At 39.6% G+C, this 243,793-nt stretch overlaps 4 protein-coding genes and 1 long non-coding RNA gene across 26 annotated transcripts; all 5 read left to right on the plus strand.

The window, feature by feature from the left end:
• Positions 1 to 36,109: 36,109 nt before the first annotated feature.
• Positions 36,110 to 119,178, plus strand: ANO1 (anoctamin 1). 4 transcript variants are annotated; one of them, XM_030039544.2, is made up of 27 exons: positions 36,110 to 36,338; positions 71,039 to 71,217; positions 74,852 to 75,178; positions 77,466 to 77,564; positions 79,125 to 79,276; positions 80,578 to 80,632; positions 83,470 to 83,521; positions 86,207 to 86,272; positions 86,771 to 86,826; positions 88,377 to 88,418; positions 91,912 to 91,976; positions 92,542 to 92,676; positions 94,056 to 94,216; positions 98,004 to 98,086; positions 99,936 to 99,947; positions 100,805 to 100,876; positions 104,011 to 104,085; positions 105,415 to 105,616; positions 106,353 to 106,464; positions 107,103 to 107,160; positions 107,270 to 107,370; positions 107,823 to 107,968; positions 109,406 to 109,558; positions 111,705 to 111,757; positions 113,426 to 113,610; positions 115,388 to 115,493; positions 116,491 to 119,178. In XM_030039544.2, the coding sequence occupies exons 1-27, from the start codon at positions 36,281 to 36,283 to the stop codon at positions 116,749 to 116,751; spliced, it is 3,066 nt and encodes a 1,021-aa protein (XP_029895404.1). In that variant the 5' UTR covers positions 36,110 to 36,280; the 3' UTR covers positions 116,752 to 119,178. The 4 variants fall into 4 exon arrangements, with proteins under 4 accessions (XP_029895404.1, XP_029895406.1, XP_029895408.1 ...); XM_030039546.2 differs by lacking the exon at positions 99,936 to 99,947; XM_030039548.2 differs by lacking the exon at positions 86,207 to 86,272.
• Positions 119,179 to 130,894: 11,716 nt separating this feature from the next.
• On the plus strand, positions 130,895 to 134,820 carry FADD (Fas associated via death domain). The gene is made up of 2 exons (XM_030039527.1): positions 130,895 to 131,438; positions 131,904 to 134,820. Exons 1-2 carry the CDS (start codon positions 131,138 to 131,140, stop codon positions 132,188 to 132,190), a joined length of 588 nt encoding a protein of 195 aa, XP_029895387.1. The 5' UTR covers positions 130,895 to 131,137; the 3' UTR covers positions 132,191 to 134,820.
• A 9,210-nt stretch (positions 134,821 to 144,030) lies between these two features.
• On the plus strand, positions 144,031 to 150,056 carry LOC121233857. Its single transcript, XR_005934140.1, has 4 exons — positions 144,031 to 145,082; positions 145,458 to 145,552; positions 147,049 to 147,227; positions 149,326 to 150,056. It is a non-coding gene; the product is annotated as an uncharacterized LOC121233857 (long non-coding RNA).
• A 3,286-nt stretch (positions 150,057 to 153,342) lies between these two features.
• Positions 153,343 to 213,788, plus strand: PPFIA1 (PTPRF interacting protein alpha 1). Of its 13 annotated transcripts, XM_030038997.2 has the most exons (33): positions 153,343 to 154,774; positions 155,887 to 156,150; positions 175,326 to 175,427; positions 176,089 to 176,253; positions 177,133 to 177,207; positions 177,688 to 177,789; positions 178,047 to 178,268; positions 179,061 to 179,207; positions 180,177 to 180,311; positions 181,397 to 181,480; positions 182,070 to 182,201; positions 184,614 to 184,676; positions 185,970 to 186,049; positions 186,312 to 186,444; positions 186,994 to 186,996; positions 187,103 to 187,326; positions 187,708 to 187,942; positions 190,909 to 190,938; positions 191,775 to 191,926; positions 192,708 to 192,880; positions 193,690 to 193,783; positions 196,118 to 196,129; positions 200,172 to 200,253; positions 200,388 to 200,588; positions 201,428 to 201,490; positions 202,026 to 202,052; positions 203,877 to 204,052; positions 204,138 to 204,235; positions 205,826 to 206,001; positions 206,596 to 206,664; positions 208,509 to 208,674; positions 209,932 to 210,002; positions 211,355 to 213,788. In XM_030038997.2, exons 2-32 carry the CDS (start codon positions 155,887 to 155,889, stop codon positions 209,988 to 209,990), a joined length of 3,744 nt encoding a protein of 1,247 aa, XP_029894857.1. In that variant the 5' UTR covers positions 153,343 to 154,774; the 3' UTR covers positions 209,991 to 210,002; positions 211,355 to 213,788. The 13 variants fall into 13 exon arrangements, with proteins under 13 accessions (XP_029894857.1, XP_029894864.1, XP_029894867.1 ...); XM_030039004.2 differs by lacking the exon at positions 209,932 to 210,002; XM_030039007.2 differs by lacking the exon at positions 201,428 to 201,490.
• A 1,787-nt stretch (positions 213,789 to 215,575) lies between these two features.
• Positions 215,576 to 243,586, plus strand: CTTN (cortactin). 7 transcript variants are annotated; one of them, XM_030039377.2, is made up of 18 exons: positions 215,590 to 215,699; positions 217,176 to 217,183; positions 218,871 to 218,954; positions 219,392 to 219,465; positions 220,841 to 220,970; positions 224,286 to 224,396; positions 225,090 to 225,144; positions 225,663 to 225,773; positions 226,633 to 226,743; positions 227,351 to 227,461; positions 228,715 to 228,825; positions 230,566 to 230,621; positions 231,749 to 231,818; positions 232,324 to 232,472; positions 239,833 to 239,922; positions 240,017 to 240,206; positions 241,151 to 241,222; positions 241,796 to 243,586. In XM_030039377.2, the coding sequence occupies exons 3-18, from the start codon at positions 218,871 to 218,873 to the stop codon at positions 241,930 to 241,932; spliced, it is 1,662 nt and encodes a 553-aa protein (XP_029895237.1). In that variant the 5' UTR covers positions 215,590 to 215,699; positions 217,176 to 217,183; the 3' UTR covers positions 241,933 to 243,586. The 7 variants fall into 7 exon arrangements, with proteins under 7 accessions (XP_029895239.1, XP_029895241.1, XP_029895237.1 ...); XM_030039378.2 differs by having other exon boundaries at positions 215,592 to 215,699; positions 241,154 to 241,222; XM_030039379.2 differs by lacking the exon at positions 217,176 to 217,183 and having other exon boundaries at positions 215,576 to 215,680.
• The last annotated feature ends 207 nt before the right edge of the window (positions 243,587 to 243,793 follow it).

Consider the following 243,793-nt stretch of genomic DNA (forward strand, 5'->3'; position numbering starts at 1 on the left):
CCCCTAAGAAGAACACATCCACCAAGCATTTCCATGTGACCTTTTCTTTCATCTAGCAAATTATTCCACTTTTCATACAGTTCTGCTCTTGGTCTGATTCTGTAATACCATCATTAAACAACACACATTTTTAGAACAGCTTTCTGGATTGACGTGTTCACATGCAATTAATTCAAACCACTAAGAGATAAGCATGTAGTAACCTGAGGCACAGGAGCAATCCCATCAAAGGCAGAAACTGTAATTACTTGATTTGCGTAAATGTTGGGAGAATGTTACAGAAGAGCATGGCTGGAACAGAAAGAAATGTGTGTGGGATGGATAAAGGAATGGTAAAAAAACACAAGTCCTTGACATATATATTTGTATTATTACTTTTGTTTTAGCTTTAAAGCTGTTTGGAACGTGATCACTCTACTGCTTTGCCTTTCAGGGACAAATCTGAAGGTCTTAGAAAATAATAGTTTAAGTTATTCCAGGCTGGTGTTTATTAAGCAACCTTTCAAACACTAAATATATTAAAGCTCAATCTGGTTTGGCCAGGAAAAATTGAGCAAAGTAAAATGTGAGTTAGCACCAGAAAAAATCTAGCAGTAATGTGATCTACCCCAGGCTATTACAAGGTCATTAAACAGGAGGGCTGAAAACCACTACTCTGAATTAAAATAGTACAATCCAAGCACTTGTTTTTGCACTGTAGAGATCATATTATTTTATGTAAGATATCTAGTTTGGATATATGCAGGTATTCCATGTAGCCATGTTTAGATTCTGCAGCATTTTAAAGTGCACTCAGAAGCTGCTCCTCAAATTCTAGAGCGATTGGCCTCATTTCCAAAGGCATTGCATAGAGAAGAAGTAATAAGGAAAGCTGTATTTAAGCCTCTTGTATTGCTGTACCTGGCACACTGGGAGTCATATCTTTCTTTTCTTTTACTTCCTTTCACTTGAGACTGCACTCCAAAATTTCAAAAGCTAACGAGTATATGACCTTATTCAAAAAAAAGGAATGCAGCCTTTTTTCCAATAATATTGCTCTGATGTTGGGCACGGTGCTGAGCATTTGGATAGCTGAATGTTTGATCTGAGCAGGGGTTGTGCGGCCACAGCTACTGCTGATAAGATACACGCAGAAGTGCCCTTCCCAGCAATGTCAGTGGGGAGGCAACACCCCCTACTTTATCTCCAGCCCAATACAGATGAAACCAGCTCCTCCACTTTCATGTATCTTCCAGCTTGAGAAGAAGATGCATTTATTTCCTGCACATATTATTTCACTAAAGGCAACACCACAGAGGAAAAGACAAATTTACGATTCATATTCTGAAGAGTGTTCTCAACCTTTTCATCTACTAGTGAACTCGTTTTGAGAAGTAAATTGCAAGGAGACCCTATACAAATGCTAACCTATCTATTAGCAGATAGACTCTTTAATTGTTTCATTGACTTCAGTTTCCTTAGCAGAAGAAAGAAAATGATTGCCCAGTTCATGTGGAAAATGAGCAGCTTCAAGAAAGATTTCTTTAGTGGGAATTCAATTCCCTGGAAAATTCATAAGCTCTGTTTGCGTGGACTGTTTATGACACTAGCTTAGCAAAGCTGTCCCTTCAAATCCATAACTTCATTAAGGAGAATAAAATACTCATGGCTCAACATCAGATGATATAACTTCGGGGAACAGGATTTTCTACTGATTTTGCAATGTCTTTGTCCCCACAATGTCTCTAACTTAGCCTCCAGCACACTGCCAGTGCTCTCCTTCCTCAGCTGGGCGCAAGGCTGCAGGACATCCAGGTTTGATGTCTAAGTTCTGAAATCAGACAATTGTGGGACTGCCTTTTTTTTTTTTTTTTTTAAAGCAAGTTTGGACCTTTGCAACAGAATATAGATATCTGACCTGGGTGTAACAGTTTATGTCAGTATAGGGGAAGCCTAAACCACTGCTTCAATCATCTGAATAGACTGGTAGCTATAAGACCCACTTTCCTGGGGAATCATCACTTGGATTATCAAAGATCAGAAGACAGTTTCAGTGATGTGCAATGTTTGTAATGATTTTACCATAGCTAATAATTATTTCCATCATTTATTTATGTTCCTTAATCTGTCAGCCTTCACTGATGTGAATAGTACTGTTCTTGAAATCCTGTCCTCCTTTAGCTTTTACCAGTGAAAAATTCTTTTTTAGTCTATTCCTCCTACTGTACCTCCAATCAATCTTTCGGCATGTCTCTGAGAACATCCTACTTCCCACCCTCCAGCTTCATGGGGGTGCCACTGGCTTTGTTCTTGATACCGTAGACATCCTCAACACCAATTTGTTGTCCTTGTTTTTCACGTCACTTACAAAGCCTGAAAATGTTAGGGTGTCTGAGAGTTGGAATCAGGACCTGATGACTGATACTGGCCCTCTATTTCTCCATTTTCACACTGAATGGTCAATATTTTAGTATTGTCTTTTCTTTTATATTTAGATTACAAGCACCCTGTCAGAGGCAAGCTTTCTGGACTGTGTGGCACAACAGGCTGGGGTAGAAAAGTGACTGCAGCTCCCAATATGGGAAAATATTAGATGAGTACATGGTCTTACACCATAATATGCCCAGGGTTCCAAATTATTTACTCTTATTTGCATGCTTAAAACATCTAGTAGTCCCCATCAAAGATTCCTCTAATGACGAATTGTAGCCCAGGGCTCTGAGTACAGAAAATGCAGAAAACGCCTCTCCCCAGGAAGCTGTCAAAGAAAACTATCCCTAATGTGACCTTGCTTGTGAGAGTGGATATATTCCAGCACAGGGGAGACCTCTGAATCTAAAATGTATACAAACAGAAGTACACAAATCCAGTAGCAATACAGATCTTAAAAAACATCAGGACGTTGTCTTTACAGGAATAGTTCAAGAGCAGGACAGTTTATCATGGCTGCCCTGCCTAATATGGGAAGCAGTGAGCAACAGCAGCACTTGGTAGGAGGCAACACGACTTGCTGGAGCCTTGGTTTGTATGATAGATCACCACATATGCTGACACCCATGGGGCTAAGAGACTGCCTCTTGATGCATTTGATCTGATAGAGCTTGTTTGCAAATATATTTAATTTTCAGTGTGGGAGATATGGTCTCTTATTTATGATAGTGAAAACTCCTCTGGCATTAAGAAGCACCACCACCGCGTCTGCCCTGAAAGGCATCGAGGTATCTCTCAATGCCTTGAGAGGGATTAAATACAAACATCTGCTGACAAGTCTGTTGCCATGAGAAATCCAACTGGGCTTGTACCTTCAGTTCTTATATGCCCCAAAAGAAAATATACCGCAGCCTTAAGCAATACATTTATGCGGTACCAAACAGGATGTAAAAAAAATAACACTTAGAACTAAGAATAATTTCTACATTTTTAGCTGACTTCATTAATTGACAGATCTCCTGTACTGTAAAATGTATCAAAGACTTCCCATTTGAAAAATGATGTAGATAATGGTTGAATACTAGCACTAATTTTACCTTGTTATGTTTGGGAAAACTCAAAAACGACTGAAAGAACAGCCAAGAAAAGCTGAGAAATCACTACCACAATTGATTTAGTGATGTGATAAGGCATGCTTAAAACTCTGCTTGCAACTGGAAGACACCTCTCATGGTTTTGATTTGTTGCCAAAAGGAGTAAAAGATACAACAACTAAGGAAATACAAAAGCAGTGAAGAATGTAATTTATCTTCTTCATGATCATTTTCCTGAAATAAAACCTCTTGTGAAATACAGAAGTACCAGGTTCAAAGCAAAAAGAAACTCATACATTGATTTGAATATTTCTGCATGGAGAAAAAGGAATGGGAAATTATTTTTCCATACATGTTATGGTTATAAATTACATAATTTAAAATTGTTTAATTAAAATCAAATAATGAAAAATAAAAATGGTTACAAAATTTGAGTACCAGGAACTAAAACCCAAGAACATTAACAGAAATTGATTTATTTATTTCCCCATGGCAGAGATGAATGACCCCGCAATTCTAGCTGTACTTCTTGCCTGTTCAGCTTCACCGTGTTCAATGTTCACAATAAATTTTACAAAAAAAAAACCAAAACCCCAACCTTTTTTGCTTGTCCAGATGGGATTGTTCTATCCTAGTTTTGTGGAGAGTGCCCTTTTGATAGAATATTCCTTGTATTCTTTATGCTCTTTAACTTATTTCCCGTAAGCAGAGAAGAAATCATAGCACTCCTGGAAATAGTTTTGTGATATTAGTTTTCTACCACGTGAGCAATCATTTCTAAGATGTTTTTATGCATCTTCTTCTGCTTCTTTTCACACCAGGCACTAGAATCTCACAGTAGGCCCTGTCACTATGCCAGAAAAAGCAGTTATAACATTTTTAGCTTGTTTTCTAGTTTGTTGCCACTGTGATTTTTTTCCTTTATTTTACCTCTCTGTTATGCATTGTTGGAACATGATTTTGTGTGTAACTGTTATTGTACATATGTACATGCAGAGATGCTGTCCTTTTCACAAACACAGGCAGAAATCTGGACTTCCACTTGTTGGTCACCAGCTGAGGCTTGACTGCTATAGTTGCCTGATGTGTCCATCTGTTACTGGAATATAACATAATATCAGGCTATCAGGATGGTAGACCAGCTGTCATCAGGCTTGCTTGATAATATGCCTGAAGATATTTTCCAGGTCTTCTTTCCACAAGAACAGAATTTAGAAGCATGGGTATTGGTAAATCTAATTAGCCTTTGCTGCAAAATGGGTTCAAAATGTTTTTTTGAAGCCTCTGAGCTAAGCCCAGAGTAAGGGCTGCAAGAAGATGACAAGGGCATATCAGGTGTATTTCTCATGTCTAATAAGGAACAGAAGTGTGCCCGGGACTAGATTTAGTGCTGATCGAAAGCAGCTGGGCTATCATCAGGTCACAGTGTGCTGTAAGTGTCACAGACACTTGCCAGGGAACTCAGCCTAGACTGTGACATCTCCAGGCCAAGAAGATTTTAAAAGCCCAGGGTCCATGTGCTGCAATCCATACACAGAAACTCAGTGCATGCTCATGGGAGGGAGCTTTAAAGGACTATTTGTGTGTCATATGTGGAAAAAACATTTGTGTACTTCTGTGTACACTTCTGGGTAGTTTAAATGAAAGTTGAAGGTGTATTTTTCAGCAAGATTCGTTATTTGACTCATTCAAATCCTTATCTAAAATTTCCATACTAAATGCTTTTCTAGCAATTGCATCAAATAATGCATATGTCTGAAAGAATATTAAATGTTAATATTGGGAAAAGGAAGACTGTTATCTCTTCTTCCTCTTCTAAAGTCCTCCTTTGATTTACTGGTTTCTGTAGTCCTGAATGTAAATAGTGTCACAGCAAATAAGTGTTTAGTGTCTGTGAAGTTTATTCTATTGGTCTATTTAGGTTCTTAGGTCTGAGTTATAATGCATATAAATTAGTGGCCAGTGAGTGTTGTTTAATTATCTAGAAGCCTTGTCATTGACAAAGTGACCTGTGCTGGCTTTCTTGCCAGGAAGAATTGAAGTTGTTATGCTAAACTCTGGACAATTTGATGTAAATATTTACCCACCCAATAAAGAGGTGCTAAAACTAATTCAGCCTCAGGATGTTAACTCCTGGAGATCACACGAGTTCCCATAAGAAGCCAACTTCATGTTACACAGGGAGACTTCAGATCTCGCCATAGTAAACGAACAGTTACTCTAACAAGGTGATGATAAGGAGAAGTTTGGACTTGATCATAAGCATGCCTGAGAAAAATTATATATACACAAAGAGGGATACACCTCTCTGTGCTCCCATATGGTGCCCGTCACTGTGTGCTGTCTGACAGGGTGGATTTTTTTAGTTTTGAGTGAAAGTCAATACAAAGACATAGATCTTGATGCCTACAGTCATCTAGTGCCATCTGAGATGCTCTAGAGTATCCTGCCTGGTCTACACCTGGAACTCCAGCAGTGTCCTGTAAGTCTTCTAGCACATAAATATCTTAGCTAGGCTGGGGTGGGTCAAACGGGGTGAGACACGGGTGTGTGAGCAACTGAATCAAGCCCTTATCCTCAGTAAGTCAGAATGATAATTGGCTGCCCAAGGGCTGGACTTTTGGTCCCAGTTTCTGTCAAAATCAAGGTAGCATATAATTGGTGATTTTTTTTTTAGCAGTTTGTTTCCATATTCCTCCTGCGAGGGACAAACTGACACAGTATTTGATGAGTGATTTGTAGTACCCTCTTTTTCTTCTGAGGTGCTGATAGGGTTTGCTGCTCAGGACAGTATCAGATTTGTTGGCTTCACATTGCTGCCAGAGAGCTCAAACCACTCTCCTCTGGATGGTCGTCACTCGTGATCACTGGAGTAACCAAGCTGTCTCCCAGAATGAGATAGCCAGTGCTTGAGCAGCAAACTTTTGGATAGGAAAGGACTTCATGGCCTGTGGACAGTAGGACATCTATTTCTGGGCTCCCCGCCCATCACCTCCTGACCCAGGAGTGATCAGGCTCTGCCCTTCAAAGCTGCCTAAGGCCAGTTCCCGGGCTCTGCAGCACGACACACAGCTGTCAAGCACTTGCAGGCCCACAAGGCTGCTGCTGGAGAAGGTTCTTTGAACTTACACACCATGCGCTTGACTCCCAGGGCCACCGTCTGTATCATTGCAGGCATCTCTGCTCCCTTCAAGGCAGAAGCCCTGTAAAGTCAGGGTCATCTATGTCCCTCAGGGGAGAGGACAGCTGCTGCATTTGGTTTCCATCTGCTACTTGGCCCCTCTGGTGAGTGAACTCCGCAGAGATGTGACTGTTAAGCATGGCCTTTCCAAAAATGTTTTCCTGCAAACATAGTGTAAAGGATTCCTGCTTGCTCGATGTTGTTGCCCCACTGCTACCTCCAAGTGGAGGTTGCACACTGCTGGCTCACGCTCTTGAACATCACATGGTAGGAAAAGCAGTACATCTCGTGACGTTGCCTTCTAGAGTGCTTTGGAAAGCCTTAGTGCACTACAGGGTGTGGGTCACCCAGAGTGAGTGTGGGGTGCCCTCAGAAAGGCTGCAGAGCCCTACACGGTCTGGACTGGCCCTGGCTCACTCCCCTGGGGACTCTCAGGACGTCCCATGGGCAGAAGAGAACAGAGTCACGGGCTTTCATCTCCATAGCTGCCACTGGGAAAAACATAAGAGGACAGTGGAGAGGTAACCCTTAACGTCATTAGTCAGTGAGAAGGGACTGCTGGTGGTGTCAACCATTTTGTAGAAGACAAAAAGGGAGCAATGACTGCATCAGCAGCTCTGGGTAGGCAGGTGTGCTGTTGTCTGTGCTGCCATTGGTGCTCCCACATGGGACCATGGAGCCACAGGATAATTCAGGCTGGAAGGACACCAGGAGACCTCCCGTCCAAGCCCCTGCTCAAAACGGGGTCAAGCTATGAGGCCGGACCTGGTTGCTCAGGGCTTTATCCGGTTGGATCTTGAAAACCTCTCTGGGCAACATGTTCATCTTTGCTTCCACCCATTATCATCCATGTTAGACAGATTAAAGCTAGTGTGGATACATCTGTCTATGTTGAACTCACACCTTCCTTTAGAAGACAGGCTTGTCCTGAAAGCTCTCATTTTTTCCAATAAAGAAACCAGGGAAGAGAGAAATTCATTTTGCCTGCAACAAATTGCAAAATTTATCTGTATATTTGCTGTCTGCTGCAAATCAAGCACCAACTTTGTCAAGATTGTAAGGGAAAGCATGTTTTCTCTTTGCTTTTGGGAAAAAATGTAGACAGAATTAAGGCAGATCTGCTGATCTTAAGTTGTTTCCAACTTCTTCCAAGAGGGCAATATCCTAGTTTCCAATTTTATCATCCTAAAATAGTGATATTTGCAGAGAATTATAGCAAGCCCTTTTCTGGGACCTTTGTTAGAAGCCAGTAGTAACCTGAAAAAGAAATGACCTGACAATGAATATGTATACACATATTTGGAATACCAGAAACTGCTTTGCATGTATTTAAAAATAATCAGACAAAAAGGTTACTGGCTCTGTATACCCCAGAACTGCCACTTGCTGATCATACAAAGCAGACGTGTCTGTTCAAATTTCAGATAAATACAACAACAAATAATGATAAAGGAGCAGGGACGGATTTTTAGCCTATGTTAAGAAAATATACCAATGCTATTCTTCATTTGTTTTTTGCTTGTCCTAAAGTGGAAGTGGAAGATGAAGAACATACTCAATAGAAATTTGCTTTTAGGGGTTAATTTTGCTCCTCCATTCTTTGCGACATAAAATGCACTTTTACAAGACATCAAAATCATAAATTGACATAACCAGAGACAAGTTAATTTATATCTCCAGAGAATCTGGCTCCACATGTCTCAGATTAGAGCTTCCATTCTGTGACTCTCTCTCTCCCTTTTCCCTTGCTGTTATCTCCCTTGCTGTCTCTTGTCGGCTGCAGAAGGGAAACCAATGGCTCCGACCACCCACAGTGCATGCTTAGCAGCTGTAAAACATAGGTGCCAAGAACCAAAATGATTTTTCTCCAGCAATGGCACCTCTTGTGGCTGGTCCTTTCATTGGCATTAGGAACCAGGTCTGATGGCAGCCAGGAAATTTCTTTTAAAATGCAGAAGGATAACATCCTTGCAATGTTTCCCTTAGTCTGCATGTTTCCTCTGGGGAATTCGCTACTCTGTTGTATGTACAAAAAGAGAATCTTATCGGGGGGTGTCGGGGCGGGGGGGTATGTTCTGTGTTCAAGGCCCTATGACTCAGATTGAGCCATCTCAGCACTTTATGGGAAAACAGCCATGGCCCACCTTGGCTTTTATGGCAGAAGAGGAATGTGAATCAAAAATTAAATTCACATAACTTTGTGGGTGGCCTTCTCTGCTATGTGGAATATCTTTGTGTATGCTCATGTCTGCCATGACTTTGAGAAAAGAGCCCTTTACTCGTATAGCAACAAACTCCTAAGTCAGAGTGTTTACGTTCCTAAGTGCTATATCATATTTCCCGACTAAGTTAATGAAACAAATTAAGCAAAACTCTGCACAGATTCCTGTATTCAGAGAAAACTTTGCAAATTCTTACAGATCCTGGTTAGAGTGGTAGCTAAGCATGCTGAGCTGTATTTTCCATTTGCTAAAAACCATAAGCTGACTTGCCTAGTCTTGACTTTTATATCTCAAGGAATGGAGGACTAGGTTATAACACTCTTTACAACTACATCCCACTTCTTTTAATTGTTCAAAAGTTACAATTTTCCAAGTGACCTAATGGACTGGTCAGCTTCACAGGGACCTGACATATGTTTAAAGTTAAGAAAATGATTGATGACAGGCTACTCTGAACACAGGTTTTCCTGACTTAGGTCATTAAGCAAATGAATAATTAAATTCATTCAATGAGAATGCTGTAAAACTATAAATATATAGATGTTTGCCATGCTGGATTCTTAATGTAGTATTCTCCAAAGAGATATCATCAGGTCTTAGAAATACCCTATTTATAGCCAGTGAAATGTGTACAGGAGAGCTCATTCACAGTAAATGGGACTGCACTTCTTCATTTAATGTTTTATTTTTCTGATCAGTTTTGAAACACAAGAAAAACAATGAAGTACCCATATCTGCACCTGAAGAAAAGTGTTTTCATGAAATACAAGTGGATATTGAATTTCAAACTGGTTTTGTATACCAATTTAATGCAACTTTAAACTGGTTACATATTCACTTTCTGTGGCAAGGCACCATGGAAGACATTTCAGCATACGTATGAACAAGTGTTATTCAGAAGATACTTACGCATTTACCTAATCATCCTTCTGCAGCAAATACTTTCTTCAAGAAGGGGCCTCAGGAAGTTCCTCACCCATGAAGTCCCATTGACTGTAATGGAATAGGTCATATGAGTAACCGACCCAATAGTGTAAATGTAGTTCAGAAACTGGCCTTTTACTGTCGTACTTCTTTAGTTGTTCATTTAAGAGTTTCGCATTCATGCAAATTTTCTACAGTATAGCAAATTTCAAAATTAAATCTGTATATAAATTAAGACTATGCAATAAATTGTATATATACATTATGAATAATATGCTAAGTTATTCTTAAACAAATCCTTAAATAAATCAGGTTTTGGATAAATTGAAATTTGAATATTTGGATATTCAAATAAGTATTTTTTTCCCTGCCAGCTCAAAGATGTCTTATGCCAGCTTTCTGTTGATATTTGATTTTTTTTATATATCCATGACATAATTTACTTAGTAAAAGTTGAACTTTGCCACATTGCTAGTCTTTCTCTAACCTCTCTAATCTTTTTCTAACAAAAAATTGCAACACTGCTGAAAATTTATTGAAAACACTGACAATTGGATTCTAAACTATGCATAGTTTTAAGGGCTTACTCTTAGCATCCATTTTTAGAAATACAGAACAATTCCTCCAGCTTTTTAAATAGCTGCCATAAAAACATACTATAAATATTTTTGTTGCTGTAATGGTGTCTCAGTTACCACAAAGAGTTGCTAGGATATTATCTGTGTCAGGAAGTTTGTTGTGCCTTCACAAAGGAAAACCAACAGTCATTTTGATACACTATGCAAATAATATCCTGTTTTCTCAACAGATTCCTTCAGAGCAATCAAAAAAACTCCCAGCCTCTGAGCACTGTTCATCTAGATTGCTTTATTCTGCTGTTAGTATCCGTGCAAGTAACACTTTCATTTTTTCTGCAGTGATTACAGTAGTAAATAAACCTATGCTTAATTGAATTTAGTGCTAGAGATCATATTGCAAACATACCTATAGAAAGCATTTTCCAATTCAGAAATGGGAAAAACATTTAAAATGTTATAAATAAATCATATTTGTCATCAAAATAATATTTAAAATAGACAAATTGACATCTCTGTTTAACTGATGGTTATCAAGTACGACATATTTGATAGAGTTGAACATTCACAGTAAAGTATTGAAGTTAATAATTGCAAATGAGAAATATGGTAGCAAAACCTTTGCTGACCCCTATGTATATGACATCTTATAAAAGAACCTGTGACAGAATTTAACGTTATTAGAGTACTTATAATAAAACGAGGACGTTGTTTTCCCTTTAAGACACATAATTTTCTCTTGAGCTGCCTTTGAAGTTCCCAAGGTTTTTTTTATTAGATCTGCCACAAATCACTTCAGTCTAGCTTAACTCTAGGCAAGCCACAACTTTGCCGTGCTGCGTTTGAGCACTGAAGAGTGACAACCAGAAAGTGAATTTTCTATAAACAGAAAATGAAGTTCCCCGAATTTATTGCCTTACAATCCAAGCAGGTCATTATAGAAAGTAAAAAAACCAGCCCAACATTAGTGGTGAAATGCTCACCTGGAAATACTAGCAATATTGAAAGGCTTATAATGTCTGTTGGCATGTTCACATTTATGTAAGATAAAAAGTAACTTTGGACTTTGGTACTTTGTTATTCTAAAGAGTCCCTTTAATTCCTCACTCATTTCTGTTCATTAATTTGTTTTTTGTTTGAATAAGGACTGAATGAAAGTTAAGGCCTCTGAATTATGGCTATTGTCCCTTGTTACTGAAAACAGCTATTTTAGTCTTTGATTAAACGTATATGACATAAACTGTGGCCCAAACTTTAACCAAATGTACTTAATTTTTGTGGAGCTCAGCAAGCCTTTAAGTTTGTGTTAATTGTTTGCATGCCTGTGCATTGCTTGGTGTTGGCCAGAAGTGAAGGCTCTGAGTAGCACAAGAACATTTAGTGCAGTGTTTCTGACCCAGCTGGGTGAGGAAATGTCAATACCACGGAAAGGTCTCATGAGATCTGCAGTGTGAATTCCAGGGAAAAGTTATTCAAACAAGTATGAGGTGAATGATTCTAAATCTATTTCATTTTGACTCATTAATAATGTGTTTTTTGATGACAGTTTTTGTGTAGAATCAGAAAAATGGAAAAGATGAAAGGAAGTATTTTTCCAGAGATAATCAAAATGGAACCTGTGGTAAATCTGGTTTTACACAGCAGTGGATTTATGTTTGAGCGATAGCATAGTGGATGCAGTATATTTGTTCTTTATACAAAGGGAAGAATTATGAAGAGGAATTAGACATCTTCAGAGGATTTTAGTGGCATACCTTTTTTTTAAATTATGCAGCAGTAAGCCAGGAAAAAATTCATGACCCTATATCCAAATATATGCCCTAAATACTTTTCAGTTTAATGTCAGGTGTAAAAAATTATTCCTATGTGTTGGTATTATATGACTAATATTGATTGGTGAATCAGAATTACTTGGGTTTTAAAGCCACCGCACCGGACACGCTTCAGCAATGAAAGGAGAATATTGCAAAAGAGCTGGGATGTTCTGCCCATTCTTGAAAAAAAGAACTTTTCCTTGGCTTTAATAAAATCAACAGCAGGCCCTGAAGAAAGCGGCGCCCGTCCTGATGGGGTCTTGAAACTTGATCAAATAGGGATGAAGTTTGTGCCAAGCTGGGCTGCAGACAGCGCATCCAGCAGGTACAAGAGCACCTTCTCCCCATAACACATGCTCCTTATCTTTCGAAACTTTTATCTGTTCATCTGCTGCTTGCTTCCTTCATTACCATATCAATTCCCAGCTGCTGTAAGGATTGCTGCCATCAGCCTGGATGTCCTCCTGTGGGGCTGAGGCCAAGGCTGGGTGCACCCTGGCGTATCCAGATCATGGGGTGCCGCTCCATAGTGCAGCCGCAGTCCTTGTGTGCCATAAGAGACATTCCAGTAGCTCCACTTGTCAGAGTGACCTAGGAGGCGTTGTTAAAATAAAGTTAAGGATGAAAAAGAGGTTAATTATTATTTCATCAAAGGAAAACCACTTTAAAAGAATATTTAGGCTGGGAACTTGTGAGCACCTGGAAGTGCCAGGATTTGGCCTGACAAAGGCAAGAGCACTCAGACATGCCTGTGTGTGGGTAGCTGTGTGCAGAACACGTTCAATAAGGTGGTCTTTGATTCAATATACTAGTTCAGCCTATAGAAAGCTTTGAAAAGACAGTTTACTGGCTTTTCACTTTTTTAAAGATAAGCATTTCCCTTACATTTGCATTATTCTGTTACAGTCCATGCTACAGGAGCCATTCTGAAAGATATTTCAGTATACTTACACATAATCATGATTAAATACTGTTTGAACCATGACAGTACCTAGAGACAGCCCCAATTAGAGAAAAAGGTTTACAGAAATGCTGCCGACTTATAGGGCAAGTATTTTATGCTTAAAAGAACACTACCTATAACGGAAAGATAAGCTTGAAGTATACTTTATCAGAACTGAATTTGTTTTACTTAATTCAAGAATGAGTAACATATTACATGCATGTATTAGCATTTATATGACTAGATGTATTTATTTAAAAAGTTAAGTATGAATTTATTTTAAAACATACATAGGAATAAAGATGGACCTGTGATGTACCTAATGGTATACATATATATATTTTTCTTCTATTCACACTGTCTAAAATAGTAGTGGAGTGGTAGCAGGTTGGGATAAAATATACATACTGCTGTCTTTAAACAGAAGATTGTATCACAGAGAGGGAAATCAAGTATAAAACCAGACTTTGTATTATAATTCAGATGGTAAAGCAGTTCACATTTGTGAAGGAGTTTGAATAATACACATGACAAGAGTGTACACTGTTATTGTAGCATAGTTCACACAGCATATAACTTAGTTTAGCTGAGAATATTATAAAGAACTATGATTTTCTAACCCTAAAGGTTTTTAATAAAATCATTTAATTTGAAGAGTTTGAGTACAGAATGTATTTTGAAGGATTAAAGTGAAAAAATAATAACATCACGCTGAATTTTATTTTCAGGGAGACTAAATATTTCATCACTGCTAATTCCCACATAATATCTCCCATTATTTTTAAATAAATGGTCTACTTTTCATTATGTAAGAAGTGGAAAACAGAGAAATAACTTGGGGTTTTCTTCAGCTCTCCTGATCTGTAATTCAGATAAAGTTGGGTCGTCCCCCCCTTCCCAATATATATAATGAAAAATAGCTCCTACTCAGTGTTGCCTAATGCAATTTACTTGCTCAGCAGCCAGTGGAGTGATATTGATGCATATTATTACCAATATATAGATAGAGAGAGCCGAGACACAGTATACACCTTGCTTTACAAGTAACCATGTCATGAAGTGAATTGAGATCCTTCTGGCTCCTGTTTCTGCTGTTGTGTACTTTTCAGCCAGCTACCTGGTTATTAGTGCCACACCAGCTTTAACACTCAGTTTTCAGAAAGTCTTTCCAAGGACTATTGTCTTAAAACACTTCCCAGCAAAACTCCTCATGCAACTCGGCGAAGGGAAACCTTTGCAATATTTAGTGAACTAGCTGAATCTTTTCCAATAAACTTAGCCATAGGTATGTTTCTTCTTCAGGTTAATCTCTTTGATATACTCTTCCTTACTTCTTCTTCAGCTCCTCATCAAATCGTCACATGAGGTTTAGAGGGAGGTAATATGAAGTGATTTTTAAGGAGATTTCATACTTGGCAATGATTGAACCAAGGTCTGTGTATTTCGCTTTGTTTGTATGAAAGATATCCACTCCTTTTCTAGATCAGCTACAATGCAGTGACTAAGTTGGTCCTACTCCCAGCTGGTCATGCCCTGTTTTTTATTTTAAGGAAACACTCCCCATCATCTTCAGTAAGCTAAGATTAACATAAATATAGGTGCATTTCAGCTGTTTACCATTTATCTGCTCTCAAGAATTACTATATATCAGCCTCTAGCCCCATTTACCCGATATTCTCTGTTTGCCAAGATGGCTCAGCACCTTTATTTTGGTTTAAAACGTGTGAAATCTTGATCCTGCTGAAGCAGAGAGTAAAATCCCCCATTTCTCTAATGGGCTGAAACAGGTGTCCCAGTTTCTGGTGATACCAATTCCCATTAAAATAAAAAATGAAGCTCAGACATCTGCTGAGAGGTAGAAGGACCTGGCTGAACCTTTTTGTAGTAGAAGATGTGTTGATCTTTTTTGAAATGATCTGGTCAGCTGAAAGAGGGCATATTTACTTTGCCACACTAGAAATGTTTTATTTATTCTCCTAGAAATTTTCTTCCATTTTAATAGCAGGCCTTATTTAAAAAAAAAAAACAAACAAAAACAACAACAAAAAAACCCCCAACAAACTAACAATTCCTTAGTTTCCTATTGAACCTGAAGTTGGCTGCAGTACACAGTAGCAAGGCAGAAGATAAGGTAAAAATCTAGTGAGGGGAAAGGATGATAGGCTGGGATTAAGGATAGCTGTCTGAAAATAAATTTTTTTTTCTTTTCTTTTTTTACTGTCATGATTTTGGAACAGTTATTTACCATAAAGAATGAAAATTATAATGTAGAGCTGTCTGTATGTGAAATAAGTAGAACAAATGTCCCCTCCTGCCAGCACATATGCTCCAAGTGTCATGTCTTGTAGGCTCTCAGAGGAGAAGTTACTTGGTACCTCTAGGTAGTAACTGAAATGCCCACAGAAATGAAAGAACTTGAATTTGCCCCAGTACGTTTATCCCTGTAGTGACTCAGCTGAAATCCGTAGACTGTCACCAAAGATGTCTGTAGCCTCTGTTTATGCCTTCTACTTTAGTACATTAGTCCTCTGAGGAGTGCAAATCCACTTGGAGAGCAAAGAGTGTTACCAAATACTTTGTTTGTTTTGGTATGGTGTCTGCAGCATAGTGAGAAGGACTGCAGCTCATCATCAGATTAAAAAATTTCCAAAACACAGTTATATTCAGTCTTTTTAAATTAAGTAGATACACATTCTCATTTCCTTAGGGAAATGCACTTAAAAGGAGGTCTGTCTGCAGTGGGAAGAGAAGGGTAATTTCTAAGGCACAGTAAATATGGAGAAGAGGGAACAATAACTGCCGCCTAAGCTTCAAATTTAATTTTCCTGTATAGCAGTTTGCTATTAGATTTGTTGAATCCCAAGTTCTGCTTATGAGTAATAGGATTGACTGTGGGGTAAATACTTCTGTATTTATGGGATGATTTTAAAAAAGACACAGAGCCAGCATCTCCTTCTGCCTCCATTGGTACATGTATAACTATGTTGGTGACAACTTCAAGATCGAACAACAAGGACTAAATACAGGAATCCATACAATAGTTCTGCCAACACTAATACATTTTAACTTCAGTAAGGAATTCAGATTTGTAATTTTATCTGTAGCTGATGTAAAGTGAAAATCTGAGCTGTGTAAAGATCTGATAGCAAAATACAAAAATAGATTAAGCTTATCTAGTTTTACATTTTCTCACTATCTAAAGAGGCAGACTTACAAAAAAGTTTAGAAGAGTTGGTGAACCTCACAAATTATCTGAATTTGGTTTTGAATTCTAAAGCTGATTTGTCTTCCAGGCTTGGAAAAAAATGTGAATCATTGCGGCATATATGGTAGCTCTTCAACTCTGGGCAAAACTTGATCCGAATCAATAGATGTAATACTGTGTCATGCTAGAATCATTTCCTGGAGGTCCCATTGTGCTCGGTGCTGTATGTAGATATGTATGCTTTGTTAGATGTCCATGCACTACAGAATTTAAAATACAAGTAGGCAAGACCCAGAAAGGAAGCAAAACTACTTATTTTACAGATAGGGAATGGAAGCACAGGGAAAGACCTGTGTAAGTTCACATAGGAGCTCTGCTGGACCTGAGAAGTGAACTCTGTTTTACTGAGTCCTGGTCCAAAGCACCTATTAGTCCCCCAACCCCTTACTTTTTTTAAATTAATAATAGTTTTATTGAAATACGGTAACGATAATGCTCGAATATGATTAGTGTTTCTAAGAAGGTACAATCTAAGCAAACCAAGAATAGAAAAAGATATAGGCACAGAGAGATACTAAAGGTCATATATTACGTGAATAACAGAAACTGGGTCCTCTGAGTACTACCCTGCTCTCCTTTTTTCTGCAACTTTTGCTGTACTTTTAGGATTCCTTTGAGAATCAAGACACAGAAACTCCCATGGACTAGCACTTTGAGACAACCATAAGAATCTTGTGTAGTCTGCATACAAAAAAGGCCAGGTTTCTTACAGTTTCAATCTAAATACTGATCATATTTTAGAACTGCTTCATATCAATTCAATTACTTTAATTCAAACTTAATTATACTGTAATGCAACTCCTTCATATGCACTGTTTCCTGCAGCCTGGGTGTTTCCAAAGCACAGCACATCTTGTGTTGATAGAACTCATGAAAACTAATAAGCAATATTTTAATGCCCTTGGTTAAAGGTCTTACAATTGGTCGGTCAAGCCTATAGCTTGCGTTGACTTTAGAAATGCTCCTGGACTCTCAAGAGCAACTCCTACATAACAATTGCTGTGAATAACATACAGAAACATCCTTGGCTAGAGTGATGCAGTGGTGTGGTGGAGCTCTCTACAATGAGGGTAAAATTCACCTACATAAATAGCAAAGATTCTTTGCATGTCACCAAAGGAGCTGGTTACCATCCTAAATGTCACAATCTTCCAAACAAAGTGCAGGTAACATGTCTTGGATGTTGATCTTTCTCTAATTTGCATACATAGCTGTGTGTGCCTTTATATGCATGTCGATGAGCATGTGTGTATATTATAAAACATACTCCGCTGTACACTCTTCTCCCAGTGGGAAGAAGATGAGAGAACAAGCATATGGCAGATGTTAGTCTTGTTGCTTAAACACTGCTGAAGGGCATTCAGATAAAGCAGTAGTGAATGGGTTATAGGAGTCTATGGAAAAGATGTATTTCTATATGCTAGATCAGAGCCTATGATGTGATGAATCCCACTATTGCCGCTGACTCACGCTCCCAGGCAGAAGCTCTCCAGAAGGAAAATGAGAAAGAGGAGACCTCAGAAGGAAATGTCAGAGTAGTCATTTTCTCATAAGACTCTTTTTGGCAGCTGGAGACAGTGACTCTGTAATAACATGTTGAAGTTTTGAAGGGGGATTCCTCCAGAACGGAAATGTCCTTAGAAGGACCATTTCCCTAACTATATTCAAGCCTGTGGGAAACTGTTACCCTATGACGAGTTCTTCTAAACTAGATAGGATTTATATTTATTCTTAAATTATGTTTTATTTTCGGCAACTCCCCCACTGTGACTTGACATCCCAGAAACAAGACCCTTCAGATTCTCAGAAGCCAGAAACACTGCTGACAAAACTTGTTCAGAATCGCCTTCATTAGCTCTACTTACTTGATAACATTTTCGTTCCATTCAGCTATTCCCTTCTCTACTAATTCTGGAACAGCTGTTGTGTCTATTAAAAATTTAAGACCATCTTGCTGGAGATGTATAATCCAAATCAAGAGAAGCAAAGAAAAGAGCTATGTGCTTAACCTGATTATATATCTGGTTTACGAGGTTTGGATTTTGCATAATGATACGTAGAGATAGGTGCTGAATAAACACTGTCTTGGAAAACTGCCCCAATTTTTTGATTTAATTCTGAGACTGTGTTGTGAGTTTGGGGGTACCTTAGTTTTGTGTCTAGAAGGTTTTATTCACTCCACTAAATTTCAATTGTAATTTTTCTCAGCTACATGACTGTAACAGCTCATATTGCATTGGGCTGATTGTTACAGGTTTTTTTTCTTCCTCTGCAGACCTTGCAATCTCAGTCTGAGATCTGAGAATGAGACTGGACTCATTTCTAATTGCACGCCCTCACGAAAAACAAAAGATTTGCCAGTTTGCCCAATGCCTTCAGTGATATTTCTTAATCTCATTAACCCCTGGAACTCTATTAATGTGAAGTGTACTCATATAATAGACCATTCTGGTGATTATGTGCAATGTACGCACATATTCTAGATCAATATTTTAGTTTTACTGGTTGTTCAGATTTGGCAGTAACAATGAATGGTAAAATCTGCTGCTAACAGATGAAGAGTGATTTCACGCACACACGGTGAGAAGCTGACACTTTTCCAGACATCCAAAGCAGAAGCAAAATCTCATATTATGTTCTGTACTTGCCCTATAAGTCTTCCGGTTTTCACACAAGGGTGAGAATTTGGTGACTCCTGGTGTTACATTTCCCATCGGACTCTTTCGTTGCATACACTAACAGCTATTGGAAAAGTTGACAAACAGACAGTAATTCAGGAGTCTTTAAACTGATGAAGTGAAATTCTCTCCCAAGCGAGAGACACGCTGGGTTAGGTACTGCTTTATGCCTTCTTTGAGGACTTAGTAGGAACAAGAGACAGCTACTTTGCCAGCCCTCTGCCGAGCGAGGGGAAATGCGCCAGTGAGACGCTCCATAAATGATGTGCTCTGACACCTGCCCCAGTGAGCAAGCCAGAGACTGAAAGGGCCTTGGATAGGCAATTTGGATTGAATCTTATAATGTAATGGGCACAAATCCTGGAGGAAAATGCTCCCACGCTTCAGGTTTTGCACCTGAATTCAAATGTTCCTACTGTTGTTTGTGTTAGAATTTAGCAAGGACAGGATTAGCTCCTGTACTACACATCATCCCATCAAATAATGACATTTCAGTGACCACTATTTTCAGATACAAAACTGAAAAATCTTTCTGAAATGAAACAAACCACTCTTTAGTGCTTGCATTTAACTCAGAGTTTAGAGTTCAGATTTATACTAATAGACAGGTAATCTGGAGGTTTATATCATAGACATGTTTTCTCATGCCTGTAAGTAGGCAAGAACAATTAAAGCAAGTTAAAATCATTGAACTCCCTTTGTTATTGTAATTGAACTTGGAAAAACAATGCTGAATTTGAAATTTTCAAAAAGGTAAAGAGCATTTCTATTTCACTTTTAAGGGTGGTGCTGTGTTTCATAACAATCTTGGATTACTTACCTGGTAGTAACACAGGCACTTACAGAGCCACGTAATGTCAAGTATTAACAATCTCTCGGCAGACTTGATCCCATACCCAAACCAGCAAAATACCTATGAGTTTCGAGGGAAAAGACAGTCTTTCACTTGGCCAGAGCATGCCAGAATGGTTATTCTCTATATGGTATTTGGAATCATCCCAGATCATCTGTGAGGGGAAAAAAGGAAGTAAAGCTCAGATGCCAGTGCCTTAGTGCAGGGGTCTGAAGATGGTGAACTTTCTTGTTTCACAGTGCATTTGTACATGTAGATCCACCCCCCATTTTGTGCTGTAAAACTCCAGTGAATATCATGCTGGTGGACTTTTACAGCACCTCAAATGCTGTTCTTTATGTGAATCTTGGATGAGCAAAGTCCTATTGGGTAAATTCTCTCTCCTCAATCTTCCACAATTGTTTCTTTTATTCCACTTTTTCATTTAAAACATTGATGATATGTTCATATAAAGATAGTAATATTTTTTTGTAATTTAACACCTCTAGAAACCAGGCTTGCCACCTAACACATGGGCAAGCATTGACATGTGTCTTGTGAGATCAACTTCTTCCTCTTGAATAAATGCCATTAACGTGTTGGGAAGTTATGTGGTGATTCATGTCTGAACACTGTAGACCAGGACAGAGCTTTTAAATGCTACATCTATGTTTAGGCATAGATTGCAACAGATAACCAACCTGGAAAATGGGATGCAGAGCAATGTGAAAATTCTTATACAGACTAGACTTCCAGCCACTGAGTATTGCGTAATCTAAGATAAATAGAAATCTTGGTTATGAAGCTTAAAAAACCTCAGAATGGATGCTTGTTGAACATAATACAGTCTAATTTCTACTTTGTCAGCTGTAAAATTCATCTCCTCATTAAAAAAAAGTCAAATAAACCAAAGTTTATGAAACGTATGTTTGCATTTTAAACTGTTTTGTTGTTCATTTTAAGACGACTTTGGAGACATGGCCTGTGTAATAATACCACTTCCATTAAACATTGGAAGATCAACTTTTTGCAAAAAAATTCACACAAGCATTCTGCTCTTAATCCAAACAGAGAGGTTGTGAACTGAACCTTCAAACAGTAACTTTCAATATTTGGCTTCTCAGCTCAGTAGCACCAATATGGTATGCCAACTATCATGCACTGTAATTAATAATTGTTGTAAAAAAAGGTCTTTAAGGCAGAATACCCACTGCATATAGCTTGTCGGCTTTTTTAACCAAATAAGGTAATAGGGCATTTCACTGTTTATAATAGCAACATGAAATACGACGTTTCAAACTGTTAAAGAAAACACATTTAAACTTTTCCTGCCCATTTCCAAGTTTCTTCAACTTCTAAAAAAAAAAACCAAAACTGGCTAGGATTCTCTGGCAGATTTATAGAAACCTCCATTTTTCACTTTTCAAAACACTTTAACAAAGCTTCAGAGATGAACAACATATCACCCAAGTTCTGGCATTTATGCGAGGATTGTACACACAGTTCAGAAAGAGTAAACATGCAAAAATCAATTCCAGAGAATGACAGAAAGCGGAACTAATTAAAGACGCCCAAGCAAAAGAGACCATTTTCTAAGACAAACATGTCAATATTTATCACATAAATAAAGTTGGTGCTGCAGTGAATCCGGTGGTATTTATAAATATACATCTGGCACAATAACATTTTGTTAATTATAAAATGAATGCTAATAAAATATGTATAAATACTTAAGCTCTACACTAGACGACTCTCAAACTACTGTTTTAGCCTCTTATCAAAATTTAAACATTATATTGTCTGACATCATCCCAAAGTTCTTTAATTACCAAACTTTTGTTACTATTCCCACTTACCATTGTAACTTTATTGACTTAACCGGAGTTGCTTTTGATTACACCAGTGAAAGGAGCCAGATTCGGACCATGTAGTCCTCACTGAACATTTTTCTTTCCAATGTTTTCCTTGCCTTGCAAGTCCAGTAGCTATTTAACAGAGCTACCTTGGGCTCTCCTGGTTCTAATGCCAGTCCTATCCGATGCCGATTACCCCTTCATCTTGCTGGAGGTTTTCTTGGCATCAGACCCAGGCCAAAGCAGATGAAACACATCCTCAGGATTTTATTCCCTGCTACTAGTTTGCATTATGTTCTCAACAGAAAATGTACGTCAGTGGGTTTTCACTCCCCAGAAACAGGGGCGATGAAGTGCATTTAGGATGAAAGGGTGTCTTCCTCAATCCTGACAAAAATCACAAGAGCTATCATAATTTTTAAAGCTTTGCAATGCTGAAGGTGATGCTGGTATAGTTCTGCCAGATCAGGTTTTTCTCATCAGTTGAGCATTTGATGTTCAATAACAGCAAAGCTACGCACTCTCAAAATGCTGGAACTACTGCCGCCACCTCCCTTTTTTCACAGCCAGGTTCTTTTAAGGCAAGGAGTACATATTTATTACTACCTCATTTTGTTTCTAGCATGATGTGCCACTGAAACAGAGCCACCTGAAGAGGGGGCAACTATTGCCTCTGGCACTGGAAATGGACTTCTGTGCACTGGTGCCAAATACAGAGGGTAGAAAGTGGGGAGAAGGGCTGAATGTATGGATGCATATGAGTTATGTGAGCTCTGTGCATATCTGTATTCAGGTTAGTTATCTTTTTCTGATTCCCTGGTGTATTATGTTATCTAATATATCTGAGATTTCTAACTGCTTTTGAGTTTTGCATGTATCAAATGCATTCAGGAAACACTAGTTCCAATTAAAGTACAGCTCTAGAGCTCATGAATAAAATTCAGCTTTGTAGATCAAAGTTCCTTTTGTCATCAATACAAATTTAGTGTGCAAAACAAAGGGGAAATCTGCAGCAAACATGCACAGCACAGATAAGAAACAGCACTACAGCTGGAAAGCTTTACTTTTGAGTGAGTTTTGGGGTTTGGAAAGGTTGAGGTACTTTCCTTTTGCAGCATTATCTTTATCATGTCAAGAGCCTCTTTCTACTTTTTTAATTGTCTTGGGTGGAAATTTAAATGTACAGCAAGAAAACCAGGTTGTATTCATCATTTGACTTTATTTCTACTTGGTTGGTTAGTAAGAGAATTTCCTGTCTACGGGAAAGTTCCATGCTTTGGAAAGAACACTTTATTTCAGGTTGATTGGAACTTTACATGTCATAGTTGACATAGTGAATGAAATAACGTTCAGAAGTTTGCATTGCTGCCCAAAATGAAATTTTATCAGACTTGACATCCATGATGTTAGAAGTTTCAGTATTCACAATGGGGCATTTTCTAACTTTTCTATGACTGATTCCAGTTCAGGCCCTAGTGCCACATTCAGCAGCATGGTTATTTAGGATGTTCAAGTATCCCTTAGCTCTTCCCCCTTTTCAGCGCTGCCTCCTGCGCTGGACTGTCACCAGCATGTGTGCTGTCATGTTGTGAGATGGTTTGAGAAACTGATTCAACTGAAAACAAAACAAAACTTCCCCCCCCCCCCCCTTCAGCTAAGTTACCTGAGTAGTTTCTCATATGCTTGCAGAGCCATAGTGCAGGGGAAAGAGTGAGTGCAGCAATAAAAGGCCCAGCATGTACAGGAAGAGGGATGGATTAAGCCAGTGCTGCCACCGAAAGTTATTCATGTGGAACCATAATCACTGTATAATTTCATTTTCATGTACGGACTACGTTGCTTCCCTAAAACAATGTATCCCAATCCCCAAAGAGTTGATTCATATGTCTGAGGAAGATATATTAAGTACCATGCATGGATGAGAAACAGATGTTTTATGTGAATGTTAAAAATTCCAGGACAGTTTTTGCAATGATAGAGATTGCTCTGGTGTCCTTGGCTAGCTTCCCTGGTGTTGTCATTTGTATTGTGTATTGTTTGGATACACTGCAGAGATGGATGCTGCAGTCATGCTTAATGTAAGGCATCTATCAAAGGCATCCCAGAAGTCTAGGGCACACATGTAAAATATCTGTAGATAAAAGAGGGAAAGAACATAAATGAAAGGAAGGCAAAATGAATAGAATGTATTTATCTAAGGGAAAAAGAGGAGGTAAACATGAAAATAACTGTAGGAATAATGACTCATGAAAAGTAAGTAAAACATGAGGGTGTCAGTGAATATTGATCATTGAAGCTCTGAACAAAAGCATCAGGCGATGATGCTCAGTTGGCAATTGTAGTGAACGAAATGACTGTCGAATGTCCCAGCAGTATAAGACAGGAACAGTTCTGCTTGAAGTGATGTTGTGCAGTTCAGCGCAAGCAAAACTCGAGCTTTTGCAAGTGCAGGAGTTAACACTGCTGCCAGCACACACACATAAAAAATGCCTGTATCATAAACATAGTTGGAGACATATGGCATAATACAAGCAAAACCACTAGTAGTTTTGGAATTAAGTAAAAAGAAAGGGAGAAAAATTTGGCTTAGGCAACAGTTGGACACTCCTAAACTGACCTGCTCCTCTCCTCTACTCCATCCCACCAACTATTTAAGATTAAGGGACTGAAGAAAAAGCCCCTCTCACACACCTACAAACTATTAAACCAGAGACTTCCCTGATTTCAAGGGCTGGTAACCGCAGTTGGAAGCCACTGTTGCTAAGGTTGGAAAAGCCAGGCTTCGGTCTCAAGTTTGCAGGAGTGATGGTCTATTTTTTTTTCCTAGTAACTGGGCCTGTTGTCAGTAATGTAGAAGGTAAACATTTACACATGAGAACTAAAGCACAGACAAGTTAGCTGACTCATATTCACAAGCAAGGTAGTTAATGGTGTGAAAAGGATTCATATCTCTTAACTCCCTCTTCTGTGTTTTATCCACAGAACCATTTTTAAGTCACGGGATACTTCTGAGTTTATGATGAATTTAAAGAATACTTTACTTCTTCAACACATATATATTTACAAAGCCAAAAGAGTTTTCTCAATCTGGAAACCATTAACTAGCAGTTCTACCTACATTAAATAGGTAAGAAATAACAAACAATATTTTCATGGCTACAAGCAATTGTATTTTCATGTCTACAAATTGGAGGGTATCTTAGCAAAGAAACTTAAGAGCTGTGATTACATGGCAGTCAAGGTTATACCTGCATGCAATTAATGCAGAGGGACTTCTAATCCAGCAGTGCCCTGCTACTGGTCTCCCAAACCACCCCAGAGACCTTCTGCCTTTGGTTCTGCAAAACCACCTCCATCTTTGTTCTGGGACAGATAAATTGATAGTACAGGTTATCCCATCTGCAGCTTTCATTATTTGAAATCCACTAATAAATTCTTCCTGAATGTGGCAGACAGACTAACACAACAGTGAACAGGCAGTTCAGAACCTATATGAACACAGGGAATGGGAAAAGCAATTCTGTGCAGGTCCAAACATGGTAAATTATCAGGAAAATCTTAACAGTGAGATCTGTGTCATTGTAGAACAATTTTCCCAAGCAGAATAATAGAAGCTTGAAACTTTCATACTTGGATCATCATCATATGAATGGAAGAGTCGTCCTGTGTATGGTATGACTACATTGCTAAGCCATTTTAACTCTATACAGGGGTGTGCAGGGCTCAGCTGTGATTTTAAATGAGTGACAATACTTTAGCACTTGCAAAAACCATATTTCCTCCTTGTGATTGTTACCTGTGGACTTAAGGGTCCCACCTAAATGAGCTCTCAGTTAGGGGAGTCTCCTCTGAGACCTCATGTTCACCTGGAAAGGGTTAATTCCTTTGAAAACTAGTTCTATCAATGTTTGTTTAGCCTGGGAAGAGGGAAGGGCTAGACGGATAATTACCTTGAGAATTAGAAGAACATAAAAAATCCAGGAAGAATGAGAGTGCACCTAAGAAAGCGGGAAACACCTAGGGAGGAAACCTTCAGTGTCTGAAGTCAAAGAAGAGAAAAATGGAGAAGTTAGAAAGAAAAGTACTCTGTCAAAACCATTCACTGAAGTCCCCAAAGTGACTTGCTTTCATTCATTGCACTGAAACACCACGTTCCCTTGAATTTAGCTATCTTTTATGAGCAACAGTGGGAAAATGAATAGCAACTGATCTTTCACATACGTAACCTTACAACCTGACACAGGATCTTGCAATGGGACTAGAAAAGCACAGCAGAAATTCAGCTGTTAGAAAGGTGAGCAAGCAGAGCTTAGATTGCTCTTGCATCACACCCCAGCTCTGCTCTCAGGATTTACATGGTGGTGGGTCTCATGCTTACCCTCCGCACTGGGGCAAATTCCACTTCTTTGAGTGTGCAGATGCCCATATTGCAATAGGTGGGATCATGCTACATTAAGAACTTTTGTATCTTAATTTATATTTCAAGACTTCCCTTTTTTAGTTGGCTTTATTATGGAAATACAAAGAAATCAAAAAGGGACTGGAACTTTGAGTAACACAAGCATCACTGATATTTCTATGTTAAAAAAAAAGCTAATGGTCCTTTGGCTCAACTTTGCATTTGGGGAGGTATTTGGTACTTTTTTTACTTAGAAGCTGGATTCCCTCTTTATAAAAGCAAGGAAACAGGATTCCACCTTCCTAGAAAACCATCTGCAGTCAGAAATAATCCAAATTCGAGCTAGTAAAAGAAATGAGGCAGCATAATATGCACATGCTAAGGATTACTTTCCCAGTCATTTCAGATGAAGGAATGATAAAGCATTCATTGCTTTCCTTTATTTTCAAAATTTGTCTCACTTGAGAAGACTATCAAGAGTCGTAACAGGTTTTTCTGATTTACTGTATGTGAACAGTTTCTATCTTACTCCACTAGCTTGTTGGTGCCCCCTTGTGTTTAAAAGAACACGATAAAGATCAATTGCGTCTGTGAGTCTTTTAAGACACGAGATTCATGGAGAAGAACTTATATAACTATACCTGATAAAGGTATGAAAATTAAGGCAGAGGAAAAAAAGATTTTTAAAAGCTTTTTTAAGAATTGAAAACAGATTTTTAGCTTGTTATTTTTTCAGAATTTTTTTTACATATTTCCAGATGTTACCAAAACCACTGATGAATTAAAGGTATTTATAAGTTTATAGTAAGTGTATTTTTTAAAGTATTTAAACAAATATTCAAAAAGAACATTGAGATTTCTTCTCTTTATTCTATTCAGGTTTATTGTTCCCATGCATATAATCAATAATTAAATAATAATCTTTATTATCTGACAGTGAAAGGTATCTGAGGACTTGTTTTCAGGTACCATTATTTTAAGGTGGGTGGGTTGTTGGGTGTGCAGGTTATACATGTGAAAAAGGAGTTGGAGCAGAATCAGCCACTGGAAGGTCTCTTACTGTGTCACTGGTCCCCTTCCAGACCTTGTGCTGAGTACATCACTTCATAGCTGTGGATATCCTCATCTTCAGTATATGTGTCAGCATCTTCCGCCAGGAATTCAACCTGCTGTTAGCGTAAAAGAACTGAGTATTAGTCTCTTGGTTTTAATTTATCATTGGAATAGCTGATAAAATAGGTTTGCATGTGGTAACTAATGACCAGATCTCCCCCTTATTCTTGTGCAGCAACACAGAATGGGAAAAACCCCATTGTTTTCAGTCCCAGAATGAACACAGATGGATTGGGGTCAGCAGGCATGTTGCCAAGCACATATTTTGCTGTGGTCCTGGTTAATGGCAAAAAATTGCATCCATCACATCTGTTGTGACATAGGAGCATAGGACAAGGCATGTCAGCAACCCAGCAGCTGAAAAAGAACCGCCAGACTATGGCAACAAGTTATGAGAAGAGCACTGACTAGACATGGGTCAAGGCACAATACAAGAATCCAGCAAATTTTCAGAGCTGTTGAAGGTCCTATGTTTTGAAAGGGACTATTCAAGAGCTGGTTTTGAGAAGAATATGAATCACCAGAAATTCATGTGAATGTATTTATTTTCCACCTTGATCTACATAAACAATACACACAGAACTTCCTAAAACCCCTCAAATACTGTTTTCATCTGTGGTCAGCCAGAGGCTGCCATGATTCGAGTTCTCCTGAAAGGCAGCTCACCTCTGAAAGAAAACTCCTTAATCTGGTACCTCTTGGATCACAGTCCTGACAAAAATAGTAGTGAAACACCCTTTCTTCTTTTCTTGCAGATAGATGTCTGTTTGACAGACTCAAGGGTGAGCTACAAAAAAATCCTCAAATGACGGATTAAGTCCCAAGTGGTGCAATTAAAGAGATTTATTAAGATTAGGTGGAGAAGGTGACATTAAAGCTGAAGAAATGGCCTGGATGTCACACCTACCCAGGCGTGCGGCAACAGCTAGTTGGAGAAGTTCTACTTTGGCTTAGTCACAGTGAATGAGATGCCATGAGTTTACAAACATTTTTTATCAAGCATTTTTATCCCTTCTTGTCCAGCCCTCTCCTCTTGTCACTCAGCCTAGCCAACAGTTATAGGCTTTTGTGTCACCTTGTTTTTGTCATCCCTTTTTGCTTTGCCTCACTTCCCACGCTGATTTACACCGGTAGTGCTTTGAAGAAAGCAGAGACCTGGGCTGCAGGAACACACTGGACCCAGTGTCAGCCACTTGCTTTTAAAACATCAGGGTGTGTTATGGTCTGTAAGCGATGCATTTTGCTGGTGCATTTGAGTACAATAACAACTGACATGGTTTTGTTACTCTTAATTAAGCAGTTGGGTATAGCCAAGCTAGTAATATTTACAGATACATTGCTGGAAAGTATGTGGTATTCAATCTGACCAGGAAACAATCACTGCTGCATTATTTTATTTATACAGATTCAAAGCACAAGGTAGAAATGTCTATATTCTTTCTTTGATCCATTTGATATTCAAAAACACACACATGAGGACAGAACCATACCTGATTACCAAGACCAGCACTCATCTATTGCAGGTGATGCTCTGTCTTGCTAAGATCTGCATGCCCTGTCCCAGATAGATGATGGCATATTAAAATATTCTTCAAAATTTTCTGTACTTCCTTCTTTCAACACCTGTCCTGCAGAAACATGGAGGTTTGAGGCTGGAAAAGTGAACACAACTGTTTCTTTAACCAGCTTGTCACCCTCAAAGTTTCTCAGGCAGGTCCTTGGATATTCGTGTTTTGGAAAATACTGGTGAATCTCTCTGAACTTGCTATTGACTCACAGCCGTGGGCTGGATTCTCAGTTCATTGTTGCCTTGTTTCCAGGGAGGCTTCACAGAGGTCCCAACCGAATTCATGATTCACATATTTAAACCACAAACACCTTGGAGATAAATTGTGGATATTAAAATAGATAATGTAACCAGTTTTTTTAAAAAAACCACAAACACACCAAAAAATTAGCAGACACCTGTTACCAGCAGTTGTAACTGAATATATGAAAGTATAGAATTTAAAGCTACAATTTAGTTATAGTCAGATGTGTAATTTCACTGCTAAAGTCTCATGTCCATGGAAAGACCTTATAATATTTGTATGTTACCTGGGAAATAATTGCTGTATGTAGACCTTGGAGACTTGCACTATGTTAACTAAATTCTGAAAAAGCAGACATATGATCATGTGTAATGTTATCCAAATATTAGTGCAGCAGGTTCTCTGCTGTTATACTACTATCAGGTACTGTTACAACTGCAGGTCTTCGCTCATTTACCCAAGTCCTAACTTGCTACTTTTTGTGAAGTGGTGTTGTAAAAGAATGGTCTTAAATTGTCAGCTACCACTGCATAAAAGGCACTTGTGACAGGATCACATGCACAGAGGTGGCAGCAGCCTGGACAGAGTTAACAGAGGCTTCAGCATCTTCCCAGCTGCGGCGAAGCTGCCAACTGGAAACACCTGAGGGGAGAGGGGCAGCCCTGCTGCCTGCCCTGCAGCGAGGTGGGAGCTGTGGGAAGGGAGGGATCCCTCAGAATTCACCAGGGAATAAAAAGGCCTTTGGCTTCATCATTTGTGGCATCAGTCTGGGCTCCTGGCTGCCTAGGAGGTGAGATGGATGGGGAGCACAATAGGATGGTTTGGGACTGTAGGGGTGATCTCTGTTATCCTGGGGGGTAGGTGGCCCCACGGAAGGGCTAGAAGCACCAGCAGATCCTTCTGGAAGTGCTATCAAATCTCTGAGTTTTTCAGAGTCTAATCTCCAGTGGCTATCAAATGTTGAGCTGTTTTAGTGGCATATCTGGTGATAACTAATGAGGATATGAAAGTTTAGGTCCTGGCATGTGAAAACCATTGCTGCTCATGGCAAAACTCCCATTACTGTTAATGAAGTGTTAAAAACTTGTCTCTTAGTGGGCTGCTAGGCTGTGCAGGACACTATTTCTGCTGTCTCTGTCCTGTAGATGTCTTGTGGATGACTGTAGCACATAGGCTACAGTCTTCCAGTATCCAAGCCACTAAAAAGGTATTAGTTTGAGTCATTGTTAGTGCCTCTTTGTATCTTGTAAGAAAAGGCTTTGCTGCTTCCTTTACAAATGGTGTAACAATTGCAGGTTCAAAAAAGAAGTTACAGTAAACACACAGACTAAATGTGTGTCGGGAGATGCTGGCTCCTATAAATGCAAAGAGTGGCAAGTCGAGTCACAGGTAAATACTTCACCCTTTTTTCCTCAGTATGATTCAAGTGGCAGTAAAGCTCTAAGAGTCACTTCTGGTAAGCAATTTTCTTTTTTTAAACTTCATTGCTTAAGACCAAAGATAGAGAAGCAGGTCACAGCATGCAGCTGCACTTTGCACGTGGAAGCACTGTGGGCTGATTTTTCCTTGGGACTGTACAGCACCAAAAAAGAAAAACAAAGATATGTGAAAACTGTTCTTATTTTTCCTATGCTGGTTACCTGAAGCTTCAGTTCAAGAAGATAAGCAATAGCTGCTGCTAACTGGTAGCCACGCAGATCTAAGAGAAGGGAACATACACTATCATGTCTAATGGAAGTGGCCATGGACTGATAGACTTGCCCTACAGCAAGAAGGGATTGAGATTAGGAAAAAGTCTCCTAAATGCAAGGATAATTTTAAGCACAGCAGCAGATTCCTATAGAAGCTTAAAAGTGATGACGGCAATCATAAAAAATGAGTCAGGAAAACTCAGATCAGCAGTAGCTTGGGTCCAGTTGAATCTGCTTTGGGATAGAGAGGGGGACTGGATCCAAAGACAGAGGGTTAAAAAAAAACTGGAGTGGGCTCAGTTTCACTCCCCCACCCCTCTGGCCAGCACAGCTGGGCTGTCATAATTTCCTTCCATCAGTAGCAGGAGGAGAATTGGAGACCAACTGTGACTCACATGGTCTGAGTCAAATCTCTGTTGCTGTTCCTGTGAACACAGTTTACAGCATCTTCTAATTTAATTTCAAAGTCCTGGCTGGGCTCTTGGGTGGTGTTACTTCCAACCGTAAATTGCAGAGGGAAGAAGTGGGAAGTTCCTCTAACTTCTGTAGAATGACACTTGGAAACTTCAGCAGCATTAATGGGAAAACCCTGCACATATCCGTAGTGGCTAATAGTAACTAGTGAAAGCATTTCATGGGGACATGAGAAAGCGAATAGTCTTCACATATGCAGAAGCAGGGGGGGGGTGTTCTGATTTTTTTTTCTGCTCTTATGCAGAACTTCATTTTTTCACTTCTCTTACATTGTCTAAACTTGTGAAAATCAGTCATTCTAAATATTTATTCTTAATTTAGGGAATGTGTGGTGACCCCCAACCTGCTTCTGCCATTGGCACAGGCAAAGACCTGCAAAGCAGTGGATGTTTTTCACTATAGACATTGTTTGATTCAGTCCTTAAACTGCCTTCAGCTTTGAGCATGTATTTGGCATACTAGACATTACTATTTACAAACAGTAACATTTTTCTCGCTCAACTTTGGCAAAATGTTAAATCACAAAAAAAAAAAAAAAGCAGAGACTGTTCACAGAAGTAATATTTAATATAAGCATGCACAGAAGCACTTGCAAGATTGGGGCATTGATGAAATAATGTTTTTAGCAGTATCTGCTTAATTCCAACACAGAACTATACTTGACCTAAATGAGTTCCATAACAAATAAAATACTCTGTGCTTTAGGTACATGAGTTCTACATAAATGCTAAGTGTTACACAGCCAAAAGACTTGCCATGCTCTGAGGTCCATCTAGCCCAGGACCCAGTGTCTGTCAGTGGTAAGTAGCAAGGAAAGGAGATAAAAACCAGAACATCCTTCCTCACAAATGCCTTTCCAACAACCAGAGGCTTAAGAGCTTACTGAGCCGAAAATTATGGCCAGGCTACTTTGTACAGTAGACACCATTGGACCTATTTTTCCTAAATGTTTCTCATCCCTTTTTAAAAAAAGCTGTGCTTCTGACTTCACTTGTGTCGCATGAAAATGTAACAATGCTCTGTATCCATAGGTTTGTTATATTTGCTATTACGTGATAATTTACATTATAATCTTACGGTTTCAGTATATTATGTGGAAAAAAATCTCTTCCTGTTCATCTTAATCTTACTATCTGCTAATTTCTCTGGGTATGCCTTAGTTTTTATACTCTGACTTATCATTCCCTGTTTATCTTTCCTGTGTTGCCTGTGATTTTAGGGCTCTCTGGAACCTGATTCTCTACCTCATATACAACACATCCATTACCTTTTTTTTGGCGTGCATCAATGACAGCCAGGGAGTGTGTTGCCTGTAGTGCCGAAGGCGAGGAGGCAGGGGGTACGCTGCTGTCACAGCCTCGGCCAGGGTTTGTTTCATCATCATGTGATTGTGTTCGTGTCGTTTCGGGTGGCTGCCAGGGAATATGGGCTCTTATCTCCGGATGCCCCAGCCGAAAAGGAGAGCTGGAGTGTATCCCTGCCTTCACTGCGTGCCCCTCAAAAGTGTAAAAGAGTTCATAAAAATAGTTCAGAGGCAACTACAAGGCAGAGAGGTGGTTGGTGGGCTGCTTTGTTTTGCTGTTTGGGATGGTGGGGCCGGCATTACAGGCAGGCATTTCCCCAGAGCACGAGCACCCCAAACATCCGGAGCCTTTGCTTAGCTCCAAATCACAAGAGCTGAGAACTGCATTATTATTGTTATAAAGGTACACAATACATTTTGCAGGAGCAGATGACAAATATTTCCAGCAAGTGCACTTACTATAGGTGTGGATGCCAAGCAGCACTGTCTCCTTCCTAATTGTTAAGAAAGCATTTTTGGTTTATTGCATAGACAGTAGATTCTCTGTCCCTTTACCATTCTTCTCGCAAGTATGTGTTGAGATGGCACACTGGGTTTATCACACGCTAAGGAAGAAAACTAGCTAGAGTCTCTGCTTCCTATCAGCTCAACAGCCTATTTTAGCTCATGGGGCTCTTGAAAAGACAAATCATATTTCCTCTGCTCTCGTGCATGGTCAGAGGCTGAGCAGTCCCACTGCTCGGTTCTGTCACTTCAGGTGCCAGAGTGGTCCAGCCTTTGATGTTAGTCTAATTACAAAGTCCCTATGTACGCTCAGGGAGGAGCCCGGGGAATACTGGCAGGTAAATGAAATAGTGTGTGGAAGCAGTACAGAGTGAAGGAGGTCTCTGTGCAGATGCATGATTTTCCCATTATCTTTATAGTTATTTCAAACAATGGGCTTCTCCAAAGCAGCTAAGGGATCTGCTGGAGCTCATCTAGGGGAGTGGGAAGGAAACTTGATGTCCTGCCTCTCAGAACTACTGGGTGGAGCACAGGCTCCACAGCACCCCGACATTTTTCCATTTCCATTCAAATCTGGGCCATGTCAGCCCAGGACCTTCTAAAATAATACTAGGCAATTAATGTATTTTAATTTTCAGGACACACTAAAAATAAATGATTGCTCATTAACACTTAAACATCTGGAATGAGGCAGTAATGTTAGGTTGTTTTTTTTTTTTTTTCCCATGCGTGGGGCTGGAATACAAGCTTAATTTTTGAAATCCTGCTCGTCAGACTAGAACTTCCTAAAGCTTGTTACAAAATTATGTCATAGATCAGCAGGCCTGCCTCTGGCTGGGCTTTCAGCAGAGAATTACCTGCAGAAAAGGTAGCCCTTTGACGATGAAGGCACATGCTGTGCCTGCACTGTGCACGCGTACGTCCAGGCTGGGTTCCCGCCCCGGCTGTAGTCAGCAGTTGCTCATGGAGCTTGTGGTCATGACGAGATAGGATACTGGAATCCAGCATTATTTCCAGATTTCTTTGTGTTTCACATTCGTAAAACAAATATATATGTTGGTCTTGTGCCCGAATTCTGGTTCTGTTGCAAGTCTCCATCCAAAATAAATTAATTTTAGGCAAAGGAAAAAGAGCACGCTCCCAAGTGCCTTTGATCTCCGGTTAAGCAAGCTGGTAAGCGAGGCTTCAGTTCAACACAATCTACTTGCCTGCTCTTCTGCTAATAATAAACTAAGTAATGTGCATTTTAAAAATAGTCAAAATCCATACTAACTCAAAAAAAGCACAAAAGTTAAAAAGGAGTAAAGATATGAAATGTAGCCTAAAAGCATCCCAACTCAGTTTCAAAGCCTCTAGGGATTATATTCCATGAAGTAAAAGTCCACATGCATAAATTCCCTTGTTTATAGATTTATCTCAGTGCGTTTTCTATCCCTCATGTCAAACCTCCAACCAACCCTGGAAAGATGCTTTTACAATTTTAAAAATACAGTCCCACAGAGCTATCTGAGCCGTAACCTGCTGTCATTTAGGTAACAAAGAGAGCTGAGAGCAGAATTAGGACTGTGATCTAAGTGGGACCAGTGTCCGCTCGCTGTCATGTGGCGGGGAGCCCTGTGCCCCATGCCACCTCCCAGTGATGCTGGGCACCCTGTTTTCTGAGCAAGGGGAGAGGAGGTAGCTCAGACCCACAGGCCAACTGGTTCTTGCTCCACACAGCTTCATTGTAGCCTGGGGGTGAGTACCGCCAGCAAGATGCCACTCGGTGAGGTCCCTTTTGTGGGTGCTGGGGGACCGGGAAGGACCTGGGTGCAGCGGGAGCATGGCTGTGTGAAGAGCTTGCAATCGTGGGGTACTTGGGGGCTGCCTGCCAGAAATTGGGAAGCCTGCTGAGCCTGTTTCCTTCTGGCAGAGTCCTTGCACACTTCTGTCTTTGCATTTTTGAGGGTTAAGTGCTTGTCCGAGATTAAAAAAAGAGAAAGCAGTCAGAGAATGGTGCGGATAAATCTGCGTCAGTTTTGCCTAAGTGGGTTTCTGCAGCACAGCGTGAGATCAGGGAGCAGGTTTGGAGAAAACCAGGGAATTCCCCTGGGGCACTGAAGAGGGGTTTAAATCTGTGGAGATGAATAAGCCTGGAATCCTGTTCAAACTCCTGAGCAAATACTGTAGCCACCCAGCTGGAGGTGTAAAAAGCGAGTGGCAGCTATTTTACACCTCGCATTTCTTAAAAAAAAAAAAAAAAAAAAAAAAAAAAGGTAACCCAGCAGTGTTCTGTGAGGCCCCAAGTTTGTTGGTCTTTCCTATGATATTCAGAGCATCCTTCCTGGCCCAGACCTGGGGAGGGGAGGCAGCCGGCTGCCCCTGGGGCAGGCACAGCCTCCCTGGGGAAGGCTCCTGCCTGTGTCGGTGGGGATGGAGCCAAATGTCATCCCAGGTGGGGCAGTGGGAAAGACGGGGGGGAAGGTGAGCTGGGGAGAGGTCCGGCCTGGAGTTACCACCGGCACTCACAGACGATGGCTGTGCTTTAGTAGCGGACCCAGACTGGCTTTTTTCTTTCTTCCTTCTTTTCTTTTTCTTCCACTGAAAGGTGCGGGAGCTTTTAATGCCCATAAAAAACAGGCGCGGGGGGGGGGGGGGGGGAACAATTAAATCACCTTCATTTCAGAGACCGCGGGGGGGGGCTCAGCTCCGACGAAGCGCTGCCCCTTCTCTTCCCCCTTCTCCCTTCCCGCGGGCACTCGCTCCGCGGCCTCCCCCGCGGGCGCGCAGGGCGCGCTGACCTTTCGCGGGCGCGTTTGTCCCCGCCCGGCAGCTGCCGCCGTCGCTCCGCGCCCCAAGGTCAGGGCGGCCGCTGCCTCCTCCTCCTCCTCCTCCTCCTCCTCCTCCGCAGGTAGGCGCGGAGATTTCCGCGGGTGGGTGGGTGGGCGGAGGGCCGGCTCCCCGCGGAGGGCTGCGCTCCCGGCGGGCCGGGCCGGCGCCTTTATTTAAAGTGTAGCCGGGGGAAGGCGGGGGGGGGGGGGGGGGGGAAGCGGTGCCGCTGGCTGGATGAACGCGCCCTCCCCGAAAAAAGGCAAGGGAGGGGGGGGAAAGGGAGGAGGAGGAGGAGGAGGAGGAAGAAGGAGGAGGAGGAGGAGGGCTCCTGGGAAGTTCAGTTTGGTACCAAGTGGCTGCGGGGTTGCGGGGCTCGGCTAGGAGATGGAGAAGGATGAGATCCACCTGCGCAGGCTGCCGGCCGCAGCGCCCTGGGGACCACGTAAGTCTGGGGCGGAAGGTGCGCGGGGATGGGGTGAGCCCCGGGGGGGGTCTTGGGTGAAGTTTGGGGGGTGCTTCGTTTCTTCCCGGCTGGGAAATAGGATCCGCCGGCGGCCGCTCGCCTCGCCTCCGCCCTCCCCCCCCCGCTAAGGGATTTATGATGAGCATTTCATCGCCTGTTTTTAAAAATCCCAGGAGTAATTCTCCGCAAAGTAGTAGTGAAATAAAATAGCCGGCTCCCGTCTTCCCGCCCCCCCCCCCCCCCCCAAGGTAAACCAGCGTAAAGTCCTTTTTACCTACATCAATATAGTAATTAAAAGCTCATCTAACCCCGGGAAGCCAGTCTAATTACAAAAAATTGCTGGAGTACAAAGTCTACGGGACAAATCCTTGCGTTGATGATCGCTGTTAATTCACGCTGTGCCGTGGAACACCAGCAAAAAAAAGGTCTTACAAAATGAAATTGGTCTGTCTCAGACTGTCAGTAATGTTTTTACAGAACTGGCTAAATCATGTACCTCTGTATCATTAACTAATGTGTGCAGCAAAATAAATTATATATATTGGAAAGGGAAAATACATTCCTTGGCTGAGAAGTTACAGAATGTTTAGAGCCAAAGAGCAGATCGTTTAAATGGTAGGGGGTGGGAATTTCCTTGGCTTCCCTCTCGAAATAAATCACGGCTCAGCGTCTGTGTGCATGCATGTGCACCCACACATGCATTTATATAAAATCTTCACGCACACACACTGTGTATATAAAACCTTCACGCGCACACATTGGAACACAAATTTTACAAGCGCTATTTACTGAACACATTTTTCTACCAGTTTAGAGACAATAAAACTAGAACCGAGATGCTAACCAGGAACATACTGGAACACATTTGATTATCCAGCTGAATTGTATACAAATGAAGTAAATTTAGCATGGCACCATTTATAAATTCCATGCTTTACAATCAAAATTCCAAATCTAACTGTTTGCAGCTAAGAATAGCACGGGGAGCCCTTTTCTTTACTCCCTCTTTTTGGATTCCCACGAAAACCGTTATCCTAGAGTCTACTCATTAAATGGCCAAATATTTCACTGGAGTTCAGCCCATTTCTAAAAGAAATGCTGTACGCTCATCAAACCGTAGGCTAGCCAGAGCGCTCAGAATTAAAAGAAAACTATTTCTTTAACATTTGACACAAAACAGCTGGGCTTCAGATCTAAATACCGGGGGACAGGGTTTCTGTATGCCGCTGATTGTCCCACGTTAACTTCTTTATTAAAATAAGCAGCAGGTCGAACTTTTCAAAACTGAAATGGAAAGCAAGTAAAGCATGGGAAGCTGAAGTGTTGCTGCAGTACATTAACAGAGATATCGGTAAGGGGACTAAATGATGAAATGGCACTAGAAAGCTCTACCATTACTCATGGGGCAGGTGGCAATTTATCATGAGGTAATCACAGTGATAGGGTGAGAGTCCTGAGAAATTGAGTGGCTCTTTATCTTTGAGAAACTTTACATAATATTTTACAGTGACATTCTCTATTTAATTTACTGAATCACCCATTAGCAGCATGAACGCTGTGTACCAGCTTTATTAATGAGTTCAAGGAGCAGTTTTGTTCTCGGAAGTGCATGTTTGTATTTCTGTTGATAACCTTTCCAAAAGAGCTTGTTTGTAAAAGCTGTTTGTAAGATGAAGCTCCTGTCTAATTACGTAGCGGATCCATGTATTGCAGTTACAAATCGTATCCAATCCTTTGGTAACTTTTGCACTATTGCTGGAGAGACGTGTGGAGACCCATCCGTGATGTTTTGACATGGTCTTTATACTCAGAAAGCCTCCTGCGGACAGCTGAGGAAACTTGCTTGTTACGAGGAGTTAGGGAAAAGTCGAGGGCAGTGAGAGGATGATAGAAGACAGGAAAACGGAGGGAGGTCTATACTCCCCCGAGCTCTGGGTAGATACTGTCAGTCACCTACGTCCAAAGTACTATTTTACTTTTCGCTAGCAAGGAAAAAAGTGACCTCAGTACATTATTTTTGGCTCTTTTGGTGGCATGAAAGGACAGGTGTCCTCATCTACATCTGTGCCCTAAGGACCCAGACATCGCAGCTGATGGCTGCCAGCTTATTTTATGCTGATTCCTTCCTTATGTTCTGGGATAACAAGTGCTTCTAGTGAAGATGGGGCGAGGGTCGGAATTGGGGTGGGCTCTGGGGAAAGGTACTGCATGTTGGCTTCTAAAAGGACCGCGGTGATACCCTGTCACTTCAGAGAAAGGCTTAGAGGCAGTGGAACAAGTGCTCAGGACTAAGCACAGGATTAGGAGTCAAGTCTTTAGCCCCTACATTTCAGCAATCAGAAATTCCCTGCGTGAACATCTGACCCCTTTGAAAACCACGAGAGTTTTTTTGTCACCGACTTAAATGTCGTCAGACTGTCACCCCAGAAAATGAAATGTTTTCCCCTTTTTCTCTGGAAGACGTTGTTCAATCCGAAGCTGGGACTTCCAGCACGGCTCCGTCGGTTTCTCCTATGTGTTACCCTGCTTCCCATGATAGCACTGCAGCTATTTCCATTAACAGTGCAAATGATGAAGCATATTAAGCTAATAATTAATCAGAGATGACAAGGGACTAATAACTGTATTGATTTAATTAGGACTTCTTTTCCAGCTCTGTAACTTGCAGTCATGCACATCATTAACTTAATATTTTAATTTGTAGTAATAACTTATTAATTTCTGTGGATGAGCACATACGCAGCCGAAGCCGCAGCTCTGCCTTTCTGCTGGACTGCAAGCATGTGCCTCGGTCCGCCAAATAGCTGCGGGAAGCGTGCCTTGTCCTGTACGAGACTGATGGCAAGCGGGGCAGTTTGTCAGCCACCGAGAGCTCGTACGGAGCATTGAGGTGGGGGGAAATGGGGCATTGCGGGGTCCGATCTGGTGGATGCGGTGGTAAGGTACGTGTAGCTCTATGGCTACATGCTGCAGTTGTACGGGTATGACATGAAATATGGGGTAAAAGTAGCATGCCAAAACAGAAGGCAAGGAGAGTAACCCTGGGAAGTAGCAGTATTTATTGGCATCAGGAAGGGAAAAATGTCCCTTTTGACTTGAATTACACCCTTTGGATTCTGGCGATTTGAGAAAAGGAAATGCGGAAATGCTTGGGGACGTGCTGTGGTTGGAAAATAAGGCTCACTTTAAATTAGGATTGCTTTGGGGAAAAGGAAGAAAGGAAGGGACAGTAAGAGGCATGACAAACTTCAGGACTTCGCTGTGTGAAAGGCTGACAAATGCTAAGTTTACTCATCTCCCTCCCCATTTTAGTGGGGATGCTTAGCACTCACTGGGGCATGCTTGGCATCTTACGCAGCTGAGTCCTCAGCAAGCCACCCTCTGATACACTCCTGGCCAGAGACTTCTCCAGGAGGCAAACGAGGGAGAAGCTGTTCTCACTGAGAGCATACCGCTAAATATATGGCTGTATCGCACTGTACGGCAAGGTTTGCGGCTTCTCGGGAGAGAGATCCCATTAGCCTCTGCGCAGAGCTCGCTCTCCTGCTCTGTATTATCAAGGTACTTGTAAATCTTTGCACTGTACCGTCGAAAGGCTGAATCCTCTGCTATATCTTCATTTGCTGCAGAGGGCGGTCAGTACAGGGAGATCTGTGCGAGCCAAAAGCCCTGAGCAGGCTCCAGAGGAGGGCCTGTCCGAAGTCCTTGGCATTGTCCTTCAGCAAGGTGATGGGGAGTTTGAAGTACTTAAGCTATCAAGCATTCAATTCATATAGAGTTGTTGGGTCACTGTATAGGTAAACCATCAGACTGATGAGCTCCGCAAACAGAAGCCACCACTTCTTATTTCTTGAGAGCGTTCTCAGGGATTCTGAAAAAGCACTTCTGAGCACATCCTCACATTTTATTGTACAAGCCAAGTTAGCAATAGAGGCGTGAAATAGTTCTGCTTACTTTCAGAGACTGCAAAAGCGGGTTAGCTGGGGACAGTGTATGCTGGTGTGGGAGTTATTCACCGTCCCAACCTCACCCATGTTTGCTGCCAAACTTGGGATTATGGCAGGACTCGCAGTTCTGTTGTAGGTACAAACCTCAAGAGGGGTTTTACAAATGACAAATTTTGGGGGGTTGGCAGCCTACGTGCCTTGCTGGGACCCTATCACGGTGTTATTTTCAATGGTGCTAAGTCATCTTGTGCCAGCTGTTAGATCTAAGTAATGTAATGGGGCAATGCGACTAACAGCACACAACTTTTTTCCGGTACTTCGACAAGCAAAAAGATAGTGGTGTCTCCATTGTCGCTGCAAGGTAATTTATGGTAAATATAGGCCTTTTAGAAACAACCGCAATGCCTGCCTTGCTTGGGAGGCTCTGAATGCGCAGGAAGCAAAGCTCCTCGTGCTGGGATGCATTAGTCACCACCACTGCTTCATAGGCTAGCCCACATGCCCTCAAGGGAAATAGATTTTTATTTATTTGGTTTAGCCTTTGATTTGTATCCCTCATCCCTCTATTTCTGAAAGTAGTACTACATCCTGGTGGGAGGGCCAGCCCTTCTCCCTGTGCTCTAACCTCCCTGTATCCTTTAGCCTTTATCTGCAGACAGCTGACCCGTGTCCCTGCATACATCCTCGCTTCTCGTTTGTTCTCTTTCTTTGTGCTGCACCGCATGTTCTGCCGTTTCAGCTTCCTTTGCTGTTTCCAATGTCTTGTCCCTGCCTCTCCTCTGTGGCTGGCCCACATGCCAGTGTTTTCTCTCTTCTTCAGACTCCCACAGTTCACATCTTTGAACCTTCTACTGGCAGTCTGTCCTTCCAGCCATTACGGAAACTATTTCCAGATTTGAACTGATAAAAAGATAGTAGTAACGTTAGATCCGATGCCATTCCTCTTTAGTATCTTCGCCTGCTTACCTTATCTGCATATCTGATTTATTCTTGGCAGCTCTGTATCTGTGCTAGGACCTGGATGGTACATTCTTATTCCTGAGTGGTGTATTAGTACTAATCACTGAAATGTCCTTTCAGACTGCAGCTCTGAAAAATACAACCTTTTTTTTTTTTTTTGAACTGACACAAACACCTATGACTTTTTGCACATGACTGTAAGTGCTCCAAGGGAGTTTTAAAATCTGAAATCTGTTATGTAAAGGCTAAGTGGTTTGCAGGCGTTAACTGCTCTTTTTATATCTTATAAATTTTTTAACTTATAACATGACATCAGTGATTACAAGTTACGTATTCCTGGCTCCCAGTCCCGCTGTCTTACCTCTCCTTCTATTTGTATCCTGTGTAGGGAGAAACTTGATGAGTATGTACTAAAATGAGAAAAAACTTTGTTTTCTAAACACATTGCAAATATTTGTTGCCTCTTGTACATCTTCATTGACGTCAGCTGATGTCCTGCTTGCAGAACAAACTTGGAATATGCAATAGGGATCTGTGTGTTGATAAGTAAGGTTCACTAGGAAAAATTTTGTCCAGGGAGAGAGAGACACATTTCACAGCACTCAGTAAAAAAGGGAAAAGGCTGGTAACTATATTACGTTTCCAGTGCAGATTCAGGACACATTTTTAAAAAGTGAATAGGAAAAGTGAGCAGATACTGACTTCAGCGACATCATAGAGGTACAAGTAATGAACACAGAGTCCTCTGACTACATTTTAAAACTCTTCTTTTTAACATGATATTGTGGGAGTTTTATAATCGTTCTTAAGAAGAGGAACAAGAGCCAAGGTGGAAGTTTCAGGCCTAAGCATCACTCAGAGTTTTAGGGTTTTACTGCTTTGAAGTAAGGAGGGCGGCAGAAATGTGTCCACTGCAGCATTAACGGTCAAGGAAAAACCTATTCTGTATTTATGTCTGATCATTTGTACCATAGCATCTTGGCTGACGATCTACAGCAAGATATGTCAATGAAGGTGCTTTGTGATTCTTCCCGGATTTTGGCAAGCAGAGATTGAAAATACGGTATGACTTTGTGCTTGTGGTATGAGTGCCCAGAAGAAATCTACTGCAGACTGCAAAAGATGGAAGCTTTTATGCAAATACCGTTAAATTCATCGCAGTGTGTTGCGGTGCTATTGTCCTGGGAAGGTTTTCTACTGATGGATGCATGCTATTTTGGCAACCCAGCCAGAGGAGGAAAAAGAAGGGTTGTGTGGGCGTACTGCATTTGCTGCTATGGTTTGGGGAGTTGAGCATCCAGCTCCATATTAAATCACCCATTTGTTTTTGGTTAGCATTGGCATGGGCTGTTTATCTGGAGAAGCTGACCTAGACCTTGAGGCCTTTTCTCTTGTGTTTAACCCGGTATGGACACTGTTGATGGAAGGTGTGTGTGTAACAGTTTGGGAGGTACCGGCTGGTGCCACGGTGTGTCTGAAGGGAGGTATCGGCTGTAGGACCACTGAAGGGGTAAGACTAAGCAGACCATGTTAAAGCAGCTGTAGCATGTGTGGTGAAAGCACCCTTTCCCGAGGCTCACTAGTGGAAACTACTACGTTATTGTCTGTATCCTGTGTTCCTGGCACGGAGTCTGAGACTGGTCTAAAGAAGGAAAATGGTTCTCTGTGTGTAGTCTGAATGTTGGTATGTGGTCAGCAAACCCCATCCAGATGCTTGTATCTTGCTGCATACTTTTGAATGTTCTTTTTCTGATGAATGGCAAGAACAGGTTTCTAAAAATAAAATAATGGTTTTCCCTTTTTACTTCCTGTGACTTAATATACTTTATTTATCTATATAGCTACTAGTCATCGTCATTCTTCAGCTCACAAGAGTATAAACAGAAATGAGCCTGAGTCACAAAGTAAGGATGCGGAGCCAGGCTTTTTCCAGGATTTTAGCCAGGTGTAGAAGTTGAAGCCCGGGCCTCGTGGAGGGAAAGGGCTGGCTCTGGGGTCGTGCCTCGGGGGTCTTGCACGTGAAATAGGCAGCGCAAAGGTGAAAGACCGCCTGCTGCTGCTTTCAGCATCCTCTTCCAAGGTGGTAAGACCTTGCAGCTCTGTGGGAAGAGTTAAAAAAATAAAAAAAGAAGTGGCTTTTTCAGGTTAGTTTATCACTAAAATAATAAAAACCCAAGTAAGGTTCCAGTTAATTGTTCCTCTTGCACTACCCCTAAGGTTGATCAGACCAACATCCAAAGCAACGGTTACTTTCATTTAATCATCTCAAGCAACATACTTCAACAAATTTAGTCTCCTAGGGCATATAGTCAATTCATCATGCTGCTGATAGTGTGCCCCAAACCAATCATAAAGTTGAATCAAACAGATCTGAAAATAAATTAATGTTATTGGGATTTTTAGGTAATGGTGTCTTTCTGTGGTGATTGCCTACTAAAATTTAAGGCTGCTCTGTGCAGCGGTAGCAGAACACGCTATAATTTTGTTCACTCATTAGAAATGTGAAGTAATCTGACCTAAAACATGCTGAACATAATTTTCGTTCCCAGAACATACCTTGGGAGTACCTCTCTTTGTTGCGAAGCAGCACATCTGTATGTTATAATGCATGTTAAATAGGAAAGACACCTTATAAGGTATACTGGACAGTACGAATTTGTGCTGTCTGGAGCTCTGTGTGCACGTATACCTGTGTACTGAGGTATGGCTAATAGGACTGACTTTGTGTCCCATGGGAGAAGCGGACTTGCTAACGAACAGAATAATGAAGAGTGAGTGTCAACATATTCCAGGTTTTTTATCAGCGTGACTGATTGTATAGAGGGCGTGAATTGAGTAATTGTTAACTTTCATTTCAAGGTTTCTGGGGATATGGGTATCAGCACTGTACTAGTAGGGTTGTGTTTGCAGGCTCCATCAGTTTGTCTGTGAACAGTCTCCTAGGCTTTAGTGTTGACATCGACAGGGACATAGATTTGAAATGCTACTTCATTTTTACAATTGCTGTCAATAATCCATTTGGCAGATAGCTGAGACCTGCTGAAAGGCACAAGAGAACAGCGTACGGTACGTTGCGAGGATATACTTCAGCTAACAGAGACAACAGTTTCTATGCTGCAGATTTGTAGTTCAAATGCAGTCACCTTGTAGAAATATTTTACTCCGTGTGCGCTGAGATGTAAGGTGATGTTTGGGCTCTCAGAATAGGAACAGATTCTGTTTCTGAACAATTGTACTTGAGGACATGCAGGAGATCCTCGGTTAGCTCACGTGGTAGGAAGCCAGGTTGAGAGGCAAAGGCTGAACACAGAAATCATGTCCTAGCCCTTTTGTACATGCTTTAGAAGTGCAAAGTATTTCTTTACCCACGGATCTTAAAGGTCTTCATAAACTTTAGTGAGCTGTCGGGAGAGCCCATCAACTCCTTTTGCATTGCGTTCATTTGCTGTTGCAGAACTTTTGTTATATGGCAAGAATGAATATGTTGAATTTATGGGTTTGACAGGTAACAGAAAACAAGAATTGTTGGTTTAGTTCACTTGAAATGGATTCAGCTGAGAGAAGATAATCCTTACCCAGGATATGACTGTGTGCATTGTGTAGGTGAGAATGGAAGAAGCAGAGCTGCATGTTATCTGCCCCAAATTAAACAGGCTAAAATTGTTCTGGGTGCTCCTTAGTTCAGAACTGGAGTTTAGACTATTGGCCTGTGCTTATTCACTGTGCTGTTTACTTTGCAGGGACTGCTGAGTGTCATCACACTGGAAAAATCTGGCCTAAATGAAATAGCTTATTTTTTAAAATTGCAGCTGATCGTTTTCATTTGAGAATGAATCTGGTCTCTCAAACACGCTAAGAATAATGACAAGTCATCGACTGCAAGAGAAATTGTGCTCGCCGGTACCATTCTTACACTGCCATAATGACTTGTCTTTTGTGTGTTGCGATAAAGTATTTTTAATTAATCTTAACCATTTAAGTCCATCTGACAATATAACTGAGTAGTTGGATAATAAAAACCAAAGACCGCATCCTAGTTACCAATGGAAAAGCAGAAACAGGCTTTGATTTAGGTTTTAAACATTGTTACATACCAGAGGCCTAGAAATGAAATCTAAGCCTTTCAGAGCTAATAGTTTCTAAATGGCAGATGAATTAATTTAATTTTTAAACCTTCTCCTTGCAGCATCTTGCTAACAAGCTTTCAGTTAAAAGAGCCAGATTCTTGTTTCCAAAACAAGATCTTTGTTATCTTGATAATATAAATTAATGAAAGCTTTCCCTTTTCTCTTTTTCTTCAGTATATTTTCTCAAAATAGCTCATCAGGACTGTGTCCTGCAATTTGCTGTGCCCTCTGGCCCTCGTCCAGTAAAGCACTTAAGCGTACAAATAGCCCTGGTTTTGGTGGGAAGTGGGCAACTGAGCACGAGACCCTCCCGTGTATCCCGACAGCTTCCATGCCTCTCTGTTTTCAAGGGAAATCTGCAGCATGCTTCCCACCCCGCACAGTGTTTTCTCCACCAAACATGAACAGTATTTCACAATACTGTCCTGATGCTTCATTCGTGCATCTGTTTAAGGGGCTTTAAGAACTATTTAGTTGAAGTGGAGGATCTTTCCGTTTCAGGTAGCTTCTCATGACCTCCGCTCTGGAATTCAGCGGAGATTTTGCCATCCATCTTAATTTTGGAAGCGAAGCACATGTCTAATGGTAGTTGAGGAGTTTAGCATCTCACGAGTCATGGCACTAAATCTTTAAAGTAAAACCCAGTCAAAGCAGTTCCTGGGAGCCTGCGATTGATTTCAGTCCAGCAATTACTCTGTATTGACTGACTCGAGCGCACTGTCCATCAGTAGCAGGAGTTGCCTACAGAGACTCAGTTGCGGGAAGCTTTCATGTTTTGCAGGTGGCAAATAAAATCAGGGACCCTAACAAACATACTTCAACCTCAACGCGAACAACCTGATGTTAAAAAAAAAAAAAAAGGCATTTAAATGTCATGCACTGCATGAAGGGTGTATACGTGCTGTCATTTAATAACATAAGTAGGAAAATAAAGACTTCTCATAACCAGATTATTACAGGAGAATGTCCCTCCGCTGGAGTTTGGTATTGCTGTCAGAGCAAAACAGGGAGCTAATTTCAGCTTTTACCCCTTCCCAAGTTTGATACCATTGCTCTTTCTATTTCTTTCCACCATATCCTTTCTGCAGCTGCTTTCTTTTTTACTCTTTTTTTAAAATTTATTTTTAAGATTCAAAACGAGGAGAAAAGAGGATATTACAGAAACAGAGACCAGACTGGGTAGGGAAAGTGTTTCAGCTATCCATAGGCAGGAAATTTGAGCTCCTCTGGAACATGAATGAGTCCTAGAACAGTCTCGTTATTTTTATATATTTATTTCCCTGTTTGGCTGTTCTGCCTGCTTTTCCCACGTTATCATCAAAGTGGCCCCAGAAGGGACAGTTGTGAAACAGAAACTATCTGTGAGTAGAGGAACAAAAACAGAGCTTTTGTTAAGCTAGAGATGCCTTGGTTTTAGCAAAAACAAACAACTTTAATTGCCATAAGTATTTGCAAATGTTGCCTCTCTCTTCTAAATGGGGGTGGGCGGGGGGGGGGGGAGGCAAGAAGAGATGTCAGTGTCAGCCCCATCTTGTTGAAATTTGGGTTGAGCCAGTACACCGATGGTGGTTTCTCCCTCTTCCTTCTCTCTGCCCTGGCCTGAATGCAGATACGTTTGCAGCAGTGAAGCTAAAGCAAAAAATAGTTTCTTCCCCTGGTTCACATGAACTGCTTTGAACTGGAACAGATGTGGATGTACAGAACTATCTGGTTACAGCAACTGTTCCATTTATAACCACGGGTTTTCTATTCAGGTCTCTTTATCATTTTAACTTATTTTCTGTTTCCATGTCCTTTTCCACAATAAAATATTCTTAACTAAATGGGTTTTCAGCTCGCATCCAAAACCTTTGCAAGTACTATTCATTGCATGAACTTACAATGCCAGCATTATTGTTCAGTGACTTTTTGCTAATAGTGATGGCCAGCGGAGGCAAGGTCGAGTTTGGGTTTGCGGTATTTGTAAGATGGGGTTCAGAGTATCGCTTTATTACCAAATTAGGGCAGAATCCGGAGTCTGATGTAATGGTGATAAAATCTCGCAAAAGGTGTTTGTAATATCCAACTTCCAAATGGCATTTCATTAATTTTCTGCTTTGTTGAACTGTATTCAACTTCGGTGTACAAAATAAGTTTGTGTGCAACCCATACCAAAATTGTTCCAGCGAGTACAGATAAGAGATTCAAATTCAACCACAAAAATTCAGACAACAGTGTTGTTTTTGCTTTGTGTTTTTCATGAACTCCTACTTCGGAGTAAGTGCATTCACTGTTTGATTTGATTAAGTGCTCAATAATTAATTCAGCAAATGCTCTGCTAAGTAAGGTGAGCCCTGCAGTTCCTGTTGACCAAGACACAGGGATGTGTACTGAGATGAAGAAAAAATGCATGTAGTCACAGATGAAATCAGTAGTGGTGTTTGGTTAAAACTAATCAGTTATGCCTCTCCAGTTCTGCACTCACTTGAGCGGACCATGTGGCCTTTATTACAAAATTAGGATTTCATTTTTTTAGTTATTTCAGTTTCTCTGTTCTCTAATTTTCTATGGAAACAGTCAGTTGTTTGTATATTGGAGACCGTACATGTCAAGTTCTTTGTTTTAGTTCATTGCTTTTGGCCTTGACGCAGAAAACAAAAATTTCATCAAAGTTGTGGAGACAGATAGGATTTTAATCTAAACCATATTAAAAGTTGAAACCCTCCATGACCATGGGGTTTCTTAGGGTTCAGCCGTGAGCTACCTCCTGCGCTACCTTTGGGAAGGCCAGAGATTTTTCTTTTGTAATCTGAAGACACTTTGCTCTTCTGGTTGACTCAGTACCAACTCGAAAACTTGATGATACAGTCCTGTGAAGCACTGTTGTGTTGGCCTTAGGATACTCTGAGGAACTGCCTAGGAAGGCAGGGTCTCCCGGTACCCCAGGCTATGGATTCGTCACAACATTGGCTAAGAAATGCTTTGCTGTTGTTGGGTTACCTTCACATCACTCCAGTTGCATGAAGTTATATGAAAATAAAAGTAGATGTTTGCAGCATGGAAAGAGAGTTTCAAATGTTCCCCAACAACAAATAGATGAAGAAACAAAAGGAAATTTTGTGCTTAATTTGTTCTTACCAAGTTTAAATGGGTAAGATCTCTCTCTCCATCTGTCAAGCTGATATGGTGTAGACAGGTTTCTGACACACAACTTGCACTCGCTTGGACTCACTGAAACTCTTGTGTAATTGCACCCCCGGGATGCACCTTTCAGTGTGAATTGTTTCTCTTGCTCTTTTCTCCTTCCCGTTATCCATATGCTTTCTATTTCAATAGCTGTAGCTCGCTTTATTTGCTTGGTTTAATTTTCATTTAAAGTTTCTTCTAAGAAAAAAATACAGATATTCAGCTGCAAATATTTTTTTAATCTCTTTGAATGTTTTTGGTTATAGGGTATGTTGCCACCACATAGAAAACCCTTTCCACATTACCCCCATGACAGAACTTTTCTCCTGAACTCTCCTAGTGTCCTTGCACTACCCTTCTGCAGCTGTAATAAGAATTAAAACTTCATGGGAATGTACCCAGTCCACAACCACATCAAAGCTGTGGTTGAAGTCCAGTTTTCAAACAACCCCCAAAGTTGGCCAAGTCTGGTGTTTCAGTTTTGATTTGATATGTTATATAGAGGCCCTACTTGGAACTTCAGCGAAGGCTGGAGAGCAGACACCAAGTTCCCAAAAGCTAATTGCTGTCTGGACTGAGGCAACATCTCGTTTATCCATTCCTGTAACTTGTCCACATGAGTTGTTTTATCTTCTTTTTCACCAAAGCACCACGTAATTTGTCTGGTTTTAATATTGACCAGTAGTAATTTCTTAATGTGAAGAATGTGCAGTGAAGGAAAATCCGTTTACAGTTCTTTGATAGATCAGTTCCATTTTTGTTCACATTTGCCAGTTTTATTGACTTTATTTTTAAGGAAAAATGATTACGTGGAGTCTGGTTTTAGTCGAGGACTTTTCTGTTTTATGTGAGGAACAGACAAAGACCTGTCGCATCAGAAGAGTAAAATTAGGCAGGGAAAAAAGTGTTCTTTCCCTTCAACAAATAAATCAAGTGCTTCCACTGTACAAGAATATACAGCAATGTAACACATGTGGGCACTAAGGATAAGCAGACACATCAACAGAGGGAAATCTTTGACAAGTTTTAGGAACGTCACTTGGACATGGGATGTATCTTAGTAGACAGTCTGTCACTTTTATTCCCTAATAACTTTTGACAAGAGACAGATAATACTGGAGAGTTTATTTTAAGGTAGATTGTTTAATTTTGTGCCTGTTCTCTTTCTTTCTTCTTTTTTTTTCTTTTTTTTTTCCCTGGATACTTTCCCTTTTTCATACCAAAAAAAAATACTGCCCCAGCTATTTGTTAAGTTTGGGGTTTTGGGGTAAATAGCTGGTTATATTTGGGAAGGAAGCAATGGATGCAGAGAGCAGCTGGATGCTGTCAGAGCGTCAGTTCCTTGGCTGTGGGAGTCATGCCCCCCGCTCCCACCCCTCTGCCATGCATCGCACCCCCAGAGCCGGGAGGCAGCTCAGGGGCTACCAGGTCTCCATCTGTAGGCAAGAGACGATACTCCTGAGCTGTCCCCAAGGTTCATGTGGAAGAATACAGCTTTTTTCCTTTTTTTTCTTTTCTTTTTCTTTCTGGATGCATGGTGGTCTTTGGTCAGGTGAGCTCTTGAGAGCACTGGTGGGTACTCCTGCGCAGAGCGGTGCGGGTGGAGGTCGGTCACAGCCCTTGGGTCCCTGCAAGCCCCAAGCCTTCCCTGGCACGACTGAGCAGACTCCCGAACTGTATGGCTGTTCAGCAGTGGATCAGATGTCTAAAAACATAGATTATCTGAACAGTACTTGTGCCAAAAAGGAGGTTTAAACATCAGGATCTGCAGAAAAGAAACGATTTATGTGTTAGCCAGTGCTTGAGCATGCTTGGTGCAGTTAGCTGGTGCTTTGCCATCTCTCTGCTTCCCGCTCCACTCTCACAGCACCAAATACATCCCGAGGCTGAGCACCCCGAGAAGCGGTGAGTGCCCTCGTCTCCCATCGCTTCCCACGGTCAGAGGGCACTGGGGAGGAGCGGTGAGGCAGAGGCAGAGCTAGGCAGCTGTGTGACAGCAGCCGCTCGCTGCCTTCTGGGGCTGGCTCGTTTGGGATGCAGGATTCGGGACCAGAAGAAACATAAGAGTCCTCTTGGGACCAACGTGGGAACGTAAGGGCGGTCCAGAGAGGCTGCACCTGGGAGGAAGGAGATTTTTTTTAAAGCTCTTGGAAGTGGGTAAATCTGGGTGATGATGCTTTGTCTTTTCTAGCTTCCTGTCTTACACAGACTGATTTGTTATACATCTGGGGCATGATCGATAGGTGAGGCATTGAAATACTTACTCGCCAAATTGGAAGGACACAGAAATTCACCGTGGGAAACAGGCATGTTCCCGTAGGCTGGAGCACCCCCAAGCCACAGTCTGCCTCCAGGCATGTCCCACAGCCTCCTCCAAGAAGGGGGCAAGAAGTCTTAGTCCAAACAGAGAGAGGATAATTTGCCCCTGAAGAATTTTCTTTCAGGTTCAAACCATCTGAGTTCTAGGTTGGTTGGTAAAGTGTTGTTTGAGAGGCTGTTTCAGTAAAACACATATCAAAGCCCTTCTTGAATCAACAAGTTCTTTGCATCAGTTGGTGTCTTACAGTGAGAGTTTGCCAAAGTTTATGTGAACATGTGTTTCACTTTGCATTTTCTGTATTTTAGTGATGTTTTACAGCAGCGGGAGCGTACAGCAGAGGATCAAGGAACTCTCTGTTAAAAAAAGAGGAAAAGATCCATCTTGCCTCACTGAATTTATACAGTAAAATTACGAACTTGGACCATGAGGGTTATAACTGTAGCATTTCTGAGCCCTCACATCAATAAAGTGTTTTGCTTTCCGTTGCCTGTGGTTTTAGAAGCAGGGATCTTGCAGAAATACCAGCTTTAGCTCATCAAAAGATTTTGCTCCATTCTCACCGTTCTCTTGCTTAAACACTCGATCAATCATTTATGAGTCTGCTGCATGCAGCCTTCACCTTTCCTTGGACTTGGTAGCACTATTTCTTTCCACCCTAACTTACACAATAATCTTACAGCTTAAAACGATGAGCCTGTCATTCCTTACTGGATGCATGTAAAACTTAAACCCAATCAAAAAGTCCAGATAAAAGTAAACAGATGGGTGTGTACATGGATGTCTAAAACCTGCTGCTATACTAAACCTTTCTGAGAGCACTAAAGAGAAGCTTATCCTTTAAACTCTCTTTATAAGGCTTTATGAGGGAATAATTTGTAGCTTTTATTTTTCAGGGGGGGCAACCATCCAGTGAAAAAAAATCTGTCTGGAGTAAGTGAAACTGATAGTCACCAAAGTATGTGTTACAGTTTGGAAACATCTGTGAGAGGCTGTCACTGAGAACAGGCCAAAAAGGGAGCCTGAAAGAAAAATTAGAAAGGAGGTGGAATGTTATTAAAGCTATAATTATAAACATAGGAGGCACTCTGATACTATTTCTTTTCTTTAAAACTGCCATGTGAGCAGGACTTGCTGCCTGGGAGTTTGCAGCATGGGATCCAGGAACCCTTTTTTAGGATAGAGGGGACGATGCACGTTGTCTCAGCAGATTTATGCGTTCAAATAATGAATTTGGACCATAAGAGTTATGAACTGTAGGATTTCTAATAGTAGGGTTTTCCACTGGCTGTAACTCAGCTCCAGTAGGCAGGTAATTGATTGAAGGAAATATGGGCTGCCCCTTCGCTGGAAAATGTTTGACTCCTGACTGGCTCTGAAATGCGAAATCCCCGGTCTGCTCCCACCATCGCGTAGTGTGTGGACATGGTCCATCATCCAGCGTGTAGATGCAAATGTTTTGGAAAGGGCTTTAGAAAAGTATTTCCACCTCTGTTTTCCTTGGTACCAGCTGCTATTGCACCCTGAAAATAAAATGAGAGCTGATTCCTTTGCCTCTTAAGGAAAGGGCATGTTAAACCAATGTTCGTAGTGGTATGCGTTCAAATTTCATACACTGTTTGTTTGGGTGGCTTCAGAAACGTTGCGTTGGAAGATGGGCACCAAAGCTTCACCACGGTCAAGGGATGGGCTCCAGCAGTAAATAAGTTGTGTAGGTGCTGGGAAGGACCCACCTCGCGGGGGACTGCCGCGGTCTGTGTCCTGTCACCTGGGGCCAGAGGGTGCCCGTCTTGGTGGCCGCGCTGATGGCTCAGGGTGCAGGCAGGAGCAGCAACGGCCTTGCAACGCTTACTCCATGTAATTAAACACTCCGGCAGTGCCAGTGGGCAGCAGCTGTTTTGAAAATAACATGATGGAAACGTGTCGGGACATTTTGGTGGCAGTAAGCCCATGAATACTTGCAACTGAGAGCGCCCTGTCTCTCCTTTGATGCCCCAGTCCCTGCCCTAGTTTCAAATGTCCTTAAGGTTGGCTGCGTTAATGAGAGTCGCTGGTTAATTTGCTTAACTTTGAAAAGCTGTAGTTCGTGGAGCATGTAGATAACTTAGGGCACGTGAGTAGTCCCATTCAAAAGACTGGGTCTGCTCGTGTGTTGTGCTCGTGCCTGGAGCTGTTAGTCTCCATTCAGCAATGTAATTAAAACCACTGTTGGTGATGGGCAAGCGAGACGGGCTCTTCTCCATGCTCTGAAGTGTTTAAATTTAATGGCAAATTTCATAAACAGTCAATAGGCGCTGAACAGATTGTTCATGAAGGGTGATCCTGACGGCACGTGCCGTTTTATAGTCTCTATATAGGGTGTTTTAAAAATTTATCTTTATGTTAATTTTTTTGTGGAGCTCATGGACACGCTCCAGTTGTGCTCTCCGTGCGCCCAGCTGGGGCTTTTGTAGCGATTTTGAGCTTAAGAATACAGGAAATGTAGATGGGAAATGTGGGGGGAAATTATTTTGTGGTGTTAATACCATTTACAGAATTGTTGTGGTGTATTGAAGATTATTGTATGGTTTTTTTGTGACACCTGAGGCCATCAAAGTCACACCATGATAGTGAGAAATTCCACTTTCTGTGGCTTGCCTGCAGAGAGTGAAAATGAAGTGTATCACGTGGACATTATCTGTTGTGTAAAATGGAGGGATTGATGGCTGTTGCTGATGGAGTATTTTTTTTTTTCTCCCTGTGGTGGCTTTTGTGTTCACTTATTTAATTCAGCTGCGGTCTTAGAAAAACTTAAGATACCAGTTTTGTCTCAGGTGACTTTCTGGTCAAGGGTGTTATAGAAAAATATTTTACTGCTAGATGGGGGTATAAGAAAAAATTGTATCTTTAGAGAAGCTTGAATGACTCCAAATTTCTTTCCTTTTGCTTTGTGTTGTTATTGCTCATCCTTGTCACTACTGGAACACTGATGCTTTTGGAAATACCTTTTCAACGTGGTCCTACAAGTTAGCCGGTAATGAACCAGACCTATCTAGCCTGAGAGATCTTCGCTTAGCATCAGCGAGACAAATGGCCTGCTTAAATATGCACAGGTTTGTGTTTTCCTTGATCAGGATTGCCGTGCTTTGCCCTTAGTTGTACTTACTTCTTTTCAGTTTCTTTATAAAGAAGGCCTTGTAGTCAAGTGGTCAGAGCAGGAGCTAGCAGTCTGACCCGGGTTGTGCCCATGACTCAAATTGCACTGAGTCAACATGCGTGTCGGCCAATCCAGGCTGCAAACTGAATTATTAAGAATGACTTCAGTAAAATTTTGCATTTGGATTTAGCTTACATGAAGTAGAAAAGGTTTTAAAGCTGTTTGAACAGGGCAGTTTTAACTGGAGAGGGTTGTTTTGGTTTGGTTTTTTTTAAATCTATGTTTGTGTTCTGCTCCACCATGTATTTATTTTAAAATCTAGTTGTGCATCAACACATTCTCAATCTGAAACGTAGATCTCGGACTGAGATGTTTTAAATGTTTGAACTGAATCCAGTTTTAAAGTACCACAGTTATCTAAGAAGTACATCAAAGTTTCCTTCAGTGTTCATTTCTCATTATTATCTGGTCCGGAGCACTGATAGTTTTTCAGTATAATTAGTGTATGTGTTACCGTAAGTTCTCTTTCTGATCTTGCATCAGATGTGCTCTTGTGTTTACAGAAAAGAATCTCCTCCAGTATCTGTGAGCCTAAGTTTTACTATGTCAAAAATAAACTTTCGCCCTGAGTCCACAATTTTAGATACCGGATCTGTGTACTATCAGGTCACTTAGAAGTACTGGTTTGGTTTTCTTTGCGCATGGACACATATGGTTTGCATTTCTATCAAATTCCTCAAAGTACCCAAATGAGTTAACGGTAGCTCTGTTCCTCTCTGCCAGCTTTAGGTTGGCTGTGGCAGGACGGTTGATAATAGATGTAAAATAATGTCTGCTGATGCCAAATTGATCCCCCCAAGAATTTCTTGAAACTTGAACCAAAAAAGTGAGTGTATTTACCCTTCAGCATTTTGTGTTAGGTGACTCTGGAGTTTTGGATCTGGTACTAGCAGCCTTAAATCTTACATTGTTAAACCAGACTTGTTGTTTCTTATTTTCCTGGAAAAAAGATGTGCTCCCATGGCTTGGGGTGACAACCAGACAAGTGCAGAATACTCCATCTGGGTAGGAATAATTAGCTGGTTAAATAGGAGTTCCTCAAAAAAGGGTCTAGGACTCATAAACTCAGCATAAATCTACAATATCTTATGTTGTAGGGAACACGTAGTAATTCTGCTCAGGGCTGGAAAAGCCTGACCTGGAGTACTTTATCCAGTTTCAGGCATCTTTTTGCAGGAAAAGTGTGTATCATACAGCCTAAAGCTGAGAGGAGAGCAACAAAAATGAGAAGAAATCCAAGAAAATATGTCTTAGAAGAAAGTAGTGGAAGAGAAGCATTTGGCCAACGGGGTTTGCAAACTTCCGTTTGGGTTTCTAGATAGAATTGCTGTTTGTGGGGGAATATTCATTATCCTTTTCCTATTCTGAGGTGCCCTATGTTAACGTTGAAATTTGTTTGGAACTTGGAGGGAAAAGTCCATGTTACAGGAGGGGAAAGGAAGCAGTGGGAAGCCCTCTGTGCACGCATGGCCTCTGTGCCAGCTGCTTTCAGGAACTCCTGGGTCATCATGTCCAAATCTTTGCTATTTCGGGCAACCACATCACAGAATCCCATTCATAAATTTCTCAAGTACCATTATAAAAATAGTTTGATTTTATTTATTTATTTATTTTATTTTTTGCCTCCATTGCTCTGATATGAACCTTGTGCCTCTAATCTGGAGCCTCATCTTTAACAATCGTCTTTGAGTGTTTTAAACGTTAAGGTAGCCACATGTGCACTTTATTTTTTCTTCATTGCCCTTTGGCTTCTTGACCACCCAACTGGGTGGGGGGGCAGAGGGTAATGAAGGGGTAGTTTTCTAGCTTAAACCACCCAAGTTTTTTTATTGTCTTCTAGAAAGACAAGCTTCTCCCTCCATCGCTGCCACCACCCTCAGTCATTTTGCATCCGTTTAAATTTGAGTTAATGTTTCTGAAATAGGGGATGATGAGTACTGCAGGCAATATCCCAGAGAAACGCTGCTGTTGCTCTTTCATCTTTACTGGAAGTACCTTGCTTGATATACCCTAAATTGTCATTTGCCTTTTTCTGAGCTGTCTCACAGAGGAATAGTTGTACTGTGACATGTAAGGAAGGAGTCCTGAAGTATCCTGCAATGCTAGACAGAGCTACCATGTGATACCTCTGGAGGAGATTAGGAACAGCCTGTGTTTGAGCAGAAACCACGTTCCACTGTACTGAGAGCTCTGATGGGCTAGTAAAGGAATTACAGTCATAGGAAAGATATTTTTGTGGGTGTTCCTTGAAATCGAGAAGTCCCGTTGCTTTTGGGGACAAGGTGGACAGGCAGTGGGCTTGCAGTTTGGTCATAAGGTGTTAGCTGCAAGTTGGTTTGACACTGTTTTCTGCTGTTCTGCTCTGAGACCACCTCTGCAATCAGTAGTGACTAGAAGTTCTCAACAGAAAGTGTCTCCCAAGACCAAGACACGGGTGGCTGTGGGAGCGGAGGAGCGTTGTGTTAGCCATTTCTTACACCGTCGTGAGGGGGCTCGGGCAATCCAGCAACTTGAAGTTGTTACCTGTAGTAAAAACAATTTCTGCGTGATTTACAAGGAAGAAGAGGTTTACAAGGTTGTCCCTTAACTGACACGAGAGAGGACCTGATGTACCAGGTGAGGTTTTCTAGAGATTGAGCAAGAAACATGTCAGCTGGTTTTTTGGAGGTGAGGGTCATGAAGAAGTAGTATCCCAGCTAATCACCCTCATCTCTTTCAGTAGAGGGAATCGCACATCCTCATTGTGGACAGCAAGTCCAGTTTCTGAGAGGAGGTATTTCTTACAGGAGTTTAGGCAAGAGATCAGATTTAGAAAACTGAAAAAATGTTTGGTCAGGTGTGGCTTACCACATTCTACGTGGCTATCTCTCACATACTCTGAAAAGTTCGAGAAATTTATTGTCACTGGGACTTGAGCAGAAACAGCTTTGTCTTTGATACCTACAAAGTAAGGAGAAGGCAGAACTGTCAGTAAATGGTAAAACCAGTTAAGTATCCTTCCCCAAACCAAAAGACCGAGACTCCAGCTCAAGGGCAGAATGAACCTCGTGCCAGTGGTGGGGATACTGATGCATTTTAGGATTGCAGAAGCTTGGCATCCCAGCTTAAACTGCCAGCCATTGCACCCATGAGGACTGTGACCCATGATGATGCAACTAGTGTGCCGCGTTTGGTTCCTGATGATGAAACAACAAGACTCCGTTCAGAAGGGCAGAGTTTTAAAAGGTCATTGCTGGGTGGAAATTTTTATCTGCTGAACGGAATCAATATTTTGCAATTTGTAAATCTTACAGCTGTGTGGTGCGCCCCAGTGATGTTAGTGGATTAATGAAAGATAAATGGCTGTCTGCACACGAAGATACCTTTCCCCCCGCCTCTTTTTTTCCTAAGGCATAGCAGCAGCACAACCAGTCACTTCGGTTGTGCTGCTACTAAGAGTTTCCATATTTAAACAGTACTCCAGATTGTTTATTGAAGTGGGTAAGCAATACTCTGGGAATCGCACCATAAATTTCCCAAATAAATAGGCATAAGGAGAGAAGCCAAACAGGATGCAAGTGCTAAAAAGCCTCAAGATTAGCAAGATGTGTCCCCTTCTGTCAAATCAGCAAGTAATTGTTTTACTATGAAAAACAGCATTTCAGATACAGATTTTCTACAATTGGCTGATTTTGGTGCTTGGCTTCTTAAATCTTGCTTAAAAGGTCACAGGCTGAGTCCCTTCTAAGAGCATGAGGGCTGATTAGCAAGCGGAAAGATTAGCAAAGAAAGCACTTGATATTTTCTTGTCCAGGGAGATCCCGACAGGGCACTGCAGGAGTTGTTACGCAGGCTGGAGTAGGTGCGATGAGGCATTTTTTTCCGCTGGAACATCATGTTCAGGGGTGACAGCATTGGTCTGTAGATATTTTCTCTTGTGAGAACTGGCATTCTAAAAGCTTTGGGCTGGGTCAAGTCATACCTATGTGTATACTTGCTCCAATTTTCAGTACCATTAGAGCATCCAGCCTTCCACAAAATACAGTTTTGTGATGTACTATTGTGGGACATTAGTCAAGAAGACTTTCTGTGTTTTCTCAAGTTTCCTTGAAGCATCTTGTTGGACTGCTTTGCCTGGAGCTGTCAGGCAATCACTGTCCTGCCTGTCTTCGGTCACAAGGGCTTTGCAGGCAAGAACCAGCCCGCAGGTAGGGAAGGAATAAGGAATACAAGCTGTTGATCTGGGTTATAAATACTTCCTGAAGGAATACGGTTAGAGACAAAAGTTATCAGGAAAGAAATCTTAGTTTCATATAAACAAAAATCATGCTTGTGTTAACATTAGGTAAAGAAAATAAATAGATTCAGAAATATGACGTGTTGTAACATTGAAATATTTCTTCATGTGAGCACGTGTAGTTATTGATAGAGGTGCAGTCACTATTCACTGTTTGGGGGCCCTCATATCCTTTGTGTATGTATTGGTGGTGTACAAAATGCCTGTACTCCACCCTGCTCTCTTCACTGCTGCTGGAGGAGCTGCTTGGATGGAAGCTGTTCCTCAGGGAGGAGATCTGACATAGCTTTCCCTAACCAAGTCCCCCACCAGCGTGCCCACACCACACCCCCCAGTTTATGGTCTCTTACAGGCTATAAAGCCAGGGAAATCGATTGCACGCACATTTTATCCCAAGTATATCTGCTGCTGCTCCTCTATGGCTCCCATATTGGCAAGAAACGTATTTACATCACTTGGAAGGTCGTCTTGTTTTCCTCGAGGTTTTTATCACACGAAGGAGGGGAACAGGGCCATGCGTGTCTGTGTGCTTGGGCGCTGGCTGCAGGTGATGCCCTGGTGCTGTTGAGCCAGGTGAAGTACCTGCACCTCTGTATGTCTTTACCAAGCAGCTAGTGGAAGGATGCCTTGATCTTGAGTTGCGCTGGAGAGTGACAGTGTGAAAATAAAAACTTACACTCCTAGGAATTTTTTTCAACCACTGCAACTGGTTCAAATATTTTAAATATTGTATGTCTCTCAAATTAATGCATTGTGCAAAAGCTGATCCAGCATTACGACACCTGTTCCACCGTAACCACTGTTGCTCTATCACATCACTTCACAGAATATCTCCGATACATAGCCAGTCATAATAAAAAATAGCAACAGCTATGGGTTCCAGACATTCAAAAGGTTAGTAAGGCAAATGGTTCAAGGATGTTACTAGCGAGCTCTCTCCATTAGATTTGAAATCAGTCAGAATTGCACCACCTTCATTTATATTGACCTAGTTGCCCTCTAGTCCTTTAAATACCAGTATTGACATCATTACTGTGGTCAGGAAGAAGGACTTTTCTTTGTCTTAATCAGCAATAAATTTATTGCAGGTTTGAAAGCAATCACTTCAAAGTAATTTCTGAGTAGCTTGAATATTTAAAAAAAAAAAAAAGATAGAGACTATTCATGAGACTAGAAACCTAGCTGGCAAAAATGCATCATGTTTTGTAAACTGGCTGAACTAACCAACCAACATAGAGTATGTGTTATTAAAAAGCAATAAAGTTTGCAAATAGCAGTTTACAATATATTTTGAGAAAGTTTATGGAATAACCAATATGCTAAAGGACAGTATCCAAAGAAATTACTTTTCTAAATATTTTGGTAAAACAAGATTTTTTTTTCATGCAGAGTATTGTTTTTCTAAATGTTTCAATGCTTGAAGATAAGCAATATATTAAAGTTTAATTCCATTTTATTCCATTGTTCAGGTTTTTTTTCACTGAACTGATAAACATTTACTAGATAAATGAACAGAACGTTTTCCTTTTTAAAAAAAAAAAAAATAGAAGACAGCAAGTGAAATATTATTCTGCTAACCAAACCAGAAAAACACAATAAAACCTCGTCTTAAGCTTATAAACTTAATCACACTTTAGAGGAAAATAAATTCCTCTCCTAAATTCTGGGATGAAACCTTGGCCCTCTATAAATAACAAGGTTGCAACATCTTCAATGTCTTTCTCAGGAAATATGAAAACAAATAATGTTTTCTCTTTTTCTCTCTATCTGCATTGATGTCAAATGCGTGCTCTTGGCAGGAGTTGCCATTTCCTTTCTTACCCAGCGTATCTTCAGGCAGACCATCACCGAACACATGGGTGTGATGCATTTTGGTTTGCTTCATGGCTGTATTTTGCTAAAGTCTCAGAGCTGTAGAAATAATTAAAAAAAAAACCCTAAAACATTTTTTAGTGGAGCCTTACATTGTACAGTCCAGGAGCGACTGATACCATTTGCTTGCTGGCCCATAATGGAACAGGTACAATTTGGGAATTAACAGAATATTTGGCTACCAAAGAGACATACTGTTTGAAACTGTATCATTTCTATTTTTTTGTTTGGTGGGTCATATGTTTATGGTGCTCAGCGTTGTTTCATCAAGGGAGGAGGCTTTGTACCTGGTACTAAAGCGAGAATATTGAGAGTATGTCATAGGAAGACTAAGGACCACCTGGTGATGCTTGTAGTTGTTAGTCTCTTTCTGGGGACGATTTCTCAAAGAATAATGAACAAAACAGAAAGGGCTCACTCTTTTGCTATCCATCTCACACTTTTTGAGATAAAATACTGGACTATAGTTGCCCTCTATTATTACTGGTTTCAGTAGTGCAGTAGTGTCATAGATGATCATCTTAATGATTAGAAAAATTGTCCTTTTTTTTTGGAGGACATCTCTTTGATTTTGCCAAGATGTCCTTGTTTATACACAGGTTGACCACAATGATCTTTCAAAATATGTGTCTTAGGTTCTCATGATATGAACTCGTATTGGTTGGGTTGGGCTTTAGTTTGTTTTGGGGTTTTTTTGCAGGGGTGGGGGGGGCGTGGTTAAGTGCCTACATGCTGGCTGTGGACCCTGCCTTCGTGCAGAAATCTGCTTCTTTAAGGGCCATACCTTTGGTATGGATTCTGAGGTCCTTTTGGAAAAGTACTGCTGGAGAACAAATGCGAGCAAGTTAAGAATGAGACCTGGAAATCTGGATAGAGATTTTGGCCCAGTTGCCTTTGACCACCTGCAGCACCCACAGAGCCCTCCATGCTCTGCTACTTTCTGTTTTACAGTCGACAGCAACTTCATGGCAGTTTCCTCTCCTTTGGTCTTTGGTAGTAAATGTGGATTGACTGATGTGCCTTTGGATAATCCAGGCTTTTTAGTAAGTCTGTCCCCGTTACAAAACCTACAGAGCAGCACTTTACACTTAGACTCGGTCTTGACTGCTCCTTTGATATGAAGATGTACTAGATAGTAAAGATTGTCAAAAGCTCATTAAGGATGGGACTTGGTGAGCCTGGGCTCCACATTGCTGTCATTATCAGCTTCCCTGCCGAGGGCCAAACTACAAAGAATGTCTATCTCTGCTCAAACATTTCAAGTGTGCCTTTCATCTGGGGGTCTCGAAATGCCTTACCAAGGCACTGCCCAATCCTTCCTTTTGCTGGCACTGAAGGGAAGCTGGCTTTGTTGACAGATTAGTTTGCTGCTCCAAGAATTTTGCCACCCAAGATGGGACCACCAGGAATTCTAAGCAGGAGTATCTTATTTTCTTATAGCGTGCGTTTCTGCACCCTCTGGCGCAGGGCAAGCTAGCTGGCTGGCACATGGCACCTTTCTGGAGCATTAGCCTCCGTGCAAGTCAGATCTCCGCTCTTCCTTAAAAACAAGGAGACTGCCTGGTTGCATAGTCACTTCTTACGTCTTCTGCCTCTGGTATGCCTCAACTTAGTTCATTAAGACTGGAGAACGCAGCGAATGGTGTTCTCATGGATAGACAAGAGTTAACAGAGCTTTTCCGCTCCATTGATTTGCGTTCACTTGCTCAGGGAGAGAGAGATATGGTTTCAACTGCCAGTGAAACTTAGCAGTTTATGGTCATATAGCAGTGTTGCTCCACATGTAAGTTAAAACTGCAGAAGAAGTATGAAGAAAAATTGCTAGAACCAAGCTTTTGCTCAATGCAGGATTTTGGTTTTATTTCCTCAAAGAGCACGGAGCTAGAGGCTGCACTGGGACCTTGGATAAATATCAGCTACCACCATCTCGCTATCAAATGAGCTCCACCTGCTTCGGCACACCCAAAGAACATATATGAGGTGGAGTTTTGCCATACAAAACCCAACCCCACCCGGAGCGACCGGCTCTTTCAGCGCAAACATAGAAGAGCTGCGGTTACTGAATGTGGTGGCTGTAGTCAAAACCACCTTTATCAAGTTAGCAAAACCTGCCAAGACTTCCATGCCTAAGTCTATGCAGTCTGAATGCTCTTCTGACTTTGATGCATGGAAATTTAGACATGAGTGCACACGTTTCAGGATTAAGACTTTAAATGGGAAACCTCTTGGATCAAAAGCAGCTTTGCCAGTCAGTATATACTATGGGCTGAGCCCCAGGTTGCAGGCTATGACTGATATTTTAACAGTAAAACTGATAATCTTTGGATCCTCATTTTCACATGGTTGGTATAAGGAGCTCTTTGTCCTAGCCTGGTAAAGGAAAATACACTTAATATTTTAAATGTATTTAGATATCTTTAAAAGCTGCTGTGAGAGTTTAGGTGTACATTGTCCCAATACATACCAATTTTTTCCCCATAATCTCTTTTTTAGTATTTTTTTCCTCTACTCTTACTGCTCCTATTGGTAAAAACTGCCTTCCCTTGGAACATTCAAACAAAAATAATGAGCATCATAACCCTTCAAAACATGACTAACAGGATTCGTAGAGCACAGATTCAGTGGATCTTCCATATCTAGTCCATCCTCTTGTTCTCACGATACATATAACTCAGAATATGACATTGCAGAGTGCATTCAAGGAAGTCATCAGTACACATTTTGGAAGTCAGCAGTAACTCACATAAGAAAGAGGATTACAGCCTTTAGTCCCAGTGCATTTCAATGAATCACGCCAGTGCTTCTGGTCTCATTAAAACTAATATAAAATGCAGAAAAATGTTGCAAGAATTATTCTGTATGTGTAGCAAATTAACTAGGAGCAGAATTTCGCTCACTTTGTCTATTGTGCTATGAAGTACTATCAAATTACAGAAATACAGAAATAATTTGTAAAACCGTAGTTACAGTTTGCAAAGAACCATCTGCAGTGGACTTGAGCGTGGCTTTAATGCTGCTTTTTGTGGTATAGCAACAGAAGCAAATCTGAAATATTTTTCCAGTGTCTGGTAGAAGAAGAGTGCTTAATTTAAGTATTTTAGAACTATGTCTGAAAACAGACTTACTTAATAGAACATTAAATAGTTGTTGGTAGTTGCGGGGGGGAAAGTGCAACTTGTCTTGCGGGGGGGAGGCTCTGTGTGTTTTTCCAGGGTCTAAATAAATGGGCAGTATGAGTCTTGTTATGGTAGAATTTGTATCTGCTGGTCCTTTATGTGCTGTTGAAAATGCCATTTCAATCAAAATGTTCATTTTACTATCATTATGGATTTTAAGTGATTTTGCTCTTTGTTTTTACATTTCACAAGGCTTGTGTCAGATTAGATGTGTTCAAGCCTAGGGCTACATACTGCAAACAGGGTAAATTAATCTTTAAAAACAAAAATAGAAGGGCAGAAATAGAAATGATGTCATAGTTGTGTGTCCTTCTAACCTTCTTTTAACATGTTGCTGACAATAATAGATCAATAACTTCAAAGCTGTAGACAGCCTTCCAGGAAACTGCAGCCCCACTCTAGAGACCCACCGTTGGTAAGTCAGTACTGAGAAATACAGCTAAGCAAGCGGATGTTTCAAATAATCCTGCCAGGAGCTGTATTTTCTCCACCCATATGACAGGAGTTGGTTTTCAGGCTCCCAAATACCGGACAAAACGTCTCTGAATGAGCTCCGCCGTTCGGCGTAATACAAAGTTCTAACAAAGTTGTCAGCGTCAGCTATATTAAGATTGTCCTGCTTTAAAAGTATTTCTGTTCTGTAAAGGAAACTGTCCTTGGAATCCAAGTTGTATTTCACTGTTCGATCTTTTTCCTTTCTTAATGGATTGGATCATAACTTCCTGTTTGCTTCATTAAGGCAATACCCTGCACAGACCTAGGCTACAGCCAAGGTTTAAAATAAATGCAAAAGCAAAGGAGATGGGCGAGTTCCAGGGTGTCCTACTTAGCATGGTGCTACAGAAGATGAAAAGGGCAGGGAGTCCCCGCTCTCCAGGCGGGAGGACGGGAGGTGTCAACATCCCCGAAAGCGTTAATCTTGCCCGGGGGGTAGGTCGGTTGCCTTTTACGGCAGCCCGTTGCCTGCCAGGCCAGTCAATGGTATTAGTGCAACCTCCTGCACCCCCAGAAGTAGTGGAGCTAGAGGCAACAGCCGGCTGTTCGCAACTGGAGAGGCCAGGGAAAATTTAAATCAAATGGTCACAGATGTGGATCTAATCAGTGCTTAACTTCTGGACTTTGAACAGAACAAAAGTTCAGGACACGTACGAGTGCTCCTTGGAGAGCTCTGTGGTTCCTGACCGGGCTGTTGGTCTCAGGCCAGTGCCTCGTAAACAGGTGTCAGCGTCCCAAAAAAGAACTCCCCTCTTTGCCAGAGGCGGGTATCCTCGCTGGCGTTCCCGCGGCAGAGCTTCGCGGGCCAGGAGGAATGACCCATAGGTCAGGAATGAAACACGCTGGTGGGGTGGCATACTGAGGCTTCCTTGACATTTGCCTTGCCTTATTTTTCCCGAGCATGAAGCGGGGATTTCGGGCTCCAAATCTGACAACCTTTTAATATATCAGGAGGAAAAAAAATAAATAAAACCAAACCAAAAGAGAGGAGGAAGTGATAGGTGAGTCGCTTGGGAGAATTTTTTATTTTTTATTTTTTCTTCGTAGCCCAAGGATTAACCTGTAGCTTTGAATTTGGAAGATAGAGGAAGTAAAGAAATGGGTAAGAATGTGCTGAAGGAGGATTCTGCTGCTAGGGGGCAATATATAGTAAGCAGAAACACACTAAGGCGTTTTCTCTCAGTATCTATCAAACTTTTTTTTTACAAAGAACCCAAATCCTAAAAATATCCAACATACTGCAAACACTAGCATTTCTTCTGCAGAAAAAGCATAGTATAAACAAAATATACAACCTATATTTATATGTGTGTGAGTGTGTTCGGTTTGGTTTTTTTTTTTACATACATATATATGTGTGTGAGTGTGCATGACTTCCTTAATATGCTTCCACCCTATTGCAGTAGGGTCATTACCAGTTCTGGGACCTGTGCACAGCACTTTTACTTGTTAATTCACATGAAACAAATGTCTTCAGTTCAAGAAATCTGAACCCCAAATGCTAGTATTCAGAAGCTTTTTGAAGAACTGGTTTTACGGCTCCTTTAAAAATATTCGCTCAGGGAATTTATCCTGCGTGATTCTTAATTTTTCGTTCTGAATTCTATCACAATTTATGTGAGGCAAAAAGATAAGAATGTGGATATTTAAACATCTTAAATCAGATGGTCTTGTAACTCTCCTGCTTATTGCTTGTTGAGAACAAGTGGGACAGCTAACTTAGGTGGCTTTATGACTTTTTTGTTCTAGCCACTTTCTTAAACATACTCCTTAAAAAAGAAAACAAGGGGCAATAAGAGAAGCCAGCTTCAGCGAAGTTATTGGTTTCAGGTTGAGCAGTGAAAAATAGTTGTTCATTTGTTTAGATATATTTATGCTGACTTGATGATGCTCGTTTTAGAACTAGTGCAGGATGTTTCTGTAAGCACTGCATTGTATGAATGTAATTTTCCATTTGTTTTAATGAAAAATTATTTTTTGCTTAAGAATATCTAGTGGTTATACCTGATTATGACTCTAATATTAATAAGCTAGTTGATCGAGTCTGAGGCTAGTAGTGGAGAAAATACATCCCTTTCTAGAGCAGATTTTCAATTCTTGTTCACCTGGTCACCAAAGTCCAATGAAGAAGCATTGTCTAAATGAGTAAAGGTTACAGCATAATGTGCCGAATTTCTGTGGTTGAAAATTTATTGTTAATTAATTAGTGTTAATTTTTGCAAGAAGAGTTTGAGGACTTTTTACAGCTGTAGCTGAAGTTTGAACAAAGTAGCAGATGTTTGCAAGGTGGGGTTTTGAGGGGTTTTTTATTAATTTAATCTTGTTTCCCCTATTGTTCAGGGTGAGACACTCACTGGAGATTTAGGGGGAGACGTAACTGGTGCAAAGACACAAGACATGCACAGGCCCTCCTTACTGTTACAATGCACTTGTCTCTTCTGGTCTTTTCATTCACCAGTTTCTATCCTCACACTCTCATCTCTGTGATTCATATAAGTTTATCTACTTCAGATGAATATAGTGCTTTCTTATTTTATACTGGAAATGGCCCAGAGCCATTGTACCTGACAGATCTTACAGAGAAATCATTTCAGAATGGCTAAGATATTTCTAACTTTACTGCAGTTTGCAAGGTCATTGTAGCATCTCCGTGCTCCGAATTGCAGCTGCGGGCTCAGTGTAATCCACAACATCCCAAGATCTCTGGGAAAGCTCCTACAGAGAACAGAAAGGTAGCTTGAGAGCTGCTGCAAACATCTGTTTTTCTGTCTTCTTTTTCTTGCTCTTCCATGTTACCTCACTCCTAACAAAAAAGGGACGGCTGTTAAGATATATGTGTGGTCACGCACCCTATGGAGCTGTTCCTAAACACAAGTGCTGCCTAAAAGCCTGTTCTTTTATACCAGCTATGAAAAATACAGCGTTATTAACAGCAAATACGGGAATTACCTGGCAGCGCCTGTGCTAAGGAAGGTAGAAGTTCTGTACATGTCTGACGTTCACCAAATATTTTCTCAAACCTGGTTCATGGATGGGATTGAAATTGGTATCAAATGCTTTTCAGCATTCTGCACTCATACAGAATGTGGATGTTTTGAGACAGGCAAGGAATACTTTAAAGTATATCGTTATATATTGTATACTTGGCAGGGTGTTCTGCAATTCATAGCAAATATTGGGAAATGACAAAGCAATACATAATAAAGTGTAAAAGAAGCATTGGGTGGGTCTGAGTCTATGTTCCAGGAATATTAGGAACTTCTGCTGTCTCAAAATCCATGGGTTTCTGAACAACATCAGCTGTGGATACAGAGGAGAAAGGCCTGATTGGTTATATGGCTGTGTTGAAATACGTTGAATGCTTCTTCAAGTCTGTGTTGTAGTGTTTTCTGGTTAGTAAATAGAGGAGAGTGGGTTAGTCAATGTTAGAAGGCAGCAAAGCTAGCAATCCTCACAATACTCTCCTCTTTCAGCTCCCAACAAAGAGATGTAGATGTGACGTTAGCTGAATTAGGACATTAATGTACTTTGTGCTCTTCATATTACATCTACTATCTTGCCATAAATAATTCTGAACGTGAATTTATTTTGAGATTAAATTATTGTCCTTATTTAATATAATTAACACAAAATAGAGATTCATGTTTTTATGTCTTTAAAATACTCTATTCCATATAAAAAGGTGTTTTGTGTTCTGCAACAGAATGCTTTGACCTCTGCCAAATCAGCATAAGTGAACTAGTTATAATCCCTGTGCGTTTGTAATCTCCGAAGTGGTTTGGCTGGCTTTACTTAGTATTAAATCCTGACATCATCTTTAAGTACAGAAATCAAACTTGTTGTAATTAAGATTGTATCAATGAAGTTCTCACTTCTCACATCTTTTCCAGTAGTCATAATAAACCAAAATTGTATGATTCATTGCCTACTTTAAGTATTTGTTCTTTCCGATATTGCCAGGCTACTGATGTGTAAACAGAAATGTAAATATATGCTTGCGGATGGGTGTTTGTTTGGGCTTGCACAATAGTACTGAATCATTTGAGCAGGTCTCCTTGCTCTGTACCGTGGACTTAACAAAAGCTGCTCAGAAGTTGCTCAGAAGTGCAGCTCCAGAGCACAGGTTGCTCATTGGGACTCAATGAAGCTTGTGATTTTCTGCTCTAAACTTATTCCATCCTAACTGTAATTTCTAAACTAGCACTTTTCAGTTCATGGGTCCATTATGAGATATATAAAATATTCAGATTCATAGTCAGTAAACGGTGCTTCTCTTCTAATATCCTCTGTAATCTGCTGAAGTAACTAGGTTTTCTTTAGTACATGTGTGAAATGAGGAAAAAGGAGAGAAGACTTTTACAGCACTTAAGCTATTGTTTCTAGAAAGTTGTTTCAGGCATTCTTCCTAATAAAAACACAGGCTGTTATGCTTATGAAGTTCCCAAAGTTGGTGGATTATTATAGGAGTATTTTACAGCTATAGAATAAAAGCTTGAGTACATAGGAATCTGCAGCTGATCACATTTGTAGCAATTCCCATGCATTCAGGGAGTGTGTGTGTATATGCATGTGTGTGTTGGGAAAAAGAGAACATACAAGTGTAAGGAATTGTTACAAACATGCTAGTCACTCCCATGAGACAACTGATTTTTTTGGCTGCATCTCTATATTACCCCATAAAAAGCTTCTTTAACTATTGCAAATTGTTATTCAAGTGATTTACTGGGTTTGGGGATGCTGGCCCAAGATCGCAAGCCTGGCATCTTTGCTGAGATAACAAGCTGAGAATTTTAAAGAAAAGCCACGAACAGCAGCACAGATCTGCAGAGATGTGGGCGTTACATGCTGTGCGCATGAAATGTGTAAGGATAATTGCTGCCCAGATTTTATGCAAAGGTGATTCTGTTAATGAGCACTGCAGTTCCTAGGAAAGCGGGCGGCTTCTAGAGAATCGCTTGGGGCAGCAGATTTCCCAGATACGGGAACTGAAATGAAGATCCACAAACTCATGGTGTTTGTGAGTTCCAGAGAAGCATGACTTTCATACTAATAATGTTCATCTTACTCTGATAAGCTCAAGAAATGTGCCAAGGCTTTGGCTGCACCTTCCTCCTCTGCCGCTGCAGGTTGTTGTCCATGCTAAGTCCTGCGTGTTGCCATGAAGAACCTGGACCGCAGGTTCATGCAGTGCCCTCCCAACATTAACGTTGGGTCAGGTTGCCTGGGGCCATGTGTGGTCGAGCTCTGACCATCTCCATGGGTGGATGGAGATTTGCAGCTTCGCTGGGCCCTTGCCCTATTATGTGATCAGCCTCGTTGTTAAAGAATTAAGATTTTTTTTAATGTCTGGTGATAATTTCCCTTGTTGCAACTTGTGTCTGTAGCCTCCCATCCTTTTTCTGTGCACCTGTGAGAAGAATCTGGCTCTGCCATGTCTGTACCTGCTCAGTAAGTAGCTGAAGGCAGGAATAGGACCCCATCGTTTGCCTTTTCTTTGGGCTGCATAAGCACAGGTCTCAGCCTCTGCTCATGCACTCGAGCTGCTTGACCATCTTGATGGTCTTCCACTGGCCTTGCTCAAGTTTGTCAACGTCCTTCTTGTGCTGAGGAGCCAAAACTGGGCACAGCACTCTAGCTGTGGTCTGGCGAGTGTCAAATAGAGGAGAAAATCGCTTCCCTAGACCTGCTGTCTTTGCTTTCTTACTAATGGAGTCCAGTATGCAGCTATCCTTCACCACTGAAGACGATCACTCACTTTGAACCTGTCCACCAAGAGACCTGGGTCCCTTTCTGCAGAGCTACTTTCTATCCGGTCCATGCCCACACAGTTTGTGCTTGAGACTGGTCTGTCCAAGGGCAGGACTTGTTGAGTTTCACGAGGCTGCTCTCAGCCCATTTTTCCAGCCTATAGAGACCCGTCGAAGTGGCAACCTTACCTTCCAGCTTAGCAACCATGCTCCTCAGTTTCACGTCATCTGCAAACTTGTTGGAGAATGTGATTTTCCCTGTTTCTTCCTTCCATGTCATCCCTGAAGTTCAACCAAATCCAGATGGGTAGTTTGGGGAAAAGGAGGAACATGCTCTTAGGCTAAAACATAGCCAAATAAAATGCGATATCTGTGCTCACCTCATCATAAGCTTAGTGGCAGCTCTAGGTAGGGAAGTATTTTTCCTAATGGCTTAATTCTGTACAATTTCTGCTACTATCTGCTCCAGAGACAGAGTGTTGAACTGGTTGCAGCAATAGACTGTTGTAATATAGCTGCTATTAGAGCATGCTCCTCTGCATGTTTTTGTTGTTTGTTTTTTGCAGGAGAGTTAGTTTAGTATCCATTCAAGGCTAAATTCTAAAATTCTTGCTTTATCTTCACTCTTTCAACAAGCAAATCCTGCTCCTTGTGTGGTTTAAAAAAAGGGCATAATGGTGTAGTATTTTACTTCAATGTCAAAATGAATCAAATCTTGGAAAACTTTGCCTTCTGTTGCTTGCATAAGTGCACATATGCAAACACTAGTTTGCATGTTACCAATTATCTGGTTGCTCAGTTTGTAGTGAAATTTTTACATTAAATCCTTTAGCCCATCTCTATACTTAAACAGTAAGTGGAAACAGTACGGGTGTCTGGCAGGTTAAGAGGGACAAACCCTCAGATTTTCGAGACTACTTAAATAAGAATGGTTCAGTAAATCAGATGCAGTACATACATACTTGAGGGGAAATCCACTACTTAGTTTTTCAGCACAAACAAGTGTTTGTTGAAGGAGAAAATGCCTACTGAAAAGGGGAAAACACCATGCCACTTATCATCACCAGCTAAGCCTCAGACTATTTTTCTTTTTTCCCCTTTTTTCCTTCTCTTCCCAAGAAATATAATACTTCTATGAGACCATACAGTAAACACATCCTGAGCCAGCAGTGCAGAAGAGAAGTTGACTGAGCACTGCTTTGGAGGAGGAGACCTAGGTAGGGCTGAAGAGGGCTGCGGGAAAGCTGAGAAGGGCGGCACGGAGAAGGGGTGGGAGCCCTGCAAAAGGGCTCATTGGCAGAAGAAGGCAGGAACAGGATACGTTTCAGCTTTTGGGTGGCTCTGGGAGGAGCAAGTGTTGGGATTAAAGTGTCTTGATGAAACTGTTCCTTTTCTTTTCAGACGCAGGCAGTGAGTTTCATGGAGTGGATTTTCTGCCAGAAGATCTCAACGAGGCTCCAGAGGAGACAGGAATGAGGGTGAACAAGAAATACTCCTGTCTACCTGCTGAGGAGAAGGGGATCCACATTATCAACATCCGAGCTATTGAGGATATAGGATATGACCAGCATGAGAGTACAGTGAGTAAAGGACTTGCCAGATGTGTCATAACTGGCATACTGCGCTTTACCCCTTAGCTTATTTCTCATTCTTTCCATTCCCAGGATGCTCTGAAATCCTCTCCTTCCCTTTTTTCAGAAGTGCTGAGAAGGATTGCCACCAGCCACAGTACATGCTAATTTAGTGGGGTTTGTTCTTTGATGTGAAGAAGGGAAGCAAGGGATCCTTGTTTAACCTGTAGCCTAAAAAGGGGTTGGCTATTCTCAGAGTAAGTGATCTGGTAATAAGGCTGTGGCAACCTTTAAATCTCTTTGCGCACATAGAGTAGAACAGAAAAAAAAGTCTAAAATGTCATGTAAAAGCTGTTGTTAACATAGGTAACATTAAACTTATAGTCTGTAGCACACAATAGAGGTTAGATTTCCAGCGTCATTAGTTGCACCTTGGTTAAATTCTTTAACGCCGATTTTAAAGAAAGTTAGTAACGTGAATACCCAACAGGATTAGGAGTTGGTTATGTCATAAACGCATAAAAAGGAGTTTATTCAGGTGAAGGAATTGAGGTGGAGTGGGCTATATAACAGATCTCACTGGGGAAAGATGTAAAGCAATACTCGATTCGTCATGCTTTGGCTTAATTAGGATTGAGTGTGGAGGAATAATTCTGTTAGAGTGTAAACATCCCTCCTGCTGTGGTAAAACTGAAATGTCTTTTCTGTGTCTCATTTACAACTGAAGGGACATGAGTCTTACATGGTCTAAGTCAACACAACTCCCTCTCTATTTCAGCGTGGCAGCGCTGCGAGAAAGGATGTGGCCTATGAGCACCTTTCAGCATTAATATCACATCCTTAAAAGATAACCATTTCTTTCTTTAAAACAGGACCAACAGGCTTCTTTGAGTTTTTCCGCTTCATCCCTTTCGCAGTGGGATATAGCTATTCTCGTATATTCATAAATTTATTGAGGCTTTAGTATATCCCCAGTGCAGCACCTTCTCCTAAATTATCAGTGTGTTCCCACAAGGGTCAGCTTTTCAACAGGAAAATTCAAAAAAAAGTGAAGAAGCTCTTATTTAGTTCCTGCAGTGTGACCTGTCCCCTTCCCCGTGGCAGTGGCTCAAAGAATCAGAGACACTAGGGATATTCAGTGCCACTTTTCTCCACCCAAGGCATGCTCCAGGAGAAGAGGAGCTGTGGTCAGGATGTACTGATCTCTCCTGAGCTCCCCAAGCTGTTAGAAACATCTGGCACACTCACTGCTGTCATCTTCAAGAGCCATCTTCAGTCCTGCCCGTTTCCTTTATTTATTAGTCTCCGGAACAGACCAGCTAATTGCTGTCCCTCGTAAAGGCAGTCCAACGAGGGTAGGAAGTGGTTGGGGTCTGATTCTTTTGCCTATTTTATCTCCCTGCACTTAGCTGAACATCTGTTCGTTCAGCCCAGTTTTTCAGAAGTTGATATTTAATTAATTAATAAGATCAACACATCTTTAAAAATGAAATACAACTAGTTATCTTAAAAGAAATCCCAGTATTCCTGTATCTTGTTTACAACAACTATTTACTTTGAAGAGGCATTATATCCTGAAAATCCAGTTAGTTCCTATTTCTTAGTATTTTGTTTCTATAGAGAAATTTGCATAACTGAGTTGCCTGCCACAAGCAGACCATCAGTTTGCTTTTAAAAAAATGTTCTGCATTCACAGGTGCACGCCATTAAATGTGAAGCAATCAGAAAGTAATAGTTATTAATGGTCTTCTATATTGTAGTTATGATGGGGCACAAACATGAGAAGCCTGTGCCCTGAAGGATGTGTTATTGTCACGGCTAAATAAAACAGACGTGGAGCAGGGGAAAGAGGGAACAGGACCAAGAGTGAACTCCATGGTGGCAGCAAATGCTATATTATTTTATTATATATTTATGCATTTGGAGCAAAGGGTTTAGGTTAAATGGAAAAGAGAGATGGGATCCTGAAAGAAAAGGAGACAGAAGCAGATAGCAAAGGCAGGCATGGAGCAAAGCTCCAAGGGACTGAGGAGATGGAGACCTGCAGCCAAACGGGGCAGACATGGTCAAGTCAGGCTTTGGAAAGCAATAAATGTTCAGGCATCAGCACCTCGGCAGGCGGCTGCTCCGCGTACTGCCTGGCACCTCGGGCTTCTTGCTGTGTGTTATTGCTACGCGCTCATCTGATTACACTTGTCTAATTACTTCTTCAGTGCGCTTCCTCCTCCCTCCAAACCCAGGGAGATAGGGTTTGCTGCTTGAATTTGTTGTCTGAGTACAAATCTCCCCGAGGCAGAAAGGGAAGAACAGACTGTCCCTTAAAGGCGTTGATTTATCATTACGGTAGCTGGGACCTGGCCTCCCCAAAGTGATGTTCAGAGAAGTATGCAAATGTGTGTAACGTTGGGTGGGTTTCGATGAAGTTTGGGCTATGTTGGCTGTGATATACTGTACGTTAAGCTCAGGGGTTGCTCTTTTCATCTGGGGTTTAAAAATTGGACTGTCTTAGAAACAACTCTTTCCAAATAACTTACCTTCACAGTTTTAGGTATGAAATAAACAGAAGGTGTACACATCCCAAATGGCTTTTGACCGATATGATGGCTGATGGCTATCGTTTGGAGCAGAAGTCCTACAGCCTCCGTGGAGGCTTAACATTCTGTGAAATTAAAGCCAGAAGATGCCTCTGGTCCCTGAAAAGCCATTCCTGTGATGAGTACTTTTTGTAAAAACAAATGCAAGTTACTAGTGAATTTTCTTCTTCTTTTTTTTTTTTTTTTTTTTTAAATGGTCTGTGCATCTCCAAGGGTAGAATTGTGAATTATGCATGAGAAGTGCTATTGAAAGTAGAAATGAATAGAAATGAATAGTTGTTAGTACTTTTTTATGTTTCTACAGTTGCCCTGTGCAGTTTTCAGATAAATGCTTGGAAATGCAATTGTGTTATAAGTCTTACATTTCTTGCATCTTGCAACACTTAGCGTTGATTCAAGACAGGAATAAAGCCTTTGCCACCATCAGATTGCAAAGTGACACAGGTTTTGTAAGTGAGGAAAAAAAGTTATGAACTTAGTAAGCAGTGAACCCACTTCCCTGGCTACAGTCCCTCTGCATTTTTGGCCGCGCTTCATGGACCAGCTGGCTCCCTTCAGTCTGTATCTAAGATGATCTCTTTCTCAGATGATACAAACTTGCAACGATAGATAAGAGAAGTGAGAAATGTTTGCACATGATATTAATCTATTTGTCAGAATTGAAACGCAGATGTCGGGTGGAAAAGGACAGATGATCTTAGTGGTGATTAACCCCCAAAGGAGAAAACCAAATCCACCAAGTAGCTGACTTATGAGCTAGTGTGCTGGTAATTAGATTAAATCCCAGTCATTTTAGCTATTTATTTCTGGCTAATAAAATCCCAGCTGGCTATCAGTAAAATTGCAGGTGTTAACTTGCAAAATTGTTTTGAGTAAGTAGCATGGGGGGGGTCGTCCTGCGTGCGTGCTGTTTGAAGATGGGTCATTGTGTGCTCCAGGCAAGAAGGTGTCCTTGATACAAGGATACGGTCTGTCTGGTGTCCGCGTTGGCGTGTGTACTCACTATTCTTCTCTCTTCTTCTCTCCACACCCCCATTCCCTGCTTCCAGTTGTTAAACTCCCTATCCAAAAATCCAGATGCTGACTGCAAATATGGACTCTACTTCAGAGATGGCAAGAGAAAAGTAGACTACATCCTAGTTTATCATTACAAGAAGTCCTCAGCAGGGAGGACGCTCACCAGGAGAGTTCATCATAATGATTCAAGTGCCCGAAGCACCAAGCAGGACCAGCCGCTTCCCGGGAAGGGAGTACAGCTGGAAATGGGGGAAAGCGAACCTCACGTGGATTACCATGAAGACGACAAGAGGTTTCGCAGGGAGGAGTACGAAGGAAACCTCGTGGAGGCTGGTCTGGAACTGGAACGTGACGAGGATGTAAGGAGCCATTTCAAATGGTTAAAGAGGATAACTGGTGGTCGAATCCTGGGAGATGCTGAGCTGTTCCTGTGAACCTGGCTCTGGTCAAGGTTACACAAACTCAACTCTTCCAGAATTCGATTTCAGTTCTGGCAGTGCCATCATTGCCTGCCGTTTTAATTTGCTTCACAGGAATGGGCTGTGGTGGTGTTAATGCCTCAATGAGGTGAAGTTTCGTACTTTTCTTGCCCAGAACTCATGCACATCCACTATTGCAACACAGCGTGTTGATGTGTTGCCGTATCTAGAAGCGAGGCTTAAATTGCTCTGAATGCTAATCCCAGTTTGGTGGGTTTACAGTCTGCTGTGGTTTGGATCCACTGGTAATTCCAGTTCTGATGAAAAATACCTGATACAGCGACATTTTTATACCTCAATATAGACTTCAAGAGAATTAAATTTGTTCAGGAGGTTCTGGTACATGCTCTAGCTCAGGCACGTGGGTCTGTATTACAGTTTGCTCTTTCCATTCTTAGATATGAACAGTACAGCTTGTAACGCCTTTCACCTGTACCCTGAAAACAGTATATTCTATTAAAAGACCATTAGACTATATAAAAAATGATGTGTGTGAAGTACTGCCAGTGCGTGATTAGTAGAAATAGCCACAGCCGTATTAATTTCAAAGAAAGCTATTACAATTAACTGATCCGACCAATATGCCTGAAATTCCTGTGAGAGAGGGCAAACATTTATGCTGGTTTTATTTACAGGATCTAGAAGTTGAGTTTAAACATCTAGACCTCTGATCAGAGTGTTAAAAAAATAAATCTGCCATCTATGATTCACAAATCACAGGCATGTATATAATGGGGGGATGTGTATATATATATATATTTTTTTTTTTTTTTTTTTTAAGTATATATTTTGCATGCTATAATGCAAAAAACCCTTTCACTTCTCTGTCCCCCAGGTGAAAATAAGATTTGCTTTCCATCCAACTTCCAAGTTGTTGTAGTAAACTGGAAACCTGCCTGTGCCAAGTCATAGATATTTAAATCCTTCGCAAGGTGGGAGGTCCCCACCTATGGCATATAATATGATTTCAAATGATGCAGAAGGGCTCAGGGTTCAAGCCAGGATGCTGTAAAAGAGAGAGAACCCTGTTCTTTCAGTACAAGATACCAAACCAGATCAGGAATGTATGGAGATGAAAGCAAGCCACAGGGATTTACATCGGTGTCCATATCCAGCACATCAGTGTAGGGGGAAAAACCTGCAATCATTTGGGCTTGAAAAGCATGCCACGAAGTTGCGTTGGAGGCCTGACTAATTGCAAAAAAGAGCAAAGGTTTCTTAAACAGATGATGTTTACTAAGTCACTTAAACTCTCTTCAGTGGAGTAAATTCGAAGGTGGTTTGGAACGGGAGGGCTGGCAGTTATTTATGTCCTCTGAGTTACTGATTTCTAGAAAGCCAGTGCAGAATATAGCTGCGTGAAAGCTAGTTATTATAACAACTGCCTGAGTTTGTAGAGCAGCAAGATTAGAAAGAATCATTAAAGTTTCTTTCTCTTCTGTTTGCTGGATGCGTGCTAGTTTGATATCATTTGTCCGGTGGCTTTGAAATGATTACTCCTGTGGCAATAAATACGGGTGTACGTGGGAGTGCCAGAAGCAAACCCCCATGTCCAGCCATCTGGAACAGAACTCAAGAGAACTAGTGGGATCCAAGCATACTGCTAATATTATCATTAACATTTATCTTTTTTTTTTTCTTTTGTTTTGTTGAATTCTTCCTACCAGTTTTCCTAATTAAAATTCATAGTGTTTTAATGTAGATATTCACATCTGTATCTAAGGCTGCTTCTTTCTCACTGAAGTTCTGGTCCTTTGAGATACTGAGCAGCTCTTAGGAGGTAGCAGGGACTCGCTCAGCTCCATTAATTACAATGCACTCAAGAAATCATACCATTTGGCTGGATGCCTATGCTTCAAATTTAACTGGCTTAGTCTGTATTTGTGTCCATAGTCATTAGCTTTTATCTCCCAAACAATTTTTATCTGTTTAACCTTGTGGTAATTATTCTGGAAGATAATAGCATTTTTGAGTCACGTTTTATAGCAGCTCAGCACAGAGAGGTGTTCGGTGATTGTCCTGTTGTTAGAAACTAGCTGTCTGAAACAAATGAGATTTATCATGTTGGCGGTAATAGACTGTTTGTTCCTTAAATATGTATGAAACACAAGGGGAAAAATATTTTATTTCCTCTTATCAGTAACATCTTTTCTTGCTTTTTTTTAAGACTAAAATCCATGGGATTGGATTTGTAAAAATACATGCACCGTGGAATGTATTGTGTCGAGAGGCAGAATTTCTTAAGCTCAAGATGCCCACAAAAAAGGTGAGTCCTGATTTTCTTTTCTTCCTCTGGAAGGCATAGTTTAAACATATGCTCATCTCGGAGCACCTTACAAATGTAGACTTTTCTTCCCACAAGCATTTTTAAAATAGTTAACTAATCTGTACAGAAGATTAGAGTCACAAACTTGCTTGCTTGAGACAGCAGAAAGAATAACTGGAAGGAGGGATGGAAATTAAGAATTCCCGGCCGCTACCACTCTCCGTACACGATGTGAGTGATTTCATACAATGCCTCATCCTCTCAGCATGTTTTAAAAGAAGAAGTTGCAATTAATGATGAAATTTATCTGTGCATTTTGGAGGGCTTTTTCTCACTCCAAACGCTAGACTGCTAAAAATGAACGTAAGACTAACAATTTGTGTGCAGTAGTCTCGCTGAATTTAGTGACTCTTCATATACATTGTTAGTCATATTTGCAGGAGTTGGGACTACTCTACCACAAAATAAATTACCTTTCAGAATATTTGAAATATCATTAAAGAAATGACAGTATATTTTCATCAATTCTAAATCATCTGTGATAGATAGCTACCTGTTCAGTGAGCATAGCTTAGAGATAGATTAATTTTTAAACACATACTAAGTGCATGTCCGAGACTGCAGAGGGAAGTCTATAATGGAGCAAGAGACAGTCTCAAAGCCCAGCGTCATTTATTACAACACTAAAACCACACTTTTGGTTTGGATTTCATATTAATCCCCATTATTGCCTCACTTACCACCAATTTTAATCAGAAGCACAATTAGATTAAAAAAGTCTGTTGTGATCCTGTGGTTAAAGCTGCTTTGCCACAAAAGAAAAGCTAGGCTGGGCATTTTGCGGGTTTTTTTTGTGTGAAAGAGGCCACGTAAGCCTGCAGGCATTGCCTGGGAGAGGCGGTGTGCCTGAGAACATCCTCAGACCCCGAAAACCTTATTTCCAGCCGAGCATCTTCCTGCGGTGGGAGCCCTGCCCTGGATCTGCGCGTAGTTTTTGTGGCTCAGAGAGGGAAGCCTGTAATCCTCTTTTGTGACCTGCTAACACAATTCCTGCATTTAGCGGTAACAGAACTGCAACAGACAATTCAAGATATTTTGGTTCCTTTATATGGAAGAGGGTAAACTCCTGAAACCTGCACAATATTCCCAGGAAAGCGCCCTGGGAGAGGAGACCACTTCTGTTGTTTTGCACAGGGGCTCCATTGCTCCTTCATTTCTTTGTCCCATTGCACCAAGAAAATAGTAAATGCCAGAGGAGCTGGTGTCTGAGGAGCCAGTGCCGAGTATCTCTCTGTTGAACACCCCAGCCTGATTATTTGGAATCAAGCAGGGGCCATGTTTTGGCTCAGAGGAAAAGCAATAGGCTTCCTCTGCTTGCCTTGGTTTGACTTTCCCATCCATCTATGTCTTTCTGAATGTTTTCAAGAAGGTAAGCTATATTCCTTGATAGTTTATTGTGATGTATTTATTTAATTGACGGTTTATTCCTTACAGTTCACTTTCACTTATGGATAATGAAAAAGCAATAAAGTTTTACTGTTTTTCTCTTTGTCCACTCAGATGTATCACATCAATCAGACCCATGGTCTTCTGAAAAAGATTAATTCTGTAATTCAAAAAATAACAGAGCCCATCCAGCCAAAAGTAGCAGAACACAAACCTCAGACGGTGAAGCGCCTCTCCTACCCCTTCTCCAGAGAGAAGCAGCACTTGTAAGTGAAAGCTTGGTGTAAACGTCCATGTCAACAGGTTCCAGCCTTTCTGATAGCAGCTAGGGCACCAGAAGGTGAAAGGGAAAATGAACGCCAACACTTTGTTAGGGATTACTGTAAAGAATATTTCTATTTTGCGGTAAATTTACTTTTTTTTTTTTTTTTTTCCCTCACTGTTGAGGAATGAGGCTTTGCAGAGCCCCTCTGCTAAATCTCTGTGTGTTTTAGCTGTTGTTGTGGCATATAATACATATCTATATAGCTATACACATCAACTGTTAGGCTGCCAAACACGATTTATAAGGTGGTTAACAACAGTCTCTTTTCCGCATAAAATAAAATGCTCAGTAAAATTTGTAGCCAGAGATGTGGGTTGATAAATTTGAGAATAATTTCAGTCATCTGGTATGGGCAGTTCACACATGTACTGCCAACCAGGCCTTGTCTTTGGAAATGCTATGAAGTCAGTGGTAGCTTTGCCATCGATATCAGATCGGTAAGAATAGCTGTAAGCGTGGGTGTAGGAAAAAATCATAAGGTGGGGCCCAGCCAAAGTTTCGACTGCCCTGGATTGCTTTGCCGCTGCTCTTCCTTGGCCAGCGTCCCAGGGGAGAAGCTTTGAAGGCTGTGTTTATGTATGTGCCAGCTGGAACAAATATCAGTCCCAGGGCAGGATTTCTTCACTGTACATACCGGGGTTTTAGTTTTTAATAAGGGGATGCAGAACGCTGATGGAGTTGTGTATGTCAACGTATGTGACATTCGACGTGTTCTTGGACTTGCAAGAAGTGTATTTATATATTTATCACATGGAGGATGTTCCTACAGCGAAGGAGCCTGGTGGCTCAGAGAAAGCCCAAAAGATGCTCCTTAGCTTAGGTGTGGATGTGCCTTGAGCTGTTTGCAGTGGTGGCTTTTTTCAGTGAGAGCACCTGTGTCTCTGCTGAATAAGGGAGGCAGGAATGGCCTCGCAGGGTTTAAGGTGCAGACAAAATGTAAAGATCGTTAGGAGAAATTCAAGGCCAGCAGTGGTCAGGAATTCAACTTAAATGAACATCAACAGTCTCTTTTGTGCAGAAAAACCTATAAATATATAAACCTAGTGAATCGTATAAGCGGCCTCTTTAAAATGTGAGAGTTGGGATGGACTTCCTTTTTAATGAGGTTTCTACAAGCGATTCTTTAATGTTAGCTATGAGAGATCCCCAGGAGAAATGAAAATATTGAAGGGGTCAACAAGAGCAGGAAATTACTGGCTTTTTTTTTTTAACCTAATGGGCTTCCTTCTAATCTTTTAACAGATTTGATTTGTCTGACAGAGATTCCTTCTTTGACAGCAAAACGAGAAGCACTATAGTAAGTACTGTACATAAATAATTTATGGTGGATATTGCCTTAGTCATGGTGTTAATAGCCCCTTTGCCAGCTTTAGTACAAAGCCTGTTGCAAGTTTGCCTTTCTTAACCAAATGGCAGGCATCACCTGTGGCATCAGTTATTGAAATTATAAATAAAGCATTTCCAGCTTTAGCTTATGTGCTGAATAGTGTTTGATGCTAACAGGTTGCTGCCTTTTGGAAAATAATTTGGATCTTTCTACTTCACAGTTAATCTGGGACATAGTTTCTTAGTAGACATATCACCAGAAAAGAATAGATTTAGATTCTACCGCTGGTTCTGCCACCAGCTACCTGCAACCCCTGTGACTCAGTTACCTTTTTGTAACGATACATCGCTCTTTTTGTAAAATGCTGGGAAATCTCCCAAGACAAATTCTAATGAAACACCCAGATATTTACAGGGAAAATTATTTATAGTTTTGGGGGGCAATTCTCTAGAATGGTGTTATCAGTGTTGAGGTTTATGATTTTTATTTAACATTATTTATGATTTGTATTTAACATTAAAGTTTACGTGAAGCGAATGCAACAAGGACAGAAAATTGCATCTTGTTCTGGTTGTATATGCATCTGTTCACCCCTGTTACGCCAGTGAGTGCGATGTACATACATGTAGCACTGGAACTGGGCTGAGACATTCCCACCTTTGTGTTGGAAGGTCTCTCTCCTCCTTCAGTGCTAGCATGGGACTTTTCCTCTCATAGTTAAACTTCTGCGATTCCCTTGCAGAAGTAAAGCCTAATAAAGGAATACGGGATCACAAACTGCATGCTGAGTGCTTTCTTGTGACTTACAGAACATAAAATAGAGTGGGGAAGAAGGCGTAGCCTCCTTTATAGGGGGGGAATTGAAAGGACAGCTCGTATCACATCCAGGGCAGTTGGAAGGGACCATGCCAAGCAGCACTTGCTGCAACACTTTTCAAAGTATAATGTGGACTCTTTGCCCCATTCCACTGCTGCTAATCGGTGCTTTGGAATGTGACTGCGAGCGTGCTTTTATCTTATATTTAACATTAGCCTTTTTGGATGCTAAGTGGTTTTAAAAAGAGCTTGTATTGCAATTATAGCTGCCTTTTATTGCTACGATGATAAGGGGTGTAAGATATCTAACTTCCTTTTCCTGCTTTGAAATTCCAGTGTGTGGACCCCATGATGTAGTTCCCCTGTAGCCTGAAGTGCACTGATTTGATGTGAGCGCAGGTTATCAGGGCTAGGTGAGTTTGACCAGGGAAGGCAGGCGCAGCAGTGCAGAAATGGAAAAGGAAAAGACAAACATCGAATTGGTTTATTTGCGATAACCCATTTCACTTGAGATTGGAAAAAAGCATAGCTTTTGTTTGTAGACTTTATTTTATATGTCTAGCTATACAGTAAAAAAACCTTGTAAGTACAAGAACTGTAAGGGCGCAAATGAAAGCTTAAAATTCATGACAACAGGCTGTCTGAGAAAGGTAGCAAGACAAAATGGCACCATAGGACAAGAGGGTGAGCAAGACTAACTGAACCATGGACTGAAGCAAAAGGAGCTCATAGCAGAGGCTGTGAGGAAGAGGAGGGATGGGGGTTTTTTAAACCACTCAGGGAACACTGGGCATATAACAATAATGCTGATAGTATGTTGCTTTGTTTGAAATCCCTGTAAATCACCCGGTAATAAAAGACATAGTGAATGTTTCCCAGCATCATTTTATCCTGCATGCATTTCTCTTTGTATTCTTGTTTCTTAAAGTTCTCTCCTGCCTCTCATATGTGTTTTTAAACCACAGTGCAAATATTGACCCTTCCGCCTCCTGCAAAACGAACAGGAATCTAGTCACTCCCTGTGAATCTTTGATGAATAGAAACTAAGCCAAAGACCTTTTACTTATTTAAAAAAAAAAATAATTATATAACTGGAAATCTCCCCGTGAAAACCCTTTAACTCACTGGAGTTAGAAGACAACAACAGGCAGATGAGCTGCGGGGCTTGCTTCCTGTGTCCTCGCTCACTTCCCTCTGTGAATTGGGCAAGCAGCAGCCGTGAGCGCACGGATTAGCGAGCATCCCCAGGGAACCGGTCCACGACTTCCCAGACAGACCAGGCAAGGGGCAGCAGGTGCCTTTGCCCGTGGTTTTCCTCTGCTGCCCGCTCCCCTGCCAGCCGCCCGCTTGCCTTACCCAAGAGCATCGCTGCGCTGGAGCGGCACGGGGCGAAAGCTTGACCGCCCGGGCGGCGTGCTGAGATGTGCAAAGGTTATTTGACAACAAATGCAATAAATCGTAAAATAAATACGTCTGGTTTGCCAGTGAGGTCATGCAAGCTCAGAATTTTTAAGGTCAGCCTGTGTTAGTCCAGTTTCTGATGAACAGCTGTGTGCTGCGCACACGTTATGAGCCCGAAGCTCTTCTGAAGTCCTTGGGTTGAAGCCAGCTTGTGCCATCGGAGGCGAGGGAAGAGCTGGCCCAGCACGCTGCCTAGGCTGGGTAGAAGAGGGTTTCTGGTCTTCGATCAATGTCTAATACAAGCAAAAATAGTGTTTCTGTTCTGTGAGTGGTTAGATGTAATCCTGTTTCCCCCCCAGTCAATTATCTTGGTAGCTGGCTATTTAGTTAAGCTTTTCTCTCTTGTACAGATAACTCAGCATGGAAATCTTTAAGCCCTGCTCTCCTGAATACCATGACTTTTATTAAAGAATGATGATTTCATTGACATCTTGGTTTTGCCAATATTTGAGCTGTATGCAAAAAAGATTGCGCTTTTCACTGGCAGTATCTGAAGTAACCCTTTCCTTTCTTTTATTTTACTTCTACAGGTCTATGAAATATTGAAAAGAACGACATGTACCAAAGCAAAATATAGCATGGGTAAGGAACTTTATTTAGCTTTAAGATCGATATCATTTTCAGGTATTGAAAAGAATTGCAAGTTGTAACTGGCTGTGGAGTTTAGGTTTTTCCCCTGCTCTCTAATTTGATGTGTGTGGATATAATTATTTTATTTGGAAATTTAATTTAACGTAGCTGTTTGGAACTCTTTCAAATGTGAATTTATAGATTCAACTCTAAATTAAAAGGTAAGTGAGCATCTAGCGGCTCCAGATGTTAGTTACGTCATGTTCAGCAGGACTGGATGGTGATATAAACCAGTGGATAATACGTGCTCTGCTTCAGTTCAGTTTTACACTCACTGAAGCGAACGAGGGTATTACCATGAATTTCAATAACTGCAGCGAAAGTCTGTGGCTTGGCCCATTCCTTTTAAGTAGGAACCTTGCATTTTTATCGTGGGATGGCTTTTCAATGATTAGAGTGAAATGGTCTTAACTGATGACTGCCCAAAACACTGTCCTAAGTGGAACTGGGATTAACCCAGTGGAATGGCCAAGGACTAAGGCATGCACTGAAAGCTGGCCCATCTCTTAGCCCTCAAAACAGCTATGCAAGTCACTGGGTGTGAAGTTTGTGCTGCCACGGCCAGTAGTTTTAGGATTTCAGCCTTAGGGCTTGTGCTCTAAGAACTGAATTTATAATACAGGTAAACATGAATTACAAATCCGGTCACCTTAAGGATTTGTTGGCAGCTTTTCCTGTTCAGCTGTTATATACTTATTTTATACATATCGTGATATATAGGTATGTACTTGACTGTGGGACCAAAGTTAACAAATAGTTAATGGTGAACCAAATTATATAAAATGGAAGGCAGAGTTCCCTCATACCCAAGCTTCTTAACAGACAACCAACAGAAACAAATTTGTATGAGAAAAGTGCATGGACATGGGAGAAAACGTTTGATAACTGTTGGAATCTGTTATAGCATTTGTTTGCCTACAAGCAGTTAAATAAAACAATGGGAACTTGAATTACAGGTAGTTCTGTTCAATATTGACCCATCAGCTGCTTAGAAATACCTCAAATAATAGAAGAATAATTATGCCAGAAATGATTTTCATGCTTTGACTCTTCGCTTGAAGTAACAACATACAATGTGCAATTGTTGAGTCCTTATATACACTAAATTTTGGTGTTCAGCCAGTATTAACAGAAGTACTGTTTCCCTGTAGCATGGGAAATCCAAATTAATCTGTGACTTTCAGGACCCTTTTCGAGTCTGGTGCTGGATCATTTTCATTGGAAATTATGTATTTGCACTCTTGAAAGGGGAAGGTCATACAGCTCAGTTTGAATTCTTGCCTTGGAGTTGGTTACTCACTTGATTTATTTTTTGTTCTTTCTTTTTTTTTTTTTTTTTGGTCCAGAAATGGGAAACACATTAGAGATTAGTTGAATAAGGCAGAGGCTAAAGGAAAGTAAAGTGTTAGGATTCCTGGATTGTTCTTCTACCTGAGACTGGCAAGGTCACACAGTATACCTAATAAAAATGTCATTAGGCCAGCCTGTCCATGGGTATATTCAGCATAACTCAATCGGGTCCTTTGTGTCCCAGCGCTGGAATGCTGGGTTACAACCCAGCAAAGGTTGCAAACAGATTTGAGCAAACACAGATAATGCTGCAACATTTCTGCCCAGCAGGAAAAAGGCGGCTCCCCAGTGAACATTGCAGTCTTTGTTATTTATTTTGCAAATTTGTGAAAATGTGAATCGGTCTTCGTTGTTAAATACTGATATGTAGAAGGGTACTATGTAGCTCTTCGGTTGGTCGTACAGCCCTAGAAAAATAATTTATCTGCTCACTAGTTGTTTCTGCCAGAAGCGTGGAAACATTTGCAGACAATTCATAGTGCTGTATAATCTTAACTAGGACTTTGAAAATTAATGACACTGCAGGATACTGAGCACTCCTGGAGCAGTTCCTCCAGCAGGTGATTAGTATCTCAAAAATGTTAATGAACTTGAAAAATTCTCATTTCAAGAACAATCAAAAATGTCTCAGTGAACCTACAGCGAGCTGTTTGCTGGTTCATAGTCGCTGTTCTTTCAAATCCAGTCCCACAATCTTTTCTTAGCAATGAACTGATGGGCAACATGGAGCACGCTGTAGCACATCATTTTTCTTTTCTTTTTCTAAGCCCTTTCTTTTAAATTCTCCACAATGACAGTGGCCAGGTGTTTTTTTTTATGGGCATTAATCAGCTTAGCCTTGCACAAAGACAAGTACTTGACTTAGCTCTGATTCAGCACCCAAGACTGGTTCGTTGAATCCCCAAATGTATCCTCCCGGATAACACGACACCTTCAGATGTGGATAATACTCCGTAATTGGAAGCAGCTATATTAACTCCAGCAGCTGCAGCAAGAACATTAGAGAAGTAATGTGCTACAGCCCTCAAAGGTCCGGCCAAGTGACCTTTGGGAACGGTGCAGCGAGCCGCAGTGTCGAAGAGCCCCTCACCGTTGTGCTCCTCCAAACTTAGACGTTAATTCCTCCCCACCCACCCTCGCCTCCCGTACTCTAGCCCCAAGTTAAGGAGCAATACCAACCTGGGCAGGCAGGGCTCCTCAAACTCCCTCGTGCCGCATACATTTATAGATGAAGCATTAATTGCTTTCAGCCTCATGCATGTCACTAATAAACGGATGTGTAAACAGGGAAAGGAGAGGGAAGAAAGAAGGAAACTACCCTTTTAAATAAAAGACGAAAATGTGGTAAATATGGTAAGTATTACGCCAAGGTCTTTGCAAAGGCTTTCCCTACAATTTCTCTAATCAATCTGAAATCTGAATTCAAAACTTTGTGCGAATGATGCGTGCGTATGCGTGTTCCCGTATGCCATCAATTCCAGCCATATTCTTCTTGTGATCGAGCCTTCTGCTACACACTTTCAAATCTGCAGGCTTGCCCTTAAATCAAACTGACTTTTCAGAAAATGTAATTTATTTTAATGACTAATTTCAAGTCATTGGCTTCTAATTCTTGATTCTCAAATATATATGACTTCCTCTTGCTCTCTGCAGTTTTCCATTTCATAAAATGAGTCATGTTTAATAACCTATATGTTTAAAAATGAAACTACATGGAAAGGAATGAGATGGCAGAAAAATCATTATCTGACCAAAAGACTGTTATTTTGAGGGAAATCTCCAGGAAGGATGATAAAGTGAGACCATCTAACCCTGAAATTGTAAATAACTATTATGTCTTTATTTTTCAAGGTATCACCAGTCTGCTTGCCAATGGAGTTTACAGTGCTGCATATCCTTTGCATGATGTAAGTGATCTTGGAATATATTTTACATGTCTACTATCGGACACCAAGAAATCCTTAATGTGTTGCGTATTAATGGCATCATCCCAAACACGAGTGGTTTGGATCCTGACTTCCTGCTCGCTTGTATCACGACTGCAGTAACTTCTGCAGGTTGTTTCCATCATCCTGCTCGCTTTTAATGAATTCCCCACCTCTGTTCTACCTGTGGCGATCATAAGTGATGTTTGAACGTAACATTAGAAGAGTTGTTTTGGTGGCTTAGCAAATGAAATGCTTCTGTTATTTTCTGACCTTCTGCTCCTGATGTCCCTGGCATCAGTGCTAGGAAACATATTTATTCCTAGGGCACCGAGTGGCAGGTTCCCTCATCCACATCCCCCAGCATCCCGCTTGCTCGTACAGAGACATCAGTGGCTGTGTGTCCGTGCGATTGGTTGCCATTGGAGGAAAAACCATAAGCAAGAATTTGGAGTGACATATTTTATGGGACTGGATGTGACTGCAGACCTTCTTACTGATGAAATCTGCAGTTCAGTAAGATGTCAAGAGCGTGCTCAACTATAGTGTTCATTGAGAGGATTAGAGAGAGGTAGGGAATTTTGGTGGCACTCGTACCCGAGCTGGGGATCCCCATCCTGCCGGAGGTGCGCAGCAGTTGGATGCTGATGGCATTTTTACATAGAAGTTCTAGGTACAACTAGAACTGACAAAGACACGCTTTTAGCTAGACTCTTAAAGAAAGGCTTGACAGATGTCAAGGGGACATGGCAGTCACGCTGCTCACGATGTACTGGCGGTGTGAGCGTACAAGGGCCGTCGAGCCTGGTGCCGGTTTTCCGGCATGGGATGTGAAGATGAAGTGTGTCTTCCTAGTTTTCTGCTCCCCTCACTCGCGCTGGTTTTATACAGGACTGCAAATGTTTTATCTTGGTGTAACTGAGACCAGAACAGCCTCTTTATCTGCCTGATGTTTATCATAAATGTCAAGCACTCTTAAACTAGAGCAATATCACTTAGAAATCCAGAAAGGTTAAATAAACTTCTCCGCATGTACTTGTCTCACATCTCTAGACAGCTACTGATAGTCTTGTATATAAGTTATTTATTGTCTTAGTTTACTCCTTTATCGTGTTTAAAAATAGCTCCAAATTAAAACCTCAAATCTAATCAGCCCTGAGTGTTTGGAGAGTCTGGATAGGGATCAGCTCTCTCAGCTGGTCTCTTCTCGTTCAAGTGGACTGAGCTGAACCCCAAATACCGTGGCAATACCGCATCCTTTCCCTTGACATTTTTAGGCCACCTTTATCACTTATTCATTCCTTTTTCCCCAGTGACAGATATTATTACTCTTTCTTAATGTGCCTGATGACAGAAGACAAAGTGTGCTATGACAAATGAACTCCTAAAATACAGCATTATTTTACAGATTGCTTTTTCTGGTTTTGATGCATTAAGTGAGTGGGATACATGGGTATGCAAGATGCATAGCAGCTCTGGGGATGACTCACTCAATGATGCAGATTTTCTTTTTTTTTTTTTTTTTTTTAAAGGGTGATTATGAAGGTGAAAACGTTGAACCTAATGACAGAAAAGTAAGTTGATACAAAGGGGGTTTAACATATTTGCAAGTCACCTGTTGGAATCTGGACGTTTGCCAAGATTTCACAGAAAATATGGCAAAAAGGCACTAAATGCCAAGCAGCAAAAGTACAGAAGTACTTTCCAGTGTTTAAATTTGCCTGAAATTGGAATGCAGTATGGATATGTATAAATTACTAAGCTTGATAATGATACATTTCTTGCCATGTTGGTAAGAGTATTGACAGCCTTTACGTATAACTCCTACGAAAGTTCAGGTGGTGTCATTTCAGGCCAGCTCTGATGAGACTGTGCTCAGTCATATTCTGGTACCCATATCTGACATAAATCCTACTTTGCTTGATGGCCAGCTCCGGTCTCAGCATTGCAACCTCTGCTGAATTAATGTGCTGCTGGGATCAGAATTTGGCAGTGGTGGGGGGGAGGAGGGAGGCAGCTGAAAACATAAGCGTAAAAGTTATGGGGAAAGATAAAGATTGAATATTTATCAGATATGAGACATTCTCAGCAAAGCTTTAATGCGCGCTGTTCAGCCAGAAACTGCCCTGTGGATGTGTACTGATGCATTGCATCACTTTTCACATACGTCTGTGGTTTAAATTGTATTTATTGTCTGTATACTGAAAGACATTTGTTCACTGTAGTAAAATGAATAAGAATTAGAAATTCTAATTATGTTTCATAAGAAAAAGCAAATTTTTCACCCTCTGCAGAAATGTTGATTTCTTAAATTCAGAGCGCAATTACTACATACTCCCGATCACACTTCTCTAAAGAAGATAGGCTTTTTTTCTGTGTATCAGACAAAAACTGAAGAGGGTACGACCAGTTCTCTCAGGAGAAGCTACTAAATTTGGGTGCCATGTATGTTGGCCTTTCAGACTTGAAACTTTGCCTTTCCAGTTTGTTTCATGGTCCCGTCTCCAAAGAAATGCTGGGGACATGCAGGACATAGGAAATGTAGATCTAAAGCTCTTCAGGTTGGTCATATAAAAATAGGTACCCAAAATTAAAGGTTTGCTGGGCCTTAAGGTGCAAATGGCTTATCAAAAGACAGCGACTGTTATTTCCCTCCCTCTATTGATTTGTGTTAAAAATACCATGTACCTGTTTATTTCATTATTAGGCAACACATTGCTCAACCAAAAATGGGATGAAAGTCCATGTTTTCTCAAAGCATCTGGATTATCATCTTCATTACTAACTTTTCAAACTTCCCAAATTCACTCATTTCAGAAGTTCACTCTGTGTTTGGAAATGTTTACCTTGGCTTTTGCCTTCCAGTTCCCTCAAATAATCTTTTGGTGTGTTTTAGCATGTCTCTTCTGGTTTCTTGCAGCTTTCTTTAATCTAATCCAGTGCTAGGCCAGGCTTGTGCCTTTTTTAACAACAAAATTAAAGATTTGAGGCATAGAAATGAAGTAAATATTTAGGGCTAGTGCACTGATCTCCTCTAATCATGTCTTTGAAGCTGTGCTTTGAATATCAGGCTGATAAATGTCAGGATAAATGAGATAATTTGTTTGTACTTTAAGCACAAATTTGGTTTGAAGTAGTGTACAAAACTGAAACATGGCACTGATGCAAAATCTCCTTAGCTTACTATTTTCCTGATATGCCTGACCAGCTGAGATCACAGAAAAGGAATCTAATTTCCAGCACAAATTTAGCTTGTAGAAATGAGGTAAAAAAATAATAGAAGGAGGGGTCTTAGCTAGTGCACATGGATGTTGAGATGTCCCAAACCATTAATTGTTTCCCAGACATCAGCAGCTGGCCTTAAACGTTTGGAAAACGTAGTTGAAAGAAACCTAAAGCAGAATAAAAATAAAATTTGCAAGAATGTTGCTGTTTAATAAAGGCCTGCCTTGAGATTTCAGTTTCTGCTCTTACTATTGTAAGGCAACCAATAAAGATTAATGATTTTGGGTTGCAGAGAGGAAAATCCACAGCCCACTTATATTTTTGACGTCATATTTCTGTAAAAGTAAAGAAGCTGTATTTTTTGAATGACTTGAACCATTTGCACGAGAAGTACAGCAGTTCAGCTTGGAAAGTTTGTGTTAATGATTTGGCAAGAGAATTGCAAAACTGCTCTAGAAACGCTGTTCGCTGTACGACTTCTCTGTGATAAAATGGGAGAAGTAGGAATGGGTACGGGCAGCAGCGGGACTCCCAGTCTGCCCTTCCTTGCTTTGCTGCATTTCACTGGAGAAATGTAGGAGGCTGACATATGTCGAGTTTCTCATGGTAAAATAGCCTACGGATTTAAGCAATAACATCCTGTTAGGTCTGTTCTTCTATGAACAAGATTAATAATGTTGCCCTCCCTGTAATGATAACTGGTTTAGGTCTTGGTTCCCCGTTGCAGTTTCTTCCACAGCTGAGCTGGTTGTGCAGCCCTCGCCCACCGATGGAGGTTTGTATAACCAAGCTCTCAAGTTTTCTGCCCTTTTTTTTTTTTTTTCTTTTTTACCCAAAGTTCGATGAAAAGAAATACCTCGGCAATAATCGGTTCATGCTCTTATATTTGAGGAGAAAGATGATGTTGTTGCCAGATGAATTAATGAAAACAGAAGTGACAATCAAAGCATCTCCTTGAAATATCAGTAGCTGGTCCAGGAACATCCTGCTAGCAAGTTCATGTCACTGGGTTGAAGCAGGGAGAGAAGCAGAAAAGGGAGACCTGACTTCACAAGCAGAACCTGTAAACCTTCTCTTCCCTTTGTCCCCCCTCAGAGGAGGTGATGGCTGGCTGGCCAGCGAGCACAGTTTGTCTTCTCCAGTATTTTTTGTCCGCACACTGATTTCTCGTTCACTCTGTTAGCTGAACTGAATTAAGAAAAAAATCAGATCTGAGAAGCGCTATTTAAGTATTTTATGAAGTAAACGATAAGTTGAAGGTCTCCGAGGAACCTATTTTTGTGAGGGATTCAATTTTATAAATCACTAATGGGGATCATTGTTTTCCTTGGCCCATATCCTGACCAAAAGGATGAGTGGAAACCATTGTCGTCTTTTAGTTTAAAGCCAAAAAACTATTAAATGCAGCCTTTAAGGCACCTCTGCACAGCACCTCTTGATGGATGCTGAATATTATAGTTTGTGTAGTGAAAACAAACCAGTTTATTCTAGTCTTTTTCTGTCTCGTAACTCAAAGCATATTCTTTTTTCATGTCCATTCTGCTGGTTACCTCCTACGGATCATAAAATCGGGACTCCTCTCCCCATCCCTGCTATAGTTATCCATCAGTCCAGTTGCTGAAGAGCCTTTTAATATACTGGAATTCATCACTGTATTATAGCATGCCAAATGATCAAATTTGTTTTTAATACTTAATGCAGACCGCGTGTATTGGCAGATTACGGGTTGAAACCACAAAGCGGTGAGACCGGATCCACTGCGTGAGCTCTGCAGTTTGCTGACACCGAAGGAGAAAACCCTCGCGTACGCGGTGCTTTAGCTTTCGCCTTTCTGTTTTACAGCTCCTGTGCGAGGAGTGGGCGAGCTACGGCGTCTTTTATAAATATCAGCCGATTGACCTGGTGAGGTGAGAGTTGAGCCCTCCGTGTCGTGTTTCCACGGGGCAGCGCGGAAGCTGTGCACAGCGATGCTCGGGCGCGTGTCCCTGCGGGGATGCTGCCCTCGCTGCCACGCCGGGGGTCTCTGGAGAATGGGAAGTTCACTGGGGGAAAAGGAGCTTTCTGTGGGTTTAGAAACACGCTGGTGTATCCCACCTAGCGTGAAAGCTTGCAGGGGACGTACTTTTAATGAATTTTGTTTGCTCGTGGTGAGAGCTGAGACTCCTTGGAGAAGATGAGGTGTTTTTTTAAGAGGATTAGCTCACAGAAGATCCAAAGATACAATTTACACAGCAGAAACACGGAGGAAAAAAATGATTAGTTGGACTGACTTGCTTTCATGGTGCCTGTATCTTGGATTAACTCCAAGCATCATGAGAAAGAGAGTCCTCTGAGAAGAAAGAAATTCCCACAGGTCGTCAGATCTTACTTGTCCGTGCTTAATCCAGCTGTGATTCGTAATTTTAGCCATGTTATATTTTAAGAAATAGGAAACATGTCTCTCTCTCCTTTCTTTTTTAAACTTTATTTCAGAAAATACTTCGGAGAGAAGATTGGACTATATTTTGCCTGGCTGGGAGTTTATACACAAATGCTTATTCCAGCTTCAATTGTAGGCATTATCGTTTTCCTATACGGCTGTGCAACTGTGGATGAGAATATACCAAGGTAAAATAAATAAATAAATAGATTCTATTATTTGAGGCAACTAGAAACTCAAAGTAAAACACTGCCTTTCTCTAGAAATGTTTTGTCACTAATACCTAGGGCGAGCACAGCTGAAACTGGGGCTCCCAGTTTCTAGAGCTTGCCCTGTGCCACCCACAGCCCGACACCCCGATCCATCTTTGCTGGCTGTGGTTCCCCGGCTCTGTTTGCCAACTGGCACTTGCCGGAATACGGTGTGCTCCCACCGCTCTCCCTCCTCTCGCCCTGCACGCTTTGTCTTTTGGAAGCTGTGCTTAAAATGAAGCCACCTCTGCAGGGATGGGGAAGTTTGCAGTCCCACCAATTTCTGCTTCCAGTAAGCGACGGAGCGCTACCAAGGGCTGAGAGTGGGCAGCAGAACTGCAGCACATTTTTAAATCGTTAGCATTTTTTGTTCACATTAGTTGTGGAGTTTGCATTGATGTACTAAAATTAATTCTTGGCCGGTTGCTCAGGTAGTTGGTTTTTTTTTTTTCTTTCCCTAACTCAGATCATTATGTTAAAACAAACCAACAAAATACTGCTAATGATAGGTTTAGTGCTTCCCATCATAAAATGCTGAGGAGGGCATTGTGTGACATAAAGATGAATCAAGAATATACATGCCTAAAATAAGCAATTTGGTCACATTAACAAAATCTTGATGTCCTCCTATTTTTAATTTTTTAGTAGGTTTTGTATTATAATATTTTTGAAGCCCTATGATTTTGCATTATTTTTTCATCATCAGCTGCAGATGAAAATTACATACTTCGTACAACAACCATGAGCCCTGAGTAACAGAGCAGATAATGGATATCGAAAAAATAGATATTTTTTCTGTTCATGAAGATTGCTTTGTACTGTTTCCAACAGTTGAAGAAAGTCAAAGGGAGGGTCACTGTTGCTATTTCACAGATGGAGTGCATAGAAGATAAATTGGTTGAACTCCAGTCTCTTGATACTCAGCACTTCCCTTGTACCTTATCTATTGCTGTAGTTAGTATTTCAGAACAAGAATTTTTTTTTTTTTTTTTTTTTTTTTTTACCGTAAGATCCTATAGTAAAAAGCATAGAGCCTTATGCCTCTCGTAATGCTCTCTTTTATTCCCTGGAATAGACGTAGGGCTGGGGATGGAGGGGAGAGAGCAGCCTCGCGCGAGGATTTCAGCCCCTACAATGGTGTAGGTTCCGAACAGAGCTGCTCGCTGGGGCGCGAGCTGGGAAGCGCTGTGAGGGTGGTGTCTGATGGTCCTACAGACCAGAAACAGATGCCGTGCAGAGGAAAAAGAGATCATCGGAGCATGGAAGATGGAGCCGTACTGACAGTGCTTTGTCCATATCTTGTTGCTTCGTTGCAGTATGGAAATGTGTGACCAGAGAAACAATATCACCATGTGTCCCTTATGTGACAGAACATGCAGCTACTGGAAGATGAGCTCCGCTTGTGCGACTGCTCGCGCAAGTCATCTGTTCGATAACCCTGCAACTGTCTTCTTCTCTGTCTTCATGGCTCTCTGGGGTAAGAAGACATATGCCTTCATGTTAAGTTTTTAATTATTTAAAATACAACAGGAAGAAACAGAAGAGATAAAGCAGTGTATTTATACTCAGGCAGTTAATTATATAAAGAACTTCGCTTTTTTTTTTTTTTTTTTTTCTTTCCCATGAAACTGTCACCCCCAAATTTATATTCTGGACTGAAGGCTAAAATACAAAAAGTTGCTCAAGATGAATATCAAATGAAATTGTTAAGCATCTGTCATAAAACTGCTGCGTGGTATGTCAAAATTTCATTAACAGGATTGCACAGCTTGCCAAAAAAGAAAAAAAATCTATTTGCAGAGCCAGCTTCCACTTTAGAACATTACAGAAGAAATGTATTAATGTACTCTGGGGTCACGGGGAGGGCTCCACAGGGAAGTGTAATGGCCTTTAGCGTCTCAGGACAAACCAAGATTGATTCTTGAGTGTGCTCCGAGATGCAATTAAGTTTATCAGCAGGCAGACATCATGCATGCGGACCATGAAGCGGGAGCAGTGATGTTATAGGTATTTTTTCTGAGGCCGACTGCTCCTGTAGTTTGAGCACGTCACTTAACCTTTCTTGGCACGTCTGTCGAGCGTGGTTAAAAACATTAACCCTCTCATGAAACCTTTGTGAGAGTGTCTTCAGGAATGGTTATCAAGGGCTTTTCTCCTCCCTGCTGGAGGAGGGATGGAGACCTCCTTGCTCGGGTACCCCAGCACCAGGCATGGGTGCTGGCGGAGGGGAGCCTCCCGTCGTCCTCGCTGCGGCCAAGAGAGCCTCTTAAGGTAAAAGGGAACCCATGGGCTCCAAAACCCATGTTTGTAACTGGGAGCTCTATACAGAGAGGCTATAGAGAATAAGGAAATGTGCGTTATTCCCCCCAGCTTTGAAGTTTGATAGCCACATACTCCCGGCATCAGTGAGAGCAGCACAAGATGATGTTTGCCCCTCCTGTACGCCTTGTTGCGAGCTAGCAAATAACTTGTTTTGGATTATATTTAATCCTAAAAGCGTAGCCCGAGTTTTTATTTGTTCTAGTATGTAGGGAACCATTCATACATTAACATTCATCTGAACTGATCTGAGTACAATTCAACGTAAATCAATTTAGAGCAGTGCCTTTTTGGCCAGGGTCTCCGTTTGAGATGACTATGTTTTAGGTGCAATGCTAAGAGCTCATGATCAAGTACTGTAAGGAAAAGGACAAGGACGGTCCCGCAGAGGGATTTTGGGAACGGTGGGGAGTCGGGAGCGCTGCGTGTTCGGAGGGAAAGCTAGGAAATGTGGGGAGGTTGAACGCGACCAGCTTCGCAGCAGAGAGGAGAGATCACTGTCTTACAGATCATCTTGCCATGTAGCATATAGGGAGAAATGTGATATACCCCGGAGCAGGGTGCCGTGTCAGAGACTTTAAATAGTGTGATTCTCTCACGTGGAGAGTCACGTATCAGTTTCGGTCTCCCTTATTTGTCATTATTGTGAACCCCACGTGGATCTCAGCACATAATACTCTGTTGTCCCAAAAGTAACTCTGTTTGCTTCCCTTTACCTTAGCAAAAAACTATGAGTCCCTCCATCCATTTTTTACGTTCTTGGGCAAAGTAAGGCAGATTGGCAGAAGCCAGTTTCTGTGCTCTCTACAAAATCAGGCTTAATATCTGAGATGATAGTTTTGGAGGGGGATGTGAAATTCCTCAAGTTCTTTGGGGTCAACATGAAATTTTATTGTGGTACAATACCATATAAAATAACTGTTGTTTCAAAAAGTTCTTTTCGAATTGGGAAAATCAGAGGTTTTTTCCACATCATTTTGAATTTGCGTTATTGAAAATTTCATTTCTAAAGAAATTGTTCGAAACAATTTTAAAAAAAATCAAACAAGCACTTTATTTTTTAAGGAAATGGTATCAACAAAAATTGGCTGTCTCCAAATGTAGGCACACAGATAGTCTCCAGTGCCATTTGTGAGCACCTCTGCATGTAGTGAGAAGGTTTGTTAGGTTCACGTACAGTTGAAGAGTTGAGGCAGACCCAAGTAACCTGCTCAGGTGACCCAGGGCATCCTTAGCATAGCAAGAAAATTAGCCCAAGTTCAGGGGTATTATTGTGAGCAACCGTTTGGCCAGGCTTTCTCTGTATGGTGGTAGTATTGTAACACCCTGGAGAACTCCACTCACGCAAGCGTTAAAACAGCTATAGCACCACACCTGAGCCCCGGTCAGAAGTTCAGCATTAAACATGGACTGTGGCCCAGTGCGGTTTGGTATTAAATGGCATTAAAAATGTCAGAGAATCCAGATAAGATCATCTGGACAGTAACCTTTTGGAATTTTTAAGCTCCGCTTATGCTTATGGGCCCAGATGAAAAATGAAAATGCGCGTACTCTTGGCAAAGCAGCGGTGCATCTCTACCTGGCATGTTCACCGAGGGCTTTTGGAATGAGCTGGCTGTGTTTCAGATGCAAGTCTTTTCATTTTGCATTGTTGTAAGACAGTGCCACGGAAGGATTTCTAGTAGCGCTGACGAACAACCTCTCGTTCATTTTCCGTATTTCTTGCTGTACATGGAAGCTGCAGATCCCGGCACGAGACCTGCCAGCAGCAGGGAGCGGGGAGGCAATTCCAGGACCATGACACAGACCCTATTAAGATATAGCTATGGCCATCCCAATTTACAGGAAGCTTCTAAAGGGGCTCAGTTGTAAATTTTGCACAGGAGGGTTTCACAGTGAATGTCGTGACTCCAGCCTGGTTCCAGTCATGGGGATGTCCTTTCCTCTCTATCCAACTTTCTTACCCTCTCCCTGGCTCTGGTTTTTCTGGATATGAATGTTGCTGAGCACATCTGTTAATACTCACTGCAGGAAGCTCCCTTGGGAACACCATTTCTTGGTAGACTTGCCTCTTTCATAATCACTTATTTATTATACAGCACTGGTGTATTCCCAGCATCTAAATATGTCCTCTGAGAACTTGCTCGGTCTCAGGCAGATAGACTGATATAGACCGGGATCATTCGTTGTGACTCAAAAATTGCTTTAATGAGGTTTCTTTTCTGTAAGTCTTCTCCATCAGAAAGAAAATGGCAGTGTTTCTAGTGCTAAAACCCCTTAAAGGCTTCCTCTTTAACAGCCTGTCCACCCGCAGCTTTCACACGGGCGTGAGTGTTTGGGTTTGGGTGTGATGATTAGAGCTAACCATACTATTATGACCACTTGATGGAAGTAATTATAACAATATAAAAATGCTTTATCTTGATATCTTTGAGGGAATAACTATCCTATCAGTACAAGGTTAATTAAATCATTCATATTTTGTATAGATGAAACACAGGTTTGTTTGGGCTTATGGATGGATTATATGCAGTTGAAGACCAACAATGTCATTAGTCACACATACAATACTTAAGTAAGTTTGGGTGTCTGACTTTCTTACACCCGTTAAAAAACTGGAGGCATCTCTCTACATGAAGCTGTGGATGTAATAAATGCCCTTTCTTTCAGCTTGCCTAGATAAAAAAGTTTGGCTTACTAGCACCGTTAATCGGTATTTCCCAGACAGACATTACTGTCGAATAAAAGAGTAGCAAAAATGAAGTTATCCTGGCCCAGTATATATGATATAGCACCTGCTGAGACCTTTTGGAGGCAAGAGCCTGCAGACGTACAGCAGGCAACGCGGAGCATGGCCAACGTGCCTCTTCAGACAAATCCCAGAGACTGATGTGATTTTTTTTTTTTGGTAAAATGTTGAAATAATTGTTGAACTGTTGTTTCAGCTGCCACCTTTATGGAACACTGGAAGAGAAAACAGATGCGTCTCAACTACAGGTGGGACCTGACTGGGTTTGAAGAGGAGGAGGTTTGTCCTTTCAGTTCTGACTCTTTGACTTCCACCGTGGCGTTACCGATAGCTCCTTGTCCCGAGCCCATAGACGTTGCCTCACAGGGAACTGCTCTTGGGGCGGTTCTGTCATTTAGAAGAAAGGAAAATCTCTGTACATGAACGATTTGAGGTTTTTATAGCAAGGGTATGACTAGTATGTCTTGTTGCCATAGAAATGTAATTGTATAGCCACAAAAACTTTTTTTTTTTTTTTTTTGAAGTGTGTAGTCGGGTCACACCTAGCAGCGTAGGCATGGAATGTACAGCTCAGACCTTACTGCTGGGCTGATGTCAGGGTGCTAACAGCTAAGGACCTCATTCATCTCATGCTGCTGTAAATCAGAAATGAATGTATTGAAGTTGATAAAGTTACAGCACTGTAAAAAAAGCACTGAAAAATTCCTATTAACTTTAACGATGCAGGATCAAGCCCTGACTTGGAAAATACCTAAGAAAATATTGCCAGACATGTGGGCTTGGAGCACTGGGAGGGACACAGTGTGGGAGTGTGGGGGGGGTGGACACAGTGCTAAAAAAAAAAAATATCCCTAGCCAGGTTTATATTAAATGTGCTAAATAGCGCGAAGGGGAAAAGGGCTGAATCTGTATGAAAAAAAGGTCTTAAAAATCAATGGAGTTTTAGAAGGAAAGGAGGGAACATCCTCAGCCGGCTGAGAAGCTGTATCCCACCTTTTGGGTTTTAATTTTGCCGCTTTACAAAAAAGGAGACGCCTTCCTAGACCATAACGCAGTCCCAGCCCCGACAGCCTCGCCCTGGACCGTACTGTGGTTCCGAGGCGGCGGAGGCTTGCAGGTCCCTTCCATTTTCCCATCGTATGCGACGAGCTGTGCTGCGAAAACCCCGCTGTGGGATCTGAGCTAGGACCCACGGGTTGTACAGGCGTTCGCTGCTTTGTTTGCTGGACGGCTGGCTTTTTTTTTTTTTTTTTTTTTTTTTTTTTTTTTACTGTTGTTATTATTAAAAGAAGTCTGACCGCCCTTGTCATATCTCTAGATGTTCTAAATAGATACACAACAAATATTGCTCATGTGAAACAAAAACCTCACCAGCCCTGGGTTTAACACTATGCAGCTTGATGAGCCTGGCACAGTTACTGTTCCCCTCGCCTCCAAAATCTTTCTGCTTGAATTATCTCCTCTTAATATGTTTATCTCCTCCATAATATATTTAGGCACACTATGCTAGCAGCCCCTATGCTGTGTGCTTTGCTAGATCATACCTATTTTACTGGGAGAGAATATAGGGATTTATTTCCTGGATACTGTACTGCTCTTTTATTTTTGGTAACTTGTTGTTAGCATACATGAAAGTAGAAAGGATTAACTGTATCTTTCCAGTGTCTGTCCCCTTCGTGTCTGAGTTCAGAGCTCTTACACAGCTAAAACAGCAGCTGTTAATAAAGTATATTTTCTTCTTTGTTTTGTGTAGTCAATGTTAGGTAATACAGTCATGGGTTTAGCAAAGAATTTAAGCCCCTCTTGTTTCTGATTGGGGTGAAACTTAAGCTAGTATCATGTTGAAGAATCAGGGTTTCAAGTGAAATACAAAAACCCAAAGTGTCTAATCTTCTGGTGGTTTAGGGACACCTAGTTCATACAATACTTATAGTAATGTTAATAAATGTTGTAGAACATGAGTAGAGTGATTTTGTCTGGTAGCGTCTAGCCATCCACTGTACTTATGTTTGTTTCATGTAATTTAAAAAATATAAATCCAATATGATCTGCAACAGTTCAGTAATCAAATTTTTGTTTTTTTGTGTTTTTTTTCTTGTTTTTCGTGTTTTTTTCTGGTTTCCTGAAGGAGGCAGTCAAGGTTTGGAAAACATTTTTTTTTAATTGCTCCTACCTTTTTTATTACATGTCTACTGGTGAATGCCATCTTTTGATCTCCACCTCTTCTTTTTCGAGCATCAGATTTTCTTTAGATCTCCCACTGATTGCTTTGCCTTTACACCCTCCCCCTCTCCACTTGTTCAGACTTTTTTCAACTCCGTTCTGTTTCCCATCCGATGCATAACTGTGAATTCTGAATCTTTTGTGAATGCGTAATTATCGTGAATTCTGGATCCGTGAATCTTTCTGAATCTTTTGGCTGTCTCTTACTTCTGAGTGTTTCCTACACCCTCTCCTTCAATGCACACGGGTCATCTGTGGATGCTGTCCAAGACAGGATTAGGGGAAGACCCCAACTGACAATTTTCTGGGATCCCAAAGCCAAGTATTTTGCATACTTACAGCAGATAACTGTTTCCCTCATGAGCTGAGGATCACTGCAGTTACAGTTAATGACATGCAAAATCTAATCTTTATTGAAAAGATAGGTAATTAAAATCCAAGCATAATGTCACTTGGTATGAATCATGCTATCTGCAGGTTGTGCTGTATACTCTCATGTATTAAACTTAATCTACGTCATGTTGCACGTGAGTGTCTGATAGTGGGTCCAGATCATTCTGCAGTTGCTGCTGTAGAACTGTGAATGATACGGGATTTAACTTTTTTTTTTAAATTACGGTCAACTATCAGTTGACATGAATGACATACCAAGTGAACTAGAATTCAGTTAGAAAACTCAGAAATTATCAGGAAATCGACCTGCAAACAGTTCATAGGTAGCTGATATAGAAAATAAATAATTTTGCTTTTTATTAAATATGACTTATTTCACAGGATCATCCAAGAGCAGAATATGAAGCTAAAGTTTTAGAAAAATCACTGAGAAAAGAACACAAACATAAAGAGGTATGGTAAAAATATTCATTTGTTTTACTTATAAAAGACTTGAAAAAGAAGATCGTTAGAGCAGGCACTGACCCAAGACTAAGAAATAGGTAAAAAATAGAGTCACTGCACGTTGTGTTTAAATTCCAGATGTCTTTGGTCCTAGCATATGGGGGATACTGGGTGTATGCCAGTGCTCAAGACCTGATTATGTCCAGAAATGTCTTTGATAATTAGATACAGGAGTGTGGCTTAGGGAAGCTAATTGAGCCCGATTGAAGGGTGCTCCTGTTAGGCTAGCAAATCAAGTTTGAGAAAACAGTAACAAACATCTTATTCTGTGCTAATATAAGTACCTAATGGCTCTCAGGAGAGGTTCTCTCTTGCTAGACTTTGTTTGTAAATAAATATATTGCTAGAGCATTAATGAAGAGTGCTAACACCAACTTCCTTGCCGAAATCCAGCTTTGATAACTTTCTGCCTTTTAAAAACATAACTTCCATTTTATTCCACTGAATAAGGTAGCACTCACTTCTGCTTTTATCTTGCTCTTTACATTGCCATGAAAAAGGTGCTGCCGGTCATCCCAGGGGCACGTGCATCTCGCCAATGGATGGTGCGATCCCCATGAGCAGCTTCCCTGCCCTTTTGCTGTGAAGGCTGCAATTCCTTCCCTATTACTCTCTGTCAGTGGCAGACCAATCTGAAAAATCTCCTTTTCTCCCCTCCATCCTGGTTTCCACCCTACCAGAGGTTATTCCCCCTTAACTGCAAGAATCCAGCTGTTTGTATGACCGCGTTTTTAAGGAGAGAAGTAAAAGCTCCAGCATAAACAAAACCTGTTGGCAGCAATTCCTCTTTTGTATCTGTTGCCAGTGGCACAGTAGCGTGGAACCGTGCCCTAAATTGGGATTTTATGAAAACCCTACGAAAATACAACTGCAATAACCACATTAACGTGAAATACGCTTTAAGAAACATTGGATAGATTGGACTGGCGTCAAACTAAATGTGTCCGATATTGTCATGTGCTTATACTTGAGTAACTCAAGTACTGTTGGGCCCCACTTAAAATATGCTACAAAGCTGACGGTGGTACGTTCCCATTAATCTATAGGATGCCGAGCGTAAGTAAGTGGTTCAGTGTCATAGGCGATACCTTACTCGCAGCACCGCTTTAAAATCCCTTGCAGAAGAGAAAGAATTTGGGTTGCTGCCCTCTTATGTGCTGGATAAACAATGTTCAAATACAGACTTTGTTGTATTCTGTTAAAAACCTGTGACTCGCTGTACCTTTGGGTATATTAGGAATTCAGATCTTAAATGTAGAAGACTGTAAGGGAATCGGACAATTGATGAATGGTGGCCTCCAAATATTGGAGTATGAAAGCTTAGCAATTAAGAGAGGATTTTTATTTTTTTTTTTAACCAGACTATTTATAACTTTCTGGGCTCTGTTCAATTTGGATGTTACTAATTTGGGAAACGTGAGAAAAGGAGTTTTTTCTGAAAGACTTGGTAATTATCTTTCATTGGGATCTAGAGTGTTAAAGTTCAAATTCAACAGTTGTTGAAAGAGTTGTGTTTCTTCTTAAAGAAAAAAAAACTAAAGCTAAACCAGAAATTGCTCTTATTTTTTCAAGAGAAGTCCAACTAAAAAAAAATATTTTTTAAAGGAAAAACTTTTTGGACAGTCTTTATACATCATAATGGAAAAAGAATGGCACAATCCTAAACTATAAAGGGAATATCCTTTGCAGGATCGCTTGATCTACCCCAGGATTTGGGGCAAGAATTTGTCTTTTGTTGTTGTTGTTTTATTAACCTAGAGCTGAAACACAAAGCCTTAAGCAAACTAACAGAGCATTCACTTGTGGCTAAACTGCTATGTACACTGAGTCAGTAGAGAGTATATAGATTAATTTAGCAGTGCTTTGTAATGCTATATTGCCCGATCCTTTTTTTGTTTCCTTTGACTGCCATCAGAAGCATCGGTATTTTCCAGAAGAGACAGCAAACAAATGGAGAAAAAGAGTTAAGACAGTCATGGCTGGGGTGAAATTGGTTCTTTTTATTCAAACTTATGAAGAAACTCAAATTATGAGTAATTATGGAAGACACAAATCAATTTGTTTTTGGCTGTTGAACCTTTGTTTAATATTCACATTCAGTTCTGGGTTTCTTCCCCTCCCTCCCCTTGTTTCTTCCGCACTCTTTGGGACACTGTTTCTATGCATTGGGAATGGCACTGCATGGCTAATCTTAGATTTACCGTCCTGGACTGATGTTACGTTTTGCAGTGGAGCATGGGCCGTGTGTTGAAAGAGTTGCTTGCACTTCCTTGAGACAACGTGCATGTAATAAAAATAGAATTTGATTAATATTTTTACGTTCATTATAACGTGTGCATCATCTTACGTAATGTGCCTTTTGTTGTTTATTTTCTGGTGTTTAGAAACAATTCCCGGCATCAGAGTTTATCAAGGACTCTAGATGAGCAATACTGTTCTAAATGAAATTTTTATAGCCAAGTTCAGGCAATACCTGGTTGACTGGATTTAGGGTATCCAATAAAGAGTTATTATACATGTGCATCTTAACTCCTATTGGCGTGGTCCATTGAATACCACGTGGATAGTCAGGTAGTTAAAAATCACTCACATTGAAGGAATTTCAAGTCTTAATACACACCAAAACAAGACCTTCCCTGTCAACTGTGCGTTCATCTTGGAGTCGCTCAGTCACGTACTTAATCAGTGGAACCAGTGGTGCAAATGCAAAGCTGCAAATCTTAACTGGGGAGGGAGAGGGGAAGAAGGAGAATTTTTCTAGGGAAAGCAAAAGAAAATATTTAACAGTAAGAGAGATCTTACTTCATGGTTTATGACAGCCTATTTGCATGTTTCCTTCAAAAAGTATACAGAAAAATCTGGTTTATTTATACTCGCAGTGCAGGCGCTTGACCAATTTGAACCTAGATACGGAGTAAACAATTTGCCTGTGTGGAATTGTAACTGTAAACACTGTGGTTTTGCATCTTCTAACTGGTTGTGTATTTGCGAGCCTTTTCTTCCCCCTCTCTGTTTTTGCCACATGTGCAAAATCACACACTCCATCTTTATTAAATGTACCCTTTTTTCTCCCCAAATTTTAGACAGATAAAGAAAAGCTGACATGGAAGGATCGTTTTCCAGCCTATTTAACCAATTTTGTTGGCATTATCTTCATGGTAAGCATAACCCGGAAAAAACTGAAATTTATGTTACCGAGTCATTGTCTAGAACAGAAGTGATAGAGAAGTTAGTGAAACAGTGACAGACTTCATCAGATTGATTTGATTCGCAATGGCTTTTCCCCGGTGAAAAAATTCAAGCATTTTATTGTTTTATAATCTAAAATCTTTTCAAGAGCTTGGATTTCTACTTTGCTCTCTCTCTGCAGTAAAGAAATAAGAGTACCTAAATAGGGTAGGGGAAAAATGAGGGTGCGGACATGGAAATTACCAGCACCATTGATGGGACAAAACTTAAAAAGTACAGAGAGTCCTCTCGGAAAATAGTCAGGAAGTAGAGAACGGCCTCATTTTTATACCAAACTTCTTTGAAAGAAATGAGGTGGCCAATTGCAATCCTGATTGCAAGGATTTTTAACGCATCAGTCAAATTTGGGGTTATACCCTCTGACAGGAGAATTGCAAACAGAGCACTTATTTCAAGAAAAAGGTAAAATAATTATAAGAACAGCCTTTTTCCATTTTCTGATAAAGCATCAGCATTTAAAACAAATTTTGAAGGAAATAATAATGACTCAAGACATGGAACAGATTGGCAGATGAATAAAAAAGCTTAAGCCCTTTCCAAAGGTAGAATATACTGGACTAACGCAGCATTTTTTTTAGCGGGGGATAGGGATTATGGTTTGATGTTGGGGTTTTTTTTAATATCTGTGTTTTCAGAGAATGGAAGTGCAGTAAATCTGATCTTCTCAGCTGAAGAATCAGTACCTTATAAGAATCACATTTTTAAATTATTCCTCTATTTAAGCAATGAAAAATTGAGTAAGATTTTGTGCACCTTTACATTGCCAGGAAGTACGTTGATTTATTCAGATTTAATTTCAGTTTGGGATTATGACAGCAGAGTGAACCTGTGTAGGGTGTTTAAAGGCTTGTGTGCAGACTTAAGCTGAAATACTCCTCTCTGCTTCAGCCCTGGCTTTCTTTTATAATAAAGCAAACCCATGCATATATGCTGTTGCTGTTAGGGCTGAAAGGAAGCCTGCTAATACTTGTAATATAAGCAAGTAGTTTACATTTAGGTGCCTTTAAAAAAAAGCCTTTTGCATGTGATTGTGGCATCATTGTATCAATTTTTTCATGTGATGATCAAATTACTAGCAAAAGAGGATCTTTTTCCACAGTTCATCAAAGTGACTGGGAGCCTTGATGCAGAATTGGGTGGACTTGGGATGTGGCCCATTTTTAAGGACATTGCTAAGTCCCAAGCAAAGTATTTATAGTTAAATCTTTCATAAGAGGCTGTGCTGTTCTTACTTGCAGGTTGGGCTGACGTTCGCTATAGTGTTTGGAGTCATCATATACAGGATCTCAACTGCAGCGGCACTAGCAATCAGTTCGACTCCCTCGGGCCGGTCAAGCGTCAGGGTCACCGTCACTGCCACCGCAGTCATTATCAATTTGGTTGTCATCATCATCCTGGACGAAGTGTACGGCTGCATCGCAAGGTGGCTAACTCAGATCGGTAGGTTTAAATCCTCAACTGATATTTGCTAGAGCAATTTTAAATGAGAGGAGCCAGATGACTGGCTTTCATGATTAACTTCAAAGTGGTGAGCAAACCCAGGAAATTCAAATGTGCGGCTAAAATTCTAACCAGCTACTTACAAATATCAAAATGCACATGGATTTGGCTTTATTTTTAAAGTTTTTCTTTCAGCAGTGGTAGTGCTAATCACTAATCCAGTTATGGGTGACGAGGATACAGCAGAAATTCCTATACCTAATCTTGAGCTTCACTCTTATGTATCACACAATTACTATTTTCTTTTTCTGCAATTTTTTAATTGGCATAAGACTTGTCGAGAAATGCAAAATTGTTGAGTGCAAAAAACCACTGTAGAAAAAAATTTTTTGAATCATTTCCAAAAATCATCAGTGACAGAAGGTCCAGAAATCTTTTTCAGATAAGTTCTTGTCCATCTGCAAGTGATTGTCATGGAGGTCAGCCAGATGTGGAAGGAAATTAGAATTACTGTTGTAACACATCTGAATGGTGGGATCCTCAGCAGGTTGACCACTGACCTCAGTGAGGCCATATTGCTTTTTTATGTGTGTGTATATATATATATAGCTATAAATATATACCTCTTTGTTTAAAAGATGGCTGATCTTTTCCAAAGTCCACATGTATAATATCTTGAAATGTTCCAGGTAGGATAATTCCTTAATGTTTCTTATCCATGTCACATTGGTTCCAGAGGTGCCAAAAACTGACAAGAATTTTGAAGAGCGGCTGATTTTCAAGGCTTTCTTGCTGAAATTTGTCAATGCCTACACACCCATTTTCTACGTTGCTTTCTTCAAAGGCCGGTGAGTAATGCAAAAGGCTGTTCAGGGTTTCGACTTGTTGCTTATGAGACAGCTGTAGCTGAGCTAAGACCATAGTTGGACGATAAAGTAAATCTGGTTTAAAAGCTCCTCAGTATTGACCCAAAAACTCTGCAGTCTCATGGAATAAAGCAGGGACCTGGTACTCTGCCGTTTCAAATTTGTTAAAGCCATTTTGTTAAGATAACTTTGTATGTTCAGATACAATCCCCCGTCAGGCTATTTACCATTGTCTATTTACCGCTCTTAACTTCAGATCATAGCAACTATCATCCCTCTTCTTGCAACCAGCATGAAAGCACAAGGCTAAAATAAATACTCCGTGTGGCATGTTCCAGCTAACGCAACAGAAATGAGGATTACCTTAGAGGATTTCTGCCAAGATGCGCCTACAATATTGTAGGACACAAGACTTGCGGTTTTATTGAGTTGTTTACTCAGTAAAAAGGACTTACTCTTCAAAACAAAACCAAAGATAATTATTCTCATTCACTTTTTCAGGACCAAACGTTAGGTGGTCCCACTCAAAGGCATAGAGGTTGACATAAATTACTTTAGGATTCAAATATAAAAAGGATAAAATACATACAAAGCTTATAATTCTAACCATTGTGCCCTAGATTTGTTGGACGTCCAGGAGACTACGTCTATATTTTCCATTCTTTCCGAATGGAAGAGGTAATTGCATTTTTACCTGTCTGTGATCACGTTGGGTTGGGAGCTCCATCTGCCCCTACCACAGGGATGCAGCAGATGTTCTGACTGACGTTTCCTCTGTCCACCCTAGTGTGCTCCAGGCGGTTGCCTAATGGAGTTGTGTATCCAGCTCAGTATTATCATGTTGGGCAAGCAGCTGATTCAGAACAATTTATTTGAGATTGGCATCCCGTAAGTAGTGACTTTTGGGGCTGGGTTTTTTTTTTAAATGCGTGTTTTTTATGATGCATGGAATACACTGTGTATCCGCTGCCCCTTGACGTGAACGTGGTTCATAGGCTACCTGCATGATTTTTGCAGTAAGCCTGGGTCTGCTGTATTGCAAATACCTGCAGCCTCGCCGCAACTGCATCCAGCAATGCAGATGTCTTTGAAAAGTGTTAGGCAATCTATTGCTTTCCTACTGGTTAGCAAGAGGTGTAATACTGAACATGTGATTCGATTATAACCGTGTTTCGGTACCTGTATATGCTGATCCCTGATACTTTTAGGGTATTGTGGCTCTTGCGCAGTTTTGATGAAAATACGTATGGACCTTATGGTGTCTGTTAATGTAAAATAACTGAAAAATGGGCACTGTGACCAGAATGGCATGCTAACTGAATCATTTCCATTTCCCCCAGAAAAATGAAGAAATTTATACGATACATGAAATTAAAGCGTCGGCGTTCTTTAGACCATGAAGAGCACATGAAGAAAAAGCAACGTTATGAAGTGGACTATAACCTGGAGCCTTTCGCTGGACTTACCCCTGAATATATGGAAATGAGTGAGTGAGGTGGAAAGAAGGCATTTGAAACCATAATTATTCTGACTAATTGGGATGGAGAGCTGAGGTTTTTCAACTGCAGATTTGGTGGACAGTGGATATGAGGCATAACTTAATAATTAAGTGTATAGTCTCGGACTGAAGCATGTTTCAGCCAACCACTGGCTGCCACAGGGATGAATTGTGCTCTCTGCTGTTCATGAGCCCTTTAGCACTGTATATTTAGATATTTTCTTTCAAGCTGTGTGACATGTCAGTGTCAAGTTTCAAATGCAAATGATTAAATGGCATAAACTTGAGATTATGAGGCATATTTTATCATCAGTTGCACCCTACATTGGAAATAAGTTACTTAATTCAGATTTGACAATTTCCGCTGCATATTCTCACACCAGATTTTTTCTGTTTTCTGAAATCTGGACTAAATCTTTTGAGAGGCATCTGTGCCTGTAGACCAGGTTGTACCAGACAGATCACACATATTATTTTTTTTCCAAGTAATGTATTATGTTGAGTGAGTGATATGGAAATTAAGCACTGGATGTCAGCTCTACATTGCTGCAGCTGTACAACCACATTTCTTTTCCTACTTTCAGTCTTGGAGAGGCTGAGAACTGTTTGACAATGCTGTTTGCTACAGTGTCAGACATTCCTGAAGGATCTGTCTTAAAAGAGCAACTTTATTTAGCATTTTAAGGAATGATTAGGCAAAAATAGTGGTAAAGGATAATGAAGTATACTAATACCAAAAATTGGCATGCCCAGTAAATGCGGAGGTGAATTAGAATATCTGATGACCTTGATGTTTGGAGTAGTTGAAACAGATTGAAATTTAATGGTACAAACTATGAGGTCATGCTGTCAGTTCCTAAAAATAAGAAAAGATGCAGTTAGTGAGATCAGCATTTGGAAGTAACAGAGGAGGAGAAAGATGGGGCTCTGACAGTACTAGGATGGGTACAAAAGCAAATATGATCCCAGATTGTAGGAAGCAAGTTATTCCCAGTAAAGGCAGAGAATCAGACGTGTCCTTTTCAAAGGCCGTAAGTTTCTACACTTCAGAAGAGAAAGCTTCCAGTGGGATTAGTGAGGGCTAAAAACCTGCCGCGTGGAGCATGGCAAGTTTATGTAGAGCTAACGCGGTCGCTGCTGTAATCCCACTCCTTCAGATCACTCCTGTGCCAGCCTAGCCATGGCAAAATTATTTTAGGAGCTTCCCCATCCTTCTGGTTACTTTGCCTTGCCTTTTGCAAGTGGAGCAACTGGTCCTTCAGTGCCAAAATGGAGCAGCGGTCAGGCTCTGTGCCTGATGCAGAAAATGGGATTTAGTCTCCCAACATGTGTTGTTAGAAACTGGGGGGATGGCACTGACACAAGGATGCATACATTCGATAAATACTGACCACAGCCATTGAAATGGTTGCTTTTTCTTTTCAGTTATTCAGTTTGGGTTTGTAACTTTGTTCGTTGCATCCTTCCCGCTGGCACCTTTGTTTGCTTTGTTGAACAACATCATTGAAATCCGTCTAGATGCAAAAAAATTTGTTACTGAGCTGAGGAGACCGGTAGCAGTCAGAGCGAAGGATATAGGTAAGTGCACGTTGCTATTGTTATCCCTGTTTGTTTATTCCCAGATTGATGGCAGGATATTATTATGCTGAGTTAGTTTCATTAACAGGGAGATATTTATAGGAAAATTCAAAACATTAGACTGTGGCTTAACTGTGAACTGTCATACCTTATCGAGGCTTTACTTTTAAAATAGAAAGACCAGAGCTTTAATTTCAGATGAATATTTTATTAAGTAAACAATATCACTTTTCAAATCAAAATGATCAATACAATAGCAAAATATCTTGCATGGTTGTGCACATCAACAGTTTTTCCTGGCAATGCAGTTTTCTTGCAGAAGCAAAAATTTCTGCATTTAATAACTCTGGAAGGGGCTGGAGAAATACACTTGGGAATGAGCGGAGACTCAAAAGTCTGTGGGTAAATGTATCCCTTCGTCCCTACTCAGCATGAATGCAGGAAGGGTGAAGCTTGAAAGTTGCAGTGAATCTAGCTGGAACTGGGCTCTGCGGTTGTATGGTGACAACAGACCGGTCCTCCCCTTACTGCGGGGAGCTAACAGCTACGGATATATGTAATGAGGAAGCTATTTCTCCCAAATGTTGGTTACTTACAAGTAAAAAGGTCATTAAAATAATTGTTCGTATTACAGAGCGAGTCAGCAAGAGCAGAGAAGTTTATGATGTTACCAAACTTGGTGTTGATTCTGGTATTGAATGAACAAGCTGAGTTTTTCCTCGGGCTCATCCGTGTGCCCTAGGATCGTCCTAGAGTTGAAGAACACATCGTATTTTGTCATGCTATTGGCTTTACCATGACACTGCTTTTGGGGTGTTTTGTGGCTGGCTCATTTGATGCTGCGGGCTAAGGTTGCTGGTGGAGATACTGGGGGGGTGTTGTTGGGGTTTGTGTTTTTGGTTTTGGGGGGTTTTTTGGTTCTGTTTTTGAGAGGCTGTTAATTGCAATTCAGTCCCACTCCTGTGGGTGAAAGAACCCCACTTCTTTCAGAGACATCCCAAAGTCAGAGACCACGAGATGGCCACAGACAAACCAGACAAGTTTTTAGGGGCGGCATCAGCAGAATTGGGAAAGGGAGAAGGTCCTACCTGCTAAAGGCAGTGGGTAACCACTGGCAGCAAACAGAGGTCTATCTCTGCTTCCACTGATACTATAATATCTCTTCCTAAAGTTCAGCCAGGTTGGAGGAGTCTTCCAGGGCTGTCACCCTGTGTAAAGCCTCCTACATCTTCCTTCCTCTTCAGACCCAGAATAGGAGAGTGGCTCATCACGGCCGTAACCACACGGATCTGGTAGCGGCCCTGGATTTTTCCGTCAAGACTGAATCTTGCAGTTTGAGTACTTCAACTAAGGAGAAATTTCCAAGCTGTCGCTAATGACGAGGAGACGGTCAGAGAGGCCGGGCACAAGGGTGCACGGCCACATACACGAAACCAAGACTTTATCTAGGCTTCCGAGAAGCCCTTCCATGAGGAATGGGATCTGGAGATGGGGAAGGGGCAGAGCTGTGGGACTTCATGCATCATCCTCAGCCTAAATCCAGAGGGGTTGAACCCGAGTCAGTCTGGGGTCAGTTGGTATTATATTTTGAATGCACAGAGCCCACACTGAGGAAACCTGTGTCTGTGCGGTTTCCAGATGCAAATGGAAAAATCCCATCGAGTGGCTCCACCGGAGCTTTGCTTTCTTGAAACTGAGGTAGGATCAATAGTGATGAGAAGGTGTAGAAACAGATTCCAGTAGATCCTTAAAGCTGGTAGACTGGTATGTTCTGCACCACGTGTGTGGAGGTTCCTGCTCCCTATCTGTAGCTTTCTTATTCTCCTCAAGCATTTGAGAAGTTTGAATGAAATTTCGTGGTTTTCTTTTCTACCTATGCTGGCATTCCTCTGTCTCACACTTGCCTTCCTCTTCCTCAAAGAAGCTTTTAGCTTAAAACCTAAAAATTAGGTGCCTAAACATAGCTTTGGAAGACAGAGTTGGGCTCCCTTTGCTTACAGGTCATTAAATTAATCTCTTATAATTTGTTCATTTTTTATTTAAAATATAACTAGCTCGGCAGAGCCTTAAGTACTCCTAACACTGTTAACTAAAAATGCAATTGATCTAATTCAACCTCAATTTACATGTTGGTCTTCTTCCTTAGGAATCTGGTATAATATCCTCAGAGGTATTGGAAAGCTTGCTGTCATAATAAATGTAAGTAATTCGGCATGAATAAAATTTGAATTCAATAGGCTGGCTTTTCCATTCTGCTCCATTAGTTTTATTTCAGCATAAATCCCTTAAAATCAAGTGAAAGTATATGATTTAGAAATTTTCTGAAATATTAAGATAATCAGATGCAGTGTTTATTTTAAAGTTGCGATAGTAGAAGCAATAATATAAAATAGTAATCATTGCAGCTTTTTTCCAGAATGTTTTCATAAAACAGTTTTGCCCTTTAAACAAATACGACCACAGCTGCTTACTTTTGCTCTTTTGAAATACTATCACTAACATGATGTACTTTTTAATTTCAATGCTAAAATCTGTTTAGGGTCCAGTAGTCAACTAGGTGTGAATTAGCTCAGCTCATCGGAGTGCAGTGTCCCTCCATTGAAAATCTGGCCTCGAACTGCATTGCTCTCACTCAGATAGCTCTGAAAATCATGAAAATATTTTTGTTTACTTCAACAGTGAACATCCCAGCCCTTAGAAAATTTTAGCTCTCCTTAGTAGGTTCATTTATGTACTTATATTCTATATGAATAGACATCCACAATGATGATCTTCATTGCACCCCACCTGGGGAAAGATGAAAAAAAAACCTGAATGACAAGCTGAAAACATGTTTGCAATGCAGCAAAGCAAGGGCCGTGTAGGGCTTACGGCCACGTGTCCACGGGCCCTCTCGGGTTTTTTGCCATTATCGAGACTGGAAATCCCTTCACTTTGCCCACAGGTGTCTGTTGTGCTATGGTCAAACCATTCTTTTGGTTATTTGGTATGCTGCCTTAATTTGTCTTTACCATTTCTCCTCTTTTCCTTTGGAAATAATTTCTCTATTTTTTTCTCTTTTCTTCCATGTAGTCTCTCTTCATCATTATCCAGTGTTATTTTTCCCTCTTTGATCTATGTGCTACCCCCTTTATCATAAAATAAGTAAAACATTTTGTACTGTGTTTGTTCCACATGTACATGAGATTTATGCCAGTGAGAATGTTTCATAATAATGATAAATGAGAAAGGCTAAAGTTATAAAGAACTCAGCCGAATTGGCTGTCTTGCATTTTGTGTATGACTTTTTTAGAAAACCTTTTTAAATAACCAAATAAAAAGCAATTTTTGTGACCATAAAAATAAAACTTGGCTCGGTCTGCTCATCCTTTTATCTTGATGGCGTTAAAAAAAGTACAATTAATGGCCTTTTGCAATGCAATGAGAATTTAAAGAGTCAATTCACTGTCAGTTGTTTGCAGAACACAAAAATACTTGGAAATCCATCAGCTCGACCTTATACAATGCATCAGGGACAAGCTGTGACTGGGGCACAGGGAAGCAGCGCCGTGTTTTGCTTTCCTCTGGTGCTGGGGGGTACGGCCGCTTCATTCTCTGGGGAGTTCAAGTTGTTATCCACGTAGAAATCTCAGTCGGTGTGGAACTACTCCATCTAATATTCTGCAACTCGGAAGAGTAAGCAGTAAATACTACCTTGTTGCAGCAGTGAATACTCCATTTTTAGGGCCCCGTGGGCTGCAGCGTCCCCCCTTGTTTTCTGAAGCTGTCCCCTAGTTGCGTGAATTGTTTGGGCGAGACATACTTGAGGATATTATTAACTTAACCACTGCCTGAATATTGCGCTCACTCTTTACTCTTATGGCTTAGGCATTTGTGATCTCATTCACATCCGACTTCATTCCACGCCTCGTGTACCTGTATATGTACAGTGAGAATGGCACCATGCATGGCTTCGTGAACCATACACTATCTTCTTTTAATGTCAGCGATTTTCAAGCAGGAACAGCTCCAAACGACCCCATGGATCTTGGCTACGAGGTTCAGATATGCAGGTACTCTCTTGAGTGATAACTACCTTTAAGTATTTTCACAGCTGACTAAGAATGGGACAAAGTTTTACATGCCCTTGCATTTTCAATCCTTTTTTAGCACCTTGGTAGCCTTTTCTATCAGATGGATCCATTGCCTTGAACGTCTTGGCTTACCTATTAAGCAACCGCAAAACCTGAATATGTAGTATTGCTTATTTTGGGAAATAGAGATTAGCGTTGTTAAATTCAGTGTTTGTCCATGCAGAGATTTTTATTATTATGTATTCCCTTTCTCAGGAAAGGAGATAAATAATGATAAACAGCACAATGATGCTTTAAGGGAACAAAGTGATGTTACTCTGATGTCATGTTGTTGTATCACATGCTATTGATATAATGACCATGACTTCACAGTACACCTCTCTTTTTTGTCCAGTTTCTATACCTATTCCTGATGAGAGTTGTAGTATCCTTATCTGCACTGGAACTTAAGACCTACTTAAATTGTCATCGTACAGGAAATCTGCATGGCTGTAACAATTTCTACATATTCTTTTCATTTTTAAAGGAAAATTATTGTTGCATATTTCAGCTTATGAAGCAATCTAGGTCAGTGGTGAAGTGCATGCTTTGCCTAGGCTTCCTTAGATATGCATCATCTTCAAAACAAATGTTTTAATGCTTAGGATTGGAGACCAAAGCCAAATACAACAGTGAAAGCACTTAGATCAGCAAAACTGGAAGGGGGACAATGGGGGTAAAAAAAGGAAGAGGAGAACAAGGAGGGAGGGAAGAGGCATACCAGGGGAGAAAAAGAAAGAAAGATGACTTTGGTATACATATACTAAAAAATTACACAAACTGGCCAGGAAAAAAAACCACCTGTATAATTGCATTTTTTTTTAATTTATATTCCTTATAAATTTGAATAGTGCACGTTAATCTGCTGAAATGGCTGCTAAACAGAAAAATCACCCTGAGATGAAAGAAAAAAACAACAAAAATTGCATATGTATTAGCTTTGCTTGCTTGTACTTTCTCCTGGTTTCCTTCTGGTGATCTTTGGGCTCAGGATAAACGAGGTTGGCAAACAGGTTTTTAGCACAGAACTTACAGAACGGAAGTGTTAGTGTCATGGCCGAGTACAAAAATGCCAGGTTTATTTGCTTTCAAGTCACAGCCTCTTTCTTCTTCCCATCTCATCATTTCTTCCATAACCCAGGGACTTTTAAATCATTTGAAAATATGGAGCCCTAATTCTTTCAAAATATTGACAGGAAGCTGTGGTTTTAAATTTAATATATTTTTCTTGGTCCTATTTCTAACAAGTTGTTGTTGATTAGGTCATAGATTTTTCTGTAAGCCATAGCTAAGGCAAAATTCTCACCTTCTCTCTATATGGCAAAATTTAGCTAGCATAACACACTCTATGGATCTGAGATCAGGATTTTTGTCTTTAAAATTAGTCTGAAAAATATATAGGTTTGTTTTGGTTTTTTTTACCAATCTTAAAATAAATTATTTGAGCTGTGTAGTTTACTCTGTCTTTATGCAGAATTTATATTATTTGTACTAATCAGAGGGTATTAAGATTGAAGACCTTTAATTTTGAGTAAAACTTGAAGGCTGTGGGAGTCTTGCCTTGTGTCTTGTTTCTGAGAGGTTAACACAGCATAATGCTGTAATAGTGAACTTGCTTTTAAATGGTTCGATTTACTGTTTGGCACTTTGGTATTAATTCCTCATGGTGCTAAAATTTGTGAATGACATCACTGATGTACTGAGTCTTGTTTTGCAGATACAAAGATTATCGAGAACCCCCCTGGTCTGAAAACAAGTATGACATTTCAAAGGATTTCTGGGCTGTCCTAGCAGCAAGATTAGCATTTGTGATAGTTTTCCAGGTAGGTTCTACTGCAGGCACTTTTTATATGAGAAAGAAGATATTTTCTTTGGCCTAATAACTTATTTCCAAAGGTAGCTTGCCTTATGTAGCTGAAGAAATACGATAACTCTTTTTCTTTCTCAGCTGTTTCATGGAAAAGCAAAGAAATTTGCCCGTCCTCATTCACCCTCTTCCTCCCCCCCACCCAGGCCCAGATATATCCTCAGTGGAAAAATTCATCCCCAGGGATTCCCTCAACTGGTTTGACACAGAAGCAACTTAAAGACCTTAGTGAGCAGCAAAGCACAAGGCTGATACTAATTGGGTCCCACCAATTTCTCCAGTAGGATATCAACAAATTCACTAAAGCAGCATAAATTTCATCCAAAATCATTTCTAGACCTAGCCAAGAAATGAAATTTCCAAAATTTTCCCAGTTAGTTTTACTCGCTTCTGAACAAGAAGGCAAAATCTTGTCATTTTTCACTAAATGACATTATTTGATCACAGCAGTGGTGCTGGTTATTGTGACACAAGTGTTTTAAGTCTGCCTTATCTAAACAACTTGTTTCAAAACTTTTATTCATTTTTTTTTTTTTTGGACAAAATATGTATCTTTCTGTGAAAGACCTTATTTTTAAATCAGACGCGTTTCATTGGAATCTATTTCACTAACTTTCATCATTTTACCTCTTGTTATTTGCTTCTGCCTTTCTGATGTAAAACTCGTAAGCCATTTATCAATGACAATATTTCCTTTGGATTTCTACGTGGCTGTGACAGTATTTGTACAGAAATCATAGAGATCTGTGTCTGCCATTTTTCTCTATTTCTAGCACGAGCAAGAAGTTGAGGTGAATTTGGCTCAGTACCAGGCTCGTGACATGCAGTTGAACCCAACTCAAATACTGTCCTTTCTTCATTCTTCCTTCCCAAGTACACCAAAAATGGCCCCTTCGCCTACAGTCATCCTTTCATTTGACCTTGCTGACATTTTCTCACAATTTCATTTTCAGAACTTGGTCATGTTTATGAGTGACTTTGTTGACTGGATTATCCCAGACATTCCCAAGGACATTAGTCAGCAGATTCATAAAGAGAAAGTTCTCATGGTGGAGGTCTTCATGAGAGAAGAGCAAGGGAAGCTGCAAATGCTAGAAACCTGGAAAGACAAGGACAAGAAAAAAGGTGAAAACTGTAACAATCACAGCCCCAGACTCTCCAGGAGCCACAGTGGGAGCTTGTCCTCCTGCCATTCATATCCTCTTGACGTATAGAAGAGGAGGGAGTTGAGTATGTCGGGGCATTCCACTGATACACAAGCCATCGCGTAAAGGGCAGGACTCGATTAATGGACAACCTGGTGCATGTTGAAGGATGTGCTGCCATTTCGCTCCCATCTTTGTGAGAAATGCTCTTCTTACAAATATGGAGGACCACATTCTATTTCTGATAATGTTGTTGTTTTTTCTTTTGCACAAGCAGTAATGCAGGGAATTTTTATATTTCATTGATAGATAACACTATTGACGTTGGTGTGCATTGATAAATGCAGGTACTTAGTATGTCTTGATAGAGATATTCTCTGAGAATTTGACCTTAGCCTATTAATTAACTAACTAAATAAAGGTAAATTTTAAGTAATAGTAATACTACTAATTTAAAATACTTTGGGAACCCCAGGCTTGGAGGTCCGTGGGGTAACTAGATAACGTATATGCAAAATCAGCTTTAGAGTGTGCCCTGGTATTCCTTTTGGCAGGAGAGAAACCACGTAAAGCCTACCGGACTGACTTGCTTTCCAAGATATAGGGTTTAGCTCTGCTGGCAGACACCTCTGTTGGAACCTGCAGGGCTGAAACAAGCGGAGCTCCCGCCGAGCTTTAGAGTCACACAGGTGCGTGGGGCTCTCGTGGCAATCTGCCGTGTACCCGAGACCTTCACCGGGGCACTGCTCTCTTCAGAAACATCAGAAAAGTGAATCTGGAAAAGTCCTTTTTTTTACCGATGTACGACTGATGTGGATGAAGCTACCTCAGTGCCCCAGGGTGCATCAGGTGTGTTTGAGCAGTGCCCCGGCGGCTCCTTGCTCACGGCCAGGCAGCGGCAGCTCCGTTTCGGAGATCCTCCCAGCAGGTAGATGATCACAGAGCATTTTGTTAAATGCCCTGAATTAACGAGCACACGTAGAGCTCCAGTTGACTCACACTGCCCTGCCTAGTACTCAGACACTGTTGTTGCTAGGAAATTCCCTTTTTCCTGTTGTTTTAGCACATGCCTTTCTCAGCCGGGTTTTTCTCTGTAGCCCTCGATCCTCTGCAGGAGAAAGGAGTCTGCACCCGTTTTTTCACAGCCAGTTGCCCCTGCAGACTTTCTGCTGTTGAATGGCATTTCCCAGAGGCTGTGCTGGAGGAGTAAATCCAAAACATGTCCCACTTACTGTCTTCAGTGGAAGTTTTGCCTGCACTGGGGCTACAGGACCAGACCTTCAGTTAGTTACAGGACTTTTCTTTTGTCTTAAAATACTCTATCTTTTGTACAAGGAGCTTCCTTGAAGTATAAGTCTAAAATCCTTACTTACGATGCCTAGCTAAATCCCATCAGTACCACTCTTTTTAAGCATAGTACATTTTAGTTTTGCTTTGTCAAACGATAAACTGCACTTCCAAATAATATTGGTGCAATTAACCTCGTTTCTTTTATTGCTTTGTCTTGTCCATGGCACTTGCATTACAAATATAAAACTGAAAAATAAAATAAAAATGAAAGATTTCTTTAAAGTCTAACTACTGTATGGTTTGTTACAAAACCAAACGTCAAAAGACTGTTTTCAAGAGAAGTTAGTTATTTCTTTTTTCCTTTTCTTTTTTCTTTGCCAAACTAATTTAAAGATTAATGCTAGAACTTAAAAAATATGCCATATTTAGCTTTTGATATATTTATTTGTTTTAAAGTATGTGATAAACTTGATATTTTTCTGTAGTCTCTCCAAAGAAGGTACCAGAAAAGAAATTATGTGGAAGAAAGAAAATGGTATTAACCAAATATTCTTGAAGCTTATTTAAAATATTGATCCAACCAAAGATTTTTATTAATAAAGGGCTTATATTTTGTTAACTATTGTTTCTGTTGTATTTTGACTTGCAGGAATGTCACTATTTTTAGAATTTGTAACTTATGATAGCTTACTACTGTAGGGCCAAATCCTGCCTGATTTATTCACGCAATAAGCATTATGCCTGGTAATAAGTGTTTACCAGATCAGGCCCGCTGACTGCAATAGGACTGTGAGTGGGAATAAATCAAGCAGAATTCTGTCCATACATTGTGTTGAAAAGTGTTCTTCCTCTCATTCCTTGGTAGCCCAAAAGATCCAGAAGAAAGTCAAACGTGAACTGCCTATTCTGAAGAGAAATCTTAGGGGAACTTCTTTGAAGGGAATTTCATCTGTAAATACTTATCCGAAAGTATTCCCAGCTTAATACTGACATTCCTGTAAATGGTAGAACTATATCCTGAACACATACTTATGAGAATTTTTCATTATTTGCTGAAATCATGAAATAGTAACAGTTGCTTATACTTTCTTTTGTACAGTAAATTGTTTGAAATGGAATTTTGTATATAAAAACTGTATTACTACTTAGATAACTATAAAACTCTTTCATGGAATCATTTTTTAAGAAAAGCAAATATATACTAAATCTGTTTTAGTTCGTTTTTTTTTTTTTTCTTTGAACACTTATTTGAAATAAACTTAAATATGCAAGAGTTTCTCCTGTGGGACAGGGTCTGTTCCCAATCCTCCTTGTGCTCTGAGTGTGCAACTATGAGTACTGTTAGATTTGAGAAATACAATAATTTGTGTTACAGTTTGCCTAAAACTGGATCTGCGATGCCCTTTCCAGTGCTCCTTGTGTACTCAGACAGCAGAGGCCAAAACTGAGATTTGCTTGCAGGTATTGACTACTTCATTTATAGACACCTTCCTAACAACGTCAAAGGTAAATCTTGTGTTCAGCTGCGTTAGACACCCACTTTGAGATTAAGCAAATCCCACCTAAGATGCATCTGTCTCTGAGAGCACAAAGGGATGTTTGCCTTCTAGCGCAGACGTAGACGGCTGCACCATAGACTTTGAATATCAAGTGATGGATCTTAGCCTGGGAGCTTTAATTTTCTTCTGATTTTAGTCTTTGGCATTTAGCAGAACGTAACATGTAAGAGCCTTCCCTAAGACATTTGAAATGGGCTCGTAACGAGGAAGAATGCTATTTGGTTTGTTCATTTAAATTGAAAAATGTATTCATTATTAAGAAAAAAATGAAATGGTAAAACTAAAGGAATGAAACTCGGGGATTTCTTGGACTGTGTCTTGCTCAATGCAGCTCTGAAGGGAAGTAGCTGAGGAAGCAGAAACACTACACTGTGTACATCCCATTTTTATTGCCTTGTGGGACCTGTGCAAGCAAAGCTGGGCTCAGAACCTGACTTGCCGTTTCCAATTTTTTCTCCTCCTCCCATTTACCTGTTCTGTGAGAAGGCAAAGCATGAGCCTTCACACCAATTCTCCCTTTCTAACCAGAAAATATTAATGCTCTAACTAATGAAATTTAGTTAGAAGGTGGGAATTCTGTTCTGAGATAATGGATATGAAAACCAGAAGCAGGTAAATCACTGCCTCGTTGGTAACTGGTTTGGTTTTGTCATTTCTTAAAGACAAAATAGTAGATAGGAGCTCATTAGATAGAAGTTAATGCCTTCCAGAAAAAGGTTTGCACTACATTTGTGGTACTTTTCATGAAATTTTTTTTTCATATCTGTGATGCAAGTAGAAACAAGTTTTGTTTTTACCAATAGCAAATCTGAGGCAGGATTATGCTAGTAAAGATTCACTGGAAGAGGGGAAAAAAAAGAAAGTTGATACGGAGAAGCAGGGATCTGGAAGTGACCAAGAAATAACTGAAAATACCTCGACGTGACTCACAGCTACCATATGGGCCAGGATTGATGAAAGATAGCAATACTTGTATTCATACAAATACAGCTGAATTCTGTATTGATTTGACTATCTCCACGACGTGCATTCAGCCTGGTTTTGGCATGCTTCTGCCACAAAACTGTAACTACAAAACCCCATTTTGCTTTGATCAAAGGAAAAAAAAAAAAAAGCCAAAACCCATTGTATCAATGTATTAAACAGGAAAATCATTATACTTGGTCCACGAGCAAATGCAGACAATAGTAGGAAAGACTACAGCTGGAACTGGCTGTGTAGACCATTTTTGAACCATTACTAAAACATGCTGTTTGCTTTTTGCTACCCAGTTTGTGGCAAAGACACAACTTCAGTCGGTGTATCTGAGGAGGAAATCATACCCACCCTATTGTGTTGACAGTCCGAGTCTGAATCTTCTGAATTTCCATGTCATTGTGTTTCTAAGATACTGTCTTACAAATATTTTGCAGTCTTAAATAACTTAAGGGTGAATAAGTCTCAAGTCAAGGCACAGACACGTTTCTATTTTTAAACCCTCAGTGCTCTCTGGTCCTGAGCGGTTAATGATCTTTTTGGCTGTTGTGATTTCCAATAAGCAATAATAAAAGAGTTTACTTTTCATCTTGTTACCTCAGGAGTCTGAACTCTCCTGAAGTTTTGTAGATCACTTGAGTCCATTTATATTTTCCTAGGAAGTCTTCAGAGTAAACAACTCTTTTTCCTTTTGCCCCTGAAGAAACCGTGTCTTAAAATTTATATGGCTTCCATTCAAACTCTGGTTCAATTCTTTGCACATTTGAGTACTATTTATTCCATGACCAAACACAATATGCCATTTTTAGTACAGCAGAGAAAAACCAAAGTTCTTTTTTTACCCAACAGGCCTTTCTGAAGAAGCAGCTAACTATTAATGTGGCTTCTTTTTAATTTTAAGCTCTTCCTTAATTTTTAGTACCATACATGCCGCCTGATTCGAGGCCACCTGAAGCCAAAGAAAATATTTCCTTTGATTCCCTTTGACTGCAGCATACTTTGCATGAGACTGAGCATTGCTTATTGAATGATTGGTTCCACTTATAATAAAAATTTGTGGCACTTACTGTATGGTACTTTTATAACCCAGAGTGTCAGCTAAAGCCAAAATATATTGATGCAGATGAGTTGTGTGAGCAGAAAAGAGTTGTGCACGCTGTTGTGCTAGCTTCCACGAGGTAAAGGCTCAGAAAATGAAAGGCATGACAGAGTCATGTGGACTTAGTTACACAAGTTCGAAAGTTTTGAGGTCATAGCTTTCACCTTGCTTAGTACCACCTGTGTGAGAAAATTCATGCCAAAATGGAAATGCATCTACCCCGATGCTCATGAGAAAAAGAATCAAAACACAAAATATTTAGCAGAGTGCTTGTGCTGAACAAACTTAAAAGTGTAACAAAGTCTGTTTTTCAGAGCAAGAGTTAAATGCAGGTAGTTAAGCAATCTTTCTTAGAGCAGAAGAAAAGGTTATTCCCTGTTTCTACTTCTAAATGAAAAAAGAGTTCCCATCTTCTCTAGTTGAAATATAAGAGATGGAGGCTAGGGAAAAGGTGCCGATAGGGAAGGGAGGAAGAAAAGGCTGATGTTCTCAGATCCAAGTTAGCTGGCAGATCAGCCACAGAAGCTGCTTTTCTGGAAAAAGGATCGCTTCCTAAGATGAGGCCATCTTGTAAGTAGGTTATCAGGTAGCCTTTGCCAATGTTTTTGTTGTGATGTGCAATCTCATCCTGCCAAGCAGTGCAATACTGTTGGTCTTGTGTTCAGATGAAAGCTGGAAGGCTTTGGTCCTTTGGAAGGAAATGGATGAAAACAGAGTAAGAAAGAGAAGACCTCTCCAGCATCAGTGAGGGCCTGGTGACTATGCCTTCTCCACTGATGTGCTGAATCGCAAATAATACCATGATCCTCAGCAATCAAAAATAAACAGTTCCTGTAGGAACACACTTATTTTTAACGTTGATCAGAACGATTTATAAACTCTCACACAGCTGCCGACACTGAAGTTGGGTCCCAGTTGGTACAAGCCCTTTGGTTCCGTAGCAGGTAGGTCTCTCAAGCCCCAAAGGCGATGTGCAGGTAAGTGGCCGATCTGCCTGTGCTGCCTGCTTTGGACCGAGACAGCAGCGTTGCATCATCATGGCACAGTGCTCACGAGCATGGAATTCCCATCTGTCCTGGTAGGAGCATGTAATTAGATGAGCAGCTCACATTTCTTAATGTATTAATCTTCAAAATACATCTGTAGGTAAAGAAGATAGGTAATTATAAGTGATTAACCATTAAGTAGGAAAGTAATAAATTTTAGCAGGCTAGACTACTCCAGGTTTACTGCATGACCTCTGAGGTCAGCAAGAGATGGTGTGCTTAACGAAACGGCTCTGCAATCTGGTGGATTCTGGGCCACACTCCTAGAGTTATTTAGGTATTTCACTCTACTCAGGCACTGTTGGGAGTGGGAGGTAGTTGGGAGCAGGGAAGGAACAGTGAAAGTCCTGAGAGTAAATTAATGTGAATTTCAGCTACATCTTCTTCCTGGCTTCAAAGAGCTAAAGTAGAACGGACAGTTCTGAAATTCTGCTAAACCTCGTCACTTCTGTCTTTTTTTAGTTTTACTTCTGAATCCAAATTTCTCCGCATCTTTATGATGCTTGTCTTTTAGCTCTGTCCAAAAAGAGCTGTAGATCTAAGCTGGTAATCATCTCTGGGTCTTCTCATGGATAAGAAATGACAGTTAATCACTTCCAGGTTCAGGTACTTGGCAAAGATGTAATACAGGCTACTTCTGCTTTAAAAAGCCTCACTCCAAAATTGGTGAATAACAGCAAAGCTGTATGTTTATGTGTATATTTGAGAAACAAGAGAGGGTGAGCTTGGCTCTGATCTTAGGTTGCAAGTCATTTAATTTCAGTTGTATATCTGAACAAGAGCAGCTCAAGAAAAAAGAAAATGCAGTACGTGAATTTTTTGAGGGTAGGCAGACAAAGCTGGAGTGTGTATAACTTCCTTACTTCTTCTAAAGTTTACAGACTGAAAGGAAAATATATAAATGCTATATATTGTATTATACTAATCCATGCTTCTCTCAGTAAGTCACACTCCTTCATAGACTTTTCATCTCTGGGAATAAATGCAACAAGTTTCCATTATGTTTGTGTACGAAAATGAACTCCAAATTGTGGCTTAAGACTAACTTGTATCTGGTTCTGACTATAACACTGCAGACTAGCTCAAATTAAAGTGTTTCTTTAGAGAGCAGAAAATAATACTTCCCCCCCGCCCCAACAATCAAAGGAGGGGGATGACGAAACCAGATTTACTTTCTTATTTATTGTATCTAAATCCCTATGAGTAACTAACCTAGTCATATCCTGTGTCACTTAATGGTTGCATAAAACTATTCACGTTTTAAAAGGAAATGAGCGCTCTGGATAATAACTGTACTGTGTTTGAGCAGACAAGGCACTCCCTTGCTAATCGGATTTGAAAAAAAACTTACACCTTCCAACTTCAAGGATGGTGAGATAATGACTCAGACGGAAAATAATGTATTGGCACATTCTTGGAGGGAAGAACAAATATCCACTGATCTTTACTCTAATGAGTAATTCTACTGCCAATCACAGATATCTAAGGTAATACTTGTTTTTAGGAAATGTATCCCCCCTCTTGGTTTGTCATTATCTCCACTCACTGTAGTGAGCTCACAACACCTGAGTTTAACTGAGAAATCAAGCAAGTGTGGCCAGGCTCATTCATTTATATTTATTAAAGTGAGATTTTAGCAACTTTGGGAGACATTTAGAGGCCCATTTAGATATTTTCTGGTCTGTGGCCATTCTGCAGGCTGGATGCAGAGACATGGCCACGAAAAAGGTTACATTTTTCACACCACGTTCGTGACAATGACCAGGTCCAAAGCAGGGTCTGTTAATGCAGAAGAGATTAGAGCTGGAATATTCACAGATAAAAAAAATAAATCCCTGCTGCTACTTTTTCAACTGCAATGCTCTGTAGCAGGCAATTGAGTACTGCTGTACTCAGTAAGAAAAGGGGAAAACACCCCTTTCCTTAGGTGGGAGAATGAAGTCCTGTGGTACAGGACTATTTGCATGCTTGTAAGAAATACTTCCAAGTGGTGCAAACTAGTGCAAAATTGATCCATTTTCTGAAAAAAAAAAAAAAAAAAAAAAAAAAAAAAAATTAAGTTACCCTAACGTTTTTTATAGCTGCTCAGAATATTGTATTTTCCAATGCAGAGAAGGAGACCAAAGAAAAACACCTCTGTTTATTTTCTATCCAAGAAAATAAATCTTAATGTGGTAAGTATTTACTTTTTCATGTTTTTTATTTGGGAACTGGCAATACAGCATCTCAGGAAAACAAAGAACAAATGTGTATACTCTTCAGAAATTAATTAGTATTAGTTTTCAAGCCTGGCAATCAGAACCGCTGGATTATTTCCCTGGATGAATACCAACTTCCCGTTCTTATCTTAACTTCGTTTGGTTCATTCTCAACCAGTCACAGAGCCCACCACTGCGCAATGGGGCAGGGTCCCCAGTATGGGTTTGAGAGTCAATGGGTCGGAGCGAGCGTTGGCCTCGCAAATGACTTAAGTTCAGTGGCTCTTCACCACCCTAAGGGAGATATTTCGCCTTCAGACCCACACCGGTATCTTTGTGCAGCACTGCAGAAGACAGGTATGTGGACATGCCTCAGCGTAAGTTAATACGAGATTTGGCATCTCTGTATCATATTCTGCTGTAGGTTTATCTTCAGGAGGAAATTGCTCAGAATAGCTGCCTCACATGGCGATTCTAAGGTAACCGTCAGAGAGCAGACGCTTTCAGTGCTCTACAGGTCAGCTTAGTCTAGTTCCAGCAGAGACCAAATAGAATAGAAATAGAAAGGGCCCAAAAAGAGATCTCATGATAATTCACTGCTATTTGGGGAGTTTTTTTATTTCCTCCCTGGCTTATTTCACAATGACATTCCTGTGCAGACAACCCTCATTTTCTGTTTTCTCTGCTCGTCTGTTTTTCCAAGTGCAAAATTGATGTTGCAGAGCTTAAGTAATAAATACGGTTTAGAGGAATGAAATGTGCTGGTCTAATATATACACATAGCTTTATTGACATGTGAAATGTTTGTCTGAATTATTTCATACTTACATGGTATGATGAAAATTCACTACAAAAATAGGTAAAAGGCCAAGTCAGAGGTTTTTAGCGGGAGAAAATAAACAAAAGTCTATAATTTACCCTGCCCCTAAAGTTAAACTAACTTCTTCTGCCAACAATAACACAACAGAACTATATCAACAGAATTATATCAACACTTCTTCTGTTTCAATATTAAGTTCAAGCATCTGTTAACAACTTATTGCTTGTTGTTGTTGTTACTTGGCCAGATCTTTTATCTGTATACAACCTATTCATGCTGGAGTTCACTTTCTTTTCAATACTTATTTACTTTTCCCACACTCTGCTTCTAATTTTCTCTCTTTCAACCCACAATAATTTGACATTTCTTATAGGCCTTTTTGTCACAGACAGTTTTCTCCTAGAATCCTAAGTCTCTTCACAAGTAGTTTCTTCACTAGAGCACTTCTTTCTACGCTAGATGTTATAGCAACAGAGAGGTAATATCTGACAAAAGAAACATGGACAGATCAATTCATTCAAAAAGAAAATGCAGAAACTGTCTTGTCTTTTCTGAAAATGTACATTGTAGGATTTTGCAAACAACAAATGAGAGGCATTGAATAAGTACATTAAGAAATTTTATGGAAATCAGTTTATTCACCGTGGGAGTAAAAAAGCAAGCAAGCAAACAAACAAAAACCCTGTTATTGCCCAATTCAGCTAGCAGGGAGGGGTTTGCATTTTTTTAATACTGCTCTTATCTTGAAGGAAAGCAAAGAAAAACTGAGATGCTCCTAATTCCCTTGAGAGAGAATGGCAGTTATAATAAAAGAAGTGTACAATTGACTGGACCTCAAAAGAGAAACAATTTCTCAGCACTGAGACAGGATTAAATATATTTAGTCTATGCCAAGAAGTTTGTCCAACCTGTGTCTCAGAACTGTCAGGGATGAGAATTTTAAATTCACCCTGGGTTATTTGTGATTGAATTCACTGATAAATTACAAAAGTTATCAAAGCCGCTTCATTTAAAAACACTGTACCTCCTAAATACTCCAGTTTCTATGGACTCAGGCAACTAGAAACTGTATCCCATCATGTTTCTCATTACTCCGTCAAAAAGGCAAGAGTACCCCCCTCTCTAGCTATGGAGCTTTTGAAAGCACCGTGCCTTCCACCTGCAGGGTGTGCATCAGCATATAGATTTCTCTTATCACAACGGAATGCTTTGAATTTTGATGCCACCTCCGCTGTATGAATATTCCCCTTTTTCCTTCCCCTTGCTAAAAAAAGAAAAAAAATACCCCTTTGGCAATTCTACCTTCCCCTGGACAATCAGCGCAGCCAATTTAATAAGTACCATTAAGCAGCTTGTAAAGAAACAGCAGCAGACCAGCAAGCTCTCCTTGACTTGATTCCAGCTCCCGCTTCTGAAGATACGTATTGACTATCTCTTCATCCCACATATTATTTAAAGCAACTACACCATCAAGTCTGTCGAGATATAGTCCTGATCCATTGAGTCACGTCTCTCTGCTCTGTAAAACCGTGCAGGAAGTCCTACAGAAGCACATCCTTTGCACCTTACAAACCCGGGAGCAGAGCTTTACCTCATGCAACAGGACTGACTAACAGCAGCGATTTAAGCTTTAAAACTTATCAAAGGTAAGCAAAGTATGTACAAGCAGTAGGTATGTAGCTCAGAACAAAAGCAAAGAAGAAGAATACATGTATTAACACCAGAAACTCTACCAATGTAGAGTTTCTTTGAATATCTGCGTTACCATCTCTGATTTGAGCGTGCCATGAACTGTGCTGGAGTAGCTATGTTGCAATCAGCATCTGAAATCGCTAGACTGAAACTAGTACTAGTGTGTCAACAGCAAGCTGCAAGCACATCCCTTGTTAGAGAAAAGGGGCTGGCTGAAAAGAGGAGGCAAGCTATTAATATTTACAGAAAGCTATTTGTCATATCAAGAGTAAGTTGCTTGACAGTAATAGAGAAAACAGTCATCAAAGGTGGACTCAGCAACTCGTATACTTGTTAATGAGCGCTAATAGCAAATCAGATTACATCAGAGAGATTGCAGCGCCTGCAGAAACTGTCAGACATTTCCACAGCCCCATAGCAGATCAGAGTATGATGCTAGAGCAAAGAAGACGGGCCAGCCAGAAATGTAGGTTGCCTTGGCTGGAAAACACAAAGCATCTTCCAAAGTTTCCAGGCAAACTCATCTCAGTCACCTGTGGTTCAGTACAGCCACATACATTTTACCAAAACGTTTACTATTCAGGGCATGTGGATTAATATACCGCTTTTTAAAGCAGCTGTTTAGTAAGTCATGAACCCTCTCAAGCAAACTTTCAGCCACCCCACGTTTATTCACATAACATGACGGCGCACAGGCCTCGCAAAAGGCAGCCACGGGCTTCGCCGTTCGTGTCCACAGTCTCTAAATGGGTGTTTGTTGCCTGAATGTCCTGGTGAGCAACTCCTCACTGAAGGCCCGGCAGAAATGAATCGGTTTTTTTCTCTCTTTGCCCTGCTCCTCCAGCGAAGACCATAAAGTCGAAATGCTCAGGTTGAAACACTCCCAGGCTTCGAGCTCCCTCTGCAGTATTTTGCAAGGAATCGTCTTGCCTCAAGAAACCTCTAAATTATTTGGTTAGGAACCGGATCATTCATAGCACTTAAATTTCTGAGAAACTTACCACTGAAATCTGAGCTAGTCTAATAAATCATTTCTATTAAGTTTTATTCTGATGTGGAGCGGTTATGATCTGTTGACCTTGGCAAATACTTTCTTTGCTAAAGTCCCATGAATTGCTTTCAAAGGAAATAACTGGAGGAAAGCAAGTTGCTTGGGTATTTTCATCTGTGAATGTGTCAAAGTAGAGTTAATGGGTCAGATTCAGACATAATAAAAGGGACTACTAAATCACTATGCCAGGCATTAAGAGTGAGTTTAAAAGCATTTAAGCGATGATTTATATCTTAATTAAATGATGATTTGTATCTTTTAGTTCCATGTTTGTTACTAATTTAGACTCCCTTAGAATTACACTAATGTATGGAATTGCTTTCACGCCTCCTCGTACATCAGTGCTGAATCTGGCTGCTAAATTCCTATGAACCTATTAAAATCTCAGTTGCTGTTGCTTTCAATTGCATGTCAAGGGATAGAGAATAAAGGTATAAATTACACTGATTTAGACTTTCATCACGTAGCCTTGTCTCTGAATTCGGCCAGCTGCCATCACCAGGCACAAGCTATGCATCATGTGATTTGGGTCCTCCTATTTTGTAGAGTTATCTTCCTTGGCAAAATTAAAATGAGATTTTATTTAACTGGATTTTATACTTCTTGTAATGTTACCAGGGCTTACATCTGCTTTCTAAATTAATCCACACACTGCAAATATATTTCTCCTTGGCATCACACTACCCTTTTTATTAATGTTCTTTCCTTCAGTTTAAAGTATGTTCAGGCCTGCAGAAAGAAAATACATCTCTCAACTCAGGGACAACTCATCCCAGCTCAAATTCTTAGTGCCAGTTCCTCTCGCTGTTTACTTTACCATGAGACCCTACAACAGGTTCATTCCCTCCCATTTGCAGCATTTAGGGACTAAACAAAAATCTTTTTTTTAAACAGGTTTAATATTTTACCTGGGAGACTGGGAGTAATATGCACGTTAGCTGCTTTTTAAGGTTGTCAGATTAGATGCCCCGACATCTTTCCTGGATGAGGAACATAAGGCAGGGGAGGGGAAAGGAGGCCGATGGAAGTCCCAAATTTATTGTGAATTTTGGGATTATCTGGTTAAAAATCAAAGAAAACATTACTACTGCTGTAGCAAAGGAAATTATTTTAAGGGAATGCTTACTTGGAGGAGACGAGGCTGCCCGATGTTCATATAACGTGGGAGGATTATATGGGAAACAAATCTTTTATTCAGTATGAAATACGTATTTTCTTATATCGTTGTGCCCACTGCTGTGGCTGCACAGATGGGCTTCGTGCGTGTAGCCAGTTCCATATATTGGCTTTCTTGACCATGTGTAAGCCTAGCTCTGCATAACAGACTGAAACAGGATGCTGAAAATCTAGAGGTTTTATCTAAGGAGGGCTTGTGCCTGTGGGAGTTTTAGAAATATTTTGGGAGTAGGAGTTGTTCCTCACGTTGGAATGTGAGACTGGAGAAGGAGATGCGGAAGATGATAACGCTTAAGTGTGTGTATCTGAGACCGCAATCTTTTTATGACAAGGACCATAGGTCTATTTGTGTGTTGCAACAATAATAAATTCAAGGCTGTACTGGAAACAATTTAGTAATGGGGTAGCTTGGTGAATCAACATCCCAGTGTTCACAGAAGGAACAAGGAAATCTCTGAACTACCTACACGTGCTGTGAAGAAAAAACATTACGATTTTTCTGAACTTTGGGACCTACAAAACAACAGGGTGAACTTGAACCTTCTCATTTAAGAGAAGTTCACAACCTTTCACCTTGTATAAAAATTGCTTTTAAAATACAGGGACTTAATACTTGCCCTATTTCTTCCCTTTTGAAGGTCAGGAGTTATTTTATGTCACAATTAATTTTGTGAGGAACAAAGCCCAGGCTGCAAGCCCTGTGCTTCCAGGAGAAGGTGGGGGTGTCTCCGGGGGCAGCCGAGGCCATGCACAGAGGGCAGAGGCTGTTTTGCTGGGCAGCCGCCATGGAGGAACCCCACGGCACTAGTGTTTCTTTGGGAGCAGGGCTCCGATGTGGCCTTTCTTGCTCTTCATCAAGCGAGTCCTTTCATCCTTGTACCTCTCCTTTTCCCCTTTCGCAAAAAAAAAAAACAACCCAAAAAGTAACCCTTGTAGGTGCAGGTGCTCACAACAAGTCCAATAATTCTGTATTAAACGGGGAACCTACAGCTCCCTCAACTTAGGGCTCGGCCAAGGCTGAGGCGCCGGGAGCCGGCCCTGCTCCTCCTCCTGCACAGCGTTAGACCGGCCGTGCCGAGCTCGGCTCCAACACACGTTTTCTACTCGGCATCACAAAACAAGCCCGTTCGCCTCCGAGGGCTTTCGAGCACGGCACGGTTCCCAACACCAAGCTAAGCGGCGGCGAGGGCAGGGGCCGCCCGTGACAGACCCTCCCGCGCCGCCGCCATCTTAGGGCGGGCGGGAACCTTGGCGGGCGGGCAGCTTGGCGCCGCTGCCGCCCTCGTCACGTGACTTCCGGGCAAGGCTGTGGCTGGGCGGCGGGTCGGGGCCAGCGCTCCGCCATCGCGGCGGCGCCGGGGCCGGGCCGGGCCGGGTCAGGTCAGGTCTCGTCTCCCCGCTCTTTCTGGCCTCCCGGGAAAGCCGCTGTGTGAAAATAGGACCTCAGTCCGCCCCCGGAGGGTGGGGACGGGGCTCCGACAGCCCTTTACGGCGCGGCTTGTGTCCCGCCCCGGGCCTGGTGGTGGTTGCGGTGTCAGGCCTGGGCGCCATGGATCCGTTTTTTACTCTGCTGCACTCTTTCTCCTCGAGCTTGTCGGACAGTGAACTTTCTTCCCTGAAGTTTCTCTGCCGGGGGAAAATTGGGAAAAGGAAGCTGGAGGCTGTCCGAAGTGGCAACGAGCTCTTCGCCATCCTTCTCGAGCAGCAGCTGATTACAAGCGACAAGGTAGCGTTTCTTGAAGGCTTGCTTAAGAGCATTAAAAGAGAAGATTTGGTCTCACAGCTGAAGCAGTTCGTAGAGGAAGGAGAAGTTAACGTTCCTGACGATGAACCAGATGTGCATGAAAAACGTAGGTGGATTATTTTTTTAATTCCTCCCCTCCCTCCCCAGCAAATCTGTACGCATCCTCTAGCTGTGGGTGTGCTTAGAGCAAACACGGAGCACGGCTGCCCTCAGTTGCCTCCTGTAGCTGAGCCCGCTGCTAAGGGTGTTTCCGCTACTAACTGCTGCAGGGGACTGCGTTGTACCCTGGAAATGTACCGTGAGGGCGGCGTATGCTGCAAACAGCTTTCTGGGGTGGAAATTTTTTCCCTTTTTCTATTGAATGGTCGGTTGGAAATCGTGCTAGGTACTTGGGATTCTAAGTATATCCAGCAGCTTTTCAGAACGTGGTGTGACTTTCAGTATGTGCGATGCAGCGAGAGTGGTAGCATTTTGCTAAAAAAAAAAAAAAAAAGGAAAAACCAACTTGGAAAAATTTTCTCCTATTTCTTAGTAAATCCATCACTAACTTGATACTTTTCTGCTATTTCAGGTCTTCAGAAGGCAGCTATTGAAGTCATATGTGAAAATGTTGGGAGAGACTGGAAAATGCTGGTGCGAAAACTTGGCCTTTCTGAAGCAAAAATGGACAGAATAGTGGCAGCCAATCCATTTAACTTGCATGAACAATTGTTTCAGTCACTTCGAGAGTGGCAGAAATGGAAGGGAAAAGATGCAAAGGTGACTGACTTAATAAAAGCTCTTCGGGGCTGTAATATGAATTTGGTGGCAGACAGAGTTGAACAGAAGCTCTTGCCACTGAACACTGGAACCAAGTGAAATCAATATAAAAACACTTTCATGTCCCACAGTTATGAATGAGAAAAGTAAAAGTGCCTTCTACTCTTCTGAACCAAGATCAATATCATTGGTTCTGTTACTTATTCTGCCATTAATTTATGTGCCTTAATAGGTTGATTTGTGGTCAGATGAAGGGTAACATAAAACCAAATTCTTTTCAGGTAATGCTTTGTAGTTTGATGCTTCCTTTAAGAGATTTTAACTTTTAGAAGACCTAAACTCCATTTTGTAGAAATTCTCACACTTTTGTTCTACCACTCATCTGAAAACAAGATTTCCTCTACTGCAGGTACTTTTCAGATATCTTTTCTCTGGAAATATATCCGTGGGACACTTTGGAGGCAACTGTAAAATTTCTGTAAAAAACTGTAAAAAATGGGGAGCTTAGATATTTTTTAATTTTTTTTGTGGCCTAGTATAACTAGTGTGAAAGGAGTAGACTCCTTAGGTGGTACTGGGTTTTCTTTTTGAGTAGCAGAAGATAATACCTTCCATAATTTGTTGAATACATTTGCCTCTCCAAAAAGGGATACTAAGATGACTGTAACTCAGTCTGCAGTGCAAGACTGCAGTGCAAGAGGGCTATTTACTATTGTGGTGGCTTTTTCTTGGCAGAAAATGTGCCTAGGTTGAAAATGAACTAGTTGAAATCAAATGTCTCTTATCAAGTGCCTTCATCATCCTGAAGGAAGTGTTCTTCTGAAACTATCAAAGAAATTCTGTCTGACAGATGTTTACAGCAGCCTCTTTTTACTGCCGTGAATGTTTTAATATTCTTTACTAGGAATCCTTTCATAACCTACGTCACAGTCTGGTTGTGTCTGCTGGAAGTTGCAGCTCACCTCATAAGTAAGCTGCAGTTATCTGTGCTCTTGGTAACAAAATTTTGTACTGTAACAAAAACATTGAAAACAAATTGGTTTCTTTTGAGCGGAGAGGTGTGAAGGCCTACTGAGAGCAAATATATACTATAGTCTTTTCTCTAGGGATATGCTGTGAAGATCAGCTGTCTTTCGCCACAGTTTGTTCTCTTCAAAGGTTGCTCCAGATCCAATACCTCTTCCAAGTCCTCTGCAATTTTTTAGTTCATTCCTGTTCCTTGACATTTTTTGAATGTGGTTGTAAGCAACTTGCAAAGGAAGGAGGGTTTATGAACCAGACCAGATTCAGCTTTCAGCTTTAATTTGGAACAGACTTCAAAAAAATGGCCTTCACACCGAACCTAATTGCACAAGCTTCAAGACATGCAGGGCTGTAGAGGCCTCTGGGGACTATCCCCTATGCAAGGCGGGGAAAGTCCTCTGAAATCATTATTGCTTGAATGAGTAGGATTGATTGTTACTGCAAACATCCTTCTAACTACATAAATCGATACTTGAAGAGGCTTCTTTTTTGTGTACCTGTGTGACTTTTAGCTCCTTTCAAGTTCTTTTACATGGTGCCATTACTGTGAAGGCCAGGTGTCAGCATATAATATACCACTACTCTGCATAAATGGTGTGACGTTGATAATTTTCAAGTTTTTGTTGCAGTTGGTGCCTCTAGTTTAGACAACGACACTTGAATACTTGATTGTAGTTAATGGAAACTGCTGCAGTGTGAACTTATCTTTTCATTAAGGTTTTTCCTTAATGATTCTTACAAGTATTTTTCTAATCGTAGTATACTAAATGTCAGTGGTAGTATCCAAGCAAAGGAGCAATGGGTAATACAGAAGTTCCCACTTGTCTGCCTTTTGGGCAGGTACAGTTCTCGAAGTACTGGCTCCAATGCTTGTCGGTATTGATTGCCAATTCCAGACTTCCAGTAGGAGATACAGCGCTGCACTTCAGCTAAATGACTAGCTCAAGTGTTTTGGAGGTTTTTGTTTAATAGATACAGTCTTCGTTCTACAGTACTTAAAGAAAATGATTGCTTCAGACTTTTTTCCATCGTGCCTCTAAGCAATCTTTGTGAGTAGAGTGGAGTAGAAGTCAAGTTAGCAAGATGAGTTATGTTTGTGGTGAAACAGCTCTGCACAGTTCCAAGTTCAATCTGTCCAGTAACATGTTTTTCTTATCCACTTGTAATAAGTCTCCTGGTTCACAGAAGATAGATTTATCTGGAACATGAAAAGAAGTATACTGCCTACTGCATATAACCAGGATATTTTAAGAATCAGTAGGAATAACTTGTTAGTTGTAGCCAAGCGCTCATCAGCTACAAGAAATATTCTGCCTCAGAAGATAAAAACCTCTTGTGTCTTTAAGGATTTGTACACGGTGGATGTTTTGCTGTGTATGAAAGCAATGACCTAGACTGCATCAATCTGTGCAGTACCTCAGGGCCAATTAAAAACTGTTTTTATTAGTGATTATAAAGTTGATTATGTGAGAACAAAAGCAAATGGAACAAAATGGAGCAAAGGGAACAAAAACTTTTTATTGGGGGGAGGGGTAAGGGAAAAGGGTATGATTTGTAAGGAACTGTGTTGTGATCCAGTTAGCAGTGTTTTAATTTCAACACAAGTATTTTGGCCTCAAATACACATATTTTTATAACTTGAATTAAAGTTTTATATTGTATAATTTTGTGCACATTTCATTAAAAGAATACTTCCTTAAAAGAAATGGGACTGGTTTTTTATATTATGGGACTGCTGTCTATGATGAGATCTCTAATTGGGAGAAGATAAATGTTAAGGATGCTTTTAAAGCAAGGAGTGGTGCTAAGCAGGCATTATGTTACTAATGTCCTTGGAACATTACAAAAAAAAAAAAAAGAAAAAAGGCAAAAAAGCTTTGTCATTGAATTTCTCAGAAGTGCTAAGAAGGCCATAGTTTTCCTAGCAGGAGTAGCATTTGAATGCTGTCACTTGGGGAAGTGTAAGAAAAAAAATTCTCTGCCAGCCCTCAGGAGCCTAAAATTGAGTCGCAGTGCAGCACATGCATGGGAGAAAAGCCTTCTGTGAGTTAGTGCCTTCCAATTGTTTCCTCTGCTGTGGTAAGGACGTTGTATTCGTTTTATAATTAATTAAAAACACAGCTTATAGCTTATTCTAAACCTGTCCAGGCTTTCAGAGGATGCGTTCAGAAGTTAAATTGATAGAGGCTTCGGTGTTCTGTGAAGTATATACTGGCACTGAAGTGTTAGCACACACTTAAAAGCTTTGAATCCATAAGACAAGCAACTTAATCACCCATTTTATCAAATTCTCCATGATGCTCTGCAAGAGTATCTGCCTGTGAGGAATTACTAAAACGTTTTCCTTTTGGTCTCTTGAAAGTCTTGTTTTCTTACAGCCTTGAGAAAACAACACATCAAAACGTGTTGAGAGTAAAAAGTGTCATCACAAGAGAATTTTTATTTTGGAGGATTATTTTTCCATGTCACCTCACAGTCCCTTTCAGTACTTGCTTGCCATTTCCTATGATGTTTGAAGATATTAATTATATATTGCATATTAAGGTGTTTCTTTTTTAAGTTGCATTATTTTCATTACTGAGTTAAAAGAAGTTTTCTAGACTTTTAATTAAAATCCTCTTACACAAATTGGTTGTCATGAATATTTCAAATGCAATGCTTTGTTTTCCTTTTTCTCCATTCCCCACACACAGGCAGCTGTATTTCCTCCAGCCTTTGTTTCAGTCCTAAAATAATTGGCTACTTTCTGAAATCTAATTGCTTCATTTAATTGTCTAACGTAAAAAGCTTAGTAACACATGCTGTATCTCAGAGTTCTCTCTGGCACTCAGCATGTTCTTAATTCAGGCTTTTTGGTTGAGTGTTTTTCAATTTAAATTTATTTCTAATCACTGTGTTTCTTTCACAATTACCAAAAGGTGGTTTGTGCTGTTCTCGCTGCCTGCGTGGATCACCTATGGCCCTAAAATGTGCTCCAGCATGGCAAATACTTTTCTAAGTTGTTTTCCCTCTTTGATTTATTACTTTTTTCTCTGCCAGTGTTTTTATTGCAAGGTTGCACTGGTAGAATTATAGAAACTAGTTCATTGTTTCAACCATATACCATAAAAATAGGAATTGTGGGGGTGAGAGGAGGGGTAGAGGAAGGAGTTTTGAGTAAAGGTTCAAGAACTTTTGAAGAATCTATCTTTGTCCTTGTAAAAGTTTTCGTAGCTGAGGATTACTAAACATTAAGAGGGTGTGTTGCAATGTGTTCTGGGAATTGTAGGTTTAGAGACAAGGAAGCACAGCTTTACTCAGCTGCCAGGAAAGGGCAGCTTGATGCAGGCTTCTGCGTGGGAATCTGCGTGGAATAAATTTACAGGCAGTCTTAATGATTAAATAGGCAGAAGTTTCATCCACAGAGCTATTTGTGCTACAGGTTCATTCTCGAGAGCATTACACATTAATTTCTTAAAACAGACATAAAATAATACAGGTTTGTTCTTGTAAAATTTTATGTAATACGTATTTTAATAATATATTAAGTTGTTAATACTGGTTGAGTTTAAATTCGGCCATTCCTATCATTTGATCAGTGTTGGAAGTTGAAAACTTTTTCGTCGTTTTCTAACTATGCCTTGTGTACAGTTCTTGTGTGGATGGTAATGTAGCTTTCCTTTCTTTCAGCTTGGTGTTTAGATTGTCAAAGAAAAGGGTGATGCAGTGTTTCTGGCAGGACACAGTACTTACGACAGCTTTCAGAGTAACCAGCAATTATAGTAAAGTTAAGGTTTTTGTATGTGTTCTCTAAGATTCTGAAGAGATTGGTATATAAAAAATAACATCTCTAAAAGAGGTTTTGAGGATTACATCTCCAGTGCAATGTAGTAAGTACCTTTGCCAAGGAAAGCGGCTTAATGTCAACTTTATATGTCTAATGCTTCAAAAAGTTATCAAACTGGCATTTTTATTTACTTCATAGTGTTCAAGCCTTCAGACCAGGCTCTTGTGCTATGTGAAGTTACGCAGAGATAAAATTGGACCATTGTCATCAGAGATGTAAAAAACATCCAACTGGGACTTTCTGTGGTAGGCATTTTATTTACAGGTGAGCCTGGTTTTACAGAACTTTTACATAAAGCAATAATCTTGCAATTAAAAATGTTCACAATTTTTATAATCTCATTTTCTTTTCCACTTCCTAATTCCATTATTCCTATTGATCCCAGCAGAACCATTAACTTCAGAAAATAATTTGCAGAATTTAATAAGTGAGCACTTCTTATTGTGGTCTAACTTTTAAAAGGGTTTTAAGAGCTATTCTGCAAGCGTACACACTACCTGTGGCAAAGATTTGTCCAAAGGGATGTATGAAGACTGTGTTTCTGTACAAAAGTGATTTTTTTGGTATGCAAACTTGGTACCAGATTTTATATACAGTGAGCACATAAACCATTAGAAAGGTTTGGTATAAAAATTAACCTACAAAACTTCTCCTGTCATTAATATCTTGAGGTTTTGAGTATTTACAGGCTTTTCAGTTTAGAGTTCTACTCAAAATTAGCTCATCTTTTTCACATTCTTCTTCAGAATTTGTAATACTTTAAAAAAACAAACAACTTTTTTTTTTTTTTTTTTTTTTTTTTTTAAGGAATAGGTTTCCACATCTGTTAAATAAAAAAAGTACTAAATATCTGAACAATCGAGCTAAATGCTTATCTTTTTTTCCCCACCAGTGGTCTCCCTGCGAGGTGCTTCCTGTCGCTTCTAGGCATATTGCCAAATTTTGAAAAAAAGTTGCAGAGAAAATGGGAATTAAAATGGTGCAACACCTGGTAGGTCTGGGCCCATGGTTTCTGGGATCCAAATTCTATATTTTTTTCTTGATGTTATGCTCGGTGTGAGCAGAATTTAGTCACAGCTTCCTGGCTGTGAAGCCCCTAATGTGGGAAACCCTGGATAGCCTGAATTAGCCCCAAAGCCATTATTCCCATGGCAACCGCCGTGCACGGCAGTACATGGGGCATGCGGCTGCAGCACCCTAAGTTCTGGCTATCCCAGCCAGCTGAATAATGTTTGGAAGCTGTTACTAATTGTGAGATTTGCTGCAGTCTCCGGTCGGTGACCGTGTCAAAAATCCAAGCTCCGAGTGCAAGAATGTAAAATGAAATTTCTTGACTGAATTCTCTCCTTTCGGTTCCACTGCCCCGCTGGGACAGGGCGTGTGAGAGGGAGCGGGGCTAGACGTTAAGAAATTTACTTTCAACATTTTTCTAGCCACCAGTTTAGCACGTGGCGCTTCCATTTCTGTATCCAGCTTGAACGGTAAAATTCAAACTTGTGTGTCTAACTGCATGTTTGTGCATGAAGTAGCTAATATATATGCAGATGAATTAAAACTAATTAGAGCTAAAAACAACAAAGTGTACATTTCTAGCTAATGGCTACTTGCAGCTCTGTTATATACCACCTAAATAAGTTATTCGCCATGACCTGCTGGTATGATTTTCTGTAAAACGTACCCTATTTTTTACAAAAAAATAGCACTTTGACACTAAAGAATGTCATGTCTCTATACAGTACATGTGATTCTTTAAATTGAAATGTCAAATTCCACAACTGGCCTGTGAATTTTAAGGGATATTAAATGTTACAGTATACCTTAGATGACTGTCCTTAAAAGGCCCTTCACTCCATGCAGTATTTTTTTCCTTTCATTTCCTGGAACTTCATAGTCACCAGCACTCCAGCCCTGACTCACTTCGAACCTTTATTCATGTGACCAAATGAGACCAGATGAGTGAATAAGAATTTAAACCCCTTAGTTTCATGTTAGACAAACATAATAAAACAGTAATATGACTAAGTACCTTAATGTGAGCAAGAAGCACCCACAAACCATGGACTTGGATTGTAAGAGTAATTCTGTGGATGGGATCCTCATTTTCCACCCTGCATTCAGTACACAAATAAAACGCTGGGGAAGGAAGGGGTCCGAGCCACTTCGGTGCTTAGCCAAGATCCCAAACCGTCCTTGAGCTCCTCGGCATACGTAGCTGATGCTTGTTTTCCCTACAGCCTCTGGGGGTAACTAAAAGCAGCGGGAGCATGGCATAGGATACTCTGATCGTGATTCTTCTCCCTAGGAATATCTCCTCCTTTCTCCTCGTTTTGCTTAAAGTGGGAATGGACATGGGAATCCTCATCAGAGTGAGAAATCCTCAGCCCTCAAAATTCCTGATTCTCCAGTAATCATTTCCACTGGGTAAGTTACTGAGTAGTGTGAAAGGGCCAGATCATTTTGCAGCTTGAAAGCTAAAGACAGATTTTACCTGTCTTTACTTCTATGAATCAAGGTTTGCAGAAGTGTCTGGACCAACAGTCTTGAAGTAGATATCACAAAAACAGCTGGAGTACTTAACCAATTTTAATATCAATCAACACCTCTGGAAATCCTGAGTTTGCCTTAGCACATAATGTAATGCCATTTTTTGCGCATTTCCTAGGTTAGTATTCTTACTGTAGAGTATTATTATTAGGGATACTTGCATTTAGGTTGAATGGAATTTTTTTAAGGGTGACTGGTTTAATAATTGGTGATTTAAATAGGGTTGTGTCATGTCTTCTGCCGGAGGAGGTCTCACCAGCCAAGTCTGATGTCTGTTGCTCAGGTCTGAATTGTGAGGAGCTCAATTTCCTTTGCAAGGTCTCAGAAGCTTCCACAGGCTAATTCAGAGGAACTAGAGAAAGAATTATAGAGAAATTAGATCACAGTTTCTTTTATTTAAACGGTACCTGAAGTGCCCCATAGGCTTGTCCCATTTTCTCTTTTAAAAGGTTACTTTCATCCCTTATCTCCCTCCTGCAAGATCATCCCTCCGCACATCATTAAATGTTGAATAATTATAACACACAAGCCTGAGGGAGGACAAACACTGGTTTTCTTGGTGGTTTGAAGAGGACTGTGACATTTCTTGAATCATCCCTAGTTATTCAGACAGCCTATTCCGGTGGTTTTTAATGTATTCAAATAGGATACAATAATCTCAGCGAGGGAAAAACGGGCATGGATGGAACTGCCACGGTACCTGTAAGCAGGTCAGGGAATATCCTGTTTTTGAAACGTTATCATGTCAAATGTTACAGCAGCAGCGGCAGCTTCCTTTTTTTTCCATGCAGAGAGAAGTAATGGGGAGCTGCCGGCTGAAGAACGCTGCCAGCTTCTTTCGGTCACGTCTTTTGGTACTACAAAGGTGGCATTATTAAAGGCAGACAAAAAAGCCTCTAATCATGCAACCAAACTGAGCCCTAGGAGCTGAAAAACCCTTCCTTTGTACACTCATAAACCTTGCTAAGAACTAACTGGTGTCTCTATATGCAGGCTTTTCTGCAGCATTTTGGCTGCAAACTGAGACAGATAAGAGATGCTATCTTTAGGAGCACTAAAAATTGGGAGTCAAGAACCTTCCTCTTTGCAACTACTGGACATCCTGACCTTTCTGCAGAATGTATGATAAAACAACCCAATCCTGCAAATGGGTTTGGTTCCTAAAACTTAAAATTCTCACTGTAGATTTTGGCTGGCATAAAATCTGATGATTCTGTTTACAGCAAAAATCTGGTACTGCAGAACTTATTTTCATTGTATCACACTGAATATTCCCCTTATTAGCTGAATATCCATGGACATGTAGCAGGTAAACGCTGAATACTTATGCAAGGGACATTACTGTTTGTACACAGCTTAAAGCTGTATTGGAATCAAACTCGTGCCATGTTATTTTGGTGAAAGGAAACTGTACAGTTTATTATAGGAGACAAAGAAAGTGTTGGTCATGAAAATGACGTGCCTCCCAAGTCCTGATACACTTGTGTATGTGTGTATACACATACCTGTCTCTATGTGTGTGTATATAGCGTGTGTATAGATATGCATACGTACGCACACCCTTAAGTAACTTTATTTGATTTAATCTGGAATACAAGACTTTCCTGACAGGGCTATTTCTTAGTACTGCTTCTCAAACTTATGTCTACCACTTATAAGCTGTATACTATTTCTGTAAAGAAATATATCCCTATGACAATCTCCAGGAGCAGCCCTAGTTTTGCTAGAAACAACTGTGTTGTATTTCTGGGCCAACACTAAATATTAAGTACAAATTCAGGGCCAGCTGCTGCATCTTCAAGAGGCAGAGCAAAAGTGATTTTAAGCCATTACTTTAATCTCGCAGCTTTAAATGCAAGAGTTGGCTTAATTCCTATTATACGTTAGAGCAGTCATTGGTTACTATAATTTTCAGTATTTTCCTTCAGTCTAATATTTTGGTCAATACAAAATCTGTGATGCTGATATTAACCCTCTGTTCTCTTCCCTGTTAATTCTGCTCTTGCAGGCAGCAGCTCTAGACACCAAATGAATGATTTAACAATCACAGTGTGGTTTAGAAACGATATACCTGACCAAAGTGAATGGAAGGATCCTTCCTTCTTGTTCTGCATGCACTTTCATGGTGCCCCTAAATGATTACGGCAGAAGATAGGTGAGTCGCTGCCATTTCAGTCTTTGGCTTCACAGGTTAAAAGTACAAAGAACGAGTTAGCGCCAAGTTCCTCGATGGCTTTTGTGGCAAGGGCAACAGTTCACTAGACCAAAACCGCCAAATTAATCTCACTTTGGCTAGACTTAATATTTCACATTCACGTATGAAGAAACATTAATGATTCCTGGAAGTTTTAGGCATCGTTATTTAAAATTGTGTAAGGGACAAAGGGAAGTTTATTTGGATTTGTGAGAGGATCTGACCTGTATTTGGAGTACTGACTGATTGATTGTACGTAAAACAAAAGGAAAAAGTGACCAATATTCCTCTAGCTCTTTGCGCAAAAGCTTAAGTGTATTGTGGCAGCTTAACTTACAGGCCCAAGCTAGAACGTGTTCATGAGTCAATATTTATGTTGACTCTTCTAAATGTGAATTACAATGCAAACAGATGGTATGGTCAAAGGGTCTTTAATATGAACTGTGTTCAGGAGAACAAGGAATTTAGCTTTGAAATAAATAATTTGCCCTGCTTATTATGGCACAGATGAACAATGTCAGGTCTGCTGTTTTTTCTATTATGAGTTTTTCCCCTTTATATCTTACACGTGGCTTTCAGCCATTTCCTAAATGTTTTTTTTGTTATTCTCACTTCGTTTAAGGATTAACTTAAGACAGCGACAAGGCTTTTTCAGCTTTTGTCCACCTTCCTAGAAATAATGATTTCTTAACCAAGAGCAGGGAGAGGACTACCTTTCATGCCTTTTTGTCTTGTTTTTTTCTCTTGCAAGCTTGCCATGTAATCTTACTTTCAGCAGCTAGATTGTAAATGGCTTTTTGTTTAATAACTGCCAGCATTAATTAATTGTAATTTGACAAAAGCTGTGTAAATACCTCCATACAAAGGAACAAGGCATTCAGGCAAACAGAAAAAGGCAAAAAGAAAACTCGAGTGACTAAGAGTATTATCTGGCACAACACAGGGACAAATCTTTTGTTGGTAGCTAAGATGAGTCAAAAGACTACATGCAAAGACCTTAATGGCAGCTGAGGACACTCTGGATCAAACCTCAGGTGGATATAAAGGCACTCCTGTGAGATGCTTGTACTCAGAGGAATGACCCACAGGGATCGGTCAAGAAGCACAACCTTATATATATATATACACACACACACACGACAATATAAAGTCTGACTCCAGTTAGAGCAAGCAATATGAACTGTGGTGTTCGTGCTCATAAATGTCCATATGAGAGGGTGCGTGCCGGGAGAGCATTTTCACTGTTATCCCCGCTATCGCCGTTGCCGTCTCTGCAGGATGCCACTTGGCCATGAGTTTCTGTACGCGCCACTGTAGCGTGGGTACCGCTGTACGCACAAAGCCAAGCCTCAGCTGGGACTTGGCACTTGTGCCTTTTGGACAGACAGAAAGCCATGTTATGCCAATATCAAACAGGAGGTTAATATAATTAATTACAGCTTCAGTTTCCAATATACGTACTGCTCAGTAGTAACTATCTAAAGCTGCATATGTCTTGCTCTGTTCCTAACAACAGGTATTTGTTTTCTGGAAGGTGATGCAGAAATTGGCCGCTTCAGTTGTATGATTGAAAAATTGCTATCGAAGTCAGAAGAATTGGGTATTCTCTCTGGAAGACATAAGTATTGTACATGGCGACTAATAACATTGATGAAGGAGATTTTACTGAAGTACACTGCCTTTATAGTTGGGAGGAGAATTACTGGTATTTAGACTCTCTGACTATGCATACTGATTGCACTGGATCCCCTAAACTTCTAATTCCAAGGGCTGCAGAAGGCATTCCTCAGTTTTTAAATCTTGCTCCCCAACTGTAAGTTTTCCAGAGGAGATTCCTGTGTAGGGGGAAGGTAAATTTGGCCAGCCTAGTAACAGATACGCTGCCGATGGCAAGCCAAGAAGGGATGCAAGGTCTCATTGTGTTTTTATTCATTGTTAAAAAAGATGCTTCGACAAGGACTTGGGCATCCTTAGCACATACATCTCAACGCCAGGATATCTTAGCAGCACTAAAATTATAATTTCAGACAGGAACCTTGCAACTGCCTTTCTTTAAGGGAAAAGTGAATCCAGCAGTAGGGATAACCTGTGCAAACAGGGCGGCAGTGCAGAGGCAGCTACTGCTCCTGTTATTATTTACATTACATCAGGGAGGATGCTGCTGGCATCCTGCCTCCTCCATGAGGCACTGCGGCTTCTCCTCCCCGCTGCACGTCTCGCCCAGGTCGTGTGCTGCACGCTCTGGGTTTATGGATTTGCACAGAATTTTGCTCAAAGTCATGGCATTTCTTCAAAAGCTAAGGATGAGACCCCTTGCAGCTCTCTAGGCTTATATGTTGACAGGCATGCACTACCTTTCATGTGTTGGTTAGTTAAACGTCAGAGTAGCGTACACTTTATGGTGCAGGTATTACCGCTGAAGGGTAAGGACAGACCGATACAGAAGCACGCAGGGAAGGAATTTACTTAAAAAGACACTATGATAATTTTGCGAAAGAGGAAAAGTACCGCTTACTCTATTTCCATTATTTTTCTTAATATCTGTTTCAAGTTGACTTGAGCACTGTTCCCAAAGGTCTTGGTTTTTTCCTCTGGCAGAAGTAGAGCTGCTTTTTCTAAAGTATTGTCTGGTTTCCCTGAAGGTTCTCTTCTGACTCTGATTGCTTTTAAATGTCACTCTGCTGCTTAAGGCTACTAGTAGGTGGTCTGAGCTGAATGTTTACTATTATATGGCTTATACCTATACTTATTTTCCATGTCAGATCCTGACCTAGTAACCTTCTTTCAAAATGCCGAAGGTGAAATTAAGTTTTAAATGACTTGGTTGTCTAGGCAGAATCACTATTAATCAGAACAGGAAAATAATATTGGGAAGTGAACTTCCTTTGATAGCAGTTTAATACATCATATATTTTGGCAGACAATTTCATCTGAGCCTTAGGATCACCTTGAAACTGGGGATGTTTTTTGGCAAAACACATTGCTGTCATTGCAATTTTCCGTAGTTTTTAGAATTTTTATCTGTTGCAGTTTTTGTTATGACTTCATTTTGAGGCCGTGTTGGTTTTTAGCCACCATCTCAGCCAATTCATTTTAGCAAATGAATATTTTTAGTAAATACTGTGAAGACAGCGGGAGTTCTAAAATAGTGAAAATAAACATTTAACTCGTGTACCTAAACTAGTGATTCACTGAAAGCTTTATTTACATTTTCATTTGCCTATAAACTGATGCTGGTTGCACAGAAAAATTGTTTTGCCCTGTTTACACACATACGATTTGGGACTAATACCTTGCATTATTATCTTCACATAAACAGGTTTAATAGTTCAGCATGCTTCTGAATAATGAAGATAGTGATTGCTGCATACAATTTCATGCAGGCAGTGTGCATGTAATGAAAGGTATGTTATCACTTGAAATCTAGTCAGTTAAGGATTAAAAATAGGCTTAAGTGCTATTTGAGATCTCTTTATTTTTTAAATGCTTTTATCTACTTTACTACATCATGAAGGACTAATAATAGAGGATCCTGAGTACATAGAAATCATGGTCCACTTTGCTTAGTGCCTACTCCAAAGCCACTTGAAACAGTAGGAGCCTTTTCATAGCAAAGTAAAAAAAAAAAAAATATTTTTTTCCTTCAAACTCTGATTTACAGGAACAGAAGTGTTACTTCACATGCAAATCCTTTTTGCTCTAGTCAGACTATTTGCAAAGCTCATTGCACATATTATTAAAATAATACAATCTTTTAATTTTATTTTTTCCCTTAACAGGTCTCAAAACATTCTAAAAGCTGAAGCCTCAATTTTGAAATGATCCACATAGAAACCAACTCCCGTTCTCTCTTGGGTTCTTGTGAAATAAACAGGTGAGAGGCTCAGTGTCTTTAGACCTCACTCTGGCATCACTGCAAGCATATACAAGGTGGTTTGGAATAAAAAGAACATAATTCTTTTTTCCTGGTAATTGACTTTTTACATATCCTGAGAGATTGCCATGGCTCTGAATTTCTAGGCTCCACTCTTGCAAATGCAGTAATTTAATTCCAGACCAGTTAAAATTAGCAAGACAGACAAATCCTGGGCTGCTAAATCCAAAGCAATGAAGGTGATAACAGCGCTGCTTATTTCTATGGACATTCACATTCTTTTTACTTGCTTTCCTACAAACAAGCTGTGCTGTTTCTCGCACGTATCCAGCATCCCAGCCCAGGTTCATCTCACGCTGGTTTAGACATCTAACTGCGGCTCCCACGGCCGGAGTCCGGCTGCCCTAGGCTCCCTCTGTAGTCTATGAGAAGAGACAAGCATCTTGAGCGGGTGATTCACGGACCACACCAAAGATCTGAATCACTCCCGTGGAGTGGCTCTCTTGCTCCACTGATTACAGAGGCAACCGAGGGTAAATGGGTTCATGATGTAGGTGGTCAGCCAGGTGGAATGTATCCAAACCTGTTCTAGTTAGTCAGGAGCTGCATTATCACAGCTGGCTCCGAATTCTTGACTCCAGACAGCTTCTTCTTCCAATATTATTCACAACTATGTCACACGAATCTGGCCTTTCCTAAAAGTATTCCCTTTTTAAAAAATGTGTAGCTAAATAATGCGCAACCCTATTGCCCTGAACTTACAACTGAATGCGCTTTTAGGTAGATATTGTTCATGATAGTTCCAAAAAAACTTTTGAAGATGTGCTGAAATCAGTACATTCACTTAGTGTAGACGACTTTTGCATTAGGTATTAGGGGTATATTTCACTCCAGATTGAAATAAATGATACTTCGCTTTAGAAATGCTTTCTAGCTCAAGGGGATTTCTGCTGCTGTAAATCCATACAAAAAAGACAACAGCTGCAATAATTCTGAACTGCAAATTGCACAACTGAAGCTGAAACTAAGCTGAAAACCTTTTCGAGTTCAGTGGGTTTTTACTTGAGTGAGCATATGTGTTTTTGGTTGCAGGAATAGCAGCTAAATTTAGAAAATATTTATGATCTTGACGTAGGTATGATTCCCATTAAAATAAATCGTGTAAGTTCATCTGGTCTCTTAAAAGTTTTCTGCATGTCTCCAGTTTCTTGTGTGTTTTGTGGAGACTTATCTTCCTATCAGATGCAGTAAGTCCAACTCAAAACCCTCTGAAATTTTAGAGCAGCCAATTGTGATTTGATTTACGCCTGCCTAAATCTGACAGATCTATGTAGATCCACATTATATAAAAAAAATGTTGATGTAAAGAAGAACCATGTCAAGGCATGGTTTCTAGAAGTCATGGCTTCTGTTGCCGAAGGGCTGACACGTTTACTAGTGCACTTATCTTTATACATGGGCATAACCATTAATTACCTCCATCCTCTTCTCTATAGGCCACCTTCCAGCCTCTTCCCCTCTCATGCCTTCTCCCTCAGGCAAAGCGTCTCTTCTGTCTAGCAACCTCTGGAGACGTTTGTTACGGTAACAGAATAGTCCAGGTCACGTCTATCTACTGACAAAAGAATAATCAGCGCTGTTGGCAAAAATCCTGTTCTTTCATCTATTCATTTTGGTATGAAATGCCTGAAATGTGTTCAAAATGCATTTTGCTGATAAGTCATTAAGTCATCTATAAAGGACAAGGAGTAAATAAGGTACCGTCGGCTCGACTGAGAAGGGAAAAAAAATGCGTAGGCGATCTTGGACTATTTTCAGCAGAGGTTTTGTGCTAGCGTAGGGTGGCTTTGAGGCTCACAAAGGAAATTTCAGTACAAATGAACCATAAAGCACTCTGTGGGCAGAGACGGCAGCGGATGCAACCCCGCACTGCTGTGAAGCGAACGGAGGAGAGCTTTGCTCCTTCGCCTTCTGGTGAGCAGCTCTTACTCACCGCGAGCGGGTGGCAGCAGGTGTTTGTCCTCAGAACCGCGCTGCCAGCATAGCCGGACCCTGACACCTCGCCGTGCAAAACTCGCTGGCAGGAAGAGGTTGCTGTTTTGCTGACCTTGGATAAACATTAGGATCTAATTTATCATGTGGCAGGAAAGGAAAGCGCTTTTTTTTTTTTTTTTTTTCCCCTCCTCCCTGTTTTTAACAGCTTATGTTTGAATTTCATCATGTTTTTTTGAGGTGCAAAGAGTGGAGAGATATTTAACCTGGGTCTCTGAACTGATTACTTTGCTGTGAGCTGATGTAGAGTATGGCTCTTTCTGGACATGTCTACAAGTGTTATGTGTCACTAAATGACATGGACAGGGAGCCAGACCTCTTGCTGAACTTACAAAAGAGACATCATACGCATTTAGTTAAAAAGATCTGAGCTGCTAGTGCTCTTCATGTCATAGGTATATCTTGGGTTACATCCCCAGGAGGAAGAAAAAAGGAAAGTGTTTTCCTTGTACTACAAAGTAAATAGGAATGCTGAGAAATATTTGGTATTTGGGTATTTGCAGAACCTGGGAGTTCTCCTGACTTTATTTCATGTGTATTATGTGCAACACAGAGCCTTATGCAAAGATCTGATTATTCAGTTGTGTTTGTGGCATTTGAAGCCCTGACCCTACGCTGATCTGCTCTGGGTTATGGTGAACTGCATGTGGGGAGAGCAATATGGCTTCAAAATCAGGCCTTTTAGATATTTTTGAGGCGCCTCAGCAATTCTGCTGTATCCATGGTCTGGGCTTTGAGTGTAGCATTGACAAAGTGAGGTGCCTAACGAAGGTATTTGCAGTATGTCACATGGGAGGCATATTCCTTAAATAGGATATTCTGGATTCGAGTTCCCTCCTGGACTAAGCTGTCCTTTTGGGCATGAATAAATACCTAGCTCTTTATACATGAGGAGACAGTGCCTCCCTTTTATATAGCAGACATTTATATGCCATGGGAACTCTGTTCCCACCTGAGGCTGAAAACCATTTCTGAAGAAAGTGGCCTAACCACTGACATTTCCGTCTCTCCTCTGAAACTCGCGTAGAGAGCGATACGTGATTTGAAGGTGACAAAGATAAAGGTGACAACTCTTTGAGGCTGAGGAGGGTCTACAGCTAAAACCTCCTGCCTCTTAGATGGGAAGTCCAACCACACATGTGAGGAGCTGAGAAAGCTGAATGCGAGAGTGTCTGTGCCTTGTTAACAAACTGGTTGAAGAGAAGATTAATATATTGAGTTCATTCATATTTATTCTCCATTTCAGAATTGTGTGGTAGGTTCTTTGCTTTTATAATGAAGAGTGATTATAGTTGGTACGACTGTTTATTTTTGGTTTAAACCATTTAAGGACAAAACAAAACTTAGTTTCAAAAGAAAAAACAACCACATTCCAAGTCATCCTCAACTGAGAGAAAATGTGATGACATCTTTTAGGATCTAGGTGAATACTGAGGTTCAGTTATTAATTTATTCTACATGACCTGGCTCTGAGATCAGTTTATCTGACTGGATGTACTGCAGTGTCCAATTTGATAGAGATTATCAACTCTGTGCCTATTATGGTGTTTAACCTTTTGCCTTTACATTCACAAAGCCTCCATTTGACTCATACAATAAATGCAAATCAAATCAGGCCAGATTCTTTCTACTAACATTATTAGTTTTCATTTTTTATGTGCAATGAGTTGAAGTGAAATTGTGTTTGTTCATGCAGCCGTAAATTCCACTTTATTTTTCAGCCCAGTTTAGGTTTTGCTTGAACACGTTATTGTGAAGATGCTGTCTTGACAGCTCCTTAGACTGAAGTCCTCTTCATCCACAGAAGTGGTACAGCAAAAGTAATCAAGATGAAAGGTGAGGATTTTGCCTTTCCTGGCGTGCACTGTCCACCTGGATTCTGACCTGGAAGGACTTCCTCGACTTGCAACACTGGTTAGGCAGAGCCAGGTCAAAGAGTTTCAGCACATTTGAACTCTGACTCCCAAAGGATGAGGACAAAATAACGAGCACTGTCCTATCAGTAAAGGTATCTCGTGACTCCATCGCTCTCACCACCACAGCTGACGCACCTGAGAAATATATTCGCAGGGAACAAAAATTCAGACCTCAGCTTAGGACGGGGCAAGGGACAACCTGTAAGGTCTGCAGTGAAGACTTAGCTCTCGGCAGTGACCCTGCCACTGGGAAAACCTCAGCACTGGGAACCAATTGCCTGCGCTGGCTCTCATATTCAGATCTCTGTCGCTATGCTGGAACTGGTCAGTGCTTGTCAATTAATGGCAACAAGGTAATTCCCTTAAATTCTTGAAAATATTTTGACACGTGCAGTTTTTGTAATTTTTCAGTTTCTTTTCCAAAAGTAGTTATGGTCCCAATCCTACAAATTGTTTTCTTCTGAATAAAACTCTGAATTGTGAAATAAATTTCTGAAACCATTGAAGCATCTGCAGTATGGAAAATTTGGCTGGGATGAAATTCCATGCTCTTTTTTGTCAGTGGAAAAATTTTGCTTTTCTGGTAATAAAGAAGCCTGAGAAATACCTGATTGTAATCACTTGATGGTAGCTTATTTTAGCATACTTTAATTGTTATGCCTGCACATTTTGTTTAAAATTTCAGCATGCAATAGTTCAGGCACAATAGTTCAGCTGCAGGTCTCCATTTGGAGAATGATAGAAAAATTAGCATTTCTTCATATACCTTTACCAGTTTTTCTGTAAAATATGTTTTTCCTCCTCTCAGAATTAACATGTAATACTCTTCTTTGCTTCAAAAATATTTTTTGTGCAAGTGTAAGCATGAAATCTGGAAACTGTATAAACTGGACCTAGAGCAGATCAGTGGATGTAATGTCCGAAATGGCTGTTCTGCAACTACAGGTGGAAAGACTATTTTGCCTGCAGGGCATTGTTTGAAGAGCTGGTGCCTAGACTGTTATTCATAAATTATTTCACAATGAAACCAGTAATTTTCAATATTGAGGGCTTTCTGCTAAAAATTAAGCAGGCTGTCACTTTGATATTAGACTTGCAGTATAAGCGACAACAAAATGAAGATAGCAGAGGGAAAAAAAACTTTAATCTTCCAAAAAGTTACTATCTCTTTTTTTTTTTAAATAATGAGCAAGAGGAATTTCTTTGGTTTTTTTAAAATGGTTCTCAGTTTTTAAAGTCTCACTTTGCTAGACTGGTATCAATTTGACTTATTTCTATTTTTATATTGCCCTCCTGAATATTGCATTATAGAGGAAGGAACAAATTATCTGAAATGCTAGTCTGAGAGGTAAGGAAATACCATCTCTCCTCTTCTGCCAATACGTTTTCATTCTATGTATTTGTGACCATGCTTCGAAAACTGGGTTTGTTTTTCACTTGCATATGAAGAGTTTAAATATTTTTACTAGGGGTTTGCTTAACTGTTCAACAAGTGGGTTGAACTGGCAGAGTATTTTTGTTTTCTTTAAAGAATCAGACAAAATCAGCACCTGTGGTGTATAAGGAATACAGTCGCTGATGAATTGCACGCGAGTTACGGGAGACAATTTTGTTGACGCAGGTAAAGACAAAGAGAGAGTTTGGGGCAATGAAATAGAAGCATCTATCTGTAGAAATGTGCTTGGAAATAAAGAGCTGATTATGTTCAAGGTAATCTTCAGGACCTAGTTTTAAGCATTAAGTAACTGCCTTTGTTTGACCCCAGAAATACGTCGCTGTGCTTCACAAGCATGGCCCAGATTTTGCTGATAGTTCTACATTAATGCTTATTATATGCAAGAAATCCTCAGTGTGGGTTAAACCCTCAGTAGCAGGTTGAAGGAGAGGGCCAGGTGAATGATGCCTGCCTTCCTCCCCTCCCATGATCATTTTAAGTAGTTTATGTTAAAATCGAAGCTTATACGTTTCTAAATATATCAATATAAATACATCAAAGCTTATAAATAATAGCATTGAGCTATACTGAGACTATTTGACAACACAGGTTAATCCATAACATTGGGAGGTTTCCTCAGGAAGAGCACAATTGATTTTGGAATTTTTTTGCTACTCTTTCTATATTGAAAAGTGAGATATCGGTATTTATACAATTACACTTCAATGGTGTATTACGCAGCATTAAATCTGTGCTAACCAGTATTTGGCAGAGCTTGGGATTGGAATGGGCCTCATAATATTTGGCTTTTTCCTTAAAGTTCTAGCTCCCAGAGTCATGTGATTACATCAGAATCTTCAAGGGGGGGGGGGGGGAATCTAGACCTCATGGCTGTGGTGAAAAAGCTTAAAAATGTGACCCGAATTCACCCTAAAGGCTCAAATACCAAAGGGAAAGAGCACAATGTAGTAAATTTGTAATTGTAAAGATTTTCATATCTGGGGGAAGGAAGAGTGACTCATTAATGATCCTTTCTATCCAATGCTAGGTGTCAATGTTGTGTTTACAAATTAAGTGCCACGTAATCCAGTCACAAATCTGCACAACCTCCAGTGCAGGGACTGCTACTTTTTGGCATGACGTGCCTCTGTGTGCGTAACTGGCCCTTGACGCTTTTCAGAGCTTTCCGCTATAAGAGCAGGAATAGGGTCCAAAATGCAAATGCTTTATTCATAGTAGCAACACAAATGGAAGAGAGGAAAGAGATTTTTCTAAGCTTAGCCTACAAACTCCAGCCTTCCTCACGTGCATGGTAAAAGCTTTAGAAACACGATCCTCCAGGAATAGAGTATAAGCTATATAAACGCAAGTGGAAAACGTTTATATGCTGTTTTGGAAACGGCTTACACAGGAAAAAAAGGAAAAAAAAAAAAAAAAAAAAGAATTCTTTTGTCAGCGTAGCCAAACCCTGTTTCCTGTGGAGAATAAGCTATGCCGGCGAAGTCACCCCTCGCTGGAGCTGTGCTGAGGACGTGGTGTCACGGCTTCCTCACAGGGCGAGGCAGGAGAAGCCTTCGTCGCCCACGCCAAGCCTTTGGACAGCACACACGCGTCGCGTGAATTACGGCGGCAGACGACGGCTCGTTACGCCGCTTCCACCGTTGCTCTCTGCGGCCCGGAGACCCAAGCAGGCGTTGGCTCCTCCAGCCGGCTTTACTCACCACAGAACCGTTAGTTAACGCCGTTTAGTTGGGTTAAAACCATCCCCTCACAGCTCTGCCAGCCCCAAGGCGCGAACGCACGGCTTGCCGCCGCCCTCGCGCCCCCAAATATTTTTGAACGTTCGCGGCGGAGGGCGCAGGCGGCGGGGCTGAGGCCAGGGCAGCAGGTGAAGGGCGAGAGGGAGGGCAAGCTGAGGCGACGGGAGCGGGCCGAGGGATCGGGGCAGGGCCCAGCTCCCGCTCCGTGGGCGCTGCCCGCGCCGTTGGCGGGAGCGGGCCGACCCGCCTGGCAGGGCCGTGCCGCGACACGCAGGCCCCGGGGAAAGGACTGCGATTGCGGGGCGACTCCGGCACCCACAGCCCCGATGACTCCAGTCCTGCCCTGTTGCTCAGCCCTCAGCGAGCACGCCTCCAGCCCCCGGGGCTCCGCTCCAGAGACGCGGCAGCCCTCCTTCGGGGCGGGTACCCGTGGGCGGCGGGAGTATCGTTTGTGAGGGAAGGGAAAAGGCGCTCACCGGCAGAGCGGGTCTCGAACCCGCGGCCCCGGGGCGGTGGTTGGGGGCGGGGGGGGTTGGGGAAAGGAGGGCAGGAGCGCCCGAGCCTCCCCGCGCGGTGCATTGTGGGCCCGCACTGATTTAGGCAGGGGAGCCGCAGAGGGCGCCGGGAGAAGCGGGAGGCGGCGGCGGCCGGTGCTGGCGCGGCGGGCGGCAGGTCGGGGACCGGCGACGGTCGGTGGCGATCGGGGCTCTCCGAGAGCGCAGGGCCTTTGCCGCTCCCTGAGGGCCGCGGCGGTGCACCGCCGGACCCAGGTCGCCGCCGCGGGACGCGCAGCCCGCACCTACCCGGCCTCAGCCGGCCCCTCGCCGGCCACCACGGACGTGGAGGAGGAGGAGGCGGCGGCGGGCGGAGCCGGGCCCGGCCCGGAGGGACGCGAGTCCTCCCGCCGCGGGGGAGCTTGCCCCGCCGCTCGGTAGGGGCCGGAGGGAGGGCTCGGTCGGCCCTTCGCGGCGCCGGGGCCTCCGCGGCCGGGCTCGTTCCTCAGGGGGCTGCGTTGAGCCCGAGCCGGCCGTGCGCGGGCTGCCGCGGCTGCGGGGCCGAGCTCCCGGCGCCGCTGGGGCCTCCGGCGGGGAGGGAGGGAGGCCCGGCCCGGCGCTCCCCGTGAAGGGCGGGGGGGGGGGGGGGGGAGAAAGCAGAAAAGCCCCGTCTCCTCAGCCAGCATCTTTGTTTGTCGGGCCCTGCCGCGGGGAAGAGGAGCGGAGAGACCCGGGCGGCGAGTTACCGGTGCCCCCCCGTCTCTCGTCGGGGCCTTCCTCCCCCGCCTGCGCATCCCGGGCGCTGCCTCCGTTCTCGGCGGGTTTCTTTTACCCCTCTCGGCTGGATATCTCGGGTCCGGAGCATCGTCGGTGGGACCGGCCGGGCCGAGCACGGGTGGAGGACTAACGCAGAGGAAACAACAGGTCTCCCTTCTCGGCTTCCAGAGCGATACCAGCGCCTTGCTCTTGGGATTATAAATGTTTGAACTAAGACCCAGGGAACTGGAAGGAGAGCCTCCCGTTGGAATTAATAGAAGAGAAAAGAAGGGAGGCTTTTCCAAATCCTTTACGAGAAAGCTCGTGCCGACTTCCCATGCTGTCCGTACTCTCTTTAATAATGCGATTGTGACCTGAGTGGAATTTATGAGCGATGAACTATTGAAGCTTGTTGCACCACTGCATCAGACTACGTTTTTGTTTTTTTTTTTCTTTTCTTTTTCTCAGCACATGATTCCCCCATCCCAGCTGTTGCAGGACCTATGGGCCAGTAATAGAGGGATGGGAAGCTGAGACGGTTGATTTTCACATTCTTGTGTTCTGGGGACTTGGCTAGTTAGCTGAAGCTGCTGCTGCTTTTTACTGGATCTGCTCTTTTCTCGGCAGGTTTATTTGTTTTCACGTGCACGGGGTGTTTCAATTAAATAGACCTTGGACTAAAGCTGAATGGATGCTTTGCAATCCGAAGGGGTTTTTGGGATAACTAAAAACTACTAAAAACAGAGAAGAACTGGTACTGCAGGAAACCTGGGGCCTGTTTTCCAAGCCTTTTTATTTTATTGAGCAAGGTAAATAACGTAGTGGTGTTGAAAATACAGGGCTGATGGTAATCATGCATGAAAATGTTACAAAGCACTTCAGGCTGTTCCAAGTCCTTCAAGGGATTGAGGGGTCCCACAGTAAGGCTCGGAATAAGTTTAATTGTTCTTTAAAATGTTCAGATACGAGTGTGAAATTTAAGGCTGAGAACAAATGTTGCAGTACCTGAGAGGTTGAGTGCGCTACTTTTTCTGATTTGCCTTGGGTTCTTGTAGGTTTGTGGTGTTGAGAGAGGCTGTCTGAAGAACTTTAGAAGTCTTAGTGGTTCAGTGAGAGTGTGCAGTAATTATATTAGTGGTTTTTTCCATGCTTTTTAAAAACTTGATGCCTTGGCCTCTTGTAAGGATCTGTTAGGATCTCTTAAATTCCTTCCAGTCTAACAGTACAGTACTTTTATTTATGTTGTTAACTGTATTCATACTCTGCCTTTAATTATTTTTGCTTACCTTTGCTTTTGTTATCCACAGTGACAGCTGCTACCATTTCATAATGAATTTTTTGCTTTTTATCTTCCTTTACGTGTGTATCTCCTGAATTGGACTATTTGGATTTACCACTAATTTACATGCATCACTTTTACCATAGACTTTCTACAGCCAGCATAAGCTCAAAGTACTGTTTTAGATACTATCTTTGTATGTTTCAAGTGTTGGAAGAAGCAGATAATGAGTCTCAAAATATGCACTGTAATCAGTTACTGCTGTAAGTGTATAATTTTTGGTGGCATGCTGCATGCCTTATCTTTGTTTTTTTAAAGTTCTCAGAAGCAGTTTACTCTTAACAAAAATATAAATCCATTAAAATGAGATCACAGTTTGAAACGTAGCTGTAAAAATCTGGTTTTGCAAGAAGTCACAAGATTCTCATTATGAAGTGATGCCTTGATTAAATTGATTGTACACCTTTTCTCCTGCAGTCTTAATGAAATAGTGGCAAGCACTAAGGTGTTGGCAACCTTTGCTGATGCTATCATTGAGAAAGCTAAGTTGGTACTATGGGTAGTATCCAAAGTTCCTTTGCTTATCCTGTTTAGATTTGACTTTAAATTTATGGTCTTTGTTTTGTCTCATTTTGTTTCAAGATGATGTGTGAGGTGATGCCAACCATCAGTGAGGCAGAGATTCCCTCTGGGGGAAATGGAGGCCATGGTTCAGGTTCCCCGTTACAGTCAGATGCTGATTCCCATTTTGAGCAATTAATGGTATCCATGTTGGAAGAAAGGGATCGCCTTCTGGAAACACTAAGAGAAACTCAGGAGACACTAGCATTGACCCAGGGCAAGCTACATGAAGTTGGTCATGAGAGAGATTCCTTGCAGAGACAGCTCAATACTGCACTTCCACAGGTATGGACATTTTGAAAGGAAGGTATCTTTCGATATTTGTATTCTCTGTGGTATTTTGTTGGCTTTTTGTGTATTTAATTTACTGAAGAGTCAGGTCATGTTAAGGGAAGATGAATCTAGCTTAGTACTTTCCTGAAGTACCTGTTGGTCCTTGCTCACTTTGAGAAAGATACAAAAGCAGGGAGCATCAGCCCTTTCCCTCCAGTATGCTTTCCCAGTTTCTGGCATTTCTTTGGCTTAGCCTGAATGTGAAGTTGTATCTACATCCTTTTGTTTAATAGAACTTCATAGACTTTCTTCTGTCACTAATATTTTTTTTTAATGTTGTTTCTAACTGCCTTATTCACGTGCTTAAGAATTACATATAGGCCATTCTGTGATACTGTTATGGACTTGATTTAAAAACCTGAAAAGTTTAAGACTGCTACCTTGTGAATACTTGCTGAGTTGTCATGGCAGTGTAGAAGCCCAAGTGTGTTGTTCAACTCATTTAGTTCTTTAGTTCCTTTTGGAGAGTTTGGATTTGTTTGTTTGTTTGGTTTTTGTCTTGTTAGGAGTTAATAATATTGACTCTGGGGGATGCAGTGTACCAACATACAGCCTGTAGTGTAAATATTTTACATAGGGCAGTAGTGTGTAGTTAGGAAAGGTGATCGATGTCTACAGAATGTCTTGGTTTTTATCCATTCTAGTTAAAAAGCATACAACTGAACTTTGAACACTTGGAAAAGCATTTGGTTGTAGGCAAAGCAGAGGCTGCTTTCAGGTGTCAGGTAACTGTTGATAGCCTTGCACTTTCTGGCATGGTCGGTTGTTGTCCCGAGTATGTCATGATGATGTTATACTTGCATACATTATTCCAAGAATACTTGTTATTTTTACAAATGTTTACATATCCTTAAATATTGTAGTTACTGTTTATACCCTTTAAAACAGTAGTTTTAAACCCTTCTGACCGTTCTGTTTCCATTGCTCTCATTATAATGTAATCACTGTATGACTCTTGGTATGGTAATTGGTACTGGCAATTACTAAGGGATAGAAACTAAAAAGTAATACATGTTAATCTAGTTGTGTTACAAGGGTGTGATGGAAATCAGAAAGGAGAACTTTCCAACCTTTGCTGCTCCCTGTGTTAAATCATGTGCTGCAGGCAAAAATCATTCTTTGTTTTTTTGTTGTAATAATTGTGGCTTCTCTTTAGCCGCTATTTCAGGTCTGCTACATTAATGGATGCCATTAACCAATTGTATGATCTGTAGACTGTTATACTTGAATTTGTGGCTGAGTAGAATCACCCAAGCTCTAAACTGTACTGTTCCTCTTTTCTCTTTTAAGTTCTCAGCTTTTCTTCCTAAATCTAGTAAGCTACTTACATGTAAACATTTCTTTCTAAACGTTTCTAAAAGATTAATGCAGTTAAAAACAATTCCCATTTTGCGTGGGTTCATGTGAAATCTGTAGGAAAGCAAGTCTCATAGTTCGGTTGAGAGAGAAATTTTACTGCAATTTTATATAAATATACAGCAGTGTATGGATTTTTGTAGATTGCTGTTGAAAAATACTGTTGTCGTGGTGTGAAACTATGCCACTTTTGTCCTCAGTGGTGCTTAAGCTCAAATGATTGTGGAAGGTGATGATGGTGCTTTCAAAAGTAAAAAATATTTTATTATTTTTGCTACAATCAGAGGTAACTGCTGTATTTGACAAGTTTTTGTTGTTGTTATGGTAAAGAGTCAGTTACTTCATAGGTGTAAATTTCTGACGAGGAGAAACAATGTTTGTTGTTTTTTTTTAAATTCTAATAAGTGTTCACTAGGAAAACTTTGTGGTGACTGTAATACTTGAAACTATTCAAACTTTTTTGTTAATTATTTCAAGCTGAGCATTCTTTTGAACTGCTGTCTCAAATGACCCATTGTTTAGCTGTGGATTTCAAGGAGGGGTAGAAGCAGGATAACTTTAAATTTACTGACAACTGTGTTATATTTTTTTTTTTCAGGAAAGAAGGGATTTAGTAGTGTACATTTTTTTAAAAAGTTTTTTTTTATCATAGTAGTTGTTTTCAATTTAGTAGAAAGACATGTGAAGATCAATTTAACTAGTTGTACAAATACTAGTATAATTGCATGAATTACTAAGTCACTATGTAACCAATGTATTATTTCTCCCTCAGACTTGGCATGTACCTTGTAACATGTCTTTGTAGTTGATTTGGGAGTACTTTATCTTAAGGAGTATTACATTGAATTGTTTGTAGGTACACTTTTCCTGTTTTATATATTTAGCTGAATCAGCCAGTTAGAAAGTTCTGATGACTGATGGAAACTCCTTGTATAAAAGAAGGAATGCCAGATTGATTGCTTCTATACCAAAACTACTTCTCTGTCTTTAATATGAAGACACTCAATTTCTAATGGCATCCCTCTACTTAATTCCTTATATTCACTGAGTTTCTGTGTGTAAGGAAGAGGCTCATACTGGTGTGTGTATAGTTAAAAAATGGCACATTGGTACTTGTGTATTTGCACATCTTTTAGATGATAAAAGTAAATGCAATTTATTCTGCAGCAGTGATGTGCATTTTCTGAAGTGACAAAGAAGCAGACTTTTCTAGTATACTTGTAATGTGGTGGTCAGCTAATAATTTAAAGGCCTCAGTTCTACCTCACATAAACCCGAAACAGGTATTTAGAGTAAGAAGACTTTTGTTGTGGATGTCTAATTCACAGAGGGAAGAGCATTCCAATCGTATAGATGTGCTTTATCTGTTACATTTACACAGAGTAAAAATGACAAGTTTTTCTTGTATGGACAGCTGGAAATAAAATACATCAACATTGTCTTGATAAAATAACTGGATTCTTGGCAATGCTTTTTGTTTTCTGGGAGTTACCTTCTATTATAGATTACGCTAGTCAAACTGTACTCTGACCTTGGAAGATGAACTTGATGAAATCAAATTGCTGTGCAAGAACTTAAAATTAATTTTATTCTTCCTGGAATTTTTCACAGTAAAAAGTGAAAATTAAATTTTTACTTTGAGAACTCAGAGAACTTTTATTTTTAATGTAAACACATTCAGTTATGATTTATTTATGGTCTTAGTGGATTTAATTATGTCCTTTATGTGTCTTCTAGAGTGTATTCTACAACATTCAGGATTCAAAATTTTTAAGTTAATCCGTGAAACATACAGGATGCTACTGCATTTAAAAGTTAAGTTTTGAACTTGGGGTAGATGAGTTCCAAGTAACTACCACTTGTTGCTATTAAGGTATTGCAGGTTAGGGTTCATTTTGCTGGTAGAATTTCATGTAGACGTTTCTGTAAATGACAACAAGATATTTGTTTTGGATGGAGAACACTAGAGTTTAATTTACAGAGACTCTGGTACCTAGCACAAATAAAAGCACAGTTGATGAATTCACAGCAACTGTTATCAGGATGACAATTTTAATACGTATGTTAAGAATTTTATAAGCTGATGTACAAATATTATGCTTCTATAATACAGCAACACTCTTATTAAGATCCATCTTAATCTTGCACTTCTAATCTTTTGGTCTTAAATCTATCATGCTTTATTTTCATTTCTATGCAAGGTAAGTAAAATAGAAGTTTTTTCTGTATTTGTGATGGTCCTGTTCAGAATTTCTGTATTCAGCAAGCTATATATAGGGGCAGATGAGAACTTTGTCAGAGGCTGTGTGTATCTGTGTGTAAATAAGAGCACTTTACTGTGGAGTTAAAGGTGGAAAAAAAAGCTGCCTATAATTTTGGTTTGGCTTTGGCTTTACTAGGTTGCTCATCATATCTTCATTTAAAGTGAGTCCGCAGCAGGCCGTCTTTAGTTGCTTTCTATCTATAGTAAATATTTTATCACTAGTGCACACTTCAGTTAGAAATAGTGTGTGTCTGTTTGTATTCACTTAAATTCAGGTATGTCTCTATAGAATGATCTTCCTTAGACAATCTCAGAAATACTGTTCGATGTCTCGCTTGTAAGAAATATCTACACACTTGGTCTGAAGACTGCCCTGGTATTGTTTTATAATGATGAACTTAAGGATTTACTTGCCATTTTAATAATGGTGGTGTTTGGATTTCCTCCAGACAAGTTTTAAATAATACAGGATGTCATAGATGTAGAAATGAGGTTTTGAATTGTACGTAATGTGAAGAAAACAGTTGCAGAAAGTACATTAAGTAAAGGGCTTGCCAAACTTTGCAGCAGCTGAAATTGCCCTAGCAGTTTAAGTGCAACTCCATTTACAGTATTCACAACTGTTAAGCCTTGAGGTGACATAGCTTATACTTCTTACTCTAGCAAGATGTGGTACTGACTTCTAGATAAATGACATGAATCTCAGCAGAGCGCCATGTGTCCAGAAATGATGATAGAGAACCAGAAGGATTTCAGCTGTGCAAATGTATGTCAGAGCAGACATGTCTTCCATTTCTCTCATCCCATTCTGACAGCAAAGATGTACGTGACTCTTTCTGTTGCGTTTTCAGACAACTATAATTTTAGTCTTGTCTATGCTGAGTTTCAGTTGCTAAATCTTTCTTGGCTCTTACTGTTAGTAAATTACTGAATAGATTTGTCTTTATCTACACTAGTTTAAGTCAGATGGAGGCAGGAGTTAATGTTCAGAATTCTTCACTGACTATATCAATAAACCTCAACTTCCCTAACATTTCTTTCGTAGCAAGGCATAGAAACAGACAACTTTAGTCCAAAACCTTCAGAATATGAAGTTATCTGAAAGTATGCTCTACGATTGGGCAAAAAGAGAGAGGAGTAGCTACACTTAAATAATATAGTGGAGTATATTGAGGACCAAGTCTCTAGCATTTGTTCTGACTTCTTAGTTTCTCATTTAAATATGTTTGGGTGAGTTTGTTTATTGAAACATCCCACCCCTACCCAGCAGACATCTGCTTGTCTGTTGTTAGCAACTTGCTGTTTATACTGTGCTTTTAATTTAGGCTACCTTGATTATAAATAGACCTTTTAGCTAGATTAAATTTAGAATTAGTTTTAAGTTTTCTTGTATTTGAGGATGAACTTTAGTGCTGTTATGATGTCCCATCAATCCCTTTAATAAAAAGATTTTATGAAGTCTAAAACTATTGTTTTTATTTTCCTTAGTTTATATGTAGGAAGAATGTTTTGGTGATGTCACAGAAATGCTTTTTGTTTGTTTTTAATAGTGGATGTAGCCCTGAAAGATGAGCTAGTGATTATTTTTTCCTACTCTTCTGTTACTATGTACAAATGTCTGATAATGGGTTTATTATTATATAGTGTGCTGTAGTCTAACTTGCAGTCTAACAAACAGGCTGTATATAATCTTGGGTGAAAAGAGCTATAATCAAAACAAGTTGTTTTAAAAATATAAGGTGAACTTCACATATATACTCATCTATGCTAACTCGCCTGTAGCCTCTTGTACAACAGGTAGTGTTTATTCTGGTCTTCTGAGAATTCTTTGTCTGCAAGCCCTTCTATTTTTTCTCTGTTCTTTTTAAGAGTATAACTAAAAACTACTTTAAAGATACTTGTTAGCAACACTTAAAGATTCAGTGTGGCTACATAGTTGCAATTTCCATCTAGAGGTTTAAAAAAAAAAAGAAAAAAAACTTTTTTTTTTTTTTTTTTAGCAGGTAAATATGAATTAAAAATACAATTCTCCCCCCTTACAAGTTCTTAGTGTTTTAACATCCACTGGCCTCTGACTTTGGTTTCTCCTTTCTGGTATTTATTTAGGAGAGGTGGTTGTTGGTTTTACTCACTATAGGATTTGATCTTAGAATTAAGAGTGCACATTTGTTTGTGTTTCAATATATGTAGATTCCTTACGGTTAACAATGTTGTCAGAGAACCTGAATCTTTGGAGAGAATATTTTAGCTGTCTATTAGTAATTTTGGTTTTTGCTCTTCCTAAGTTAGCTCTGCATCCCAGAACTCAATATACTTCACATTTTAACTTAATTTTGCTTTTTTTACTTTTCCTGCTTTAAATGAATATGGCAGAGGTCTTCATGTAAGCCGCTTCTAGCAATTTAGGGAGCTTAAGTCACTTTAAGTCTGTAAGGCTGACTGGTATCTGTTGACATATATTAGAAAATACTTATCATAATCTCTTGCGCATATGGATCTCAAGCCACAAACATTGAGAAGGGATAAATTTGCATTGTGTGTGTCAGGTAATCTCTATGTTATAACTTCCCAAGTGTATTTTTTTGTAAGCCTGCCTGTGGAGTCTTCAAGTGTAAATGGGGAAATGCGTGGCAATTCTTGCCAGGAAAAATGCTTTCACGTTCTCCAGGCTGAAAGAAGAATTATTTTGCTGTCCAGTGGAGTGAGTTTTTTATTCAACTTGACTTTTTCACAGGAGCGCATGGAAGTACTGTTTCTGCATTTTGTAAACTCCAGATAATTGTGTAGTGAGCTGAATACATATTTGTAGGTCACTTGAGGAGATTACTCTTCTAGTTCATATATTCAGAATTAGAGGAGTACTATGATTACAATGCTTGTTAAACTTAATGCTCGGTTTCATTCTGATGTGTTGTTTTCCTTTAGGTTCTCTGTAAATTGATGTGAATAGTTGGTTAACTTGTTTTTTGCCTATGACCTTTATCTATTTCAGACGTTACCTTGGGTTTCGTATAAGCTCTGTGGAAAATCAGCGCCTTTTCTTCTGACCAGCATGACATGGCTCTGTGGCCTGTTCCTACAGTGGCTAGAGCTGTAACATTTTTAGAAGAGAAGCTTTGTTGCTTAATCTTCTCTTCTGCTATTCCACAGTGGCTAGCCTTGAACTTTTCTCATGTGTTTATGTTCGTGTCTACTCAGGGATATGGTTTTTGAGGATGGTAGTGAAAATCTTAATGGGAATATAATTTTGGTTGCATCTGAAATACTATGACTTTTTTTGGGTACATATGAATAAGAACAGTCAACATATCTTTTACTGTAGTTCATCTGTTTTATGGCTATGTTTTCAGAAATATAAATGTATAGAAATAGTATTTTGTTTTAGAACTTCTATGAGATGCTCCAAGATTCCTTAACAAAAAGATCCTTATACTACCAGTATTAAGCATAATCAGATATCTTCAGGACAGATCTTAAACAAGGACCATCACTTGTTTAAAGGGCCATGTGGAAAAAAGCTTGAGAAACTTGATATGCGCATCCTTCTAGTTTTGTTAAGGAGAAAAAAGAACTTCCACTTGGAAGATAAGCAAGTGGTTTATATTTGTTGCGATAGCAAAATGGGCAGCATTTGTGGGTTTTTTGTTTGTTTGGTTTTGATTTTTTTTTTTTTAAATTTTTAAAATTTTTTTCTTATTTCCACTTCCCCTCCCCCCGTAGAACAGTAGTCTCTGTTTGGGTATGCTCTGGGCCATGCCGTGTTGTGCCTTACTCCTATTGCTAGTACATGGTAGAGTTTGGTATCTAACTCTGTTTCACATCTAATTGTCTGGAAATATTCTGAAGCACAGTGCTTGTTTTTTTTTTTTTAATCCTACCTCCCATATAAATACATCTTGAATTTGGTTCTGTTCAGTTTAAATTATGTGTAGGGAAACGTTTTTAAATGCATATTTACCTTTTATAAAGAATTGTAGGGTAGAATATCTGGTAAAAATGAGTAAAGAATGTAGGCCACGAGTTAATAAACTCTTTACTGTCGAAAGAAGTGAGATTTTTTTTTTTTTTTCCCCACCTCGGATTTACAGAACAGTGCACAGTATAAGGACATAATTATATAAGTTTAGGTAGCTGAATAATTTACATAGTTAAAAAAACCAAAACAAAGCCACCTTAAGATGTGCAGTTTAAACAAAGAATTTTTGTGTTGACCTATACAAAGTTTAGACTGGCTCGATGTATAGTTCAAAGATGTAACTATGAATGTTCATCTAGAGAAACTACCTTGCAGTTGGTGAAGTTTATTAATCATTGTCTTCTTAACATTGACCGTTTCCTGTAATGAGAAATGGTGTTTATTTTGAATTACTTGAAAAGGAATTTTGGCTGCCCAAATCCTTGGTGTAAAAGCTGAAACTTTCTTTAATGTGGAGAGGGCTTACTCAATAAAGAGGATTGTAAATTCCTGTTATTTTAATGGTACTGGATCTATGGTTATGTCAGTAAATAGTAACCAATTTTTAAGCTGTTGTAGTACTATTTCTGAATTTTTAAGCGTGATCATGAAACAAGCCACTGAAAAGGGAGAGAGATATCTGAAAGTGGACTTGCTTGTTTGTTTTATTGTATGTTTCACAGAATGCTTGATACGAAAGTTTTCTCACTGTGTAATTCAAAATTGTTTTAGAAAAGAAAATTGGGGGAAAAGGGAATTCTGCTGTATGCATCTGAAAGGACTTCTGTCTTGATCAGTGGCAGAATTTAAATTGTCGATTTGTGGGTTTGAGTTGTGGATTCTCAAATGTCTTATGTGAGCCTGTCACACAAAATAGTTTAGCAATATATACTTTTGCCAATAGAATGTCATAGTCAAAACTCTCCTTTTCTTTGCACTGCTATCCATAAATGGGAAATGTGCTAGCTGAAATGGTGCTCTGTAACATGGTGGGATTCATGGGTCTCTATTAACCTTGCTGAATGAATAATACTGGACCTAAATTCTGTTACTAGCTGTGGTTTTCACTGTAGTTTGTGCTTGAGTAAGACTCATGGATTTACTGTTCCCAGTGGGAACCTGAACTCTGTGTAATTTCATGTTCTTTAAGGTTCTGTTGTGTATCGTATTTAAAGTCCTGACTGACATCTCACACTTGAATCGCTTGCTTCTACTAGGATTTAAGGTGTGGGCTGCCTTTTGTGCTTTAATTTGGAAACCCAGAAATAAAAGAAATTTTTGACCCAAATCAAAGGTCATTTAAAAATTTAAATGGGATTCTGTTTTTGAAAGAGTTACCTGTAGTACTAGAAGTTCTTCAGATAATCTAATTATGGGTGTAAAGGCTGACTCTACACCTGAGAGACCAAGGTTGGAACAGCAGAGCACGTATGGAGAGCGGTCTTGGATGTATGGGTGAATCTGGTTGGGGTTTTTACATGTTTATGCACGTCTTAGGTAAACTTCTAACTTCAGAATATCTCTTCAAAGCTCTCTCTATTCGCCATATTACATTCAGGTGAATGCCCAAAAGTTTGGTGTAAATAATTTCAGGGATGCCTTGGGATACCACTGTGAATCTTTTTTTTTCTTTTTTCTTTTTTTTTTTTTTTTTTTTTTTAATTCCCAAGTAATGTATTTTTCATGCAGTATTATCACCTTTTTGTAGTTCATGGGGAAAAGGCTTAGAAGGTCATAACATTCTTTTGGCTTTGTGTTGAAGAGCACGAGGCAGGTGCATCTAGTAATTTATTTCATTTAGAACATGCAGCTTGAGTTTTCAGAATGTCTTTTGAGGGTGTGGTTCAACAACATTATCTTCCAAAAGCTGAGCCTTTGTTTTTAGAAATCTGGAATTACTTTACTTCATGTAAAGTGGAAATAAAAAAGCTTTTTAGGATTTTAGCTCTCACTGCTTGTCCATGCAGGAAAGCAGCTGTCCTTTTCCCCTCCTGTAACCTTATTTATTCTGATACTTACATTGGTGTAACTCTGATCCCCTGTTGGAACTGTAGTCTTTAGAGACTGCGTAACACTCTTCTGTATTTTGTGCAATTGTTGTAAAAGATTAAGTCCTGGGAGGTAGTAGAGGAGAAATGGGCCAAGCATGCCTTTTCTCTCAACTGAATAGGCTGCAGGGTTTCCTGGTTGCATCATCTTTCCCTTGTTTGTAGCCCAGTGTGGAATAGGAGCTTCTTCCTCTCCTTAGACCAGGTTCCTTCACCAATCCATCTTTTGCTTCTGCATTTGTTACAGGTTACAGTGTATTAACAGACTGTCCTTTACACCCCCCCCCCCCCCCCCCCTTCCCTGCCTTTTAATGTTATTCATACCCCTGGTTTTGTTCTGTGATGTAACAGGCTTTTTGGGTTCAGGTAGTTACGGAGTTTGGAACTGTTGACTATGGATATCTTTTGTGGCAGGCAAAAAATTTTATTAAAAAAAAAGCTTAACACCCCCCCCCCCCCCCCCCGAACAACTCTTTGACACTTAATCTATGTTGCTGAGTTAAGTTTTTGTGTGTTTAAATACCAGACTTGTCTGTTGTAAGACCTAAGACTATACTCTTTCTGCAGGGGCTTTAGAGTTGACTTTATTTGTAAAAATTGAGCAACTTTTCCATGGAATGGTCCAGTTGCATTTATTCCGAATATTGCTGATTTGGATATATTTAGCTTCAGTTAGCCCAGTAAATTCACTTAGCATGTAAACTGGGGTGATAGAGTACAAAGACAAATAAAATGTAAAGAGCCTGTAAGTTGAATTTCCTGCTGAAGGCATCTATCTGTCTTCATTGAGTATTACTTGCTTAAACAAGTTTGAAATTATAAGACTGAAGTGTTCATCACTTGGCAAAAAAAAAAAAAATATATATATACTAGGAGAGCACTGAAGGGGAAGTACATGTTGATGCTTGTTTAATGAGGGTGGCTTGGCCAGCCTTATTCAGATATTCCCAAGCATTCTCTTTTAACATAGTGTGAAAAACGTCAGGTTTAGTTCTGTGGCTAGTAGTTGTAAAGTACAACTAGAGGCCTAGATGAATGATTAGAATAGGGCAGGGCAGTGCCTCAGCTGCTGCTTACAGTTTTTGCAAGCAGGAGTATCTTGTCACTGAAATAATCATGCATGACTGATCTTGTCCTGGGTCTATTTCTAAAAAATAGTGAGGTATTAGTTAAGTGAGGATTAATTTTTTAAACACACTAGAACACAGTATTTAGGATTAAACAATTTTTAATTCATAAAAGTCATAGGAATTTAATATTAAATGTCAGCTGAGCCAGAATTGTGCTATTTCTTGTGAGTGCAGTATGTTTAGAGTTGATATACAGGGAAAATGCATACTTTTCCTTGCCCAAGGAAACTGACAGTTCCATGTTGTTTACAATTTAAAAGGTCTTGCTATAGCTTTTGTAGTAGCTGCTTAGCCTTCATAATGGGGGGTCCCAGGGAAAGTACTGAACTTATTAAATTTTCTCAGCATCGTGGAGTTGTTTTACAGTTTGGCACTTTTGAGGAGCATTGTATGCTGTGAAATCCTGTATAGGATCCCAGGAAATCTTCACCAGCTTTATGTGGAGAGGAGAAACTTCAATGAAATCTCTATAGTGTCATATTAAAGATGGAGACTGGTTTTGTGCCATATCTTGTCAAACTGGTAATGCAAGATTCTTCCTCTTTAATTAAGTACAACTGTATTCTCCTTTTGCCATAGTGGGTATGGGTGTGGGTAGGTTTCTTCACTGCCATGGACTCCAAAAATGGAGATGCCTAAAGCTACAACTAAGAAGTTGTGCTACTACTTACTGTATTAGTTACTAATCAAAATAGACTAGGCTAGGGGTGCAGGAATGTGGTAATTCGTATTGTGAAACCCTTAGAATTCACTGATTCAGAGTAACTGAGAGGCATTTGTTTTTCTAACACCTGCCCCCATGTATTGTAAACTTATTTCTGTGTTAAGGTAAATGATTCTTCTGGAATATTGGTACTTGGACTGGTACAGTATTGGGAAGGATTACTGTGTTATTGACCAGTCTCAACAGTCACAGTTCTGCGCAAAGTAGCGAGACACATCCCAAGTTGAAAAGCCTGTTTTTCAATGATGACTAAAGTTTTCCTGGTACATATTTTAGCTGATCTTGTACTTTTTTTTTTCTCGGAGTTGAGCAAGCTTGGTATGGTTTTGAATACTTTTGTGCCATATCTGTCCTTTCAGGGGACATATTCATGTTACATCCAAGAGCAGCTAAGGTGGAACTCTGCATAACCACCACAATGAAAAGATTCTAGCCATGTGATGGAAGAAGGTTTTCAACCACCATTGCATATGAATAGATGCTAAGTTTCATGCAAGTCTGAAGAGCGCTTCTGTATTTCCTATGCTTGCTGCTTGGCAGCTGTTACCCTACAGCTGTTGTAGTGGTTCTACTTTTGGACTTCCTTACTCGGAAGAGTCACGATGTTGCCTGAGTAGGGACAACATTTAAAAAGTATTTTACAAAGACAAGACAAGAAAATAGCTTAAAACTAGAAACTAGTGTTTCTAGATAGTGTTCAGTTTGTTCATTTCTTGTTAATCCTCTGTGCATTCTGTTAAATTGCAGGGTAAATCCCCCAACTGAGTATTTGGAGAAAGCCTTTGGGAAGAATTAAGTACTTTGGTATAGTTGTTCACTGGTTCGATATGTAATCTTTGATACACATCTGTAGCTTTAAAAGTAGTTTAAAAGGCTATGGTAAAAATGGGTTGTGTCCACTCCGGCTTAACTGAAAATATACCCTGTGTGATCTACCATACTTTGAACAAGCCTCAAATGCTGGCAATGATTTGTTAAGGATGATGAAAAGATTAACAAACTACCTGGAGAAATTATGGATTCTTAATCTTTCAAAGATCACAAGGCTAGTTGCCCTACAGGAACATGCTTAGCAAACTGCAAGTTGTTAGACTGAAAGAGGAGTAACTGGATGAAATTTTCTGACTTATTTAAACAACTTCATGTTCTCTTTCCTTAATTTCACAGACCTACAAAGAAGTTGTAGGATGCAGCTGTGGCTTAGTTTTGACTTCCAGCACATTACCAGCAAACAGTCTTGTAGATATAATTTGTTGCATATACGATTATTGTATTCACTCTGTTGTATGTAGGTCTAATTAATGGTGGAGCTTGGAAGATGCTCAGAGATCGGCATGTGTACCTTGCAGTGCAAAGTACAGCATATAATCAGTGACTGTTGGCTCTCCAGTGATGCACAAAGATACATTTTCGCATGAAGCTTTGCCCCTAGTGTTGTATACATAACAGCACTGTTTTGCTGGGTTTAGAAAAAATTAAATGCAAGAGTATAGGTGGTAATGATTTTGCTAGTCTGGGTGGTTTATACAGGCTGTAGTTAATGATTTGAGTGTAGGTGGCTCCTGTTCGCCCCTCTTCGACTTACGCTTTGCTCCGTGTACTAGAGTTTACAGGCTCACTTTCCAAACTGTTCCGTAGTGTGTATAAAGTTTGAGCATTGATTAATGTGGTGAAAGGAGAACCTCTGATCCTTTGAGGAGTGAGAGGCTGGATCCAGCCATGTTTGGTTTCCAGTACTTTTATCCCCCACTCCCTAAATATGACATGTCTATCAGAAATGTGTTAGAACAGGGAAGAGGAGTTACAAGAGGGAGAACATGGAACTGGTGTGTTTCTACCTCTCTTTTCCTGTTACTTCTGCATTCCTCTTGCAAAGCTGCCAAATACCACCCTTCCTCATTTATGTTTTCTTGCACTTCAACAAGCAGCGCTTCCTGAAAGCTGGTAGCAATGAAGTCCGTATTTAGTGTTTTGTAGTTCAGGCTCAGTGAACACTGTGCATAAATTTAAGCAACTCACTCGGGATGGTAACTGGAAACCTATTTATTACCATGGAGACTTGGTCTTACTATAAGCTTTTCCATTTTGCTCTTGGGCATATGTTTGGTACCTACTGGCTGTGAGTTAAGAGTCTTTTTGCTCATTGCTTGTCAAACGCTAGGCAGTTGATTGTACTTTCAGCTCCAAAGAGGACTGGAAACGGCGAGTTTCATTCCAGAGCAATAACATTATGCAACTGTAAACACTTTAAAACTTAATTGCCTGTTTAGGATTGAGCAGTGTTAATGACGAAGCCTAGATAGGTCAATCCAAGAAGTAAGCTTGAAGAATACCATACTAAAAAAGAGGGCTGGAATGATAAAAAGTTACTCAGGTTTAGTATTAGTCACTGACTGTCAGTTGGCAGCAATATTCACTTGAGTGTTTTCATGCAGTGTTACAGTTTTTGCTAGAGAAAAAAAAAGGTATGTTTTCTGAGTCAAGGAAAATATAAACTTCTGAGAGTTGACCAAAGGTGGTATTAAACATTTTAAAATATCTCAATACCACTAGTTGGAATGTGAGAATTTTTTTAATAGTAAAGAAATCTGCGCCTGTGTTTTGGTAGTGGTCTTTTGAGTTCTGAAACATCTTATGGGTAAGGAGAAATAGGAAGGGAGGTTGATACATTAATTATATTATAAGCTACAGTGTATTCTTACTCTGGGGGGTAGTTAGCTCTAGTTGGAAAAACAACTACTTTGAACATGAAAAACCTTTCAATGCTCTGAAATGCAAGAGTTTGACATAACTGTATTTTAACATTACTTTAAGTATTTTCTTATATCCCCTTTTAAGTTGTTGGGGTTTTTGAAAACAAAAAATAAACTTACTTCATAGAACTGATTCTCTTAATGCTTGAAATAAGTTTTATGTTTCCAAGTTAGAAAATTCAGGCTGCTTGATACTTAATGGAAATTAATTTCACTAGGTGAAAAGCAAAATATTTTTCTTTACCCACTCTAGGCTGATTTTTCTCTTTCCTATTAGCACATGCCAGAGGTCTGGAAAGGGTGAAAGCAATCTGATATATTAGGTGGAACAGGCAAAGTGTAATTTGTGTTGGTTGTTGTTTCTTCTGGATTTGTTGTTGTTAAAGTGTGTATAACTGTGTTTTCTTGGAAGGCTGGATTTGATGATTAAAACATGTCAATTCTTTCCGGTTTAAACTCTAAATACCCTTGAACTATTTTATAATTCTGACTGTTAGCTTAAAAAACCCCTAACCTAAACTGGTATGACTTAATAGGTACAAAAATTTGCTTGCTAGGAACTTCCAAATGCATTGGGGATATTGGTCACTGTGTGCTACCTAAGCCCCTTAGGTTTAAAATGAAAAGGCTATGAAATACCCTGTTAAGCGTAGATATTTAGGTTTTCTTTGTTTTGTTTAAGACTCTGTATTTGTCATTTTCATGCATGCATCATTTGGAATAATTGTGGTTTATATGTAGTGTAAATAACATGATGGAAACTTATCTCAGATTCCATTGGTTTCTCATCCCTGATGGCCTGCACTTTCTCTGGTTGTTCTTCTCATGCTCTCTTCAGCTTCTCAGATTTTTGAGTGGGTTGTTTAATATGCAGGCTACGGAACAGAATGTTAACAGTAAAACAAAGTATTAAGTGGATATTAAACAGATAAATTCCACTCATATTTCTGGCAGAGATGTTCCTAAAGATGCAACAGTTGCATCTTCATCCTTGTATTGCCAGATGATACTACTTTAACAGTATTTCATAATATTTTCTTTGATGAATTTAAAATAGGTTTCTTTTTATGTCTTCATCCTTTAAATAAGCTTTCTGGTCATGTTCTTGCCTGTAATCCATGATTCCTTATCCACTCAAGAGTGGTGTGGCATTTTATTGTGGAATAAATTTTTTTGCTTGAGTAAATTCCAAGCAAACTTACAGTTCTTTGTCTGTAGAGCGTGTACTATCTATAAATTACACTTGTAATAAACATGAAGAAAACATGAAAGCTGTAATGTTCCTGGACTGAGATCTCACAAGTAACCAAGTGGCTTGTTAGCTAGACACCAGCTGATCCAACTTTTGGAAGGATGTTTATGTTGTGGCCTCTAAAATACTAAAGGTTGATGGTTGGTTCTGAAGGTTGATGTAGAAGAAACTATTACTTTAAAAAAGTCATGGAGTTTGTGGACAAAAAAACCCCCCAAAATGTATTACTGAACAACAGCAAACTTCCTTGCTCAATTTAGCCTTTTTGTTGAGTTACTTATTTCTGGCAGCAAGAGTGTTATACTTGGAATGATTCAGTTGGTTCAGAAAGTTACTTTCTTCAGTAAACATTTCAGTTTAGTGTACAGTATGGGTGTTTGTCAGTATGTTCTAATCAACAGGTGATATTTACCTAGTATATTCGGCACTTTCTGACCGATTCTTTCAAGTGCTCTAAAGTGCTTATTCTGAGTCCCGTTCTTGTCAGTCCTCAGAGTTGGGTATTTATTATTTTGATGGCAACCAACAGCAGAGCAGAACTTCATTCTGATGTTCTCAATCTTCTTAATTACAGAAAAGTAATACAGCTTTGTGAATAAGTAGGAAAGTTTCTTAGGATTTTTCTTTTTCCTTTAATTCTTTCTGTACGTTCATCTAATGCCAAAGAAGAAATTATGAGACAGCTCAAACTTTTTTGAGATGATAAAGTTGTAAATAGTTTTTCTGCTTTGAACTCCTTGAGAAGATCACAAATTGTCTACTGTTGAAGGTGAGTATTAAAACTAGAAAGGACATGTCTTTTGGCAGTGTCAACTGAAACTAAGGACATTCAAGTGTTCTTTATTAGGCAGTTTATGGGACTCAAAGCAACTATATTTTGTCAAAATAAACAGCAATGGAGGTATTATGCAATGACAGAAATACGTGGCAGTCTTTTTATGCAGCAGCAATATAAATTCCTGTGTGAATTGTTCTTTTTTGGGTCATCTGACAGTGTGATGGTTCGTGTCATAATTATGATATATTTGTGCTACAATTTATATTTGCACAGAAGTATGCAATGGAATAGAACTGTATGTACTATAATTATTTGAAGAGTGAATAGCCTTCATTTCAAATATACAGCTGTTTTTCAGAAGGTGAAGCTCATACATGTCTTAGATAAAAAAATGTGTATTAATGCTATATAGTGAGAAAAGATGACAAAACAGCGTCTGGTAGTCTTTACTGTTTTCTTTATCCTGTTCTCAAGACTTGAGGTAGAGACTGGAAAAGAATAGGATGTTCCATGTCAGTCTGATGTCCTTTGGAGAATTGTGAAATGTCGATGCTTGTAAATTTTGATGATGGCATTTTGAGGGTATTTGTAGTTATTTTGAAAAGGGCAAAAACATCACCAAGAAAATAAGTTCATATCAAGCTCTTTTGTGAATGCTTTGAATCTATTAGCACTTCTAGTAGTTTCAGAAGTACTTAATTATCAAATACATAAAGATGAGCAGGGAAGGCCTGTGAAATACTGCAGTGAAATATTTATGAGAGTGTAATTATTAAGTATGTTAAATAATTTTTTTTTTTTAGCAATTGAAAAAGGAAAAGGAATTAAGGCTTTTTTGCAGTCATTTGCTGATTAACTAGGGGGACTATACTGAATCCTTTTTTCCAGTGAGCAAATTTTTATTTAGAAAGAGGGATTATGGAGGTAGATTCTGCATCTGTGATAGTGGTATTACTATCTTTTTCATAGCAACTTTTAAAAGCCTAATACATTAGTAAAAGCCTAATACATTAGTAATTCCAAAGGAGTTCACTGTAGGTATATGTTGCACAACAGTATTTTTTGTCTTTTCGGTCACATGTATGTTTTAGAATAAAGTTTACCAAATTAATCTTGGAATTTGCAGACAGTGTCTTTTGACTATGTCTGCTTATTTTAACTGCATGTTAAAATTTGCAGATGTGCTAGTATAATTAGTTGATGTGTCCTTTTGTTTTTAAGCATGTGTTTTCTGTCACTGAATTTTACTGCAAAACAGCTCCATCTTAAGCTTTTACTTGATATGCAGCTGCTGTCTATTAAGCAGTATATCTCACAGAGTTCGGAAAATTTAGAGAAGCAGTGTTTGTGCACTCGGTGTATTTCCACAGTATTATGTTGTTCTTAGTTGGCCGTTTGTCTTGTTCATCTTCTCTTTATCATCACCAGTTCAGCTGCACTAATCTACTGTTTATTAGACATGACTCTTGTTTATTAGAGGGTTTTCCTTATTTGCGACAATAGAGAAGACTAATTTATTTACTAGCGTTTCAATGTTTTCTTATACAAGTGCTTCTGAAGTGTTCACCGGCCATTGGAGTGATGGATGCATATTTATTTTCACATCCTAAGTTGCACTGATGATGCAAGAGGGTTTTTTTCCCTGTTTCCTACAAAGCCATCTTCTAAAGCATAGACTTGTTCACATTCACGTTTACTGTTAATAATAATTTTTATTGTGGTTCAGATTACAACTTAAATTTTGCCAGAGTAAGTAGGTAGATAAGGTTATGTTAGTATTTGCTTATAAATGTGGTGTATAGTTACATCTTTCATTCTATCCAGGGTATGCTCACTGAGTTGATAGAAGATTTAAATGCCTTTTATGTTGAGTATTTTTAGTGAGGCTGTTGACAGAGAGTGGAAATGGTTTAGGATGTACTGGCTCCTTCAGATATACAGTACAATCGTATCTTACTGACAGAAACCCCAAAATGTAGAAATACATTCTTTAATATTGACTGGTCTCAATGTTCACAGTAGTAATAAAGATACAGTAACTGCTGTGAGTTAGCTTAGTTCCTGTTGCCTGATGACTTTGTACTCTATGTACTATTTCACTTTAGTTGAGTTTTGTTCAGTGAAAGCTTTATTGAATTTGAAGGGAAAGGCTTTTGAGGGCTTTGAGCCCAAGGGCTGAGCTTTTAAAAAATTCTGATTCTAATCCTCCGAGATTTCTGGCAGAACTGTAGGGAAAGGGCTGTTTCAGTTCTGTTTTGTGAGATATGAAAGTAGATATAAATGAAATTCCTGTATGTAGCTTAAGTAGAGAAATACAGCTAAAGGACTGAGTCCTCCAGTAGCAGAGCTTCAAGAATGCTCTATTACTGTAAAGAAGTAACCTGTGTATTCTGGTAGATGGCAGGGTTATGCATTGTTTCTCACAATTAAGTACTGATTTGAAATTTGTCATTATTTGCTGGCTTCTGTATTTTACTGTGCTTAGTGCTCTGTTTTTTCATATCTCCCTCAGTAGTCATTTAAAAAAAAAAACAACCTACCACCACCAACCAACTTTTTGAAACAATAACAAAATGCATTACAAATAGGTTTTTGCCTTTTCTTACCAGGGATACCCCAACTTAGATAATTGCCTTGAGAGACAAGGAGTTTTCAGAAGTACTGGTCAAACATCTTTTATCTTTACAGTTGACAGTGTAACGATTTTAAGTGTTTAGTCATGCTAAGCAGGCTTAAGTTTGTACAACTGTATTTGCTTTAGCCATCTGAAATGAATACTTCAAGAAATCATGTCAAGTGTTCATATGAATCCACTCTCACTACATCCTGATATTTCATGTGCTTATATTTCTGTCTGGTTTATTTCAGGAATTTGCAGCGCTTACAAAAGAGCTAAATGTATGCAGGGAGCAGCTGCTTGAAAGGGAAGAAGAAATCGCTGAACTGAAAGCAGAAAGAAATAATACGAGGGTTAGTTCCTTGTCTTCTCCAAGATCACCCTTATTAAAGCATCCAACTACATGGAGAAAAACATTGAATGTTGAATTTGAAAAGCTAAAAGTATTTTTTCCCCTGGTATTTGCATGAGTCCCCCTGGAAGTGCAAATACGTGTTAAGAAAGTTTGGAAGCTTATGCACAGCTCCCAATACCGCTGTGCAGAGTCAGGAAAAAGCTTGTAAGACTGCACTGCTATCTGTCATTCAGCTTTCTTGTTAAAGTTTTGTAATCATTCAACACCCAAGATCAGAGGAATAGAGTGGGCAAACTATAGTGATCTGTTCCAGCAGCTTACGCTGCTGCCAGCAGAACAGTTGCTCTCCGAATTAGAGCATTTCCTATGTGTATCCTTCTGACAAGTGTGCAGTTCCTCAGACTGGTGGTGGAACTGAAAAGACCTGGTTAAGTAGAAACCTCATTTAAAAACTAGACTGAAAGAGAGAGGTAGGAAATGCGTCAGCTCTGAGACAACTTCAGACACGGGTGAAATGTTAAAAACAGGTCCTTATGCTTGATGCAGTACTCTTTGGCTCTCAGATTTGAAGTTTAGAACTCAAAACTTGATGTTTTAGGAGGCAAAGTTTTCTGCAGCTATGCAGAACAGGAATAACTTTGTTCCTTTTTTTGTTTTAGCTATTACTGGAACATTTGGAGTGTCTTGTCTCCAGGCATGAGCGATCTCTCAGAATGACTGTTGTAAAGAGACAGGCTCAGTCTCCAGCAGGAGTTTCTAGTGAAGTAGAAGTTCTCAAAGCACTAAAATCTTTATTTGAGCACCATAAAGCCCTTGATGAAAAGGTAATGAAATATGGTATCTAACATCTCTTCCTGTCCCCTCTTTCTTTTGTGTGGACCATGCAGTTGTTCGTACTAAAGTTGTAGAGGTGTCTGAAGTTTCTCTGTATTGAGAGAGGCTTTGCTTTAACTGCATCAGTAAGTGTTCTCCTAAATTAATATGTTGCACTAAAGCAAGGTGCTGTAGTTTATGCTAGTACTTCATTAACTGTGCTAATGTAAGCTGAGCATGATTTGGGGGCAATATATTTGTTGTAGGAATGCATATAGTTGCTTACATGTATAATATCAGGATTTAGCCTTTTGATTATGTAATACAAGAAATGGACTAGAGAGAACAGGAGGAATCTGCTTACACTGTGATATAAAGTAAAGCTGAGTTAAAGGAACTCCACCCTTTAGTTGTGTCTGATGTTGGCAGCAGGATATGCAAGTGGTAAAGTTTACTTTGAATTTTGCTGCCAACTCATAGTTTGCCTAACTTTTGTGACCCTTGTGTATAAAGTCTGGCAAATTATTTTAAGTAGAATTCTGCCTCTTCTTTCATGTTGTAAGTAAGCAGAAGCATACACACTCTGTGCCTTACAAAAGGATAAGCAAATTCTAGATATGTTTAATTCTTGCCTAAATGTACAGGTCATGCTGAGATATGATTTGCTTATGATAAAAAAGGAAAAGCGATATTTTAAGATATGCATTGTTTCTCTAGAAGGTTTTTTTGTAGCATATGTTGTAATTTGTACTGACTCAAGATCAACCAGGTCTCTAAGTGTAATGGAAATAGTGTCATTTATTATCTGAAACTGCATGGCAGCATGGCAATAAGTGAAATTGATTTCTTTAATTTGAATGATTTAAAATTATTTGGAATTACCCTTTCAGGTAAGGGAGAGGTTACGAGTAGCACTTGAAAGATGTAGCTTATTGGAAGAAGAACTAGGTACTACGCATAAAGAGGTAGGTTTCTTTTTTTAAAAGAAGTCTTCATGTGTGCATTGTGGGTGTCTTAGTCAATATTTGTACACAGTAATTTATTCAGTTATTAAGGTTCACTTTCACTTCTTGTGTTTGATTTTTTTTTTTTTTTGCCAAATGGGATAACTATAATTTTTAACTTGGTCACTGTGAAAGAGCAGGAAAGGGGAAAAAAAAAAACCCCACAAAAAAACCCACCCCAACCCCCCTGCCCATTCCCTCCCCCCCCCAACCCAACAAAAAAACCCCAACAAAACAACAAAAAGAGTTCCTGTGGCTTTAAAATAAGAATTTTTGAGTTGCAGTGGCATAAGTTTTTGAGTGCCTGTACCATATTTTATTAATACATACCTTGCAGTAGAATCAGTAATTGTTGTTTCGCTTTTGCAGCTGTTCCTTATATAATTGGTGAGAAAGGAATTGACTTGAAACATATGTATGTAAACTTTTATTTTCTTTTAGTTAATGATTCTGAAAGAGCAAAATAATCAGAAGAAAACACTTCCAGATGGGATGCTGGATATAAATCATGAACAAGAAAATACACCAACTACAAATGGGAAGGTACAGCCATTTACTTTTTTTTAGCTGATGTCTGATTTTTAATCATTCGCTATAATATTTTAATTTTAAACTATAATAAAAGATTTTTGAGTGATGATTTAATTAAAAATTCTCAGTTACCACAATTCCGATTTTTGCAGTCTGTCCAATAATAAAATTATCTTGGGGAAGGGGTACTTACAAGTAAGTAACAGTTTGTTTTTCAAATTTCTGTGTAACATGCAAATTCTTTTTTTTTTTTTTCTCCTGTTTAATAGCGATCCTCTGATGGTTCTTTATGCCATGATGAAAACCTTGCTAAAGTGATTGAACTCCAAGACATCATAGATAAGCAAAACAAAGAGCAGACACAAATGAAGGAACGTCTTACTGCTTTGTCTAGCAGAGTAACAGAGCTGGAAGAAGATCTTGACACAGCTAGAAAAGACTTAATAAAATCTGAAGAAATGAATACAAAGTTACAGAGAGATGTACGAGAGGTGAGGAATAAACTGTCAAAATTTGGGTAGTCACAAATGCAACTGCTCTATAAAATTTTCAGTGTCACTGATGCTCAGTCACAGCTTTATGCTTTTGAATGTCTTTGATAGGTGAGAAGAAAATAGTTTAGGGCATGATGGTGCTATTTTTTGTTTAAAAAAAACAGTTGCTTAAGAAAATTTGTCTTCAGAATAAATCTATGACTAACTAGATACTTCACAAATATATTAAATTAGAGATTTAGCATTGTGAACTTTAACGTGTTCTTGAAAAGATGCTAGATCTTGCCATAAATTTTAAAGATGTATGTAGTTGAGGAATCACTTCAATTTCAGTGGTGTGATTGACAGTTCCTGTTACTGATCAATCACTAACCTCCAAGGTCCTATGTATTGCAGTGTACTGTATCTTTATTAAATAGAAAGGGAGCTTAGTTAAATCCAAGAACACTCTCTGACCATCCCCAGGAAGTAAAGATTTGCTGTGTTTGTGCCATTGAAAATGTAAGTAGCAGATCTGTGGTGTAATATAATAAAGACCAATCTTTTTAAGCGTTCACTGTTTAACATCCCCCCCCCCCACCCCCAAAAAAAACAACAACAACGGAACGAAAGTCACTGAACTTGTAAGGTTAAGACTATCCTTTTAACTTCATTTTTTTACTGAAATAACAGAGTATGTCTGATTTTTTAAAAAAATCATTATTATTTTTGGTCTGTCGGTTTTCCCCCCAGTTTGATCACTAAATAATTATCCCTTATATTCTAAATTTTGTCTTATTTCTTTCATAGACTATGGCCCAAAAGGAAGACATGGAAGAGAGAATTACAACTCTTGAGAAACGCTACCTCGCTGCACAACGTGAAGCTACATCTGTGCATGACCTCAATGATAAACTTGAAAATGAAATTGCCACTAAAGACTCCATGCATCGACAGGTTGTAATTTGAAATAAGATAAAGTACATTTTGCTCAGCATAAAACTAATGTAAATAATTAATGTACATACTGTACTAAAGCACTTTGCTTTTAGGAAGATAAATATCATCTGTAATGTGCTATTGTTAGCGATTGTTTTTCAGTAACTGGAGGAGTGCATTGTGCAGTTTTACCCTGGAAATGAAGATGAGACAGTTTACTGTGGGGGGAAATGGTTTTGAGCATTTTAGTGCACTTGATCATGGTGCAGCAGGGCTGTTGTCCCTATTAATTGTTGATATTTTTTAAGTTGTTATATGTGTATCCAAGCATCTTTAGTTTCACGTGTGAGAATTACTCATTCTAAACTAAAACAGTTTTTAAATTTGTGTAGTGTGTGGTGATTTTTATAGCCTATAACAGAAATAAATGTTGCCTTACTGTGGGGAAGAAATGTGACGTATGCTTGACATGAAGTAGTCCCACTTTATAAACCAGAAATGGTGGTTTAGCCAATCACTTTCTAACTAGAGGCAGGCAACTCTTAGTCAACAAGATAAGTCCCTTTTAGTAAAATTCTTAAAAGAAGTTGTACACGCTTTAAATTAAAATAAATTTTGCAATAATATCCATAGTGTTATTTAAAATATGAAGGATTTTTTTTCTTGATGTAACTCAAAAGCTTAGCACAGCCTTGACATAGAAAATTCACAACTTGTTCAATGCTGCTTCCCATACTGTAACTGTTTATTTGGTGATACAGCTGCTTTCAAAATACGCAAAATTGTCTGCAGAAAAAAATCTGTAGAGAAAAAAATTTTCTCATGTTGCATCCTCCCCTTCAATTACATCTTTGGTTACAAAACCAGTTTTGGACAGTTTGTTCTCCATAGGTCTAGTAAAGGCAGTAATCTTTATCCTTACCTTCCTCTGATGAAAATTAATTACCATTTTAACACTAAGCATTTGCTGATCATAATCCTGTGTAGAGTGAAGATAAGAATAGACAATTGCAAGAACGACTGGAACTAGCTGAACAAAAGCTGCAACAGACTTTGAGAAAAGCTGAAACTTTGCCGGAGGTGGAAGCTGAGCTGGCACAGAGAGTTGCGGCACTTTCAAAGGTGCGTCGATTGGACAGTGTCCTCAAGGTTCTCTTTTCTGTTGGTGTCCTGCTACACAAATCTGTTCTTAGTGTTGGTTATATTGTGTTTCTGTTTTTCCCCCAACTAGTTCAGAAAATGTTTCTGGTTTGCTGCATTTTCCGTTCATCTCTCTAAACATGCTCTGATTTACTCTTTTTTTTTTTTTTTTTTTTTTTTTTTTTTTTTTTTTTCCTTTTTTAAAAATTTCTGCTCTTTGGAACTTGAGCAGGTTTTCTGTTAACTCTGTTACCTTATGAAAATGTCTCTCTGAATTATTTTGTTGCTTTTTATTAAACTACATTCAATAATAGGCATGAAGTCTTCTAAAACAAGAACTATTTCTGAAGGGGAAACCCAAATTTCTTCCACTGTTAACCAAGAATGTGGGGAGAGAGAGAAGTAATGGTACTCATTAATATTAAGATTTTTAGAAGGCTGCAAATTGAATAATGAAGTCTGAATTATATGTAGTAACTACAGATGAGCCTTTTCAAGTGCGTGTGTGTGTTTTCTTCTGAAGTCTTAGTTTCATTTCTTTCCCTGTTATCTTTCCTGTCCCTAACTGGCTCTGTAGTCTGACCTTTTGTCTCCTGGGAACTCTGCTGCTAAAGATGCTAAAGTATTGGAACTTACCACCAAGCTTAGGAAGGTAGAATTTGTATATTAGTCCTTGTTTCTGCTTGCTGCTTTCTGCTTTGTCATGATTACTAACAAAGGGTCATATTGTCTAGGCTAGTGAGGAAAAGCTGAAAACGCTTTTTTTTTTTTAATTTATTTTTTAATTTGTGGGGATATGAATGAACTTCTGCTGTTGCAAGCTCATTTGCAAGTAGTAGTTGATTCATGGTACTTAGGGGTGAGAGGCTTCATCATTTTGTTACTTACCATATGAACTCTTACTAGGTTCTTTTAGTGACAGAAAGGCATCTATTCTGCATTGTGTATTACCATAAATGGCAGTTGTGCAAAGCATGTTAGATACATTGTTGTGCTTCAATGTTTCTATGCTTTTGAAACCTTTTTTTAAAAAAACCCAAATTCTAATTTTTTTTCCAAATTGACAGGCTGAGGAGAGACATGGCAATATAGAGGAACGACTGAGACAGATGGAAGCACAGCTAGAAGAAAAGAATCAAGAACTGCAAAGGGTACCGTACATACTTTTGGCAAAGATAAAAAGCTAAAAGAAATAATCTAATCCCCTTCATAGCTGCCGACCATTCAGCAAAGCTGTTTTTATTTGTCATCTCTAAACTAAAGCCAGAGTTTAGACTGGCTGATAGTTGGGAGATTTGAGCCACTGTACTATGGCTAACCTTAAATCTCAAGAAAAAGCTGAGTCTCCAATGGAAGTTTGAAAATATGTTTGGAAATACCTAACTGCTGGTCATATTTTCTGATGAAGACACAGATCAAAAACTTGCTGAATTAAATCACTATGGAAAAATTGGTTCCTAGGTTATAAATAATGGAATTGGTTCTGAAATCTGCTTTTTCTTGAAGTGTAAGCTCAGATTTTCAAGCTTCTGATCTCGGAACAGTTATTAAAGTCTTAAGCGTCCCTTATACTCCCTTACAGAGTCATGGAAGCTACATGCAGTATTCCTTATTCCTTTGGAAAAATATTTCTATCAAAGAAAATGCATTTGGATTCAAGAAAGCTTACTGTTTTTACAACCTGGAAATTGTTAGACATTGTAAATTTTAAGTTATTTCAGTAGCTTTTATGTATCTTAGGCTAGACAGAGAGAGAAGATGAATGAAGAGCATAATAAACGTTTGTCAGAAACTGTTGATAAGCTTCTGTCTGAATCAAATGAAAGGCTTCAGCTTCATCTCAAGGAGAGGATGGCTGCCTTGGAAGATAAGGTAACAAGTCACATTCCAGCATATACATTAATTAGATGTTCAACATTCTGTAGTGATCTGTGTATTTTGCAATATGTCTGTAACTTCAGTAAGTAAATACTAAATCCTTATTAATAAGTAGTTTCTGTTAAGGCTGTTTTCTAGTGTGGATTTTGAAAATATGTTCCTAAAATTCTTTTTTTTTGTTTTTTTTGAGGTTGTCCCTGGGCATTGTACTGTGGGCACTGTGCTGAGAAGGCATCTTTTAAGAAGCTTTATTCTTTCCTAGCTGACTGGTGTAGACTGCATAAATAGGGTCATCCAGTGTAATACAGGAAGTCTAAAGAATTAGGACTAGAACTTCGACCTTTTCAGTTCAGCTTCTTTTATTTCCCACTGCTTTTGTCTGTACCAGTTATCCTGAGTCATTGTGGGATTCTTGCAAGTTGAAACAATCTTGCATTTTCTTCCCAGGTGGATAATTTTGAGACAGGTTATGTGAATGTAAATGGGCTGTCCCTGTGTTGTCAATGCAAATCTTGGATCTTTCCCCTGTATTCAATTCATCTTCTAACTTGTGACATACTTTACTCTGTTTCTTTCCTTTCTGCTTTTGGATCTAGGTCCTTACGGATTTTTCTTCCATGCATGCCTTTAAGTTAGATTCCCTTATTTTCCATCGAACAAAGCAGTGTCTTCTAAAGTAGCGCTTTGCTTGATGGTGACTTTGAATTGCTTTGTCTTGGATTAAAAAAAATACTTTGTTTCTTTTACTGGAGAGTGAAATGACCATCTGGGGAAATGTTTCAATATAAGCTGAGTGGCTTTTGTTTTAAAGTCATGGCAATAAAATGCTTCAGTTGCAATATATAATGATGTATTCAGACTTTTATTAAATGTTTGCTTTCTCTTGCATTCATGTCAACTCAGTTCTCATCCCTAAACCATCAGTCAGGTATCTGACATGTCCTTCCAGAATTCCAGGACTGTGCTCCCCTTAGATCATTACAAAGATGTAGTTCGTTCTTTCCCCTGCTTTTGCACTCTTGGAGCTGCAAGGAATAGAGTAGTGCAGAACAAATATAGGTCCTACTGATTCTCGTCCTTTGAGTTAGTGATAAAGGTGCTTATCATCTGGCACCTAAGGTTGCAAACTTTGTCTTGTGTTTTTTAGTTAACATCACTATTTCCAAGATCACCAACTGCTCCTAATACTTCAGAAATTCTTGTTATGGGCGTTGTTATGACATCAACAAGGTTGCTCTAACAGTCTTTATAAATTCAATTTCTGAGAAGCAGCTGACTGCTTTTTTTGTTTGTTTTTTTTTTAATAAAATGCTTGAATGTTGTGGGGGTGTCTTAGGGTTGACCCTAACTTCCCTTTACCTTCCAAACCCTAACTATGTTGATGAATAATGAGGAAAATCTAGTTGCCCTTCGCTGTGAGTAACAGCTTCTAGAAAAGTATTCTTGCTGTGGCTTCCAGCTCATTCTTTTATGATAAGTTGGGAAAAAACTTGCAGGTAAAATGTTAAGACTTTCTTCTGATCACTTGGGCTTTTTTCCCAGAATGATTAGTTTGTTCACGTATGAAACTTTATTTGCATCTTAAACGTGTAATAATGGTATTACTTATCTCAAGGAAATGTGCTTAGCAGAACTTTTTGACAATGGTGGAAATGGAAAAGAAAGTGATCAAGTTATAAGTTTCCTGTTAGAAGGGGAATCTCTCTCTTTTTTTTCTTTTTTTTTTTTTTTTTCCTTTTCCCTTGGTATCACATACTACAGTCGAATACAATAGTTGAAATTCTTTTTGATTGTTGTAGCTCTCAAATGTTTCTTAATTCTCAGATGATTCTTAGTCTAAATTTGGAAACTGCTTTGAGTAGAGATTGTAGTAGTCATAAGTATTTATATTTACTGCAGTTGTTTAGAAATAAAGATGACAGCTTTGAAGTTAATGAAGGCCCTTAAGTCGTGAGTGTTGCAGTTCTAGAGGTACAGTACATCCAAGAAATTACTGTGTAGTAGTTTTGTAGGTCAGGCAAGTGAAAATAAAATGAAAACCTAATGATAACAGGCAGTAATGCCTTAGTAACCACTCAGTGAATTACTTTGAATTCTTTTAGCTGCCTAATTATTTTCTTTTTTTTTCTTTTTACTAGCTTTGTCAAACAGAGCTTTAAAAGGCTAGTATTGGTATTAAATTTTTATGGAACTTGTACTCTTACTAAATCCATTATTTAGAGGGCTGTACACCTGAAAGGATAAACCTTCAACTATAATCAAAGTGAAATGATGTAAGCAATAAAGTATCTGTAACTTAAGATGCATCTGTATAGTGTTGACTGAATTTTTTTGATACTCATGTTGGTTATGGTTTGAGTCAGAAGCTTTTATGAGTAACATAATTTGTGATATGTTTTATTTTAGAATTCACTTCTTCGAGAAATTGAAAATGCAAAAAAACAAGTAGAGGAACTTCAGCATGAAAAGGTATAATATACATTTCTGAAACATTATATTGGAAAATAATTGCTGCATTGCTACATAGCAGGACCAGATTTGAATTGCCCCATAAAACTTAACATTACCTGGTCTGTTTAAAAGTAGTGAGCTGTTATTGCTCATTTTATGGTATTGTGTGCCTCAGTTTTATGATGATTTTATAGGTAATCCATAGCTTTTTACTCAAAGACTTAGCATGCTTCTGAATATGTAAAGTGGCTGGATATGTTGGCAACTTGCCAAAGTTTAAAGATTTTTGTAGAATTTTTATACTGTTGTACATATGACCTTGAACAGTAAAAAGAAAAGAGAAATACTTTTAATGTTGGGTATTTTCCCATAAGTTTTTTGTTAAAGCATTGGGTATCATGAAATGTTCTTGTTCGACTGATAAAATTGTTTTAAAGTTTTAAGAATTAAGGGGCAGGGAGAGAAATATTTATTAGACTTGGCTGCTCCTTTGCAATAGCAGGTGTCTGGTCTTTTGCTTGTCCTGGAACTGACAAGTTCCCTTCTTGAATAATAGTGGTGGGGCCTTTCATTTCTTTGCATTCTTACGCAGTGGCAATTGATTTTGTTGTCACACTATCTGTTCTGAAATAATACTTGTTATTGCTTATTAAATCACAGGTGTACTGCATCTCCCCAAATCATTCTAGTAAGTAGCTAGGTCAAACTGTAGAGGCTGTGCTTCTGTAATAAAATGAAGAACGCATTCAGAATATTTTGCAGAATGTGCTTTGAATTTTTGTATGTGTAGGCCAGCAGTTTTCACACAAGGCACAGATGTTCATCATCAGCCACTTTTTATTAGTCTTTCATTGTTTTCTCATTCATTGGATTTCTCTGTTGTTAAATTCTCAGTTTCTAGAGCATGTAAAAAATGTCCAAGTTAAAAGTGAATGCATTTAGAACCTTTTGTGCACAGAGCCTGAAAAATCTTCTTGTTTCTTATTAAATATTATCACTTAATTATAGTAAAGTTAGTAATATGTGAATTTTATTTCGTAGCTGTTTTTAAAATATATATTGTCATTACCTACAGTCACAGTGTAGAGAGACAACAGAATTATTCTTGGATGCCCTTTTGTGATGGTGCTGTACTGTGTGTAGCAAAAATCATTTCTACGTTTTATGTCATTGAAGGGTATGTTTTAAAATATGTTATTTCTGAGTTTCACAGAAATGAGATCAAAAAACTAAATGTTAGTTTATAAATTGGTATTTGACACTGATTTTTTTAAGTGTATTGTTATGTATTTTATCTGTTTATTTTTACAGGATCAGCTTGTATTAAATGTTGAAGCATTAAGGGCTGAAAATGACCAAGTGAGACTCAGAGCCACATCACTTCATCATAGGTACCAGCACGTAATTGTAGTTTATTTTTTTCTAATTTCTTTAAAGTCACTTTTGCTAAATATAATATTGTCTATTATAACTGAAAATACTTTAGTTATAACTATAAAATGTATTCTTGATAGAGCATATAAAGCAGTTTTTATACTGCTTAAAAAAAATTGGCACTGGTGGGACAAGAAGAATCATTTGGGTGGGGTTTTTTTGGTTTGTTTTCCCCTTCCCCCTACCTTCATAAGGATAAAATGTTTCTTCACGTTCTAGCCGACCAGATTTCAGATACCCTATCACATCTTCGTCCGTGCCTGACAGTCATACAGACTCCTATGGCACCTCATCAGTGCTAAGGCGTCCCCAGAAAGGACGTTTGGCAGCTCTCAGAGATGAACCTTCAAAGGTAATAGAACTCTGAAATCAAAACGAAAATAGAACTTTGGCAACAAAATAGATTAAATGAGGCTAATCTATGGCAAGGAGTTTTTGGAATAGGAGTACATAGCAATAAACTGCTAGATTTTATATATCCTGTTTTACAAACTAGTGCACAGCTACTAGTCTTTTTAATTGTTAGCAAGTAATTGCAAAATTATCATTTTGAAGTCCAATTTGTTTTAAGTATGATAAGCCTGTAAAATACAATTTAAAACAGTCCTACTTTTGTGTCTATACACTAAATTAACATGTTACTGTTCTGCAAGCAATTTCAAGTCCCTTTCAGGACATATAACTTGTCATTACATAAACCTGATTCCAAAATAGCCATTGGATTTGATAGCAAAATTCTACTCTTAATTTATAGCATATATAGCCAAGATATGTGATGTTTTAATTTATTCAATGGGCCTGTCCATTTTTAAATTTGACTAAAATGTAAGATGCAAAGTTTTCTACATTATAGCTTTTTTTACATTTCTCTAAACATTGCTATCTTGATGGATGCATTCAGCATGTAAGTGGGCTTTTAAAAAATTATTTTAAACATCTTGAAAAACAGTAGAAATGTCACGTTTTTCCCATTTGAGTTTGGAATTTTTTTTTTTAATTAATTCTCTTAGGTTCAAACTCTGAACGAGCAGGACTGGGAGCGAGCCCAGCAAGCAAGTGTATTGGCAAATGTGGCACAAGCATTTGAAAGTGATGTTGATGTCTCTGATGTTGAGGATGATAGGGAGACTATATTCAGTTCAGTTGATCTGCTATCACCAAGTGGTCAGGCTGATGCTCAAACTTTGGCCATGATGCTTCAAGAACAGTTGGATGCAATCAACAAAGAGATTAGGTATGGTCTATCTGCTGTTAAGGTTTTGGTAAAAATGAGTTTCTGTGACACTAGAAATCCTTTTTGTGTGGTTACTTGGAAAATGGTGGTTGCCTATTCAGTTTCCTGGCAGCGGGATTGACAGAAGTAACGAGTTTGCTTCAGGTTCTTCGTCTTCAGCCCTATTTATGGAAGGGATTGTGTATTACTAGTTTGACAGAAACCCCTGCATGGTGGTAATAGCTGTAGTGTTTACCACTTTTTTCAGATTGGATTAGAAGATTTTTCAGTGTGGCTGTTTTGTCTGATAGGTACTGCTTCTTTCTAATGCCCGAGTCAGCCATTCTGTTTATATGGTACTTGTTTGAATGTCATGTTCCTTTGAAACTTTTTTTCTTTTAGACTTATACAAGAAGAAAAGGAAAACACAGAGCAGCGTGCAGAGGAGATCGAAAGCAGAGTGGGTAGCGGAAGTTTGGATGCCCATGGCCGATTCAGGTCCATGAGCTCCATTCCTCCTCCCTACGCAAGTGGTTCACTTGCTGGTTCTTCCCCGCCTGGCAGTGGCCGCTCTACCCCAAGGCGGATTCCACATAGTCCGGCTCGGGAAGTGGACAGACTAGGTATCATGACACTGGTAAGTATCCATTAACTTTCGTTTTTTGGAAGAGTGTTCCTTTCCTCTAGGAAGTCGGTTGTTTGATTTCCCCTTCCCTTCCTTCTTACTCAGCTGTATTTTTCCTTTCTCTAGGTTTTTCTACTGCTCCCTTTCAACTTCTATAAAAAGTGTAAGATACAGTCATAATGATTAGGAAAAACGTTCAGAACTCAAGTCTATTATTTGGTCAACATCTCATGCCTAAGTATTCCTTCTGTTGTTACGGTCTTTCTTCTGACTCCTCTTCCTAGAAGAAATAATATTTTCTTTTCAACCCCTGGTACAGCAACCACTTTTTCCCTCTGCTTTAAACTTTATTTTTAGCAGTCCACTATTCCACTAAATATTCAGCTAAAAAGTGATTTGCATATATTGCATTAATCTTGAAGAATATGAAGGTATCACAGCTGTTTTAATATTAATGAGTGCTAGTGTCTTGTTTTAGCCTGTTAAGAGTGGTAGGTAAAAGAAGTATCTGTTAGACCTAGTAGCTGATGAAGTAGTAGCTTGGGCTTAGCAGTTCAGCGAGTAGGGAAAGATGGATCCATTCTTTTGACATTCTTATGACTGCTTAGAAAAATTAATACTTCTAGGAGCTGCTTTATGCCTGTAAACCTATCTGTAAAAACAAGATACAAGTTTTCCACTTTCTTGTTTTTACATAAATGTTAAGCAAACCTAACAGTTTCTCATATTTAGGATACCTTTCATTAAGGAGCATTCTGGATATGGGTATTTATTTGCAAGAACTCTCCAGGAAGAGCTCCTTCTGTAATTTAGTTATATATATATATATAGCCTTATTTCCAAATTTGCATATGTATTTGGAAACTGTACTTACTAGTTGTATGTGCAACACCATACTTACTATACCTTATTGTCTTGGATTACTGTACTTTTATCATGCCTATATCATACCGATTGGTAGACAAGGGATGATATCCATCACTGTAAGAGCAGGTGGACTGTAAATGACTGACTTGGCTCATTTAAGTCTCTTATAGGTGTGTTTAAAAATAATTATTTCGGCTAACTACTTTTGCTGGCTTTTTAAGATGGATGTGTATGTATACCAAAAAGTCTATTTTTTTTGTAAAATGGAACCATTTTGCCTTTCTTGAATTTAAATAAATAAATAAATAAAAAATCATTATACTAGCTCTAGCCACATATCCAGGGCCAAGCACACTTCTTTTACAGAAACTAACAAATTTCAAAATGTGGAGTGCTTTAGAATATAAAGTTTCCCAGTAATAAGTAGTTAAACTAAGTACTTCTCTTACAGAAAACCATATACAAATTTAAGTAGCTATTTTCATAAAAACTAGATCAGAAGAATATGCATCTTGTATTAAAATCTAGTGTAATTGAACAAAAGTAAACTGTAATTGAGTTCACTTTAGATCATAAGAATTGTGAATCAAAGGCACTGGATACGTTTTTTGCAGTTGCATTTGTCCGATATTTTTGTACCTGGCAACTGATTTGTGAAAGCATGAAAACAAGAAGCTATGCTTCTAGAATTACAGAACAAGAGCTTTCTAGAAACTTTCAAAGTGGCTATTATGAATTATCAGACTGAATGAGTTCTTGTGGCATTTTTTTCGATGATTTAATAGAAAGTTGCATTAGTTTTTGAGCAAGATGGCAACATTAGCTTAATGCTAACTGCAGTAGTGGTGTGAGGCAGTTCAGTTAGCGGGAAAACCCCTCATGATTAAAATTAATTAAAAAGCATCAACATGATAAATTGTGAAACCTGGAGCTCTCTTGAACAGCAAGTTCTTGCGGACAGTTTTCATTTCATATGGTAAATATTTTCATTTTTATGGGTTATCAAATTTAATAGATGAAAGACCCAGCAAGGGTAAAATGAGTCGTCTGTGCTTTGTCGAAGAACTTGGGGAGGGACTAGATGATATTTAAAGGTCCCTTCCAACCCAGACTCTTCTATGATTCTCTACGGTCAGATTGAACAAAACTTTACATAGTAATGTTGCATAGTTAGTTTACATGTATTCTACATAAAAAATTATTAAAAGTTGTCATTTATGGAAGGGGAACAACACACAATTCCCCAACTTCAGAGGGGACTGACTTTATTTTTGGTTACAGCCTTTTGAAATAATGTTTTGCCAAATGCGATGATAACTGTTAAACAGATTATCTAAATTAAACTTTTGTCAGCATCAGAGTAACTTGATAACTTGTTTACGTGAATCAAGGTTGCTGCCTTGCTCTGTGCACTGGCAGAGGTGAGAAGTACCTAGGAAGTGAGGTACAGTGGCTTCTGCAGTAGATGGAGGATAAAATAAAACCGATGGTAGACTCTTGCTGAAACATTCCAGCACTTTAAACTTAGTAAAAGGAACAGAATAGTGTTACTGTATAGAAATCAGCTATTGTTGGCACTCTGTCTTTTGAAGTATGGCTGCTTTTTATGCTATGTAGGAAACAACTGCAGAAATCGCTAAGGTGTGAGAAGAGTCTAGTGCACACAATGTATTAAGCCTGCTGTGTCTACCATGTAGGTTGGATAGTTCAAGGCAAGTTCTTGACATATGACTGGAAATCCTCTCACCTTTTAAAAGCAACACCTTACACCTCCATGGACTTGACTGCTTTTCTTGCTGAAGATAATGCACATTTTGTGTGCTAATTTGCCTATGATACTAATACATTCAAATATCGACGGTACTTTTGTAGATAACCAACTATAAGTCTTGATTATTTTTCTTCTTCCTTTTCTGCTCTTCAGGGATGCATTTAAGTAATCTGTGATTTGAAGAGTACTTCATACTGTGTACCTTTCTCTGTGCCATTGCTGTAACTGTTATTTATATTCTCCCTAATATGTTTTGTCTGTACTAGTTGTTTCAGTCTGTGCTACAGTTTACAATAAATACAGCTTTTCCAAATTTCTTTTCTTTGCATGCATCTATCAGCCTAGCGATTTAAGGAAACACCGTAGAAAGGTAAAAATCTTTAGTTTATTTACTGTTGTGCATCTTCATCTCCTTCCCTGTCCCCAAACTGATTGATGGATAACAAGAACATAAAAGAAAGCATTTGCAGGGTAACTCTATAATAAAGCAAGATTATATGCTCTTTGATATTAAAATGTAAAATGGTTTATCATCTTAACATAAGTGTGGGCTTGTTTTTTGTGGGTTGTTTTGGTTTTTTTTTTTCTTGTTTGACTTTTTTTGCTGGTGTGGGGGGCTGTTGCATTGCTTTCTGTTTGTAACCACTATTTTGCAATCTTCATGAAACAATATGTAATTTTAAAGATCTGTTAGTGTACACACAGATAAGTCTTAATTTCTGTTATTCAAACTTTGAGATAAACTGTAGCCACAGGTATGTAGAAACTGACTTCATAGAATCTTGCTAGTGATTGTCTAAACACATAACAGTGAGAATTGGGATGCCTTCTTTTCACAGGATCCTCTGGTTTTCTGTCTCTGCACTGGCTTAAACTGAAGTCAGGTATATTAGTTTTATGGTGGTGAAGACATTACTTTAGTTCTTAGCTCTATGAGTGAATAAAAGATGAGTGCTTACTTGCTCATTTCACTAGCTAAGACTGAAATTTAGTAGTTTGTCACTGAAGGTAACAGAAAATCCAGAAAAAAAACCCCAGAAAATAGTCAAACCAAAACCAGGCAACCGCAGAATGGTAAGGGCAAGAGTAATCCTTTAACACTGAAACAATTGATTTTTCCTTTCAGTATTTTGTGTAGTGTTGATATTGCATTCATGTTTTGCCATTTCCAACTAACCCCTCAGGTTTTCATTTGTTTTCCATTAGTCTCCAGCTTCTAGAGAAGAGGTACGAGATGATAAAGCCACAATAAAATGTGAAACGTCACCACCTTCTTCACCTCGATCTTTGCGTTTGGACAGAGTCCAAAAAGGAGCTTTGCATACAGTGAGCCATGAAGATATCAGGGACATAAGAAAGTAAGTAGCTGTGAATAAGTCAGACCTACCAGTAACTTAGTATTTCAGATTATCAGAATGAAATCCTAAATCTGCAAAGCTGTTCAGCCTATAGGGTTTTAGTCTAGATATTGAAGTGTTTCTCAAAAGTACGGAGTATGAAGACATAAGTGGGTGATTATGTTACATAAACAGTAAGAATACGGATTTTGTTAATGATCAGAAATAGCTTTATGTGAAGAATTCTTCTGGTACTCAAGGTCTGCGTTAAGTTTGCTTCGGAAATGCAAGGTGTACAATTCCAATCTTCTTTTATAGACTGGAATTTAGCTATGAATTCAGAAATAAGTTGCAAAATTACCATCATTTTGGTTGACAGATGTTCTTTTCAAAGTTCCTAAATATCTGGGATGGATTCCACTCAAGTATTTCAAACTTTTATTGTCTAGCTCAGTTTGTCAGGAAATTGTGTTGTCAACTTTGGCCTCTGTGAATTGCACTTTAAACACTTGAATTCTTGTTTCTTAAAGTAAGAATTGACTTGTTACATGCTATAGTATATGAGTATTATATCCCTTCCTTTCTTGCATGGTTTAGTTGTTTCCACTGTTTTTTCTGTTTAATGACGTGTATTTTAGTAGATACGTTTCTTTTCATGACTCATTAAAAGCTGAAATTAGATGTCATTAATGAGTTACTGAGCTTTCGTTAACTTGCACAGAAACCTGAACTTGTCTCTCACTATGTTATGCCAGTGAATTTGTTGTACATGTGCTCCTTTATGACTCCTTTTTTTGTAAAGTTCAACAGGCTCACAAGATGGGCAAACAAGTAATCCTAGTAGCAGTAATAGTAGCCAAGATTCTCTTCATAAAGCCCCCAAAAAGAAGGGGATTAAATCCTCTATTGGCCGCTTGTTTGGCAAGAAAGAAAAGGGACGACCTGGACAAGCAAGCAAGGAAACATTAGGACAAGGTTGGTTTGCCTTTTTCTTTTTTTTTTTTTTTTTTTTTTTTTTTTTTTTTTTTTTTGGCACAGTAAAAGAGAGTGAAAGACTGAATTTTATGATGTGTGTATCAGTGTGTGCATATTTATGATTATTTTGATGCTTATGTACAGCATTTTTTGGAACTAGTGACACTGAATCTTCTGTAGGTCCTTTTATGAATGTAGGATGCAAGTTCAACTAGTCATGTATTGCTGTCTTTTAGTCTCATGTAGCCAGGTTACTGAACCTTATTGAACTGTTACGGCTTGTTTTGTGAAGCAAAAATTTAAACTGTATCTCAGAAGGGAAAGAGGCTTTTGTTAGTATTAACACCAACAGTCATGTCTTCACTTTGTACCCAAAGGAACTCTTGAAATGAACCCAGGTGGCTTAGGAAATAACTAGGGTTACCTTTCTCTCTTGTGTAAATCTTTGCATAAAGCAGTATCCTTGATGTTGACACCAACCATAAGTGATATGGGAACACTAATAATTCACCTTACAGGTGGCTGAAATATGAGATTCTCTGTGTGACTCCAGCTGGTTTTAGACAGCACCTATTTGAGTCCATACCAATCTGATTTTCCTATTTTTATACACCGTTGTGATGGGTATGTGTTCAGCTAGAGAATGGAGTGGTAGATGGTCTTGGAGGTTTGGCTTTGTACATTTCTGATCAGTAGTATTACAAAGGATTGAGTAGTTTTGTTCAAGAAAGCAGTAGTGATTTTTGAGTTACAACTGGCCAGAATTGAGAAGATAACAAGACTGGTTTTTGTTTTGGTTTTTTTTGTAGTTGGCATGGCAGAAGCAGATAGCTCCTCTCAGGATGCATTAGGTCTCAGCAAGCTTGGAGGTCAGGCAGAAAAAAACAGGAAAATGCAGAAAAAGTAAGTTATCAAATATTTTTAATCCTCTGTTGTTAAGGTATTGCTTTGTTTAAAAATGTTTTGTTTTCTTTTTTTGTTTTGTTTTGTTTTCAGGTATTTTTGCCTAGTATGGTGCTATGGCTAATAAGCCTCTGTAGAATATTTTTCACTATTTTTTTCCACAACATTAATGGTAGCATATATTGTGGTAACTTTGAAATGAATTTCAATGCTGAAAATTTATTGATGAAATGCTGTAATAAACAAACATGGAGATAAAAGTGGACTCTTATCAAACCCTCCCCCAAATTTGTTATATTTAGTACCTGCTTTGGGTTTAATTCATTTGGAAGATTTCCCAAAGTTGCTTCTGGCTGTTACTTGCTCTGGAGTGTGAAAGAGTTGACAGAGTGAAAGCATGAGATGTTCTGTACAGACATCCTTCTGTAAGCATTTGCTGGTTCCTTTCTAGCAGGTGACTGAAAGTCTTCCCTTTTGTGTTGCAGCTGCTAACTGCTGCTGTGTTCACCAATTTTTTCACTTCTATTTAAGGTTGTCTTCATGTTTTCTCTCGTACATTTTAACAGCTGAAATCTTTTTTCCTTGCACTATATAACCCTGATTTCCTCTTTTTTTTATAAATTGTGACTATTTCCTTTTTTATGGCACCTTCTAGATACGCAGTTACCTTTTACTAGTCGTGAGAATTTTTTCAGTGTGTGTCCAAGAAAATCTTTACTTTACTGTTCAACTTTTGAGTATCTATTGCATGCTTTGTTGTTCCCAGACTTGGAAAAGATGAAGCAAAGACTATAATCATAGGTGAAAAATAGATATCGCTACTAGTAGAAATCTTGACTTGATACTTATATGGTAATACAGGAAACACTCAAATTTATGTAAATAGGATCAGGCATTCTTTGCATTTTTCCACTCAAAGCTGAGCCATATACCTTGAACTTTTGTTGCTTCTGTTCTATTCAGCTGTCTTTACTCTGTGTCAAAAAAGCTGACCAAGATCAGACATGCCTTGCTTTTTTACTTGCCTTCTGAAGACAGAATGGTGAATGTTGAAAAGAAAGTGTGCTAATTTTCTCTTTGTGAGAGATTTCTTGCAGTACCTAAGCTCTATTAACAAATAAGAGTAATGCCTGGTGACTGCTAATGAAAACCAGCAGTGTGTTGGTTTGAAAAGTCAGAATGGAATGTGGTTTTGTTTGTATAACAGAACACTCAGCTGTTTTTCTTCAGACTCTTACACTGAAGGCAATCGTACCTTATTATGATCTGGTATTTTCCCTTTTCTACAGATCTTTAAAGTCATACCACATCTTGGTTGAATAAATAGTTCTAGTCTGGTCATATCTAAATAGTGGTAGGCCTGTTCTTTGAACAATATAGATCTTTCTCAATACCAGCAACAAATTTAATTCTACAGTAAAACAGTCTATACTGTCTTGCTTTAATAAATACAAAAAATGCAGTTGCAGATAAATCATGACTTTTCTTTGTAAACATTCTGCCTTTCAAATTTCCGGATATTACTTAAAGTATACCTCATGGCTGCATGTTGTTGGTTGCTTAAAAGGCAAGTGTGTCTATTAGACAAATGAAAACTTTTAGTTTGAAATTGCCTTGCCTAGCTATTAAATATGGGTATGTGCTTATTCACAGGAAGGTATCTACAATTCAGATATTTCAGTGAAAGTGGGTATGAAACAGGAATGTGTTGATGAAGACACGTATCCTAATGTTTAGTTTTATTACTCTTACTGCTGAGAGCAGCAGCAGAGCCCTTTGAACTTCCATGAGAAATAAATCTTACCATTTTAAAAATCCCAGCAAGATACTTTAATCCAGCTGTTTCAGAATCCTGACAGGTATTCTGAAGATAGGAAGCAATATTATCACAAAGTATCAAAGATCCCTTGCTGCCTTCTTGAGAACTTCATTACGAAAAAGTGATAAAACTGCTCTGAATTGCTTTTCACTTTGATATTGGAGGAGGGTGGTGGTGAAACAAATTCTCGAGGCTGACTGTTCACTTATAAAATCCTGTATTCAGCAAAAAATTCCAGTTACCTGAATGCTTGGAACAATGGCAGCTATTTCTATTTATAGCTGTCTCTAATCCCTATTTGTTTGCTTATCTCTGATTTCTGCATGCATGCACACAAACAGGCTGAGGGCAGTATTCAATGTCTTTACTAACAAAAACCTATTTATAGTTACAGAACGAAATTACAGTATACATTATTTGTCTGTTTTTGTATGCCTTTGAGTTCAGTTTAATCCTAGTTTTATATTTTTCCTTCATTGTTTTATTTTCCTTTTGTTTACCATTTGATGTGGTAGTGCAAAATCAGGGTAAGTTTGTATTTATTTTATTAGGATTGTTGTGAAATTATGATAAATCTCATTTGGATTTTTTAGCAATATATTAAAAGCTCTAACTTTTTCAAAAAATTGTAATCATGAGAGGAGATACTAGATTCAAAAGAATTTATTGTGAAAATGTGTTGCTGAAATAAATCCAGTGTCATCTAGTTCAGTGTGAATGCTAGTTCAATGTCTTGTCTTAATTTGCATGGTGTGAATTTTTATAATGGAAATATTAAACCCTACTTAGATGGCATTAGTTCTGTAATTTGGGGTTTGAAATTGTTTAGCAATAGTAGATATTTGTGGCAATTCATTTCCAAGGTAGATGTATTTCTGCAAAACCATTGCTCTTTGTTTACTAAATTTAAGTTGGTTTTAGTGTCTTGTTCATGCTGTTCATCATCTTCGTGAGCTGTACTATTGACAGTTTGCCACAACTGTATTTGTGCTTTTCTGTGTACAACACAACAAACTTAATACTGTATTAATCAAAAAGGAAGGCAACCCTAAATTTAAGATAACTCTTCTTAAAAAAAAGTTATACACAAAAAGTTTATTACATACCTGAAATCAATATATAATAGCGATATTAACTTTCCACTGATGCTCTGCCTGAAACTAGTCTATTTTTATCTCATGTTTTACTACTGTTGCCTTTCAGTTTCTACACCTTGCAGCTCTGTTGTTTCCATCACTGTCACTCTCTTCACCACCTTCTCTACAGTGTTTTCTCTACTCTGAACTTCTTCCAAATCAGTTGTTTTCAGTTCCATCCAAGAAATCTGGAATACAGCAGTCCCCTTTGGCTACAAGTTCTGGATTTTCCATTCCCATGCTGTCTTAATCCAGTGACAAAGTGATGATGCTCCAGGCTGCTTTGTTTTCCTTGTGGCGTTAGCATATGCTTGCCTGCCAAGAGCCATTCTAAGTACAGATACTTCAGATGGTCTTTAAAGGGCCTTGTGTGTTCGCTACATCAAGCACCTGCAGTTTTGACATCATTTCTCATCCCATATGACCACAACTTCTTTGTTCTCCACAGCTGGCATTAGATGCCTTTTGAACATGTCTAACAACAAGTGTTTCTCCCCTTGCAGCAGCACATTTGGTCTCCCATTCCAAGTGACGTTCAGCCAACTTTTTATTAAGTCTGTAGACATCTATCCCTTGGTTTTGTCACCTAAGGGTTATTGCAGTAGCCAGCTACTCCTCTGACATTCTTTTATCCTTCACAGTGCCAGCTTTATACCATCTATTAACACTGCCAACACTAGTGCAGTATTTTTTTTCCTCACTAAGATATGAGGCTGGATTTTGCACCCACTTCTTAAATGGTATAATTGGATGGCCTGTGAAACTAAACCGGCATGTCAGTTGTGATCTTTACATAATCTGATCATGTATTGCTGGAATGCAGCAAGTTTCTTGGTAAAGTTGGAATGGAATTGCTGGAAAAGTGAAGTTCCCTGCTATAGGAAAATTTGCATCATTTGCAGATAAAACAGCAGCTGCCTTTGAATTCTTCCCATGAGATGTTTTGTCCCTGTGTTGTCTTGAGCTTTCAGTTTAATGATTCCCCATGCAAGGAAGTTTCTATCTCTTCTTGCATATGAACAAATTCCACAATTAACTTTCTACTTCATGGATGTGTTCCTCTTTGGATCCATTGAATAATTTCTGCATAAAGTTATCTCATAAACATTTTTGGTTTGTTTCTATTTCTACATGTTTGCCTCCATCACGTAACACTTCCTTCCAGCCACACAATTGTTTTCTGCATGCAATACCAGCATGAGTTTAAAGTTTGCATCATAACCTCACCTTATGCTTTTGATATGTTCCCTGTACTGCTTATCTCCAAATGATTTGCTGTTTCATGGTTAACGTGAAGTACACAGGGAGACTTATAAAACTACCAGAAATTACGCTCCAATTCTCTGAATTACATACAATACCCCAAGCAGCTTTATAAGCTGGGGAGAGGCAGGGATCGCATGCTCTTGTTGGGTCACCCTAGTCAAAACAGAGGCTATTTTGGGCATGTCTGTGCTCTTTCATCACTAGCGGGCCTCCCCCACTGCACAGTCATGTTACCACAACCACCAAAAAGGAAGACAAAGACACCAAATTTGAAGTTAAACTACTTGGAAAAAACATTGTATTCCTTTCTGTGTCAAATACAGTATTAAGCATTTTATTCTGTTCTTACCAAGCAGTATTTTTTTAATATCTTGCTAACTTATTTTTCTCATTTTTTAATCTTTAATGAACAAAGTGCAACAAAGCTAAATGTGTTCAGGGCTAGTGATTTGTGGGATTAATGTCATGTGTTCTGCAGTAGCAGGAAAATAGCTCATCCTTTATTCCTAATTTAGAATTATATATATCTTTTTGAAGTGTACAAATATGTATTAGCTCTTACGGTCTTCTCTTCTTTGTTAATAAATCTAGCTATTGAGCTGCTAACTGCTGAACACTATTTCCACCTTAATTATTGGGTCTTAAAATGGGTACATTAGAATGATTATTTTTAAGAAGTTATCTGGCAGTTCCTTCCTCCCCTTTTTTCATTCCTGGGCAGTACATTTAATTAGGATAAAGTATTGGGAGGCTCTTCTAGGGCAATAGGAGTTTATTGCCATGCAGGTGGAGAAGTACTCTCTATTGATAAAACAGTTGCTAGTATATTTATTTATTACTGAATTGATTATATTTTTATATTTAGTTATCTACCAATATAACATGAGGATCCTAGGTATGCTAGCTTGTCTAAAAGAGCCGAATACTGCATATCTGTTTTGCAGTAGTAGCAAAGAAAGCTACTAGTCTGTCAGTAACCCCTTTTCAAGATGTTTTGTGTGGTAGTTTTTTAACATCTGTAACTTCTAAATATTTTATGATCTTGGATCTATTCAACTATACAGTTCTGAAGGCAGGGAGATTTTGTTTGGTTTAAATTGTGAGAAAATGATAAATATATAATGTAGGATCTTCAAACTGTAGTATTGCTGCTTATCTTCTTAATTCTACACTTGCAGGTATGAATAAAAAGCATTAAACAGTAAAAATTGTCCAGTTAGATGAAGTTGTTTTTTTCTAAACTTCTGAGGAGAGCGAGTGGAGACTTAACCATATACGACCCGCTTTCAAAGGCAGCTTAAATACACTTTTTTCAGACTTTATCCTTTTTTTTTTTTCCACACAGACGTATCCAAGCAACACTGCATGCTTGTACCCGCAACACTAGTTTTTCTCTCTTGGTTTATCGAACATTTTTGGCAGCTATTTATAGGGATCTTGTGAGCTTCCATTGTTTCTGTAAGCTGAATTGTCAATATTAAACTTCACTCTCTTCTGTTTCAGAATAACAAAGGAAATGGTGTCATCATAGGAGATGAAAGCTGGGTTTCACTACATAGCCTTTCAGAATATAATTGCCAAAGTGTGGGTCTCTGAATATAATGGTTGTCTGAAGCTATGCCTGAAATTCTGACAGGCTCACTGTTGCAGACTGAAATTCACCAATTAAATGATTACTGTCCCAGTTTCCAGCCTCGACAGCTTGATGGACAGTACTGTTTCGATGGCATGGGTATCTGATGTACTCATACGTTTCCACAGGTTTCAAATCTGCACGTTGAGGAAAAATGACTACTTTGGTTCAGACTTAATTTGCTGAACAGAAAATTGCAGTGACTGAGAATCTGACTGACGAATAAGTCTGACATCTTCACTTTGTGTTGGCAGTGTTGGTTAGAGTATCAGTAGCAGTTTCAGACACAAATTTCTGAAAGGCAAGATCCAGCATCTCTGCCACTCTGAAATTTCCTATCTGGTTCACCTTACATCACTATGTAGTCCTTGTACGTGTGCTGTGGCTGCCTTAGTGGGTATATCATATAAGGCTGAGAAAGGGAGAAAGCGAACTATTGGAAAGAAGATAGTAAATTGAATGCAGTGTTTAAATGGTAACATCTAGTTATAACTAGTTTCTCTTTGTTATTAATAGCTATTTCTGTAATTGTAGGCATGAGTTGCTAGAGGAAGCCAGAAGACAAGGTTTGCCTTTTGCACAGTGGGATGGGCCTACTGTGGTTGTGTGGTTGGAGGTAAGTGGTGCTTCCAAAATAAATAATTAAAAAAACCCCCTCAGTGTACAGACTTCTAAAGAATCTAAGGTTTTGGAGCCAGGAATGTTTTCCAGATCCTGCTTACTTCCTTTTTTTTTTTTTTTGTGTTTCAGCTGTGGGTTGGGATGCCAGCCTGGTATGTGGCTGCTTGCCGAGCAAATGTGAAAAGTGGTGCTATCATGTCAGCCTTGTCTGATACAGAAATACAGCGTGAAATTGGAATTAGTAATCCTCTGCACAGACTGAAGCTGAGGCTGGCCATTCAGGAAATCATGTCACTAACGAGTCCATCTGCCCCTCCCACCTCAAGGACGGTAAGGAAAGTGACCTAGCATTAAACATCTTTTAGAACCATTAGAATTTCCAAAAATTCTACCATAACCATGTAACTGAAAGGACTTGAGCTTCAAATAAGAATTTCTGGAAACGTTACATTGTAGACGAACACATGTTTTAAATATAGGTTGTTTCTTCCTTTCATGGAAATTAAATGAAGGAATAACTACATTGTCTTTCTTAAGGGAAAGAGAAGTATATATCAGTGTAAGTATATAATCCAAAATATTTAGAGTACATGTTATTTGCTTCATCTTTTGGCCTCAGAAGAATTTATAACACAGATGAAACACGCATGTGCATACAGAAATTTGTAAAATAGTTGGAGGCTCTTTTAATCCATGTATAAGGCCATTAACTCCAGATAATGATACAGACTACATAAACTAGGAGTCCACCTGTCTCTATACTATAGTAAATTTAGACACTTAAGGTTAGCGTGAATTCCCTCTCATGAGTCTGTCTGCCCTGCATTCTAAAGTTATTTCTGAGATTCCTGGGGTTACGTATTAGACTACAAATGCATTTTTCAGATTAGAGCAGAGTCAAGTGTTTGCCCATTAATTACATCAGTGTAAGCTGTTTATCTCATTCAATTTTGTTAATATCTTTGAAGAAAAGTGATCCATGTTAATAGGCTTTTATTCCATGCCATTACTTTCAATAGATATACCTATACTTAAGACTTTAGAAACCATTGCTTTTGCCCATGCCTGCTCCTTACATGTACCGATTGCTTATATGTTCTGCAACCTTTCCTCTTTGTTACTGCTTTCCTTTCACTGGATGGGATTGGTTCCCTGTGGGGTCATATTAGACCACGGGAAATGTCTGGGTAACACATGAAGAAATGGAAAATCTTACAGCCACACAACAAACGGTTAGTTTACAGTGTTGCCACTTCTGTTCCTTAGAGTGCTTTTCCCACTTTCTGAACATTTGAATCAAGTGCCTTTTGGTCTTTTTTTCTTTTTCTTTTTCTTTTTTTTTTTCCCTTCACATTAATGCATTAAAATTGTGGATCATTGCTTCTTCTAACTATTAACCTTGTAACCTGCATATTGATAGTTTTTTTTTCCAGAAGGGGAAAAAAAATCAACATTGATAAGATTGTAAACAAAACTCTTTCTAATCTGTAAAATGGAGCTCTGATTTGATTAACTAATAGACAAATTGAATTATTTGTGCAGAAATTTCTTTTCTCCAGAAAACTTAATCAGTAGATGGGTTTTGCAACCTCTCATACAAAATAAGTGCCTTGTATAATTTTTTACAATGCATGATGCTTGCTTTATCTAGATTTTTTTGGTATGCAGTAGACTTAGAGTCTTGCAGTGCGTCTTTAACTTTGATATTCTTACTAAACTTAAATACTAATATGTATGTGTTCTTTTGCTTTTCTAACCACGTAACAGGAAGATGAGGAGGGAAGCTGGGCTCAGGTTGGAAACTTTATGTAATATTATAGACTATATGTAAACTGTCACAATAATTAGAGCATGAAAGAATCTGTTTTTCCTTTATAGCAGTTTCTCTTAGTGACTCTTGGTGTGGCTTGGGGATTGGGAGAGGGGGATACTACAGGCTTATTATCTCTGTATCATACATGCTTGGAAGATTCACTTTTATATTTAGGCAATTTAAATATTATAATATTTTCTACAACTTCCAAGATTTGGTGGTTCATCATTGAAAACTTGTGAAATACTTTGTTACATAGTACATGACAAAAAAAGCTATGCATAAAGATTTTTAATAATAGGGCTGTCAGGGGGAAGAATATTCAGAAGTCTTTGTTGTCATTATTTTTCTGAAATATTTATCGTCTAGCTTATGAATCACCAAAATGTAGTTACTCTTTCTTAATAAGCATTGTTGTATTCTATGTATTGAACATACTAGATCAAATTTTAAAATTATTTCATGACAAAGTGTGGAGTGTTTTGGTGGGGGATGGCGCTCTGGGAAGCCAGAAGTTCAACAAGAATATCTGCCATGTGCAGAAAGTCCCTGTTCAACCTGGCTGCTATCACAGGTGTGCTACAAGACATACTGAGCCTAGATAGTTAAGCAGATTTCTGTGCACTAATTCTGTAATCCTCCTTGATTAATTGTTTTCCCTTAAAGTGGTGACAAATCCTAATTGTATTTTCAGGTATTGAGATAGTCGAGTATTTTATACAGGGATATAAACAAAACTTAGGCTTTGCCTGTGACCTGTATCTTTGAACAGTATAGTCTCTTCTTGCTTGGCTGCCCTCCAGCCTAAACCTGTTTAAGTCCCATTAACTACATCTCAGATACTCACGTGCAGATCGTCAATGGTAACAATCATAGCTTGTCTCTCTGTTAAAGGAGTAACATGCTCTTTCAGTCTGCTATCTAGCGATGGCTTGAAGAAATGCATTTCTATGTGACCTTGCTCCTTTCTAGAAAAAGCTTCCTCTAGAGGGGAAATAAAGCTTTTGAATTTTAATTGCACAGTAAAAATGAATTATTACCCTTGACTTTTGAAAAAAAAGAACTGCTGGTTTTTGTTGTTCAAGGAATGATTAGATGCATAGTTTCAAACTCTCTTATTTTTATAAGTTTTCTCCAAAAAATGCCTGATTTGCCGGTCAAAATTACAGTGAAGGAAGTGGGGGTTTTGTGGGTTTGCTTGTTTGTTTGCTTGTTTGTTCTATTTGTTTGGGGTTTTTTGTTTTTAGGATAAGGACTAGCATTTAGAATTGCTTTTTCTTCAGTAGTGGGTTTTTATCTTTTTTTTGCTTACTTGATTGGGATCACTTGCTGAAAACAGTTAAGTATTTAAAAAAAAAACCCTGCAGTTGCTTTTTGTTTGTTTTTTTTTATATCCTGTATATATATGGTCATGTGAAAAATAAGAATCCCCCCCCGCCCAGTTTTCAAGAGAGACAGGTTTTTTTATCATTTTAACAAAATGAAATTCTATGGCTCTTGCTATCAAAACAGTAGATTAGTCTTTTTTATTTTTATATAGTTTTTGCATATTTTTTTCATATTCTTCAACATTAAATAAAGTCAGTTTTACTTGCTGATCTGAATATCTAAAATTGCTTTTCTTCATGAGGTTGACTTCTTCAGAAAACATACATGTATATTCAATATTTTTATTTGCTTATCTTTACAGCTTAAGAATTAAGTAAGCATTGTTTTACTTTTTTCTTTAAAATATGTTGTCTAAAAAAGCTTTTCTCTTTTATTTCTCATTTTAATAAGCTTATTCATTAATCTTTTAAAAACAGACGTTAGCATATGGTGATATGAACCATGAGTGGATCGGCAATGAATGGCTCCCTAGTCTGGGGCTCCCTCAGTATCGCAGCTATTTCATGGAATGTCTTGTTGATGCGCGAATGCTGGATCATTTAACTAAAAAAGATCTGCGTGGGCAACTTAAAATGGTGGACAGCTTTCACAGGTAAATAGATTTAAGTTGGGAACCTAACTTACAATAAATGTTTCTGTATCTGTTTTTTTCTAAAAAATTTTTTTTTTCTAAACAGAAACAGTTTTCAGTGTGGCATTATGTGCCTACGAAGACTGAATTATGATCGAAAAGAACTTGAAAGAAAAAGAGAAGAAAGCCAGAATGAAATTAAGGGTTAGTGCATTATCTTCATCTTGGTCTGATTCTAACGTGTTTTCAGTGATCTGCCTCAAAAAATTTATTGGAGGGGAAAAAAAGGGGCATTAGAGGGAGGAATTATTTATAAAATATGAAGTGTGAAATAGAGGAGATGTGTCTGGATGCAGAACCCAAACAGTGAATCATGAAACACATAATTAAATCATTCAGTCATGCAGAGATGTGCTACAAATGCAGACATTTTTGAAACTCTTACTGCTCTGAAGTTTGAAACAAAACTAAATGTTTTAGGAGAATGAAGGTTTTCACAGTATTTTTCCCATAGAAATTTTGTCCCCTGTCTAATACCAGAAGTCTTTTCTGACATCTTAGACTAAAATTTCAGGGTTGCCTTGTACAGAATTTGCTTAGAAGGCTCTATGCTTGCTCTTCCCCTTTCCTTTTAAAGTGTTGATACCCTTTGGTGGTTATTCTACTAATTGTGCCTGAGAATGTTCCCAGGAATTGCAACTAACTGGCATGAAATAAGCCTGTGTTGTGGCTGGTAGGCTTTTTTTAGCCTCCTAAATGGTATGGCTGCATCTATTGCCTATAGGGCGTAGCTCCTTGGAACATATAACTGTTCAATTCCTCCTGGGAATTGTTTGGGAAGAATGCTAGTTGACACAAGCCAGAAACATGCTGTGGATCGTCATAACAGTTCAATTGGTATAGGCATTCCTGAGTAGTGTAAAAAAAACGTACTTGTACAAACATAGTTTTTGACATTTGGGCTGAACCTGTAAATGCTGCTCTACAATGTTTTTTACTTGAAAAAGTTCGAAGATAAGAGTATACTGATTGTTGAATTGTTACAGTATGAAATGCCTTCCAGCAAACTTCTAATATGTTTACTTTCCACTTTAAATTTATGATTGTGGAAGGGTGCAGTAGTATGCATACACAAGCTGAAGGTAAGTCTGCATTACTAAATTGAACACCTTCAGAACTTAAAGGTAGACAAGATTATAAAACTAATAAATAATAAAGCTTTAAACAATAATAAATAAAGCTTTCTGTTCAAATTCAGTAGGAAGTGCATGAGAAACTGCTACAAGATTTTTCTCTTGAGTAGTAAAATTTTTTCCCAAAATATTTAATCTGTCTTGCTTGAGGTCCAAGCCCCTAAGTGGCTGTGTAAAATAGAAGACCCTGTCTTCCCCATCTGCATGAACACTATGTCCAGCTGAACTTGTCTCCTAACTGTGACTGCAGCCTCCCTCTAGGCAGAGAGAGGAGATTGAGCAAGGACTATTCCTTCTGGGTGCAAGGAAAACCACTATATGGAAAGGATCGAACACGGAGCAGTGCAGTCTTAAGCATGAAGTTTTGTTGCCAATTCAGAGCATTCCATGCACACCAAAAAGGCAGGGGCAGATTAGATCGCAACCTAAATGTTAAATAACAAAATTCCTTGAGGGCTACTACTTAACAGAATTTATGATGAATTGTGTATATGTGAAAATCAGTCTTGACACCAGCATACAGATCAAGAAAGGACTCTGTTTTCTTTGTTCAGAAAAGTGTGTCATATAAATTGGGCAACTTTTTTTTTTTTCTGCATAGATGTCCTTGTCTGGAGCAATGAAAGAATGATCCATTGGGTAGTGTCCATTGGTCTTAAAGAATACGCGAATAACCTTATAGAGAGCGGAGTTCATGGTGCACTTGTGGCCTTAGATGAATCATTTGATTACAATGCATTAGCTCTCTTATTACAAATACCCACTCAAAACACACAGGTAAGCAAGAAGGAGTTATTTGATGGCTGATAGGGTTTTTCTCCCCTCTAGGAAGGTTAAAAATGGAACTGACTGTTTTTTTTTCTAGGTAAGTGCCTGTCTTTCTATTCCCAGCTCTAGAAACTTTAGAAATGGAAAGCTGTCCATTATCCTGTAAGAGAAAAACATAGAACTATGCTTTTCTTACTGTTTTCTAATTGTTAGTAACAATTCTGGTTGATAAATTTGCTTGAACAAAAGATATTGTTTGAATGTTTTCCTCATAGCCCATCTTCACAACAATTAGTGTAAAACTCATCAGTTTTATTGTTTGCTAGTTTTTATTCTGAAATAATTAAGTTTGAAGCAGAAATGAAGAATTTTCATATTACAACAAAGGGAATGGGGAGCTGTTAAGTCTTCCTTAAATTTTTAATAAGTTACAACTTAAATAAATTAATCTGAAATTAACTTTTCATGTACTAAGTATGTTTATTAATCTGATAAGAGGGTATTAAACAATTTGGGTTATATTACATTTTAAAAATTACTATAGGTTACTAATTACTAATCTTTTGGAATTAACTTCCATTTCTTTCGTACTACAAACTTTAGGCTCGTGCTGTTCTGGAGAGGGAATTTAATAACCTTCTTGCTTTGGGCACTGACAGAAGACTTGATGAAGTAAGTTACTTGAGCTGTTGACCCATTTTATGGTACTGGGAACTTTATCAGAACTGTTACGTGAAAGAATTTAGCTTGAACCTCTTTAAGCTTTTTATGACAGAATAGTGGCAGAAATCTTAACTTGAAATTCTTTGTCTTGGAAAGTTTTTGAATATGGCAATTTTTGTGTATTTAGGTAAGATAACGTTGAATATGAAAGTATTGAGATGATTTGCAAGTTTGTTTTCTGTAGCTTGCATGGTTAAGATCTAATAGCAGCACTTTGGGCTGCATCTTCTATCCAAAATGTGGGAAAATTAGTGACCAGTGTTGCAGATGAACAAGCTATAATAAAGGCACTGTATACCATGCTTCAAAACTTTGTCCTAACGAGCAGTATTTCCAATAATTTCAAGTGTCTTTCAAGAAAGCTTGTGTTGTTAATATCTGTTGTTGATATCTGTTGATCCTGGTATAGATGACCACCAGGTATGTTTGCACATCAGAGTAATTTCTATTGGGCAGTCTGTGATCTTGCAGTGTATAAACTTCATTCAAATGGATGAGTAGAAAACCAACAAACTAGGTGTGAGACTTTTGTAGACCCTGTGAACCCATAGTATAAAGGAGAGAGTGTTACATCTTTAACCTTTTAAGTTGCTCTAATTTAAGTTGGTGTGAGGAAGAGCACAGGGGAAGTGTGAAAGTGCTGACTTAAAACGGCTTTTGGATCAGTGAGGTGAAGCATATACCAGTATGCTGAAGCAGGAGGCTGCTATGACAGACCTTGATTGGTTTTTTTGTTCATCTTTTGCCTAATGGACTTGTTGCATCCCTTCTGTGGCACATCCTGACAGCTCTGTTCTCAGTATGCATCTCTACTAAGGTTTTAATAACATCATCAGAAAGCAGCTTGATAGTTTTCCAAGGTATTTTTCCTTAGTGATTTCAAACTGCAAGAGAAGGAGTTTTGAGGGAACAGATGTTTGCTGTGTTCTAGCAGCACAGGGCAGTTTGATCACAAAGGTCTCTTCAAACAATGAGGATACTTGTCTTCTAATTCTAAAAGGGGATAAATTTTAGGTAAAATGGCATTCAAAGGATCAAACTGTTTCTAAAGGTGAGGCTGGCAAATGGAGATGCACTATGGGTGTATTTGCATTGACACAATACCTTCACTGCAAAAGATATTTTTGGAAGTGGGACTTAAACTGTTGTGTTTTTGAAGTGGAATATTCCTTCAAAGATGCAGATGTATTAATGGGGGGAAAATGCACCTGGGTAATTACAAGTTAAGTTTACCTAAGTGCTTAAGCAAAACACTGCACAGCAATATAGTTTTTAATACACTGCACAGCAATATAGTTTTTAATACACTTACTTTTTTTTCCTCACTGTCACTTCCTGTAATTTGTAGTATGAGAAAGCACAATAGCTGTATCATCATTCCTGTAAGACAGAATTGAAGGTTAAAAGCAATTGTTCGAACTAAGCCTCTATATGTCAGTGTTCCCAAAGCAGCTTTTATGATCTGCTCCACTCTTCATATCCCCTAAGAATGAGTGATGTGACACTTACGAATTACTGCAAATCATAAAGTACAAACATTTGAAGTACAAAACATTTTCCTAAATGTGCCAAGCACGTGAATTTCCATAGTTACTGAGCTGAAGAACCTACACTCTAGCAGCTGAACACAGATTGTTGCAAATTAAGATCTCTGCTGCTGTTGCACCTGAACCATTCTGAAAATCAACTCATTTCAGCGGTGATACATTTACTTAAGAATGTCAGTAATCCTTTTAATGTCAGTAACAATCCTACATTTTTTGAATTGCTAATGATGTTTATCAATATAACAGGATGATGATAAGAGCTTTAGGAGAGCACCTTCATGGAGAAAGAAGTTTAGACCAAAGGACATAAGAGGTTTAGCTGCTGGATCAGCAGAGACTCTTCCTGCAAATTTCAGAGTTACAACCTCAATGTCTTCACCCTCTATGCAGCCAAAGAAGATGCAGATTGATGGTATTGATTTTGTATTATTTTAAGCATGATGCACTTTTTTGCTTGAAATTACAGGGGAATTAAGTTCAAATTACCTTTTTTGCTGCATAAAAGCATCTGCCTTGTGCATGGTTGTATATATAACACTGTGTTTAACCATAGAGTGCTTTATAATTTCAGGAAGCTGTAATAGATGTGGAGTTTCTTTTTACTTCACTGGAATAATAAAATGAGAATTATAGTTAGAAACAAATTTATGTTAAACTAGGAAAATAAAATTACATTTTAGTAGAAGTCTTCTAATCACGTGATGCATAATTTCTAATTAGCAGCAATTAGATCAATGTAAGTCCCACTTCTGAGATGCAGTAAAATACATTCAAAAATTATGTGAGTAAACTCTGTCAGATAATTTTGAGATTATTAAAACTTGAATAAAAGGTGCATTACCGCCCCTGCAGTGGTCACTTAAGTATTGATCGTACTTGAAATCACTACTTCAGTCATGGCTGTGTACTTAACGATCTATATGTACACGTGTGCATGTGCGCACACACAGAGACATGTATTAAAAAAAAAAACCCAAACACCCCACCTGGAAGTGGAGGTTGATCACCTGTTACATGAGGTATCTTGTCTGTTTAAAAACAGTCTCTTTGGTACCATGAGAATAAACTTTCACTTGAATTTGTTTTACAAAACACAAGAAATGGAAAAAGTATTTAATTGGAACAGACAGGATGAGCAACTTCCGCATAATCTGTCAGAGTTGTCTCAGGTTCTGAAAATTGTATTTATGAGTAAGCTCAAAGAAACGACCTTTGCCTCTCATGTTACTCTCTAAAATGTGAGCTGTTTTAAATTTTAAGTATTGTCACTAGCACAAAGTATTTTCCAGAATTCATGTGGAAAATTCTGTAAGTTAAAATAAGTGAAGCCTTTACCATGTAGAAACCCTTTTCATTTCATGATATAGAAAACCAGAAAAATATATACACAATATATAAAATAGAAAACAAATTACTTATAAAACTACGTTTGCCAATTTCTGTGTCCTAGTTGGCATGCAGATTTTCTTAGAATTCTTTTTGTTAGCCACTGAAACTGGAAGTGGTTAATATATAAACTGTAAAATAAATTCTGCTTTTCTAACTTGTAGCCTTAGAGTTGGGTGAGTACAGTAGCTGTAATCACATTGCTGTGATGTGTTTTTTTTTTTTTTTTTAAAACTAACATGCATGCTGTGTTCTGCATGTCTTCCCATGCTTCTTGAAATAGGCAGTGTATCAGGAACACAAAGATTGGATTCTGCTACAGTAAGGACCTACTCCTGTTAAAGCCTTCTCCTGGTGAGTAAAGTTGATAGGTATAATAGTAAAGCAGCTATTTATGAAATAAAATGTCAGGTATTTTAATACAGTGAATTTACACAGTTATGAAACTGTTTCAAGTTTTCAGGGCAGATTGTTATATTGAAAATCTGGAGATTATTTCCTACAACGAAGACTGAGTGTTTTAAATATTTACTTTTGTAAAGATTGTATTCTTTTGAGGGTTTGTTTTTAAAGAGCCTCAGAAAGGACCCATGCTAAATAGCTATGTAGAAAGTGTTGAAATCAAAGGTTGGCTGAAATGACTAGTGAAAGTGGGGAGGAGGGAAGGGAACTAAATTAGGCATGTAAAGGAAAAAATAATTTAGTGTGTGACACTGCAGTTCAGATTATTGATCTTTCAGAGTCTTTGCTTGGTCAAAGTTATCCCACTACAATATACTTCAATATTGAATTGTTATAGGGGTAATTGCATAGTTCTCCAATTCTTGGATACTTCATGCCACTGTGATTGCTTAGGCTGTCTGGTTGGATTTAGCTACCTGCAGCCTAAATTTGAGTAGCTGTGAGCAGTGCTGACAATAACGCAGCTTGATAACTTAAGGGTGTTTAGCACAAAATACATGTATTCTGGCTTATGAATGATTTTTCTTCAGCAGCCTCTGGTGTAATTTCTCGTGGAACAGTATTTCTCGTTTTGCAAACAAGTCTGGAAACTAGATTTTTTTTTTTTTTTTTTTACTATATTGCATTTAAAAAAAAAAAAAAATCCAGTGAATCTTTTTGTTGCTAGCTGGTATCTTCTATGGGCTATAAATTGCCTGTCTCTTCTGCTTTACAGCTTCTTTCCCTTCTTACCAGTAACATCCCTACCTTGTAGGGATTGGCTGCCTTTTCTTCAAATACTGAACCTTTTTGCATATACAAGTTTAGTTCCAAAGAGTTCTTACGTATGAAATGTTGAGAAGGGAAATTCTTGCACGTAGCAACTCGGATCATGTGGATCTGTCAGTTCATAATCTCAGGGCTATCTTAAAATCTTTTTAGTTTCAAGACGTTGGAGTTGTAAGTCTTGTCCTCCCCCAAATTCTCCCCACCGTTCCAGGATTTTCTACAGTCAGATGACCTAGGATAAAAATCTAGGAAGTAGAAATATTTTACCTCATGTGCTGTACTTTGTGTTGCAGCTGAAGATTACAGAAGGCAATAAAATTGTATACGTCATGGCATGGCAATAATTCAATGCATGACTGCTACACTACTGAGCTGTTTGTGAGAAACGTAGAATGAAATGTTTTTAAAAAAACTGCTAATGGAATTTTTTTGTTTTTTCTTTTTGTGTGTTTTTTGTTTTGTTGTTGTTTTTACAGTTTACCCACACTATTTCTACCGGTGATATGCAGCATTTTGAACATTTGGAACCCTTAACCTGTTAATACTTGTTAAATGGACACTTTGAGATATTTTATTACAGAGTTTTTAATTAGCAAATAAATTCATGAGTACTATAGAGAAAATATTTTAGAATCTAAATGTTTCTTATATTTATGTGACTTCTCATTTATATAGTTACTTACTTTTTCTGTTTCTATTCAGTCTACAAATCAAATCATTGCTGATTTTTATTCTAATTTTAGTCTTTCCAACTGAATGTACTGTAATGCTTGTATGTATATGTCCCTATAAGTAATATAGGGGTTTTGTAAATTATGCAGTTACTGTAATTATCATTGTTTTTTAATAATGAAACTGAAGGTGAAAAGGATTTTAATACCTTTGTAAAAGTATCATGACACCAAGCAGTATATATTTTGTCTTTTGAAAATGTTAGCTTAGATCTGAAAACAAGTCCAACTTTTTTTCAGGTAAACATATGTTGTTGTAGAAGGTATGGTACATGATTGTTCTTCTTTTCAGAACTGTACCTTTCCACAAAGAGGATTTCTCAAGTAGTGGGAATTTGTCTTTATTTAAAATATAACTTGTTTTAAAAGCTGAGAGGAACTATAACACTACGGAACACGTTTTAGAAGTGATTGACTCAGTCATAACACTCTCTGCTGTATTTGTATAGCGTATCTTCACAGTGACTGAAAACAAGCCATAAACCAAGACCTGGTTGTTTTTTGGGTGTTTTTTTTGTTTGTTCGTTTTTTTTCCTTAACTGAGGAAGATAGACTTCATAATAATTCCTGGTCATAGCCCACAGGCCACAGAGAGTTTTTGTCCTAGATCTTTTTGATTGAAAACACTTGTGGAAAGATGCTGGTGAAACTAGTTTTAATGGACCAATCATGAAGCACTGCAGTCTCATGTCAAATGAGTAGTGAAACATGAAGGTACAATGGGCTGAAAACTAAAGCAGTGCAACTTCTAATAAAGGCCTTACTTTTCTTATGTAAGTCATCTTTTGTGTTTTGTAAACTTGTTCTAAAGAGTTGTCTGGACTTTAATTTTGATGGTTGTAGCCATTTTGGACTGTATGAGTAGCAAATGTATCCAACACTTGTAAATGGCATATTAAAAAGCCAGCAAGGATCTGTTCAGATGGTGCATTATTTATTATGCAACAATATATATAGCATGTCTTTTTTCTTATTTTGTTTTCCACTTTTAACTTGCTTGTAAAACTGAAATTCATTGTTACTGTTCCTGTTTTTTCTATTAATCTTTTGTGTATTTTCAGATTATGTAACAATATGTACAGTCTACTTTTGAACTATTTTTATCACAGTATTATTTATTGCTTTCTTTCAATAAAGTACTGATGCATTTTCCACTGCCAATAAAACACTATTGAAAAGCTAAGATCTAATTGTATGCAGGCAGATACTTTTGCGGTGAGTGGATATTGTCAATAAAGCATCTTAATGATTGTTTGCTGCCCTGTAGACCTTGTTTCAAATGACTTTTCTCCAGTAGAAAAATGTTCCATTAGATGTGACATTTTCTTTGGAATAGTTCAAGTTCACATGCGTTAATCAGTTTTTGAAAACCAGTTTTCCAAAGAAAACTGCTTTATTGCCTACTTCTGCTCATAGTTAGAGCTATGATTTACTTTTAAAAATAGTAACAAAAGCTATCACACAACTTCAGTGTATTCTGGTCCATGTGATGAAGATTGAAGTGCTGTTCTATATAGCAGCAACAGTTGCTTTGTTAATAAAATGAGATTATGACCGTAGTGGTATTTGGGGAGAAATGTAGGAGTCAAAGGAACCAATACAAAATTGGGTCACAATAGGGCTGTTTATGTCAATTTTAATATATTTGTAACCCATTTCTTGTGTAGAAGAGAAGACAGAAGGAAAAAGTGACAGAATAATTGAAGCAGTAGTGAAGCATATTTCATCATGTCCTCTAGATCAACAGCAGGATGTGGAATGCATGGAATGGAGAAATATTGTGATTGATGCTTTAAACATTGTTCAATAATGCATCTCTTTGTCTAGCTTGTCTATATGAGTTGCTATCTGATCATTTGCAGTCTCTTATATTTTCAGAGAATCTATCTTTCTAGAAAAAGCGAAAATGAAACTGCAGAAGGAGATCCTGACTCACTTGTTCAGCTAAACTTCACTGTTTAGAAGAAAATTGCATAGACGTTTCTGGTCACTGATGTGATAGTAGGTGTTCAAAGTCATGTATTGTTGCTTCTCAAAAGTGAAAACAACGCGGAATAGACTTGTAAAATGTGAAAATAAAATACGTTTATTATTTTAAGGCTGTAAAACCTTAACTGTTATGGAACAATGGAATTGACATGAGAGCTAGAATAAATGAGTGAAATAGAAAAAGCTTTCACGAACTGGCAAAACTGTGTGTTGACTTCCTTCTGAATTATACAGCAAAGCTATCTCAGAGAAATAGAGAAAAACACTTCTCACTCAATTTTAATAAACCCCCCCCCGGAAAGAAAAACATGCAAGTGCATGTGTAAAAGGCATATGGGTATGTTACTGTAATCTTTAAATAAATCTTGGTTAATACAACTTTTTGTAAATTGCAAAATGCCTTTAAAGGCTTTAGTTGGAAAGAGTGCTATAAAGTACATGTTTTATCTGCAATAAGGAGATGGTAGAATTATCTGAGAGAACTTTAAACTTGCAATTTTGCATGTTTAGAGGGCAGGGAATCTCAAAACAGATGTTGTAACTTACTTCATCTCTGTAAATTAAAAGACGAGAAGTTGCTTTTGCATTGTCTTATGGACAGTAGTGATTTATCATGCCAAAACCCAGAGCAGAGCACATGTGAAGTAGTTCAAAGCGGAATTTATGCTTGGAACTGGGTACACTAAAGATTGGGAGGGAGGGGCAGCTAAATTAATATTCAGGTAAATAAAAATTGACACAACATAATGTTTGAGGGGTGATATTTTTGTTGAAATTAAAGAGTTACTTTGCCTTTAAAAGGAAAGCATTTTCACATCTTGATAATTCCATTTTCAGGGTTGCAGTTTTGGTGCACTGCTTAAACTCGAAGTTATTCTAGATTTTATTAATTTCATTTTTTTAATAGTAATTTTGGAAAAAAAAAAGAAATTGTAGTCTAATTTAGGTAGCAGCGCCTCATGGTTTTATATGGCATGTAGGAATGGATGGATGAAAAGTGATATGTAAATATGGTTGGTATTCCTACCTGTAAATGTGCCAAAGGGCACAGCAGCTGAGCCAGGAGGAATGCCAAAAGGATCAAGGTTCTCTGAGCCTGCTTTCTTCTCTAGCAGACATCTTTTTAAGAGTGAGTTTAGCCCAATTTTTAAAATATGCTGTGTTCAGTTTATAGGGTAAATTGCCCTACGCTTAATACAGGAAGAAAATAATTGAGCCTATTTACACTGTGAAGTGACTGTGGTTGGCTTTAGGTGACTGGAGGTAGCTGTCCCACCAAGACTGGGAATGAGTCATGTTCCTCTCTCCAAAACTTGTGAAACTGGTTCACCTGGATTTTTTTATCTTGCCATTTATTACAGATTGAATTTGTGTATTTCTTTGTAATATTTTTCGCTAGAGCTGTCATTCCTTAGAGTGTTTCCCCTCCTCCAAAAGATACACAGTAATAGTGGGCGAACAAATACCTCCTAAAGTAGTAAGGCTGCGTTTCAAAACCCAATTATTTTCCTTCTGGCATCTGTTTAATTTAGATACCCTGTGAACAGTCACATGTGAACCTTTTGCCCACAAGCGAAGGAAACCCCTCAAGACGACGGTAGTTGCAATTTCCCAAACGTGGCGGTGCAAAAGTGAGTATTAAGATGTAAAAAAAAAAAAAAAAAAATTTCAAAATTCTGCCGTAGCCATTTTTAAACTCCTGACAGCGCATTTCTGAAGCGGTAGCGCTCGGTCATCTACTCCTCCCCAGCGCTTTTACGAAACAGGGAAAGGAGCGGCGACAGCATGGATTTAAAAATACATTCTTTTTTTTTTTGTTTGAGTGACTTGGAGCAGCGCTGTATGTCGATCGTCCCGCTTCCCCCGGCTCTGCCCGCGGCCCTCCCCGGCGGCGGAGCGGCCTTCCCCGCAGCGGGGAACCGGGCGGCCGGGGCAGCACCGCCCGCCGGGGCGGGTCCGTTTCCCACCTGGAGCCGCCCCGCCGGGCGGGAAGAGGAAGTGGGAGCTCGGGAGAAGCGGAAATTGCAGCAGGATCAGCCCGGGAAGCACCGGCGGGGAGCCAGGGCAGCGGCGGGCGCCAGCGTAAGCGCGGCGGGTCGGGGTCGGAGGGAGCTCGCCCCCCCCCCGCCTCCGTCCCGTTTTGGTCGCTGGTTCGAACGGGGCGGCCCCGGGGGAGCCCCGGCGGGGAGGGCTGTGGTAGCCCGGGCGGGTGGCTGGCTGGCTGGCTGGCTGTCCCCGGGGGAGTGCGCGGCCTCTAACCGCAGGCCCGTCCGCCGTGCGGGGCGGCGAAGGGCTCTTCTCCCCCGGCCCCTCTTCCCGCCCAGCTCTGTGAGGGGGCCGGAGGGCGCTGCCCTCGCCGGGCAAGCCGGTCGTTGGGCTGGTGAAAGGCCGAGCCTTTACGTTGACTCACTCTTTTTTCTTTTTTCATTTTAAACTCCCTGAAGCTGCCCGTAGCTCAAAGGCCCCACAGCTGGTGACTTAAAAGAAGAAAAAGCTTCTGCTGTAGGACTCTGGGGGGGGGGGGGAGCTGGGGAGAAGGCAGCGGCAGTGAGGGGAAAACGGGGTGAGCCGCGCCACGGCCTCCAAAGGTCGGGCTGGAGATTACCCTCGCCCCCTCAGAGAAGACAGCAGTCCCCCTGAACGTCCTTTTCCTCCGGTGCTGCCAAGGGGGAACGGCAAGCTGCCGGGGCGACCGCGGGTCCCCAGCAGGTAGCCAGGCCAGGATGAGCGCCTGGGGCTGCCGTCGAGCCTTGGCGTAGGCCTAGAGCCGCCGCTCGGTTCCCTTTGCCCGCTGTGCTGCGACTGGGTCTGAAGCGTTGGCATCCCTCTTTGTTCCTTCCAGGAGTTTGTCCGCAGGCCCCGGGGAAGAGGGGACTTCCCCAGGGTGCCGCTAAAGGTGCTGGGTAGGATGCTGTGACTGCTGATTAGTCATAACAGCCGTGAAGAGCAAAGCTGGCCGGCTAAATTCAAAGCATATATTTAGCCTCAGTTTGCATTTGAACCGTAGCGTTTTCTTTTTTCCTTAAGAAATTTGACCATGTGAGTCAGTGACTCACAAATAGATCATATTTCTCCACGTTCTGCTTTGGAAGAGATGCTAGAATAACAAGCTGCTGCGGAAACCAGGCTTATTCCTGTTTGCTCCCCACCAGCAGTCGGAGGTCTTGACTGAGGTCCCTCGTTACTAGGCTGCTTTGGTCCCTTTTGTAATTTGCTTTATAGAATGCAGGGTTGAGACGTGGAAGGATGTTGGCATTTATGTGCGTAATTTAGGAAGAAATGTGGATTCTGGGTTTTCTAACGGTGTGCGTGCGTGTGAAATCCCTCTTTCCTTCATTATCATTTGTGAGAGTTTGAGGAGGAAGCAAAGAAATCTGGACTTAAGGATCTAGGGTTTGTTCTTTTAAATGTCCTAGCGCAGCTGAATCCACAAAGCAAAACAAAACAGTCAAGTGAATGTAGGACCCAAGTACTTGGAGAAAAAAAGCTGCGTTTTGCATGAAATATATAGAGTAACCATGTATACCTGCACTTCAGCTCTTGTCACCTGAATTCCATTTCTAAAAGACTCGCACAGCACGCAGCGTGGTGGAACACGGAGGCAGGGATACGAGCTGTCCCTCTTAGGAATGACTGTGGGTTTGTGTTTGGTTACAAAGTTAGAACTTGGACCCCACGTTGAGTTTCATTATTGAGCTGGTTTGGTTCCGCTTTCCAATAGTTTTTATTATAAATATGTAGTCTGATAAGTTTTCTGGATATTAAGTAATTTAATAAATGCTAGTTCCTTAATTGCCATAGGAATTTGGAGATGGGGGACCTAAGAAGCAGAAGGGGAAGCGTTCTACTACTTTGTCAGGATGTCATCTGCTCTGCTCTTACACCCTCCTTCTAGGCCACTCTGTCATTTGCTACCTTGGTGTTTGACAATCAATTTTTCAGTTGCTCTCATTCTTGTTACCAGTCCTGAAATTTCTGAAACGTTCTGTAAAACTGGCTCATCAGCTTATTCTGTCAGGCTGTAGAGCAAGCAGTGTTTTTTTTTCTTCTGTGCACTTTACCTATGGGTTATTAGTTACTCATTTAAAAGGGAGCTTTCATTCCGCCTACCGGATTATGCTTGTGTGAATGAAATAGTCCATGATAATCATCCTTATAATCTATCCTTAATTAGAAATATAAAGGTAAGCAGACAGAATGATGGTGTGTTAAAGAACTGAACTCTAGTGGAATAGTGATGAACAAAATAAGTCCTTCCTGTGACTCATGTACCTGAAAAAGCTGGGAGAGCAGAAAACTTTTTTTGTTGTTTTTGTTTTGCTTTTTAGAATTTATTTGTTTTGATTTACCTAGAATAAAGGGTATAAAATACAGCCACTATCACCAGGCAGGTCAGGTATTCTGCTCACTAGTCACGTTCCAAAGTGTTAATTAAAAGTGTCCAACTTGATACTCCACAGGGGATAAGGTTTCCAGAAAGTGAGATGCCCAAAATCATTAGCCACTTAAAAGTGTTGAATGTTGTTTCTAGATGTTATTGGTTCCCTTTTTATGAGTTTTGCTTCCTGCTGTCAGTACTCCAGCACTCATCCTCCGTTTCTCCTGAAAGTCAGACAAGATACTTGAGTTTGCTTACATATTTCAGAAGCGATTATCTGAGAAACGCAGTAGCTCTTGTACTCTGTTGTTGCAGGCAGGTGGACTAATGTCTAGATTGCATGCAAATTCTTACAGTTGTTTGGATTTCTTTCATAATGCTGAAACTCATTGCACAACAGAGGAAACATGTAGGTTATACTGCCTAATAAACAATATTATGCTCATCATTAGTAATGGCTGGGAAAAAACCAACTATTCCTATGCCTTAAATATATGCATCAAATCTAGAATTAGCGACAGTCTTCGAAAGTGGATGTTGGTTTGGAGACCTGTTTGAAGAGAAGTCTTTTAGTGCAGCGAATAAAGAAAAGACACATATTAATTTGGGCAAGGAAAGACTTCCTTGTTCTCTTTGAAATTATGTCAGCGATTGCTCCTAACCTTTTTGCAGTGCCAATAAGAAAACTAAAAGGGATTTTCAGACCAGCTTGAGAAGACAGCCTGAGAGCCAATGGTCAAATCTGCTTTCACTGCAAATATAGCTTCTGTTTATGTGGTTAAATAACATACTGTATTGGGAATTTTGGATTCTGTCTCCCTCAGCTTATACGTAATATAAATTGAGTTGACACGTAACTGGAGTGTGACAGTGCTTCTTATGATGGTGTTGCAGATGTGGAAGGCTACTGCAGGCCACACCATTTCTGTCAATCAGGATGACGGAGCCGATGACTGGGAGACAGATCCTGATTTTGTGGTATGGCTTTTGAATTTTACTGATTTGGCAGAAGTGTCTTACGTAACATGTTAAAGAGTAATTCTTCAGGACGGGGGCTATATCTCAGCAAAATAAACTGATAGGAGCATATTCCTGGAAGGAGAGAGAATTAAGTGTTCTGTGCTTGTGAGTGATGAACAAAACTACCTTGTCTTGGCTGGGTACTGCAGGGAAGTTGTATGGAAGAGATATGCATCAAGAATCAGAAGCCTCTTGGGGCTGAACGTGTGCTCTGTGCATTTCGGCAGGGGACAAAGCACAGGGCTCACAGCAGAAGAGAAGCGAGGGTGGTATTAACTGCTTTTCTAACTCTTCTGACCTCACCGACTGCTGAAGGGTGTTGCTATGAACTGTAAAGTGCAAGTAACTAGTGAAATCTTTGGGTTTTTAACTCTTTTTGTGTGTGTCCTTCACAGAACGATGTGAGTGAGAAAGAACAGCGCTGGGGAGCTAAAACTGTGAAAGGATCCGGCCATCAAGAGCACATCAAGTAAAGCAGCTCTCTTTTAAATTTATTAATAGTCACAATCCCAGGCGACTTAATCAACTCATGCTCTCGGTTACTTGTATCTTCATAATTAAAACAAGAGTCTCTGTAGAAGATTGATTATTTGCCAGATTGCTGGTCTTTCAAATATGTCAGCATCTTCAGATCTGAAATTAAGATCAGAACTATGGTGTAGGGACTCTTAAATCTTTCTTTGTAACTGGAACTGTTACTTTTCCTGCCTCTTTGTGTCTGGAAAGTTTCTTTGTTCTGTTTTGGTGCAAGAGCCAATACTGCCAGGGGAGAAGTTTGTGTTGGGTGATCTGAGCAGCTCCAGTTTGGTACTTTAAAGATACATTTGGTCCCTTAATTCTTAGGCTTTGTTTAGAAAACTGCTACCAAACTCATAAAAATTCTAGCAAAGTAACAAATCGAGCTCCCTGGCAGAAAAGCAAATGAACACGTCACGAAGGGCTATGTAGACAGAAACGATCCATCTTCTGAATCTTGTACTTGTTGTGAAAAGTGCCTAAGACTTGACTTTAAAGTAGTTTTAGGAAGTCTGTGATTGTGATGTTTATTTTGGTTTTGCTTGTGTATTTCTGGGGCATCAACCCTCGTGGTATAAAGCTAAGAATAAATGCCATCAGTGTTGCAAACGGAGAGAGACTGAACTATGTGGCTTACTTCAGGGATGAATTTTATTCTGCCCTATTTGGAGTGCAGTGGGGACGCCTACTGGCTGAATTACGCCTGAGGAAGCTTTAAACTCAGGTGGGAAGTGTTCTAAGGTACAGATTACCATCTTAGTTTATCCTTCTTCTGTGTGGCCTGGACTACCGTAAATTCAGTCTCTGCATATTGCAAGGGAACGCTTGGGGAAGAGGAGGTGCATGTCTCCTTGCATCCTTATCTTGCATTACGGTTGTGTCCAGAATGCTCAGTTAGAATTAGAGTCCTGTTACCATAGGGACTGTATGATAAGAGATGATCCCTATTCTGAAAACTTGCCATCTAAATAAAAAGCGTTGGAAAGAACTTAAATTAGGATATGAGAAGAAAATATGTTTCAGGCACTTGTAAATTCTAGGTATTTGATTGTTCAGATAGCAAAATACCCTTCCATGTTAGTCTTAAAACCAACACTTTTTTTTTTTTTTTTTACTTTAGACAGTGTTTCGCAGTGGAATAAATTCTGTTTCTCAGAATATGATGAAGTGCTTTGTGCACTGAAAAAACAGGAAGGGCTTGAAAAATACAAGTTGTCCAACTTTTAATTAAGATGGTATTTTTATCATCTTTTTATTTTGCATCTTTTTGAAGTTATTGTCTGAAAATTTCGTAGTAAAACTTGCTGCTTAATTATCTGTCTTTAAAGTATTCATCAGCTGAGGGAAAATGTGTTCCAAGAACACCAGAACCTTAAAGAGAAGGAGCTTGAAACGGGACCAAAAGCTTCCCATGGCTATGGAGGGAAATTTGGTGTTGAACAAGATCGCATGGATAAAGTAAGTACAAACGCTTCCCTGGGGTGATATTATAAGCTGTGCCCTGCCTTGCCTTGGCTCTGGTCAGCACAACTATATGTGCAAGTTAAGCTTCTCAAAGGTGCAAAGTTGTTCCAACTTTGCTATGTTTGGAGACCTAGAAGCTCAGATCATGGCATAAGCTATGTACAGCAGTGGCTCATTTTGAGGGCAGAAGCATCACTCTTACAGTGCTTTAACAAGGACACTTGTGACCACTACTACCCAAATCTGTCAGTTCATTGTGCTTTGTTCCCTAATTAAATCAAGATGCTCCTATAGAAAAAACTGAGCTAAAGCACTTGAAGAATCAGGAACAAGTATTTCAGGTGGCAAAATTGGAATCTGTAAATGATGAGAAGAAGTTCTGGGATGTGCAGTGGCCCCACACGTTTTTGTTTGATGCTTGCTCTGTCTTTAGAGCAAGTCTGCATGCTTATGTCCTGAGTGGGTTCCCCTGGAGTCAAAATTCAAGTTTCTAAACGTATATTTCTAAATTAACAAAGTACTTCATACATGAATAAATCCAGTATTTTTTTTTTATTTCAATGCTGTGCCAGCTCTTCTATGCATATAGAGGTTGCCAAAGAATGAAAAAAAGGGTGCGCTGCTGCTTTTAAATTAGAGGGCAGCTCTCAAACAGTGGTGAACTATGAACAGTGACAAGTAATCCAGGTATTTAAAAAATCATTGTACTTCAGTCAGATGGTAGTGTTTTACATAAGGACTTGATGGCTGTTTTAAGTTACACTATTAACAAAATAAATGATAATTCTTAAGGTAATTCTATTAGCCATGTGATAATTAGACAGGCATATCAACTTCTGGCTAGTTTCTTTCATGTACTCTGTTCAAATAAGAGCCAAACTGTTTCCTGAATAAGAATGATTTTATTTTCTTACTTTCTTTACTTTCTGGGTTTCTAGTAATTTGGCAGGCTTAAATTTTTGCTGGATTCCCATCTTCCAGAGTAAATTGCTGTATAATTCTCAATGGGCCTTGAAATAGGCTAACCTAACCTTTGAATCTGGGAAAGGAATTGCTGAGCAGATTCAACCATTAGGCCTGGTCTGCAGCTGCGTAGCTCGCTCTTGTCAGCAGTTTATCCCTCACCTGTGTCCATGGGAAAAAAGAGAGGAAAAAAAAAAAAGTGAGTACTGTTTCCTGTAGGCCAGAATTAATCATCAGAAAAAACATGATGGTCATGCCCATCTGAGTGATACTGGTAGCCCAAGATGTTCATAATTTATTTTTTTAATAAAGCTTTCTTCCTTATAATTATAGTTCTAAAAGCTTATCATGGAGATCTCTCCTCCACAGGTATTTGTGGCTCTGCGCAGGTGTGCTAGTATTAAGGCTTGACTCACCTGAAGTAAATGAGTGTCACTGCAACGTTGTCATGGTACAGGTTTTTGCTGCATTTAGGACAAAACCTTGATGCTGACTTAAAATGAATGGTTATATCATTCTATATGCCAGACCTACATAACTAATTTAAAATGTGACAGAGTATTGTGCTGAGGAACTATGAGGGCAATTTACTCTGAAATACAGATTTCCAAGAAAAATCTTTTTCTAAGTCTTTTCTAAAAAAGGGTATGTTGTAATGTCTGATATTTGATGAAATGCAGAAAGTTCTGGTACCACATAAAGAAAACAATATGCTTAAACCTTACCTACCTCAATTGGTATAGCAGAAAGGAGATCATGAAAAGCACATAAAACCTAGAATTTTCAGAGCTTCATGTCTTCCATAAATGTAGTAGGTAACAGGAAGAAGAAAGGGAAGTGGGAGCCTTTTCCATCACATTTAACAGTTATTCTGCTACAGAACACCTGCAAAATGAACAAGAGTATGACTGTTTCAGTCAGGAAAAGAAGGGAGCTTTTTATATTGCTTATAAGTTGTGTCCTATTATTGACATCCTTGTTCTGTTACATGACAATTACTTCAGCCATTATGTGCAGTAATGTTTTGCTTTCCTGAGTGCTGGGAATGTTCCCCCCAGGCACCTGTGTTTTAAAAAAAAAACAAAAAACAGATACTGTAAAAGCCAAGTTACTTATGGTTTCTAGGCGCCTTGTGTCCTCAACTTAATTCACCTTGGTCCAGCTGTCTGATACTGGTACAAGATGAGCAGTTTCTCATTCCTCAAAGGTCGGAGCTTGGGGCAGCTGCTTGGAGGGCGCGCTGCTGCAGCCGCAGATGCCGACTGCCTCGTGCCCAGGGACCAGTGCTGGAACCAGCCGTGCTGAATCAGGAGAGGTGCTTATCACAGGGTGCAGCCTCTCGGTCTGGACGCGGCTGTGTGCGGCAGGTTATAGGGTCTTTCTGCCTCTTGGAGGAGTTGTATGCGTTTGAGCAACAGACTCAAATGTTAGATTAAAGTGGCAAATTGCAAGTTGGTCTGGCCAGCGCCCAGTTTTGGCACTGGACAAGAAAAAACCATTTGTGTTATGTTATGTAGCACCCCTCAAGGTGCTAGGCTGTAGCATCAATTCCAGGATCTAGAATGGTGTTCTAGCACTAGATTAGTGTAACACTAGCAAATGCTATCTGGATGTACTTTCAGGTGTGTAATTACATATTCTTGTGTCTTACCTGAAGCCAGTGACAGTGCGATGTGACTGCGCCTCGATTTGCTGTGTTCAGCTTGATTTCCAGGGACAGGGTCAAATTGGAGACTGCAGGGCTGGGATGCCTTTGGCACGGGGAGCTCTGTCTTGATGTGGATGCACTGCTTCATGTTGCGATGCCGTTTTGCCAGCGAGGAGAAAGTATAGAGAGAAGATGCCTAATTTTGATTTATGCAGAAGATCAGGGTGCCTCCCTAAAAGAATGTCAATGGAAAACCTAGCTGTAGTTGTATTTGGTTGCAGTCTAATATTAGCTAAAACAGATCTGTAGCTATGTACCTGAATACAAGGCTGTGTATTTTATCTGGAACTAATCCTTATTTTAAATTCTGCATGAACACCATCAAGACTCTGTCTGTATCTTTCTTGTTTTCATTCCTGTGTTTTTCAAGTAAAAATCCAGACTGTAATACAGTCATTGCTGTCAGACTCTTTCTTGGCACTTCCCTTGCCTAGGCTGTATTGGTAGCATGGTGACAGTCTTGTAAAGACTTCTCAAGGGAGCAGCAAGTTCCAGGGAAGTTAGTTTCAACAGGAAGAGTGGTGGTGATGTGTGTTTGTAACAAAGCTTATCCTCAAGTTACTTGGTGTAGTGTTCTCTCTTACATGCAGAACTGTATAGAACTGCTGGCTGTTTCTGAATTTTCCAATTTCTTTTAGTCAGCTGTTGGACATGAATATCAATCCAAACTTTCTAAGCATTGCTCCCAAGTGGATTCGGTGAAAGGGTTTGGTGGCAAGTTTGGAGTACAAACTGATAGAGTTGACCAGGTAAGCAATTTCATCTCATACTGCAGCTACTTACAGTAGTCAAGTTTTGTATGTACAACTGAAAAATTCCAATACCTTAAAATGCTGGTGTGGTCTGCTCTTCCTGCTGTATTTGAAGTTTAGCAGTAAACTAACACTGACTGTTACGGAGATAAATTTCTATTTAAAGCAAAATAGAAAAAAGCCCTTATGGGAAATCGAGATGAGTTGAAAAGAAAACTGAAAAGGGATGTTAAAATCTGCCTTTTAGCCAGGCTGTGCTCTTTGATGAGGATAAAACCAGCGTGAATGCTACAGAAGGAGGGGTTTGGGGATGGTTTGTCCTGTACCACAACATGAGCTACTGGGCAGGATAATTTGCGTCCTGTTCCAAGAGTGTGTAACAACCCCTGCTTGGAAATGCTACATTTCTGTTGTACTGAATTGCTGAACCTGGCAAGACTAGAGTATGTTGCTGGTACAATTTGCTTTGGCAGGGGATGACAAAAACCCTTGCTATGAATACATGTACTAAATTCCCATGTAAATGAATATGGCCTGTAAGTTAAGTAGGTATTTATGCTCCTGTCAAGAAGGTCAGTGCAGTATGGAAAGACACAGGAACTTCCCTTGCTGTTTGTTCACTGAAGTGCATGCAGTTTTTCTACTAATATCTAACTCTTTGTCACACATGCATTTTTATTTCTCTTCCAGTCAGCTGTTGGGTTTGAATATCAGGGGAAAACTGAGAAGCATGCCTCCCAAAAAGGTAAAGTGGTGAGGTGGTTGCCTCTATGGATGCACGTTTTTATAAATAATAGAACAGATCTCTATTCTTTTACTGTTTGTAAAAGACCTTGTTTAGTGAGGCCTCCACATGACATTCTCATTGAATCAAGTGTTGAGGGGTTTGGGTGGAAGAGAAGATAAAAAAATGAATTTCAAAGCAATTTCATGAGTTGGTGAGGTTTTAAGACAAGGAAATAGCGTGTCATTGTGAGTCTTACTTTTCTTTTAAAAGTGAGGTTCAGAGACGTTTTAGAGAGTGGGAGTTGTTTGCTGTTTTGCACCCTGTTGGAAATCAGGAGTAGATTTAAGAGGAACCATCATAAACTATGGGACTGTTGCCTGTCTTATTTTCTGTGTTTAAAATTAAACTTAATTTTGTTTGGTAAAGAGTAGTATTTCAGTTCTGAAATAACTTTTTTTCCCCTCAATTGCTAGGATATGATGTTTCCATTAAAAGTTTCTTGATTTCATTTTTATTGTGCTTTACTCTCAATGCAGACTACTCAAGTGGTTTTGGTGGAAAATACGGAGTACAGGCTGACAGAGTGGACAAGAGTGCAGTGGGGTTTGATTACCAGGGTAAAACTGAGAAACATGAGTCACAGAAGGGTGAGTAGACACACGTGTTGGTGAGCTTGTACTCTGATGTAGTAGGCATTCAAGATAGGCAGTATCGCAAAATACTAATTTTTTACATCTGTTGCACTTCTAACCTGCTGAAAGTTAACACTGAATAAAATTTATGTTGCTGAAAACTTTGACTTCTGAAAAAGAAACCTAAAACATAGGTTCAGACTGGTTTTAAGTGATGATCCAACTGCCATTACTTTGGAAGCAGGGCACGTAGGTTTTTCTGGAGGTTTTTTGCAACTTGTTTTGAAAAGCTGTAGATTAAAGTACTGAGACTGTAAGCAGTTTAACCACAACAGAGAATTGTTTCTGGAAGAATCAGCTGTTTGTAGATTAAAACATTTATCAGACTTAGTAGTGTTTAGAGTTAATATTGTGTTGCTAATCAGGTTTCCAGGCATATCTGATCAAAAATCGACCATTTTATTGAAAAATTTTGACATTTTTGCCATCTGTTTTCTTTTTATCTCAAAGAAATGTTTGCACTCTAGAAATGCTAAAGAGAAAAAGGGGGTGTTTGTTTAAAAGCGTCCAGGCTGTTGCTGACATGGTTTTTGAAGTTCACTTTGCTCTAAGTGTCTTAAGAATTTTATCAAGGAGTCAAGTAGCAGAATTGCTGATATTGCCCAGCAGTTGAACTACATACGATGCTATTTTGTTTTCCATCCTGAGAGAATGTATTCTGAAGAATTTATGACTTCAGTGTCTGGTATCAAGATTAATTGGGGATGTCAGTGCTGCTTTTAATATGCAATGTAACGTTAGCAGGTCAAAATTGTTCAAGGTAATATTTTGTTATTGAACACTTACAAACAAAATTCTTCACTCTTATCTCTAGATTATTCCAAGGGCTTTGGTGGTAAATATGGTGTTGACAAGGACAAAGTGGACAAAAGTGCTGTTGGCTTTGAATATCAAGGCAAAACGGAAAAACATGAATCACAGAAAGGTTTTTATTATCTTATTTAAAAATACTAGTTCAAATCAATCAGCCTTTTAAACCTGGGGAAAAAAAAATTGTTTCCTTTTTTTTTTGGTGGTAAATGTGTGTTTGCCCTTTGTGTATGCAGGTTTTTGTTTCCCTTAAAGAAACAGAAGGCATTGTAAACTATCCCTGAGTTTCACAATCTGATTTCCAAGGGACCTTCTGTCCGTATGGATGTTATTGAAATAGATGTGTAATTGCACAGATCTATGGTATTCAGAGGCAGTATCAAGTCCTTCATTATTCATATATCTACGTTGCGCATATATTTGTGTGTGTTATATGGCTTTAGGTTGAAAGTGCATCAGATTCTTCAAATCTTTAAATATTATTGAGTCTGTATGCTGTAACCTTCACTGGAATTGTGATGCTTCCTTGCATGGTGATCCTAGAGTTACTGAATCAGTATCCTTCCCCTCTGTTGAGGTAGTGTAGCAAGGGAAAAAAAGAGTGAAAGATAGTATCGTTAATGACAGGGCAGCTTATCCCGTAACATGTTACTGTTTTTTTTATTAAGTACTGTTTACAGTCATAAACTGCAATAATGTTTTCTGAAACTTCATGCATACAGATTATGTAAAGGGGTTTGGAGGCAAATTTGGTGTGCAGACAGACAGACAAGACAAATGTGCACTTGGCTGGGATCACCAGGAGAAAGTGCAGCTGCACGAATCCCAGAAAGGTATATCAGTTCACAATTCTTTGCCATTCTTTCTGACTTCCCTCCTTTTGACTTTTCTCTTCCCTGTGTGAACCCTCCTCCCCAGTATCTTTGGCCACAGCCTTATAGTAGCTGACATGAGTCTCCTTTTTCTGTGTTTGAATGGTTGCTGTGTATTGGTTGTTCTGGTGTCTGCAAAGCAGGTTTAACACATCTGATACCGAGTCCCTGAAAGTTCAGACTTAGTGGTAAGTTCTCACTGGAGAAGCTTTATGAGTCTGCAGGTAGCCTGGATTATTTTTTGCCTTTTTCAGTTGAGTTGTGCAAACCAGAAATTAGCAATTTCTTTGTACTTTCCACAAATAATCTCCTTTTTCTGGTTTCTGTTAAGTATACCCCTATTTTCATGCAGGGGAAATCTGATTTCTAATGCTGTCCTTTCTCATTGCCTGTGAGGTACCTATTCCTATGAAATACTGGTACCCAGAAGAAAAGTTGCAAAATAACGATTTATCCCCAGCCTTCTGCCTGTCACCACTCTTAACTTAAAGAAATTAAATTAATTATTTTTTTCTTTTTTTAATTAAAGAAATTAAAAGCGATCCTCAGAATATTGTTCAGAATATTTGTTGAGAGGGGATTACTGGAAGTCTTTTTTTTTTTTTTTTTTTGTGCCCTCATTTTATAGCATATATTCAAATGGCTGTTCTAAGGCAGCAGTAGGGAATGGTCATAGCTCTTAGCTGAGCTTCTTTTCCTCAAGTTGTGCAGCAGCAGGAATATTCCTCCTTCCTTTAAACAGTACTGTGCAGGAATATCTGGAGGATAGTCTCTGTGGACCCTGTCTTAAGACCTCTTTAAAAGTCAGATCTCTAGTGTACAAATGTTAACCACACTGATGAAGGAGCTCAGTTTATTCTCTTGTATCCTTTTGTATGTTGTTTTGTTTTGGTGAACATATTATGTGTGTGTTTGTGTTCATAAAGTTGATCAAATGCAAGTGCATTATGCAGTATGTATGAAAAATGTTGAGAAGTGCTTTTTTCTGTGACTTCAGAATGGTGTTCTTATGTCTGATAAATCATGTTGACCTCTTTTTAATCTCAAGTGGAAACATCTTTTGAATTTAGTCTTATTGAAAGTGTATTGAGATATTTTTTTTCACCATCCAAAATTATTGGTAATTGAGAAATACCGCAAAAATTATTTTGAGTGTCTCTGACTAAACTTCTTTATTTTCCTCCATTTTAATTTATTACATATGGCTTTTTCAGACTATAAGAGTGGTTTCGGAGGGAAATTTGGTGTACAGACAGAAAGGCAGGACCCATCTGCTGTGGGGTTTGATTACAAGGAGAAACTAGCCAAGCATGAATCTCAACAAGGCACCGTTTTCACTTGTTACTTTCTTAACAGTGCAGCCACTTCTCACACAGTCTTAAATAGTTTCTGAGTAGATTGATGCTAGTAATGTGCAGACACTTTCTTTCGCTTCTATTCCTACATGATCTAGCAATGTTCTTCCATTTTATTCTTAAAATGTTACATAAAGGGAGCCTGTATTCAGGAAACAGATATCCAATGTTTAGTTAACAGCTCTACAACATTATGCGTTTAGTTAATAGCTATACATACAGTGTAATAATAACAACATTATTAGTAGTATGATGTTAATGACGTCGTGCTTACCAGTTTTAGACTCTAAATGTGAAGTTTTGCCTGGATAAATTAGTGGAAAAATATTCAGATAAGGACCATGCATGTAACCATTAACAAGCAATGGGTTATGGCAAGATCATTTTAAAATGATTGTAGTCTTTAAAACAAGAAGTAGGGAATGTTTGTGGTTCTTGGGTGAGCAAATACTGTTATAATGCTCTCTTTATTCATTGTGAAATAGTTGGGGTACAAACCATGAATTCCTGGTTTTCCGTTATCTTAAAGTGAGAAGTCTGGATCAGGAAAATGTAAGTGTAGTATATTTATTCTGGCTGAAAATACATACAAAGCTGAAGAAAATGAGGTTGTTCATTCTGATAGTCAATATTTTTCTATGCTACAGTGACACAAATTCAAACTTTTAGAGCGTCAGATGTGCCTTAGCAGAGCCCAAGTACAAACATTAAAATAGCTGGTTAGGGGACCCAAGCGGTTTTGGGGCTGAGAGGAGAAGGAGTAATTGTAATTGTATTCCAGGGACCGATAGGAAAGCCTGTCCGTCTACAGAGTCTAAGGGCACGTTCCTACAGCTCACTGCCACCAGAAAGAGGTGTTTTTCCAGCCACACACTCTTGCTGCTTCTGTTGCACTGGCTCTGGTGCTCGTCAGACATTTCTCTGAGTACAACTCACTAGAAAGAGCAGAAAGCTACTCTTGTCAGGGTTGGTCTGTTGTTTTTCTTGTTAATGCCGCTAGTGAGTTAAACTGATTTTGGAGTATAACAAGTGCTAGAGTCAGCGTCAGGTGAGAGAAAGAGTGTGCAGCTCAGGGGTGGTACGGAATAGCATGTTCACCCCATTTCTGTGGTGGTGAGTTGTTGCAGGCCCGTGCTGTATTGTGGAATTGCCCCTTTCCATGTGTAGAGCAGGGGTTATTACCAGTGACTTTAATGTTCGTCAGTTGGGTATCATGACCAAATCCACTGGAATGAGAAATTTGTTATATTTTCCTGCCATTCATAGAATTTACCAAGTTAAAGAGAAAAAAACACCTCTGTGGTCACCGAAGACTGGATATCGCTCGTTTGAGCGAAGCAAAATGGCTTAGGTTATATGATTACTGCAGAGGGCTAAGAATTGGTGCTGTGAAAGGCTGTGTTACAGAAGTGATGCATTAGAAGGGCTCATCCCTTATTCCTTGCTTGATACCTTACCAATCCTCAGCTTAATGTTTACTCAAAGAATGCATGTGGCCCACAATCTGTCATCTGCTGGTGTACCTGAAGGCTCTTGCAGTTATGTATCCTTTCTGCATCAAAAACCAAGTTGCATTTTCTTTGGCGGCTGTCACTGTATCTCTGCATGCAGCTGAAATGGCTATTTGCATTTGAAATGGCTCTTTGCATTTGGCAGAAAGATGGGAGGGACAAGAAACTGCCTACTCTAACCTTTTTATCCTGTTTTTAGATTATTCGAAAGGATTTGGTGGGAAGTATGGTGTACAGAAAGATCGGATGGATAAGGTAAGTTGCTTAAAAGAGCCATGACTTAAATAGTCTGTAGGGATACAAAATAGCCTGGGTAGATCTGTAGTGTTCAGCTCTTTTATATCTGGACACTGCTCCAGTCTAACAGTAGAGTTCTGTGCCTTTCTAAATCTTTAAAAAGCAAGTTTATACACACAGAGCTGATGCCAGTTTATACACACATGTACGTGTGTACATATGTGTAGTGTATATACATGTTTAAGTAGGGAAAACTGAAGCATGGAAATGGATAGCAAAATTTATACGAAAGAATGAGAAAATCCATTAATTCCACAATTGCAGTCCTGTCTTCTAACAACTAGCTAATGCCTTGTATCTTGAGGATGTCTTTTAGTGGACTGCTTAAAATGGGTGTCTGATACGTACCAACTTTGCCCACTTTGATTATCAGGGACCTTCCCTTTAGGAGAATTTGTTTTAGTATTCTATAACAGTGAAAGATAGGGCAGCTGATACCCCCTTTCTACCTGTCCATTTTTAAATTTAAAAAACTAAAAGATGAAAAAGTCCTCACTGAGATTTATCTACTGAATAAATTTACTCTCGGCTTTATGTAGGATGTTTAAGAGTGAGAAAGTAGCGGAGTTTGAAAGTCTGTAGGATTTTTTTTATTTTACTTGTGGCTTCAGGATGGCTCAAGACCATTCATTTCAAAAAAACCCTTGTATTTTGAATACTGTTCTCAAAATACTCCCTCTGTTTTAACAGTATCTGCTTCTTTAAGGGGACTGATGCTTTTACCTTGGTAGAAATCCCACATAATGTGGATTAGAACAGCAACAGCTACACAATAAATGTTTTGGGCATTGCCTCATTTTTTAGTTCTGATGAGTCATCTGTTCATACAACACTTTTTTTTTTTTTTTTTTAATTAATAGGATTTTAATGTGTTTAAACCTGTCCCTGAAGATTAATTCGTACATAGTTTGACTTAAAGAATTATTCCATTTGTCAGGTTTTGATTCTTCCTGATTTCGTTTTGGTGTTCTGAAAAAAAAAAGCCAGAGGGGCAATATCACAGTAAAATGGCAGAGATTAAAGTTGTCTGAATGCCTTCATGAATTTGTGTTTTTTAAATGTACTTTTTTTCTCCTTATTGATAGAATGCAGCAACCTTTGAAGATATTGAGAAACCAGCATCAACTTATCAGAAGACCAAGCCAATAGAAGCTGGTAGGGCATTGGCCCCAAATCGTTTCTTTGGATAATGTTCAAAAGCCCAGGATATTACTGTTAATGTAGTAGTGATGAGTAAGAATCATCTACAGGGAACTGGTGTATTTGCAGGTCTCTAGCAACCCCAACTACTCTCTCCCTCCCTTTAGAGGTAGTTTTGGTTTGTGGTTGGTTTTGTTTTTTTTTTTTTTCCTTGAGGGTCATCAGAGTTGAGGAAGGGAGAATAAAAAGCATCAGAGTAAAGAATAGACTGAGTAGGGGAGCAGAGTGGTGGAGACTGTACCATGACAGAGAGGAGGGAGAAGTGTTGTAGAGGTTTTTAAAAAAGAGAAATGTGGTGCACAAGAGGTTTGGGCTTGGAAGGGGAGAAGGAGGGATAGGACTTTCCTGAATGGGCTGTGAGCTCAGAGAGCAGAAATTTGTACCAAAAACTCATTCCAGGCTACCTTTATACAGAACCTTAAACAACAACATTTGACTTCAGCTTTTTTAAATGTTACAGTTGCTAATAAAACAAGCAGCATCCGAGCTAACTTTGAAAACCTAGCCAAGGAAAAAGAGCAGGAAGACCGAAGGAAGGCAGAAGCTGAGAGAGCACAAAGAATGGCCAGGGAGAAACAAGAACAGGAGGAGGCTCGAAGGAAATTAGAGGTCAGTAAGATTCAAATCCCATTTGAGCAGCACGTCTAGTGTGTTTCAATGCCATGCTGGGAGAAAACAGAACCTTTTAAGAAAAGATACTTTCCTTATTTCCAGCTAGGCTTTAAAGCCCTCTGTGTGTATATATATGTTTGCCTGTGTTTGTACCTGTGCTTTACCTGTTTGCGATTCCAGCCATCTATCAACATGCACCATATGTACATCAGACATCAGATAGGGTGGTAAGGTAACAATAGTGTATAGGGCTTTTTTATTTAGCCTATCCCAAAATATGTATGCTAGTCTTGAGCACTAGTCTCTGCAGTCTGACCTTTTCCTACTGTACTTCTGCCTTCTGGTATGTCCTGGTTTCAGTTGGGATAGAGTTAACTGTCTTCCTAGTAGAAGAATACCAGAAGAAGAATACCAGATTCCCTTGGGCATGGAGGAACTCATCAGGGGAGAGACGTGTGGTCTCCAAAAGGCCCTATATGACAGCTTGTCCAAGAAGTTTAATAGCATGGTGATAGTCGGTGATGCTGTTTTTTCGGAATCTGTATTGTGGAAGGTGGAGGTGGTACCACCCTTTGATATAGCACACACCCATGAGATGAGGGGAAATTATCTTCCAAATGTTAACTGAATCTTAGTTTGGGAATTAAGAAAATTAATTTAGCATTGGCATGGTTAAAAGCTTCGTGATTTCTGTGTTATTCATAAGCAACATAATTCCAGGGAATGTTTAGTCAGAAACGACATCTTATTTGCTTTATAGAATTTGCATATTTGGTAAAACTCTGCTGCTGAGATGGAAGGCCTAGTGCATTAATAGTAACTTGTCCTTCATGTCTTGTTCATTTGCTTCATTACACAATGCCTGAGACGCCTTATCATCAGTAATCCTGAGGGCCTGCTGTCTGCAGCTGTGTAACCTTTCAAGCAAGGTGCTGTAGCAGTGTTTGTCCAGAGTTTCTGTGGCAGTTTCCCTTGTGGTCCCATGCTGTTATTCTGATTTCATGGTCTCACACTTGTAAACTCTGATATTATGGCAGGGAGTAGCAAGCAGTTGATGCTGGCGTAAGAATAGTCCCTCTTTTCCCCTTCTCCTTCACCTCTTGTTTTACAGATAATAGTTTATACTGGAGAAGACTAAACATAGGACACAAAGATAGCAGTCTCTTAAATTCTGAATAAATGCTGCTTGGCCATATATGTGCACTGAGACTTAAGAGCCAACCAATATGCAACACTGATGCTGAAGTAGCATGCTCCAACTAGTGCTAATAGTGTCCCAAGCAGGAATAACCAGTAGGAAGATTGGGCGGGTCCTGATGAAAAGTATATAGTACTCAAGGAGATGCACAGGAAAAATGGTCATCCTCATCATCTTCATCATTTTCACTTGCTATGCTGAAGAGACCCTCCCAGAGGAGATTCCTTGTCTGGGACCCTCGTCACTGTTCTTCCTGGCTGGCTAGGGGGGAGTTTTCCTATTTCCTTCCTACTTCTCTCTCTCTTTCTCCTCTTTTGTTTTTATTTTCTGCCAGAAGTATCTTTCATTGCTAGAGCCAATGCATGCCACCAGCTGCAGACCCCAACAAGAAATGTTCTTGCATATGAACTTGTCTCAGCATCCTCTGTGAGACATCTGGAATCCAGGAAAGACTTGTCAGATGGTTTCTCAGATCTGTTCAGTCCATTGCCTAGGAACAAATGGAGCAGACCCAACGACTGGTTTCTCAGATGTGGTAGATACTTACCCTTAGCGGGATGCTGCTACAGGATGTCAGGTTGTGGTGTTTATCCCATTTCATCAGTATGGTCTAATTCATCACAACTTTAGACTTAGTGTAAATAATTTGTTTTACAAGTATGAAAAACTAATGCATGGTAGGTTTACAGTAACCTAGCTTTGATCTTCCTAAACTAAGAAAAATACACTGCAGTGAAACTGCACATTACATCACATTAACTAAGCTGGCCTAAACCAGCATGGCTGCTAACGGCAGCAGTCTCAAGCCACCTTATTCCTTATGCCAGCAGAGTGTCTGTATAGTCACACAACAGTTGAAAATTAACCCTAACAAATAAAACATCTAGTTAATCCAAACCAGTTCCCCTGCTGGGTTCATTGGTTGGTTTCTCAAGTCTGCTGTTCACAGGTGTGTGGGCCAGCACTGCTTCTGAAATAGCCCTGTAGTTTTGCTGTGCTGAAACTGCATGGCTCATGTATCTTGTGTATAGTTTGATTTCTGAAAAATGCTAACTTCCTTTTGAGTTCTGTTTGAAATTTGGGAAATTCTAGCTTTATAGGATAAATCAAGTCTTTCCATCTAAAGTGATTGCTGCTTTTTTTTTTTTTCTTTCAGCTTATCTCCACTTTTGCCTTATGGCTTCAGGATGTACAGTGTGAGCATATGTTCACTGCATACATGCATCACAAGATGAATGGGAATTCATCTTTGTCTATCAGTGATTTCTTCTAATGTTGCCTTTCATCCCTGTGGACTTTGTGGACTTTTAATACCTTCCCCCAACCACTATTTGGGTTTCTTTATTGTCCTGGAGAAAAACGTTACACCTTTAACAGAGCATTTGCCACTCTCTTAAAGCTGAGAGAGGGAGAGATAAACAGCTGAAGTTGAGAATTCAGTCTTTTCTATTTGATAAGGTCAGCAAGCCTGCTCCAGGGTGCCACTCTGTTAGTCAGCTTGGACTGCTCTGTGTCATTCTTGGCGTTGGCACCAGCCTCCAGCACTGAGCCACACAGAGAAAAGTTGAATGTTTGCCTTGAGGAGAAGTCACTTAGTTCCCCTCTCCTCAGAGGGGTAAAGCTGAAATGCATCTAGTCTGTACAGTTGCTCTGGGAGCACTTCAGATGAGAAAAGTTGAATGCTTCAGCACTTGCTGACTCAGAGCCACAGCAAAATGCTGTCAGCATGTGTCACCACCTTCTTCTGGTGTAGCTGTTCAGCTGGCAGCCCCATGGCTCCTCTAGCCGTTGCCAGGCTGGCCTCTGTTCCTGAACAGCTGTCCACTGTTCCCAGCATGTTTCAGTGTGTTTAAGATTATGCATCACCTGTATCTAGGTCTAGCACCTGGTTGTTTCCTTAACAAAGTGAGTTTTCGCTCCTCATCTTCCCCTGTCCTTGTCCTTGCCACCTACGCTGCAACTCTAGTCAAAGAGCTGTAGTCCCTCAGCTCTGGGTCTATTCCATGGGGTGATGAAGAATGGGAATAAATACTCTTTTTGGACACAAGCCGGGGAAAACCTTCAGGTGTACATTGCTCTTGAAAGTGAAGCTTCACTCCTTCAAGAGATCTCCCTTTTCTTGGCACTTGTTTTCCTCTGTCAGCGCATTGGATCTGGATCACGTTAGGACTTGTGACTTACAGCAAGCAGCATTGTTATCTTTGGAGGATTTAATTTAGTAGATACTTTTACAGTTCTCCAAATAAGGAAGAACCATGGTGTAGGTTGATGGGTATCACAAGTGTTGCATTGTTAATAAAGCCATTCTGCACCCATGAGATCACTTTGGACAGCCCTTGCTTCCAGTTACTGCTGAGAATTGCTAAGAAATATCAATCCCAAAGGAAAATGGATGTTCTCAGCATTCATCCTGCTCTTTCATTTCTTTCTCTGAGGTGCATATTTTTACCTGGCAGTAACTCCATTCCATCATCACTACTTCTTCGCTCTCAGACAAGGTGTCTGGTAGTTTTAGGACTTCTCAACCTGTCTGAAGTTTCTTAGGTCATCTTCAAGACGCTGATGGTGCTTGCTAGGCAAGACTCCTCAACCGAGGACTGTTACTTCCTTACTTTGATTTGGTTGTTTCTAGGGGATTCTACAAAAGACCGGTCCCTGCAAACAGTGCAGTCCATTCTTGAACACCTGGGTCTTAAAGTGAATGTTCTGAAGTAAAAAACTTGACAACTTATCACAGAGCAATTACCAACTCTGAGATGGTAAGAGTTCTCTTGTTGCAGGGTTCCAGGATACTTTATCCTTAACTTAGTGCCTTCACTACTTGGGCAACTACTTTATGAAAGTGTCTCTCTCCGAGGGCATGTGACAACTCTGATAGCTCATATTGATCTTTTCTGTACTTTATGTATGTTTTTTGTTCTGCACCTTTGCTACAATCAGGTTGGTGTTCTTCAGGATGCAAGGAGGTACTTCATGTGGTAATAGCCATGTCTCCAGGGGCATGCCTTTTATGTTCCCTTTGTCTTGCCAAGTAGGGATATCAGTATACTATTATAAAATACCATGTAATTTCATTGCACCACGGTTGCATTTTCACAAGGAGCAGCAGCTATGTGCCAGTGCTCTGGATATCTGGTCCATTTGGAGGACAGAGCTTTCCTGCTTTGCTTATGAGTGATGACAGTGTAATATATTAGGAAAGACCCTCTGTTCTTTCAAGGCAGCAGTTGCCCTAAGTGATAGGTGTGTGGGGAATAGGACTCAAGTTCACACGTGTCAGGCCTTCAGCTCTGGTAGATGAGCTGTCTTGCAGTCCTCAGCAAGAAGTGGGAAATCTGCTCTGGTGGCCATGTGAATTTTTTGAAAGATTACACGGCTGACACAGAAAGTATTGATGTTTCTTTTTGAGAGAAGGTTTGTGTCCAGGCTTGGTCTCGGGTACAACCCTGAGATTGGCCGAGTGGACAGGTGCGTGCATTTCTCCAGGTGCCTCCGCTGCCAAGTGCTGTGGTTAGGGTAAGGCAGGACATCATCCTGTTGGCTCTCATTGTCCCTGTGCATTTTGGTACTGGGCTGCCTTTGCCTTTCAGTACCTTCTTCAGTTCTCTCAGTCTGACCTGTATAACAGTTTGTCTGTCTCATCTCAATCTTGAAATAATCCACTTCATGCTACGGATGCTGAATGGCTCTTCATTAGACTATTCCTATACCAACCTAGTTGGAATAATTTTTTTTTTTTAACCAGTAAGGAGGAGATGACTGGTCATCTGTATCTTGCCGAAGTAGCCAGGCTTTCTGCTTAGTATTCCCTTCCATTACATGGGTTTATAGTCTGGACTGAGTGGGGGAAGAAGTTCAGCTTCTCCACTACCTCTCTTGCCAGTCATTTTGGATGATCATATGCTCATAAGTAAGATCTGTGGATGGAGGGTGGTGAATCTGGGCTTTTGTTACCCATTTCAGCTTTTCATTGAGGTTTCCTCCTGCTGAGGAAACAGTTCTCCAGAAGGGTTTAAATGTAGTAACACAGGTTCTCATGAGTCATTGAACTGTTATGTCTTCCCCCCCTCCCTTTCTCTCTCAGAAATGACTGACTGACTTTACCGTTATTTTTGTTGTAAGTGTGGGTTAAATTCAAGCCGTTATGCTTGATTTTTCTTGTGCTTCATCAAAGATTCTGTTGCCTGGACACATCTGAAGTTTTTTTTGAAAGCTGGTATTTAAATTTCACCATAACCAGATGATTAATGTTCTTCCAGACTGAACATCTCCATGGTTAATTGTGTGATTCTGCAGACACTGAGGGAGGGAGGACAAGGTTAAGGGGAAACTGAAATGGCACTGGCTGCACTGCCCCTCGCTCACGAGCTGAGCGTGAAAAGGGGAGGGAGGGATGTAAGCGCACCATCCACAGATACTGTAAAGGGTGGGGACAGACTTTGACTTAAGTGAACTTTATTTCTTTAAGTGAACTTCCTTGCACAGACAGAAAGTTCTCTCACTTTAAGAAAGTATGTGGGCATATGTACTCCCACAATGGGAATGTACATATGGACTGCATTTCTTCAAGAACCCTGTTTACTGGTAATCATTTTTCTGTTTTGCTTTTCACATATGTCACATAGTCAAATGGCGTGCAGGGAGCTCTCCTCTAAGTGCTGGTTTGAATCAACGGGTGCCTCGATTTAGCTAGCCTCTGCTACCTTAGAGAACAAGGCAGGATGCTCTTTCACAGGGAGCGTTTCAGTGTGGAAGAAACCCAGCCTGAGGGGGGACCATGCAATTTAAATGTTTTATGGCAGTTACGCTGTGGCTATCCTAAACTGTAGTCTGGATTGCAGAGACCCATTACCTAGGACAAATTTTTCAAACTGTTGTCATGTTTGACATTGTTAATGGACTGATACTACTTAATTTGTCCCCAAACTTAGATTCGACTTCTAATAAACACACTGCTGGTGCTTTTTTATCTGTAGCACAGGAGTTAAAAGTTGGGGAGGACCGTTCACATCAGGACAGATTTTTTCCAGAAAGCACAGCACTAAGCTTTGAATTGTCTTCAAAGCTGGCTCTGTTCTCAAGACGCGCTTTGCTTTCTTTGTTAGATGTATTTTTTTCTGAGCTGTGACAAACAAAGGAAAGGAAGAATATTTTTGTAACAGAGCCCTATTGCTTCATCTCTGGACTACAGTTTCTCCTGAAGATTCTTTGGGGAGTTACAGCTTGATGGACCTAAACAACTGGAGTGCACAGTCTCCTACAACATGTATTCTCTCTTCTTTTTTACAATAAAGAAGAAAGTTTGGCCCTAGATCCGCAGTTTTCTTTTTCCCTATGGTAAAGAGAGGCAAAATGAAATAGCTAGCTTACAGGCTTTTGGGGTTTTTTTTAAGTCAAGTCATGCAAGCAACGTAGCATTTCTTGTGCTACAGTATCCTGGCTTCCTAATGATGATTGTGGATTTGCCCTCTGATTCACAGGTGGGATAGCACAGCATGAAGTGCTTGAGTGCCAGAACATTTGATTCAGATCCATGTTCTTTGTGTTGCAGAATACAATAGCAATACTGCGTTTATTTCTACCACATATAACTCTTCTGAACATTTGAGTCCCCTCATTGTCAGTATATAGGACTTAATTTTGTCTAAGCTATTCAGTCTTTTGCCTTGGCAGGTGTTTTGCAGACCTGCAAGATATTGCAGGATCATTTCTCATCAAAGATAATAGATCAGTTGTATAATTAGAACATGCAGGCTTCAGGTTCTCTAAACTTACGCTAAAATGGGACATGAGGCCCAGCCAGCTAATGAACAGAATGAATATATTGAACACAGAAATCCCGCAGCTTCTATGGAAGTGTGCCAAAGAACATTGGGTACTCTGTTTTTAAACACATGTATGCATACATACCGTGCGGTTTTTGTTTCTTCACTTTTTTCTCTTCTGCTTTGCTGTATTTCTGAGGCTTTACTGCACAGCCAGTCTAAACCTTCAGGCAGGTGTAACAATCCAGCCAGTCCATTTCTCTTCTGCTCCCTGCTTGCATGAGTTTATTGCAGAATACGCTGTCTGTCTTTCTTACTGGAGGGTTGTTTCTTGTTCCGTGTCAAGACATCAGCGATTAAGCTGCACTGAAGTTTTTCTTTCTCTTCGATTTAGGAACAAGCTAAAGCCAAAAAACAAACTCCACCGCCGTCTCCTACCACACAGCCAGCTGAGCAGAAGGCACCCTCAAGCCCAGTCTATGAGGTTTGTTAGAATCCTCTTTCAGTACCTGGGTTTTGATCCTAAGCATAGGAACCTTTTTACAAAACCCTGATGAACCTCACCTGTATTTCTACAGGATGCAGTTTCCTATGAAGCAGATTCTGCCTACAAGAATTCCAGTACAGCATATTCAGCTGTGCGCGAGCCAGAGTCCGGCTACAAAGCTGCAGAGTCAGACTACCAAGAAGCAGTGAGTCAGCGAGAGGCAGAATACGAACCAGAGACGGTCTATGAAGTGGCAGGGGCAGGAGACCATTACCAAGCAGGTAGAGCGTTTGTTTCTGATATGAAACCCTTTAAGATAAAGATTATTTCCTTGGGCAACAACTTAACGAATAGTTGTGCTGATAGCGCGCTATCCTAGTTCTCTAAAGTCGTAGTCTGATGAGACTGGTTAGATTCTCCACCAACAAACTTTAATTAGGAAATTAAGGTATGGCTAGAGCAAGGCTGAAATTACTTAACTTATGTGAGATGATGTTGGAATAATTACAGTGCTCTCTAGGGTATCAGTTCAAAAAGAAATGTAGGGGTAACCATTTCCACACTGTGTAATGCAGCTCAACTTGAGAAGAAAGCACAGAGATTGAGATTTTGTGTGTTGAGCTGGTGCTGGCCTACAAAGCAAAAAATTCTGTAAACAATTCTTGGGACTTTGAAATGGATGTGATGTGTTCTGTGCCTATAAGGGAGTGGAATAAGGATGTCTGAAACTAAGGAAAGTGCAAGAATAAGGTTCTTTTGAATTCCTGTTTTTCTCACCTCTTCTGGTTACTGAATGAGGTGTGAAGAATGAACCTGCTTGCTCTGGTATGAAAACCTGGGAATTTTAAACAGGCCCCTTTCTCCCCTGTCCCCCAACACACACACTTAGCTTGTATTGAATAGTCTCTTAAACAGTGATCTTGGGCTCAGTTGTTCTGTCACTTTTTACAGAAGTGTGATGAGGCTGATTTGTTTTTGTTTAGTACTGTGTTAAATGCCTACTTGTGAACACTTCCTCTCCGGCTTTAATTGGTTTTTTTAGGGAAAAAAAATCCATTTCAGAAGGAATGTCAGCACTGCTAAAAACTTGCATAGTTTGTTCCCTGCTTCCTATGTGAGTTAGCGCTAGAATTAAAGGGAGACTACCACAGAAAAGAACTCAGGGTGATAGGTAGTGTGCTTCATGCTTTTAATTTTTCTCCCCTCTCTCTCTCTCTCTCTCTCTCAGAAAATGCTTATGATGAATACGAAAATGAACTTGGAATTACAGCCATAGCCCTTTATGATTATCAAGCTGGTAAGCAAAGCTGTTGTTTTTATCCTTGTCTTTGTTCTGCACAGATAAGTCTGGATTTTTCCTTTGCCTTTCATCCTGTAGTCTCTTACAGTAACATATGAAATGAAGATATGAAGGATTAGGAATTTAGTGATTTTGCAATAGCAGTGAGACACTTTTGAAAACTACTAGCCACTGTTTCTGGAAATGGTGGGAGTTTTCAAAATCTTTTTTAAGCAAGTATTAACACTCTTGTTAAACCCTTGGCATACATAGTTGTTTAAAATCGTGGCTGGTTAATTCTGAGGAGAGATCAAGAAAGTAAAGTGGTTCTCAGTGTGTTAGGTAGCAATTGTTGCTCTAAGTTAGAAATGCACCCAAAACGCAGTAGGTAAGAACCGACTACCTCGTCACTCGAGAGGATGAGAAAGTGTCCGTCTTTTCCGATTGTCGTTGCCCTGTTTCAAATGCTGTGATGGGAGAGAGGAAGGTGATGGGTGTCTGTGTTATTTTTAGTGCTGGTGGGTTGATAGGTGAGATTGCAATGTGGACTGCTCCTGTGCGAATACTGAGCCTCTTCAACTCTCTCTCCAGCGGGTGATGACGAGATTTCCTTTGACCCAGATGACATCATCACAAACATAGAAATGATTGATGACGGCTGGTGGAGGGGTGTCTGCAAAGGCCGATACGGGTTGTTCCCTGCGAATTATGTGGAGCTGAGACAATAAAGACTATTGTCTACTGGTTATGCCTTAATTCCCCAGTCAATAAATCTGACTTAATACACTACAAATCATGATGCTTTTCTGAGGATGGAGGGGGTATATACATATTGCTTTTATATTTAATACTTTGCCGATGCTTTTTAAAATGTTTATGCCACAGAAATCGCTAATATATTGTAACTATGTTCTTCACTAAGGCTCTTAAAATTATTTTCATGCATTTGGAAACATTTCTTCTCTGCCAAATTAGCAATTGTCATAAAAAGCCTTTTCGAGGACAGTTAGCTGTCTGTTGTAATATTGCATGTTTTACTCATAAGTGAGCAGATTTACTTAGTGTTTAAGTCTAGATAGTCTTCCACTAAATGTTTTCAGCTAAGAAAATCATGGCTATGCAGGTTATTTGCATTTCCACTAAGCGGGAGTGGGGAGGACTGGGGAGGTGCATAATTTTTTCTTTTTTTTTTTCCAGATAGTGCTTGAAAAAGCAAAGAGAATGCTTGAAAGTTGCAGCTAATGGCAGTTAATCAAATACTGTCCAATATTTATGGAATATTAATGTTATGAAGGAAACAGTCTGGTTACTTTTTCCTTCTCTTTCAAGTGAAGTTCCTTGGCTCTTGCATTGTTTGTTGGGTTTTTTTTGATTATTTTTTTCCTGATCGTGTTCCTCCTATCCATGTTACCCCAGAGGAGGGCTGCAAACACTCTAGCACTGATTGTCCCAAATTTCTTTAGTTTTTATTTTTGTTTCACCCTCCTCTTTCCCAGGAAAACTTATTATACTAATGTTGAGTCACTCAGCAAGATTCCTACTTGTTCAAAGGGAAACTGGCATCCAAATCTGTGTGACTACCTGCAGGAATAGTCTTATTGCTTTAAAAGGGAGGAAAAAAAAGGCAGGATGGAATTGCAGTTGTGGCCTGTGTGCATTACATCCCTTGTTCTTACAAGGAATGGCATGCTGTGCAGTAATGACGTTTTATGTAACCATATTTGAGTCAAGGAATGTTAAAATACAAGTAATTAGATTTAAAACCCATATGAATTATCTCCATTTTTAAACCATGCAAGAGACAACTATACTTTTTGTATGTTCAACAGAAACTGCCAGTAATGTTCTACTAAACAACAAAATTAAACCTGTTCTTTGCCAAAACCGAAACTGAAATTCTTGTCGTTATAGAAAGCTGACTTTGCTGCAGATTTAGGGTCCCTACCAAAGATAGCAAGTTGCATCTAATAGTGCACGTGTTCAATGTATGTACTGTCTGTTTCCACCTTCTGATCAAAATGGGAATGGCAGAACTGGTGTAGTAGCTAAGGAAAGAATGCAAAGAATTGTTATAAACCGTAAATTTGGACCAACAGAATACAGAAGGCCTGTTTTAAATGGTAAAATGTGTAATGTATCTAGGAAGAAGGCATCATGTTGAACCAATTCTTGGATGGTTGGGACAATCCTTAATGAATGTCATATGTGTGTCATGATTATATTTTTTTTTTTTTTTTCCTTTCCATGGTCTCATTTCTGTGTTGTATTTGCATTACTAGGGTTGGGTTTTATATGCAGTTTATTTTATCCAATTTTGCATAGAACACCTCATAGGGATATGATTTTTGTAAATTAAATATTCAATAAACTTTTTGAACCATTTGCATGGAATATTTTTGTATTTTTAAATTGCTTTGTCAGTCTGCTACGGGTAGTTCATCTTGTCTCAAGGTTATCTGGGACCAGCTTGCATACAACGAATCATACTTCCTACGGAGAGCTGCTGCATGATGCTGGGTGCTGTCGTGAAGGGCACCTACGTCCTTCTAGGTTGCTGCTGCCTTCCACATACTTCCCTTCCTCAGAAAC

This window comes from Aquila chrysaetos, chromosome 16 (assembly GCF_900496995.4).
Source record: "Aquila chrysaetos chrysaetos chromosome 16, bAquChr1.4, whole genome shotgun sequence".
Lineage (NCBI taxonomy): Eukaryota > Metazoa > Chordata > Aves > Accipitriformes > Accipitridae > Aquila > Aquila chrysaetos.

Excerpts from the sequence above, each read along its gene's own strand:
- FADD (XM_030039527.1), top strand. The coding sequence starts at position 131,138 with ATGGATCCGTTTTTTACTCTGCTGCACTCTTTCTCCTCGAGCTTGTCG. Across the intron at positions 131,439-131,903 it reads ACCAGATGTGCATGAAAAAC|GTCTTCAGAAGGCAGCTATT; the intron begins GTAGGTGGATTA and ends CTGCTATTTCAG.
- CTTN (XM_030039379.2), top strand. The coding sequence starts at position 218,871 with ATGTGGAAGGCTACTGCAGGCCACACCATTTCTGTCAATCAGGATGAC. Across the intron at positions 227,462-228,714 it reads GCTGCACGAATCCCAGAAAG|ACTATAAGAGTGGTTTCGGA; the intron begins GTATATCAGTTC and ends TGGCTTTTTCAG. Across the intron at positions 239,923-240,016 it reads CCTCAAGCCCAGTCTATGAG|GATGCAGTTTCCTATGAAGC; the intron begins GTTTGTTAGAAT and ends GTATTTCTACAG.
- ANO1 (XM_030039544.2), top strand. The coding sequence starts at position 36,281 with ATGGAGAAGGATGAGATCCACCTGCGCAGGCTGCCGGCCGCAGCGCCC. Across the intron at positions 80,633-83,469 it reads GCAAAACGAGAAGCACTATA|GTCTATGAAATATTGAAAAG; the intron begins GTAAGTACTGTA and ends TTACTTCTACAG. Across the intron at positions 107,969-109,405 it reads CCCTGAATATATGGAAATGA|TTATTCAGTTTGGGTTTGTA; the intron begins GTGAGTGAGGTG and ends TTTTCTTTTCAG.
- PPFIA1 (XM_030038997.2), top strand. The coding sequence starts at position 155,887 with ATGATGTGTGAGGTGATGCCAACCATCAGTGAGGCAGAGATTCCCTCT. Across the intron at positions 182,202-184,613 it reads TGGCTGCCTTGGAAGATAAG|AATTCACTTCTTCGAGAAAT; the intron begins GTAACAAGTCAC and ends GTTTTATTTTAG. Across the intron at positions 184,677-185,969 it reads AGGAACTTCAGCATGAAAAG|GATCAGCTTGTATTAAATGT; the intron begins GTATAATATACA and ends TTATTTTTACAG.